We start from the raw sequence: 288358 nt of genomic DNA on the forward strand, positions 1-288358 counted from the left end.
TTGCGGAGTCAAAAGTGCGAGTTCAATGCAACTCTGCGCATAAAAAAAAAACTAGCATTTGAAGTCAAAATAAAAGCGTTTACGTTGTTTGAGGTCTTCTTTGAAAAAGAAAAAAAAAAAACGAAGGCGAATCCCTATCAAAGTTGCTATCGGTAAAACAGCTGATTTGCTTTTTTTCTCTTTCGCCGTGTCCGTGTGGCTGTCAGCACAGCATGAAATAAGGCGAATTCATGCTTTGTTTTCTACTTTGTCAATACTTTGCGTTGACAATCGAACATACAAAGCATGGTGAAAATATTTTTACAGGTGTACTATCTAGCAGACCGTTATTCGACTCTGAGCGAATGTCGACGTCATTCGTTTTGTGTTTCACTAAGCTAAAGATAAATTTTGTGACGTCATTCGTTTTGTGTTTCACTAAGCTAAAGATAAATTTTGTGACGTCATTCGTTTTGTGTTTCACAAAGCCAAAGCTAAATTTTGTGACGTCATTCGTTTTGTGGTTCACTAAGTTAAAGCTAAATTTTGTGAAACACAAAACGAATGACGTAGCATCCAAAGTTTCCCTCCAAAAATTTTTTTTCACCATACCAACGGCAAACCTGGTATCTATCAACTTCGCATACAAAGTACTCGTATTGTTGTTAGTCGAGTGCTGCCACCTTTAAAGGATGCGCCTTGAAAAAAAACTTAACTATTTTTTTGTTAATTTTCTTTGTTGTCAAAACTTTTAATTTCTTATACACTTTTTCATTATAAAAGTCAGTTTCAATAAAAATTTAATATTTCATTGCAAGCTTTTTTAGTTGTATTTGTGTTTTTTTTTTGCTGTTTTTTCTGTTGTTTTGCGTTCTCTACGCTCTAAGTACAAAGGTTTCTTGACTCTATACCAAATGCTTGTTCTTCTTATCTGCTTCATTTCTTCATTCACCTTTTTTACCTTGAATATAATAAGTATATTTACTTGTGTAAAGTAATTCTTTCAAAAAAAAAAACAAAAAAATAAAAATCATAAGTTTTAGATATCATTTTTTTTTTTACTTAATCCTCTGCTTCTGCTTCTTTCTGCCACTTGTATCCTTGCGCTTGTTCATCCATCCGCCGCATTTAACTACATACAAGACATCTCACTTCATCTTCGACGTATACTGCCTGCTGTTGAGCGTTTCCAAACTCTGCCAGTTAGTCGCATTCCGCTTAGAATACCAGCATTTGATCGGCACTTCCTTCCGCACTGTCATCATCGTCGGTCTCCTCGTCTTCGTCGTCGGAGGTGAGTGATGAGGCATTATTCACAACGGACTCTATGTTAACAAATGGAATAGATAAAAGAAAAAGAACTTAGTGCATACATATATTTCATAGTGAAATACCTAGAAGTAGAAATGGCGTGAGTTAAAAAGTTGTGATGGCACATTTGTTAGTCAGTTTGACAGATTTGATTGGCTTAAGAGTTGAATTCGATTTTCGCAATGAGGCGGAAGAATAATCTATCTCACTCCTGTGCGTTGAATCTATGCACGGTATGTATGTATGTATGCACATATGCATGTATATGTAGGTATGAATGTATGTACTAAATAAAACACTTAAAGTTTGCTCAGAAAAATAACAAATACCCCGAAGGGAGGTCTTTGAATTCGCAAACAATTGATTCAATTCTTATCTTTCAAAGTCGTACTCGGTTGTAGCGTCCACTCGTCGTAATGCATCTGCATTTTCTGAATCGTATACCTAAATACTACCTTGATCAAAAAGCTCCAGGAACAACCCCCAAAGGACATTTCAAGTCAATTGAATTTAGTTCTGTTTTTTTTTATTTGCTTGGTTGCCACATCTGCGATTAATTGATTATTGTATCGCCATTGCTTGATATTTGTAAAAGTTTTGCCGTCTTGAGAAAATCTATCGCTCGATTTTTCACAGTTTTAAAAATGTATTTGAATTTGCAACAAAGAATTTGTATTAAAAAAAATAAATAATTGGCGCGTACACTTCTGTTAGGTGTTTGGCCGAGCTCCTCCTCCTATTTGTGGTGTGCGTCTTGATGTTGTTCCACAAATGGAGGGACCTACAGTTTCAAGCCGATTCCGAACGGCAGATATTTTTATGAGGAGCTTTTTCATGGCAGAAATACACTCGGAGGTTTGCCATTGCCTGCCGAGGGGCGACCGCTATTAGAAAAATGTTTTTATTAATTTTGCTTTCACCGAGATTCGAACTAACGACCTCTCTGTGAATTCCGAATGGTAATCACGCACCAACCCATTCGGCTACGGCGGCCGCCCGAGAATTTGTATTAGAAATGTTAAATGTTAAGAAATGTTGGAAACTGTTTCGGTAACGATTCTCTAAAGAAAACATCTCTGTCCGAGTGGCATGAACGCTTCAGAAGAGATCGTGAGTCCATCGTGAATGACAAACGTTGTAGCAGACCGTCGACAACGAAAAGTGATGGAAACATCAATAAAGTGAAAAAAAGTTGATCAATAACCAAAAAGCAAATTAACACTTAGAGAGCTGGCAGAGGACTTGAACATTACTTATGGATCCGTTCAAGGCATTGTAGTTCATGATTTGGGTTTGCGCTGTGTCGCTGCAAAGTTGATTCCAAAGAACTGAATTTCATGCAAAAAAAGGAACAGCGTTGATATCGCCAAAGATATGATTTCCAAGACGAATCCGAACCAACATTCATCAAACGCATCATTACTGGAGCAGAGACGTGGTTGCATGAGTACAGCACGCAATCCAGACATCAGGCGAGTGAGTGGAGAGCTCCGAATAAACCAAGACCAAAAAAACGACGTTGTTTTTATCAAAAGAGTTGATTTTAGTCATCCTTCTTATGGATTGTGGTATTGTACACCACGAATTTTTGCCAGAAGGTCAGACAGCTTATAGAGACTTTTATTTGGGCGTTATTAAAGATTTACGTGAAGCAATGCGCGATTCGCCAAAAAAGAAAGAATTTGTGGGAAAACAACTCATGGATTTTGCTCCATGATAACGCACCGTCACACAGTGCCATCATTATCCGTGATGAAGAAGGAACCGAGTACATCTAACAGCCATAGAATTCACCTTATGCGGCTGCCTGAGATTTTTTCTGTTTCATCAAAGTTGTTCAAGAGCTGGAAGAAACACCGAACCAATTTTTCTGCAATTATTTTTTGCTCTGCCAGCGTCGACATTACTGAAGTAAAGGGTCTTTCAAAAGAGACGCCTAGATGTAGTGAATAGACGGAACCTTTTCTTTGTGTCTTCTTTGACATTTGCCAGATGTACAACTTTGCACGATGGAACAACCCGTAACAATTATTGAAACTGATTATGAAGCTGGTCCATCTTTAAGAACAACATGTCGCGAAATTCGTGGGGATAATCATCTGAATAAGTGAAGTGAATCCAAAAGTTGGTGGAAAAATTTGAAGAAAATGGTTCTGTTGGAATGGAAAAAGGTCTGGCAGAGCAAAAACTGGATGATAAGGATGTGCAGTTGCATCTTACAAAATTTAACTAATACAAGAATTGAGGTCAAAATATCATTATCTACGCAAATATTTCATGAATTGGTTCTTTCAAAATGATGTTGGTTTTTCCCGCAAAATCATCTTTAGTGATGAAGCTCATTTCACACTGGATGGATTTGTCAACAAACAAAATTGCCGCATCTGAAGAACAGAATACCCTCGAGTAATTTCAGAAGAATCTTTACATCCACTAAAATGTACTGTTTTGTGTGACTTTAGAGTTCGCTTTTATTGTTTGGAGACTTTACGACCAACATTCGATAAATAGAATTGTGGGCGTACAAAAAATATTTCTTAACCAGGCATTACGTTCCCTACGATTTGAGTCCCCTGTTCCATTCTATAATTCTCTGTTAAAGCTAAGTAATCTTGAATTTCTAGAAAAGAGAAGTACAGTCTTTTCACTTTTGTTTATTTTAAGTGTTGTTAAAGACATCGATTGTTCAGTTCTACTTGAGGTACTTTGTACTATAGATTATTAAAATTAAAAATAAAATGAAGAAAAAGTTTACTTTGAATTCACCTTTCATGCTTTGAGTGGTTACTGAAAAAAGCTTGAATTACCAGTTGTGTGACCTCAAAAGTTTGCCTTTTATGTAACGATAGTGTTTTCAGTCTCATATTCCTGATGGTATCGGGACCGTTAGTTCCTCAGTCGTGGCTGAGATTTTGGAAAGTTCACTGGCTGTGCTCAGTCGCTGGGCTACCACTTGCAGCCTCCGAGTCAACTCTGACAAAACGGAGCTGGTGCTATTTACCAGAAAATATAAACCTCCTCCTTTTCGACTTCCCAAATTAAACAACCACGTTCTCCCGCTCTCATCGGAAGTTAGGTATCTTGGAGTGATATTTGACTCCAAACTCCATTGGAAGCGACACATTGAAAATCGGGTAAAGAAGGTTAGTATAGTTTTCTACTCCTGTAAATCTATGTTCGGTAAAAAATGGGAACTCAAGCCACCGGTCGTGCTGTAGATGTACAACGCAGTGGTTTTGCCAATTTTAACGTATGGATGCCTGGTTTGGTGGGAAGCTCTTCGGAAGGGCTATAATAGCACTAAAATGGGGAGGGTGCATTGGCATCACCGGAGCATGTAAAACTTGCCCCAGTGCTGCCCTGAATCTCCTTTTGCATTTACTTCCCATCGACTTTTCCGTCATTTCCATCGCAGCTCAAAGTGCAATCAGGTTACAGGAGATTGGCCTCTGGAGGCAATCTCTCAAGGGACATGGTGGCATTTTCGGGCAGTTAACATTTTCTCTGATAGTCAAGCCGCTATTAAGGTGCCACGACACCATGGTGCGGAACGAAATTAGTACACTCCTGTAAGAAGGGGATCAAAACTCTTGGGTGTGCAGGTAACATTTCTCCGATCAGGGTTCCAGGACATAGAAACATAAAGGGAAATGAAATTGCTGATGAGCTTTGCCAGGAAGGGGACCTCAGAGACTTCCTACCCGGTCATCGGCATCCCCCTGACAGTTGTTAAAGGGGAACTGCACAAATTAGTTCTCGAAAACTCTTTGGCCTCAATACGATATACGAAGGACTCAGAAAGTCACTGGACGATCGGCACACACGCGAAAAAGCTAGGGTTACCATTTAACCACCATTGCAGAAGCTGTGGGGACCTTTCAGAAAAGGAGACTGTTTCTCTGTAAATGTCCGGGTTTGGCAGGTAGACGACTAAGGTCACTGGGCGCTCCTTTCTTCGACAGCCTGGGGCAGTGCGCCAACCTAAATCCAATCAATCTCCTCCATTACATCAACAGTTCTGGCTGGCTGCAGATATCTGCCTGTTGGTGGTCTCATAATGGTATCAAAACGGCGCTTCTTGATGAGTGCCCGACCGGCACTTCAACCATTTCACCTACCTCAGTGATATTCATTGGTTATCATTTTCAATATATGTACATCATGCTCCACTTGCACTTGTCTTCCGCTGTCACGGGTCTATCATCATCTTTAATCCTTAGGAAACATACATACAAAAATCATGGGGTGACAGTTACGACGAATAAGGCTAATTGGCTAACACTGGGTGGTTGCAGTGGGCCTACAACTATTTTTACAATATGGAATGAACCGGTGCATTGTTTTGGTGGAGAGGCCACCGGCCTTTCCACAAATTCGGGTCGTTTTTTTTCCTTATTTTTTTACGGTGAACGCGAAATTAATAGAAAGAAAGAAAGTGAAACTCAAGCTTGGCCTGATGAAACTCATCAAATGTGTACAATCATTATTAATTTCGAAAAAGAAATCATTACACTGCACAGCACTCGGCTTTCTAGCCTCCGAAATGGGCCTTCGAAGTTTTTGAGGCGTAAAAATAATTGATGCCTACACTTCTTTTAGGTGTTTGGCCGAGCTCCCCTCCTATTTATGGTGCAACGGTTTACCGAAGTAAAAAACGTTGATTGCTTCCCTGGACGGGGTCCAAAAAAAACCTCTCCAAAGCCACATAAGAAGATCATTGATTTGCTTGTGTCAAAGACTAAGTTATCGTAGTGTGAAACTGACGCAGTTTTAAGGAAAAAGTGGTGTTAATGTATCCAAAGCGACGGTTCGATGACGTTTACGTGCAGAAGACCTCGAATGGCGGAGGACATTGAAAAAACCGCTACTCTCATAAATACTTGCAAGGACTAAGGCAAATTGAGAGCACAACGACAGCAAAATTATTTTTGTTTGAATTGGACATTACTCCTTGCTGAATTTACCCTTTGGAATTTTTTTTCCTTGTTCACTTCGGTTTTGTGCTGTTGTTTTTGCATCGTCCAATGAGATGTCGGCGTTTTTTTTAACGACCCTTCTTTATATCCGGCCAAGGACTTTCACTTCATCAGCATTCCCCATATATGTATGAGAATGTTTATGCTGCTACAACAACAATGTCGGCATCTGCTAGTTCGCGCTGCATCGACCGACCTTTGCTCCCTTGCGGGTTCCAGTCCATGCCATTCTCGTGATGCTATCTGGTGGTATTCGCAATGCGTGATCTATCCATCGCCACTTTCTGCATTTGATTTGCTTAAGCATGGGTTCCTCATTCGTTAATCTCCGCAGTACGTCGTTACTGATGGTGTTGGACCAGAATATTCTGCAGATGATGCGGAGGCATTTGTTGACGAAAGATTCTAGCCTCTGTGTAATGGTGTTAGAGACCAGCCATGTTTCACTTCCGTACAACAATACAGAATTCACGTATGAGCCGAATATTGGAAGTTTAGTGCGTCTGGAGATTTGCGAACTTCCTCATACTGTATGCATTCGCCCGAATGTCGCCCTTGCTTTGTTTAGTCTACAGTTGACATCTTCATCTGTTCTACCATCTGCCGTGATGATGCAGCCGAGGTAGTAGAAGCTTTCGACAAATTCCACCGGGCATCCGTCAACCAATATCTGCATTGCGTTATTGTGGTTAACTCTCATAGCCTTGGTCTTGGCGATATTGACCTCCAAGCCGACAGTGCGTGCCAGCGCGACTAGTTTGTCCGTTTTTGCTTGCATGTCAGAGAGTTTGTGAGAGAGGAGGCAGATGTCATCGGCAAAATCCAGGTCCCCCAGATGTCTCGTGAAACTCCATACGATGCCTTTTTTGTGCAGGGTCAATTGCTTCATGACGTCACCAAGGACGATGGCGAATAGAAGGGGCGACTGGGGACAACTTTACCTTTGCGTTGGTAGTGAATGGATCGCTGATATCACCCTTGTGAAGCACTGCCAATTCGGAGTTCTCGTAGAGGGCTTTGATGAGACGGATTATCTTGGCGGGAACTCGATTTCTATTCAGTGCCAGCCATATTGCGTTTCATTTCAGAGTGTCGAACACCTTCTTAAAGTTTACGAACAGCATGGAGGGCGGGGAGCGCCACTCAACTGATTGTTGTACTATAATCCGAAGTCTGTTGGCCTGATCAACACAGCTTCGGTGCGGGCGAAAACCCGCTTGCTCGTCTCTTAGGGAGCATTCGATATCTTTGCGCCTGCTTTGTATAATCACGGCTACAAAGCCACCCTTCGGAATAGGGAATTATATTTTCTTAAGTTAATGCCTCAACTCTTTCCGCCTGGTTTTGTGTTCGAATTGCGGAATACAAACAAACGAAACAACTCGGGCATGAAACGCACGTTCGTTTCGCAATAAAAAATGATGACGTGAGTAAATTTTCCACATAAAATCGAGCTATTTTTGTACTGTATGTAGACTCTTGCGAACCTTGTTTCTGCATATTCGCCCTTAATTTTGTTATTTTATGTTAAGAAATGGTTTGTTTTTTCATTTATTGTGATTAGAAAAAGCTTTCAAATAAAACTCCATCAACGCATTTTTCAATAAACTTTTTGTCCTTTCCAACCAACGAAAATGGGGGGTGGATGGGGAAATTGTGGAATTGTGAAATTTGATTAATGACTTGTACGAATATGCAGAGATATTTTAATTAATTTTACCCTATCCCTACCCATGCGCATGCAAGAAATTCTTCGAATCGACAATCCAATCACTCGTATAATTCAACTCCTTTACGTAAACAAAATTTCCTTTGCACAAATTACATTCGCTGCGAAAGGGACATTAAGAGCATGTAACGGTATTGACCTTCAGCACCATAAGTCTACTAATTAATACCCGTGCGGCGAGTGGACAGCAACCGACCGACCAACTAAGTACCTATGCAAGGACTCAAAGGAATTTCTGCCGCTCTAATCCAAGGTTTTAGATGTTTCAGCCTATGCCCCAAATACGTAATCAACTAAGGTGCGTCAGGCAAATTTAACTTTGCATGTTACAATCGCCTTATGTTTTCTTTTATTTGCTTGTTGTTGTTGTTTAGGTATTAGTGAAGTTTTTATGTGCGTGCCTTCGAATGTCGTTTTTATATAAGCCAATCAAGATTTGTGTATATGCATGAATACAGGGTCCGGCACTCAAAGTGTAGCCAATTAAAAAGTCCATAAATTTAGTTTGGAAAATCACTTTTATTCAATTCAAAGCAAAAAATGTGTGAAAATAATACAAAATTAAGCATCCATTTACATTTGCTCGATATGACCACCTTTTGCCTTGACTATGGCCTTGAGAGGGTCCAGAAACGAATTGCCCGCTGCCCGAATGTGACTTGCAGGTACTTTGGCCCACTCGTGGTCAATGGGTTTTTTCAGCGCCTCGAGACTGGTGAATCTTTTAGTTCGGACTTTGCTCTCCAAAATGGCTCAAAGAGAATAATCCATCGGATTCGCGTCTGGTGAATTTGAGAGCTATTGTTTGGACGTTATGAAGTTCGGAACGTGGGTTTTTTAGGCATTCTTGGTTCACTCGAGCTTGTTTGTCTGCTCACGGCTCCAAAGCTACCTCCAGAAAACCTTTCCGATAATATTTGGCATTTATCTTGACGTTCGGCTTGATAAAAACGATTGGAGAGCGCCCATCTGCGGTTACAGCGGCGCAAACCATTACTTGTGGCGGGTGCTGCCTCCTGGTAGTCAATCGATAACTCAAATTTTCGTATGAACGGTTGGTCAAATAAACCCTCTCGTTTTGGGAGTTTACGAATTGCTCAATTTGAAAAATCTTCTCGTCAGAAAACACAATGTTCGGAAATTGAGCGCTTTCGGTCAAGCGAAGCAACTCCTTCGGTTTCTCATGTGTGACTTGTTGCTGCTTTGGTGTGAGATTATGCGCCTTTTGGATCTTGTACGGCTTGACTTTGAGATCATTTTTCAGTATGCGACGGATGCTACGGTCAGATATTTTCAGTTCTTTCGCCATTTGATTGGCACTTCGTCGCTCAAGTCTGACTGGTTGAGATTTTGCTCAAGTCATTTCTTCACTTTTTGAACCATTTCACGTAACGTTGCAGTCTTTTGATGACCACCTCCATAACGTTTCGCGATGCTACCAGTATCAGTGTAGTGAGTAATGGTGCGATTAACAAACACTTTATTTACTTTAAGGTGCTCGAGCTCACGAACAATTGCTGGTTGTGATTTTCCTGCCAAATATAATTCAATCACACTTTACGTTTGAAATCCCAAACTGATTTTCTTTTCTCACGTGTACTCTCGGCAAAATGCTTCGGGGAGCTTGTAAAAAATACTCTGGATTGTCATTTAACCAACTAACAGACAGCTGATGCCCGTACATTAGTAGCACAAGCGGTTTAAAGTAAGTTACACTTCGCGTGCCGGACCCTGTATATTTGAATGGCATCCCCACTTAATAACATCTTACGTGCATAACTTCGAAGTTATACACTTAAGTACTCATACATATACACATATATGATATGAATGTGTGTGTGTGTGTGTATTTGTATGCATGTATGAATGGGCGCATTTCTCATGAAACAACTTACCGCAATTTGGTTTGCCTCGAGTGCGTGTGTTGGCGAATTCGACTCCATGCTTATCCACACACCAGCAAACGCCAACGGAATTGTGACACTGGGTGGGCTTGTAGAAGCCCTGAACATCGCAATCGGGTGCATAGGCGCCTTCAGTGATAAAGTAATGGGACATGAAGGTAATGTCAAGGGAAGCATTGAAACGTAATTAGAATTGTATGTTAAAGTTATGATTAGGCTTTAAAGTGAATTGTTGATTATATAAGAACATGTACAGTTAGATTATAAGTAAGTTTAAAGCACAAGCGGATAAGAAAATTGAATAACTAAAGCATTAAAGTGAATTTAGTAAAAATTAAATGCACGAGTATAGGAAAAAAGTTATAGTTGTAGTAGAATAATTCGAAAATTCAGAATTAAAAGAATATTTGAAGAGTATACGAGTATATGCGGTTTGTACGTTCGATTATATATTCAGTTAATGTTTTTGAGTAGTATTAAGCGTTTTATTCGAAAGCGTCTAAAACTTCATAGCTTTACAAAGTGAAAGCGTCATAGTGCAGTGTAGAGTGCAAAAAAGTTTAAGCTTCATTACAAATATTTAAAAATTAGCTAAAATCGGTGTGTGTATGAATATGTGTAATGTATAGTAACGGTGATCCAACAAGAGATTGGCGGTTATTTTTTGCATTCGTTGTACACATTTTGGTCGTTTGGCCGAGCTCTTCTTCCTGCAGCTTTAAGCCGCCTCCAAATGGTAGATATTTTTTATGATAAACTCTTTCATGGCAAAAATACAAACGGAGGCTTGGCATTGCTTTCCGAAGGGCGAATGTTTCTATTATTTGATGGTCATGCATATAATATTGTCGAGCCGGATATTTTTATTAAAAAGTTGTAAAAACATAATTAATGTGTGACATTTATGACGTTAAACGCATAGTTTTTTTTAAATGGGTTGGTGCGTGACTACCATTCGCAATTCACAGAGAGAACGTCGGTTCGAATCTCGGTGAAACACCAAAATTAAGAAAAACATTTTTCTAATAGCAGTTGCCCCTCGGCAGGCTATGGCAAACCTCCGAGTGTATTTCTGCCATGAAAAAGCTCCTCATAAAAATATCTGCCGTTCGGAGTCGGCTTGAAACTGTAGGTCCCTCCATTTGTGGAACAACATCAAGACGCACACCACAAATAGGAGGAGGAGCTGTTAGTTATAATATGGGACTAGTGCCTTTTTTTATGCGATTTTATTACATTATTTCAGATTTATGCGGTTTTAGCACTTTTGAAACGTATCTATAGTTTTACTATATATAGTTTTACTATAGAACTAGTAGCTTTTTTTATGCTGTTTTTTTATGCTGTTTCTTGCGGAACGTATCTACCGCATAAAAACAGAACCTACTGTATATATATATAAATTGCAAAATTTTTCGGAATTCAAAAATACGGCTTGACAAACTATAACTACAACTTCATTTAACAAGAATTTTTTTTGCTTTTTACAGATCCATCAATATTTTAAGGAGAAATGATGCAGACCGTGGAGCAACTTTTTTTTTCATTATGCGTGATTTTTTATATACTAATTTTTGCAAAGAAAAATTAAAATATTATTGTTTTATAAAGTTTAAGTACTAACAAACAATGTATAAAATTTTTTATATTGATTTTTATTGTTATCCGTTCTAATAACAGTTTTTCTTTTAGAGCATTTTTGGTGCTGATGGACGTATGTAACCCTTAAAGAAATCACAAGCGGGTTGGGTACTATTATTGGACACTTAACGATAGTAGCCCGAACTTGTAGTGAAAGACAATCATCTAGTCGCAGGGTAGCATAATATGGTGAGTCACTGAGCTCAAATTTTGCTTTTATTTTTTTTGTTATAATTTTTTTGTATTATCATTTTCTTAATCTTGGACGTTCTAAATCAGCTGAATTGAATTTTGCCTTTTGTTAGTTTGCCGCATCTGTGATTAACATTCCTACCAAAATTTTTGCGCAATTGCTTGACATTTCTAAAAGTTACGCTGTCTTGAGCAAATCTAATATATCACTCAATTTTTGATGGTTTTAAAATTGAGTTTGATTTTGCAACAACGAATTTGTATTAAATTTTCACTGAAAATGGATTCATTGGTGGGAAAACGTCAGAAATGTTGGTAATGATAATGTAAAGAAAAGAGCCGTTTACGAGGGGCATGAATGCTTCAGAAGAGAACGTTAGCCCATTGAGGACGACGAACGTAGTCGCAAACCGTCAACAGCGAAAGCTGATGAAAGTATTAACAAAGTGAAAGAAAAGTCCATCAATACCTGTAAATAAAGCATCAGAGAGCTGGCAGATGACTTGAACATTGCTTATCTATCCGTTCAGGACATTGTAGTTACTGATTTGGGTTCGCGCCGTGTTGCTGCAAAATTGGTCCCAAAGGACCAGACTTTTATACAAAAAAGGAACCGTTTTGATGTCGCCAAAAACACGATTTCTAAGGCTGAATCCGACATCCATTCCCAATATTCATCAAACGTATCATTACTAGAGTCGCGGGCTTATTAGTATGACACGCAATCCAGATATCAGGCGAGGAAGGAAGAGCTCCGATTGAACCAAAACCAAAAAAACACGTGGGTTTCAGTTAAAAAATCAAGCAATACTTAAGGTTTTTATGAATTACAACGGTATTGTACACCACGAACTTTCGCAGGTCTGACAGTTAATAAGGAATATTATTTGAGTCTTAAGAGACATTTCTGATGGCTACGCCGAAAATAGTTTCAAGACGTTTCAAGAGCTCAATGAAACGCTGGCAAAAGTGCGTTACAGTTGATACGGGGTATACAATGGAAACTAAATCAGAAGTTTGGAAGGAAATGTAGGGCATGTTAAATGTAATTTCCACTATTTCCCTTCAAAGTTGGCCTAAAAATCAATACAGAAAAATCAAAAACTAAGCGCTCCAACACTCAAAATGTGCAACCTTTCTATATCGATAACGACACTCTTGATGATGTAGAGGAATTTGAGTACCTAGGCAGCGTTCTTATGCCTGAAGGGAGTACCTCGCCTAAGCGGACTTACGCTTCTCTTTCGAGAGTGTGGAAATCCCTCACTATTAATCGAACGAGAAAATTGGACATTTTTAACTCTTGTGTAAAAAGAATTTACAATAATCTTGTAAGCTTAGCAAAGCTAGCAATCGTAGTCATCTCCAATCTGGTCCATTTGAAAAGAACTACCATTAACCAATTCTAATCGGATGAAGGTGAAATTCACACTTAATTGCTCTTTACTGTTAACTGCTCTGTTCGCTCTCACAGCAGTCGACTCCCACTTGTATTGTAACTGCAAGCGACGCGTATGATCTTTGATGTTAACTGCACTGGCATTACCAGCAGTCGACTCACACTTCCATAGCAAATGCGAGCGATGTGTATGATGTTCGCTGTTAACTGCATTCGCCCTCCCAGCAGTCGAATCACACTTGCATAGTAACTGCATGGGATGCTTTAGAGTCGTATTTGCATGATGTTCGCTAGTTTGACAGCAGAGAGCATGTTCGTTTACATAGGCAACCAGCAGTTATTTCTGCTTAACTTACACAAGATACAATGTTTTATCAAGCTCTGCTTACGGTATTCTCCGTAGTGAGAATTTTCTGGTCACAAACGATTGCAAATCAGAGGGTATGGGAAATCACGAAACAAAAAGGCATAGACGACGACATTGAGAGCAAGAAATACGGGTGGATCGGACTAAGCGTGTGTTTGAAAGGACGCAAACGCCATTTCGCATTCGACCTTGGAATGGAACCCGACCAGTACAAAGAGCAGAGGGCATCCAAAAACTACGTGGAGGCTTACAGTTAATAATGAAACACCCAAATCGTTTAGCGAACTACGATATGAGGCTCGTAATAAAGAAGGCTGGCCGTATTTTGTAGATAGGCTAAGTTCCTAACTTGATAATGTAAATTATATTTAATTAGAACACGTCAATAATAATAAATAATGCACAGCCTGCGAGAACGTCGATGATTTACCAAGAAGAGATTCGCCCACTGCTCTAGCGAGACGGAAATTATTGCTAGTTCTGATCACCTTGGCTAGTGCTGCTATTCTGGAAGCACGCGTACTAGGTAAAGTAAGATGGAACTCAGAAAGCCCTGCGGACTACTCGCCATTCAATTTCCAGAATCCTAGCTGTGTTTACCGGCCATTGGAAGATCAGCCACATGCAGAAACCTGGGTTTACCATTTAACTCCCATTTCAGAAGCTGTGGGGGTCTTTTAGAGAAGGAGACTGTAGAGCATTTTCTCTGTAAATGTCCGGGTTTGGCAGCAAGACGAACTCCTTTCTTCGACAGGATGGGGCAGTGCGCCAATCTAAATCCCATCAATCTTCTCCATTATATCAACAACTCTGGCTGGCTGTAGATATCTTCCTGTTGGAGGTCTCATAATGGTATCAAAACGGCGCTTTAGTGCTACTTGAGGAGTGCTAGACTGGCACTTCAACCATTTCACCTACCTACCTAGGTAAATTAAAGCTTTTAGGCTCAATATTTAGTTGAAAGGCATTCAAATGAAGGATGTAGTCGAAAATAGTTTGCTCGCTGGTTACCTAACAACTGCCTTCTTATATGTATCGCATACCTATGGACTTCAGGCACATTTTGTGTGAAAGTCCGACTTTGACTGGACCAAGATGGGAAAGATTGATTCTGACAACTTTTTATTAAACGGATTTTTATATATTTATATAATATTTCATCTTCATATAGTTCCAAGCCTCTTGTTGAAACACCCCATATTGTAAATGTGTATGTATATGTAACTTTCCATTCGCAAATTTAACTATTTTAACTACTAGCCATTGTGTCTTTGTAGCTTTGATTTTGTGTAGTTTTTATTTTCACACTCTTTTCTTAGCTTTTCGTTTTGTGTAGCAGTAAAAAACGAAGAATTCAAAGAAATAAATCATTAAAGAAATAAAAGTCCACCTGTACCTATCTCACCTGCAAAGTCGCCAGCGATTCTTCGTCGAACCGCGGCGCAAGGGCGATCGGTCTTCTCGAAGCAGCGACACCATTCGCGTGTATTAATCGAATTATCCTGATCCAGATCGCAAGTATCAATGAATGGCTTAATGCAGCGCTCATTCTGATCATGTTCCAAATCGTACATTTCCTGCAGCGACAAATAGCCATCATTATTCAAATCCAAATGACCAAACATCCATTTAGCCTCGGTCTTGCAGGCGGGTGGGAAATGCGCCTTGGATTTTTGGCTGTGTTGCCGTCGTTTCTTGCTGTCGGCCATTATAACAGAGAACCAGTCAAGCAGGCGATTGCCGATGGCGGTCAGCTGTTGTGGCTTGCATTCGGGCGACTTGGATGGGAAGCCTGTGCGGAGAGGTAACAAAGTTAAGCGATTAAATGTGTTTGGCTGACTTAATGGGTGTATGTGTAAGTGCCACATGTGCGTGTGTGTGTGACGAAAGGGAAAAGGTCGCATTTAATGCAAGAAATTATGCAAATTAGGCCATTGATTGCCTCTGATTGAATGTTGTGCGGAGTATGTGTATGTATGTATGTATATGTGTGTGTGTGAGTGCGCATAGGAGTGTTTACTTACCATTGTTCATGCTATTTTTGTTGTACTTTTGTGGTTTCTCGACCACCTCATTGTAGCCACGGATCTTATGTTTATCCTCCGGGTATTGGTTGTCCTGCAATGAGAAAAGGAGAGGAAAATCGAAATCAATTAAATTAAACAAAAATTGAGGTAAAGGTGAAAATGAGTTACGAGCAGGGAGAAACTAGCAGCAGCTATATTTTCGCCACTTTTAAATATTTTGCATATTTTTCAGTGAAGTTTTTAATTATATCACCTACCCCAACTAATTGTATTTAACTGAAAAAAATTCCAAAAATATCTCTCAAAATATCAGCATCGCGGATCAGAGCAACTTATAGGGTTTGATTGAAAAGTAATGAGCCTTCCCGCGCGGAGATCGTTGATCGTTGGACCTTCCCCTTCCACTAGAAACTGGTCCCAGTTCGCTGGCAACAGCGGTGCAGTCAACATCGTTCCGCTCGTGAAAGCTGTTTTAAAAGTGTGTTAGGATTTTGCAGTGGCGAAAATGCAGCGATCGTTGGAGCAACGTTACTCGATCAAATTTTGCGTAAAGCTAAACAAAACGAGAAACCGAAACCATTGGGCTACTCAAGGAGGCTTACGGGGACCAATCTCTGCCCAGTGCCCAGGTAAAACGGTGGCACAAGTCGTTCAAGGAAGGTTGGGAGGACGTCGAAGACGAACAGCGATCGACTCTCGAGGCATCGTCCACAAGGAGTTTGTACCTCCAGGAAGCACTGTAAACGCTCTTCATCACTTGGGCTCTTCATCACGAGAATGCGCCGGCGCACATCGCCTTCCCCTGCACCTCTGCAATGGCCAAGATGGGGGTTCCGGTGGGGGTTCGGGGTTCCCCACCCTCCCTACAGCCCAGACCTGTCCCCTCCGGACTTCTTCTTGTTCCCGCGCCTGAAAAGAAAGCTGAAGGGGAGGCGTTTCGACTCCATCGAGGCGATTCAAAAAACTGTGACAGCCGAATTGAACGCGATTCCGGCGGATGAGTTTAAAAAATGTTTCCTGCAGTGGAAGGACCGCTCCACAATCAAACCCTGTATTCCCTAGTCCAAAACCCACCTGTGCCATAAAAAAAAACCGGGCTTCCCCTCGATAATTATTTAAATAATCAATTTATTTAACGCCACAAATACTAAAATGCACCTACTTAAAAAACTCTTAAAATCCTCTAACTTATGGTGAAATAAGTATTTTGACATCAGCCATGGCATGCCATTCAAGATGTGAATACAATGCGCGTGGTAATGACTGCTTGTCAATAAAATTCCTTTCCACTGGCTCACAGCCATCGAAGCAGTTTCTACGAATAGACAAGAATGCGGCCGCAATTGTTGTGGTAAGCACAAAAGAGACAAAGGACTAGAGCAAGGAAGAGCGGCAAGTAGAAGAGAGAACACTTTCTAACTGCCTATGCTGTAACAGCTACTCCAACAAAATTAATATTTACATGTTTATTTGCATTTTAAGGACATGTATTGTACTCGGAGTATAACCACATTCGAGCATTCCAGCACAATCTAAAGCATCCCTTGAGGGAGTAACTGCGGCATACCCAACACAGTAGTAGTTGTAGTTAGTAGTTAGTATTCAAGCAATTTCATTTTACGAGAATTACCGCAGAGCCACATAACCATACGTATGTAACTATGAGCACACACACATACATACATATGTGCTACACACATGATGCCGATTGTTTATCCCTGGGATTCGATCTGCTGGAAAAACTCATAGGAACGATGAAATATTAGGTCGTCTAACGAGTGGAAAACGTCTGAAGATGAAAATAAATAAATAAATAGGAAATCGTTTGTGGTAATCAGTGAAATAAAGGGTGATCAATTTAGAGGTATCGGATTTCAAATTGAAATAAAACAACGAAAATTTAAATTGATTGGGCAATCTTCATTATTTTTGTGTAGAACCATTCATGTCATTTATTTTTTAAAGACTATTCCTTTCAAAAGTTGGCCGCAACGCGCTCAATTCGGACATCCGTAAACACTTAGTTTGAATGACTCGCGATTCGCTGGAGGATTTCGGTTGGTATCTAGTGAATAACTTTAGTAACGTTGATTTCCTTTGACTAGCCAGTAAGCCAAAAATGAGCTTCATGGCTGAACGAAATTCGGGCCTCAACGCGCGCGATGAACACTTTTCACAGGCGTCGATTTTCGTAATAGAATTTTACGATTTTTACACGTTTTTGCGACGTAAACCTTTCCATGATGAAATGTCGATGAAATTATGCCGAAACCAGGTAAAATTAAAATATAAGCTTCTGAATGTCCGAAAAATCAAAATAAGTGTTGGTATACAATTGGTTAACTTCCATCTCCTGAATCAAAGAAAGATTTGTGGGTCCCATTTGGGCGGTACTGAGGGGATAATGGGAAAATGATGCGCCATATATAGCCACCCCTTTTCAATTGGCAACCTCGCCCGCTACTCAAACTTGGTGCGCCCTGTTTCACTTGCCAACGAGGCTCTGTCGACCCATTAAAAGGCAGTATAACCTTTCTATCTGCGTGGAGTAAATGATTCGCTCACCTGCCAGCCTAGAAGCATAGCCGGCGGTCCCGGAATCAGACTCGGATGCGGAAGGCCAATCCCCTCCGTATCTTAAAACTTCTGAGATTAACAAAACCAAAGTTGAGGCTCTCTGTGCCATCGAGAAACGACGGGAGTATATATATATTTGGGAGGTATGTTCACCAAGGTGTCAATATCCCGTAGTATTCCTTCTTGATCTTCTTAGTAGAGCTTTTGCTTTTGATTTGTCATATTTGGTATATATCTGCTTTGTCATTTCGCATATGCTTGTCTTGTTCCATCTTTATGGACTTACTTAAGCATGTACACATGCCCCACAAAGTCTGCGTTCACCCTACAATAACTTTTTATAAATTTGTATATTTATATGTTTAAGTTTCAAAAACAAAAATAAATTTGAAGATTCCTCACATAAGTTTTTAGATAACGGTGAATAATGGCTGTAACAAGTAAATAAAGCGACCATAAAGTCTGCGTTCAGTCTTAAAGTATAATACAAAAACATGATATGCTATATGCAAAAATTAAATCTAATATTTAGTTGGATATCCACGTTGCTTCAGGACTTCACTCAGCCTATTTGGCATTGAACTTAATAGTTTCTCTGTTTCCTCTGCTGTTATCTTCCTCCATTCTGCCTGCATGACACTCCGCAAAACCTCTTTACTAGTAAACACTTGCTGACCAATTCTTTTTTCCAATAGATCCCACAGATGCTCGATGGGGTTAAGGTCTGGGGACTGTGGCGGTGTTTTAAGCTGTTTTGGGGCGTTGTACAAGAGCCAAAGCTTAACGATCTCGGCTGTGTGCTTCGGGTCGTTATCTTGTTGAAACCAAAATGTTATTGATAAGCCGAGATTTTCTACACTTTGCTTTAAATTCCGTTTTAGTATGTTCAAGTATCCCCATTTATCCATCGTCGAATCAATAAATTCTAACTGAAGTTTCAGCGCAAATACTTTTTTTAAATGTTTGATTTATGTTTTCAACTAATTTTGAGGATGTAATCCGGGGGTTAATCTTTGCCAAGTTGATTATAGAACGCTCTTCCCGGGTCGATAATTTTTTCGGACGCCCTGACCTGGGCTAGATGTAAAAATTCCAGTTTGTCGAAAATTTGTTACAACTCGCTGAATAGAGGAATACGTTCTCCCAATAGATTTTCCAATATTTCGGAAACTTTTTCCGTCTTTCCACATTTTTTTAATTAATTCCCTCTCAGAAACCCTTGTTTCTTTTCCCTTTCCTGCCATGTTCTTTAATTATCTCCAGTTATAAATAAAATGTTCAACTAAGCTTTGTTAACATTCAGTCGAAGTAATGCGCAATCAAAAATTAATATAAACAAGGAAAAATATCTTAAAATTAACGGTATCATTAAAATGAACAGGCTGAACGCAGATTTTTTGGTGCAACATTTACATGCTGCTGAAATTATTTTCCCGTTATTTAAAAAGTGAAGTGGGGAATCTTGTTTTTTTTTTTTTTTGCCCTTAAAAGCTGGGAATGTAGTGAATAAACAAATTGTAAAGATTTCAATTTAATCATAATATTCTATTTTGTTTTTAATAAATTTAAGAAGGCTATTCGGGTGAACGCAGACTTTGTGGGGCATGTGTATATATAATTCTTGCAAAATGTCGCCTCCGACTATTTCGCCAGATCTCTATTTATCGTATACTTGTATTATATGTTAAGGCCGCGAATCCAGATGAGCCACACGCCTAAAGATGCATCCGTTGAGCTCAAGATAGATAAGCAATCCATGAATATTCTGGTGTTTTTCATTGGTGATATCAGCGACAAGAGTTCCGTCTTTTTTATTCGTTGCAAGTGTTCTCTCAGAGAGAAAGAGTGTCATCTCATGCTTCAGAGCCACCGAATTATTTGTTTTCCCCTTAATACCAGGCCAGCGTCATATAAATAAGTATTCAACTATTTTATGGAAGTATTGCATGATTAAGTTATTCCTTTGGTCTTAAAAAATTATCAGTTGAACATAAAATACATTTAAGTGCCTGATTAATTCATTAATTTCATTCGAAAGTGCACAGGTCCGAATCACCGGGCTTGAAACACCAAGGCAAAGGCAAACATCCGAAGGTATTTTTTGCAGGCGGCGAAAAATTGTAGGCCCCTTCCTTATGTGGAAAGACATCGAGACACAAACCACAAATGGAAATTGGAGGAAAAGCTCGGCCAAGCCAAGTGAAACATGTAAGCGCCAATTGTATACTTAGTGTATAAAGTGGCTCTAGATTTTTAAATTTTTATGACCCGGTCTAAGATTCAAAGTAAAAAACATCGGTTTTTACATCCTTCCAATACGAGCGCTGCTAAAGGCAGATGAAGTGTTTTTTATACATTTGGCACAGAAGGCAGGAGTTCCACAATATGTGAAACACTTGCAATACGCATCGAATATGTACTATATGGCCCCAAAGATAGATCTGAACAAATACTACAAAATAATAATACCCGACAGAAAGGATTGGCAAACCAGGGCCAAATCAGATGACAGTCGTCACCATATTTGTACTGGCGGAACAGCAATACTCGGAACAAGTATCCCTAAATTGCGCCTTTAGACTCCCAAGCTGCTGTAGCGTCTTCCAAGCTGAGATCTACGCTAGAGACAAAACAGCAAAAACAAAAAAATTGACTAATGGACTTACCTCCGGCAAACCTAACTTTTGTTGTTAGTAGTCAAACTACGATCAAGGCATAAATTTGGGATGTGTTAAAAAATGCAGGAGGTCGCCCTCGCTCATCCAAAAACACAACACCACACTTTGTTAGGTCCCTAGCCACTCTGGAGTGGAGAGAAACGAAAGAGCGAATGAGTTTGCAGCGACAAGGTATCAGTTTGACCTTCAGCGAATGGTAGAGGACAAAAGCATCCTTCTAAACGAACTGTACACTGCGCAGTGACTTGAGCGTAATCGTGGAAACCAATATAAGGTGGCCTCTGACTTCTAACTGCACGATTTTCAAAACGCTCTAGCTAAAACTGAATCTTAAAAGGACAAAACGTCTGCTTAAATTCAACAGTAGAATGGATGGACCTCACAATGAATGAATTGAAAAAAAAAAAAATGGCGTGCCGATAACAGTACGAGTCGTGTGCGAAGAGCCTTGCCGAACATGCAAAATGCTGAAAGAAGCAACGTGTCCCTTTCGAAAGCTCGAAAAGCGTTAAAACGCAAACCAAAAATATGTGTGCAGCATACTTTTAGAGATTATGTTTGTACTTTAACTGCAGATTTTCACAAATAGTTGATCCTTTTACGGAAATAAAAATTGTAATGCCTCGATTAGTGCAACTAACAGCCCAGCCTAATACACAAACACGGCGGCAATTAAATGCCAAAAATTCCTTAGGCACCTTAAAGATATTGAGGAATCTCTATATCAGAAAGAACTGGCAGTTGGCGCCTTCCTCGACATTGAGGGGGCTTTAATAACGTCCTTCCGGGGGCAATCAATAAATCTCTGGGTAGGCTGGGGGTTGGAGCCGATCTTTCCAGATTTATCTACAGAAGCTTAGCGACAGAACGGTCGTACCATAATAAAGCCAATCTTGTCATATGGAGTAGTTGTCTGGTGGAACTCACTGTAGAGGATGACATCAGTTAAAAAGCTAGAGAGAGTTCAAATGTCTGCACTCAATGGAATCAGCGGGGCGCATCGAACTACTCCTACTCTACCGCTCAATGTAATGTTAAATGTGGTACCTGTAAACATCGCAGACAGAATTGCCGCGCATGTACCGCAATCAGACTAAGGGGTTTGGGCAATAGGCTCAATCTCGCATATGGGCACTCAAGCATCCTTAGAAACTTTGAGTTCATCCCGCCCGTCGACGGATCAGTCTGTACCCGCGCTTAGTCCAAGCGGAATTTTGTCCACCCATATTCCATCAAGGGAGGAGTGGAACGAGGGGCAAAACCTGGGACAGGGCCTGTTTAACTTGTTCACGGATGGCTCGAAGTTGGACGGTATGATTGGAGAAAAAATATTCTGCAAAGAGCTCCGCATCAAACTCAAATTCAAGTTACCGGATCACTGCAGCGTGTAACAAGCAGAGGTTGTCGCAATCAAAGAAGCAGCTGACTGGCTATTTACCTGCGTAATAACTGTTAAGAAGGTAAATATTTACTCTGATATCCATGCGGCAATTAGGGCCCTATGCTCCATTATGGTACACTCGAAATTGGTCAGGGAATGCCTGGTCTCACTTTCAATTGCATCAGAATTCTTCGACATAAGGATAATTTGGGTACCTGGTCATAGTGACATTGCTGGAAACTGCGAAGCCGGCGAGCTGGCCAGACAAGGGACCTGTGAGGTAGTTTGCCCGCGAAAGGAGAGAATCGGGATCTCCTTGACAACCAGAGCTCTACTCCTGGAAGGATGGGCTTTGCACCAACTCAGCGAGCGCTGGGCAAGTACACGAACGTGTAAGGTCGAGAAATCCTTCTGGCCACGTTTGAATCGGAGGTGTTCGAGGGATATTATGAGAATGACAAAATCTCAGCTCTCAAATTTTGTGGGCATTACCACGGGGTACTATCCGTGGGGCATGCATGCCGTGTGACTCGGAATTACTTCGAGCCCTTTTTGCATCAGCTGTATGGATGATGAGGTGGAATCACTTCAGCACCTGCTCCTTAGCTGCTCCGCACTCGCGGGACTAAGATTTAAGCATCTCGGTTCTCACTTCTTTTGTGAACCCACTGCCATAGAAGGCCTAAATATCAAAAATCTGATGAACTTCATCAGCAGCATAAAACGGCTAACATAGCCGCAAATTAGTCACCGTTCATAGTCCACAAATACTTAACCGCCTCACCCCTCTCCTTTTCGTCTTGTCGTTTTCCTTCACCTCTTTTTCCCCCTTACAATGGTATCACAAAGGATGAACCAAACTTCTTTCGTCCAAGTAGGCCCACTTTCTGGGCATCCATTACAACTTAACCTAACCTTATGCACCTAAAACTTGTGTGAAATTAAACGGCATACTTCAATAGCTCACTCGATTTCCAATTTTCGTTCTGCGTTACATTTCAATTTGACATTTACATGCTGTTGATTTTTCATTTCAGGAGAATTCTTGGCACTTGCAGCTAAGAGAGTATTTCCTATAAAAAATTTAGTTCTAATTTAAGATACATCGATTTTTGAAAATATCTCAGATGTGCAACGAATAATCAAGAACACCAAAAACTCTACTCACTTCCCCCCCTGACCCACCACACCACATTACATTTTCCCAAATATGTGTAATGCAATATCATTAAAAAGTTCAAACTACAAAATTCTCTCGATAGGTCAGATTTCCCCTGTAGGCTACATTTGTTGGTATTTGTACGTGCATGAGAGATACGAACTTACAAGCAGTTTACTGTGAACAATCACACGACATTTTGTTTTGCATAACAACAACAACAACAACAACCACTTACCTTTTTGTAGGCGGTGTACTTGAGGTACTTATAGTGTTTATTATCGTATTTGATTTCCTCCGGTGTGAATGTGAATTGCGAATTTATGTGATTGTAATGCCGATTGTTATCATCCTTATCCTACATGCAGAGTGAATGTGAATAGACAGCAAAGAGGTGACGACAGCGGTGTACGGTGACGATGATGGTGACGAAGATCAAATCGGGCGTAACAACGATACGAATAGCCAATGCAAAATATATTTTAAGGCCAGTGCGAGCGGTGCGCCATGATGAGGAGTTAGGAGAAGTGTAATCAAACACACGCACGAGTGAGCACAACAACAAAAAGCAATCAAAAAATGTTGCGCCGTTGTCGTAGCCGTTAGCAATCATCGATGGGGCATTAACGTGTAGGTAGCAAGCGGTGAATCGGTGCGGCAGCAGTGCAAAAGAAATGAAACGAAAAAGCAAAGAAAGCACAAACGGTTTTAGAGCAATTGAAAAATAGTAAAATAGAGATAAAGCAGTGAAAAGAATTGAGGTAAAATTTACGATTGTGATTTATTCAGGCAATTCCACAAAAAGTACCAATTCGAATTGATCGAATGTACGGCCATTTCGACTTTATGCTTTGCTAAAATCAATACACGATATACGAGGCGTGTTCAAAAAGTATTGAAAGTAAGGTGACTTTTTATTTTTATTTAAAGTAATTTCCCGGAGATATAAAATATACGCGATATAATACACAATTGAAAAGTCGTGCAAAAGTAAAAGCAACTTTATTTTTTGGGGTAAATCTTTTTTATTTTTCGACATAGTCACCTTTTAGGCTTATTTAAATCGGGCAAGGGCGGTGACTCTGGCGGTGTTATTTTTGACCAAATATTCAGATTTTCAGTCATGGAGTTGCAAAATACCGGATTATCCTACAATGCTATTTCAAAAACTATGGGTTTCAATGCTTTGATATATTTTTTTAACCATAAAACAGCAGAAAACGTTCGCAGAAAATAAAGCGCGAAAGACTACTAGCCAGATAGATAGGATGCTCGTTACATTGTCAAAACACAATCCTAGGAAAGTGCTGCTGACATGCATCTCGAAATTGTTCTTCACCTGGAAAAGCCGATAACAAAAAGAACAGTTTCGATTGGCAGAAGCAGGGCTTCACAGTCGACTGGCACGGAAGAAGCCATTGGCAACAGTAAATTGCCAGTGCTGAAACGAAAACAAACAGAGAGTTGATCCAGGTGGTAGGAAGTACGTGCGGCTGCCAAAACGTTCAGCACTCAACCCCAAGTGACGCCATGGTGCAGAACGAAATCAGTAAACTCCTGTAAAGAGGAGATCAAATCTCTTTGGTGTGCAGGTAACATTTCTTTGATCTCGGTTCCAGGACATAGGAACATAAAGGGAAATGAAATTGCTGATGAGCCTACCAGGAAGGGGTCTGAATTGGCCTCAGAGACCTCCTACACGGTCATCAGCAACCCCCTGACAGTTGTTAAAGGGGAACTGCACAAATTACCATATTTCTCGGCAAAGCGCAGAAAAGATGGAGCTCCATTTCTTCATGTGCCATTCCGAAAACCCTTTGGCCCCAATACGATATATGTACATATGTACGAAGGACTCAGCAAGTCCTTTGGACTCCTCGCCATTCAATTTCCGAACTTGTAGATGTGTTTACCAGCCAATGAACGATCGGCACACACGCGAAAAAGCTAGGGTTACCATTTAACCACCATTGCAGAAGCTGTGGGGACCTTTCAGAGAAGGAGACTGTAAAGCATTTTCTCTGTAAATGTCCGGGTTTGGCAGCAAGACTACTAAGGTCACTGGGCGCTCCTTTCTTCGACAGCCTGGGGCAGTGCGAAATCAATCCAAACAATCTCCCCATTATATCAACAGCTCTGGCTGGCTGTAGATATCTGGCTGTTGGAGGTCTCATAATGGTATCAAAATGGCTCTTTAGTGCTACTTAAGCAGTGCCAGACCGACACTTCAACCATTGCACCTACATACCAACCCCAAGTTCGCCTCATCAACTATAAAGCACGGGAGTGGTTCAATGGAACGGTCTCAGGCCAATTCATCCTATTGAAGGTCATTTTGATGCGGTCAAGGACATTCAGATACTTCAAAATGTAATGCAATCATATGCGGATGATGATTTATTGGTGATTTCGAAATTTCAATAAGGCAATGATCCGCAGCACTCTTCTCGTGTGGCTTAAAAGTTTTTCGCAGACAATTCGACCACTGTTCAGGATTAGACAACTCTGAGTGCTGATTTAAATTCAATAGAACAGCTTTGGAATGACGTAAAAATGCATTCAGTATAGAGTATCACCAATATGGATCAGTTAGTATTTGAAAAGGCCAAGGCAGCATGGGAACTCATTCCTGTTGAACGTTGTAGAGGTTTCATAATGTCAACGCAAAGGCACTGTGCAGCAGTAATAAAGCAAAAAGAATTTTCAACAAAAAATATTAATGTACACTTTTCCCTTTCGCCTGCATTTTTTTGTAATTTTACTATTTTATTATAAGTTAACATAACTATGTATTATTCCTATAATTACTATGTGTAAACATCCCGTTACTATATAAAATATTGAAGATAAAGATAAGGCTGGTAACACTTCTAAGCTTTGACAGTTGCTGGATTTTATTCTGTCATTTGATTTGGTCATTCAAAACACTGGTAACAAACCAAATTTTGTGACCAAAAGGAGACAAGAGGTGATTGATTTAACACTTACCAATAGGTCAGTTGGAAATCAAATCAACAGATGGCGAGTTTTTGAAGAGGACTCTCTTTCTGATCATCGTCTTATCGAATTCCGACTGGGAATTGATACAATATCAATACCTTCCGGTAGGAATGCTCGAAATGTGGACTGGGGCAGGTATGGTGAGCTTGTAACAGAGCAATTACCAAACCTAAAAAAACTCAAATCAATAGAAATGATTGAAGATGCTACTGAGAAATTAGAAGATACTTTAATCAACTGCTTTGAGTGGGCATAGTTACTCAGGCAAAGTAGACAGGGGAAAGCGGTTGCTTGGTGGAACCCTGCACTGTCGAAGCTTCGTGTACAGTCCAAAAAACTTCTTAATAAGGCCTTAAAAACCCAAACAAAAGGGGACTGGGCTAATCATCGACTTACACAGAGAGAATATAAGAAAAAAGTACGAAAAGCCAAACTTGAATCCTATAGAAGTTTTTTCAGTAACGTTGAAGAAATGAGGGAAACAGCGAGACTTTGTAAGGTCCTTCATCTAGACCGCTCAGTACGGCTGGATTCCATTTGAAAACCTGATGGTTCATACACCATTTCCAAATCGGAAACGTTTAATGCTCTACTCGAAACCCATTTTCCGGGTAGTAGAACTCTGAAGTACAGAGTGGCATGAACAATAACGGTAGCAACGGTGGAACCTCTAGGTACAGCTGGGATATTGCTAGTCAGATAGTGACAAAAGAATCGATAAGGTTTTCCCTGTCTTCCTTTGAGAACTTTAAGTCCCATGGACCTGACGGAATATATCCAGAAATGCTTAAAAAAGGAGAAGACAGGCTGATTGAGGTCCTAAAAAGGATCTTCACAGCCTGTCTTGCACTTGGTTATATACCATCCCAATGGCGACGCGTAAGTGTAGTATTTATTCCGAAACCAGGAAAAGGCGACTATTCCCTAGCAAAAAGTTTGGCAACGTTCGTGTTGCAAAGTCTAGAACGAGTGGTGGAGAAACATATTCGAGTGGGGGTATTGCCGAGAAGTCCACTTAGTAGAAATCAACACGCTTACCAGAGTGGCAAATCACGTGAATCCATCTTGTTAGCAAAATTGAAGCCGAGCAGCAAGCTGACGAGTGCATAATGGGCGTGTTCGTGGATAGTGATGGGCCTTTTGATAATATCACTTTTGACTCAATATCTTCCTCTGCCGAAGAACAGAGAATTAATCAAACCATTGTAAAATTGATATTATATATTCTATGCTCTTTGAGATGCTGCTAACCGCTGGTGAGAACAGTGACGAACTTATTACCGCCAGAGCTAAGCAAGGATGTCCCCAAGGGTGTGTTCTTTCTCCGCTGTTGTGGTGCTTCGTCGTAGACTCTCTGCTAACGGAGATGCATTAGTTCGGATTTCATGTCTAAGCATATGCGAACGATGTCTGTGCGCTAACATCAGATAAATTCCTAAGAAGACTTTTCATGAAAGTGCAGAGAATTTTGGATAAAACGGACAACTGGTGCACGAGACAAGGTCTTTCCGTCAATCCGTAGAAAACTACCTTAGTCTTGTTCGCGAGAAAACGGAAATTGGGTGAATGTAGTATTCCAGCACTGAAAGGTGTAAGACTTAGCCACTCTGAGAAAGTAAGTCTAGGAGTAATCTTGGATAAGAAACTGACTTGGGAGACACATGTTTTGCTGAAGGTGCGTATAGCACTAGTTTCCATGAATATGGCTTCTGGTATGAGAACGAAACTTCGGGACACCGAGAATTCTTAAAGATGGTATCTGAGCAGTATCCATTGTTTTTGGCACCTAAGGACGACCTTATACCCATAGTCTCATTTGAAACCAAATTTGATGTTAAATGAAGTAATCCAGACTGCACTCAAGGAGGTTTGAAGGATATTTTCTTTACCGATGGGTTCAAGAATGAAATAGCTTCCGGAGCCGAGTGAGGAATAGCAACTGAAAATTTTTGACATTCTGAAAGTATAATAGCAGAATAAATAATTGAGAGCAGATGGAGCGAGAAACAGTGACATTCAGTCTGCTCTAAAGGCTCTGGAGAACGCAAAACAATCCCCAAAGATTGTTCAAGAGTGCAAGAAGAAGCTTAATTCTGTTGCCACACAGAATAGGCTTGTACTTATATGGGTTCCAGGATACAGCAGTGTTCAAGGGAATGAAATTGCCCATGAATTGGGGAACTGTTGATTAGCGGTTACACCATAGGGACCGGAGCCAATAATCAGAATCAATTCTGTAGGAATCATGCAGTGGATCAGCGATTAAGTATGCAATTTACACAAAGAGTGATGGGCCGGTCTAGAAGTCGGCAGGCCTGCAAAGCGTTTTATGACAAGCCTGTGCAGAAAACTGTCCATCTTTGTTCTAAGGCTTGGAAGAAAAGAAGTTCGGTTGATGGTCGGTATTTTTACAGGATGCAACTCATGGGGTCAGCATATGACTAGACCTTTTACCGCCATTGGTATCCCTGAAGACCCGATTGCCTGCCTTGCTTAGAGGAGGCTTATATAGGGTGGGCCATGTAAAATTTGCTTTTTGAATCGGCTATAAAAAAAAACTAATCAATATTTTTTCAAACTTTTTTTTTATTTTGAAGATTGAACATTGTCATTTATGAATGAAAAATAATATCGTTCAAATGACTGCCCCGACTGGCTTTACAGTAGGCCATTCGATCAACCCAATTTTTAAGCACATTTTCGATTGTTTGGACTCCAATTTCATGAATGGCAACTTCGATTTCCTGTTTTAAAGCATCAATCGTCTCTGGATGGTTCGCATAGAATTTGTCCTTAACGGCTCTCCACAAAAAATAGTCCAACGGGCTTAAATCACAGCTCCGAGGCGGCCAATTGATATCGGAATTTCGGCTGATTATTTGGTTTTCAAAAACGGTAGCCAAAAGTTCGAGTGTAACTTTGGCAGTGTGACAAGTTGCACCGTCCTGTTGAAACCAAATGTCGTCCATGTCATCCTCTTCAATTTTTGGAAACAAAAACTCGTTGAGCATGGCACGGTAACGCTCGCCATTTACTGTATAGCGTCCCATTTCGAAAAGTCAAGCCTTTAAGTAAATTATGAACACATTTGACATGTCATTTGTGTTACCATTCTCAAAAAAATAGGTGGTTCAAAAAGTAAACGCTATATGGCCCACCCTGCAGCACTAAGCATTTTCTCTGTTAGTGTTCTGCATTTGCTAGAGCAAGGCTACGAATTTTGGGTTCCGATGTCATGAGAATGAGTAAAATTCGAAAATTCGTTCGCTCAAATTGGAGGATATTTTCAGATTTAGCAAAGAATCTGGAAAATTCTCCCTCTATTTTTCTATTCTATCCTATCTCTTTCCTTCTCTTATTTCTCTTTTTTCCTCCTTGACTATCGAACGTTTCATTTTTCAGACCTTCGATTACAATGGACTTTTTAGCCTAAGTATTTTAGGAGTTACCAAATCTCTCGGTGCTTCTTGGCTTGACCTTTTCACATTTCAAGTATTTTTCTTGAAGGATTTTCGAATTGTATTAACTTTTGTACATGAAGTAAAAGCATGAATGTTTTTATTAGAAAAAATTTTGATACGCTTTGAAAACTGTTTAAATTTATAAAATAAAACCTAATATGGAAAAAATTTAAATGACTTCATTGAAAAAAGTCTGAAATGGCGAAAACTGGGTGCAGTTCCTAAAAATTTTCCAACGGCTGTATGTTGCCTGCGATATTTTAGGTCTTCGTACTTTTTGAGCACACCTCGTAGCTACATATCTAGAACTTTTCAGTTGAAAATACAAAAACAATATTTATTTGTGTACACAGAGAGCGTTTCGAAAGGGACACTCAACTTTTAGGCGTGACTAAAGCAGCTGTATCTCACATACCATCCGTTATATTTTTTTGTTTGTGTTTTGTATGTGCATTTTCGGTAAGCCATTAGCAGGTATATTTTTCTAACCTTTAACTTACGACGTGGCAGTAAATTTTACATTCCCTTCTTTTTTAAAACCAATTTTTTTGTTTGCATAAAAAAGGCTGTTCAAATAAACTACCAATTTTTCAGAGCAGACCGTAAAGTTGATATTTTTCTTTCAGTATATTTTAATTCGTATTAAATTAGATTCGTTCATTTAACTATCTAAGCATAATAGTAAAAAAAAATTCATTTATTTAAAATCAAAATAATGTACATTTTACTTCATAAGTAATTTCACCTGATTAGTTAAATATTGAAGAGTTTTCCTAGAGTATCCAAATTATTTATTATAGTTAAAGCCATTTTTGATGCTTTTTTTTTTGCTTGGAAATTTTGGAAATAAATTACGCACTTTTGTTTTAAAATTTCAAAATATTTCCTATTTCCGCGAATTGAAGTGCTTATTACAGCGTGAATAGCAAGTTTTCAATACAAAACCACAAACTTTGCTAATAATTCGCTTCACATAAATTACAGAGCAGAAATGGCAATTGCGCGCCCTAAAATATGCAACAACGACATTTCGCCGCGAACTCGTTGTATTTCACGTGGTTGACGACGCTATCAGTGCATTAGAGTGGTAATAATTTTCGGTAATAAAATTTGTCGGTTACAAATGGCTGGCAGCATGCAGAATAGACTGGCTAGTAGGGGGGTTGCATACAGATTGTCAAGAAAATATTTTGACATAATCAAAATTCTTTAAGTAAAAAATTCTTTGACCATAGATTTTTATTGAATTTGGAGAGCCTTTCAAAATTATTGCAATAACTTACATGCATACAGGGTGAAGTCCAAAATAAACAAGTCTGAGATAGAAACGACGGGAGCTTTGTTCTGATAACTTCGAGTTCATTTATTCAAAATAGGTACCTCTGCTCTCGATGCACTGTTTTGCGCGATCTAAAAGCATTTTGAAAGAGTGTTCAGGTCATTCACCGGTATGTCCGTCAGGATGTCGGAACAAGCCTTTTGGATGGCCTCTACGGACGTAAAACGTTTTTCTTTCATGGTCAAATGCAATTTTCCGAATATGTAAGGGAGCCATATCAAGCGAATACGGTGAGTGATTGATGGTTGAAATGCCAATTTTAGTCAAAAAATCAGTCACAAGAGTGGATCGATGAGATGGTGCATAATCATGCAATAAGCGCCAGCTCCCTCCTTCGCGGTATTCAGTGGGAACTCGTGAATGCGCTGCAACAAAAACCTCGACACGGCAAGACAGAAAATTGCATTGACGGTTTGGCCCGTTGGCATGAACTTCTTGTGGACAATTCCCTAGGAATCGTAAAAACAAATGAGCTTCGACTTGATTTTGGACTTCTCCCAACGCGATTTCTTGGGTGGTGGCTCGTCTGAGGCCTTCCATTCGGCGCTTTCACGCTTAGTTTCAGGTTCATGTTGGAAACACCGGCTTTCATCACCAGTTACAATGTGGTGCAGGAAGTTCTCGTTTTTTCTCGCCTCTTCAATGAGGTCTTTCGAATGTTGCATTCTGAGCAATTTTAGGTCGTCAGTTAATTTGTGCGGAATGAAACGTGCACAAACCTTTCGTAAGCCCAAATGATCAGTTAAACTGCGATAAATCGATGTTTTGGAGATATTCAACTCCGATTCCATGAATTTCAACGATGATTTCGGTTCATTTTTTGATACATTTAAGAACAATTTCGATAGAGCTTTCGGTGATTACTGATTTCGGGTGGCCCGCATGTTCATTGCCATTTATGTCCTCACAACCATCTCTGAAACGTGTAAACATGAACTCTGGCACGAGACAGACAATCATCGCCATAAACTTTTGTCATCAATTTAAATTTAAATCAAAACAAAGTTTGATATTAGATCTTTGTTCAAAACTCATTTTTGTACCAATGACACAAACATACAGACACTTTAGACGCGTTAACTTCGCTTCCACTCAACTGAATGTCACCAAGAACTTTCACTGGAAGTCAGTTAGGGATGTAACTTCTAACGCACGAACTCATTAAAAAGATGGCGCCATCAAAAAAATGTTTATGACGCCAGTCTTGTTTATTTTGGACTTCACCTTTTAGCTACATACATTACTTGTGCCTAGAATTAGACACAGTGCAGGAGGTGGGCCATACCCCAAAAGCCAGTCGATCCATAAACTTAACTTCGTTCTTGCTCAAAGCTATAGGAAAAATAATTGAACAACACATTAGAGTCCCTTATCTCAGGGATTCGCCTCTTCATGTTGAACAATACGATTACCAGTCAGGCAAGTCAACTAAGACTGCTACACATGTCCATACAACTAAGATCGAAAAGGCGCTAGTTGGTAAAAAATTGCCTTCTGTACATCGATTGGCAATACGCGGGCTTTCGATTATGCTTCTTTCAGCTCCATTGAGGAAGGGATGGTAAAGAAGTCACGAGATAGACTAACCGTAACGTGGGTTCTCAACATACTGAAGAATAGAATAACAGTCTTTGAAACTGGGTCGAAAAGATTTTGTGTCAGGTCAACCAAAGAATACCGCCAAGGAGCGTTTTATCATCGCTCCTTTGGCTATTGGTCATTGACAAACATTTATAAACTCTCGATGATCTCGAATACAAAGTTCAGGGCTTTGCTGATTATCTAATTATTCGAGTTAGAGGCAGGTTTGACTCTACCATAGCCGGGATTGCGCAAGACTGGTGTCGAGGGAAAGGATTCTTGAAAAACCGAACAAAACATGTGTGGTACCCTTCACCCGAAGAAGGAAGCTAGGTGTAGGGGCACTAGGCGATGCAATCTTAACTACATCTGGAGATATGAAGTATCTGGGAGTAATCCTTGATGAAAACTTGAACTGGAAAACTCATTTATCGTACATTACAAATAAAGCTTTGAAAGCAACATACGTGTGCCAAAGGCTTCACGATAAAACATGAGGTCTGCGGCCACAGATTGTCTTATAAGACAATAATACTGCCAGTGATCACCTACGCCTCTTTGGTATGGTGACCACAAGTAGACAAAATTATGACTCAGATGACCCTTAACAAGGGATACAGAATAGCCTGATTGAGCGTAACGGGAGTAGTGCGAACTTGCCCCACAACGGCTTTGAGAATGGACTGGACTCATTTCACTCCACCGTGCAGCCAAACGGTCGGCAGCTGGTGCAATTTTGAGGTTTCCTAGTCTATTTCATCTTTAAGAAGGCAATCTTACCGGACATGTAAGAATTCTGGGACTCAATTCTGAAGTCTCCGTGCCTGACGGCCTGTGAGAAGATGGAAGAAAACTAGAATTCTCCAAGAATTTCAAGCTGGCATCAGTGATCTTTCAGCGTGGAGAAATAATGAAATATCTTTAAGACAGGGTGCAGAGTTGTGGTTGACTGATGGGTCTCAAATGAAAGACGGCAGTGCCGAGGTTGGAAGAAGGCAATTGCAATGGGAAAAACGACATTTTTAGGCGGAGGTCTACGACTTAGAGGTATGTGCCACGCGTAGAGGCACGCGCGGTGCCAATATCAACATTCCCTCTGACAGTCAAGCAGCTCTAAAATCGCTAGATAGCACTTCACATTCCAATCAAGGTTGGTCTGGGAATGTCTGAAAGTTCTCGAAACTCTAGCAACAAGAAACTTTGTTACTTTGTTGTGAGTACCGAGACATGAGTGGCACGAAGGAAATGAAATTGCAGACACTTAAGCGAAAAAGGTTGCAAATACGCCTTTTATATTTAGGTCCTGAACCTTTCTGCGGGATAAATAACAGCTTAAAAAGTGTCTTTCTGCGTGAGCGGGAACAACGAGGCCTGATTGAGTACTGGAGAGCCAAAACGGGCATACGTTAATCGAAAACACTAATTGATCCAAAACGTATACAGGGAGAGGTTATCCTAAATCTCAGCAGAAAAGTACCTCGTAACGTTAAATGAATACATCATAGCAAGCGAAAATAGAAATACTTATACAGAAACCAGTTCGCAGATCTCCAAGTTCACTAAACTACGAATATTCGGCTCATGCGTGAAGTCCGTATTGTTGTACGGAAGCGAAACATGACTGGTCTCTAACACCATCACACAGAGGCTACAATCCTTCATCGACGTCTGCAGAATATTCTAACCCAGCACCATCAGTAAGAACGCACTGTGGAGATGAACGAATGAGGAATCCATCCTTAGGCAAATCAAATGCAGAAAGTGGCGATGGATGGATCACACATTGAAAAAACCATCAGATAACATCACAAGAATGGCACTGGACTGAAGCCCGCAAGCGAGCAGAGGTCGCGGTCGACCAAAAAACACTTGGAGAATGTCGATGCTGCGCGAACTAGCAGATCCCGATGTCTCATGGGACGGTGCAAAAACAACAGACCCGAACCGTGTACGATGGAACAGTCTTGTCAAGGCCCTTTGCTCCCGGGAGGAGTGAACAAGGAAATAAAAACTACAGAAACAAAACAAATGCTTTAGAACAAATGCCTGGAAAATGGACATCATTTGGTCTATTACAAATTCACAGCAGGAAAAAGTGTGCACAGTTATCAGAAATATTTTATTCAACCCTACAAAGTATTTACACCATAATAAATCGTGCGAAGTGAAAATAGGCTAGAGCTAAAATCTGCAAGTGGACGACCACGGAAAATATCTGACCGAGCGGAATGTGTTTCGTTGAACAAAAAGTAGCCGCAAACCTGCAGATTTCGGCAAGAAATCTTGCTTGTAAGCTTAGAGATGAGTGTAGGTTCGAAGTTTTTCTTGAAACCAAAGAAGTCTTTGCACTCTGCGCAGCATATTGAAAATCAGTTATCTTTCGCTACACAAGACATACCCAGCAGCTCAATCAGATAGCTACTAGGTTGATGGGATATTCAGTGATGATACTAAAATTCTGCTGGGCCCCATAGGTTATGGAGACAGCCATTAGAAACACTGGCAAGGCGAAATATTATACCAACAGTGAAATTTGTTAAACGTTCAGTGATGATGTGGGGAGGCATATCCAGCAAGGGAATGGGTGATTTCGTGTTTATAGAAGTTAAGATGGATGTACGGCAATATTTGAATATCCTGCGATACCATTTGACAAAGAGTGCAACAAAATTTGGCTTCGTTGTTGACAACAAACCTCAGTTGAAATTCTACCAGAACAACGATCCGAATGTGGGTGGCTTCTTTTAATTGCAGTCAAGTATTGGAAACACCAGCACAAAGCCCGGATGTTAATTTTATAGAAAATTTGTGAGCATATTTAAAGAAAAAAGTTGGAAAAAAAATGCAAAAGGTTAAGCAAAGCTCTTAACCTTTCTTTTAGAGGAATGGCACTAGATACCCCAGGACTGTGATGCTCAAAAATTTGTTCATTCTGTGAGAAGCAGAGTACAAAGTATTATAACATAGATGCTCCAGATAGTCATATAAAGGGCTGCTGTACATTTGATTTTTTAAAACATGTAACTTAAAGCTTGGTTGTGAATGAAGCAATGATTCACTAAAGACTGTGACGCATTCCCATGGCATGCGGTTCTACTTTACCGGAATGACTCGGGTTTTTCATGGTCAAGGGCTGCCACCCCAATAAACTAGTCCTGTCTATTGAACCGTTTATCACGCTAAGAAGAAGAAGATTTCATTGACAGCTGTGTTCGAAGTGTATATTGTTTTTGCTTTATTTTTATGTTACTTTTAAACGGAAGAACTGTATTTTCTACCATTCGCTTATAAATTATTTCTTTTATCCAAATAAAACCAAAGATTGAAAGAGAACCATGATAAAATACATATTTTCTAAAGCATATTTCTGAATCTCGTTAGATTTGTGGATGTCAAAACACTTCTTTAACAAACTGTACCTCGTTGAAATGTTCGCGACAACTTTGTATGGGGGTGTATGACGGTTGTTATATTAGGTTTGCGAATAATTTGCACACATACATATAAAGTACATGAGATTTATGGTAGCCTTAAGGCCAGCTTTCATACAATTTAATGTCGCCAGTTTATCTCGCCGTAGTACGAGTTAGACACGTCTCAAATCAGAACTGTCAAATTTAGATTAGGATTTACTCGTAAAATTTTTTGAAAATTGGTTTACTTATAGGCTATTTGATGACAGTTTTATAAGAATTTTTAGATGACATATTTAAGAAGAACTAAAGAACGAGTATTAAAAAAATTTTTCTCTGCACCTGCTATCTCTCCTAGTCGAAGCATAGGGCGGAAGGCTTGAGTATACTAAACCAGAAAAATTCCAAGAAAAGGAAAAACAAATTTTTACATATGTATTGTATATCGTTGAAAATATTTGTTTTGTGTTGTTTTTAAAGAAAAATATTCGGTTCTTTTCAATAATTTAAAAATATTTTTTTTTAATTTTTGAGGGTACATATTTTTTTACTTCTTTAATATTGAGGCTAAATTTTAAATTTTTTTTGTTAAAAATTCTTCAGAAAAAAATTCTATTTTCTGTAAAATTTGAACATTTTTTTATTTTTTATCACAAAATTGTTGTTAAAAATTTATTTAGCAAAATACTTATTTTTTGTTAAAAATTTTTAGCATAATTTTTTGGGCTTTGTAGTAAAATTGGTTTTTAAGAAATTTTTTTATTTTTTGTTACAAAACTTTTGGTAAACATTTTTGTGGCAAACATTTTGTTTGTCATTTTTGTTTTCCACTTCTTTGGCATTTTCTTACTAATTTAGGCATTTTTTTTAAATATGTTAGGTTTTCTTCAGCAATTTAAAAATATTTTTTTCTTAATTTTATAGTATATTTTTTTTTTAATTTTTAATTTTAAGAAAAAAAAACTCAAGCTACAAAGTTCATATTTTTTGTTAGAAATTTTGTTTTCTTATTTTGGCTTTTCGGTTTGTTTGCATGTCGTTACTAATTTACTTAGCAGTTCTTAAGAAATATGATAGGTTAGGTTTTTCAATTTAAAAATATTTGTTTTTTTATTTTTTATGAAACATTTTTTTTTAATTTTTAGGTAAAAAATTCAAGCGTTTTAAAAAAGGCTAGGAAAAAATTTCTATATTTTTGTTAAAATTTTTTTAGAAAAGTTCAATTTTTTTGTTTTAGAAATTAATCATATTTTTTGGTAGAAATTTTATTTTCTTTTTTTTTACATTTTATTTATTCATTTTATTTTTTTCCCATTTACTTTATAATGTACGGAGTGAGGCCTCGATCGATTTGTAAGCAGGCAGAGTATAGAGCAAGAAATCTTGAAATCTAGCGTTTCGAATCAATTATAATCAATAATCAACATATATTTCTGGATTATTTTTGATTATTTTTTTATTACTTTTTATTATATTAATCCGTCTTTAAAATTAAAATTAATCAAATAAGCGATCGTGATCTTTACTATCAACATAAATAAGCAAAAGTAATCCAAAATAGTCAAATTATATTTCTGGATTATTTTTCTTAATTTTTTTATTATTCTACATTTGATTATATTAGTCCATTTCAAAATAATCAAAAACAAAAAAACGATCATGACCTTTTACCATTAACATAAATAATCAGATATAGGCAAAAGTAATTAAAAAGTAATCAAATACTATAGATTTTTTGGATTATTTTTCTATTACTTTTGATTATATTAATACATTTTTATAGTCAACAAGAATAAAAAAAAATCAAGATCTTTTACCATCAACATAAATAATCAAAAGTAATCCAAAAATAATCAAATAATATTTCTGGATTGTGTTTGATTATGTTTTTATGTCTTTTGATTATATTAATCCGTTTCCATAATCAAAAAGAATAAAAAAAGTTCATGTAGCGTAGTACACATAACAGAAGTGAACTTTCAAGGCATACAAAGAAAGAGGGAGAGAATGAGAGAGAGAGAGAGAGAGAGAAAGAATATATATCTAAATAAATTCACAACATTTGCAGAGAATACAAATAGACAAAATTGACAAAAAACGGAGAAGGGTCGAGCGGAGAAAGTAAACGCCGGACGCACTACTCCGAGCGTTTATCACCCGCACAAACGCAGCGCTTCCAGGACTGCAGCAATGGCACAAATTAAATATATATAACTGGCGCGTATACCCTTTTTGGGTGTTTTGCTGAGCTCCTCCTCGTATTTGTGGTGTGCGTCTTGATGTTGTTCCACACATGGAGGGGCCTACAGTTTCAAGCCGACTCCGAACGGCAGACATTTTTATGAGGAGCTTCTTCATAGCAGAAATACACTCGGAGGTTTGCCAATGCCGGCCGAGGAGCGACCGCTATTAGAAAAATGTTTTTCTTAATTTTGGTGTTTTCACCGAGATTCAAACCGACGTTCTCTCTGTGAATTTCAAATGGTAGCCGCGCACCAACCCATTCGGCTACGGCGGCACAAATTACCGCAAGGCAATACCAATAAATCCGACGCCAGATTGAATAGCACTTTATAGTACGCACAATAACTAGCCAGGAAACGGAAATAAGCGTCAAAAAGTAGGCAGTGTTATTTCTCACTAGAAATTAGCAACCACAAAAAAAACTCAGGAAAAATAGCCTAAGGTGTATCTAAGATATATATAAGGTATACCTCTCTCTCTCTCTTTCCTCTACGTTATATCTTTTTTCTCTTTCGCGGAATGAAAAAGCCCAAAACGTTGCATGACCTTGAAATTTTACTCTCCATTCTCGCTCGTTCATCGACGCCTTATAAGTTTCACTTCAAAAAGCTCATGATCTTTTACCATTAACATAAATAATCAGGTATAATCAAAAGTACAATAATTAAAAAAAAGTATGTGTATGGATAATTTTTAATTATATTTTTATTACTTTCCAAGTCAAAGTAATCAAAATAAATCAAAAAGCAATCAACCATAAATATATAGGGATTATTTTTTGATTACTTTGGATTATGTGTGATTATTTTTTAATATTGGAATTATTTTAACGACTTCACTGTTAAAAAAAATGTCTTGATTGGGAAAACATCGCAGTTGCTTGGTGTTATCGTGAAATTCTATTAAAGGCACCTTGTTTTTCTTTAAAAATTTTGAATAAAAACTCTAAAGCTTATAATATTAGTTTGGGAAAAAAGAAATCCATTATTTCTGCGCAAACTGTCTTGCGAAAATGTTTTAAAACTGTTTTGTGATCGATCTTCAACCTCGAGCCGGTGCTACTATGACTAACAATCCGATTATTCCTGTGATTTTATCCATATTTTTGGCTTTAGCGACATTTCCTTTAAAATTAAAAAAGCCTGAACGGAACCGACTAAACCAAAATTGCTCGTAATTACCAGTTGAAGTATCAGCACCATAAACACCATTTACACCTTGCATTTTCGCCTTTATCAAAGAAAAACTGTAAATTTACTGAATTCTTTCTTTGTTGACACCCTGTAACTCAATTTTTTAACACTAGTTTTTTAGTGTGAAATGTCACGCTGACAACGAGCATAAACTTTAAATTGTTTGATCGATAATTTACGAAATATCGATCAGTACAGCCATTTAAATAGAGAGAAAATAGGGATTTCCTTTTCTCCAACCTACAAATAATCCATGGCATGGAACTTATTATTAATCATTATTTAACAGCTCCGCTTCACATATCTCGGGCAGTAGAGTGCTCAATGTGACATCCTATTGTGTGATGCCCGGCACTCGCATCCTCACATGGCATCAGCGTCCATATTAACCTGCTTGGACAATAATAGGACGCATATTTCGGCACCAATTGTAAAGCATCATAGGCGGCTTTGCCTCATTTAAGTGCACAAATACTCACTTCACAAAACCATTCACAATAATAACAATAATAATCTACATATTCGTTTTATATTCCGTTATACTTACGTCCATAATAGCATTAAAATTGTTGCTGTTCAAAGTGTTGTCCAAATTGTCGTTCGAATTGCCCAAAATATTGTTGCTATTGCTGTTGTCCTTGTACATGAGTTGTTGTTGCATTTGTTGTTTCTGTTGCTGTTGTTGTTGTTGCTGTTGCTGTTCAATAGTCTTCTTATATTTGGCATTGAAAGCGCTCTGACGCTCATTTAGGCGTTGCAAACGTTTCCCATCGGTGTTTTCTGAAAGGGAAACAATAAACAAAAATAATAATAAATAATAAAATTGAATAAAGAGAACAGCAGTTAAGCACCTGCAAAAACATACGAAATAGGTGGATTGCTGGAAATGCGTACACATCGCATCGGAAATATGGTACATACAGGGTGTCATAAAAGAAAGCTCATATTAAAGAGGTGGGAATGATGTGCTGAACCCATAATTTTTGTATATTCAGTTTTTATGAAAACAATAAATATGTGCCCAAAATAATGAAAGCGGATACAGTCATATACTTCTTGTTTCGAGATATGAATGGCATTTAAATGAATTAAAAAATATTTTTACAAAATGCGACCATTTTATTTAGAATTTTATTAGTCTTGATTAACCAAAATTTATTATGAATATGAAATTTTGTGTATATCTCATAATGTTAAATAACTTGGCACTAATGGCATCGGAAGTTACGTTTCTTGGAGTGATCTTCTTCTTCTTCTTCTTAGCGCCACAGTCCTTCGTGAACCATTGCTTCCTTCACAGCATCTTGCCATTGATCTCGATTTACAGCCACTTTGCTCCAACATTGCACGCGCATTTTCCTAAGATCAGCTTCCACATCTTCTAGCTACCTTTTCCTCGCGCGTCTCCTTTTTCCTTCTCCAATTGGGCGAAGATCTAATGCCTTTCTCGTTGATCACTCCCTTGGCATTCTAGCCACATGTCCCAGCCATCTAAATCTTATCTTGGAGTGATACTTGACTCCAAACTCCATTGGAAGCTACACATTGAAAATCGGGTAAAGACGGCCAGTATAGTTTTCTACTCCTGCAAATCTATGTTCGGCAAAAAATTGGATCTCAAGCCACTGGTCGTTCTGTGGTTGTACAACGTAGTGTTTCCGCCAATTTTAACGTACGGATGTCTGGTTTGGTTGGATTCTCTCCGGAAGAGCTTTAATATCACTAAATTAGGGAGCGTGTAAAGGGCTGTATGCATTGGCAACATCGGAGCAAGTAGAACTTGCCCCACTGATGCCCTGAATGTCGTCTTGCATTTACTTCCCATCGACTTTTACGTTATTTCCATCGCTGCTCCACGTGCAATCAGGTTGAAGGAGGTTGGCCTCTGGAGGGAATCTCTCAAGGGACTTGGTAGCAGTTTTGGGCAGTTAAGATTTCTCTAAACGTTGGACAGATCTCTCCATCCGCAAACTGGAGTTTGAGGGTCGTGCTGGGGCAATCTTTCCAAATAAGCAGGCTTGGAACGAGAGGGAAATTTCCGCCGAAGCTTGCACCACTGTCTTCATTGACGGTTCCAAGATAGAATTGGGAGTCGTTGCAGGGGTTTTCTCCAAATCAGCCAATGTATCTATTTCCTTTAAACTGCCGAATACTGCTAATGTTTTTTAGGCTTCTGCCTGCAATACTTTGCGATCTTGCAGGTATGCAAAATGCTTAGTGAATGGGGCAGCGAGGGAGATAATAATATTTTTTCGATAGTCAAGCTTCGATCAAGGCTCTGACGACGCCATGGTGCAAACAGATCAACTTCTGTGAGGATGAGATCAAATCTCTTGCCAGGAAGGGGACTGAATCGGTCTCAGAGAGATCTTACCCGGTCGTCGACATCCCCCTGACTGTTATTAAAGCGGAATTGCACAACTTATTTTTCAGAAAAGCGCAGAAAAAATGGAGCTCCATTTCTTCATGTGCTGTTTCGAGAACCCTTTGGCCCCAATTCAATACACAAAGGACTCAGAAAGTCCTAGGAACTCTACGCCATTCAATTTCCAAACTCGTAGCTGCGTTTACCGCTCATTGGACGATCGGTACAAACGCGGAAAAGTTAGATTTGCCACTTAACCACCATTGCCACTTAAATCCCATCAATCTTCCCCATTGCATCAACCAGTTGACAATTTAGTGCCACTTGGAGAGTGCCAGAGTGATGTATGGTAGTAAGCACATAACATCTTAATGTTTTTGTTCCGTTACTGGTCTAGTGGTGGCGTATATTGGTATATTTTTGGTCTTCCTCTTTTGGGTGAATGATGCAAAACATGGAATTTGGAATCATCTAAAGAAGTTTTATACAACATTTTATGAGGTTCATTTTTTTAAAAATCTCGCTCATTGTATTCATAATTTAGTGAAACAATTTCATTAATTTGACTGCTTCAATTGACTTTTCAGTAGCGCATTCCACCAAGTAAATTTTCTAAGACTTTATTGACAGATTTTGACTGCATTTCATGTGTTACTCGAGGAATAGTCATTTTGAGAGTCTAGATAGCTCCTGTATCACACGCATAACAACGGGTGGGCCATGTAAAATTTGCTTTTTGAATCGGCTATAAAAAAAAACTAATCAATATTTTTTCAAATTTTTTGTTTTTATCAAAAGTTCGAGTGTAACCTTGGCAGTGTGACAAGTTGCACCGTCCTGTTGAAACCAAATGTCGTGCATGTCATCCTCTTCAATTTTCGGAAACAAAAACTCGTTGAGCATGTCACGGTAACACTCGCTATTTACTGTAACCGCGGCTCCTCGTTCATTTTCGAAAAAAATGGCCCGATGATGCTACCAGACCAATAACCGCACCAACAGTGACTTGTTGTGGATGCATTTGCTTCTCTACAGTAACGTGTGGATTTTCTGAGCCCCAAATCCGACAATTGACGTAGCCACCGATGTGAAAATCAGAAAAGAAGAAAAAAACTCACCACTTTGGAAATAGGTTTTCAATATTTCCCAATTTTGTTCAAGCGTATAGCGTCCCATTTCGTAAATGTCAAACCTTTAAGAAAATCATGAACACATTTGACATGCCATTTGTGTTACCATTCTCAAAAAAATAGGTGGTTCAAAAAGCAAACGCTATATGGCCCACCCTGTATTTATTGTAATAAAATATTAATACCTATTAATATTAATTCCTATTGTTCGGCGCGGGAGCACAATGCCACAATCCACAAAAAAATAAAATAAAATGAGGCCAAGTTAGCTCCGAGGCGACTGATAACACAAGTGCTGAATTTAGTACACAAACGAAGAGTTCGATTAAAGAGCTGCGCCATGCAGTGCATCTATCAATATTCAAGCTACAGATCGTGCAAGTCTTTAATTTCAGTCCATATTAAGGGGGTAACCTCACTTATGGGCACTCAAGCATCCTTAGAAACTTTGAGTGCATCCCCCTATCAACAGATCAGTGTACACCCTCGCTCTAACCGGAACTTTCTCCACTCATATTCGATCAAGGGCAGAGTAGACGGGGGGCTACATTTGGGCCAGAGCCTCTTGAACTTGTACGGATGGATCGAAGTTGGAATGAAAGGTTGGCGGAGGAGTTTTGCGAAGAGCTCCCCAACAGACTCAAATTCAGCTTACCGGGCCACTGCAGTGTGTTCCAGGCTGAGGTAGCCGTAATCAAGGAAGCAGCTGATTGGCTGATCACATGCGTACTCACAGTCAAGAAAGTAAATATTTACTCCGACAACCAAGCGGCAATAAGGGGCCTCGCGTCAGTGACGGTGCATTCGAAACTGGTCAGGGAATGCCTGACCTCACTGTCGACTGCGTTCGAATTCTTTGACATAAGCCTCATTTGGGTTCCTGGTCACAGCGACATTGCGGGAAACTGGGAGGCGGATGAGCTGGCCAGACAAGGGACATGTGAGGTGATTTCCCCGCGAAAGGAGAGAATTGGGATCCCCCTGACTACCTGCGGTCTGCTTCTGGAAAGATGGGCTTCGCGCCAACTCAGCAAGCGTTAGACAAGTACACAAACTTTTAAGGTCGGGAAATCCTTCTGGCCACGTGTGGATCGGGGGCGCTCGGGCGAGCTTCTGAGGTTGACAAAATATCAGCTCGAGGAATACATGCTGTGAGACTTGGAATTACCTCAAGTCCTTTTTTCGCTGGATGTATGGAGGATGAGGTGGAATCATCTCAGCACCTTCTCCTTGGCTGCCTTGCTCTGGCCGGGTTAAGATCTAGGCATTTTGGCTCTTAATTCTTTGTTACACTTGCTGGCGTTGACCTTAAAAATCTGATGAATTTCATCAGCAGCACAAAGCGGTTGACACAAACTCAGCACAGCCATCGTTCATAATCCACTCACTCTAAGACCATCCTCCTAACCATCCCACCACCATCTCTTTCATCCCATTGGTTTTCTCTTTCACCTCACCTTCTTCATAATGGTATCACAAAATACGAATCCGTTCATCTTTGCTCTTTCCTTGGGCAACTATTCCAACCTAACCAACCAAGCGGGTAACCAAGATGTGGCAACCGAAATGGCGTCTCCACGAGCACTTTCGAACAAATTGTGACAGCGTCCTTCAAAATCCACACTAAAATGCTTTATTTCGCCGAATAGTTGGCTTCTCGACAATAGCCTGTATGTTCTTGCGGAACACCTTGTATTGAGGTAGTACACAACGTATATTATAAGTATTTTAAAATCGTATTTTTAATACCCTCAAATTGTTTGTTTGCACATAATTTATGGTCCTTTAATGTGGCGCATTACAAACAGGATTTAATTAAGCGGCTTAGTGTCTCATTCGTTGTGCTCTGTGCTTCATGAAGGCAAGCGGACACTGGCGCTGCTTTGCTGTGAAAGCTGTTGTTTGAAGGCAATCGGATATCGTAATGAAGGCATATTAAAAAATAAAAAAATAAAGCCTTGAATGTATTTTCTCTAGTTGATGAGGAGATATTTTAATAGTTGTTTATTTATGGTGATTATTTTTTGATTTTATTGTGCACGTATTAGTTTTTTTATTGTCATTTATAGTTGATAGTTGTGAATTTTACTTTTCGATACTGGACGTTAATTTACCCGCGTGTTCAATGCAATTTCACTTAAAAGCCTAAGCAGTTTGCCAAGCGAGAGTTTTTAGTAGTTTTTACATCTGCATTTAGTTGAAAAATTCTTGGTTTATTAGCAATAAATAATAATAATGCACCCAACGATTGCTCTCCTCCCGCTCCGCTCCGAAGCCTGCAGTCCGCATGATCTTTTTTGTTTTAACACTAGACCAAGAAATGCAGGATTTTATTTTTTTAAGCCAAGGAGGATTTTTTTCTATTTTTTGGCGAAGAGGTTGGGTTAAAAATGCCTTCGCCGTGCCACAGTAACCGTGTGTGGTGATTCCACGAAAAAAATCCCTACTCTTCTATTGGATTTTACCCTCCACCCCGGGACTACTTCCGCATTGCTTCGAGGTAGAGGGCCAAGACGGTGTCTTAAGAAGGACACTTACTTACTCACCCTGCGTCCAGGATCGCTTGTTTTGAGCAACCTATGCTCAATGCTCTTCAGCATAACTTTTTATTTCACGCTTCTTTTTTCGGATAATAGCTTCTACTCAAATATGAACGAGACGTTATCAATAAAACGGTCCGCGGATGACATATGGCAAAAATAAATTTTCTGTTTTTTGGTAGGACTGTTATAAGCTTACATAGCAAATTTCAGCGTGATATGTCACATAGTTTGTTTTCTGTGCTACTGTAAACAAGTCAAGCTCGAGTGTGTTCTTCGAATTTAACGATGGAAATTCAAGTTGAACAAAGAATTTGTTTGAAATTTTGTTATTCCAACAAAATTTCGGCTTCAGACGCCTTAAAAATGTTGCAGACAACCTATGGGGACTCTGCTTTATCGCGTGCACGTGTTTTCCAGTGGTACAAATCGTTCAAAGAGGGCCGTACATCAACCCAAAAAACCGCGCCAAAGTCGCTCAAAAATTAAGGTTATGCTGACTGTTTTTTTCGATTACGAAGGTGTGGTGTGCTCGGAGTTGCTTCCGCAAGGCCGATCGGTTAACGCTGAATATTATTTACACGTTTTAAAGCGTTTGCGCGAGAACATTCGTCTTAAAAGGAAGGAATTGTGGGACAACAAGTCATGGTTCTTGCATCACGATAATGCTTCAGTTCACACATCACGTCTTGTTCGCGATTATTTGAACAAAAATAATGTTAATATCGTTCCGCAAGCACCGTATTCACCTGATATGGCTCCATGTGACTTTTTCCTATTTCCCAAGACAATTGAAGTCATAAAAGAGAATTCGAAGAACACACTCGAGCTTGACTTGTTTACAGTAGCACAGAAAACAAACTATGTGACATATCACGCTGAAATTTGCCATGTAAGCTTATAACAGTCCTACCAAAAAACAAAAAATTTATTTTTGCCATATGTCATCCGCGGACCGTTTTATTGATACCGTCTCGTTCATATTTGAGCAGAAGTATGCTCCACTAAATTTGCGACGGCATTCCATTTTTCTTCGTCTATCATCATTTTCTCAATTATTCCTTCAGGCGTAAATACACCAATAGCTCATTGCAGACCTCTTCTCTCTATGTTCCACCTCTCGCATTTAAAGAAGGTGTACTCCGCATCATCATACTCAGTATCTCCATATACGCAGTTTGGTAGGCTCACTTTTCCCATTCGCCACAAATACTTGCGAAAGGACCCATGTCTGGACAAAACCTATGTGAGGTAATAGTTAACCTCAACGTGTTTTCTTTCTACCTACTTTTTTATATCGGGTATTAGACTCGCTGTTCATCTACCATACCGTTCAGAGTTTCATCTTGCCTGCCAAAATACAGGGTGGCTGATGAATTTTGCTACATTAAGAAACTCAAATAACTTTTTTTTTAGTGTATGGAATTCATTTATTTTTTTTCAAGTTGAAGGTCATTAAATTTTATTAAATGTAGCTTAACTAGTTTTAAAAATAATTGAATTTAAATGCCCCCTATGCTCGTTGACACAAGTGCGGCATCTTAGTAAAAAGTTGTTCATTGCTGCTTTGAGAGTTGCGACAGGAATAGCCGCAATTGTTGCCCGAAACCGCACACCACACTGTCACGCGAAGAGGATGCAATTCCGTCTCGTGGAGTATCTGTGGGTTAGAAGTACTCCATATTCAACAATTTTGTTTGTTCACATTGCCGTTTAAATCGAAATGGGCCTCATCAGACATGAAAAGGCAGTTTAACATGTTTTGGTCTTCTTCCACCATTTGCAGGATCTTCTGGCAAAATTCCAAGCGAATCGGCAAGTCTGCTGCATTCAGTTTGTTAACCATTTGAATTTTGTAGGGAAATAAGTCTAAATCTTTGTGCATTATTGTTTGCAAAGGCTGTCGGCTGACACCAAGTTGAGCAGATAAGCTTCTTGTTGAAACCCTTGGATTGCTTTGTATAGCTGCAGCTACAGCAGCGATCGTTTCCTCCGTCCGAACTGGTGGGTTTCGATGATAAGGCCTTCTTGCGACTGTTCCTTGCTCAGCAAAATTATTCACCAGTCTCATTATGGTCCATCTATCCAAATTCTTGTTTGCGTGTCCCAGTTATCCATTTTAATAAATTTTAAAGATCAATCTGCAAATTAAAACAAAAATGGAACAGAAAACTTAAAAAGAAAAAAAGTTATTCAATTTTTTTTTGGTAGCGGCTTTCATCAGCCACCCTGTATGAGCGTTTGAACTCGGATATCGTAGAAGCGTGGTACTGGGATTTCTGAGATTTTTGCCTCCCATCTCCGTTTGCGCTCTGGTGCTACAATATCTATAGAGATGATTCCACTGATAACTAAAACCGCTGCTTCAGATACTGTTCTGTATGAAGAAGCTACTCTGAGAGCGCAGGTGCGTTGCACAGATTGCAGAATTTTCTGCCGGCATTGCGCCCTTAGCGAATCTGCCCATATTTTGCATCCGTATAAACGAATCGAGTTCGTCGTGTCCATTAAACGTTTGCGCATACTTGGCGTTGGGCCTCTTACTTTGGCGGCTCTTGGGGCAGCATGATTTATGTGCGCCCAGTAAGTTAACCTTGTGTCCAATTGCACTCCTAGGTATTTGATTACTCTTTTTGTCGATAAATTGGCATCGAGTACTTGTATATCTACTTCTAGTGGGATACGTCTGTTGGTTAGAAGGATTAGCTCTGTTTTCTCTGTGACCAGCTTTAATCCGTGGTCTTCTAGCCATGTCTGAACTCGGATCATCACCCGATTTACCTTCCTTTTGGCTTTGTCAATGTTTCGAGCGATTATTACAGCTGCAATGTCATCTGCGTATCCCACTAAATGCACATCCTCGGGCATCTGTATTCGAAGGATTTCATCGTAACTTATATTCCAAAGTTCAGGTCCGAGTATTGATCCTTGGACCGTACCTGCTGTTATTTGTTTAGTCTTACACCCTTCCCGCGTTTCGTATAAGAGCCTGCGTTTGCTTAGATAGCTACGAATAATCTTCAATAGATTATTATAGATCTTGAATTTTACCTTTAAGGCTTCAATTACGTCGTCCCAACTTAAACTGTTGAAAGCATTTCTAATGTCCAGGGTGGCTAGTAATACTAACCGTTTGGAGTATCGGTTACCTGCCTGAGCATGTTCTACGCTAGCTATTACATCTTGGATGGCACCTAAGGTAGATCTGTCACTCCTAAAACCATGCTGTCTGTCAGACAGGCCGCCACTGTTCTCTACGGCTTCGCTAAGCCTATGCTTTATCAGTTTCTCAAAGAGTTTTTCTGCGCTATCCAGCCTACATAGCGGTCTATAAGCGGACGCTAATATTGGGTCTCAAAAGAGGATAGATTACCAGGTTTGGCCAATCTGCTATGGTGAAAACCAAAACTCAATATTCTGCGCTCTAACATGGCCACACTTAGAAGCTGGACTGAAATCAGGGGACTCGGTATAAGGCCCGCAAGACCTGAAATAATCTTATTTACAAAGAAACTTAGGCTTCCTATAATCTCACCGCTAATTTTTAAGGGGGGGGAGATTCCTTTGAAAGAGAATGTCAAGTACCTAGGACTCATAGTAGACAGGAAACTCACGTGGAAACCTAATATTGAGAAAAGAGTTAAAGAGGTCAACACTCGCAAAAAAGCCGTCGGTATTAAGTTATATATACAGGGTTGGCCATATTAAACTGACCCATTGAGTAACCCTATAACTTTTTACTGTAATTACTGTTTACGTCAACAAGCCAAAGACACTAGGCGCACTTAAGGCCAATATCCGACGGGAAATAGCCGCCATATCGGCCGAGACGCTGGCCAAAACTATGGAAAACGCCGAAAAACGGGCACATTACGCTATACGAGCTAAGGGCGACCACTTGCGCGATATCATATTCAAAAAGTGATGTAAACGAATCTCCTTGAACTAAATTAAATGTTTTTCACAATGAAACACAAAAAAATGTTTCTTTTTCCATATTTTTTTAATAATCACATGGGTCAGTTTAATATGGCCAACCCTGTATATATATAATTGGCGCGTACACCCTTTTTGGGTGTTTGGCCGAGCTCCTCCTCCTATTTGTGGCGTGCGTCTTGATGTTGTTCCACAAATTGAGGGATCTACAGTTTCAAGTCGACTCCGAACGGCAAATATTTTTATGAGGAGCTTTTTTCATTGCAGAAATACTCTCGAAGGTTTGCCATTGCCTGCCGAGAGGCGACCGCTATTACAAAAATGTTTTTTTTCTTTTAATTTTGGTGTTTACACCGAGATTCGAACCGATGTTCTCTCTGTGAATTCCGAATGGTAGTCACGCACCAATCCATTCGGCTACGGCGGCCGCCTAAGTTAGACCAATTTTAAATATATGGAATACTTGAATGGTGGTCATCTGCTCAAAAGGCGAGTTACGCAAAAATTATGAGTAAGGTCCAAGCACAGCTTTTTTATGCATCTCTGGTGCTTTAAAGACTACCCCAAACAAAGCACTGGAAGTGCTAATCAATTTGCCTGCACTAAATCTGGTAGGGAAAAACGTGGTCGCCGCCTCGGCACTCCGACTTAAAAGTATGGCGCTATGGAAAGACTGGTGGTTTGGCGACGCTTCTATTTTGCACTCTCTGAATAGTCACAAACAAGAAATAGACTACTCTACTCTTAGACTCACCTTCGAAAAGCTCTTCAGGACGAGTATACCGTCAAGTAGGGAGTGGCAGATACTAAGGCCATGAAGAAGGGCGGAATTGGGGGAAGACGGTTCCAAACTAGACGATAAGGTTGGCTATGGAGTATTTTCGAAGGAATTAGGATTGGAACTATACGTTCGACTACCAGACTACTGCAGCGTCTATCAGGTTCGGCAGAGGTTCTAGCTATAAAAGAAGTGGCTACATATCTAAACACGCATGCCATAATAAAAACTACTATAAACATCTTCTCGGATAGCCAAGCGGCCATCAAATTAATGAATGCGGTTATACTCAGATCGAAGGTTGCACAGGAATGCCGAGTAGCCCTAAATGATATTAGCGTTCTATTCAAGGTCAGCCTTATTTGGGTTCCGGGGCCCAGGGATAATTGAATGAAACTGTAAAGCTGATGAGCTAGCCAGAAAAGGTACTGCTCTTCAACTGCTCAGCGATAAAAATACCATTGGAATACCCATGGCCACAAGTAAATTAATAATAAAAAACAACATTATCCAAGAGGCCGAGACGAAGATACGTGTCTAACAGCTAGGCTACTATGACCGCAAATAAACAAGAAAAGAACGAAGGAATTGCTTAGCCTCCTAAGAGATCATATCTCGAAGGTCGTGGCTTGTTTAATCGGTGATTGGCTATTTGGCAGGCATTCTTTGAGACTAGGAGTATCCTTCCATGAATATTGCAGAAGTTATAGAGATGAGGAAGAGGAAGAAACAGTTGAGTACTTCCTTTGCAATTGTCCAGCCCTAGCTAAAATCAGAGTAGGTTGTCTAGGTAAATTCCTGTTTAATTCTCTTACATACCTGTCTGGCGTGGGGTTGGGATCAATTCTACGCTTCATAAGAGCCACTAAATGGTTCCACGAAGGAAGGTAAATGGGGTTCCATACCTACCACCATAACCTAACCTAACTTCGGCTGCCACATCATAGGAGATTTGGCAGCTGAATTCTACACGCTCATTTCACGAAGAACACTCAAAACTCTGTGAAAGTTAAGCTGGTGCACCCCTGGGCAGTTTAATGGGCCCAATCCTATACCTGCTCGACACCCACGCTTTACCAGTCACTGAGGAAACTATCGTCGGAACTTTTGCAGATGACACCGCTGTTCTCGCAATTGACTCTAACTCCCAAAAGGCTTCACTTAAACTCCAAAGAGGACTTGATGATTTAACTCAATGGTTAAAAGATGGGAGAATAAAATGCAATGAGACAACATTATTTTCCTTGCGCAAAATTCAATAATTTATTCATATCCCAAATAATGTTATGAAATATTGTGGTATGCACTTCGGCAGCAAGCTTACATGGAAGCACACATATTTTCACTAATCGTAAGGTACTTGGAATCAAACTCCCAAATCTATACTGGCTACTTAATCGAAATGCTCATGTTTCTCTGAAAAGCAAGCTCTTACTCTACTCAGCCATATGAAAACTAAACCTCAAGCCTATGGCATACAACTCTGGGGCACTGCAGCTAACTCTAACCCCATTACTCCAAAGAATCCAGTCAAAAACACTTAGAATGATTACAAATGCACCAAATGCCCATATACTTCGTGATCTGAAATTTCTCACAATAGCTGAAGAATGAAAAAGATTGCCACATCACGCAATAAAAGACTTCAGTCACACATAAACCCTTTAATCACAGAAATAGCTCTCAATCCGATCTCTTTTAACAGACTGAAGAGGAGGACAACAACAGATTTATTGTGCTAATATGCAAAAATCTGGAAATGGTTGCACCACAGGGTGCTTCCCATACACGCCTAGTGTAATTCCTAGATTTAAGTACAAGTATTGCTGAATATTAAAAAAACATATTCCAATAAATAAATGGTTAAACAAAAAATTGCCCACGTATTCATACACTCATGATGGAGAGAACAATAAGAGGGTGCCGCTCGAGGCACTGTACTTTGCTCTCAGCCAATTTGCAGAATTGCTGTGTGTGTGACATCGCACTTGTGCAATTTATTCGTATGTTCGATATGCGATTTCTTCTTCTTCTTGCATTTTCACATCCTTCTCATTCAACTGCACCAATGAGACGTCGAGCACTCTCTGATGGGCGCAATCTTGTTTCTATATTCTATTCTTATTCACGCCCTCGTCCAATCAGTCGTTGTTCTGGAGGTAACGAAGCAATATGAGCGTAGATTGTGCTGATTTTTTTCATATACCACCAACACAATCTCTCTCTCTCCGTCAACAAATCGCCATTATGACCCCTGATTCGTTCAAATTCGGTGAGAGCTGGTTAACGGTCTGATCTTGGTACCCCTTCTCAATGTGTTCACCATATACTATAAGGCATTAGCACAATAAAAACGTCAATCATTTGTCGATTTATCAAAGGAGTTAGAATCTTAGCGGGTTCTAAGCCACCGTTGATTTGAGCAATGCCGCAATTTGAACTATTTGGACTTACAGCTTTAAATAGTAGGTACTCTGAGATTTTCTTTTATTGCCTTATAAGCGCGAATGTACTCACTTTTATATTGAATTAAAATGTGATCGGAGACACTTCTACTTGACGCTCGTAAACCATAGTGGAAGCATAGGTATACACACATACATACGAGTGCAAATGAATGCGCTTACTATATTTACTGTACATTTATAAATAAATGCATGCCACTCATAAACTTATCAGCTTAAATGTAATTAAACTAATTAATGCAATAAAAATTGCGTGAAACCTGCAACACTGCAACATTGCAGGGGAAAGAATAGCGAGAGCTAAAATCACAGGCTACCAAAACCGCTCCTGCATCATTGGCCGTCGCTAGAAACAACGTGAAAAAACATCGAACGTAATTTACATAAAGTAATTGAATTGGAAAGAATTTTAAGTACGAGCTGCTGTACTGCTGGAATACCTTACAGGACACCGGGATAGAGCTGACGATCCTGCGGTTGGCGTACCAATCGTGCCCTGCGTAAATGGATGAGGGCTTAGCACATGCGTGTGCGTGTGAGCGCACGTGAGTTTGTGAGTGTGTGTGTGTATGTAATAATAGCAGGCCACTTGCGTAGGAAGCGCCTCCAGTGTACAGGAGGCAAGTACGAGGTACATGTACGTGAATTTTATGGACATTGATGAATTGCCCGTTGGCTAGCATTAAAACAAATTCTATCACATTCGCTCAGAGCTGCGTATTAGCCATGCATGGTTTCCGATTTTTTTGTGATATTTATTTTTAAAATTATGTTATACCTTAGGCACTTACAAGTAGAATATTGCGGTATAGTTTTCAAGCGTGACGAATGTTGTTGATGATATTAAATTTTGTTCTTCAAAAACCATCATTCAATAATAAAAGGTTTGCTTAGTAAGCAGCTTTCTCATTCCCTCTTGACAAATCGACTCCTTTAGCAAGACACTGAATTACTAGCTCTAGAAATTTTGAGTAAAAGTGGAGGAAAATAAAAATTTGTAGAAAAAATGTTTCATGGTCTGTTTAGGGGCAACAACTCTCTAAAGATTTGTATTGATATATGCCATGGAATGCAACCTGACTTGCCGCTTAAGTCAGGTTATGATAAAGTAATTGCGAGAAAATACCTCTTTTAACAGCGCACGAACAAATACAGGTTTCCAGCTCTCATTTCATCATGCACTCGGCCTTGATGAAATGACCCAACTCCTAGAGAACATGACTTCCCTCCTATATTATTAAAAAAACTGCCCTACAACCTTAGCAAAATAATTAACAATTACCTTTAAGGGGTACGAATTTTCAAAAATTTGATTTTCTTTTTGCATTTTCTTAAAGTATAATATCTTAGAAATATTATGTGAAAATTTGATGTGAATCCGACAAATACTTTTCGAGTTATTCAACAATTAACAAAGGGCGCACGGGCGATCCGGAGCAGAAAACAAAACTTTAAATGCGTTTTACTCAAAACTATGTTTTCTGAACTGGTGATCACTGTAATTTAAAACCGCTTGGTAGATTTCAATAAAATTTATACTGCTTTTGAAAAACTTAAAAAATTCGTGCCTGATCGAAGGATTTTTTTTTTTAATTTGTTTCGATTTTTTCTCGAAAATCTGAAAAATATTTCCTGAGTCCGCCTTATTGTTAATTTTGAAAACAAACAAAGCTTCAATCAGGCACAAGATTATCTATTAATATAACTAATATCTCTTGTCCGTTTCTTTTTAGATGAATCTCGAAGGACTTGTGATGATCACCGCAAGGGACTTCTTAAGAAACGGGCTCCACACAAACAGCGATAACTTTTGCAATTATTAATTTTTCTTTTTGAAATTTTGTTAAAGTCAAGTCGAAAGATGATAAATTAGTAGCATGTTTTTATTTTTGTAAAATAAAGCAGTTGACTAGCAAAAAAAAATTATTGAAAATCAATAATTTTTTCGGGCCTCTGACTACCCCTAACCCTTTAATAAATCACTAGCTTTTAGTGAATTTTTACATAATTGGAAAAAATCTTGTTTCATAACGATACATAAGTCTGGAAGCAAGTCGGATGCCCAAAATTATCGCCTTATCTGCAAAATCTTTTGCATACCTAAACTCTTTAAAAAGGTTTCAGATCTCTTATCGCCTCATCAGGACGGGTTTGTTATGGGTAGATCTCAAGGGTTTTCCAATAAGAGGTGTTATTTTGGTAAAAGATCAATGGTTTCATTGCTTGTGTGGCACGTAGCGCCGTCTTGTTGAAAATAAATGTTGACTAGATCAATACCATCCAATCCCGGCTATAAAAAATCGTTAATCATCTCTCGATAGCACAATTCATTCACCGTACCGGTTGATCCAGCTTCATTTTCGAAAAAGTAAGGTCCAATGACTCCGCCGGAGTATAAACCGCACCAAACGGTCACACGTTTCAACCATAACTGTTGGATTTTCTGAATCTTAGATCCGACAATTTTGCTTGTTGACGAAACCACCGATGTGGAAGTGGGCCTCATCACTGAAGATGATTTTTCGATGGAATTCCGGATCATTTTCATGCATTTCAACGACCCAATCAGCAAAGACAAGACGTTGTTCTTGTGTTAACTGGACTTTATAAGCCTTAAGACCCAAATCTTTATGCAAAAAACGGTGTAATGACGTTTCCAAAGGACGACGAGGAATAGACAAACCTGGGTTTTCTTCAACATTTTCGGCTACAACAGCAATATTTTCCGCTGTTCTTGAGCAACGTGCACGAGTTTTATTCTTCACATCACTAACTTGTCCCAACAGCTGGAATTTTTTCACCAATTTCTGTATTGCGGTCCGACAAGGTGCTTCACGATGACCCAAAAATGTTCGAGTTCTACGAAACGTCTCTGCCAAATTTTCACCATTTTTATAGTGAACTTTAATAATTTCAATGCGTGTTTAAGCGTGTATGGTTCCATTTTTAATAATGGCATAGTTTCTACTTGTCAAATGTGAAAAAATTATAGCTTTAAAAGTGACATCTACCGAAATAGCGGGCTATTCAAAATAACACCCGTTATTGGAAAACCCTTTTGTACAGCTTTTGATTGCGTTTCTTGGAACAGCATATAGGATGCGTTACACGCTCGAAGGATCCCGGCGGAACTTATATCTCTCGTACGCCCGCATTATAGGTATATAAACATATAATTGCCGCGTAAACCCTTTTTGGGTGTTTGGCCGAGCTTCTCCTCCTATTTGTGGCGTGCGTCTTGATGTTGTTCCACAAATGGGGAGACCTACAGTTTCAAGCCGACTCCGAACGGCAGATATTTAATGAGGAGCTCTTTCGTTGCAGAAATACACTCGGACATTTGCCATTGCCGACCGAGGGTCGACCGCTTATAGAAGAAAAAGAGGTTGTCTGTAAAGTCGGTTTACTGACGATAGTTTAACGTGACAACGTCATAAGAAAATACTGATATAAGGGTTACAATTTTCAAAACAAAATTTTAATTTTATTTGTTTGATAGATATTTTGTATGGATATAGAGGAGGGGGTAAATGGAATTGCAATGGAATAGGTCAAGTTACATTTACACAAACGTGAAAAATTACGAAACATTTATCAAATTCATGAAAGATATCTTCAATTTCGATTGTGCATCAGACGTTAATAAGTCAACAACACTAAGAGGCACCATCATCGATTTGCCTTTTTCAAGACACTTTACGCTCGAAACACTCCCTTTCATTTCCTACTTTTTCTATCATCGTCCTATTCTCAACAGAGAAATGGTTCATTACCATGCACACAGGAAGAAGGCATATGCAAATACAAGTATGTGAATTTATATACCTACATATGCGCATATACATACATATATATGCTCACTCAAGTAGGACAGAGCCAGATGTCGAACGTTGCCGAACGCGGGGGCCGATTGTGCTCTTTGTCGTTCGTTCCGCGCTCTCGCTTGCAGTTCAAGCACATTAGCTTACATTTGCTTGCGTACGGAATAGATTCGTATATTTGATATGTCCATATGACTTGTGTGCATCTTTACATATAGATTTGTTCTTTTTGAAAATTGCGCGAAATTGTATATGTATATGCATGTTTATATACATATATTAGTATACAACATATCTTATAAGGTATATGGTAAATATTACCATACATTTTTTCCTTCATATATAATAAAAAATTAATAATAATAATATTATTAAAAAACTTGGTTTTATTTTAAATTCTTCAAGTAAATCAAATTAATAATAACACAGGCCTGCGAAATTTAACTTTTTTCAGTTTCTAGAATGGCTGTACTTGTTTCTTGTAGTTTTTTATGCGCTGAAAACGAATCTGACCTTCAAAATGCTCCATCACGTCAGGATTTTTGGTAAATGAAGCCTAAAAGGTCAAAAAATGGCCATTTTAGCCATTTTTGAAAATTTTTTTTGGGATAGAAACTTTTTTTTTCAATTTTCGACGAAAAGGTCGCATAGTACAACTCTTTTGCTTTAAAACCCATTTTTTTAAATTACTGTACGATTTTTTAAAAAAAAGTTATGACATTTTGAAATTAACGGTTTCAGTTACGCCAATAGACGTTATACCCAAGGTAACGACAATAAGCAAGGTAACGACAATGAGCAAGGTGACGACAAATGAGCAAGGTAACGCCTAATGAGCAAGGTAACGACAAACGAGCAAGGTAACGACACATTTTTTCGTGCGTGCAGCCGGCTAAATCGAATTATAAGACGTTATCACGTCAAAAACTTTTTCATATTTTTGGTCTTTCATCGAGATTTGAAGCTACGTTCTCTGAATTCCGAATGGTAGTCACACACCAACCCATTCAGCTATGACGGCCTCGAGCATTAAATGCAGTATTTTGCACAATGGTAATATTACGGAAAGCATTCCCACCTGCCTATTGTCTCCTGCCTTATTTTTAATTGTTATTGTTGATATACTAAAAAGCTGCATTGAGGGGAAAAGAAGAGGTATCTATTGGAACTTCCATGAAAATCTTGAAGACCTTGCCTACGCTGATGATATAGGCCTTCTTTCCACCAAACACAACGCCATGCAGACAAAGCGAACGGCGCGTATGCACAGCTTCGAACCGTTTGGTCGTTGAGCATCCTCAGCGTACATACAAAATTACGAATTTTTAAGTCAAGTGCAATATCAGTACTCTCGCTCATAAACGATTGGTTTGATAACAAAATTCAATGCTGTGTGAACATATGCTTACGCAGAATATTGAAGATCTGGTGGCCCGACATCATAACTAACGACGATCTATGCGAGAGGTGCAGCCTGTAGCTAACATGGTAAAACTACGAAAGTGGAGATGAACTGGACATACGCTTCGCAAAGACGGAAAAGAAATCTGTCGTCAAGTACCGGATGGGAATCCACAAAGTGTTCGCAAAGCAAGCCGTTCAAAAAATATATCTTGGAGGAGAACGGTCCAGAAGGAAGTTGAAGCGTCAGGAAAAACTTGGAACGAAATCAAACTTCTTGCAAAAAACAGAACCAGATGGAGAGGTTTCATTGAGGCCCTATACTCCAGTGGGAGCAAAAAGAACCGAAGATGATGGTAATGATGATTTCAATTGACTAAAATTATTCTTTAAAAATACTTCAACTCAAGTGGCGAAAAGATAAAGCAACTGGTATATTCAGGGTTGCCCATATTCGACGGACCCGATGGATTTCGATGACTCTTTGGGCCCGTTCCAATCGACGAGGCTTGTCCGAGGCAACAATCTTTGCGTCAATTAAATTTTATATGGGAATAAATGCAAATCAATGCGGATAATTCGTTGTAAAGTGGTCCGAGCAATGCCCAAGTGCTGAGAACGGCGATTTTGGGATGTCCTTAGCGACGCCTTGGTTGGTTTTGATTTGGCCTCTTTGGTTTAGAAAGAGCATCACCAGTCGAAAACCTTTCGTACAAACGTTTAATGGTGTTCTTAGAAGGCGCACTTTTCACATTATTTAATTTTTTATACGCACGTTGAGTTTTCACAATTGACTTCTCTTGTTGAATGTAAATTTCAAAAACTTGGGAGCGCTCGCGTGGCGTGCACTGTTTCATGGTAAAAATCTGCTTGGACTGACGCTTCTAACGCGGTATGTCATTAAGCGATTTGACGACTCTGTCAAAAGATACAGGGTCGCCAGATGTGTCCGTCGAATACTGGCAACCCTGTATATAATGATACTATGGTGCAGTAACTCTGGCATCTCTCTAAATATTAAGAAATGCTTTCATGTCACCTTCGCTACAATTCAAAATGTTTTCCAGCCATCTTACATCGTTGATAATACTTTACTTCAATCTGTTTATGAATTCAAAGATCTAGGGGTGATCTTTGACTGACATTTTTCTCTCAACAGTCACATTAACTTTAATGTGTCCACTTCTTACTCAATCTCAGGACTTATACGGCGTAGTAGCTCGAAGTTCTCGGGCCCTTACACTCACAAATTACCTTTTATTTCCTTTGTTCGCTCCAGATTAGAATATGCAACTTTTAGCTGGAGGCCTTGCCACCAATTTGCTATTGAGAGAATTGAATGTGTACAGAAGGTGTTCCTTAAATATGCTCTCAGGTCGTTAAAATTCTCAAGTCCTATCCCTTCCTATCATTCCCATTTGATTTTAATTAACTTGAAGTCTCTAGAGAGTAGAATGTCTATACTCTCACTGTCTTTTGTTTTTAAGGTAATTAAAGGTGAAATGGACTGTTCATCTCTATTAAGTTGCATTTACTTTCATATTCCTACTAGACCGTTACGCAATACTTATACATTTCATCTTAAATTGCATAAAACGAATTATGCGCGTAATGCTCCTATTCCCCGCGTTTTAAGAGAATTCAATGAGATCTCGAGTTCTATTCCGCTTAACTTTTCGGTTTCAAAGAATGAATTTTATAAATTTCTAAACTCCTTTTACTAATTTATTTAACATATATAGTAATATAGTAGTAATTCAAGCTCATATTAGATCTAAGTGGCCTGTGAAAACCATAATTAGGTATAATAAAGGAAATAAATGAAATAAAAGCAGTGGAAAAGAGCTACTGAAAATTAAATTTATCTGGAAGCACTTAATGGGTATTAGAAGCCCGCGTTCATATAGGGAAACATTTGTTGCTTCAACCAATTACTTGTGATGCTCGTGCTCTGTGAAGACCTCTTGTGCTCTGCTTCTTCTTAATGTTGTTGTTGACTACAGACTAATATTACGAGGGGTGCCTCTTATATTTCGGGATTAGAGAACAAAAACAAATTTTAATCATCGAAAATCACTTTATTGTTTTTCTAAATATTCTCCATGAAGATCTATACACTTTTGCATTCGTTTGAACCAATTGTCGAAGCACTTTTGCCACTCTGACTGAGGTACCTCCAAAACATGCATTCTGAATGCCGCAACCGCTTCTTCAGGTGTCGAAAAACGTTGACCTCTCAGTTTGTTTTTTACATACGGGAATAAAAAGAAGTCATTCGGTGCCAAGTCAGGACTATACGGCGGATGACCCATTAATTCGATGTTTTGGGTGCTCAAAAATCCAGTTGTTTGAGCCGATGTGTGAGAGCTCGCATTGTCCTGGTGAAGAGTGATCCGTCTTTGGCGATTGGTTTTCCTAATTTCTTGGAAGACAACTGGCAAACAAATGGTTGTGTACCACTCAGAATTTACTGTTCTGCGTTGTTCTAGTGGTACGGTTGCGACATGTCCAGGTTTTCCGAAAAAACAGGCGACTATTTGCTTGGATGTGCTTCGTACGCGAACAACTTTTGTTGGATTTGGCTCATCTTGAAACACCCATACAGTCGACTGATGTTTACTTTCTGGCTCATACGCGTAAATCCATGATTCATCACCTGTCACGATGTCATAGACGTGTTTCGAAGCCCCGCGATCGTATTTTTTGAGCATTTCCTTCGAGAAATCGACACGAGCCTTTTTTTGAGCGATTGACAAATTGTGTGGGATCCAACGCGAACAAATTTTTTTGACAGTCAAATGTTTATGCAATATTGAATGTATGCTCGTCCCACTAATGCCTAAGATTGTCTCAATCTCACGATAGCTCACATGACGATCTTGCAATATCAGTTCGCGCACAGCATCAATGGTTTTCGGAACAACAACTGATTTTGGACGACCTTCGCGGAATTCGTCTTGGAGTGAACTACGACCACGATTGAATTCACCATACCCTCGATAAACACTGGTCCTTGATGGGGCTTCATCGCCAAAAAATGAATTAAGTTCATCCATGCAATGTTGCTGAGTTAATCCACGTCGAAAGTTGTAGAAAATAATGGCACGAAAATGTTCACGATTTAATTCCATTTTTGGACCGAGATGAATCTTTTAAGTCACTGTAAACAACACAAATAGCGCTGGTATTTCAAAACGTTCTGAGTACGTAAAAGCCAAAAAATATCAAACTTTGCGATACAGCTGTCAGTTGCCAGATTGCAACACCAGGGTTGCCAAATCCCGAAATATCAAAGGCACCCCTCGTATAATTAGCAATTGGAAGGTGTGTGCACAAGACAAGCAACACCGAAAGAGAATTCCCAATGTTCAAGCAACAAAAGTTTCCCTATACAGCGGTCTAATGAAACTATCTCTTGAATGAGACTTGGCGGCATTGAAAATAATGAGTTATACCCAAGAATGATAGAAAGAAGATTGCGCCCCTCAGAGAGTGCGCGACGTCACCATTTTCCGAGTTGTGCAGTATTGCCAACCATTTGCTCTTCGCAATAAATTTAGTGCTTTTTTATACCGAAAATGCGAAAATTTTGAAGTTTCGTGTTTGTTTCTTTTTTTATTTAATTTAAAGCTACCGAAACTTTAAGTTAAAAAAAAACTGTATTATTATACACAAGAAGGTTAAAAAAGGCCACTCTGAGAAGGTTTTAGTGCTAATGAAAATGAAGTGCAAATTTAATTTTTGGCTCCATTTAAGGTTATGCAAGAATATTAAATCTTCTTCTCTCAACTCTTCTTAAGACTGAAAACCCTTTTACACATTTTAAAAGGCGTTTAAATTTACTGAATTCGGATTAAAACCATAGAGGTGTAATCGTTTCTTCCGGCCATCAATCCTTAGTGGGACATCAAGAGGTGTATTCATAGTAAAAATAAGCCACAAAATACCAGAAAATACTAAAGAAACCATGCTGACAGTTTTACAAAAAGAGTACCTTATAACCTCAAATATAGCAAAAAAGTCGTTCTCTTAACAAAAAACTTATAAATTAAATTGTCATAATTTGACACGCATACCGAGTTCTTTAAGTGATTCAATAGAAATTTTGTGTGTTATTTTCTTTAAATGGGCATTTTAGTGGGTTTTTATATCCAAAGCTAGGCAACACTGCAGTACCGAGAGAGAGATTTGACTGCCGAAAGCAGAAGAACACCAAAAACACCTGCAATCGCGGGCAATGCCACCAGATGTTAAAAAAAGGAAAGCTAAATAAAACTGAGTGATTATTTAACTAATTATTAAAAAATGTATATTTTGCAAAATTATAAACATTACATTTTAATTGGAACATGCTAGAAAAACGTCAACAAGAAAGAACTAAAACTCCGAGATTAAATAACAAAAAAAAATGCTAAATCAAGTTACGAAAATGTTAATCTGGCCATACTGGTGCTAAAATCACGTAACTCGTTGTCAAATTCGCTGAAAGCAAAGTAACGGGACCACGATAGGCGTCATCTCATTATTCTTTCCATCATGAGTTATACCAATTTGTTGAGGTATAGCCAAACTCACTACCGGCGGATCTTGCTTGAAAACATTTTTGTTGCTTTTACATGCTAATTTTTCGTCAATTGAGCAGAGCCCAAACATGGCGGGGAAGCAGAGAAGTGGTGAATCGAGAGCGCCTACTGTATCTACAGTTATGTTATAGCATTGATCAGCGAGTATGAAAGTGTAAGTATATAGGAAGGCGAATTCCAATCCATTTGTAATTGTAACTGTACCTATGAGTTTGGTTTGTGAATGCGATTGTAATCGCCAGCAGTGCAATTTGCTAGTGAGGTGGATTGTTGTTGTGTCCATTGTTGCTGCTACCTTTCTCATTAGTGTTGCGCCTGCTTAGTTGTTGGCTTTCTGCCAGGCATTACTCGAATTTCAAATGCAATAATTTCGAATTTATATTTGACAAATAAGTAACTGTCGAAATGCCTTTGGAATGTACAACATGCGATTATTACACATTCACTTTACACTAAATCCTGCTTAAGCAAATGTCCTGCTCCATATCTATGTGTACATATGGCCAGCCATATTTACACAAATAAGTATATGCAAGCACTCAGCACTATAACTTTTCATTCTTAATGAGTTGTTAGGCGACACCGCATTCATGCTTGTCAAATCAAATATTCTAATATACATATAGGGTGTCTTTTTAGGAGGTGTGTTCTCAACCTCTGAATACAAAACAGAAATATTGTTGGAATGCATTTTTTTTAATAATAATCTGGTAGATAATTTCATGGCATTTATGATATCCGGCATATGTTCGCCTCGACTACGAGTTACTTGCTCCACCTGATCAGTACTATTTGTGACAACTCTTTTCAATAAATCTGGCTGCATGGCGTCAATATTGGCTGCCAATGCTTGAAGAGTTGCTGGTTGGTCGGCATAAACCAATGACTTAACAAAGGCCCATAAGGGCTTAGGGGTAGTCAGAATTAAAAAAGAAAATTGATTTTTTTGCATGCTTTAAAGTATATTAACTCAAAACTATTGCGTGAAAATTTGAAGTGAATCCGACATATACTTTTCGAGTTATTCAACAATTAACAGAGAGCGCTCGGGCGCTTCGGAGCAAATAGCAAAACTTTAAATGCGTTTTTCTCAAAACTATGGTTTTTGAATTGGTGATTACTCTTACTTAAAACCGCTGGTAGACTTCAACAAAATTTATACAGCTTTTGAAAAACATAAAAAAATCGTGCCTCATCGAAGGATTTTTTTTTTCAAAATTTCAATTTCATCTCATCGATTAATTGTCGGTTTTTTCTCGAAAATCTGGAAAATATTACCTGAGACCGCCTTATGGTTAATTTTGTATCAAAAAAGCTTCAATCAGGCACGAGATTAGCTATTAATAAAACTAGTTTCTCTTGTCCGATCGATTTTAGATGTATCTCGGTGATGATCATCGCAAGGGACTTCTTAAGAAACGGGTTCCACACAAACAGCGATAACTTTTGCAATTACTAATTGTTTTTTTTTTTTTGAAGTTTTGCTAAAGTTAAGTCGAAACGTGATGTATTAATGCTATGTGTTTATTTTTGTAAAATAAAGCAAATGACTAGCAAAAAAGAAATGATTGAAGATCATCATTTTTTCGGGCCTCTGACTACCCCTAACCCCTTAACAAAGGCCCATAATTGTTCGATTGTTTAGCTGCCTTCCAATCAGGGTACCTGGTTGACACCGTTAACACCAACTTCTCTAAGGTTTTTGATCGGGTCTCCTATATAATATTAACCATTTCATGGTTGTCGTCGACAATGTTAGGTTTCTTCCTTTCGTTGCTTGCTCAGGGGTTCCGTAAGTATTTCCAAATTTCAATTTGTAAGCGTGTCAATGTCATTGTCACCTCATATCACATATCTAGTAAGCCCCTGCCATGCCCCTTGACTCCATGCCATCAAGAGTCGTACTTGAAAAGAGATACAGTGTAGTGCTACCAGAGGCTCAGTTGTGGGGAGACTCAGAAAATGAGCCCGGTAAACACTGTTTTCGCATTTTTACGGATGGCTCCAGGACCGAGCATGGCTCTGGCTCTGGGGTCTACGTGGAATCCAGCGGGACAAAACTGCACTTTGCTCTTGGGATGCATGCATCTGTGCTTCAAGCGGAGGTGTATGCAGTTCAAGAAGCGATGAACTTTGTTGTGGAAAAACGATGGAGAGGCAGATCTATATGTGTCTGCAGCGACAGCCAAGCTGCGCTTATGGCCTTAGACAGCCCTCTAACCACATCAGGGTAGTGAAGTCCTGTAAATCCAGGCTGAACTATGTCGGTAGACATATAGCCTGATGCTAACATAGGTCCCGGGACACGTGGGTATCGCGGGTAACGAGACCTCTGACTCCTTAGCTAAGATGGGCTCTGAGGCCAACTTCTTTGCCACTCCCCTCTGCGGCCATCACGGCCACGGTTAGCAAATGGGTAACTACCACCCACAAGCGAGCTTGGCAGGCTGAGAGAGGCTGCAGATGGACAAAACTGATGTTACTTGTCATGTCCGATCGACTGTCGCAAACCCTTCTGTCATTAGGCAGAGGGGAGTGTAGACGGCTGGTTGGACTGATGACGGACCACTTTCTGTGGGCAAAGCACATGGAAAGGTTGGGTATCTCAGACAGTGTACTCTGCCCAGCTTGTGGAGAGGAGGATGAGATGGCGGACCACTTCCTGTGTGTCTGCCCCGCCTTCACTCGAATCAGGGTTGAGGTCTTTGGCACTGATGTGTTAAGAAGCGACCATCTTGGCTCCTTGGCACCACAAGATCTACTCAGATTTCTTCGGAGATCGGGTAGATTTAAAGAAAATTAAAAGGGAATCCAAGTGTAGTACAATGGACTCAATTAATGTCTGAGTGCTGCACTTGCTAGTTGTCCCGACAAAAAAAAAACAAAAAAAAAAAAACAAAAAAAAAAAAAAAACAAAGTCCTTGCCACGTGTAAATGAAATTAGAGACTTGCGTATAATATTTGATTCGTAGCTTACTTTTGCTAGTCATAGGAATTTTATTATTACCAATTCTTATGCCATCCTTCCTTTTGTTAGGCGTCATAGTGCCCACTTCTCTAACCCTTATACGCCGAAGCTTTTTCTATTATATGTGCCATGCTGCTAGAATTGAACGAATCCGAAAAGTGTTCTTGCATTTCGTATTGCGTAATTAACGCTTTTCGGATCCTAACTTAAAATCGTTGCAGAACGGGGAAATAATTTTATCTCTGCCCTTCGTTTTCGATTAGATCCGTTGAACTGTTGACTTTCTCGTACTTCTAGACGGAATTTTTTTTAATATTCCGGCCAGAGCTCTTCGTAGATCCGAGTTTTTCTACGTTGGTCTCTCAGAATTTCTTTCTGCTCGAAGTGTTCCTTTTACCAGAGCCTTAATTGAGTTTAAAAAAATCTCTAAATTTGTTGAGATAGATTCGTCATTTTCAAAAGATCCCCTAATGAAATTTGATTGATATTGAATATTGCTTATAAATCGTTTTTTTAGTACTTTTTAGAACTTTTTAAGCTTAAGATATGTCTACTTAGCCTATAAGAATCTATTATAATCATTGACTTGAATAAATAAATACCGACATCTAGAAAGTTGCCCCCAAATTGATTTTGCAACAAATCGATTGTTAAACGCGCTGTATGGCAAGTGCTTTATGAACTTCGTGAATAGATTTGTTTTTTTTTTCAAAGTTCACTCAATCTCAGCTGTCAGGTCAATCGATAATTCTCATGCAGCTAAAAAAAAAACACCCGATACATACAATCGCATGCCATTAGATAATTGTATTACAATATTTCTTTGCTTGATTAGCCTTGGTACAGTTTGTACAGTGTGAATGATAATAATCTACAGTCACTCCCAGCTTATTTGATACAGATACGATTTATTTGTGAAGTGTTCTATATTTCATAATATAATATTTTTAGAAAATGGAAAAAACAAAGTACATATACAGATATTTTATTAATTTTGTTTTATTTCATTTCTCAGACCGCTCGCGGAAAATCACAACCAGCGATTGTTCGTGAGCTCGAGCACCTTAAAGTAATTAAAGGTTTTGTTTATCGCACCATTTCTCGTTACAAAGATTCTGGTAGCAGCGCGAAACGTCATGGGGGTGGTCATCAAAAGACTGCAACGTCACGTGAAATGGTTCGAAAAGTGAATAAGTGACTTGAGCGAAATCCCCGACAAAGTGCCAATCAAATGGCGAAAAAAACTGAAAATATCTGATCGTAGCATCCACCGCATACTGAAAAATGATCTCAAAGTCACGTCTTACAAGATCCAAAAGGCGCATGATCTCACACCAAAGCAGCAACAAGTCAGAGTGAGAGAGCGAAGGAGTTGCTTCGCTTGGCCGAAAGCGGTCAATTTCCGAAAGTTGTGTGTGTTGAAAGTTTTCAAAATGAGCAATTCGAAAACTCCCAAAACAATAGGGTTAATTTGACCGACCGTTCATACGAGAATTTGAGTCATCGATTGGCCACCAGAAGGCAGCACCCGCCACAGGTAATGGTTTGGGCCGCTGTAACCGCAGATGGGTGGTCTGCAACCGTTTTCATCGGGGCCTGGTGTCAAGGTAAATGCGAAATATTGTCGGGAAAGTTTTCTGGAGGTTGCTTTGAAGCCGTAAGCAGACAAATATTTCGGTGGCAGACCATGGACTTTTCAATAGGACTCGGCATCGTCTCACAAAGCTCGAGTGAACCATGGCTAAAAAACCACGTTCCAAACTTCATAACGTCCACACAATGGCTCTCAAATTCAGCAGACGCGAATCTGATGGATTATTCTTTTTGGGACACTTTGGAGAGCAAGGCCCGAACTACAAGATTCACCACTCTCGAGGCACTGAAAAAAGCCATTGACCGCGAGTGGGCCAAAATACCTGCAAGTCACATTCAGGCAGCTTGCGATTTGTTTCTGAACCTCTCAATTGAATAAAAGTAATATTCCAAACTAAATGTATGGCCTTTTTAGTTGGTAACATTTCGAGTGCCGGACCCTGTAGTAGGTTTTTTCCAATTTCAATTGAAATATATCACTAATAAAGGGTGTTTTTTTAGAGGTTAGGTTTTCAAGTTAGCACTACTTTTTTCGTAGATGGTCTTTTTGACAGCTGTCACTTGATTTATGCTCAGTTTGGTTTGCCATTTCATAATGAATAGACTTACACCTGAACAACGTTTGCAAATCGTGCAAATTTATTACGAAAATAATGGTTCGGTTCGCGCGACGCATCGAAGAAAATTTTGTTCAGCGATGAAGCTCACTTTTGGTTGAATGGGTATGTCAATAAGCAAAATTGTCGTTACATCCTCAAAAAGGCACTGTTTGGTGTGCTCTATGGGCAGAGGGAATCATTGGTCCATATTTCTTTAAAAATGAAGCCGGCCATAATGTTACAGTCAATGGAGAGCGCTATAGAGCCATGATTAATGACTTTTTCGTGCCTGAATTGGACGATGTTGATGTGGACGACCTTTGGTTCCAACAAGACGGCGCTACATGCCATAGAGCCAACGCAACAATCGATTTATTGAAGGAAACTTTTGGTGAGCGCATTATCTCGCGCCGTGGACCTGTGGCGTGGCCTCCAAGATCGTGCGATATAACACCGCTGGACTATTTCTTGTGGGGCTATGTGAAGTCGCTTGTCTACGCAGATAAGACCGAGACGATTGACGTCTTGGAAGAGAATATTCGGCGCGTTATTGCTGACATACGGCCCCAATTGCTGCAAAAAGTGGTCGAAAATTGGGCCTCTCGGCTGGAATTTATTCGAGCCAGCCGCGGCGGCCACTTGCCCGAAATCATTTTTAAAACATAATGGCAAACCCTTATCTTTATAATAAAGCTAAATTCTTGGCCATAGCATTAAATTATATACGTTTTATTTCATTTTGAAAACCTAACCTCTAAAAAAAACACCCTTTATATATACACATAAGTAATCATCGTAATGAGTTTGTGGTACTGGAATGCCTGAGTTGAAATCGCATTTTTATAATTTTTCCTGTGATGTATTTTATATTTACGTAATTTTATTTTAAGCTCTGGTCCATAAAAATTTGTTACACAAGATATGGCATTTAAGTTTATATGTAAGGTGCTACGCCCCATTTCATCTACCTTTTGCTTCTCACCACAAGTTTGGCATTGGTAATTTGTGTAAAGGTATGAAATTTCAGTAGCTTAGCGTAAGCGGTTCCAGAAAAAAGCTGTATGGAGGTTTCAGATTGCATGGTATTTCCATGGCAATGCAGGTATTCACAATTTGTGAAACTGTATCCAATTTAATTATTTCAGCTTTGGTGATTCCGGAGGAAAGCGATTCGGAAGTTTGAGTTTATGTGGAAGGTGTCCCACTCCCTTTTCCAATGCCTATCACTTTTCTTCTTGCGAATTCCAAAGGTTGGCTGATGGTAATAATTAGACCTCCACTACCGAATGGGTTGGTGCACGACTACCATTCGGAATTCACAGAGAGAACTCGAACTTGAATCTCGGTGAAACACCAAAATTAAGAAAAACATTTTTTTTTAAAGCGCTCGCCCCTCGGCAGCCAATGGCAAACCTCCGAGTGTATTTCTGCCATGGAAAAGCTCCTCATAAAAATATCTACCGTTCGGAGTCGGCTTGAAACTGTAGGTCCCTCCATTTTTGGAACAACATCAAGACGCACACCACAAATAGGAGGAGGAGCTCGGCCAAACACCCAAAAAGGGATAACACGTTTGCCCAATTTCGTTCTGAATTTGCCTTACCGCTTAGCGCTTTTTCAATGTCTTCCATAGTTTGCGTGTCTTTGAATACATTATCACCACTTTTTCTTAAAACTGCTTCAGTTTCACGCAACAAAAAGCCGGACTTTCTCACAAGCAAATCAATTATCTTCTTATCTTGCTTTGGAGAGGTATTTCCTTTTTGGACCTAAAACACACGAATTCTGTAGAAGCTGTCCGGGTAAGGAAGACACGACCTCGCACCGTCTGTGCCATTATCTTGCACTAGCCAGACGAAGGTCTACTATTCGAGGTAGACATTTTTTTAATGAATTGGAAGATCTCAGCTCTGCAGAAATCAGAGATATTCTAGAATTTTCAAAACGCACACACTGATTTTAGGAGAGATAGGAACAAGTTCCCTACGCGGTAACACAACGGGCTATGAGCCTGAGTGCGTCCCACTGCTTCAACCTACCCTAACCTCAGCTTGTTGAAACTTGCATGTCCTTTTCCAGTCTTACTTTTACATTTCTTTAACCCTCATCAATTTTCTTGTGAATCCAATTAGCCCTTCTAGGGAGGCTGTACCTAAATAGTTTCTATTATCAAAGAAGTAGCTGCCCTGCGAAGTTACTTCAAATTGCGTGGAAATCGCACAGGAAGTGCCGAATAAACTCGATATATTCCTCATATTTACATATCTCGCAGAAATCGTTATACTCTGCTCTGAACCAGTAGGCGATGTATTTTTCTTCTTCATCTGGATTGGTGTGATAACCCCTTACGCGATTTTGGACGAGTTTAAAAAACGTGCCAATCGTTTCTTTCTTGTGCTAACCGGCGCCAGTTGGACACACTAAGTGAAGTCAAGTCCTTCTCCACCTGGTATTTCGAACGTAGAGAAGGCCTTCCTCTTACTCTGCTACCACCAGCTGGTACCGCATCAGATACTTTCAGACCCGGAGCGTTTGTATCCATTCGGACGACATGATCCGGCCAACGTAGCCACTGGATCTTTACTCACTGGAGGCTGCTTCCATATGTAGAAGTCCACACAAGAGGGGAAAGTCACTGATTGTCATTTACCTGGGAGTGGCCAGGACGATTCTTGTACATATGGTTCAAGCAGCTCACAACTTCCGGGCTTAACCCAAGTGTCCTCTGATTAGCTTCCGAACACCCGTTCGAGAACGAGCTGATATGAGAGGGAGAAGCAACCCAAGATAGCTGGTTGTGCGCTGGATTTGGAACCCGCCACGAAAAAATCCTTCCCAATGAAAATACAAACAAAGCCTCGGATGAGAACTGCCTATATTTCCGAAAGCTCCGTCCTTTTCGTCCATCAAATGCTGGTGAAAGGAAATGCAATGCTCTGTAGGAAAGGGAATGCAATGCTCTGTATAAGTCTATCTGCCATAAATAGCTGCTCTAGTCTTTTCTTCAATTTATGAGTGCATTTGAACTTGATTTCCAAGTCCTTTCTCAGTTCCCATTCCCGCGTACTAGCCAACTTTCTTATTTTCCGAAACTTAATACATAAAAATGCTGCGCTGTTGATGAGATCCGTGCATCATTATTCGATTTTAACATTTTTAATACATTTCGAACTACTCATTATTAACCCAAGAGCCTTGACCGCGGCCTGGCAGCCTACAAAGAAAGCGACTTTAGAGGGAGCGCGGAGCACATCGGTCGCACAAAGTTTGACGCCATACTTTGGTTTGCAAAACAGTCTCGTGCCTTTGGCATCATTAAATTTTTAATATCACAGCGCTATTTTGTATGCAAATGCGTTCATTTGGCTCCTAATTCAGCTTCATTGCAGCTGCTGTAGTTTTTCATTTGCTATTTCAATTTCAGCAGCGTAGTTTAGATTGCGCTTTTTCAATTTGCAAATTGCTGTCAAAGCTTGTCAACTGGCGTGTTTACTTTGCCAGAATATTAAGACAACTTCATTTTTACAAAAGCACTTGACATTTATGTTATAACAAAAAAAACGAAACGAAAAAAAACACACACACACACACACTGATAGATAGACACATTGCGTACGTTTTAGTCAAAGCGTCCTTTTGCTACTTGATTTCAAGTGCTGCTTCTGCGTTGCGGAAAATGCTACAAGTTATTGGTCGGCAAAATTTATACCATATACGAATAGCATAGCAATAAAGTCTATTTCTACTTACCCTTGCATGGACAGAATCCCTTGCACGCTATCCTTATGGATGTTGAATGTATGCAGTTGTGGTAATCCAATCTGCATAGCGACGAGTAGGTGCGGTTGTCGGCGCCACATAAGAAAGTCGGCTTTGCTACTGGGCATGGCTTGCAGTTGCTGCAAGCAAACAAAATATATTTTCACAAAAAGGCAGACAGGCGCATCAGCAGCATCGGAAGTGGATGGATGATAGCGAGGATGTAACGGCACGTTCAGTGGCCACACAGCAGCGGATAAGCGACGAGCAGTAGTTAACCAAGTAGCAGAATGGAAGAAAAATAAATGAGAAAAGGGAGAAAGAGAGTAAACGTGACGTTATTGAACAGTTGAAAGTTGAGTGCAGGAAATCGCCATGGCTGTGGTTGTGGCGTGCAGAGTGAGTGAGTGAGTGGAGTAGTGGAAAATTAATTTCTTATGCAAATTATAGTTTGTTAGCAAGTAAGAAATGTTGGCAGCGCCAGTCAGATGCCAGCGTTCACTGAAAATATATCACACACACACATACACACATACATTCCCATATGCACAAATATGCATTCAATACACAAAAAAAAGATACTTAATCTTAATTCAAATTGGCCGTTTTTTAAGCATTCTTAACAGATTTTTCTCTAAATTTCACAAGGTGTCATAACCATGAATTTTTCCAAAACATTTTCAAGTATGAATTTTATAAAAATTTGAGGCAGTGTTTTGAATTCTCAAGACTTTTCGAATAATCTGTTTCGCGATCTTTTTTTTCAACAGAGCCATTCATAATTAAGTGCCTATGGCCGCGCTTTATGGAATTTGTGAATTACACTACGCAGCAAAATTAACACTTTTTCTAGGTATTAGACCAAAGCAAGTTTTTTTAAGAGATTTAATTATAAGTATATTACAATAGTAATTTCTCCAATTTTCGAAGTTAGCCTCCGTAATCGAAATATGTATATTCGAAGTTCAAAATTGGGGCTTTAGTAAAAGATCATTTAAAATTAATGTGCGTAAATAACTAAAGGAGAAAATATATTTCTCCGATTTACGAAGTTAGCCCCTGAAATATGGACCTTCGAAGTTCGAAATCGGGGATATAGTAATAAATCATTTAAAATTAATGTGTGTCAATAACTAAGGAAAAATAGACCTTCGAAATCCGAAATTGGAGCTTTAGTAAAAAATCATGTAAAATTAATGTGTGTCAATAATTAAAGATGTATAGTAAACATATTTTTTTCCGATTTTCGAAGTAAGTCTCCGCAATCGAAATATGGACATTCGAAGTTCGAATTCACGGCTTTAGTAAAAGATCATTTAAAATGAATGTATGCCAATTATTAAAGACGTAAAAATATTTCTCCGATTTTCGAAGTTAGCCTCCGCAATCGAAATATGTATATTCGAAGTTCGAAATTGGAGCTTTAGTTAAAGATCATTTAAAATTAATGTGCGTAAACAACTAAAGAAGAAAATATATTTCTTTTATTTTCGAAGTTAGTCTCCGCAATTGAAATATGTACCTTGGAAATTCGAAATCGGGGCTTTAGTAAAAAATCATTTAAAATTAATGTGTGTCAATAACAAAAGAAGTAAAAATATTTCTCCGATTTTCGAAGTTAGCCTTCAAAATATGGACCTTCGAAGTTTGAAATCAGGGCTTTAGTAAAAAATTATGAAATCAAGAAAAGCTATTTTCCGATGTTCGAAGTTAGCCTCCAAAATTGAAATATGGACCTTCGAAGTTCGAAATCAGGCATATAGTAATAAATCATTTAAAATTAATGTGTGTCAATAACTAAGGAGGTAAAAATATGGACCTTCGAAGTTCGAAATTGGTGCTTTAGTAAAAAAGTAGTTAAAATTAATTTGCGTAAATAACTAATGAAGTAAAAATATGGGTGTGCTCCGTTTAATCCACCTTTTTAAATAATATATAACATAACTCATTGCATTTGAAGAAAAGTGTAAAATTTAGTAAAAAAAAATTTCTTTTATAGAAGCAGATTAAAACAAAACAAAAACCTAATACTTAAAAAGGGGATATTATGAAGATAAATTTTCCAAATCTACTACGCGCTCTTCAATTGATTTTTTATTTTTCCTGTATTGGTAATTTTTTCAAATACTCGCATGCAAATGGCAGGAAAATGCAAAACACAGGACAAATTTTAGAAATGAAAAAACTTTTATTTTTAAATTAACAAATTTGTTAGAGCCCATATCTAATAATTTTTGTTTCAGTTTTAAATTATAAGTTTTTTAAAAGAAAATAAGTTGATCTTAATTTTATAGCTCAATAGCTGCTATTATTTTATAAAACAGTTTTTTTATTACTTGTTTTTTTAAATTATTTTTATTTTAGGTTTTTAAATTTTTTTTATAAATTTATCTTAAAAAAATTAAAATTCATACTACTCAAAGGCTACTTCTTTTTCTTCTGTTCTTCCGTTCCTCAAACCCTCGTGGGACATAGGGCATCAACCACGCCTGTGCGCCATCTTGTGCGATTCCTGGCAATGTAATTTAATTCGCTCCGTCTCTTCACGATGCTTCTAGCTTTCCTTTCGACTGATAGCCTTCAAGTTTCCCAGACTTGCGACCAGAATTTGCAAAAGGATTATACTGCGGTGATTTTGAGACAATGTATTTTTCGTCTTTTGATCGAGGCACAAAAATGAAGCAGATAGCGCGGATTGGCATTTGTAAAACTGATCTGAAATCCCGTCAACGCCGGCAGTTTTATTATTTGGTAGCGCCTAAATGGTGCCCTTAATTTTCTTAATGCCTGAGCGAAATCGATTCTCTAATGGCTATATTACCTAATAATACGAGTTTTTTGTAATTCTTGTTCTTTGTGCTTTAAATTTTAAGTTTTAACATTTTTTTTATAAAATTATCTTAACCTTATACCCTCTAATAGAAAAATGCAAAACCATGCTATAGCTCAATGGTTTCTATTATATCTAATAGTAATTTTTTTATTTTTATTTTAAATTTTATGTTCCAAAAAATTCAAAAATAAAAACCAGAGAAATCTGCTATTAGTAAAATATATCGTTAATCAGAGAACGCGTGAGTGTTTTCCTTACCCTAACTTATTAAAATATTTAAAAATTTTATGCGATTTACGAATCGCAGTTATTCCAGAGAAGTATTAACAAAAATACATTAACAAATTTGGTCCTGTTATGGCATAATGGGTTTCTCCTTGATATGCTTCAGATTTGCATACTGCCACTGCTTATCAAATTTGTCCGAAACTTTAGCTTAGTCGCTCCCATCATTCATCTCAAGCGCAGGCAAGACCCTTCCATCAGCTCTTTACTGACAACTTAACGATTTTGCATGAAGAAGAGTGAAATAATCCCCGCACGTGGCCTCGTAAGTATATTTTCACATAATTAATTTCAACTCCCCGTTCTTCTCCATTTAGACCCCTTCGTTCTTCCTGCACTCCATTCACTTACTCTAATGCCATGTTTGAAATGCTATAAAAATATTGTGCTCTTCTACTTAATACATACACGCACGATTTGCCAAAAATTTGCATACACTTAAACTTATATAAGTAGTTTTTACGCACTTACATGCATGTGTGCGTGTAAGCAGTGCACATGAAACTTCGCAATAAGCTGTGTTGGGTAAAGACATGAGAAGTGGCACATTGTCACTCTCTTCTTTCACCACAAACCGCTACTCCTACTCTCCTCACAACCATATGTTTGTCTATGCAAGCCAGCTCTTTGGTACTTAATCTTCAATTTTGTTATTGTTTTTATAACATTCTAACGGTTGGGTTGTTGTTCTTGTTTGGTTGCTGTGACCACTGCAAAAATATTTTATGCCATTTCACTGGGTTCATTGATGCTTAAAATTTTGTTAGCAAACGCACATTCACAATTTTGCTGTATTGCTTTTGCAGCATCTCGAAGCAAATATTTATTCAGTTATTAGCAATATAATTTTTAGAAACAGTCCAGTGCTTTCCAACTTTCAGTGGCAGTATCATTTTTATTCTCCAGTACTCCACTCGCATCTGCTTCCCCTACTCATTTCAAGAATCTTTGTTTGTGTTAGTGTTAGAGAATGTAAAGTAATGTATATGCAATTGTTTACTAGAAAATTTTGAACAGTTTTCAGAGCTGATGAAGCCAATAACGTCGACTATATGGAGCTACAATAACTGCGGAACAAACCGACAGCCGTTATCCTGTACAGCTTTGTTTGTGGTGGTTTCTTTAGGATGTGAAGAGCCATTCGAAATATGTAAATATAATAAAAATGAATAATAAGGCATAGAAAAACTGGATGTTGCCCAAAAACGCAAGTTTTAGAACAGCGAGGCTCATCAGACGTTCCTTTATATAAATAATATTTTTGACATGATAACGTCTTATAATTCGATTTAGCCGGCTGCACTCACGAAAAAATGTGTCGTTACCTTGCTTATTTACCGTTACCTTGCTCATTTGTCGTTACCTTGCTCATTTGCCGTTACCTTGCTCATTTGCCGTTACCTTGCTCATTGCCGTTACCTTGAATGAACTGCAAGCGAAAGCGCGGAACGAACGACAAAGCAAACAAAGCAAAAAAGCAAACGAACGGCAACGTTCGACATCTGGCTCTATCCTACTTGAGTGAGCATATATATGTATGTATATGCGCATATGTAGGTATATAAATTCACATACTTGTATTTGCACATGCCTTCTTTCTGTGTGAATGGTAATGAACCATTTCTCTGTTGAGAATAGGACGATGATAGAAAAAGTAGGAAATGAAAGGGAGTGTTTCGAGTGTAAAGTGTCTTGAAAAAGGCAAATCGATGATGGTGCCTCTTAGTGTTGTTGACTTATTAACGTCTGATGCACAATCGAAATTGAAGATATCTTTCATGAATTTGATAAATGTTTCGTCATTTTCCACGTTTGTGTAAATGTAACATGACCTATTCCATTGCAATTCCATTTACCTCCTCCTCTATATCCATACAAAATATCTATCAAACAAATAAAATTAAAATTTTGTTTTGAAAATTGCAACCATTCCATCAATATTTTCTTATGACGTTGTCACGTTAAACTATCGTCAGTAAACCGACTTTACAGACAACCTCTTCTTTTTTTTTTAACGAGGAGGAAGCATCGAAAGCCGGTGCGCCGTCAGTGTGGGGCTTTAACTCGAACTAAACCTCCTACCGCCAATGTACCGATCCCCTCCGGTATTACACGGCACTAGACTCTGCGTCAGCTACTATTCTCATGCAGTCCGCCAAAAAGTTGAATCTTCCCAATGTTTTGTCTTTTTCACAAGGAAACCTCCCAACTGGGGACGGGCCTGCTCATCGCATCTCACCGTACTTGTCTCACGTCGACTTGAGAGTCTGTTTTTTATCAGGTTTCGTCTGTTTAGCTGTCGCTAGCCTCGTAGACGTCTGCGTGCTTTAAAGCATGTGGCACATCCTGATTGCTGACAAAATCTTGTCTGACTCATACTTTGAAGTCATCGCGATGTCGACTATATTTCTGGCGTTATTGGGTCTTTTAATAATGCGGCTAAATCACGTCTGCTAGTCGCAAATCGTTGGCATACAAAAAATGCATGCATTACTTTTCCCTCTTCATGACACACTGACCAAAAAAGCCGACTCACGTAGCCTAAAGCGATGTAGTTACCTCTGGGGGCAACCATGACCTGCGAGGAATTGTGTCAGCTGGAAGCTAAGCTCTCCCTAACTTCGACTAAGCCAACTTCCGATGTTTGGGATGAGCGTAACGTTCCACCTTCCTTTTGTCGAGTTTTCCCAATGTTCCTGCCATTTTAGTAAGGATGCAGCCTAATCCCCGATATGTTAGTGTGGCCTTGCTCTTTTTACACGTATGCTCTCGCTCGTTCTTCCGCCAATATAAAGGTTGCCAAAAAAGTCTTGCGGTATTTTTATTGAATTTTCAATTGTTCATAAAATTGGTTATAATAATGCGATTTAAGTCAAATATGCGCCGTTTTGTTCGATGACGAGCTCCCAACGAGATGCCAACTTCATAATGCCCCTCTTATAGAAGCTCGCTTCCCTATTGTCAAAAAACTCGGAGAGCCAATTTTCGTTCGCCATGGACAGAAATAGGTGGTAATCACTTGGTGCGAGATCCGGACTATACGGTGGATGCAAAAGAACCTCCCATCCGAGCTCCCGGAGCTTCTGGCGCGTCACCAAAGATGTGTGTGGCCTGGCGTTGTCCCGTATAAAGTCAATGAAGCTTCGTTAAAAGTAAAATTAAGTACTGTCTTTATATGGTCAGAGAAGTTTTCAATACAGTTCAGCCTGTACTTTTGTCATAGTCGACATTTTTGAATGATTTTTAGAGCCTTAATTAAAAATTTTTAAATACGCTGAGTTTTGTTTATTGAGGTGAAATGGTTTGCATTTCTGCTGCCATTTGCTTGCAATTCTGTTTCCAATTTGATTAACCCCCCTAGAATCAATATCTCGAAATGAACGTACTGAGGTACTTACATACATACCTATACACATATTTTATTCATCGATGATGCTTCACAAATAGTTTACTTTCACACTTTTTACATATGACTGACATTACATGAATGAGAGCAGCATCGCTGGCGTGAGCACTGGTAAACCCGCTCTCGCTATAAAACTTAATGAAATGAGCGGCTACGGGTTAGGGAAAATTTGAGTTATTGCAGGTTTGCAAAATAAACAAAACTTTAAATGTCAGTTGACAGCTGACGGCAAAACGACACGAAATTAAATAATTCACACACATACATACATCCAAGCGCAGTGTATTGACGGCTAAAATGGGAAACTTATTTGAAAAGTATGAAATATGTATGTTTGTACATACATATGTACATACACGGTTATGTATGTGAAAAATCGTATAAAGAGGGAGAGGAAATGGCCATGGTGGAGGTGATGGTGTAAAAAAACGTTGGGAGGGGAGAAAATGAAAACTGTCAATTGTGAAAAAGTTTTTGAAACAATACTTGAGGGTATGGGATTTTTTCTATTTACTTAAGCTCGTTTAGATTCAGCGAGGGGAAATGGCAAGCAACAAATCAATAGAAACTCTAAATAAACAAGTATGTATACACTTTTTGCAGAAATGAACTTACAACGAAACAGGGTGGAACTGATCGATTTCGTTTAATCGACATTTTGGTTGGGATGGCATTTGTCAGTTAACATTTCAGAGCACTAGAAAATATTGATGCTGTGAGGCAGAGCTTTGCTAAGTTGCCAGAGGTCGGCAAAGCTTACTCGTGCGATCAGTCACTCAACGCACGGATTTTTACGCCCTTAAAATCAATCGTTCTGATACCAACGTAGTAACATAAGCAGTGGCTTTGCTCGTAATTTTCTTATGCAACAGTGGACGTATAAGAATAAAATTATTTAAAAAAATATTTAAGATTTCAAATGCGTTTGGTGAAATGCAGTGCCTTTTGCGCCACACATCTATTAGAGAAACGCTTGAATATAACTGCAATAGAAATTATAATATTTTTCATAGAGATTTTTATAATTTTCAGTGAGTCTGGAGCGAAAATTTGTTTACTGAAAAAAAATTTTTTTTCCTTTCAAAGTTCAAAGAATGCATTTACGAAGAAAATAGGAAAAGCGTTACTAAGGCACGAACTTCATTAAAAAAGACGTAATTGCTTTAAATATTGTTGAAAAAGAAAGACATTTTTCAAATGAAATCTATGTATATACGTTTTGAAACAAGATTTGCAGGAACTCAATTGCAGGCATGATGTTGTTATTCAAAATATTTTTTTGCCTCCTAGGATATCACATACATGGAATAGGACATTGAAACTGAAACTCAAAATACAATTAATTCATGCAAGGCTTGGTCATTTGTATCGAACCGTGGATTCCATTAGCGGTTATATACAGTTATATATATATATATATAATTGGCGCGTACACCCTTTTTGGGTATTTGGCCGAGCTCCTCCTCCTATTTGTGGTGTGCGTCTTGATGTTGTTCCATAAATGGAGGGACCTACAGTTTCAAACCGACTCCGAACGGCAATATTTTTATGAGGAGCTTTTTAATTTTTTTCAAATACATTCGGAGGTTTGCCATTGCCTGCCGAGGGGCGACCGCTATTAGAAGAATGTTTTTCTTAATTTTTGGTGTTTCACCGAGAATCGAACCTATGTTCGCTCTGTGAATTCCGAATGGTAGTCACGCACCAACCTGTTCGGCTACGGCGGCCACCATTATATACAGTTAGAAGGTCGAAAAAAGCGAATTTTCCAGAAATTTTTCTGAGAAAACTTTTGAATTTATTGATCTTAAATTTTTTAAAAATATTATGTTATTTTTTAACTGTATTCAAGACTCAGTATTAGTAAAAATATTTATTTGGTAAGGAGCTACAGCTGATCTCCGGGAGCTGCTCTCATATAAGACGTTTTGCGGTGACCCCTATATCTCTGAACTGGATGCTCTGACATTAGGAAACCACACACCAAACATATTTCGTTAAAGTAATGTTAAATCTAGTAATTAATCGAAGGAATAACCAAAATACATTTTTTTGAAAAAATGCGGGTTTCTAAAAAAAAAAATAAAAAAAAAATCGAATTTTGACCAAAATTTCTACCTTAAATTGTTCATATAATAAAAACAAATATTTATCCGTGAGAAAAATCTTCGATTAATTACTAAAAATGATTTAAGAAGCTCGTGTCGTTTAAAGTTTGCCTTGTACTTTCAAGCACTCTGAAACACCTTTTCAAATTTGCGTGTAACTTCAAAAATATTCACCGGAGCGATATTAAATTCTCTGTGTCTATTCTTAAATATATGTACATTAAGAGAAATATATATAAAAAAATCGATTTTTTGAAAATTCCAACTGTATATAACCCCTTAACGTATAATATTTAATTAAATTTCTTTAGAAACTTTTTACGGAAACGTGACCGGTAAATTAGTGCTTGACATCGTTTATGAAAAACTTCTCTCTGAAGTCGAAATACGTAAATTCGCTGGGGTATGCACGGATGGATGGCGGCCGCCGTAGCCGAATGGGTTGGTGCGTGCTTACCATTCGGAATTCACAGAGAGGTCGTTGGTTCGAATCTCGGTGAAAGCAAAATAAAGAAAAACATTTTTCTAATAGCGGTCGCCCCTCGGCAGGCAATGGCAAACCTCCGAGTGTATTTCTGCCATGAAAAAGCTCTTCATAAAAATATCTGCCTTTCGGAGTCGGCTTGAAACTGTAGATCCCTCCATTTGTGGAACAACATCAAGACGCACACCACAAATAGGAGGAGGAGCTCGGCCAAACACCTAACAGAAGTGTACGCGCCAATTATTTATTTTTTTTTTTATGCACGGATGGTGCAAATTGCAAATGGTATGATTAGCAAAAGAGATGGTTTTGTATGTCAGCTGAAAAAATACGATTTTATTGTTTTTCCTTTCATAGCGTAATTCATTAACTCTCTCTGTACTCAAAGTTTCCAAGTAATTTTTTTGCCATGCACTGCAGAAAAAAAAATTGTAAAATAATTATAAATAAATCATTTTTAAAAATCACTAATGTCAGATTATGATTTTAAATGTTTATTTTGAAAAGCAAGTCGAAATAATAATCCTACGTAGCGATATAATTGAGTTCTCGAGAAGTTTAGATAACAGTTTGTACTCGTATCCTTTACTCAAAGAATTTTCTTTATAGGAGGAAAGAAAAAAGTGATAATGCCTTCTACGTACTTTTGCGAGCAAATTTGTTCTAATTTCAAATTTATTTGTTTCAATCAAAGAAATAAATTAAATACAAGCCATTTGACAAAAAAAAAAATACATCTAACCAGAAACTGTCCCAAGAGTATAAATATTAATAACACTGGATCACAAATTTCAACTTTTTTTCTGCACCAGAGACGCCGTTATGAAATTCCTATGTAAAATCACCGTCTGATTCCGAAAATCAAGGTTATTTTTTATTCTATGGTAACGTTTTTGAGATATTTACGAATTACCGTTATTTCAAAAAAACAAAAAATTGGGCCCACTTAATCATATATATCTCGAAAACGAATTGAGCGATTCCAAAACCGTTTAAAGCTTTTAAAAGGTAATAAAATTTGCTATAAACTGTGTGTAAAACACTTTCTGCTAGGTCCTGCAGATTCAAAGATAACGAACTATCATAACGGATTTTTTTAATTTTTTTTGTAAAAATATAAAAAAATTTGTACTTTGAGAGAAAGGATCTCGAAAACTGTTTACTTTTTCGTGTATTTTTTGTTTTCACTCTAAGCTCTGTTTTATTACAAAAAAAATAAACTTTGATTAAACAAAATCGATGAACTAATACAAAAGTTACAAGCATTCAAGTAAATATATCCATATAGTAAAACTTAAGTACCCTACAAATAATAGCATGTGTACATATAATTCTTAAACTATCTATTTAGGCGACATATGAAATTTATTACACCAATGAAGTGGAGGGAACCAACTTGCCATTCAACGGACTGCTATATTTGTACTACAAAAGTATTTGGGGTAGGAAAGTCTAGAAAAGTAACCTATGCGAGCATATCTACAGTGTCATTACCAGAACTAAATTCAACGGAAGCTACATTGCCAGAATCAAATTTAACTTTAGTTTCGGCTCCAGTTTCATTATCAACAGCAGTATCTGATTACGCGGCATCATGTTGTACTGAATTGCAAACGGAAAACGAAAGAAACCCTTTGTCACAAGCACAACTCACTGATTGGATAAGGGATTTGGAATTGTCAAAAGAAAAGGCCGAACTACATGCCCCTCGTATGCAACAATTTAAATTTGTTTCATCCGATGTTAAGGTAACATATTATAGGACTCGTCACGAACAATTCTCCCAGCACTATACGAAGAAGGACAGTGTTTGTTATTGCAAAAACATTGCTGGTCTATTTAAACAGTTTGGTAAACCATATGATTCAAAAGAGTGGCGATTGTTCATAGACGGCAATTAAGGCTGTATTATTGCATATTGGCAACCAAAAGCCATCTATCCCGATCGCGCATGCAGTAAATACGAAGGAAACATATGAGACAATGCAAAAATTGCTTAAATTAATTAAATACGAAGAACATGATTGGAAAGCTATGTGGTCTACAATCTGGATACACAAAATACTGTTGCTTTCTATGCAAATGGGATAGCCGAGCACGTCAAGACCACTACATCATAAAGGATTGGCCAGAACGAATCGAGTTTCAAGTTGGGGTGGATAACATAAAATACTCACCACTTATAAAAAAGGAAAAAATAATTCTACCTCCACTCCACATCAAGCTCAGCCTTATCAAAAACTTTGTCAAGGCTTTGGACAAAGAAGGCGAAGCTTTTCATTATTTGAAAACAATCTTTCCACAGATTTCAGAAGCAAAAATATAGGAAGGGATTTTTGTGGGGCCGCGAATAAGGAAAATAATGGCCAATACCCATTTCAAAGAACTATTGTCACCAGTGGAGGCAGCAGCGTGGGACTCTTTTGAAAAGGTCGTTACTTCTTTTTTAGGCAAACACAAAAGTCCTAACTTCGAGCTGATACTGAACGATTTAATCAAAAACTATGCGGAAATGGGTAAATAAAAAACACATATAAGACCGTTTTCCCAGTTAACTTTAAAACCAAACAAAAAACTTCAAAGCAAATTTTTAAATTTACATGAGAATATATAGCCCTTAATCTGAATTTATTGCCCTGCTCCGAACAAACAAGAACGACCAAAATTTGTTCTGAATTGGAAGATTAACCCAGCTTAAGAAAATTATATGCTAATGTGTCACTTATGTATATATCTAATTCCCTTTTTAATTTTCTTTCAGGAGTAAATATGTCTTTCAAAATTCATTTTCTGCACTCCCATTTAAATTTTTTCCCGAAAAATCTTAGCGACGAAAGCGACGAGCATGGCGAAAGGTTTCACCAGCAAATGAAAATGATTGAAAGTCGGTATCAAGGATTCTGGGATGTCGCTATGATGGGTGACTACTGTTGGTTTCTCATAAGAGAAACCGATCCTTATATAAATAAGCGTCAAAACAAGACACATAACTTTTTCAATTATAAAATAAGATCATAGAGTTAAGACAGAGTCATATGTACATATGCTATTATTTGTAGGGTACTTAAGTTTTACTATATGGATATATTTACTTGAATGCTTGTAACTTTTGTATTAGTTCATCGATTTTGTTTAATCAAAGTTTATTTTTTTTGTAATAAAACAGAGCTTAGAGTGAAAACAAAAAATACACGAAAAAGTAAACAGTTTTCGAGATCCTTTCTCTCAAAGTACAAATTTTTTTATATTTTTACAAAAAAAATTTAAAAAATCCGTTATGATAGTTCGTTATCTTTAAATCTGCAGGACCTAGCAGAAAGTGTTTTACACACAGTTTATAGCAAATTTTATTACCTTTTAAAAGCTTTAAACGGTTTTGGAATCGCTCAATTCGTTTTCGAGATATATATGATTAAGTGGGCCCAATTTTTTGTTTTTTTGAAATAACGGTAATTCGTAAATATCTCAAAAACGTTACCATAGAATAAAAAATAACCTTGATTTTCGGAATCAGACGGTGATTTTACATAGGAATTTCATAACGGCGTCTCTGGTGCATTTTGGCTGTAAACCAGTGTAATCGATAAACTACGTTTTGAAGTATTTGGTTTATTTGTCGTCAATTTAATTTTCTTTAAAGAAACTCGGATTAAGTGCAAAATAAATGGTTTGAAGTATTCATTTTTCATTGTTGACACATTTGGTCTTTAAATTTTACTCTTTTCTCCACTGTACAGTTTGAATAATCTGTGCGCAACCAACTTATTCGCAAAGTCACTTTTCCCACCTCTGCTCTAGATACTCCTATGTCCATATGAGAATTGGTGGCTTACTGTTATAAGAACTTCTTGTGAAAGGCCATGCGAATAATCGAACATACAAATGTTATATGGTATTTTCAGCTCAACATTCTATGAAATTTTTGTTGTAGCAACGTGTGCTAACTACACAGTCCTGCGAGGTTGAGTTTCTAGAATGGCTGTACTTGTTTCTTGTAGTTTTTTATGCGCTGAAAACGAATCTGACCTTCAAAATGCTCCATCACGTCAGGATTTTTGGTAAATGAACCCTAAAAGGTCACAAAATGGCCATTTTAGCCATTTTTGATAATTTTTTTTGGGATAGAATAGGTAGCCAATAGACGTTATACCCAACGTATACGTAACTGAAACTGTTAATTTTAAAATGTCATAACTTTTTTTTTAAAAATCGTACAATAATTTAAAAAAATGGGTTTTAAAGCTAAAGAGTTGTACTATGCGACCTTTTCGTCGAAAATTGAAAAAAAAAAATTTTCTATCCCAAAAAAATTATCAAAAATGGCTAAAATGGCCATTTTTTGACCTTTTAGGCTTCATTTACCAAAAATCCTGACGTGATGGAGCATTTTGAAGGTCAGATTCGTTTTCAGCGCATAAAAAACTACAAGAAACAAGTACAGCCATTCTAGAAACTAAAAAAAGTTAAATTTCGCAGGCCTGTGCTATCATTCAGAATAAATTTAATTCAATTTTGCCTGCTTAACAGAAAATGTTACGTTGAGAGTGAGAGCCATGCTTACAAATGTATCATATACATTCTTACAGAGCGCTTTCAGGCGCAACCAGAGACATGCAACTCTACGAACAAAAGAAGAAGCAGTAATAAAGTTTTATGGGGAAGAATTTTCGTGGAGAAAATTATTTGTTCCTCCATTTGTACAATAAAAAGTCTAAAAATTTAGCAAAAACATAAATTTTTTTTTATTTATGCAAAAGCACCAACAGCTACTTGTTGCCAATAACTTTCAGTTGCGTTGGAAATGGTTGGAAGTTTTTAAACTTAATGTATTAATGTATGCGGGGCACCGCGGCTAATTGTTTATGAGTTACCGCGGGCAACTGGTCTGATACCAAACTACGAACTACTTCTAATAACATTTATTTTATATATAATTCTTGCAGTGTTATGTATATTGTGGACTAGATATGTGTTAAAAAGAGCACAATTTAAGAAGTACATAACGGCACGTTGAGTTTAATGAAACAATTAGAGTAAAAATACGATCCGTCGTCTTAAATATATTAATACCCATCCCGCATGTAATGTGTTAACAGAATTCTTAGCTGCAGTTATGCATCTGATGGAACTCTGTATAGAAGATGAGATATGCATGTGCTTCCATATTAGAGGCATGCATGTATGTATGTATGTATGGAACTACCACCGAAAGCACTCAATCGATCTTGAGGGAAATTCTGGTTTTGAAATTATTATTTTTTATTTTATTTTGTAAAAGCTTACAAAAAAAAACACAGACTAATGCAGCGCTAGCTTCGGCTGCTTTCGGCTGTAGCTTTGGAGTTTCATTAGTATTGCTGTGAGTGTGTGTAATTTTGTTGAGAGCCGCTAGCAGGCGCTGGAGTTGACGATCAGATATGGCTCAATTCTGAATATAACTGTGGACTTTCCACAAAACAACTTATAGGACTTTTAGAGGTTTCATTTTGAAGTCGATAAATTCTGATTTACCAAAAATAAAAATAAAGAAAAATATATTTTATTCAACTTATATGAAGATGGTTACTTCTCCACGACCATAAATGATTAACTGTTCAAATATTCTGTTCTAACAAGGTAAAGTACCCAGGTCTAATCCTTGACATAAGCTAACGTGGAAGCCCAACATTGAGGATAGTATAAGGAAGGCAAAAATAGCCTTTTATAGATGCAAGGACGCTATTGAAAAAAGATGTGTCCTCTCGCGTAAAGTTGGCTTTTGGCTCTAATAACACCATTATAAAGCGAGTTTTGTTGTATGAAGTCGTTGCTGGTGAATTTCACTAGAAAGGATGGCGTCGGTGATGTAGCTGCAGAGAATCCAAAGGTCAGTCCTCATTGGAATCTGTGTGGCGCTTCGGACTATTCCTACTCTAGCGATTAAAGCAATGTTAAATGTGGTACCTGTAACCATTGCAGGCAAAACTGCTGCAACACGTGCCGCAATTTGACTGAGAAGCTCAGGCTACTAGCTTCACCTCAATTGCGGATACTAAAGTATGCCTAGGAACTTTGGGTTCATCCCTATGACGACTGATTAAAGGGCATCCCTGTTTAGTTCGAGCGGAGCATTCTCCACTTACATTCCTTCAAGGGAAGAAAGGGCGGGGAGCAGCATTTGAAGGCAGGCCCTGGTGAACCTGTTAACGAATGGCTCAAACTTGGATGGAAGGGTTGGCGGAGGAGTATTCTGCACGGAGCTCCCCATCCGACTCAAGTTCAGGGTACCGGACCACTGCAGTGTATTCCAGTCAGAGGTAGCGTCAATTAAGGAAGCAGCTGATTGGCTGCTCACCTACAAAGTAACTGTCCCGGAGGCTAATAGCTACTCCGACAGGCAAACGGAAAACAGGGCCCTGAGCTCGATGGTGGTGCACTCGAAACTGTTTGGCAAATGCCTTACTATACTTTCGATAACATCGGAATTCCTCGATATAATACACATCTGGGTTCCTGGTCTTAACAATTTTGCAGGAAACTGCGAGGTGGATGAGCTGGTAGTTACCCCGCGAAACGAGAGGATCGGAATTCCGTGGACAACCTGCGGTCTGCTCCTGCAGAGGTGGGCTTCCCGTCAATCAGCGAACGCTGTGCAAGTACACTTATCTTTCGGGAAATCTTTCTTACCACGAGTGACGAGTGGATCAGAAGCGCTCGAGAGATCTGCTGAAGTAAACAAAATCAAATTTCGTGGTTGCCTTCACAAGAGAACAAGACTCGGTATTACTTCGAGTCATGATTGGCTAAATTGTATGAGAGATGTGGTGGAATCACCCCGCACCTTCTCCTGGGCTGCCCTGGTGAAGACTTAAGTATCTTGGCTCTCATCTCTTTGCAACGCTTGCTGATATAGCAGGCATTGATATGAAAACTTTGATGCATTTTATCAGCAATAACAAGCGGCTCACATCACCGGATACGGAGGTGATCGAGGATCAGACCAAGTACTTCATGTCATCAACCACCAGTCGGCAAACTTGCGTATCGGCATCCACGCCACTGTTGATAATAATTATTTTGAAGTTGTAATAGACTTCGGTTATTTTGCATTGAAAATACCAGCATTGGAGTTCAAGGGAGAACTTCTCTTGCCAACAAGTGCTACTTTGGACTAAGTAGGCGATTGGATAGTAAAGTTCTCTCTCGACGAAAAAAACTAACACTATTTAAGGCTCTCATGCACTGAAGCTTGGACGATGACAATATCCGATGAGGCGCCACTTGGAGTGTTTGAGAGAAAGATTCTGAAAATTTTTGGACTTTTGCACGTTGGCGACGGCAAATATCGTAGGCGATGGAACAAGGAGCTGTATGAGCTTTACGATGACATAGACATAGCGCAGCGAATAACGATCCAGCGGCTACGTTGGCTGGGTCATGTCGTCCGAATGGATACAAGAGATCCGGCTCTGAAAGTATTCGATGCGGTACCAGCTGGTGGTAGCAGAGTAAGAGGAAAACCTACTCTGCCTTGGAAAGATGAGGTGGATAAAGACTGGGCTTCACTTGATGTGTCCAACTGGCGCCGGTTAGGGTGAGATAGAAACGATTATTTAACTCGGTCAAATTCTCTTAGGCGGCTAGCGCGCCAATCAAGAAGAAGAAAGCGTGAGAAAACACAAAACAATTTTACTTTAGCGGTACATCAGAAGTGGAGTGGGTTTTTGCTAGTAGCCTATAAATTTCAACATTGTTTTTTTATTTAAGAATTATTGCCATGAAGCATCCTGTAAGTAAACTCAACCAGAATCCACAAAAATTTGTAAAAGCACAAAAATACTAACCAAATAAATGAATAACAAAAAAGTTGTCATATTGAATTTCCATTATTGAATTTCGGTGTTTGCTATTTTTGGTGTAGTGTACCTATGGACGTATGTGCAAATACACTGGCGCTGGCAAGCAGCAAATGTCGCGTAAACATGGGAGCGGGGTCCCATGAACACAGGATGAGCCTTAGCCAAACAACAGCTAGAACAGCTGTAATAACAACAAGGCTGCGGAGCAATAACGAAATTTCACTGCGTTGGCACAAAGTACAAATATTTCCGACCACTGAGTTCATTTGCACAGAAACCAAAAAAGACGCTAACAACTTTTATAAACTATGCGAAGTACAGCCAAGCAGACAAAATAACCAAAAAATATCAAATTCCAACAAATAAAATACAAAAGAAGTTATGTACTACAAAAGTCAGCGTGTCGTTTCGTTGTATTTTCGGTGGTTTGTTAGTGGCAGTCAAAAACAAAACAAAAGAAAAATTCCAAAAAAATAAAAAATAAATAAACGACACAATGGCATATTAGAAAAAATGGTTAGCGAACACAAAAACATAAAAATTTCATATAGAAAAAAAATTACAATGAAACTGTAGCTAAGTGCCACACAGCAAAACAAAAAAAAAAAAAAAACCAAAAAAGAAATATTAAAAAAAAACTAAAAAAGTAGCAACAATGTCCACAATAGTCACTAACATTTCTAATTGTCACTGTGTGCATTGTAGTTGTCCGTTAGGGACACTCGTGCGCCACGTAGAGACGCAAGCAAACACGTATGGACATGGAGACAGATTTTAGGTCAGCACACAAGTGTGTACGTGTGTGTGACACACATACATTGTGTGTGTTTGTTTATGTGGTGTGTCTATAGAGAGTCTCCCCCTGGCTTGTTTGGCTTGGGAAAGTAGGTTGAAATGGCTATAATAACACTGATAATGGAAAAGAAATACTCGTAACATAATAAAATTGGAATTTTCCCTTTTACTGCTCCACTTTATGGAGGCAGAATTTAAAGGTGGAGTTAATTTAAAAGTTGATGCGCCGCATGTGGCTCCCTCTTATGTATTTATGCGGGTCAAATAAGGAGCGAAATAAGGGAATTTTCGTGTAAAAATTCCTAAAAAATGTGATCAATTGATGGGTGATCAATTGAGAAAAATAAAACAACGAAAATTCAAATTGATTGGGCAATCTTTACTATTTTTTTGTCGAACCATTCATGACATTTATTTTTAATGGCAATCCTTTTCAACAGTTGACTGCAATTGCGCCGTATTTCGGCCATCCGTAAGCACCAATTTTGAATGAGTCGCTGGGAAACATCGGCCGGTATCTCGTGAATACCTATAGTAATGTTCGCTTCCAATGTCTCAATCGAAGCTGGTTTATCCAAAAAGCATTAAGGTAGTAGTCTGGTAACTTATTTTGAAAATTTCGAATTTCGGTTTTTTACATATTTTGAAAGTGCGATATATTGGTAATATACTGTACAAATTTTAGACCGAAATTCGAAATATTGACGAAATACATGAGAGCGGCTCGTACTTGCGCGGCTCAATTGCTAAAACTTTAAACGCGTTTTTCTCAATACAACGTTTTTCCGGATGGCCGTCGTGAAAACAAATTTTCTATCTAACGGATTGAGCTGAAATTTAGATATGTTTTTCTACACATCAACAGTTCTGGCGGGTAGTAGATTAAATTTATTTCGTCCCTAATTTCCATTTTTTAGTCCGATTTCCACTTTAAAAAGGCAATTTTCTTACGAAGTCCGCCATTTTGTTATTTTTTGTCAAAATCATTTGATCTTACTACCCGCCAGAACGACAAGCACACTGATTAATAAGCAATTTGTTTTTTCTGTTTCGGATGACCACAAGTGATGAAATCACGCCGGCCAGCTACTGTACCTCTTTTTTTTGCTGTTTGCTGCAGTGTACAAAAATAGTATCAAAACATTAAAAAAAAATAAATTTTTTTTTGTACACCTTCTGATACCTTTAATAACATATCAGAAAATCAAACCGATTGAATTTTATTTTCCCTTCCAAAAAATGTCCCAAACATGGCCTCAAATAACGTGTAAGTTACCAGACTACTACCTTAAGATTTTACATACCTCCACTAATAAAACTAATAAAACTCCAAAGGTGTGATATCACTCGATCTTGGTGACCAATCCACTGGACCGAGACGAGGGATAAAGCGACGACGCAGTAAATCCACAGTGCTTTACGACAAGGAGCACCGTCTTGCCGTCTTCTTGGAACCAAATATTTTGGAGATCACGGCCTTCAATTTCCGGCATCGGCATCAAAAAGTTCTTTATCATGGCACGAATGCGTTTGCCATTCACAGCTACATTGGCGCCAGCTGATTCCTCCAGCCGATAGGCCACACTAAACGATTGTTTTCAATGGATGTAATGGCTCTTCTTGAATGGTTTTGGGTTGTTATTCAGCTTGATATGGCGATTCTACTATTAAATCGAAAGTTGGTCTCATCGCTGAACAAAATTTGGGTCCTAAAATGCGGATTTTCGGTGAGTTTTTTAAGAGCCCATCGACTGAAATGATGATGCTTCGAAAGAGCGGCCGGCTTTAAGATTTTTGCGTAACATCGCATAGGTAGTGACATAAGATAGCCAAAGTTGTTGAAATCGCCGTCGAATCGATTATTCAGGGTCTTCGACAAAACTCTCATTTACACCCGCAATATTCTCTTCACTTCAGGTTGTACGTGATCTAATCAGTCGAGTATCATCCAATAATATAAAATTGTTTTCAATTTTGCCGATGTTTGCCGAATAGTGCGTTCGGTTATGTATACCATAAGTTGGCCTGAGCGCGTGATGAACACTTTTCACAGAGCATCCATTTTCGTAATAGAATTTTACGATTTGTAAACGTTGTTGAGACATAAATCTGTCCATGATCAAATGTCAATGAATAATGAACAAAATTATATATTTAGTTTGACAGTGGTCACGCGTGATCTGTCACAAAACCCTATTGGAAAAACCAGCTCCAAAAACTATTTCCCTTTATTAATATGACTTTTAAACAAATTTTGAGCAAGAAGTGTATTTCCGATATATCACAACTCTAAATGCAAAAGTGACAATTTGTTGTGAAGCCCCTTCCCCATAATTAGATATTCCTACTAACTCAGCTCAGCTGGAGGTTTGTGAATGAAACAGACCAACACGAATCAGGATTCAACAACTTTTTAAAAACACATTACGTATTTAACCCACGTCCAGAATTTTCATTCAAAATCGATTGTTCTTTTTTTACAGATTATTATTCTTTTTAGTTTTAGGCGTATTTCTGTGGAAGTCGATTGTAAAAATTCCCCATAGGTACAAAGTTATGGTAGAAATTATAACTGCATGACGAGAGTTTGATGCGCACAGGCAGCTGTCCCTCGTTTGAGACGCGCGACTTCAACCCAAATGCACTTGAAAGCTTACACTCGTTTTTCTCGAAAATCCTTTTTCCGGCACGGTCTGCATGACAACTCATACAGTTTTGAATATTTTTTGTTGTGGTTTTTTTTTACTTTTTATTCGAAAGTGTTTTCTCTATAGTCTGTCTAGTCGGAGTTTTGATATTTTTATTAAAAAATTTATATAATATACATAATTAGAGTGTGGCATTTATGACGTCAAATGCATAGTTTTTTTTTAATGCCGTAAATTGCAAAATTTTTTTAGATTAAAAAATCTTTCTTGACAGACTATAACTACAACTTTCTTTTACAAGAATTTTTTTTCTTTTTATAGACCCATCAACATTTCAAGAAGAAATGATGCACACTCTCGAGTCACTTTTTTTCATCGTACTTTGCGTCACGTGATTTTTTATATACTAATGTTTTTAAAGAAAAGTTAAAATAAATTGTTTTACATGGTTTAAGTACTAATAAACAATTTATACTTTTTTTTATATTTATTTCTATTGTTATCCCTTTTCCCAGTTTTTCTTTTAGCACAAAAACCCCCTTAAATAAAAATTAGATCGAAACTTAATGCTGAACTACAACTTTAAAGTGCTATCCTTAATACAGTGGCTATTTTTCCTTGAGTGCTTGGCACACACGCATTAGTCCCTTGTAATGAGTTTTCATTAGCCGAAAATTTTGAAAGTTTCCAAATTTTTCATTTTTCACCCCTGTGCAGGTCGTCGGCATCACAATATTCGCTTTGGAGGAGTTTATGACACACGGAGACGCTCTTTCACCACTTAGTTACAGTCCCGCAGTAGATATTTAAGAAGTTGCGTATACGCAGTGCTGGTCGAAGAGTACGAATATTTGTAGAGCACTTCGAAGCAGAGCATCCGATTTATTAAAGCATGGATAGTAATGCTAATTAGAGTGACATTAGCCAGGCCCAATCCGGTCAATTCCAAATAACTCAGATCATCCTCTGATTTCTCAAAATAACGAAGATATCAGTTCATTGCCGTTCAGCTCTAAAACTTCTTATTTATACTTTACTATACTTTTTACTTATAAGTACAATAAATATCCCAAAACGCTAGATTTTGTACTTGAGTCATATTGTATTTCAAAGAAATTGACCTTTTAAAGAGTTGTTGATTTCAAACTTAGGTTCGGCACTCTAAGTTAACTCGGGAATACTAACGGGCGGTTAAATTTTAAGGGCCGATGTTGAATGTAAACCATACCTAAACGTCAAGTTTTTTCTGCATTTTATTCGACATTTTTCAATTTCAGACTAACTCAATTTGAATCATGGAAAAACATACAATCAAGCAACGCGTCAAAGTTATTCAGGCTTATTATGAAAACGGGCGTTCAATTTTTTCCAATTTTCGAAGAAAATCATCTTCAGTGACGATGCACATTTTTACCTCAGTGGATTCGTCAATAAGCGGAATTGCCGCATTTGGGCGAATCATAATCCAAGAGTGATTGCCGAAAAACCAATGCCCCTACAAAGAGTGACTGTTTGGTGCGGTTCATGGGCCGGCGGCAGCATTGGGCCGTATTTTTTCCAAAATGAGGCCGGTCAGGCAGTTACTGTGAATAGTGTTCGCTATCGTGAGATGATAACGAATTTTTTTTGGGGCTCGAATTGGAAGATATGAATGTGGACGATATGTGGTTTCAACAGAACGGTGCCTATTGTCACACAGCTAACGAAATAATGGCTCTTTTGCACGAAAAATTTGATGACCGAATAATCTCACGTCGGTGCGATGTCAATTGGCCGCCAAGATCATGTGATTTGACCCCGTTGGACTTCTTTCTTTGGGGTTACGTCGATACAACAGCAAAAATTCAAGAGCTAAAGGATGAGATAATTCGACACATTAACGGCATAGAAACTCATTTATGCCTCAGCGTCATCGAAAATTTGGACCATCGGATGGAGGTGTGCCGCCGAAACCGCGGCGGCCATTTGGCCGATATTTACTAATATTACCATAACAAAGAGAAATGGCAATAATTTCCTAAAAAAATTGTATTTTATTCAAAATCAACACCGGCCTTGAAACTTAACCACACTTAGTTAAGCTCTAAGACGGTTGAGATAACCGTAGATATACTTAGTATGACAGCTTAATTAAGGATACTCTTGAACTGGACTTTCTCATTCATTTTCACTCCTTTGTGGCTAGCATTCGCATACACAAATATACATAAGGAAGGTCAGAGCTGCAATTTTTTGGCTATCAGAATTATTAGGTATCTCTGCAACTGTATGCACATGCATCTGTAAGCACTTAAACATACATTTACATGCATTCCATTCACATGAAATTCTCTTTTTCAACGTGTCACCAAAACGTAAATACTACTGAATAGTTGAAAAACTGCACACAGTTCGCCATCTCTAAACCACGGCTCATAACTTAGAGATCAAAAGTATTACTTTGTTGCTGACATTTCAATGCAGGCAGTCTGCGTCATTCGCACTTACGCTATTGTCCATATCAAACGCATAAGTTTACACAACTAAGAGCCGACACACCTATACACACACACACACCCACACAGGTGCATTTGTATGAATGTTTGTGTGTACTTGGTTTCACTTTCTCTCAGATTACCATTTGTTTTGCTTTGTTTACTGTTGTTTTGTTTGAAGTGTTGCTGCGGCATTATTTATTGTTAATTTTGTTGTTGCAGGCGTACATTTCACTCTCATGAAAAATGTCACAAGTGCAAAAATGTCACTTTGTGGTTGGAATGAATGCGGGTGACAAGTGAAACTGAGTAATCCTTATGGTTACTGCTGATTGTTGTTGTTTTTGTTTTTTTTCGTTTTTAGTTATTTTGTAAATTAAATTGGTGGCAGTACTCTAAGCTGTAAAATTTTCAAGCCTAAGGGCATATTAAAGCCATTACCGAGTGCTTGCAAAATATTAGCTTTACATTTATTAACTGTATTGGGCTACCAACGTAGCCGAATGAGATCCATTGTGGGCATGAAACAGCAAATAATAGGAAAGGTTTTTTCTGTTACCGCAGGTCCCACCCATGCAGACACCTGCTTGAAGCTGAGCCGCTCCCCAGGCACATCAGAAGGCACCTCTTCAATTACGCGGACGAGATCCAGGACAAAATAGACCGACAGTTACTGGATCGGGTAGTGTACAGGCAGACAATTAACGGCATTCATCGCGAGACTCTTACCACCTTCTTAAGCTCCCGACCACCGAATGCCGTCATCGGAGTCCAACCACCACCAATTGCAGACGAGGAGCTCCAACTCCCCCGAGAGCCCCGCGTAATCTCGGTACAATTACGTTCTGGTTACTGTAGCAGGTTAAACTCGTACCTATCCAGAATTGACCCCGACAAACTATGTAAACATATGTCCGGCATGTAAAGGCACCCCGCACGACACCAACCTCCTTTTCACTCAAACCCACTCATCTAACACCCCTCACCCCCTGGACCGAACCTGCGGAAACAGCATGTTTCCTGGGCCTAACGTTAGATGAGCTAGACGAAGCTAGGGAAGAGTTACTGCTACAACAACAACAACAAAGGTGTTTTCTAATAGCCGTCTCCTCTGGGCTGGCAATGCCCAACATATCAGTTTAATTCTGCTTCTAAAAATCTCCTGTTAAAAACCGTCTTCCGTTCGGCGGCGGTTAACATTTCTAAATGACTTGCATATAATGAAATTTGACCAAAGCATTATTTTCAATATATATACATACCGACTTTTACGTTATTTCCATCGGAGCTCAAAGGTCAATCAGGTTAAAGGAGGTTGGCCTCTGGAGGGAACCTCTCAAGGGATTTGGTAGCATTCTTGGGCAATTAACAACACATTTCTCTAAACTCCGGACAGATCTCTCTACACGCAAACTGGAGTTTGAGGGTCGTGCCAGGGCTGACACCTCTGTCTTCACTGACGGCTCCAAAATGGAATCAGTAGTTGGAGCAGAGGTTTTCTCTAAATGAGACAATTTATCTACTTCCTTAAAATTGCCGAATACTGCTGGTGTTTTTCAGGCAGAAGTCTTTGCCATCCTGCAGGCATGCAAAATGCTTTGGGAACGTGGGAGCGAGGGAGATATTAACATTTTTTCCGATGGTCAAGCTGGGATCAAGGCTCTAACGACGTCATGGTGCAAACGAGTCAACTTCTGTAAGGAGGTTTTACAGGTATCACCTCTTTAATCTGAGTTCCAGGATACGGGAACATAGAGGGAAATGAAATTGCTGATGAGTTTGCCAGGTCTCAGAGCCACCTTACCCGGTCATCGACATCCCCTGTTGACTGTTGCTAAAGCGCAGAAAATATGAAGGGCGCTATGTCGAAATCTCTTTGTTTCCAGGACAATAGACGGGGGTCTCAGAAAGTCATGAAGACTCCACGCCATCCTAAATAATTAAGGGTAATCTCTATTCCCCGCGAAAGGAGAGGATTGGGATCCCCTTGACCACATGCGTCCTACTCCTGGAAGGGTGGACTTCACGTCAACTTAAGAGCGCTAAATAAGGTCGCGAAATCTTTCTGGTCACGTGTGAAGTGGAGGCGTTCAAGGGATTTTCTGAGGTTGACAAAATCTCAGCTCTCGAATTTCAAGTGTGCCCCAACAAAACTCTATCCGCGAGGTATGCATGCTGCGAGACTTGCCATTAAGATATAGGTGTGATTAAGTATACTTTTAATTAAATACACGTCCCGATTTTTTCTTTTTGCCTGTTGTTTGATACCGGCGAATCATTTCCTTACCCGCACACATATTGAAAATGGGGGAAATCGTTCATGTTCATGCCATACTCACCCGCAATTTAACTGTAATTTTCGCAAACTATAAAATGTGGTATATCTACCCAAGAGCAGGGCTACTTGGACAAAGAATAAAATGCGTCCACTGTGATGCCATACAGAGGAAAAATAAAGGCACAAAAACAAAAATCCAATAGGCTTTCTATTGTAGGCTAATGACCCAATTGTTGGCTGACTACATTGCATTAGCCGCTTCAAACTGCTGATGAAATTCACTAGTTGTGTAATTTTTAAACCTGCTATATCCGCAGCTGTAGCAAACAACAACTTCTGCAGTAGGACTTGAGCCAATCCCACATCTCACCGCGTACATATCTAACGGACAATGCCCTTTAAGAACATCCACCAAATTTGAGAGGCGCGGCTATGTTAGCCTCAGAAGTTCCCTCGAGCGCTCCTCTCTCTCTGTAATAATCTCTTTTACAAATGTAGCAAAATTACTAACATTTGCCTGTTTTGATGCTAATGACTAACTAACAAAAAAAAAAAAATATAACCCAAGTAAAATTCGTGCATTCTGAGTGTTATTAAAATCGTCCGAACTTGGTGCATGTGTTGCGCCCGGCCTTATTTACATACATGCGACATAATTATTATTCCGAGCGTATAAAATCATGCGCTCTTTTTTATATAAAAAATCTCCATTTCCGTCAGCTCGTCTGATGCTGCAAGCTATTCTTCACATTGCTTATTTGATCCCAAAATAAGTTTCAATTCTATTAAAATGTGCGGTGCTGCTGTAGCAAAGAAGTTAGTGTATGGCTACCAATCGATACTCCGAACATGAAACACCACATGCTATAAAAGGTTTTTTCTAAAAGCGATCACCCCTGGGATGGCAATAGCAAACCTCCGAGTGTATTTATGCCATGAGAAAGTTTTTCATAAAAAAATCAATCTACCGTTCGGAGTTGGCGTAAAACTGTGCAAAAACATCCTAACGCACACTACAAATTCGAGCAGGAGCTCGGCCAAACACCCAATCAAAGGGCGTAAGCGCCAATTTTATACATTTATATATAAATGTGCCCGCGTATATGGAATTAGATCCGGATCGAATTTAGTACTTCCTTAATTGTTCAATTTGGCTGAACTCCACTAAACAGGTGAATATTATTGCGGCCTGAACTATTTTTGAGTTTGGTATCCCCGCAAAACTAATTCGGCTGTGTAAGATCACGTTGCGCGCTACCACAAGTCAGAATTGGAAATAACCTATCCGAGACGTTGATATCAAACGAGGTTTCAGACAAGGCCATTCTCTATCTTGTGACTTTTTCAACCTCTTGCTGGAAAAAATTTTTCGCGCTGCCGAGCTGAACAGCTTTCATAAGAGTACCGTGCTACTACTATGCCGCTATATGCTCGCCATACTCCAGTTTAAAGAGAGAGGCGAGCAATGTGAGGCTTGCGTTGAATGAGGGTAAAACAAAGTACCTGCTGTCAACACATAGGGACCCCCCAGCGGTGCAGGGGTTAGAATATGCCCGAAGTAAGGTATGCCTGTCGTAAAAGGCGACTAAAATCTAGGTTTACCAGTGCCTGTGTAGTATGGGTGCGCAACTGGCAGTGTCTTCGGGCACGATGTCTTACCGGAGACCATAACTCGGTACCACGGGGAACAGGAGCCCTCAGAGTTCGCTCTGACCTGTTCTTGGGAACGGCCATTCGGGGAGGTTTTCGTGGTGGCTGTGGTTAAGACCTAAAGCGCGGGTAGAGCCTTTTGGCTCGATGTAGAGTTGCATTGTAACCAGGTGCCGGGACCTTTAGAACGGCAGAGGTATGGGTAGGCCTCGAGCCCTACCAAGGCGGTTAGTGTGTCCATGCCACACTGCCAATTGGTACCTTAAATGCTTTTTGCATTTTGGGGCGCTGACCAACGCATTGTTTTGATCCGTGTGTCTTTGGGTACCGTGGGTTTAAGCTGTCGCCAGCAGGTACTCAGGTAAAAAACACTGGACGCTGTCAACACATAGAGAGTCTTCGCGTCTTGGACAATATGTCAGTGTTAACAGCCAACAATTCGAGGTTGTGAAGGACTTTGTCTACCTTGGGACCAGTATTAATAACAGAAATGACGTCAGCCTGGAGATGAAACGGAGAATAACTCTGGCCAACAGGTGTTACTTTGGTCTCACTAGGCAACTGAGAAGTAGAGCTTTCTCTCGAAGAACTAAACTGGCACTCAACAAAACGCTCATAATTCCCGTCCTAATATGTGGCACAGAAGCATGGAAGTTGGCAACAGCGGATGAAAAAGTTTTGGAAGCCTTCGAGAGAAAAATTCTACGTAAGATATTTGGCCCCCTCCGCGTTAGTGGGAGTACTGCGTACGGTGGAACAGCGAGTTTTATGAACTATATAGGGATATGGACATAGTTAAGTGTGTAAAAGTACAGCGGCTACTTTGGCTTGGCCATGTCACCCGTATGAGAGAGGAGCGTCTTATAATAAAAAAATAAATAAAATAAATAAATAAATAAAAAAGGAGGCGTGGAAGAGGAAGACCACATCTCCATTGGAAAGGCCAAGTGCAGCAGGACCTGTCCTCCAACTGACACTATCGAGCGCAGGACGGAAACAGCTGGCGCGTCATTTTGGATTCGGCCAAAACCGTAGTTGTAGCGCCACATAAATAAGTGAGTAAGTAGATATTTTTTTGTCTACCGAAATGATTTGTTTTTATTAGGTTTTGGGTTTTTTTGTTATTATAGCGAGCTGGAGTGTAAAAGTAAAAATAAAACATGGTTTGATAAAAAATTGTTTTGAAAAAAATAATAATCACCATTTTCATGTAGATACATTTTTTATCCTTTTATCATCGACGTTTTATTAATGGCAAATTTCAAGGGATAATAATTTCCTTTGCAAGCTTTGACAACAATCATTTAATTCGCTTCAATGCAGGCTATTAAATTTAGTCGTAGCTGCCCTTCCGCTTTTCAATTAACTTGTTTGTCCAAAACCACAAAATACGAGCTTAAGCGCATATTGATGGCCATTTAAGTATATTTGTGTGTGTGTTTGTAAGTATGCATGTGTATGTATGCATGGCGTATGTATGTGATGGCAGGCAATGTGAATAAGCGCCACTTATTCGATTATAACGCAAATAAAAGTTTTCGCATTCATTTTATGCGATTTTTCTTATGCGGGGGAGAGAAAAATCTAGAAAATTCGTATTCACTCATTTCAAGGATCATTTAGTTAAAAATCGTTAGACTTCCGTTCACGGAATAAAGTGTGCAACCATTTTGGCTTGTCCTTAACACACTTTATTGCCACTGGATGTTGCCATCACCATACGGAGGGTAGCGAAGAGCTGAGGGAAACTAACGGAAAATGAAGTTATAGAAACAAAGGAAACAACAGAAAAATAAAATTCATTCCTTCCTACTTGCGACGGTGACGAGCTATAAATTTGTTCGCAAAGCGCACTTGCAAAAATTGAACTCAATAAAAGTGCTGGCAATAAATGGCAGCAAAAGAAAAAAAACCAAACAAAAATGTGAAAAGTGAAAGACTGAAGTACTGAAGGCAAACAAAACATACAATTTTTATTTTCCGATAAATTGAAACGTGTTTCAGTTTGTGTATGTTAAGGTTTTGCTCTTGTTTTTGTTTGCTGTTATTATCGTGCAGCAAGCAGTGCGCGGCCACGTCACAAGGGATCCCCAGAAAAAGGACAAGAGGTCAGCAATGTAATCGCGTGTTAGGGCGCAATTTAGGTTTAGGTCAGACGATAAGGTTCGAGAGCATTTCGAAGGAAAACACATACAAACACACACATACATGCACACATGCACACGACGAATAAGTGAAACTGTGCACGCGTGTTGTGTGAAATGAAGCCAAAATAAACAAAAGCTTACACGCAAACACGCTCCCAACCACACATTCATGAAATAATACAATAACATCCATCGCATTGGCGCGGCGTAAAAAAGCCACAAAACGTTGTTTAAACACAAACTACTAGCAAATCCTTATATACCCATTAGGGGTGCTCTTATTTGTAAGGGCGCTGCTTTTGTACAGGCTTTGAGTGTTGAACTTAGACCTAAAGCACGTTTTCAACAGCAACACGTATGGATACATATTTATATCTTCTTCTTAATTGGCGCGATAACCGCTTACGCGATTTTGGCCGATTTAACAAAGCGCGCCAGTCGTTTCTTTCTCGTGATAACCGGCGCCAATTGGACACACCAAGTGAAAGCAAGTCCTTCTCCACCTGATCTTTCCAACGCAGAGGAGGCCTTCCTCTTCCTCTGCTATCACCAGCTGGTACCGCATCGAATACCTTCAAAGCCGGAGCGTTTGTATCCATTCGGACGACATGACACAGCCAACGTAGCCGCTGGATCTTTATTCGCTACGCTATGTCTATGTCGTCGTTAAGGTCCTACAGCTCATCGTTCCATCGCCTGTGATATTCGCTGTTGCCAACGTGCAAAGGTTAAAAAATCATACGCAGAATCTTTCTCTCGAACACTCCAAACGTCGCTTCATCGGTTGTTGTCCAAACTTCTGCGCCATCGTCCAAGCGTACTGTCGAATGCAGCTTTGAAATCGACGAGTAGATGGTGTGTGTCGATTCTCCTTTCATGGGTCATTTCCAAGATTTGACGTATTGGGAATATTTGGTAGATGGTAGACTTTCCAGGTCTAAAGCCACACTGATAAGGTCCAATCAATTGGTTGACGGTGCAGGATCGCCCTTCTTATGGATTGGGCAGAGCACACCTAAATTCCAATCGGCAGGCATGCTTTCATGCGACCATATTTTGCATAGGAGCTGATGCATGCACCTTACCAGCTCCTCGCCGCCATGTTTGAATAGCTCAGCCGGCAGTCGCATCTCATGCTCCTCGCACTCACGTATTTCGGCCTCTCGTTTCTTCTTTCGGATAATACGTCTCTCTTCCTTTTTTAGCTCTCTCTAGCGATCCCACATATTTATATACTTTACATATAATTGGCGCTCACACGCAAGGGGGGACTAACGTCTGGGGAGTTAAGCTGCAATTAGTGGTGCCGCAGCCATAACCATAGGCCCCATTATACAGCTTTTGTCGATTTGTCATGCTGTAACCATAAACAGCTGATATTGAAACAGAATTAATAAAATTTGCACTTTGTCATAAAAACACGGATAATTTTCCACTAAGTCAATTAATTTTTCGTCGTTCATTTCTTTGTGTGAAGGAGCAGAGTTTTGCGGAAAGATGTACGCGCCTGTACGTTGGGGCAATATTAGGGTTTTACTACTATATCTAGAGCCTCGAAATACATAGCAGAACAACTCACTCAAAATCCTTGAGTAAAGAAATGTGGTGATATGACGCGTCCTGTGTTCCTCACAATAGCTCAAACCATACCAGTGGCTGGAAACTTCGTGTGCATGACACCAAGAAACTCTGTCGAATTGAAAAATAGTTATCTGTCATTCCTGGTTGGTCTTGGCCAAATTTTTTTCGTCAGAAAAAACCAAAACAGCTCAGGCGCTTCAGGAAGTTTAATTTTGCTTAGAAGACGTTTGATCGGGTAACTCGCTGTTCTCGCTGGTTGCTGCGACATAAACTGTGTTCTGCGAATAACGTAGGACTTATACCGGATATTGTTATCGACAACTCGATGGTTATGACAATCAGAAGCATTAAGCTTCCTCGCAAGGGCCCTCATTGACTTTGAAGAATCCTCGCCAACGATCGCTTTCATTTGTTAAATAAATTCTGCATATTGGGCAGTGTCCGAAGGTACCTTGCGTTTTTTGCCTTTTGCAACAGATACACCGCCACTTGAATTTTCGAATTCACGGCGAACCTTATGAACGAATGAACAGGTGCACGTAAGAAAATTAAAGATTTCTAAATCAGTGTGATTTGCAGATATAAAGACGATAATTTGTAGAGTACCTCCACTTCACTTCCAAATATTCTTAACACTCAAACTCAAACTATGTAAACCATGTCAATTCAATTTACTCTACTTTAATGACATAATTCTTTTCAATTTCAATGACATAAACTCTTTGCCTTTTTTTTTGAAACCCGAAACATAAGTAAACACATGGCACACACCAAATACACTTTTTGTCACATGATACCCCACTCCAAAGCAAAGCCATAGCTCACTGTGAAGTAAGCTAACCCTGAACAAAATTTAAGTCAACCTAAGCAGAATTTCATTTGTATAGTATTTTTAAGTGTTTACAACTTTGTTATTGATTTTTACTTGTAACAATGTTTGATTGTAATTATGTATATTTTATTGATGAAAAGGCAAAAAGAAAGTATAAAAATAAAGCCATTGTATCAGAAGGCAGCTCAGTCAGCTCAGTCAGCTCAGTCTCTACCTGATAGTTGGAAGGCAGTTATTTGCCCTAACTAAAAAAAAAAAATCTTTTATTTTCAAAGGAATCTTTAGTCGGCAGGTTTGCCCTAAAGCTCTTCCATAAGATAATAGCACCTTTACTTTGACGATCCTGTTTCACATACATGACGATTCAGCATCACTTCACATGATGATCATTCAAGCACTTTACAAATTGTTGGCTCTTCAATTCTTGAATTTAGTTGTAGTCCTTCATGTCTTAACCGAAGAAGAGCAAAATGAAAAATAATGGTTTCGGGAAGGCATAGACACATACATATATGCATGTCCTCAACTATCGTATCCGGATCACATAGAGGAAAATGTGAAAACTTATTTGTTCATTATGGATATTAAACGACAAGGCTTTGTAAAAACAATTATAATTTTTAAGGAACAATTAGCATTGCTGGTATTTCACCGCTGCGCGATATATTTTATGTGGATTTTTTTTATTACCTTTGAGCTGCCCTTACCATTTAAGTGTAAATGTGTAGGAAACAGATTCGATAGAAATTAGAACGTGCTTGTCTGGGTTTTTTCCGTTTTTTGCCTACGCGCTTAAAATATTTTGTATTAATAAAATTTGCCTAATGTATGGGCTTATTTAGGGAATAAAGTGAAATTTTTTTGATGACTGACTTCTTCGATCTGCCATTTCTGTATAATTTAGCGATATTTAACTCGTTACGTTTCATTTATTTATTTAGATTTCAGCTGAAATAACCTGTCTGGATAAATTTGTCCCTGTCGTCATAGGTCCCTCCATTTGTGGAACTACATAAAGACACACACCACAAATAGGAGGAGGATCTCGGTCAAACACCCAAAAAGGGTGTAAGGGCCAATTACATTATACATATATTGCGTATATATATTAACAGTGTACTATAGGTTATATATGTACGTAATTAAACAATTTAGATCTTAAGGCCGTAATAAAAAAATAAATAAATTTCGTTTAAAAAAATTCGCTATTGAAGCTGCCTCAAAGCTAATTCATTTAACAGCCATATTTTGAAATTTTGTTTAATTTGCAGACCGAGAATTTAATTTGGCATGGCTGTTAATTCTTTAATAACTAATTAATCAAACAAACTCAACAAACACTTAGGTTAGTTAGTGCTGATCGATCTGTCAAAAGATCTCACTTTGACTTCTGTGGGCCGTTGTGTTGTCTATGCTGTGTCTGGAGTCGAAGATATTACTTTATGTAATTCTGAATGCACGTCTTCACTAGTTTCAACAAGTCGTTCAGCCCTTTGTCAGCAATATCCTTCAGGAATGAACAATATGTTAATCATAGGCGCATTTGTGAAGTCCAACAAAGATCAGGGCAGCGCAAAAGTAAGTATTCCACACCACCCCTAGCATTCGCCGCGTTGCTTGTGTTACACGCACTTCTGTCTGGATTAATCCAATTTTGGCTCCGTTATGTGGGATGGACAGTATCCCATCAGTACTCCAACCAATATTTTGCAGGCGTTTTTAGAGAGTGATAAAATAAAGTATGCTGTTTGCGTATTTCAAGTCCTTAGCATAATTTTGGCAGTTTTTAACGAGGTTGATTGTGCCCATATAGGCTGCGTTTCCAGAATTAGTTTCTCATTTAGTTACATTTTCAGAAAAGAGAGTGATGGGTATATTTCTCACGAGCTCAATCTTGGCAAGTGAATACTTGCCTTAGTGAGCTCATTGGCTCTCTCATTTTTTTCCATTTCTTTGTGTCCTGGTATCCAGTTATTAGAAACCTGTCCATTTCCGCAGAGTTCATCGACTTTGGATCTGTATTGTTGAACAGATTCCGAGTTAGTTCAAATAGCCATATTTGCGGTTTGGCTACCAATGAAAATTTTTGTCCGAGTATTAAAAGGATTTAATTCCAGGGCCGATTCGGCTGCTTTTGCTGCATTATAGATTTCTGTATGAGTAATTTAGGAGATCAAATTGTGGACAATGACATAGCAATTGTCAGAAAAATATCCACGCCGTAACCAAAACCTTCGCTGATATTAAAATTGCTGCTAGTAAAATTCGTCTTAAAATCAACGATGATAAGACGAAATATATGATGATGTCCAGACAAAACAAACCAACATCAGGCAAACTGAAAATTGGCGATTTTTCTTTTGAAATCGTTGAATCCTTTACCTATTTAGGCTTCAAACTGAGTAGAGACAATTCAATGAGCCTCACCATCGATGAGAGAATTCTAACAGCGAACAGATCGTATGCGTCGTTAACGAAACTCTTCAAATCAAAATTACTAAACAGACAATGCAAATTGACTCTGTATAAAACCATCATTAGACCAGTATTATGCTATGCAGCTGAATCGTGGACTCTAATTGAAGCAGATAAAACAAAACTGCAAGCCTCCGAACGAAAAGTACTCAGAAGAATTTTCGGAGCAATCAAAGATCACGGCGAGTGGCGGATAAGATGGAATGACGAGCTAGATCAACTGATGAATGCGAAAATGTATTACGTTTCATCACAGCGCAGCGGTTAAGATGGCTGGGCCACATTACACGAATGGACGGTACGAGGGTGCAGAAGAAAATCGTAGAAGCCAGAGCGTTCAACACTAGAGCAACAGGAAGGCCGAGAACAAGATGGGCCGACGAACTAGAGGACGACATCAAGAAACTTAGGATAACGAGCTGGAAAAAAGTCGCAAGCGTTCAAGACGTATGGAGGTCCCACGTGCAGCAGGCCAAAGCTTACAAAGAGCTGTAGAGCCAAAAGATGATGATTGCGGACAAAAGACAGCCGCTCTTACCCTTTCCGCCAATTTGGACCCATCTGCAAAAAAATTGTATGAATGGTATGTAGAGCCTAGACTTTTCTGCCATCCTTTTTAGCTCTATAATAACGCTGGCTTTTTGCCAAATTTAATTTGTGGAATTACGTAGTCTGGCCTTCCGGCTGAGTATCTTACTGCTGGTTTGATTGGCTGCCACTTGAGGATTATTTCTATTGTCGCTGTTAGAGTTGTGCTAAAGCGCCGGTTACTCAAATTCCTGCAATCCTCTGCACGCTTTCCAAGCTTTTGGCGTAAGTCACTTTATCACTTTATTATTGATCTAGAGACCGCCATGTATGTATATCCAATGTGTGAGTCGAGGAGATAAGCCCCCAGTCGTACGGAGCATTCTTCTGCATGCCTATATGCTTAGGTATCTAGTCGATGCTTTTAATGTCAACTCAACTCCTCCAAGCCTCGCAGTTGACCACTTCGGAATCTCGTACTTCCTTGTAAAGAGTAATAAAAGAAAGTTCACATACGTTCAAATCCGCAAGAATCAGTCTACCCGTTCACATATGGCAGATTAGCTGCAAAATTGACTATGAGCTATCAAGACTGCTTTGAAAGGTTTTCCTCCATAAAAATTGGTTTGGTGGAATATTTTATTGTATTTGGTGTGTTTAATTATTATTCATAAATGACAGTTAGAGAAAATTCTTAAACGATGTCTACTGAGGTTGCAAATTATGCAAGATTATGAGAGCGATACTCATGTGAACTTTTTTCTTTGCCAGGAACTATTTGATTTTATTTTTACTTTTACGTTTCTCCTTAGATTTGTAACATTAATTACAGATAACACAGAAAACACTGGGTTATACAGCAAAACGAATAATTATAATTTGATATTTTGTATGGGTAATCTAGCTTTTTAATTACGGATTGGGAGTTAAGCTCGAAAAAGTTGATAGTTTAATTATATGTGGACCTATAATAAGTCAGTCTTATCTTGATTTACTTCCAGTTGGACCTATTCCATCTATTTGTGGATCTCCAAACAAACTCAAAGGCAATGAGCGTTACAGCTTGCAACATCAGGCGAACTGACGGGAATTTAGTCTTAATGAAGGGTGGTTAAATCTCAAGGGCCGATGTTGAATGTGAATCACACCTGAGCATCAACGACATCGTTGGACTTCTTTCTTTGGGGTTATTATAAAGAAAGGGTGTACGGTAAGCCAGCAACAATTCAAGAGCTAAAGGATGAGATAATTTGGCACATTAATGGCATAGAACCTCAATTATGCCTCAGCGTCATCGAAAATTTGGGCCATCGGCTGGAGGTGTGCCGTCGAGGCCGCGGCGGTCATTTCGCCAATATTTTGTTCCATATGCAATTGAGCCATACCAATATTATCATAATAAAGAGAAATGACAATAAGTTCGTAAAAGAATTGTATTTTATTCAAAATCAACACCGCCCTTGACACTTAACCACCATTTATATAAAAAAAATGGGTGATGCTTTTATGTTAACTCTATAATAAAGGGTTTTCCAATTAGAAGTGTTATTTTGATATTCAAAGAATAATGCTATTTTTTTAATATAAATGATCGGATGTTTCTTTCATTATAAAGAGGAAGGTATGCCGTTAATAGGTGGAAAATAACATCAGGCAAATGACCACCACGACCACGCTTTCAGCACAATATTCTTTTCATGAAATTTTCCATAACCGAATTGAAAAGTGGCTGCCCTATGTCTTCGATAGCCTCACCAATTCCATCTTTGAGGTCTTGAATCGACCCTGGACTGTTGGCGTAGACCTACTCTTTCACATTGCCCCATAGAAAAAGTCACAAGGTGTTAAATCACAAGATCTCGGTGGCCAATTGTGATCACATCTTCGAGAGATAACACGGTCGGGAAACTTTTTCGGTAAAAGATCAGTGGTTTCGTTGCTGGTGTAGCACATAGCGCCGTCTTGTTGAAAATAAACGTTCTCCAGCCCAATACCATCCAATTTCGGCCATAAAAAATCGTTAATCATCTCTAATCTAATCTAAATAAAACCTGTTATTGGAAAACCCTTTATTTATATCGTATTTAAATGAGATGGGAAGCAATACATTGGGTGAGTTTTATAAGATGTTACAAATATAGTGGAATGTACCCACGCGTGAGAAACCCCATTTTTCAAAAGTTTTCCTTGCATCATATGTTTTTTATTTTATTTTTAGTTTTTAGTTTTTTATATTTTATTTTACTTAATTTTTTTTATTTATTTTACGTAATTTTTAAATTTTATTTAATTTTTTTTTTTTTGATCATATATCAAATCTGAATAACTTTGCTTCATTTACATTACACAGTATAACCAAGATTTTACGTTTTTGGGTGGTTTTGAAAACTACCGTTATAGGGGAGGTGCGCGTGATTATTGGCAGATTTCGCCCAATTTATTCTTCATCAAAAGCAATATGTATACTAAATTTCATTGATATATATTTTTTGCTCTAGTTATCGTGCGCACGGACGGGCAGAACAGTCAAATAGACTTCTCTCATCATTCTGAGCTTTTTCTAATATACTTATGTATACGTCTACATTTATCTCGATTCCTTTATGCTGTTACAAGCAACCGTTATGTGAACATGTTGTAATATCCTTTTGCACAAGTTCGCGCGGTATACGAATATAGTGATATTTTATTTCCTCTCGAAATAATTTGAAAATGGGTGAAAACCTTATATTATATATATAATTGGCGCGTACACTCTTTTTGGGTGTTTGGGTGAGCTCCTCCTCCTATTTGTGGTGTGCGTCTTGATGTTGTTCCACAAATGGAGGGACCAACAGTCTCAAGCCGACTCCGAACGGCAGATATTTTTATGAGGAGCTTTTTCATGGCAGAAATACACTCGGAGGCTTGCCATTGCCTGCCGAGGGGCTAATAACGGTGTTTTTCTTAATTTTGGTGTTTCACCGAGATTCGAAACTACGTACTCTCTGTGAATTCCGAATGGTAGTCACGCACCAACCCATTCGGCTACGGCCGCGGCCGCGGCCCTTACTAAAATTTTTTTCAGGATCTCAACTGTTTTAAATGCCACTTATTCCATACTCACATTGCGATATTTTAATTATAAATGAAATCGTAGAAACAGGTGGCAACCTTATACTCATATTCGCAATAGAAACAGGCACCATGCGGGTGCACTATTTCACAACACATAACTAATGAACTTCATCTGGTATCGCTATGGACCTAACTGGTCTATGTGTGACTGCAAATGAACCAGTTCAACCTAACCTAACTTCAACAAATATCATAAAGGCATAAGGGTATACAATTTTTTCACATTATTTTTTTCGTCATTTACAACTTTATTCTGAAAAAATGGTTAGAAGTGAATCATTGAAAGAATTGCCTATCGCTTGCTACTACTTTTTCCCATCTTTCTGGTAGATCTCGTATGCCGTCGCGGTAAACTGTTCATCTTTTGAGGCTATCCACGAATCAAGCCTTTTTTTGATGTCTTCATCAGAACAGGTGATAATCGGACGGCGCAATAACTGGAGAATATGGTGGCTGGGGTAGGATTCCCCATTACAGTGCGTCCAGGTAGGTTTTAACGGGTTTGCAACGTGAGACCGAGCGTTGTCATGCTGTAGAATCACTTTTTCATGCCTCTCCGCGCATTGAGGCCGCTGCTCGCGCATAGCTCGGCTCAATCGCATCAATTGATCTCGATACCGATCGCCAGTGATGGTTTTGCTGGGTTTTAACAGTTCATAATACAATAAATAACACCAACTTGGTCCCACCAAATATATAGCATAACCTTCGCAGCGTGAATATTCGACCAAGGCGACGACGTAGAAGCATGACCGGGCAGTCCCCATGACTTTCTTTTCTTTGGATTACTGTAATGAATCCATTTTTCATCACCCGTTACGATGCGATGAAGATAACCCTTCCTTTTTTCCCGCTGGAGCAGTTGTTCACAGTCGAAGAAACGGCGTTCAACATCTCTTGGTTTTAACTCATAAGGAACCCAAGTCCCCTGTTTCTGAATCATTCCCAAAGCATGCAACCACTTGGAAATGGATTGGCGGGTAACTCCTATTACTGAAGCAAGCTCTTCTTGCGTTTGACACGGATCCTCTTTGAGCAATGCCTCCAATTCAGCGTCTTCGAAGGACGGTCGTCAACATTGAAATTACCGTCTTTGAAGCGACAGAACCAATCTCGGCACGTTGTTTTACTTAAAGCGGCATCTCCATAAACTTTTTGTAGTTCTCAATGCGCTTCAGCCGCTGTTTTTTTTTTCGAATGAAAGAGGAAAATCAACACTTCCCGCAAATGGCGATTATTCGGCACAAAATCAGACATTTTCACAAAATCAAAAGTACATTATACAAAAACAATATCACTAATGTGTCGAAGCAGTTTGTTTACCATATGTCTAAGCTTGGTTTATGACGTTTAGGTTATGTTAGAATCGACTAGAAACAGCGGGAACTTTGTTGCGCACCTAATATTTTTATGCAAATTTTCATTAAAATATAAAATTTTTTTCAAACAGACCAGTTGCACCCACTTTTTTTCAAAAGTATCTCCTATACCAATTCTCGTTGAAATATTTAAATTTTCACGCAAATTGTAAGTTTCACGGGCAAGTGAAAGGACAGAAAGCAAATCATTGTTGTATGGGAGGTGGGTGTGTGATTTTTATCAGATTTGGATAATTTTCATAATTATACTAATGAATATAAAATGTTTCCAAAGTCTCGATAAACAAACTTCATATGAGCTCATTGCCTTTAATTTATGAATTTAGTTTACTAACAATCAAAGGGAAACATTTCGTTGCATTTCATTTGAAGATAACAAACCTAATACACACACACAAGCACATGCATGCCCACATATACTTTTATATAGCAATTTCATGTTTATTGTTGTCATGGTAGCCTCCTTTTATTGCTATTGTTTCGCTGGCATTGGTGTCGAAGTGGAAAAATTTGCGACGCATTGCGATGACGTTTTTTATTGCGTTGCTTTGGAATGATGACGGCATTGCAGGTAATTGGGGCATCACAACTACCACCACTACTACCAATACATGTGTATACACATATATATGTATATGTGTGTATGAATGTATACTTGTATTAGTGTGTTTTTGTATGACAATGCCATCATTAATGTTAATAAAAAACTGTAAGTAAAATAATAACTGAGAATGACCAGTAAAATGCCACGATTTGTAAGTTATTTCATATACAAAATGGCGCGCGAGTACATTTGTACCTTAAAGCAGCTCATTAAACATATTGAAGTCTTCCCAACCCACTCATTTTGGTATTTACATCTTTATTTATTTACTATAATCAATAATGAAATATAAACTTCTACAATAAAAAAATATATACATATATAGCTGCCATGACTTTCTGCGCGGATATAAATTTTCCTGTATATTTTAGGACTTCCCTACGCTTAAAAAGGAGGAATTGGCAAGAAGGTATATATTTCTGTAGAAATCTCCAGTACTACTTTTTTTTCATTGTTCACTCCTCTCGGGAGAATAGGGCTTTGACAAGACTTGTCTTGCGTTGGTTGTTTCGTTAATCTATTTAATTTCTGACAAGGTAAGTGATTAGCCTGCTGCTACCAGTCCTAAGTAGTGGGAATTCCCACCTGTCGTTGCTTAGGAACAACGTCTTCTTACTGCTTGGAGCGCCATTTGTGTCTCACTTTTTTCTGGCAGAAGGATCGCACAGATGGTTGAGGACTTCGCTAAATTTCGTGTGTCTGCGGTATTACCACGATTGCCCGCCTCCTCTCTCTGGCGCCACTGATGCAATGTGTAACTGTGACAGTTACAGACTATTGGGCGGGAGTAAGGATGGAAAGGATAAGTTTTTGGGGTTGAGGAATGGAATTGGAGGATTGTTTTTTTTTAGAAACAGAGAAAGTAGGTAATTTTGGAAAAGTGCGAGGACCGTGTGTTACGTGGGATTCGAACCCACAACCTCTGGGATGGCAGGCTAGTGCACTTAAGCTCGACTATCAGGACTACTTATATATGCCATATTTCCGCTTTAATTCAAGTGACCTGCGACTTTTTAAGTCCCGTTCTTATGAATATTTATAAAGTCGGCCTCAAAATTTGCCATGTACCATGTGAATAAATCAAGAAGTGGTTTTCATCTCCAAAGGAGGCAGGGCCCTTCACGTAAAACCACAAGCTAAAAAACCTGACCTCCTTTCTTCTCCCTCCTCCACTCTAAATTGTGGCGAGATTACTCGACGTGCACATCCCACAACAAACTTGGTCGAACTGTATCTCAGCATACCTATTCTAAAAGCAAGTGCTTGGTTACAGCTCAACATGGAATTGTAAACCAAATTGAAAATGGACTTGCCTTCAGAGAATTTCTACCATTTATCTTTCACGTTATGAAAGGAGCTTTCGACAACCTTTACTCGGAATGCTGTTATCAGCGCCCTCCTTCAGGCGGACCTGGATCAACTACTTGCTGAGTTCGTTCGGCTACTTTTTAAGAAAACAGCCATTATGGTTGCCACCGTAGCCGAATGGGTTGGTACGTGACTACCATTTTGAATTCAGAGAACGTAAATTCGAATCTCCGTGAAACACCACAAAAAGAAAACATTTTTTCTAATAGCGCTCGCCTCTCGGCAGGCAATGGGAAGCCTCCGAGTATATTTCTGCAATGAAAAAGATCCTCATAAAAAAATATCTGCCGTTTGGAGTCGGCTTTAAATTGTAGGTCCCTCCATTTGTGAAACAACATCAAGACGCACGCCGCAAATAGGAGGAGGAACTCGGCCAAACACCTAAAAAGGGTATATATGTAAAACCATTATTTCAGAGCCCCTCCCTCTATTAATAGTGACCTAACTAGGACACTCATCACTCGCCCTCGCCTATGTGCACGACATTGCATTAACCTCATAAGAAAAGCATCTCCAAGTTCTGAACTCCACTCACTACTCTGTAAACATGCGATGCGAGCATAGGTAAAATATGGGACTTAAAACCGCGCATAGTAACAGGTTGTACAATGCGGTTGTGAGGCGTATTCTATTCAATTACGTCGCTGTATTGTGGGCCCACAGAGCAAATTGAAAAGAGCACACGGACATCATCATTGCTTATCACAGGAGTGTTGCCTTCTTGCTCCCACATATTGAACTCTCTTTCTATAGAAATTTATGGAAAATTGAGGGATAGTTGCAATGAAACTGAATATTAAAAAATTCTCGGAACTCTTCCGGCAACAAATCGGCAATTATTGGGATCACAGTCCGGGGTGGACCACTGCCTCCTCTACAATACGTCTTCATTCTTCTCGATAGCCCACTTTCGCTCTATGTTGTAAGATTCTCATCTTACGTATGTCGTCTTCTATGTCTTGCAACTATAGTCGCCTTGGCCGGCCTATCCTTCTTCCTCCTTCAAGATTTGCTTCAAAAATTGTTTAGTCATTCTTTCGCTGCTCATTCCTAGGAGGTGTCTCCTTTCCACCGTAATCTTTGCGACGTTATAATTCGCTTTACATTTTGTCCCACGATTAAATCACTGAGCTCGTTGGAACATATCGGACCTAGATTACTCTGTTCCACAATTCTATTTTCAAACTAATTACTCCACACGTATCCCAGAAAGATGTGCATGGGATAACGTTAAGTACCTAGAATCAGTGGCTGTATTCACTGACTTCTCAAGACTAATTAGCCAGGTCAAGAGGAGCATCTTCTCTGAAGTGTTTGCAGCTATACCTAACCCTACCACTACTTCACTACTGTAGTGTTTTTGAAGCTGAGTTAATAGCTATAAAAGATGCTGCATTGTGGGTGGAAGACTCGTCCGTTGTAGCACAACCGAACACTATCTACTCTGAGAGTCCAGCTACAATAAAATATCTACAGTGCTACAATACTTCCTCCAAAGTAATAACTGAATGTAGAGCTATTCTAAATAAACTGGGTAAGCTGTGCGCCACAAATGCTGCCTGAGTCTCTGGAGATCGAGATATTCTCGAAAATTGCAGCGCAGATAAGCTGATTAAGAAGGGAACTAATCAGGAATCAATCAGCAAAGCTCGTATGTAGGCATCCCTTCATCCTCAAGCACGGTCGTCTCGCGGATCTTGCCTATGCAGATAACATCTGTCTTCTGTCCCACAACTATTTTGACATGGGAGCGAAGATTCACGCAGTGCGAGAAGCAGCTGAGAAAGCCGGCCTGAAGGTCAATATCCAAAAAACCAAAGTTATGCATATAAACACAGAAAATACGCAAAACTTCTCAATTGATGGTATCGATCTCGAAGATATACAATCTTTTTGCTATTTAGGCAGCGTTACATCGGTCCCTGGAGGCACGAAGCTCAAAAGTCGAATAAAGCAAGCTGTGACGGAATTTGTCTCTCTGCAAGCAATTTGGAACGCTTCACACATTTCTTGACGCAAAAAAACTGCGAGTTTTTAACTCCAACATAAAGTCGACTTTCAACGGACCCATTTCGTGGTCTAAGTGGCATCGATGTCTCTACGTGCGATGCGGCTGCCAAACCTAACCTAAACCTAAGCTGAAGTCGTCTTTACTTTATGGTTGTGAAACGTGGAATGCGACGTTAGCTGACACAAACTCATTACAAAGTTTTGTAAATAGATGCCGTCGAATAATTTTGAAAATATTCTGGGCAAATATTATCTCGAATGCTGACTTATGCACCAGAATCCCGCAGAAGCCAATACTATTGAGATCCGAAAGAGAAAATGGGGCTGGATTGGTAATGTTCTATGCAGAGGAAAGGACCGCCATTGACTGGAACTCCCAAGGAAGCCGCAGACGTTGATGGCCAGCGATTACATGGAGCCGACTGCTGGAATCAGAAATTCGCGCCAGGCAGCTTAGCTGGAATGAAGAGATTGGCGCAAAATAGACCCGAACGGAAGAAATTCGTTGTGGCTCTATGTTCCACACTGGAACTCTAGTAATTTATGATGATGAAGCTATGGATCAGATCGGCCTACATCGCGCAGGCCAACAATCTACTCAGGTCGTCAAACTACTAGCCCCTCAATAGTTATCAGCGAGCCCTGCTTAATGCGAACACACGGAAAACGTATGGAGTTTCCCTCTAATGGCTTCTGCGCTACTGAAGAAACGAAGTGGAAGTGGAGAGTGTTGGACACTTTATCTTCCATTTTCACGCTCTCGCCAGAATGCCAAATTAAACACTTTCCTAAATTCTAGTGCTCAAGTCATGCGATAGCCAATATTTAATTTATTACTGGAAGTAATTGGAGCCAGTTCACTAGCCATCAGCTTTGCCTCTTTAAATTTTACCAGTAAGTAACAGATCTGTAAGTACTTGTAAGTAAAATCTTTAATACTCTTCACGTACAAGGTTTCTCAAAAGGACTTAACAATTCTTTTCAAAACATGCCCATCCAGTTCGATGTCTCAATTATTCTGTTTCACTCAAATACGCATTTGCTTGTGCCCTTTTGAAAACCCCTTTACCATATATTTACTTACAAATTACATACATAAGTATAAAATTTAAATTTATTTGTGCGTATTTAAATGTTCTCTCTTTTTTTTTACAAATCAAAAGCTGCTTACGCACCAAATGCTCATAGACTGGTTTCCGTCGTATTTCTGTGTATTCTCCATGCCATGGCTTTGCAACTTAACAACACTATTTCATAGGTGACCTGTTTTAAAAGCCGTTTGACCTTTTTGCCTGAATAGCAAAACACATCACAAAGTCAACCACCCCAAGCCCAACCATGTAATCATACAGCAAAGAGACTGAAAAGTAGACAAACCATTCATTTGCACTCTTAAATAGGTCACAAGCAAACATTCGCTCGCACAGGGTGGTACGTATGCAGGTATATTTTTGAGTCATACTTCTGCTAACCACTATTGGGTCGTACCTCTACAAATTCTTCTCATTTACATCATATGAAAGTTAGGTTAATCATCTACCCTGTCAGAAATCAAAATGGAGTAACGAAACCAACGGACGACTGAATCTTGTCGAGGCCCTATGCTCCCGATAGGAGTGATCAAGGGCAAAACAAAACAAAAAAAATACACATTCGACGTAAAGTTTCAAACTTTGTATAAATTTTTTCAAAATTTCAACAAAGGTTTTCAATTGTTTTAACAGATATTTTAGAATTTTTCTAAGTCTAGAATGCAATTTTCAAGGGACTACATAACACCGTTGATTTTTCGTAATTTTTTTTTTGTTTTTTTCGTTAAAGGAGCTAGGCTTTTTCTTCTCATAAAAAAACGAAGCATCCCCTTGTAAAAGTAGGTGTGAATTTTTCGAAAATTCAACATCTTACAGATAGTGATTTTTTTGTGGATGGAAATTGAAGATGTGAACTTGAACCACCTTTGGTTTTGGATTTATGAGTTGGTTAGTTACAGTGGTGGTTCATTCTGAACCCAACTAGCATTCCCGCACCATTTTGTTGGCACATCCTCATTACTAACTTGTTTAATGATTATTTGTAGCATGACTATATCCAGTTTGAGTGGTTTAAGAACCTTATTAGGCTATTGATGTCTAAGCCGGACAGTTGTTCGAGACTCTCGAACAGCGATTGGTCCAGCGTTAACATTCCGTCTTTCCATAGAGCCGGGCATTCACAGAGGAAATCGAAGATTGTTTCCTTTTCTCCGGTGGTTTACAACAGTGTGCGTTGTCAGGGATTCCCATTTTAACTGCTTGTTCTCCGATAGACCAAAAGCCAGTCATGACTGCCGTTAGTCTCCAGGCGACCTTTCGTTTCTTGTTTATCAATGTTGACGATTGTTTGAGGTTGTAGGTGAGCCATAACATTCTACTAATTTTGCATTTCGTCTGGTCTTTCCATCTGCTATCCGCTATTCGGTGATATTTTAGGGAAATTGTATTCTTGATTGCACCTAATGGTTTGAATGCCGATTCTGCAAGAGCATTATTCATGGCAGATCCCCCTCTTCCCAGTTCATCTGCTTTTTCGTTACTTTAAATGTTCCGATGTCCCTGGACCCAGATTAAGTTAACATTAAATTCCACTCAAGGTGGAAAGGCTATTCCTACTTTTTTCCACCTCCTTAGAGGTTGTTGTAGCTGAATCCAGTGCCTGGATTGCAGCTTGGCTATCCGAGAGAAGAAGAAATATAGCGATATTGCCCTTAAAAGAGAAATCTGCGATTAGAAGCCTACAAGTTTCCCCAATTGCTAGTAATTCCGCAGCGAAGACACTGCTGGTATTAGGGAGCCGCACAGAGTTTGGTTTAAGATTAATTAGATTATACTCAATTTGAAGTTTGCACTTCGAGCTCATGGTCTTTTGCGTCCTTTATTCATCACAGTACCTCATACGAACCCAGTTCCCTTATTAAACTTAAAATAGCGCTGGATTAGACTGAGAGTATGCGCCGTGGTAGAAATGACAAGAGTCAGTGGATCGTATACCAATGCTATGCAGATGACTGATTAGTCTGCAATGGACTCAGTTTATCCTAAGGGAGGGATTGAGTTTTCGACGCCTCTTTTTTGTCGACCCACGTCCAGTTCAATTCTGAGCTTCTTTTCGAATTTGATGACTTTAGTGATATCGTCCCTGGGTAGCTGGACAAGTGGAACCTGCAGACTCAGCACTTTCATGCACCTCATGTTCTTAGATTGCATAACTTTTCTTTTGCCGAAACCTTCTCTAGTAATATCGAACAGGATAGGATGATAGTGATTATGATGTGAATCGGTGACAGCTCGAGCATCACCTCCATCGCAGTTGTATGTCAGGTTTGTGTCGCCTTTGTGATGCACACGACTGCTAAGCGCCAAAGTTTAGTTAGTTCTGCCCCCACTGTCGAGAGAGCAGCTCTCGATACCCAAGTAATCGCTCTATATGTTGTCATTGGCCTTATTATCAAAATGCACATCCATCTCAGGATTCTTGGGTTACAGCGTGATAATTTGCAGATTATGAGAGCCTTTGTTGCTTTAGATATGATTGCCGCAGAATGCCTCTTCCAGTTAAGCTTGGCATTCAGGAAAAGGCCCAGTTACTAAACTTCGCTGACCAATCCAATAGCGACCCCGTTCATGCTGATCTTCCTCATTCCTGGTAAGACTATTTTCCTGGTGTAAGGAATGATGACTGGGTGATGGATGGGTTTATATTCAGACCCACTTCAGCAAACCATCTCTTCGTCAGCTTTAGCGTTCTCAAACTTGCCTCTCGTATCCTTGACAGCGGATGCCATACGCAATTCATTGAAGTACACAAATCTTTAAATAACTGTACTTCTGTGCACTAAGTAAATACAATCCCAGATAACTTGACAGTGTCAATTAGACGTATCGGAGCGGCTATTTCACCATATTCAACGTTTTTTCAGCGCTCAGAATTTCGAAATTATACTTGGGCTAAGCACTGAAAAAATATTTGTTTTCGAAATGGTTGAACGGATGTTTTACTGCAAAGTAAGCCAAATGAGAATATTTACTATTTCCAGGAAAGCCATATTCTACACAAAGAAATTCGTTTTTGTAGTTTTTATTGCATTCCTTATAAAATAAAGTATTATTTGGACCACCCTGTACACATAAGTTCTCAAAAACATACACCACCGCTGATGAAATCACACACAGATAGATGTGTGGATGCAAGCCCTGTAGGAAAAAAATACTAGTTGTGAACTAATATAGAAGGCCAACCAGTTCACATTTCAGATCACTTTTCAACTGAACGACTTCGTGCTCGTGCCAATTGGTATAAAAGAACGTTGAAAAAATTCGGCGGTAGTGGTTCAAAGCACGTTCATGACATCGTGACAAGTGACGAATCTCGAATCTAGGCTTACGAGCCGGAAATAAAACAGCAATCGGCAGCACGGCTAATCCGATACGAGCCTAATCCAATAAAAGTTGCTTACGGAAGAAGCGCCTCAAAGTAATGGGCGCATGTTTTTTCGGAAAATCTCACCAAGTGTTTGTAAAAAACACTTTAGTTGTGGTAAAAATAGTGGATGTATCATTGTTTGGTAAGTTGTGGGTTCTTTGAACGAAATTTCCCATGAGATTTTTATACCAGCCTATGGAAAGTCGGCTATAATGATATCATTCTGAATCGGGCCGGAACAGAACTAAACCTTTATGTTGTTTTACGAATGGCAGCAAACGTTTTTTTACGTGATAGATGGCATACCACACAAAATATTTTTGGGGAACTTTTATCACAGCTTTTTAGCTTAAAGGCACCTGTGACTCCACTTCTTCTTCGTTGCAGTATACAACTCAGCGCACAAATCTGCTTAAAGTCTGTTTGACGTATGCTTCATCGTCCATCGACGTGGCCTTTCACTGCAAACGTTTCAGGGAAGAACGAGAAGGTATTCGAGTATCCATCGTCTCACATAAGATTTATCCTGGACACGTGATCGTTCTTCACTAAATGGGACTCCGCAATATCTTTCCCGGCAGTCGTGACGACTTGAATCTGGATCCTGGGATATCGGCACATTGAAAGAAACCAAAAAGTAAACGAACTGGTGAAAGAAGGATCTGCCGTGAATAACATTCCTAGAGAATCGGTATTCACATCATCCGGTGAAGTTAAGAATGCAAACTCCTCAAAATATCTACGAATCACGGATTATAGATGGAGGGATCAGACGGCATGCAAAGCAAACAGAACGTTATGGCCCACCTACAACCACAAACAAACGTCAACATTGGCTAATATGAATGGCAGGGATGTCTGCAGACTCGCAGCAGTGATAACTGGATTCTGTGTCCATAGGAGAGTAGGGAGCCAAAATGAGCATCTCTTACAACTCACACCGCCACAGTTGTAAGCAACCTGAGAAAAAGGAAACCATCTTCCACTTCCTCTTTAAATGCCCTGTCCTATAGAAAGCAAGGATGTTGACCCTTGGCTACAACAACAGCAACAACCCTTGGAAAACCGCTTTTTGAAGACCTGGAAGAGCTGCCCGGCATAGATGTAAACAACATTATGAGGTTTCTCAATTGCGCAGACTGGATATAGTCAATAAGAAATAACCCGAGTAACTTGTTGGTAGCGAGGATGTGGCAACAAAATGGTGACAAAGCACTAACTGGATTTTTGATGAATCACCACTTCAACCAAACAACCAACCCACAGTCGCGATGAAGATAAACCACATTGAGTGGGAGAATAAAGCACGGAAACGACAGCAACAGTTTTTTTTTTTTTTTATACATATATTTTTTGTTTTTTTATATTTTTTTTTTGGTTTTTTTTTTGTTTTTTTTTTATTTATTTTGTTTTTTTTTTATTTTTTGTTTGTTTTTTTCTTAGTTTTCTTTTGTTTTTTTACATAAATATTTTTTTGTTTTTTTACTGCCCACTTTACTACTAGTACTATTCGAGTCACTTCCAAACTAGTTTGATTTCTTCTATTAAATACCCGTACCTGAACTAGAATGTGTCCATACTAGTTTCGCTTCTCCCTGCAGGGGATTTCCACATACAACTGCACACACAACAATTAATACTGAACTTCTGTATTCACCAAAAAAATATATATATACAACAGACACGTGTCATCAAATCAAATACATCACAAAAATTCATACATTCACCGTCACATATTTACAGTATTTCAAATTTTCTACTCATGGCCATAGTGTGCATTAGGGCGCCAAATTCAAAGTATTTTACGCCATTCCGCCACTCAACCACTCAAAATTACTGTTAATTAATGAAATGTGAAAAATCTCATTTTTAATCCTACGGCCAACCCAGTCGTTTATGGCTAATTCCAACTAATTTCATTCTTCTCTATGCTTTTCACTCACTCTTCCACATCCTCGTCGTCGTCCTTATCACCGGCCGTGTTGTTGTTCTCATAGAATACATCATCTTCACGGGAATCCTCATCGGAGCTAAAGTTCTTCACATCCTCATCATCGTTTTCATTGTCGTTGTTGTTGCTGTTGATGATGTCCTTGTTGGCGCGTCGCTTAGCCGCCTCCTCCTCCAAGTACTTGGCTTTCGTGATTATTTCATCACTACAGATCGTTGACGAAAGATAAAGCAGATAAAAATAATTAGTTCAGCTGTGCAGCAGGCAGGGTGGAGTTGTTAGCTAGCAGTGAGCGGGAGTGGGAGTGAGAGTTGTGTAAAGGAAAGAGTGCAAAAGATTAACGGTGCTGGTGTTCGTGTTGGTATTGGTGTTCGTGCTGATGCTGGTGTTGTGGTATCGTAGGTGCATATATTCAAGGAGTATAAAGGTGAGGAAAAAGGGAATAATTAAACTTTTTACAAGAGTCACTTGTCTGACTGAAGTGCAGATGGGATTTGACAAGGAGTTGGATGAAGGGTGGGCGTTGTAAGTTAATTTTGTAGCATACAGATGGCCAATTGGGTTATTAAAGTGATAGGCTGCGCAATGATGGTGGCCAGCCAGGTATGCAGACTAATTTAATTGGATTTATTATGCGAGTGTGAATAAAGGTACATATTTTTTATTTTGCTTTATTTTTAGTTTTTTTTTGTTATTTCTGTTTGTTTGTTTGTTTGTTTGTTTTACTTTAGACTCACCGATTCTTATGCAAGTCACGCTTCGAAACGCACACGGCACTGTACTCATCCTCCAGCAGACAAATTTCACGCTTCTTGCAATTTAACGGCCGGCAAAGGTCACCTAGTGGCGGAGAAAAAATTGGGAAAGGGTAATTATGTAATTGACTCAGTGGGTAAAGAGTTGTGTGCTATTTACAGACATATTTATGCACAAGTTTTAGAACTTTATTTGCACACACAGATAGATAGATACTTACATACATACACACATACATACATATTTATTTTATAATTGAAGTTAATTCCCTATAATTAGTGGTTGCTTTTGCATTATTTTAGTCAGACCCTGAACTCTTTATTTCCACAGCTGTAAAGTACTTCCCTCCCTTTTCTATCGGTCACCTCAAATAACTTTAGTCATTTAATTTTTTTCTCCTCGCACAAATTAAAAGCAAACAAATCCTTTTTTTTGCAAAGTGTGCGTGTGTGCGTAATACAATGGCCTATTCATTTATAGGTATGTGTGTACTTATACGTAGATACAGATTTTCATAGGCACCCAATAGGCTGTACTTCAAACAGAGCAGGTAATTTTCTCACAAATTTTCACCAGGCAATCCATTAGCAAGCAAACCGGTAATGTTTTTATTGCGTGGCATATTTTATGTATTTTATTTAAGGTGAAATGAAAATGGAAAGAGATATGAACTCGTAAATACTCGCACATACCATACTTGTGCCACATACTTTGGATGGAATTGCAAGTAAACAAAGTCGTAATAATAAGTACCGCTGCACATAAAAGAGTTCTTGGAAAAATGAAGCGTAGCGTGCGCAGTTAAGAGCTCCAAAATTAAAGTTTACTGGAGTCAAAGCTGAACTTGCACACTTTTACCGATGTGGGTCGCATTTTGACCTTAGAAAAGGAAGTTCAAAGAAAAGTAAAATCGCGGCGAAAGTAAAGTAGTAGAATCGTAGAGGTGTTTATAAGTAACTCTTATAAAATTCTATTGATAATAGCAAAAAACGCGAAGGATGTAAAAGAAATCAATAAAAATGCCGAGAAATAATGTAAAAAGCCTGTGATTCCATGATTCCACTCGTAAGTTGCGTTGAATTGACATATGCGGTAAACACCTAGCAAGAATTTGCACATCTGGTGCTGAAAATTACATTCCAACTAGATTGCGATCACCCTCGCTGAATGGGTCAGTGTGTGACTTAAATTCGTGCGTGAAACACCAAACGTTAAGACAAGTTTCTAATAGCGATTGCACTTTGGCAGTAATGGCAAACCTCCGGGTGTATTTCAGTCATGAAAAAATGTCCCAATAAAAAAACTATCGGATAAAATTATAGGTCCTTCCATTTGTGGAAAAAACATTAAGACGCACACCATAAATAGCAGGAGGAGCAGCTCAATCAACTGGCCGACGAAGAGGTTAAAAGCCGATTATAATTATATATACATATTAGGGCGGGTCGATTTAAAAATCGCTCATTGCTCGGTGAAAATCGTATTCTAGGGATCAAAATAAGAAACTTTGCCGAAGGAACCTAGAGGTATGGACGAATTCTGATGTCCCCCAATTTGGGTCGAACGAAAAATCCCACTTTGACCCAATTAGAGTGCTCCAATTGAGTCCAAATATATGAACGACCCCCACTAACTTTGGGCGGCCGATCCACTCATGCCAGTGGCACACCCCCTGGAACTCTTCTGGGGGGTTCCCTATACAATCACTTCAAAATATCACCATTTTTGGCCTTTACATGAGAAAAGAAACTAAAAAGTTCGACCGAAATTGGGGGACATCAGAATTCGTTTTAGAGGTATGGTTCCTTCGGCAAGGTTTCTTATTTTGATCCCTAGAATATGATTTTCACAGAGCAATGGGCGATTTTTTTGCCTCCCCACAAATCGACCCATGATTCCTACCTGTTACGACCCTAAAATTTTTAAAGAAGGAAAAATCGATCGAAATCGAAAATTTATCACGTAATCCTATTACCATTCCTGTTAAAAATAAAATGCGGTGTGAGTGCCTTTCAACACCTCCACACCTTTTGAAGCATTCAGAAATCATGTTTTTCAAATATCTGCTTCAGATTGAATGAATGAATCGTGGGATAAGATTTTATAAATAATCGGCGATATGCAACACCAATTAAGTCAAACAGGGGTTAGGTTAGCCTGGTTGATATTAAACTACGCATAGACCTTTTGGTCCCTAGCGATACCAGATGGAGACCGACCTCTATGAATACTGAAACTAGATATTATGTAGGATGTCAACGCAGAGCTGGGAGATCCGCTTTTGAGACGTCGTTGAGACCCTCAAACAGTGGGGCTCCCAGGCATTATAAACCGGTTTTAATAATGCCGGACAAACGCACAGAATGTGTTCTAAAGTTTAACATCCTCAACATCCTCTCTGCATGTCCCGCATTTGTCCGTGTTAGCAATCCCTATCTTGTACGCATGTGCAGCCAATATATAGATTATGACCTGTCAGCATACCTATGATACTTCTGCAGTCCTTTCGCGAGAGCTTTTGCTATTTTGCATGTGGTCAGATTAGTCCACCTAGCTTCCACTCGTTTTTTCATGTAGTCATCCATTTCGTAGTATACTGTACTTAGCGGTTTTTGTACGTCGTTCTCTGTAGTCTAACAGCACTTTTGCTATTTCGTTTCCCATAATGCCTTTATAGCCGGGTACCCAGTAAATGTGCAGCCTCCTGTTTGCGGCTAGCGTTTCAATGGCCTCCCTGCTCCGCTGAACTTTTTTGGACTTAATACAATATGAGTTTATTGCTTTTATTGCTGCTTGGCTGTCCACGTATATATTAATTATTGAGTTCTTTCTTGTTCTAGTGTAGGCTAGCTCCACGGCGTTCCCCACAGCAAAAACTTCCGCTTGGAAAATGCTGCTGTGGTCTGGCAGCTTGATAGGCTGCCTAATCCCTAGTTTTGAGCAGTAAATGCCCTCTCCAGCTCCGTACAAAGTGTTAAAGCCGTTTTTTAGATGTGAAAAGTCCTACAATCAGGCTTCATGCCTTTGTGCCATCCTTCCTCTTCAATTGGAGTACGAAACCTTTCTTCCCAATTAAAGTACAAAGTCATGTAGTCTGAGTCTACAAAGTCTGAGCTCATCTTTCCTATTGAGTCATGTCCGAAGGTTCTACAAGTGAATACTCCTGCACCCACTAACCTTCCTGCGGATTTCGCTGGCAGATTTTCCGCCTTAAGGTCACACTGAAATGAGTAAAGAATTTCGATACGAGGTCAGCGGCAGATAAACAGACCAAATTAGATAAAGAACTGGATCCTCGAAGACGACGACAAACAATACTGGTGGGTCGAACTGGCGCTACTAGAGGGATTGGCTTGATTTGAAAGATTAAACAAACAAAAATAGTGGAAAGATTAAAGTGCATGCAATTTTTGACGGTCTGCATCTATCCATAATTCCACCTTGATCAAACAGTTCCCGGACTAAATTCGGAAAATTAAAAATATAAGTTTATTCAAAAGTGTTATTATTGCCTTCAAAGTACTCCGGATCAACTGCAACGCATTAATGCCAGCGTCTTTGACACTGATGTGTAAGAAGCGACCACCTTGGCTCCTTGGCATCACAAGATCTACTCAGATTTCTTCAGAGATCGGTTAGATTTAAATAAACATAAAAGGGAATCCAAGTGTAGTACAATGGACTTAATTAATGTCTGAGTGCTGCACTTGCTAGCCAAAACCAAAAAAAAAATTCCAGCGTTTCACCCAGCTTTCGAAACATTTCTGGAACTCTATTTACGGTGTAGCCATCTTCGATTTTTCCATTAATTCATTCGGCTCTTTAAACGCATTACACGTTGTAGTTTGTTGACTCGATCTGTCGGAAAAACCCCGCAGGGAGCTACTTCAGGTGAATTCCAGGGTATTTTTGATTGCCTCATTAACCACAGATATGACAATCTGACATGCAAAGGAAACAAATCTCAAATCAGTTGACCTTTTTATTAATGAGGTATGTGCAACGAAGAAACTTTTCCACAACTCTTGTTTATTTCATTATACCGCTGAAAAAAATGTCCACATTAATTATGCTTATTTTGAAGCTGCTGCAGTAGCGTAACCGCTTAAATGGCTAATTGGCGTAATGAAAAGGCATTACTACAGCATCGCCCAGCCATCAACAAATTAAGACTAATATAGTTTGCATCTCATTTCAATTCAGTTCTGTTAATAGAAAAAGTGTAGAGCTAAATATAAATAAAAATAAGTAAATAAAGGGTCTTTCAGTAAGAGCGCTTCAACTTTTGAACTTTTTTGAATAAAACACAAACGGTTTGACTTTTTTAACTAATTTTTTTTTTATTATCGAACATATACATTTAAGTATGAAATTCGATTTCGTTTGCATGACCACCGCGTGCACGTTTTATGAAGTCCAATCGTTGAACCCAATTTTCGACCACTCTTTTGCATAAATCGGCCGAAATTCCAGCAATTTCGCGTTCAATATTGGCTCTGAGCTCACAAATCGTCACCGGCTTGTTACTGTAGACCAATGACTTCACATAACCCCAAAACGGGACGGCTTGTTAAATGGACCGTAAAATGGCCGTAATGCTCTTAAAGTAGCAGCAACAGAACGATTATTTTCATAAAAAATTTGCACGATTTGCAATCGTTGCTCAAGTGTGTAGCGTTCCATGATGAAATGTATACTAATGAAGTTTACAAATGACAAGCGAAAAATAAAAAATATTGCGTCGTTCGCCCTCCCTATCGGAAAAAAGTTGAAGCGCACCTATTGAAAAACCCTATACTTGGTTGTTCCATAAGTTTTGCGATGCGATAAGAAAAACACAATTTTCCGGTATCAAAAATTTGTGGTCTACCGTTTCACTATTGGAGGATACGATATCGAAATCTATACTAACGGTTCTAAGATGAACTGTGGTGTGGGAGCTGACTTCCATTCGGAACCACTCAACCTATCTCAGTCAATTCGTTTTCCTGACTATGCCAGCGTGTTCCAGGTAGAACTTTTAGCGATCAGAGAAGCATGCAAATCAATAAAACTCTACAAGGAAGTTGGTGCAAGCAGCTATCAAGGCCTTAGACTCCAACTCTATCTCATCCAAACTACATCTTACAGTGTAGAGAGGAACTGGAACTACTTAGCCATTGACTTGAAATTACTCTGATATGGGTTCCCGGTCATAGGAACATACGGGGTAATGAGATAGCGGATGAGCTAGCAAGAAAACGTTCTACACTAGACATAGCAGAGACGGTGGCAGTCTCCATCCCAGGCAACACACAATAAAAGCATCCATTGCTTCACACTATCATGCTTTAGCCGAAAGAAGGTGGAAGCAATTAACTACATGTATTACATCAAAAAACACATGGCCGTCGTATAAAATCCAAAGGCCGAATCATTTGTTAGGATGTTCTCGACCAAACATTTCACACATCACTGCACTTACAGGTCATTGGAAAGTAGGAGATCATGCAGCCAGACTCAGCCTCCCCTTGAATCCCATCTGCAGAAGCTGTCAAGCGGAAAGGATGATGGAAATTCTTTCCCACTACTAATGTGAATGTCCAGGGCTAGCTAGGGCACGACAGCGCTCCTTCGGTAAGCCTTTCTTACAGCAAATTCATGAGATCTCAGACATCGAGATAAAGAATTTGCTGCTATACTTTGACCTCACTAAATGGATCTGACTTGGAACAAAACAAAAAACAATTATCACACGAGGACAGTGGTAATTAAACGGTGCTGGTCACTAATTAGGATTATTTCAGTGGAAATTCTTTAAACCACTTTAAACAACAACAACCACCGTTTCATTATTATTATTATTTGACTGAGCAATTTTCATCCATATTAATGCTATTTTATTGTTACGATTTTGGCCTGAACGTGTTTTTTAGTAGTTACAATGTCCTCCATATGCGTTAAAATGCATGGTGCTACTTCCTGTGCACTTCTTGATGCTGTAGTTTAATCCATAAATACATCTTGGCATTATGGAAATTATGGAAGCCCAAGTTATAAACCTACATATTTCGCTTATCACGGGCTAACGACAGAGAGACAATTTAGGGTACGGAAGTGCTTTTTGTAAATCAAACGAGGATCCATACTATTCGCTGAAATTTTCTTTAGCTTTTTGCAGGTCCTCTGTAAGACAATTCCCAGCTCGTAACAAGTCCCCCGGACCAGATGGTATTTCACCCGCCATGCTGAAGGAAGACAGAGAGTCAGTGACTACAGTCCTAAAGAAAATCTTCACTGCATGCTTGGCACTGGCTTATATATCACGCTCGTGAAGGATAGTAAGGGTCGCTTTCATCCCTAAGGTTGGGAGAGATGACTACACCAGCCCCAAAAGCTTTAGACCCATCAGCATGACTTCTTTCATGCTGAAAAGTTTCGAACGGCTAGTGGAGTTGCATATGCGCCAGAGGTCGCTGAAGGTTCAGCCACTCTCTCAACTTTTTGGATATAGAGGGGGCTTTTGATAATGCCACTTTCGACAGTATGTGTGGCTCTGACAGTAGACAAGGTGTAGACCGGATGCTAGTGAATTGGATTTATTTAACGCTAGCCGAAAGAATCGTCATGGTGCGGGCGGAGAAGGATCTGCTGGTGTCGTCCGGGGTTAATAGAGGCTGCCCCCAAGGTGGAGTACTCTCTCCATTACTCTGAAGCATGGTGACCGATCCTTTACTCACCACCTTAAATGGTGCTGGAGTCACAAGCATATGCGGACGACGTTGCTTGTTTGTTAATAGACCCGTCGCTTATGAACATCTGTAGAAAAGTGCAGAAAACTCTGGATATGATTGACACTTGGTGCTTTGTGAATGGGCTATCGGTAAACCCCACCAAAACTGGTATTGTACTCTTTACCTGAAGGAGAAAGCTTGATGGACTCGTTCTGCCTAAGATAAAAGAAGTCACAATCCAGCTATTCAAAGAAATCAAATATCTTGGAGTAATCATCGAAAGTAAACTTCTCTGGAAGTCACACGTTGAAACAAAGGCATCCAAAGCAGTGACAGCTGCACGAAGGTGTCTTTGGGAAAACGTGGGGTATTACAGCTGTGGGGATCCACACAGCTATGATAAGACCTATTATCACCTATGCATCAGTGGTCTGGATGAGTAGACTCTCTCTCGTGGGAGTCAGGAGGACATCATCGAGACTACAACGCACTGTGGCCATCTGTTGCACCGGAGCTTTTCCGACTACTTCAGGCCCGGCACTAGATATTCTGACTTGTCTACCATCACTCAATGCTTTCATCCAAGGAAAGGTTTTGAAGGCCATCTGCAGGCTGAATCACAATGGGAACTGGTACGGTGCCTGCCTGGCGTTGGAAAGCAGAGAAGGAATGGACTCCGATCCAACGATTCTCACCATGCCCCTTGACTCAATGCCATCAAGAGTGGTACTTGAAAAGGGAAATAGTGTAGTGCTGCCAGAGGTTCAGTTGTGGTCAAACTCTGAAAATGAGCCCAGCCAACACTGTTTTCGCAGTTTCACGAATGACACCAGGACCGAGCACGGCTCCGGCTCTGGGGTCTACGTGGAACCCAGCAGGACAAAACTGCACTTTGCCCTTGGAATGCATGCATCTGTGTTTCAGTCGGAGGTATATGCCCTTCAAGAAGCAATGAACCTTAGCTAGGATGGGCTCTGAAGCCAACTTCTTTGGCCCATATCCCGTTTTGCCACTCCCTTCTGCAGCCATCAAAGTCAACGAGTTACTACAACCCACAAGCGAGCTTGGCAGGCTGAGGGAGGCTGCAGATGGACTAAACTGATGTTACCTGTCATGTTCGATCGACTGTCGCAAAACCACCTGTCATTAAGCAGAAAGAAGTGCAGACGGCTGGTTGGACTGATGACAGGCCACTTTTTGTGGGTGAAGCACATGGAAAGGGTGGGCATCAGACAGTATACTCTGCCCAGCTTGTGAAGAGGAGGATGAAACGATGGACCACTTCCGATGCGTCTGTTCCGCCTCCGCTCGAATCAGGTTTGAGGTCTTTGGCACTGATGTGTTAAGAAGCGACCATATTGGCTCCTTGGCACCACAAGATCTACTCAGATTTCTTCGGAGATCTGGTACATTTAAAGCAAATTAAAAGGCTCGGATACCCTGCAGTACAGTGGACTTAATTAATGTCTGAGTGGTGCACTTGCTAATTGTTCCGACAAAACAAAAACAAAAAGCTCGTTCGGCATTCTGTAAATGTACATCATGACTTTCTCTAAGATATAATTTCTGTTCCTCATTATTGCATGCATGGATTTTTCCATTCAGTAAATATAAATTATATGTATATTAATTTTTTACAAATTTTGACTTAGACCACTTTCATAATTAACACGTTGAAATTACCATCACTATCTGTAGGTTTATTTTTGACGACATCGTGAAAATTACATTAAATACATATAGTTTCAGATAATGGGGATGTGAAATAAGAGATAAACAATTTTTTTTTTTTGTAGAAATTTTGACTTTCATAATTATGGGCACATATGTCAATATGAAGAGTGTGCCAACATAACAAAAAAAATGTTTGGCTTATAGCAACGGCCTCTCTTATCGAACCGCAAGACTTATTTAGTACCCTAGTACTACACTGCTTTAAAACTAACCAAAAAATTTGACAGCATCAGAACATAAAAAACAAAAAAAAAATGTTTAAAAATATTATTCTGCATTGCTCAATGATGTGCTTTGATTTAATTAAAATAATATATTCAAGTAAACATCGTTTAAACATCTCTCTTTTACACTTTTTAATCCGCCACATGTGTTTACCTATTACATATGTATATATATATATGTATGTGTGCATGAATATAAAACACACACACACACAGCCACGCTCACTGTAACCGGGATGCATTTTTCAAGCGCGTCTTCCTCTCCGACACTTTATGGATATTTGTTTTGGAATAAAATGAAGACTTGTGCAATAAATCGCGGTCACCTGCTGGCTTTACGGTTACTCTGCTGTGCACAAAAAAATTTACGCCAACTGCAGGCACGAGCACGAACAGCCAACGCACACACACACACGTACACACTAATGCAATTTACGGAGCCGCTACAAACACACACGCGCCCTTTTTGCAAGTAGTTATACTCACTTGTGGGATCGTGGATCCAGCGCTTGCGTTCCCCATTGCTGCTCTTCGATTGGACTTGCGAGTTTTTGTTTATCTGCAAGAAACAGGCGAAAAAGAGAATAATTATTATAAAGTAGATACGTAATAAAATTTCAATTACACATGTGAATTCGAGTGTATTAATGCGCGCATGAAAAACAGAAATGAAAAATCAAAAAAAGAAAAAACAAATAATGAAAATATGACATAAATAAATATGGCAAAATGGAGAATGGTTAACATCGATAAATTGCGAAGTGGCTTGAGGGAGAAAGAGGGAGAGCGCACAGAGTGCTTAAATAAAATATGATGAAAAATGTGCTATAATGACAACTGAGTATTCGAAGTTTCAATGGGGCCAAAAACTGGATAAAATTGTTGGTAATGTTGACGCACAGGCATCACCAGAGACTTTTACCTCTGTCTGCACGTGCCGTATAGAGCAGCGTGGCGTATGAGTAATATCGATTACATTGCGCATGTAAATGTGGTGCGTATTCCATATTTGATGTCCCAATATGATAAATGACAATAACTGATTTTATTACAGTTACGTGCACGAATATTGTAATTTTGAATAATTGAACACTGATTGCATTTTAATGACTTGCTAACTACTTGAACAATGCGAGCCTTGTTTATGTATTTTCAGCAGAAACTACGGCCGGAAAATTACAGCGCAAAAAGATTGTAGTCAAGACAAGGCACTGAATACATTAATTGAAGTAATGCAGGGACTTACGTAATGGCATGTAATGCCATGACACATAATGCTACAAAAAAAATTTGGCCAAAATGGGACTCTAGGCGCTGCTTATTCGGTGAAGGCTGAACGCCTCTATGTCAGTTGCTTCGATCACAGGCCACTGTCTCATAGGCCGACATGCTCAAAGACTGAATGTGCCTCATTTCGCGTGGCATGCCACTACGTTTAGATACTTTAGCTCATCGTAAAAATGATACTGATGACCTTAGGGTGATAAATGTCAGCGAGATCAATGGGCTTGCACAAATTGGTTTAACGAGGAGTGGCAGATAAACTGCTACTGTGGTATGGCAATGGATTGGCAGCGGTTTAAGTGAGCTGGCCTAGAGACCGAGTTTCACTTCTACCTATCTACCTATTCATGTGCAAGTACTTATACCTGCCAACATATGCCGAAAGTATTTTCGGTTAACTTGCACCGAAGCTCAGTAGTGCTGGGACTTGAGAATGTCAGTAGTGCAAAACAGTACTGGCGCTAGGTTAGGTTTCAGCGGTTGTCCACTATGGGACACACTCAGCCTCACAGTCCATTGTGATAGTGGGTGGAAAACTAGTACCCATTACGAACTATTCACAAACTTTAGAATACCCCTCATTTTCACAATACCCCTCATTTTCACAGTATTGAGATGTTCCAACTCAATAAAAATTCGTATACCTAAAATGGTGAATCTGCATCTGGATGGAGCAGGACAAGGGCACAGAAAGTCCAAGATCGTCTCTTCCTCTTCCTCACTTAGACAATTTCTGCAGAAGTCATTTTCCCATGCCCATCCTGTCCGTTTTTGCTTATTAGGTACCGCTTTGTTTTAAGGGAAATCAGTGTGTTAAAACTATGCTTATTTTAGCTAGTAGAGATTCTGTTCCTTTGTCATTGAGAATAGACAAGTCGGATGATTCCGCAGGTGGATTCATTGTGCCATCTTCCATTCGCTGCTCTTACAATTTTCTCAAAAATAAGTAGCTTACAAGTCTGTAACGGTATACATATTGACATTATCTGTGTATGCATCAGTAAATTTGGCGTCATGTTTCGCTAGTTCATCGGCCTTGAAGTGATCCTCAATATCGCAATGACAGTAGCCCATGTTACCTTTGGGTGAGATAACTCAGCCGTCTCGTTAAGAGATGTACGACACTTCATGACTACTCTAAAGATTGTCGACTGCTTTTTGAGGGTTTTAATCGCCGCCTGGCTTCAGTGAAAATGTAAATATCATCTCCAGATATCGCGTAACACTGTACCAGTGTCACGGCTTTCATTATTGCCATCAGCTCAGTTTGAAAAACACTGTAGTAGTTGGGTAGCCGCCAACTAAAGGAGATCCATAGATATTCAGAATATACACCTCCACTCACCCTGCTCTTTCAAGTGTTGAGCCATCTGTGTACATCCTCTCGTTCCAACTCTACCCTTGCGGGAGTGCAATGCCCACCCGTCCGAGAAGTTCCAAAATAAGAGTTAGGATCTTATTGTGGCCGTAGCCCATGTTTCACGACTGCCTCAAAGGATTCAGTCTTATTGCCACTTCGCCAGCGATATGTCTAGTCTGCAGATCTACTGGAAAGAAATTTAATGTGGCATTTAATGCTTGTGATGGTGTGGTTGACATTGCGCCGATTATAAAAACAGGTGCGAGTCTTTGAATCTTGTCAACCCTTTGCTCAAGAGCATTCAACCATACTACAATACCTAAGCAGAGAATTGGCCCAACCACCGCCTTGTAGAGCATTATTCCGGTTACATCCACTAGTTTCCCCAATTATTTTTCTGCAAGTGTATATCGCCGTCATAGCTTTGCGTACTCTCTCTGCAACTGGAAGTCACAAATTTAGCTTCCTATCTAGTACAAGGCCAATATATTTAGTTCTTTCTCTTACTCTAAGCGGTTTTCCCCGAGGTCTATTTTTTTAAGAACAGGTGTCTTATTTCTCTTGCTAAAAAGTATCAGACCCGTTTTTTCCGGACTTAGATTATATTAGATTACTTCGAGGTTTGCACTTCGACCTCATAAGCTTTTGTGCCCTCTTCTCATTAGAATAACTCATCCAGACACAGTTCCCTTATTAAACTCAAGATAGAGCTGATTTACTGGCTTTACTCCAAGGCTTCATCCCCGAAATGAAAATCACGCAATGTTGGAAGGTACTTTCCCGACGTCCTCATAGTGTTTTACAATATGATCGGCGTACGCAATTATTTTTCCTGGAATATTTTCAATATCCGGGAAAGATTCTTGACTACCAGGTTTCTGGTTTCTCGGAGATGTGCCCCTTAACGGAAATTTCGTAATAGATGGTTCACCCAATTCTGCGTTATAACCCGCCCAATTAGCATTTCAGATCTACAAACGAAGATTGAGCCATAAACAGTAATGACAGAACTCTTTTTGGTATAAGAAGTGCTTATGGGTAAATTTATTGAGACAAAGTTCATTTTTAGTTGTGAATTTATTTTAGTCTGAGTTCATTTTAGTCTGCTTTCACAGCTGTCACTCCTACTCAGCTGGTGTTGCTAGAATTTTTTATGATATTGGTCTACTATGAGGAACTCTAAGTAGTGTTTAAAACTGGAGCCATCAAAAATTAGGTAGTGAATGTCAACTTTGAATGCTCCATAGAGAAACTCGATGATTCAGCTACAGAGGTAGATAGGCAGGTAAGTATAGTGACTGCCAATTGACGCACCTAGGCCTGTTGTAGGCCGATTGTAATACCACTAGGGCTGTTCCCCCACCTCACTCTGAACTATACTCATTGAACCAAATTGTGGCTTTAGTAATGTATCTAGCAATCTTTGTTACTTTTAAATTGGGTTCTTCGGCCAAATAATTATAAACTATTTTTCCTAGAATATTAAACCTTCTTCTATCCAAAGCCATGCACCCGCATAGAAAGTGTTTTACAGTATCCTGTTCCTCAATGTTGTTACAGCTTCTGCAGTAATAGTTACAGAGTGCCACCAGTCTGCCCGAATGGTGGCCTATAAGATAACTGACAACAAATTTAACAAATTTAATTCCAAATGAAACTATCGGTATCAGGTCGTTTTTAGGTGACAAAAACAGATAGTAACTTAAAGATTTCTCTGTGTGCCGAAGTTCCGTCTATGTGCCAGAAACCATATTTATGGAGTGCTTTTCTATGGCAAAAAACTGTAGTACCACAAAAAATGTATGCTAAAAATTTTATTGAAATCACAGTCAAATACCCAGCAATAGGACATATCTGGCAATTATATGTAAAAGCACACACACACATGTAATTATATGTAGTATTCAACTTCAATACATTCACCGTCTTTCAAACTCAACTGAATGCCAGTAAAGTAGGCAAACAAAAAATTTTACGAAGATGTTGGTCAACGTTGCGCTAATTCATTTTGTCAGCTGTAATTTATCCCAAATACAGAATAAAAGCCTTGATTCGAGCTACTTAGGGTTAATTGAAAGTTGTCAATCGAGTCGCCAATTAGAGCAGTCAGCTTGCGCCGAATTTATTCGCGGACATAAAAAGACTTTAATGAATGACACAATTTTGCCAAATTCTGCTGTGCGCTTATAAAGTCAAAGTATAAAATAAAATCTGAATTTTTAGCAAATTTAAGTTCGGTTCAATCGCAAAATATTATGTTAATATGAAAGTAAAACAATAATACAAATTAAAATAACTAATAAATGCGATTTTCCTATTCATGCAAAAACAATGACTTAATTATCTAAGCCTATTAATATGTTATTGGATTTAAAATTCAAATCGATATTATCCAAATAATCCGCATTAGTAAAATTAGACGCAATTGGCGCAATTTGATTTCATGTTTATTATTATTCACATTTAATACCCAGCGTGCTTCAGTAAAGAAAATATTTCAGTGCAAAATTGAGTACTGCTAGGATAAATGAAAAGCGCCATTGCGCTTAGGGTTAACTGTGCACATTTACGCTTCTCACCGTTGAGTTATAATTTTCAAAATCGCATGTTCGATTATGCTGCCGCGCTGCGCTGTGGTGATCCTGAATAAAATATTGCGTTGGGGAATAAGTTCATAGCGTTTTTCTATTTTCTTTTATTTTTCCACGATTTGTTTGCTGTTTGGCGAAGGGTAACTATTCATTCGATAGAACTCTTTCTGCTTTACAAAACTATATTATGTTAATTGTTTTTTCGAGTTATTTGAATTTTTATTAGTTTTGAGCCTTAGAAATGGAATACCCAGGAGACAAAAATCAACATGGAGTGGGTGGCTCCAGGAGATAAGCAAAAGTCGAGAGTTAAGCCAGATCTTCATACAAAGAAAACCATTATATGTGTTTGGTGGGACTGGGAGGACATGGTGCACTAGGAAATGTTCGAAAAAGAATGCCACGCTCAACAAGGAGCTTTACATTGCCCAACTATACCGCGTGAATGAGGCTATTCGACTGAAAAGGCCTGATCGACATGGTCAAACCATTCGCAAGTCGTCAAAACCTGACGCCAAGAGCTCGAATGGGAAGTCCTTCAGCAGCCGCCGTATTCTCCGGATCTTGCACCTATTACCATCTTTTCCGCTCCCTGTCAAACCATATGACAATAAATAGGTCCTTAAAAACTAGCTTAACAACATATTTGGCACCAAACTGGGGTATTTTTGGAAGAAATTGTAAACATCAACGGTGAATATTTAATTGATTATCTTTTTGATTTTTTTGTTTAAATGAAAGTCTTCGCTAAAAACGTTAAAAACTTATTCCCGAACCCAATACTTCATTTGAAACTCAATTCCAATATAATACTTATATTATGAAACTCATTTTTATTTTCTAGAGAGATGGCAATCCTATTCGAAAATGTTTATGGATTTAAGTGTTCTAAAATATCTTTCATTTGTTACAAAATTGCCATATTTTTCACTGGACATCTATACATAATAAATTTTCTATTTTAGATAGATGGCAACCCTAGACAACAATATTATAGGTTTAAAGTGTCCTTGCATATAGTTCATTTGATACATAATTCTAATATACTACTTAATTTATGTAATTAATTTTCATATTTTAGAAAGGTGGCAATCCTACAATATTAGAAATTTGTATGCATTGAAGTGTTCTAAAAATGCTTCATTTGCTAGAAAATTGTAATATTTTACTCAGTTTCTATACATAATTAATTTTTTATGTTCTAGAAAGCTGGCAACCCTAGTCGGGAATATTAAAGTGTCCTTAAATATACTTCATTTAATACTTAGTTGTAAGATTTCATATAATTTATTTAGTTAATATTTATATTTTAGACAGGTGGCAATCCTATTCGAAAATTTTTATGGATTTTAGTGATTTAAAAAATCTTTCATTTGTTACAAAATTGCCATATTTTACTGGACATCTATACATAATTAATGTTGTGTCTTAGATAGCTGGCAACCCTAGTCAACAATACAGATTTAAAATATCCGTGCTTATATTTTATCTTATACTCAAATCTAATAACTAATTAATTTATGTAATCAAGTTTTATATTCTGGGCAGGTGGCAATCCTTCAAGTGTTCGAAATCCTCGAAGTGTTCCAAAAACCCTTCGTTTGTTGGAAAATTTTAATATTTTACTTAATTTCTATACATAATTCACTTCTTATGTTTTAGAAAGCTGGCAACCCTAGTCAAAAATATTAAGGTGTCCTTAAATATACTTCATTTTATACTTAGTTGTAAGATTTTACATAATTTATTTAGTTAATTATTATATTCTGGACAGTTGGCAATCCTATTCGAAAATGTGTATGGATTTAAGTGTTCTAAAATATCTTTCATTAGTTACAAAATTGCCATTTAAATAGCTGGCGACCTTAACCCAAAATATTACAGGCTCAAAGTATCGTTAAATATACTTCATTTGTTACTCAATACTAAAATACTACATAATTTATGCACTTAAGTTTTGTATTTTAGATAGTTGGTAACCCTCTACAAAAAGATTAAGTGTCCTCCAAGGCACAGGCTCATTCGGCGTAATATCTGCGAATATTCTGTTCCATATACTTTTATGCTCTCACTTGGAATATGCAGGTATTTCCTGGTGACCATAAGACCAACTGTCTATGAAAATAATTCAACGAGTTCCACCACTTAACTCACGACTTATGCTAATTAATTTTAATTCTTTGGAAAAGAGAAGCTTTGTCCTCTCTCCCTCTCTCTTTCTTATATCTACCAAGCAAGTGACGGCATAACCGATTGCCTTGATTCTACTTGAGCGGAGAAGCTTTTATATGCGACAAAGAATTCTTCGAGATTCTTCGTAGTTTCTACTCTACACAAAACTAAATTTAAATGTAATGCGCCTATTTCCCATGCGCTTCGAGAATTCAATGTCTTACCTAAATGCTAGTTGATTGTTTTTCCTCACACAAATCTGTCTCTGTAAGTGTCTCAAATTCAATTACTATTATTATTATTATTCAATATATGATATAATTTACGGTAATGTTCGTTAGTCCGCAAGGTAAGTACTTTGTTCGCCACTTTGTAGCTTATTTGAGCACACACATACACACATTTGTACGAACAATCATTCAACTGTATATAAAGTACATAAACATACACACATTTTTACATATTTTTAGGCAATTAAAATTACACTCTTCATTATTCATATGTGATAGCATATTTTATAATCAAATTATTTGTCCACTCGTTGGTTAGCCTCAACAAATCAGGCGAACAAATATTTGCGCAAATTCATACATTTTTAAATGAAAAATTTTAACACAATTTCAATTAATTGTGGTTTTCGGCAAATTTCGTATTCAATTATTTTCTGTGAGCGCACGCCAGTTTGCAGTTGATATATATTGATACTCATGTATGTATGTATGTATGTATGTGTGTCTACCTCAAAGTAGTTATGCCATCATGCAGTTGCACTATAATCAAATCTTAATTGCTGATTAAATTAAAACCATAACAACTGATACTGCATCACAACAACAAAGCCCGTACGTTAAATGGGCAATCAAAATATTGTTGCTTAATAATTTCAAGCATTCACAATACTCGTATATTTTAACGATGTGTTAGGTTGAGTCTATCTGTGAAGTATATACAGTGAGCCGCATAAGTGTTCACAAAAATAAATACTATGAAGAACCAAATTTTTTTTTTTTCAGAGGTAAACTAAGTATATTCTGATACATAAATGTGAATGTTTGTTTATAGTTTATGCTCTCCTAATCCGTTATGAGATAAAAGTTAGGTAATTTGTTGTGACATATTTTGCACCTGCCACTTAGCGCTTGAGCAGCGATGTCCTAAAAAATTTTGATTATGATCGGATATGGTTCATGGATTTTAAGTACCTTATTTATTTTGAGGTCCCATAAAGTTTATTTATTTATTTCAATTATTAATAATCTAGAAATGCACTATTTCTTACAAAGTATACAACTCGAATTATACATATATATACAGGATGAACGATATGAAGTGTTACCTATTCAAAACACCATAACTTTTTTGTGTGAAATTATTTTTTATTGATTTCAAAGACAAAATTTATCAAAAATGATTACAATTTTAACATATATTCACTTTAGCTCGATATGACCACTTTTTGCCTTGACTATAGCCTTCAAACGGTCACAAAATGAGTTGCATGCTGCACGAATGTGATCTTGAGGTATTTTGGCCCATTCTCGTATAATCGCTTTTTCAGCGTTGCTCTCGAAAATGGACCAGATAGAATAGTCCATCGGATTTGCGTCTGGCGAATTCGAAAGCCATTGTGTGGACGAAATGAAGTGTGGAACATGATTTTTTAACCATCCTTGGTTCACACGAGCTTTATGAGACGGTGCCGAGTCCTGTTGGAACGCCCATGGCCTACGACCGAAATGTTTGTGTGTCCACGGCTCTAAAACAGCTTCTAAAACATTTTCCCGATAATAAGTCGCATTCACTTTGACACCAAGCTCGATAAAAACGATTGGCGAGCGTCCATCAGCGGTCACTGCGGGCCAAACCATTACTTGCGATGGGAAATTGCTTCGAGTGGACATACGTAGGCTCAAATTTTCGTATGAGCATTCGGTGAAGTAAACACGATAGTTTTGCGTGTTTATGAATTGCTCAATTGGGAACTTTTTTTCATCAGAAAACACAATGTTAGGAAATTCGCCACGTTCGTGCAAGCGCAACAACTCCTTTGCTCTTTCGCACCGAACTTTTTTTTGCTGGTGTGAAAGATCCTGTGCTTTTTGGAACTTGTAAGCCTTGACCTTGAGCTTATTTTTTAATATGCGTCGAATGCTGTCTTGCGATATTTTCAGTTCTTTGGCCATTTTTGTTCCACTTCGACGTGGATTTCGTTCAAGTCGAGCCTTCACTTTTCGAACCATTTCTGGCGTTGTTGCGGGTTTTTTGGTCCACCTCCATAGCGTTTTGCAATGCTACCAGTATCATTGTAACGTTTTATTGTGCGATACACAAACATTTTATTCACTTTGAGGTGACTGAGCTCACGAACAATGGCTGGTTGTGATTTTCAACAAAACTGAGACGCAAATGCTTTTGATGGCTTATAAACAATATATTGAACTGTCAATAGAACAATTTTTACGTTGATGTCATGAGCTGTTTAACAGATACAAGCAGTGAAGTTGATAGCACTTCATATCGTTCAGCCTGTATAATTGGCTCTTACGACCTTTATTGGGTGTGTGACCGAGCTCGCCCTACAAACAACGATTATCATTTATTGTTTCTAACATCTCGCTTATATAAACGGTTTTTTTTCTTCACTTAATTTTCCTACGAAAACTAGTAGTGCTTTTCAAGCAGATGTCTTCGCGCTCGTGCAGGCATGCAAAATGCTTAAGGATTGCTGCTGGGAGGGAGGCATAGATATTTTTTTCGATAGTACAGCCGCGATAAGGTCCAGTTGTCGCTATGGTGCAGATTTCTTCTGGTCAACTCCTATAAGGGAGAGATCAAACGTCAAAGCAGGACGCTTAAAATGCCGGATCTTCACCGCCATTCAATTTCCCAATTCAGAGCGGTGTTCAGCTTGGACTTCCGTACAACCCTCATTGCAGAACCTGTAGGGATCCTGCAGAGAAAGAGGTTGCTGAACACTAACTTTGCAAATGTCCGGGTCCGAGCCGTTTGATGTTGAAAAAGATTGTGCGAGCCGCAGAACTTAATCGCGCAGGCACAATTTTTTATAAAAGTGTAGAATTGTTTCCGTATGCCGATGATATTGACATCATCGGCCTTAACAACCGCGCTATTAGTTTTGCCTTCTCCAAACTGGATAAGGAGGCAAAGCGAATGGGTGTGGTGGTAAACGAGGACAAAACGAAGCACCTCCTGTCAACAAACAAGCAGTCGCGTTTTAGCACCCACGTCACTGTTGACAGCTATGATTTCGAGGTTGTAAAAGACTTCGTTTATTTAGGAACCAGCATTAACACCGATAACAATGTCAGCCTTGAAATCCAACGTAGAATCTCTCTTGCCAACAAATGTTACTTAAGACTAAGTAGGGAATTGAGTAATAAACTCCTCTCTCGACGAACAAAACTAACACTCTACAAGGCTCTCATCATAGCCGTCATAACGTATGGCGCAGAAGCGTGGATGATGACAATATCCGATGAGGCGACTTTGGAGTGTTTCATAAAGAGATTCTGCAACGGCGCGTATCGTAGTCAATGGAACGGTGAACTGTATGAGCCTTAAGGCGACATAGACATAGCGCAGCGAATAAAGATCCAGCGGCTACATTGGCTGGGCCATGTCGTCCGAATGGATACCAACGGTCTGGCTCTGAAAGTATTCGATGCGGTACGAGCTGGTCGTAGCAGAGGAAGAGGAAGGCCTCCTCTTCTTATTGGCTTCACTTGGTGTGTTCAACTGGCGTCGGTTAGCACGAGAAAAAGCGACTAGAATCGCGTAAGCGGTTATCGCGCAACTTAGAAAGAAGAAGAAATTGTATCCATCAGTTTTTCAACATTTTCTGGGAAGAAAATCAATTTTTTTCGCAGCTGCTTGGGGAAATACCCTTTAATCAAAAAGTACCGGAAATATTTAATTGAAACGAACCGCGCACGTAGGAACCGGTCCATATTTGTTTCTTATGTTGGTAGGACTGTAAGACACACATCTGTCACTTTTTAGCGTCATCGGATCATTAGTGCCTGCCTGACCGGCCGGAACTGTGGGCAAACAATTTTTGGATTTTGCATGATGATAACGCGCCATCGCACCGAGTCCAAATTGTGCTGGATTATTTGACCAAACACCAAGTAAATAATACTGTCGTGCAAGCACCGTATTCACCTGATGTGGCCTCGTGCGACTTCTCTTTCCTTTCCAAGTTGAAGTTTGGTAACTTCGTGGAAGAAAATTTCAGTCGAAAGAAGAGATCAAAGAGAATGCGACGAAGGAGCTGACGGCAGTCCCCTCGTCAGCCCACCAGAGGTGCGTGGAGGACTGGGTTAAACGTTGGCGCATATGTGTTGCTTCATACGGGTCATATTTTGAAGGAGATAAAATAAATTTGCCTGAAATTTAACTCTGTTTTGTTTTATTGAAACATTCACGGTACTTTCAGGTAATATGGTATAAACTGCCACCAGCACCACATTTATTTCTATATATTTATATTTACACCATAGCATACATATTTTTGAAGGAAGGAAGTTTTGCTTCAGCATCGTGCATGCCCAGTAATTTTTGGCATAGATTGTTACATCATAAGATCTGGTTGTGAAACTCGCTTTGGCCAACATCTGCAGTCATATGCGTTTCCGAAAGAGCCGTAAACTCGAGGCAGTGCTTATCTACTATTAACTCACTGAAATTATATTATAACCCTCGAATGTTACTTCACCTAAGTAAATTTGTTTGCTATTAGCCTAAATTTTTCCTTTAAGAATTGAAGTTATTAAGATGTACGGGCCATTGTTGATCAAGTGTAGAGAGATTTTCATCTAAATCTAGCTTTAATTGTTCAGGGACTAGAAATCTATGCGAAGAACAAATTATTTCCTTCTCCTACAAATAATTGCTCAATTGAGTACAGATTGCCAAGACCGCTATTTAAATCTAATAATTGTTTTTTGCTTCAATTATGCATACGTCTGTCCTGTTCAATTTCCTAGCACCCCAAAAAGGTTTATTTCCATATAGAATAGAGTCAACTAGCCATAACCGCATGAACCGTCATCAACTCAAGCATTACGTTTAACAAAGGCAACCTATCTGGCGCAGTCACCCATGTGGCGATTCAACAAAACGACCAAACCACTTAACTTTACCATTACCAACCATCTGCACTACGGCCTTGCTTTTCTTCGCTGCCCACTCTCGGGTTCTCATTCCACTTCAACGTAATTGCACACTCGAGGTGACCGCCCACGCAGTTACACTTGAAAATTCATTTCGACGCAATGGTATTGCCTATGCACTAGATACATGGGGACGTGTGTGTGTGTGTGTATATGTGCTAGTATATTGTATACTAAACTCGCAAGTGGCCACCACATATGCACATACATACAAATATTTTACGTGATCCGCAAAGCTGCAAAGCCAATGGTAAATTGATGCGCTTGCTAGCGGGTGCGGCCTCGGATGTTCTCATCGGCACATCGGCACATTTGGTGCACTGTGCACCTTAATTTAGGCAACAACTATGTCTAACGAGTAGTAGATAACTGTGCACATTTGATGTGACTGCAATGCGTTAGCGCGACAAAGGGGAAGGGGAAGGGAAGAGTGAATGGATCTGCGGTTTCCGGCTGTTCCGGCTGTTGGTGATTGTAAAATGTGATTTGCGCGAAGCTTTTCCCCTTCAGTTGTCTATGGCGGCTCAGCTGTAGTGTTGGCTTTCTTCAAATTTGTGGTGCAAATCCCCAGGCGGATGCTAAACGAGCCAGTTGGGCAGTATATTGGAAATGGTACCTAATTGCGCTAAAGGCTGGCGCAGAGAATGGGGTGTGGATGTGGTAAGCGTGGAGAGGCGCAGATCAATTTTTTGTTTTTGGTGTTTTTGTGTGCTTTATGTTCAGTTGCAACTTACAGAGATGTAGCTTAAACCGGTCAGCTAGCAGTTACGTGCAAATATACATATTTATGCATGCACACACACACACATAAACATATGCAAACGAAAATGTGTCAATGTATGCATGTAAACGCCTATAAAATGCCTGTAATTGTGGCATTTGTGGCATGCAACATGCATTGACAGCTGCATTAGCAATACTTCACCGCCTTCACAAACACATGCACTTACACACGAACACAAATGCACGTATGCATGTATGTATGTGTGTTATAGTAAATGCATGCACTGCCTTTGACGCTCGCTGCCGTTGAATATATAAATATTTCTATTCGACACACATCGACTTGGCAGCATTGCTTAAGTTAAGTTTTGCTACTTACACACTCACATATACATGTGAACATATGTATGCTGCATTTGCTGCACGTTCGCTATTTCCTTCTATTTCATTTCGATTGTATTGTTCTTCGTGACAAATTGCAATCGATCGACGCTACTTCGAAAATGTGTGCCATTTGCAGAAATTTCCTGCTAGTCGTAATGACGCTGACAGCCACTCTTTCATGCTTGGCTGCTTGCAGGTAATTTGTGAATTCGAAATTTTCCAAAAAAAAAACAAAATGTGTGTCCGTACTCGACCACAGTCTAAGAAGCAATAATAACAAATAATAGTGATTGCGAGTGATTTAAGAGTTACATTGCAACATCAAAGCAGCCGATAAAGAGTTAAGCATGCAAACATACACACAAACATACATGCATACATACATACATACATACATACATATATGAAACAGACACACATACTTGCACACAAACAAACATAAGCATTAACACTCGTTTTAATATCATCAATCGCCATCCCAATCGCCTCTGCTCTGTTAGATTTTGCACACACTTCTCTTCCTCTCACTGTGTCTTTCTCTCTCTCTTTCAATTTTATTACATTCTTCGCTGCTACCAAGCCCTATTCAACTGTCATTTTCCCATATATCACTCGTGCTTCCATTTCTAATTCTATTTCTACCTCCCAACCTCCCGTATGTGGTTTTTAATTTATCGGCAACTCATATCTCGCCTACATTGCCTGCTTTCCTTACTCAAGCTGTCTGTTGCGACTGTCTCTAACAACGCCTTTCGCACACACCTGCTTCTCATATCTAACTGCATTGTCATTAAGGAAGGCAAATGGGAGGCTAGAGCAAGAAAGAGAAAGGCCGACTGTAAGATTGAGAGGTAGGTGTAGGAGTGCGTGAACGCATCATTTGAAAGTGGAAACTTTTCGACATTTGCCATTAACCGAAAAAATGAAACGTCGAGTCAATGGCACATGTCACACTTCGCAATCAATGGCACACATAGCGCACAAATACATACATACACACGAACAGTCTGTTCTGTAGAATGTACCCATCAAACAAAAGTTATCGAAATCGGTGAGTATTCGAAATTCAGTAGAAAAATTAATTGAAAATTTACGAAGAGTTGTTCGAACTGGGGAATTTGATTTCTTACAAATCTGGTGGACCAGTTTTCATAGTTACATATTTCAAAATTCGAAACTCGAACGCAAATTTAGATTAAATTTTTTTAATTAAATAAATTTTAAACAATTTCTGAATTCAACTTTTTAAGGAACTGTGATTAGGGCCTTGATTTAAGTGAGTTTTTTTTATATATTGTATTTTTTTCGTTAACGATTCTTATTCAATTTTTAGGATCGTTTTAGCACCTACTACAGCATAAAATCGATTCTTGTACACCTCGATGCTTGTGACACAATTTATTGAGACTTAGAGACATAGAAAGCTGGGTAACAAGATCGTACGGTCACAGCAAGATCCTCCTAGACTCCTCCACTGCTCAAAAACAAATCAGTCCTCACTTCAAGAAAGACTTCACGGTACGTTTTCCGAGAGCCGAATGGAGGAAAAGGAAGGTGATTGTTAGATTCCACATTAAAATCACTGACACAAACACTGACGGTTATAAGATAAATTGTGGTGTGGGAGCTGGACTCTATTCAGAGCCACTCAAATTATCCAAATTAATGCGACTTCCTGGTTATGCCAGCGGGTTCCAGGCAGAACTATTAGCAATCAGAGAAGCATGCAAATCCACAAAACACTACCAAAACTTGGGTGCAAGAGTAGCTATCCTTTCAGACAGTCAAGCAGCTATCAAAGCCTTAGATTCCAACGCCACTTCGTTCAAATTAGTTTTACAGTGTAGAGAGGAACTAGAGCTGCTTGGGCATTGGCTTCAAATTACTCTTATAAGTGTTCCCGCGCATAGGAATATAGAGAGTAATGAGATAGGGGATGAGTCCGGAAGAAAAGGTTCGGCACTAGACATAACAAAGGCGGTGGCAGTTGCTACCCCATTCAACGCAATAGAAACGTCCTTTGCTTCACACTACTGTGCAGTAACAGAATGAAGCTGGAAGCAATTAACTACATGTACTACAACAAGAAACATATGGCCGTCGTATAATATCCAGAGGACGAATTACCTTGTTAGGCTGCTCCCACCTAAGCATCTAACGTATTACTGCAACCCTTACAGGTCACTGGAAGGTAAGGGATCATGCACCCAGACTTAACTCTTCTTTCCATCCCATCTGGAGAAGCTGTCAGGCACCAAGCTGTCAGAGTTATCAACTTCTGTGCTACGATACCTGCTAAGTCTTTGACGATCGCTTAACTGAATCGAAAAGAGACAGCTGAATGAACTAAAAATGGCAAAGTCCTCTTTCCCAGCTGTTCTGATGAGTTAGATGATTGAATCAGAGCAAGTAATTCGACGAGTGTGGCTCTTGATTCTCCCCCGATGTTCAAAAAAACAAATCACACATAAGATGCTTGTGGGGGAAATTTCACTCATTAAGAATTTGTAAACTACGCACAAAAAGTTGAAATTTAAATAGCATTGATGCATTAAAGTTATTCGATTTCGGTTACTCTCAATAGCTGCCCTAAAAGCTTTGCCAGTATAAAGCTGTATATCCCCAAGTAAATTCGGTCTTACCGTCACAAGGTAACGGTAAGAAGGGGATGATAAAACTGTCACAAACTTTTTGATTGAAGCCGTCGTAACAAGGATAGGTGGGGCATACGCCCATTTAGAAAAACTCTCGTCTTCGGCTGACTTCCACCACTCCTGGACCGAATTGGTACTACATCGAGGGTGGAGTCGTGATTGTGTAGATCAATCACAAAAGAACATTGCGTCCAGGCGTTCTACCTATGACGCATGGAGGTTATACGTCACTAATAGTATCCACTGCTCTTGTTATGCAGCAGATGAAACTTTGAAAAGGTGCGATATTATCATGTGCATTACCGTCTTGTCTGCGTATGATATGCTCATGAGTAGTTAACTCAAGCGTCTGTAATTTTCGTCGGTACGTCTGAGTCGACCTCCTCTAGAACCGTATTTCACGTTTAATTCAGCACTTGTCGGGACGTTCGGTATGATGAGACGTGACCCAGGACGTTGATATTATTTAAGCTTAGCTGCCCCGAGCTTTTTAAATCTTTCCCACTATTTATGCGAATGTCCAGGTCTAGCTGGCGCAAGACTTCGCTCTTTCGGTAAGCATTTCTTACAGCAAATTAATGAAATTGCACTCAATAAAAAAAAAAACAAAAAAGTCCACACAGACATCACACAGATGTCAGTGGTAGCACTTGCTAATTAGGATTACTTCAAAAGGATTACTTCAACAAGAAGTATACAATAAATTTCAAATGCTCTTAATGATTCGTGGCACGTTTAATGTGAATGCTGGATTTTAGGACTATGAATAAGTTCGTGCGGTTTTACAACAGATGGCGTAACTTGATTATTATTCCATCGATCCACATTTCCAAACATTCATTGGAGAGCTACTGTCGTAAGGCACAAACGTCAGTATAAGTTTTTTATTTGAAGCGTAAACAACAATATTTTTACCACACTTGAAAATATCGAATTTCGTGCCAAATAATGTGTTTTTGCGGGGAATTCTTCTTCATTATTTTAATATGAAGAAAAAAGCAGCCGAAAGTCATCGTATCTTGGTGGAAGTTTATGGTGAGCATGCTCTAGCTGAGCGAACGTGCCAGAAGTGGTTTGCACGCTTTAAAAGTGGTGATTTTGGCTTGGAAGACGAAGAACGCGAGGGTGCGCCGCCAAAGTTCATGGATACCGAATTGGAGGAATTGCTCGATCAAGATCCGGCTCAAACGCAAGAAGAGGTTGCAAAAACTTTGGGAGTTGATCAATCAACCATTTCCAAACGTTTAAAAGCCATGGGAATGATCCGAAAGGTAGGCCATTGGGTGCCGTATGAATTGAAGCCAAGAGACGTTGAACGCCGTTTTATGGCATGCGAACAACTGCTTCAACGGCACAAAAGAAAGGGTTTTTTGCATCGAATTGTGACTGGCGATGAAAAGTGGGTCCATTACGACAATCCAAATCGTCGGGCAACGTATGGATACCCTGGCCATGCTTCAACATCGACGTCGGCGTAGAATATTCATGGCCTGAAGGTTATGCTGTGTATCTGGTGGGACCAGCTGGGTGTTGTGTATTATGAGCTACTGAAACCGAATGAAACGATTACGGGGGATGTCTACCGACGACAATTGATGCGTTTGAGCCGAGCACTGCGAGAAAAACGGCCGCAATACGCCGATAGACACGACAAAGTTATTTTGCAACATGACAATGCTCGGCCACATGTTGCACAAGTGGTCAAAACATACTTAGAAACGCTCAAATGGGATGTCCTACCCCACCCGCCGTATAGTCCAGACCTTGCGCCATCCGATTACTATCTCTTCCGATCGATGCAACATGGCCTGGCTGACCAGCACTTCCGTAATTACGATGAAGTCAAAAAATGGATCGATTCGTGGATTGCGGCAAAACCGACCGAATTTTTCACAAAGGGAATCCGTGAATTGCCAGAAAGATGGGAAAAAGTAGTAGTAAGCGATGGACAATACTTTGAATATTAAATTTGTAACCATTTTACGTCAATAAAGTTTCAAATTTCGAAAAAAACCGCACGAACTTATTCATAGTCCTATTAATATATGGATGGAAGGCGATGGGGCTCGTAAGAAAATTTTTTAAATTTATTGCGATTATTGAGACACTTGAAACTTGCATTTGAGTATAGCAAAATTTATTGGCAGTTTTATAGCATACACGAAATTTTTCTGAAAATTCTGATTAAAAAGTGTGAAGTTTTTGTGAAAAAAAATTTTTTTTTAATTTCCACAAAGCTTGAATTTTTGATTTTTGCGGTTTTTGTAGAAGAATGAACAATATTTTCATAAAAAAATTACTAAAATCGCTTTCACCCACTTCTTCGTAGTACAGAACTCGAGAAAAAATACACAAATTTGCCTAACTCAACTACCTTGATTCAGCATTTTTAATAAGGCGCTGTAGTTTCGCCCAAATCACACAGTATTTTTGCTTACTGGGTAAATATGCACAGAAGGCAGTGTCGTTATGTTTAAAGCAACCGTAAACTCGTATGTACAGATGCAACCTATGCTCCGAGCGAAGTATCCTGTCATGGTTGCAAGATAACAGGCAGGCAAACAGGTAGCCAGTCATGCAGGCAAGTTTGGATGTGCTACAGCTTGGCAGGCAATTTCCTGTGAGCCTGCAAAAGTGCACTGAAACCGAATGCAGTTGACATTTGTTGCGGCTACCAAGTTGGTTCCAACTCTACTGTGACACATGCCATGTGACATACTTGTACACATACATGCATGTGCTGGTAGTTGTCACTGTGCGTGAAAGAGATGGCATACCCATACAATCACAAACATGCCAAAGAGAGCTACCATCTGCATCGATTGAAAAGATGACTCGATAAATAATCATATCTGGCAAATTTCTATTTTTTGCTTTCATAATCTGGTTGCATCAGCAAGTAATTTGATTTGTTGGTGGCACAGTCGAAAGTTAGCATAGCCGTTCATATTTTGAGATGAATTTAATTTTCATGAGCACAAAAAGTTTTAGAAATTGCTAACCCAAACCGATGGAGACATGTCGTGGAGGTCATAGTTGTATTGTAGTTTGTGAGCGAAGAGTGTTTATAAAAAATCAGTTGCAGGTCTGCTAAATTGGGATCGTTTATCTGATTGGCGCTTCGATGCAAAATATGCTAAAGTAAATTTGAAACTCTTCTTTAATACGTTCGGGAACATGAACGCTAAGCATGAGTGAGTGCTGAGCGTTTAAATTTTGAAGCCAATTTTACACAACCTTAAGGGGTTACATACGTCCAGAATTTTCAAAAAAGTGTTTTTTCTTTGTTTTACAGATTATTAAAAATTCCCCATAGATACAAAGTTATGGTAGAAAATGTAACTGCCCGACGACAGTTTGATGCACACAGGTAGCTGTCCTTCGTTTCAGGCGCGCGACCTCGAGCGAAATGCACTTGAAAGTTTAAACTCGTTTTTCTCGAAACTACTTTTCCGGCACGGTCTGCATGACAACTCATACAGTTTTTAATATTTTTGATGCGGTTTTTTTTAATATTCGAAAGTGTTTTTGAATTTACGGCATTTTAAAACAAAGTATGCGTTTTTCGTCATAAATGTCACCCTTTAATTATGTTTATAAATTTTTTTAATAAAAATATCAAAACGCCCAGCTCGACGGACTATAGAGAAAACAGACTATAACTAGAACTTTATTTTACAAAATTTTGTTTACTTTTTACGGATACATCAGCATTTCAAGGTGAAATGATGCAGTCCGTGGAGCAACTTTTTTTTTGATGGTACTTTGAGGCAGGGCAAAGTGTCTATTCGCAAGTGGAAAGACAAGCTACATATGTGCTTTGTATCACATAATACCCTCTCACATAATACCCTCTGTTTACTATTCGACTTGGAGAATGAAATTCAGGGTGAGCCATACCACGGAGTTAAACAATAAAACCTTGAATTTGGAAAGACCTTTTGATAATTTTTGGGTTTGAAAAGGCCATTCAGATGACTGTTAACCCGATGTTGCATTTATAAGTCCATGTTTCGTTACCGGTAATGAGGTGTTCGAAAATATTTTTTCCCGGAAAAAACATTTATTAATCAATAAAAATCAAATTAATACCAAAAATGACAACAAATTTATGTTAAATGGCAAAAAAATTGAACAAGTCAAAGGTTTTTCCTACCAGGCTGTTGGAGCTAGAAGCGTTTTTCTGAATATTAGAAAATTTATAAGCAATCTATTTTGATTTATTTATAAGTTATCAAAATCTTTATAATTAAATGTAATTAAAAGCACAAGTGCGTTGCGCGGTCAAGCGAAGATGAATATATATAATAATGTAGTTTTCGAATGGTGAAAGAATTTTTAAAATCGGTCCAGTAGTTTTTGAGCCTATTCGTTACAAACAAACAAACAAACAAACAAACAAAGTTTTCCTCTTTATAATATTAGTATAGATGACGATGACAAAGAATAGTGCGTGACGAAAACGAAAAACAAAACGGCGATATATGGTGGTGTGATTTTTCGCTGTAGCTTACTACGAGTGGAGTGCTCATCTTTGTCGTGCCGAAATTACATTATGCACGCACTCCTGATTAGCAGGACATCAAACCGAACAAAGAAACTGACCTACCGCTAAGTATAATGCACTCAGTGCGCTGCTATGGTTTTGTGACTGCTCCGCTAATGAGCTGTGTTATTCCAGTAATCCAGATTTCTGGACCTTTGCTCTTTGCCAACGCCCAGTATTTCAGGCGATGATGGGCTGCATGAGCTTTATGGCGACCGAAACATAGTGCAGTTGTCATGTCATTTGTATTCGATGCGGTACCAGCTGCTGGCAGCAGAGGAAGAAGAATGGCTTCTCTGCGATGTAGCCGACCACCTACGATCGATCGATTGTAACGATCTCCTCAATATAGTCTTGCAGCGTCCCCTCTGACCGCTTCCTTTGGAGTTCCATTCAAGAGTTTGTCGGCAGATTTCCATAGTATATTCTCGCAGTGTGTGACCTATCGATCTCCATGTAACATCTTGGCTTTCTCTTTTTGTGTGTATAACTTACAATTGGTAAATTTTTGGCCCTTTGATTCGCAAAGCAATTGAGCAACGAGTTTTCCGTTTTCGGGAAACTCAGAAACCTTTAGAGTTTTCCTTTCACCTGAACTGGATTCAGGTCACGTAAAAAACTGTTCATTTTTTTTTAATATGAGTTATTGTTGCTTGTCAGCTTTCTCTTTTATTGTTAACAGCGTCAATTTTCTCCTTGCCATTATGAGCCCACACCATGCAAAAGCTAACGCAAAACTCTAATTTCGTCAGCAAATGAATTAGACGGTACTTCCCTTAAATTCATTCAGCTGATTCAATTCAAAAAATGCTATTTTCAGAATGACATCGACAATACTTTCTCGAGCTTTATTCTCAAAAATACAACGTAAAAAGAACAAAAGAGAAAGACAAAACAAAAAATATTGTAAGTATCCATGGTTCAATTATTAAAGGTTTGCCCACTTGTGACTTTAGATTACCCTTACAAAAGGTTGCATTGAAGAAGATGAAGAAAGTGGAAAAAAACCGTCCTTTTTTGGTAAAAATGGTATCAAAAAGAGGTTTTTACTGAAATAGAAACAAACTGCAATCAGCTTGAAAAAAAACGTTTAATTACTATTTGAATGTAAATAATGCTACGAGGTATTAGCGGAAGTCTGATGTTAAAGTTTTTATTTTACCAAAATAAGGTCATAATGAATTATTTCACAGAACAAATTGATTCATCATAAATTTAATTGACTAAAAACAATCCTGGAACATCTTTCACCTTACTTTACTACGCTTTGCGCACTGTTTGGAATTTGGAAAAAGCTTCTTGTCTCCGGCACTGGCATTCACGAGCTCTGGGAACGCAATAAGCTTTTCCCAGCAGCTGCCGCATGCCAAATAGCTGTTCCGTTAAAACTTTTGAATACTAGCTCTAATTTTTTGAAAATACTTAGAAAACTGGTACTGTGCCCTACTAAGCCTCCTCTGGGCACTTCATCCACCCATGTAAAGGTAGGCTGATTGGAAACAAGTTCCGTCAACTCCAACTTTCCTTTAATGAAACCTGCAATGTTATCGATCTCGTCGGGACTATATCCTCCCTGTTGTAACTCATTGAGAAATGGTCTGTCTTTCCAAAACATGAAGCTCCATTAATGTATTGTTCTTGGATTGTCTTGTCTCATGCCCTGATTTAAGCAGTAAGTTAGGTTGCATTCCATGTCATACTAGACCTGGACGTAACGATACAAACTCTTGAACGAGTTGTTGCTCCTAAGCACACCATTTTGAAAATGAAATACTTTTTCTACAAATTTTACTTTTTCTTCACTTTTACGCAAAATTTCTAGTGCTAGCAACCCAGTGTCCTGGCAATCAGTGTCCTGCTACGGGAGCAGATTTGTTAAAAAGGAACGATTTGTGCTGAGCACACTTTTTCTTATTTAATCATGGTAAGTATCGAAATAAAAATTTTCTAATGTCGCAAGCACTGAATACACAATGAAAAAAAATTGTGTCGCAAGTGTCGAGGCGTGCAAATATCGAATATGGGTAAGAATCGAGTTTCTACTGTCAATTTTTTCGAGTTAAGTTGCTAAAACATAATGAATATCTAAACCTCGGGACTTTCTTCGGGATCCCGTATTGTAGTAACAAGATCCCGAAATCTAAACATGGAAAAAATTTGCATCCCTAGTTGAAACAAAGATATCATATCAGGGTTGGGCATAATGCACTACAAAATAAATGCAATACGCTCTCACTATCACTACTTCTTCAGTGGTAGTTAAAACACGAATTTCATTGTCACTGAATATTTAGTAAACTTTTAGTGATATTGAAAAAAAAGTTGCACTACAACTAAATATTTAATGATGATGAAAACTTTAGTGATAACTAACATTTTTAAGTATCGTAAGGCGGCTTCTCGAAGAATAAAAGTAAGACTATACGAGCTGAAGCAGTATAAGGAAATATTTCCACAATAAATCACTCAACATTATGAAGCTTCCAATTACTGGTGATGAAAAATGGTCCAAAAAAGACGATAACTGCTGATTATTATTCCCATCAGCTATCAAACCTGAATGAGGCACTTAATAAAAATCGACCGTCTTTAGTGAATAGACGCAAAGTTTTGTTTCACCACGACAACGCAAGACTTCATACCGCAAGGCAAACATTAGGAAAGCTGAACGAGCTCGGATCGGAGCTAATGCCGCATCCACCATACTCTCCGGATATTGCACCTTGTGATTATCACCTTTTCCGTGGACTTCAATCCCATAGGAGTAACAAGAACTACTCCTCAAAAGAAGCTATAAAAAGAGATATCGAAACGTATTTTGGCTCCAAAGGCAAACAATTTTTGGAGCAGGGAATTAAAAATTTGCCTAACGTTGGGAAGGCATTGCAAATAATGATGGAAAATATATTATTGATTAATAAACACCTTTTTTATTAATTTTAAAACCACCTTTAAAAAACGCACAACTTATGGACTGACCTGATATTTTATGAAGAAGTGTCTATCGACGTCTGTCTTGTCTTGTATTGTTTACTACTCTGTGAATCTGTTGCACAGTTGAATGTTGTTTTCGGAAACCGAACTGGTGTGAGGAGATAGCGTCTTTTTGTTTTAGAATCGGGTCAATTCTGTCAAGCAGTATTTTCTCAAACAATTTGCAGAGGATGGGCAGCAATTTAATTGGTCTGTTCGAGCTAGCAACAGTGGCGTTCTTGTTTGGTTTGGGGATCGCTATAACGTGTGCAACTTTCCAAGCTTATGAAAAGTTTTGTAGCCTAATTTGCCTAAAATGTAAAATCCATTATCACTGAAAATTTAGTGATAGTGAAAAAAAAACAAATAACTATCACTAATGGTTTAATGATAAAGCATTTTTTTTTTTCACTATCACTAAATTTTCAGTGATAATGGATTTTGCATTTTAACTACCATTGAATAGCCAGTGGTAGTGCAAAAATTACCAACCCTGAAAGATATACGCGCATTCAAAATCAACATAGTTTTTTTGCTTTCACTCTTCTGTGGTTGGTCGAGTCCCCTATAACCACTTACGTGGCGAATGTGTTCATAAAATATAATATATATGTAAATATTCCATTAACTTAAATATATAAGCACATACATATGGACACGTAAGGTGTCATTAACAAGCAAATCATGCCTGTACATACATACATATCCTATACGTAAATATCAATGGCTAAGCCCACTTATTACGTGCATTCTGGCAGAGAATTCGATCAAATATATGGCATTTGCTGTTTAATGAATCGAAACTGCAAATGTAGAGTAAAAATGTGTCAATTTACAAATGAAATGACGTGCATATATACAAAACGCAGCATTATGTCGCATTCATGCTACTCTCCCACCTACGCGCATTTACTTATAGATACACAGCCCGTAGCTTTACGCCAATGCAACGATCCTCTATATGAAATATGTGACCACAGGTGTTTGTTATAGGCAAGAGTAGATTTTGGAGATTGAATATGCGCGTATTTGAGTTGTCGAATTCTATTGGCTGCAGTACACAATCACGAACTCAATGAATGTGAAAAATGTGCCGCCCTAAAACTAACAGGTCAGTCCATAAGTTCGTGCGTATTTTACCCATAATTTCACTTTTGTATGATTTTTGCATACAAAAAAATTATTCGCGGAATATAACGGAACTATTTATATTTTCTTTGATATATTGTGCATTCAACAAGTGATTTTAATCGCGGATAGAAGCACGTGTTGTTAAGAAATAAAATGGAATCTTCGAACGCGTATAAGAGACATATTTTGCATTTTTTTTTATAAAAGTGGTATATTAAAAATGCAACAACTGCTGCTGCAGAAATAAACACTGTTCACGGAGAGGATTCCGTGAGTGTAAGGACTGCGCAAAAGGGGTTTTCAAAATTCCGAAGTGGTAACTGCGACGTGGAGGATGCCCCGCGCGAGTTACGTCACTCAACCATTCCGCCGAAAACATATCACCTGATCACATATCACATATCAATCGACGAAGTCGAAGTTAATTGGTCAGCATAAGTTTACCCTACTCATCAAAGTATCATCGCAATGCATTGTCGAAATATCTCAATATGAGTGCAACGACACTTAGCAAGTATTGCGATAACACTTTGGCAATAAGTATTCTGATATGTGAGAACGTTGGCGACGCCGTAGTAGAAAATAATTATGCATCAGCAATTAGTAACTATAAATATAAGTACTTTAAAATAATGCATGAGATTGTCATTTTGGATTTTACCAAATAAAGAGTGGTATTATTTGTATTTTTTTTAATGTGCTCCCTAAGGGCCACATATTTTGCGCTAGTTGTCCTGAAGTCTTTAATTCCGACGCCTTGCTCGAACTCGTGGAAGCTGAACCAAATTTGACAGTCGATATGTTAGCTCAGGGGTTAAATTCATCGCATGCTGATTATTATTCCCATCAGCTTTCAAACAACAAGCACTTAACAAAAATCGGCCGTCTTTAGTGAATAGACGCAAAGTTTTATTTCACCACGACAACGCAAGACTTCATACCGCAAGGCAAACATTAGGCAAACTGAACGAGCTCGGATGGGAGCTAATGCCGCATCCACCATACTCTCCGGATATTGCACCTTGTGATTATCACTTTTTCCGTGGTCTTTAATCCCATATGAGTAACAAGAACTACTCCTCAAAAGAAGCTATAAAAAGGGATATCGAAGCGTATTTTGGCTCCAAGGACAACAAATTTTTGGAGCAGGCAATTAGAATTTGTCTAAACGTTGGGCAGACATTGTAAATAATGAAGGAAAATATATTATTGATTAATAAATACTTTAAACATCTTTTTTATGAATATTAAAACCACCTTTAAAAAAAGCACGAACTTATGGACTGACCTGATAGAATGTGGCAGAATAATATTTATTTGTATAAATATAAAGCCCGCTCTATTGGGCCATTCATTGTACATTGCTCAAATTTTTTTTTTTTAAGTGAAACTTCTTTACGCGCGTCAGAGTATAATTTCAAGGCCACACGAGCTAGCGTTACGAAAAACCGTCACGAAATGTATAAGCCTACGGCATACAAGCTGTTTTCTTTCTCCGCTTTGTGCGGTGCTTCGTAGTGAAAAATGTGGACTATAGGGTTATTCAATAGGTGCGTTTCAACTTTTTTCCGATAGGGACGCAATTTTTGAAGTGAAAACTTCTTTAGAATCGTTGGGAGTGATTTGAGACTCGATGAAACGAAAAAGCGACACTACGAAGCGTTATACGTATATGTGTGTGGCTGCGTACTGCTGAGCCACGCTAGTATAGTGAGTATTGTAGTATGTATACTACACTGCCTATTACTTGCTTTGGTGTTTAGTTCAAACGTCATACGTATGTATGTTTGTATGTATGCTAGTACGTATGCGTGCGCGCCTGCGTATTACGGAGCCACGGTGAGCGAGAAGGCATTATGTATACCTATACTACACTACCTAATACTTGCTTAGACCAAGCGTCCTACGAATGTTTGTGTGTATGTTAGTACGTCTGTGTAATATACGCGTTACGACGCTCATAATAGCAACCGCGTGTGCTGTATTGCGTCCGTATTTTTATATTCGTAAATATTTTCATTTTTAAATATTTACCGTAATTGCAGGCGGTGTTGCAATATACCACAATCAAAATGACGGTGCTCGTATTGTAACTCCGCAGATAGATCTAAATGCACAGCAACTAGAATCACTGTCTGTTCAGGTCTCTAAAGTGGGAGAAATATATGCATGCGAAACCAGATTGAGCAATGGAAAAACAGTTTTAATTGTGGCAATTTATATTTCACCGTATTAATCAATAAATAGCATCACGGAATTCATTCACGGATGCTTTCCATTTCAATTCAACCGGGCTATTTGGGTCATGTTCTTCGATTTCGATGTAACTCAAATATGTTGCTCTCTGGTCAAAATAATGACACACGTATTTTTTTGTTCGCCCGAAAAAAATTTTTTTCAAGAGTTATCGGCAATTTTGTTTTTCGGCTCAAAATCGATTTTTTTAATTATATAAGAAACAATTTTTTTAAATGCCCATAACTTAGTCAAAAATGAACCGATTTTAATAATTCTGGGCTCAAAATGATCGTCATTACTTATATGAGCGACTTAATGTAGAAACAATTGCAAAAAAGTAGTTGAAAAATTTTTATTTAGCAAAAAAGAAAAAAAATTGAAATTTTTTCGAAATTCAATATTTCAAAAAGTGTATTTTTTTTTTTTTTATAACTTTTTCCAAATAAAGAGGACACCTCGAACTTCAATTGGGCTGAATGTCCAGTAGCTAAAATGAGTAGTTTTTGAGTAATGAATTTTTGAGTAAAAAACTTGTTTCGCACTTTTTGTTTTTTGGAAAATAAAAAATTTTCAACAACTTTTTTGCAATTATTTCTACATGAGGTCATTTGTGTAAGTAATGGCGATCATTTTGAACCCAGAATGATTAAAATCGGTTCATTTTCGACTAAGTTATGGGAATTTAAAAAAAAATTTCTAATATAGATGCTTTCCATTTCAATTCAACCGGGCTATTCGGGTCATGTTCTTCGATTTCGATGTAACTCAAATATGTTGCTCTCTGGTCAAAATAATGACACACGTATTTTTTTGTTCGCCCGAAAAAAATTTTTTTCAAGAGTTATCGGCAATTTTGTTCTTGGCCTCAAAATCGATTTTTTTTCATTATATAAGAATTTTTTTCTTTTTTAAACGCTCATAACTCAGTCAAAAATGAACCGATTTTAATGATTCTGGAAGCGAAATGATCGTCATTACTTACACGAGCGACTTCATGTCATCAAGTCGCCCGGACCAGATGGCATTTTTCCTGCCATGCTGAAGGAGGGTGCAGAGTTCGTGACAGCAGCCCTGAAGAAAATCTTCTCGGCATGCCTGGCACTGGCTTACATACCACGCTCTTGGAGGATGGTGAGGGTCGCTTTCATCCCAAAGGTTGGAAAAGACAACTACACCAGCCCCAAAAGCTTTAGACCAATCAGCATGACCTCTTTCATGCTGAAAAGTCTCGAACGACTGGTGGAACTGCGCATACGTCAGAAGTCGCTGAAGGCTCACCCTCTGTCTCTATTTCAGCATGCCTATCAGAGTGGAAAATCCTGCGAGTCGGCACTGCAAAACCTTGTTGCTAGGATAGAGCTGGCCATCGACAGGAGGGACTACGCTATGGGTATCTTTTTAGACATAGAGGGGGCGTTTGATAATGCCACTTTTGATAGTATGTGTAACTCTGCTAGTAGGCACGGCGTAGACCGGGTGCTAGTAAATTGGATTCGTTCGATGCTGGCCCAAAGAATCGTTTCGGTGCGAGCAGAGGAAGATCTGCTGGTGTCATCTGGGGTTAACAGAGGCTGCCCCCAAGGCGGCGTGCTGTCTCCGTTACTCTGGTGCATGGTAATCGATCCTCTACTCACCACCTTAAACGATTCGGGAGTCTACGCACAAGCATATGCGGACGACGTTGCTTGTTTAGTAACAGGCTCTTCGCTTATGAACATCTGCAGGAAAGTGCAGAAAACTCTGGATCGGATTGACACTTGGTGCTGTGCGAACGGGCTGTCGGCAAATCCCGCCAAGACTGGTATTGTCCTCTTTACCAGAAGGAGGAAGCTTGACGGAATAGTTCTGCCAAAGCTAAAAGGAGTCACAATCCAGCTATCCAAGGAAATTAAATATCTAGGAGTAATCCTCGATAGTAAGCTCCTATGGAAATCACACGTTGAGACAAAGGCATCCAAAGCGCTGACAGCCTTCTGGCAGTGCAAAGGTGTCTTTGGGAAAACGTGGGGTCTCTCTCCTAGCAAGGTCCTATGGATCTACACAGCTATGATAAGACCCATTATCACCTATGCATCAGTGGTCTGGATGAGTAGACTATCCCTAGTGGGAGTCAGGAGGACCTTATCGAGACTACAACGCACTGTGGCCATCTGTTGCACCGGAGCTTTTCCGACTACTTCAGGCCTGGCACTAGATGCTCTGATTGGTTTACCACCACTTGATGCTTTCATCCGAGGAGAGGCCCTGAAGGCCATCTGCAGACTGAAACACAGTGGGAACTGGTACGGCCCTTGTCCAGCATTGGAACACAGAGAAGGCATGGACATCGATCCAACGATTCTCTCCATGCCCCTTGACTCAATGCCATCAAGAGTCGTACTTGAAAAGAGATACAGTGTAGTGTTACCAGAGGCTCAGTTGTGGGGAGACTCAGAAAATGAGCCCGGCAAACACTGTTTTCGCATTTTTACGGATGGCTCCAGGACCGAGCATGGCTCCGGCTCTGGGGTCTACGTGGAATCCAGCGGGACAAAACTGCACTTTGCTCTTGGAATGCATGCATCTGTGTTTCAAGCGGAGGTGTATGCAGTTCAAGAAGCGATGAACTTTGTTGTGGAAAAACGATGGAGAGGCAGATCTATATGTGTCTGCAGCGACAGCCAAGCAGCGCTTATGGCCTTAGACAGCCCTCAAACCACATCAGGGGTAGTGAAGTCCTGTAAATCCAGGCTGAACTATGTCGGCAGACATAACAGCTAACATGGGTCCCGGGACACGTGGGTATCGCGGGTAACGAGACCTCTGACTCCTTAGCTAAGATGGGCTCTGAAGCCAACTTCTTTGGCCCAGAGCCCGCTTTGCCACTCCCCTCTGCGGCCATCACGGCCACGGTTAGCAAATGGGTAACTACTACCCACAAGCGAGCTTGGCAGGCTGAGAGAGGCTGCAGATGGACAAAACTGATGTTACCTGTCATGTCCGATCAACTGTCGCAAACCCTTCTGTCATTAAGCAGAGGGGAGTGCAGACGGCTGGTTGGACTAATGACGGGCCACTTTCTGTGGGCAAAGCACATGGAAAGGTTGGGCATCTCAGACAGTGTACTCTGCCCAGCTTGTGAAGAGGAGGATGAGACGGCGGACCACTTCCTGTGTGTCTGCCCCGCCTTCGCCCGAATCAGGTTTGAGGTCTTTGGCACTGATGTGTTAAGAAGCGACCATCTTGGCTCCTTGGCACCACAAGATCTACTCAGATTTCTTCGGAGATCGGGTAGATTTAAAGAAAATTAAAAGGGAATCCAAGTGTAGTACAATGGACTCAATTAATGTCTGAGTGCTGCACTTGCTAGTTGTCCCGACAAAAAAAAAAAAAAAAAAAAATAAAAGACTTCATGTAGAAACATTTGCAAAAAAGTAATTGAAAATTTTTTATTTTCCAAAAAACAAAAAGTGCGAAACAGTTTTTTTACTCAAAAATTCATTACTCAAAAACAACTCATTTTAGCTACTGGGCATTCAGCTCAATTGAAGTTTGAGGTGTCCTCTTGATTTGGAAAAAGTTATAAAAAAAAAAATACACTTTTTGAAATATTGATTTTCGAAAAAATTTCAATTTTTTTTCTTTTTTGCTAAATAAAAAATTTTCAACTACTTTTTTGCAATTGTTTCTACATTAAGTCGCTCGTGTAAGTAATGACGATCATTTTGAGCCCAGAATTATTAAAATCGGTTCATTTTTGACTAAGTTATGGGCATTTAAAAAAATTGTTTCTTATATAATTAAAAAAATCGATTTTGAGCCGAAAAACAAAATTGCCGATAACTCTTGAAAAAAATTTTTTTCGGGCGAACAAAAAAATACGTGTGTCATTATTTTGACCAGAGAGCAACATATTTGAGTTACATCGAAATCGAAGAACATGACCCGAATAGCCCGGTTGAATTGAAATGGAAAGCATCCACGAAAATTTAATAAAGTATACACCAGAAGTATCGCGGATACTTAGAAAAGATTATGATAAAGTTCCAATGATTTTAAGTGGCGATTTTAACGTAAATTTTGCATTGGACACAGCGGTTCCTTTAATTGACGTTCTCAATACAACATTCAATTTAAAAATGTGTAACAATCGCACTGAATCGACAACACGATCAAAAACAACAATTGACGCGGTATTTCAAAGATATGTTGACAACATCGAAACCAAAGCATTTGTATCATATTTTAGCTATCATAAGCCACTCGTATCATTTGTTGAAATTGAAAACATTGAGGATGAATAATAATAAAATGAAGAAAATAAAATATGAACTTTATAGCAATATTATAATGAACCTATAATTATCCCGCTCCTAATGCTGCTTTCGTTTCATTCTCTCTCAGTTTGTTTTACGGAAGGTTTCACTTCTATCGCGTCTAACCGTTAGACTGGTATTTTTTTTATTTTTCGCTTGTCATTTGTAAACTTCATTAGTATACATTTCATCATGGAACGCTACACACTTGAGCAACGATTGCAAATCGTGCAAATTTTTTATGAAAATAATCGTTCTGTTGCTGCTACTTTAAGAGCATTACGGCCATTTTACGGTCCATTTGACAAGCCGTCCCGTTTTGGGGTTATGTGAAGTCATTGATCTACAGTAACAAGCCGGCGACGATTTGTGAGCTCAGGGCCAATATTGAACGCGAAATTGCTGGAATTTCGGCCGATTTATGCAAAAGAGTGGTCGAAAATTGGGTTCAACGATTGGACTTCGTAAAACGTGCACGCGGCGGTCATGCAAAAGAAATCGAATTTCATACTTAAATGTATATGTTCAAACTCGATAATAAAAAAAAAATTAGTTAAAAAAGTCAAACCGTTTGTGTTTTATTCAAAAAGTTCAAAAGTTGAAGTGCTCTTACTGAAAAACCCTTTACATGATTACGACGAATATTGCCTAGCAAATGGCGCCGTTGGTAAACTAGTGCATATAGATTATGACAACGCTGGAAAAGTGAGTTTTGTATGATCTGACTTTCCTAATACTCCGAAAACAGGACAAAAACTTCGAAATAAATGCAGTGCACATATGATAGCTAACAATATTAGTAAAACAGCAGTACCGATAGCTACAATACCATTAAATCACAATAAAACTATAAACGCAAAACGTACACATTTTCCTGTAGTTTGTGCATTTGCCAGTACCATACACAAATCTCAGGGCGCTACATTTTCTGAAATAGTCTATGAATACGATAAAAAGCAGTCACAATCGCTAGTGTATGTCGCACTGTCGTCACATGTTACTTCCATTGATGGATTGCTTATAATTACACGCAATGATGATTTGCGATTCTACCATGGCCGGAGACCATCAACAACAATCCCATCATTGCAAGCAGATTTTCGAAGACTGTCGATGAATTGTTTGGAAACTCTTGATCAACAAATGATTCACCTTATACAACAAAGAGAAGGATTGTCGATATACTCTTTTAATTGTCAAAGTCTGCGTGCTCATGCTACTAACGTATTGAATCCAGTTATGGAAAAATGCAATGTGGTAGTTTTTCATGAGACTTGGTTGTGTGAAGACGAGGGAATCAGTTTACCGAATTTCAACTGCATCATCCGGTGTAAAAGAAGTAATATTCGAACCGGAGGAGTCGCTATCTACCACAACAGGATCTTGTTTGTCCAGTCGCCAACATTTGTACACCCCCACTACCTAAATTTCGTGCTACCTGAAAAAATACTCCCTAGTTCAACACTTCCTTAAGTCCACATTAAGCCCATTGAGAAGCTTCGCGGAAAAAAAATGTCTAACCTTTATAAATTAGAGTCTATTATTTCTGAATAGTTTGAAGACCTAGTCCAAAGGTGATATACATTCATAACCATACATAAACTTTCTGCAATAACTTAGTAGTGCATTAGAACTAAAGGCACATATATGAAAGAGCAGACAAAATTTCGCATTCATCAATTCTCACCTACTCACTTCACTCTTTGAACTCTTTCGCCTCCCCCCGTAGCAAATATGTTTATATTTCCATAAAAGAACCAACATTCGAGAAGCACTTTGATTTATTAGGCACTTTTCGTGCTACTGAACTCAATTTAAGCCTCTTTTGCCAGCGATTTCTTACACACTTGCATTCTTCTCCTCCTACCTGAGCGCAGAGCATTTATTAGTTTATGTATGCAGGCAAAGCTCTATTCATTCCTGCATGCACACACCTATGAACATCTCCGTATATGTAGTTGTTGGCATATTTCGCTTAGAAACAGTTTTGCAAAAGCATAAAAAGATATTAGGAGCATTCATACAACATCCTACGTGAATTTCAGATAATTTTGGGATTTTTTGTTTCTGCAATGCATTCAGAAAAACAGTGTAAGAGTCAATCGAATAATCGTTTCAAGCAAACCAGTATTCTGTGCTAGTCAATTGGATTCATTTACGGCTTGCGTGCAGACTTATAAGGATAAGTGGTGGTGGGCTTGCTTTCTTCTTGCTTCCTTACTGTTTTATTATCTACAAGCAAGTGCAAGGCATGGCTTATGGCCTAACTCATCACAGGCCAACCGCTTCTGCTGTTTGTAGAAAAGCGCAGACGGGAGTGAGTGGAATTGACACTGAGCGACATCCGCTAATCCAGCCATCCGTGTATTCCATATCGGAATAAAAGGATCAAATATGACAATACTTTGGGGGAGAAAAAATCCATTATGTTTGCGTAAATTTTTTGCGCAAATAGTGTAAAACTGTTTTATGATCGATCTGTAGCTCCCTCTCAACTGAATGGAATAAAAAACAAAAAAAAAACTGCAAAAGAATTTTTTAGTGGGAAATCTCACCGTGACCTCGAGCATAGACTTTCAATTGTTTCATCGATAATTTACGAGATATCGATTACTACTAAAATAATGGATTTATTTTTCCCAAAAAAATATGTATGTAATCCAGCTAAAACTGGTGGCTTTCTCTTTATTAGAAGCGGAACATTGGATGAGTTCGGTGCTCCCATACTTAACGGAGTCATATTCATTTTTTTTTTTTTCAAAGTAAATTAATAGAAATAATTCTGAGCAGTTATGGGAGTATCGTAAGCCTTCCAAGGTCCCATCAACGCTTCGATCTTGTGCAACGTATTCAGCAAAATATTTGGCTGCTTCGTGGAGCGATCAAATCTGTGATCAGGTCCATTATCTGTGTTGTGTTGCGGGAGATTATCGTGGAGATTAACGTGGGAAATCTTTTTGGTAGTCTTCTCTAAAAGAAGTGAGGCACTGAAGACCACTTTCAGGCCTAATAAAAACAGCTATTGATCTGAAACTAGAGGGAAAACGGATACGTAAATTTCTGCAGTTGAAAATCTATACCCTAATAAAGGTAATTCATTAACACTTCATCATGGCAAGACTTACGCCTCAACACCCTTTACAAATCGTAAAATTGTATTACAAAAACCGACTCTCTGTGAAAAGTGTTCATCGCGCTTCTATGGTGTGCAGTGATGAGACCCATTTTTGACTTAATGGAAATTTCAATAAACAAAATTGATATATTTGAGCAAAAGAAAAATCCGAGAGCCGTTTGGTGCAACCTATGGTCTGGAGAAATCATCGGCTTATATTTCTTCAAAGACGAGGCTCGCGCCAATGTAACAGTGAATTGCGAACGCTATCGCGCCATGATAAATGACACTTTGATGCCGATGCCGGAAATTGAAGCCAATAATCTCCACAACAAAACGGCGCTACTTGTCGTACAGCCCTTGAAACAATGGATTTACTGTGTCATCACTTCGGTGAGGAATTTATCTCTCGCCTCGGACCAGTGGATTGGCCACTAAAATCGTATGATATTACACCTTTGGACTTTTATTTTTGAAGTATGTACAGTCTAACTGATTTGTGGATAAACCAGCTTCGATTGAGGCATTGGAAGCCAACACTACAAAAGTTATTCCCGAGATATCGACCGAAGTTCTCTAGCGAGTCATGCAAAATTGGTGTTTACGGATCACCGAATTACAGCGCAGTTGCGGGCAATATTTGAAAAGGATTATTTAAAAAAAATAAATATCATGGATGGTTCTGCATAAAAATAATAAATATTACTTACCCAATGAATTTGAATACGATGCTATTGGGTTGGCAACCAAGTAATTGTGGATTTCACTCATAGACGGCTTCAGTTGAATTTTTAGGTTTGTAGACGTAGTACAAATGTAAAACACATTTTGTTATTTGATAGTTGGCTGTAAATCAGTAAAAAATATTTTTTGATCGGTTGCGTAGTTTTCGTTTGGCGTTCGTTGAAAAATGGAAAATCAAAAGGACCATTTTCGTCATATTTTCCTTTTTTATTTCCGCAAAGGGAAAACCGCATCGCAAGCTCATAAAAAGTCATGTGCTGTTTATGGTGACGAAGCCTTAAAAGAACGGCGATGACAAAATTGGTTTGCCAAATTTCGTTCTGGTAATTTTTCATTCAAAGATGAAAAACGCTCTGGTCGTCCAGTTGAAGTTGATGACGTCCTAATCAAAGCAATAATCGATTCGGATCGTCGCAGTACAACACGTGAGATTGCAGAGAAGCTTCATGTATCACATACATGAATTAAAAATCCCTTAAAACCACTTGGCTATATTCAAAAACTCGATACATGGGTTCCTCACGAACTGAAAGAAACGCGCTTAACGCAACGCATTAACAGCTCGATTTGCTAAAGAAACGTAATGAAAATTATCCATTTTTTAAAATCAAGCGGAAAAGATCGTGGAGCAGGCCAGGTGAACCAACTCAAACAACATCAAAAGCTGTTATTCGTCAAAAAAAGGTTTTGTTATGAGTTTGCGGGGATTACAAAGGAATTGTCTGCTTTGAACTCTTACCACCCAATCGAAAAAGTATTGTACAAGGGGTGCCTTTTATATGTCGGGATTAGAGAACAAAAACAAATTTTAATCATCAAAAATCACTTTATTGTTTTTCAAAATATTCTTCATGAAAATCTATACACTTTTGCATGCGTTTGAACCAATTGTCGAAGCACTTTTGCCACTCTGAATGATGTACCTCCAAAACATGCATTCTGAATGCCGTAACCGCTTCTTCAGGTGTCGAAAAACGTTGACCTCTCAGTTTGTTTTTTACGTACGGGAATAAAAAGAAGTCATTCGGTGCCAAGTCAGGACTATACGGCGGATGACCCATTAATTCGATGTTTTGGGTGCTCAAAAATGCAGTTGTTTGAGCCGATGTGTGAGAGCTCGCATTGTGCTGGTGAAGAGTGATCCGTCTTTGGCGATTGGTTTTCCTAATTTCTTGGAAGACAACTGGCAAAAAAATGGTCATGTACCGCTGAGAATTTATTGTTCTGCGTTGTTCTAGTGGTACGGTTGCGACATGACCAGTTTTTTCGAAAACACAGGCGACCATTTGCTTGGAAGTGCTTCGTGCGCGAACAACTTTTGTTGGATTTGGCTCATCTGCACATGACGATCTTGCAATATCAGTTCGCGCACAGCATCAATGGTTTTCGGAGCAACAACTGATTTTGGACGACCTTCACGAAATTCGTCTTGGAGTGAACTAGGACCACGATTGAATTCACCATACCATCGATAAACACTGGTCCTTGATGGAGGATTTTTGGATGACATTGATGTCAAATCGTACCTGATTCAGTTTTTTGCTCATAAAAACCAGAAGTTTTATGAACGTGGGATTATTATGTTGCCTGAAAGATGGCAAAAAGTTATTGATCAAAATGGGCATTACATTACAGAATAAAGTTATTTAGTTCCATGAAAAAATTGTCTTTGATTTTACCAACCCAATACAATGAAAAGTTCCCCTACACAAAGGGCTTAATCGAAATGCAGAGCTAAATCTTACACATCGTTCTTATTGAGCATCTGCTGCTGACTCCAAAACATTATCTGGGTCCATGTCAATGATAATGGATACAAGCTCCACTCTCCACAGTCACCTTTTGACTTTTTTCTTTGGGACCTTCTTTGAAAGAGAAGGTCTACGCCAACAGCCCAGGGTCGATTCAAGACCTCAAAGATGGAATTCGTGAGGCTATCACGGACATAGGGCAGCCACTTTGCAATTCAGTTATGGAAAATTTCATGAAAAGGATAGAATATAATTATGTTGAGTGCACAAAAATATATCAAAAGCACGTCTTAAATGAAAAAAAAAAAATGTTTGGGGCTGCGTTATATTTGCACAAGAAGTGTAGAGCTGCAGTAAAGGCAGCTCGCATTCAAATCTTCTGTGCAAGTTTCAAAAATTGCATTCCGTATTTCTGGTGGGTCACTTCTGTGAAAATCTGGAAAGACCAGCTACAATTGCGATGGAAGAGCCTAGAAGATTCGATGTTTTAAGGATATTTAAAAATTTAAAATGACTTAAAAATCTTTTTGTTTTATTTTGCTGTCTGTTCAGTGAATTTTGAAGAGAATTTTTTGCACTCAAATCGATGGAGCTACTCAAGTTCGTTGAAAAATAGTTCAAATTAGTAGGAATTAATTAAAATAAGAGCAGTTTTCATCTTTGTAAGCTAAGAATGCATTGATGGTTCATTTCGAACTTTCTACTTGTTGATTTATGCATTTTACATTCCTTAACGAATTGCAGAGCAACATTATGAAAGCAACATTACTACTACTACAACTACTACTACTACTAAATTCCAGCAAAATACAGGCAATCATTCAAAAAGTCTACTTCAGCAGCTGCACTCAGCTCGAGAGGGAGTCGTGCTTTCCGCAAAGCATGTGGTCAACTTTGCTCACTCACTCACTCACTCACACCTATTCACACACGTATGCATATGAGGACGCCCGAACGTTTTACGCATTTGAAAAATCACCCACTTCAATTTCAACTCAGTCAATCATATTTTAATTCTTCTCATTCATCTTAATTCAACACCCGTCCTTCCAAAGGATGTGACCACAGCAAACGGCAGGTTCTGTGTGACTCATGTGGCAGCCACACAATTATTTGCGCATACAAAAATATTTATTTATGAAACTATGATACATATTTTTGATTTATTATTCATGCATGCATACATACATATAAATAAATATACACACACAATGTGTTTATCCGCAAATGAAAAAAAAAACCAACACATTTTCTCACTTCACCATTCACGCACACTGATTAATCTAATTGCACTTTTATGGCAGCCTAGCAGCTGAGTTCCGAAACTATGTATCTCCACGTTGGCTAAAGTTCTGAATTTCATCACGTTGTCAGAACACATTACAGTGACCGCAATAGTTAACGCTTGTAGCTGCGAACACCTTTTGGAAAAAAGAAAACATTTATTTTTTTTTGTTATCTTTTTGATGTAATTTTTTTGTTAACTTTATTCTACTACTTTTCTGCTTGCTGCTTTGGCGACTTAATTCGACATTCATGTTTTTCATGCATGGCACTCCTAAAACTTTTAACGAACTACACTTTTGTTGTACAACAACAATCAGCCAGACAACAGTCCGATCCATGGTAGAGGGTGACCGTAATGATACTTTGAAAGCGTTGGGGTACCCGAAAGTGGCAGTAAAGTGCTCTAGCACTTCCCTAAACGACGAGTCGAAACTATCAGACATGTGTGTGTATATGTGTGGGTGTGTGAATTTATTTAAATGTAGCTGAGTGCATGGCGTGTAAGATTTTAGTTGGTGTTATTAAGAGATTATTTTTAGAGTAATTGACGTGCAAATTGAAATGTTTCCAACAAGCAAAGTAAAAGTTCTTATGCTCTTCTATGTGCATAACATAAAGTACAACTAAAGGTGATATCAGACACGGCAAGCAAATTACTTTTGGCAAGCACAAAACAGAGGCGGTTCTGATAACAAGCGCAAAAAAGTTGAAGATATGAGAATCAGAGTGGGAGAGCAAACAAAACGTTCTCAATCCGCACTGAAATACCTAGGCGTCATGATCGACAGCAGACTAAATTTTAGGGATCATATTGACTACGCGATAGAGAAAATGGCACTCTGACGGATCTAACCTAACATAGCTGGCCCAAAGTCAACTAAGCGAAAATTGCGGGCGAACGTAGCTACACCAGTCCTACTGTATGCAGCCCCAGTCTTGGTAAATGCGGCGAAGCTGAAACAAAATAATGTTATTGACTGTATACAGTCCAAATGCCCAAAGGCATGTTGCGGTTACAGAACCATTTCGGATGAAGCGGCGTTTGTCATAGCTGGCATGATACCAGCGGACATACTCGCGGGCGAGATGCAACGAGTCTACGGCAGAGGTGCAGCTGATGCCGAAATAAATAAAAAAGCGGTGAGAAAAGAAGAAATACTTGTCTCACTAACAGGTTGGCAAGACCGATGGAACACCTCCAGTAAAGGGCGACAGACTTATAAACGGGCTCCCGATTTACGACCATAGTTTTGGTGATGCAACCCATCACGTAACACAGTTCCTTTCTGAGCACGGAAGCTTCAGAAAATACCTACACTAGGTTTGGGCATGACGATAGCACTTACTGTCTGGTGCGCACCAACGTTGAAGAAGACGCGGTACATCCCAATTTTTACTGTCCTCGGTTTCCGGCAGAAAGTAGACTTCCAGATGCAAGCGACATCGTTGCCATATGAAGGAACCGGAAGAAAAGTGGGAGTAACTGTACATTCGTTACAAGTACTCAAAGAGAGCTAAGATAAAAACACTCTGTCAAAAAAGTACCGGGAATTGTTCAATAAAACGCAAAATAATTGTTCTATAATCAAAATTTATTTTGTCGCCTTCAAAATAGGCTCCATTCGAAGCAATACATATAAGCCACCGATTAGTCCAGTCATCAGAGCACCTTTTAAAAGCTTTTGAAGCGATCTTCTTCAGTTCCTTCAGCGAATTCCCCTTAATGGGCCCCTATCGACTCAAAGCGGCGCCCGCGAAGTAGCAATTTACGTTTTGGAAAAAGGAAAAAGTCACAGGAGGCTAAAACCGGTGAATACGGTGGTTGTTCGATGATATTTGTCCAGTTTTTGGTCAAAAAGGTGTTCACAATATGAGCCTTGGAGACGGTGCGTTATTATGGCATAAGATCCATGAGTTTTCCTACGCAAAATCTCTCTTAAACGTCGCATAACTTCCAAATAATATTCTTTATTTACCGCGAACCATTTGGAATGACGATGATAATCAAAGAGAACGAGTATCATACTTTCACTTTTGACCGACTTTGACGTGGTTTTTTGGGTTTCGACTAATGTGGATGACGCCGTTCAGCCGCCTGTTGGCTGGTTTGCATGTCAAACTCGTATACCCACGGCTCTTATGATGATGCGCTGGATAAACGTTGGACCCGAATTCACTTGTTTAAGCATGTCCTTAGCCCCCTCCTGCCGATGAATTTTTTGAAAGAAGTTCAAATCTCTTGGAACGAGTCGAGCGAGCTACGAGCCACGCGTGGCATGCCCAATTGATGATGTAAAATGTTGCGAATTGATTCGTGAGACACGCTAAGGTCACGAGCTAGCACCCTCAAACTTAAATGATGGTTTTCCAGCACCATATCTTTGACTTTGTTGACGTTTTCATCCGTTGAAGATGTTGATGCTGGTCGGGGCAAATCTTCCACGACATCTCGGCCCTCTGCAAAAGCCTCATACCACTTGTAGACCACTGTGAGACTTGGAATTACCACAAATCCTTTTTACGCTGGATGTATGGAGGATGAGATGGAATCATATCTCCTTAGCTGCCCTGTTCTGGGGCCGACCAGGCATCTTGGCTCTTACTTCTTTGCTACGCCGGCTGTTATAGCTGGCGTTGACATTAAAAATCTGATGAATTTCATCAGCAGCACAAAGCGGTTGACACAAACGCAGCACAGTCATCGTTCGTAATCCACACACTCTAAATCCACCCTCCTAACCATCCCAGCACCACCTTTTCTCACCCTCTACCTGCATCCCATCGGTATTTCTATTTCACCTCACCTCCTTCATAATGGTATCACAAAGGACGAAACCGTTTTTCTACATCCAAGAGTGCTCATTCATTGGGGAACCATACCAACCTAACCTAACCTAAGTTTTTGGTCTTTCCGTTTACTAGTGAGGGGTTTTCTTCTACTTTTTGATTAATTATGGTGGGATTTAGTCTCCGCAAAGCAGCATCATCACATTCAAGTATGCAAAATGTTCGTGTCAACAATCTCTCGTATCGCCCCCGTCTCCAAGACTGCCCTCCTCAACGGTTCAAAGCAATACTTGCGAAGATTGAGCAGCGCTGTTCTTTTCCTTCTACTTAATTGGCGCGATAACCGCTTACGCGATTTTGGCCGAGTTTAACAAAGCACGCCAGTTATCTCTTTCTCGTGCTAATCGTCACAAGTTGAACACACCAGGTGAAGCGAAGACCTTCTCCACCTGATCTTTCCAACGCAGAGGAGGCCACCCTCTTCCTCTGCTACCATCAGCTGGTACCGCATCGAATACTTTCAGAGCCGAAGCAATTGTATCCGTTTGGACGACATGACCCAGCCAGCGTAGCCACTGGATCTTTATTCGCTGCGCTATGTCTATGTCGTTCTAAAGCTCATACAGCTCATCGTTCAATCTCCTGCGATATTCGCCGTTTCCAACGTGCAAAGGACAAAAAATCTTGCGCAGAATCTTTCTCTCAAAGACTGCAAGCGTCGCTTCATCGGACGTTGTCATCGTCCACGCTTCTGCGCCATACGCGCTGTTATTAGCCAGAGTTAATCCTTGGCTATTCAGAACACAACTCCTGTTGCATTACTGCCACAAATCAGGAAATTCCAGACCTCTCCAGTCACTCGTGACATTGATTCAGCTGCCAGATGCATTGGTGTTGATGCTGCAATAGGTAGAGTTGCCGATTCCGGTGCTGGCATCGGAACAGTATTCGACTCCCTCATCATTGGTTATGTCAAAAATCCATCGTTGAAACAACAGTTCTTCTCAACCGCTATCTTAGGTTTCGCCTTCTCTGAAGCTGTGGGTCTGTTTTGTCTTATTGGGACCATCTTGTTGCTCTTGGCTTTCTAAAGGGTTTGACATATGAAAAAAGGAAAATTATTGACCATCTCGACCTGAGACTTTTCTTCCCCCATTAAAAGTTGGACTCTCACTCTTTTGTTGTAACAAAGTTCAATTTTTTTTAGGCATTTCAATAATCATAATAATAAAATATTCATATCCGCTTGATAATTTGGCACTAAAGATTATTCACACATTGACCACCAAATTTAAAATGTCAAAATATGTAAGGAGTGGTTAAACTTCAAGGGCTGATGTTGAATGCGAACTATACCTAAACGTCAAGCTTTTTCTGCATTTAATTTCACATTTTTCAATTTTAGACTAACTCAATTTGAATCATAGAAAGATACACAATCGAGCAACGCATTAACGTTATTCAGGCTTATTATGAAAACGGGCGTTCAAAAAAAAAAAATTCATATCAAAGAAAATCATCTTCAGTGATGAGGCACATTTTCACCTCAGTGGATTCGTCAATAAGCAGAATTGCCACATTTGCGCGAATGATAATCCAAGAGTGATTGCCGAAAAACCAATGCCGCCACAAAGAGTGACTGTTTGGTGCGGTTTATGGGCCGGCGGCATTATTGGGTCATATTTTTTCCAAAATGAGGCCGGTCAAGCAGTTACTGTGAATAGTGTTCGCTATCGTGAGATGATAAGGAACTTTTTATGGCCCGAATTGGAAGATATGGATGTTGACGATATGTGGTTTCACGAGGACGGTGCTACTTGTCACACAACTAACGAAGCAATGGCTCTTTTGCGAGAAAAATTGGATGGCTGAATAATCTCCCGTCGCGGCGATGTCAATTGGCCGCCAAGATCATGTGATTTGACACCGTTGGACTTCTTTCTTTGGGGTTATTTGGAAGAAAAGATGTACGCCGATAAGCCAGCAACAATTCAAGAGCTAAAGTATGAGATAATTCGGCACATTAACGGCATAGAACCTCAAGTATCCCTCAGCGACATCGAAAATTTGGACCATCGGATGGAGGTGTGCCGCCGAGGCGGCGGTGGCCATTTGGCCGATATTTTGTTCCATACGTAATTGAGTCATACCAATATTATCATAATAAAGAGAAATGACAATATTTTTCTAATAAAATTGTATTTCATTCAAAATCTACACCAGCCCTTGAAACTTAACCACCCTTTAGTTAAAGTATAGCTTTAAAAATGCAACTTTTTAGATTTTACGCACCAGTGTGCCATCCCGTAAATCAATTTATTATTGTAATCAAAAGGTAAACATAGCAATGACACATTAGCAAAAAGCAGCGGTCAATGTGGGAGCCACATTTGCAATTTCTTGTATTTTAGTGGGTTGCCTAATACTTTTAGCCAAGGCTGGATTGTTTTTGTGATGCGGAGCCAACGAAAAATTGATATATTCCAGGTTTTTTTCTTACTTTTCATCATCCGCTTGCTTATCAATTCTGGTTGCAGTCTAGCAAAAACGTGTCTAATGAGCTGTACATGGTTTCTATTTGGTTCCAATTAATCTTATCAATCAATCAACAAATTTTTCTGACCGAGATTCGCTAGAAGGACGCATTAAAATTGCAGACTCTTGGCTTTACATATTCGCTGGAAATTCTAAGAACTCCACCAACCGAGTGAATTGCAGTACGTGACGTTGCTTTAAATCAACACAAATTCCTTTCTTAAAATGTCTTAATGCTAAATTCGCATCTTTCTGCCAAACTAATCAAGTAATTAAGAGCATTCTGCATAATGTCTACTCAAAATAAGCTGCAGAAATGAATGAATAAAATGCGTAATTTTCTCGAAACTGCTTTTGCTGCTTTAAAGTTTTCAACGCTTTTAATCCCTTGCCAATTAACTTGCCACAAAAAAAAGGAAACAAGGAGAAGAAGAGTAAAAGCGCACAAATGCGGCGAAACGCAACTAAATGCAATAACATAAAATTAACCGAACCGCAAATTATGCGCGCGCAAACATACGAACGCGCCACAAAAGCTTATACTTTACTTAGGTATATATACTATGTATGCTTGTATAGGTATATGTGCATATACATGTGCATGTCCGTGTATGTGGCTAGGAAACGTAAAAATTCGAACAGAAAAAAATGATTAAGAAAAAATTCCAAGTAGTGGCGTTGCGGTTCGTTGCTTATGGAAATAATAAATAGTTTCTATGTATGTGTGTGTGTGAGTGTGATATATGTGCATATGTACAAGTGCACATACATGCACGGCTTCATGAAGGAAATAAGGCGGTTAGAGCCCTCCGACTGCATTACTTGCAGTTGATGTTTAGAAAGCGTTTTTAGGATTTTTTTTACTGATTCATTCGCTGTACTCAGACTTTATTCCGATTAGTTTTAAATATTTCTTTATTTCTCAATGGGAACAACCTTACTGACTAAATTTACAAGGTAAAATAACAAAAACTTGAGAACCAAAATTCAATAGACAGTTAATTTGATAAATAATAAGACACAATAAGAGACTTAAATAGAGGACTTGGCATCGCAAAATCAAGATGCAGACTTCTAGGAAGCCGGTAAAGCTCTTCAAGTCCTCTTGTATGGGGGGCAAAATTAAGGTAATTAGATATGAGAACTTCAACAAAAAATGGATTATAAGAGCGAAGTACTCAATTAGCAACATCGAAACTTATTTGGCCGAGTAGATTTGAACAGTCAATGGTACCAAATATTCCTGTTTCGCCCTCGAACCACGTTCCTTTGGCAATCCGTCCGTACTGCTCGCTGATGATGACCGTATCTAGCTTCCTCTCGATAACTATTTGTTCGAACAGAGCGTCTGCTGTGTGACTTGTATACATATTTGCCTGGAGTCCTCTCATCACTTCTTACCTATAATGCATCTCCTTGACCCTAGCAGGTGGTCAGTGCGGTCGCGTTTCGCGTCTATGCAGTGAATGCAATTGGGGCTGCTTTGCAGTCTTTTTTATTTTGTGTTCTGATTTCCCGCACCTGATGCACGTATCCCTTTTATCAGGGCCACTGCAGTTTGCTTGTGTGTGCCCTATCCCAAGGCAGCGATAGCATCTCTTTATTTCTTGGCATGGTCGCATATTTGCTCGGATCTAGCCGATTTTTATATCGCCGATCTCGATGAGCTGCGCGGCCCCTTCTGCAGATAGCGTGAGGAAAGCACTCGGCCCCGTTATCCTCGTCTGTATCTGTTCCTCTTGATTGGTAAGCACTTTCCGCCTTGGCCGTCAAGGAGTTGAGATCTCGTATCTCAATCGACGCGCGCGGCTTCAACTCCGCGATGGAAGCCGTGTCCTGCACAGTGTTTTCCAACTGATGCATAAACTCTGCCCTGACTTTCTCTCCCCTACCAAACTCCAAAAGTGTGGATCCAGTCTTCGTTTTCCTGACGGGTCTTACTTTGACTGACTTCTCAGTCGTAATCTTCGCGCGCAAGTCCTTCAGCACATTTGCGTAGCTATGGCCTTCTGCGGGTTTTATCACAACAGCTGGCTTTGCGTGTTGTGTTCGCGGCTTGCTCCTTTTGCTTGGCTCGGCTAGCTTATCCTTCGGCTTCTTTTGGTTGCCCCTCTTGGTAACTGTCTGCCAGCCTTCATCCGTTTTCTCTGGGGGTCCTTTTTTGTTCCCTATGGGTCCATTTGCCCTAGCTTTCTTACAACTCTCAGGGGCAGCCGGGCTGATTGCTATTCACTTCGGGTTCGTCGTCGCAGAAGTAGGAGTAAGCTTTGAACAAGTCGTCGGATCTCAAGTGATAAAGCATTGATAAGCAGACACCTAGCACTGTAACATAGGATGACAAGGGACTATCAATGTGTGAAGGTTGAAGAGCAAAACGTACAATCTTGCCTTGTATTATTTCGATTCTTAGAGAATGTGAGGAAGGCATCGGATTCCAGATGACGGAGGCATACTACAATTTCGAACGGACTAAAGCATTATTTAAGATTTTTCTTATATATAAGCCCTTAAAGTCACTAGCATAGCGTTGCAAGAACATAGTTACCATATGCTTTCGAAATAATGGAGTTAATATGGATAATGAAAGTCAGAGATATAGAACTGGGGAAAAACAGCAAAAATTGTAGCAGTAGGTCCTACACCAGCAAACCCATGCAGATAAGCATCAATTAATCCTTTGATAGCAAATGCTAGCACGTTTGGAACAAGCCGATTATTTGTTACTTCATTCATTCTGCCAGTTTTGAAGATTGGAGTTGCGGACGCCATATTCCACTATCAATGAAAACGCGGATGAGCTTGCCAGTAAGGGGCCGACTAAATAAAATAAAAATAGAAATCAAAATAAAACTCAAATCCTCAAAGAATCCCGAAAGGAACCCCGATGCTTCAGCATTGCATTCGAATTTTTTTTTAATATCTTAATAAGCTAAGCATTTACAAACACAAAAATAATATTGTGGCAAATATTTAAAGCTAATACATATAATGAAACGGAAATTATTTCCAAATGTTAGAAACTCCAATTTGGGGGAAAAACAAAAATAAAGAATTAATCTTATTCTGAGAGCACTTTTCTAAACTAATCTAATTAATATTGAGATTTTATTGAATTTACTGAATTGCAAGTTATATGCCGCGTCGAGTCCCCGGATATGCCAGGACTACATTAAAAATATACAAAAATCGCAAAATCAACAGCAAATGTTGGCTAATATTGGCATCTATAGAGTCTACACTGGAATTCGAGCGCGGCGAAATTAACTATCTTACGTAATGGCGAAAATAGCCTCCCCCCTCGCAGGACTTTACAGGCTACCCCACTGCACGTAAGTACTTCTATACATTGCAACTAAAATGTAACCGCCAAATTGGCAACTTTGCAGTGGCAACCCGCCAACTCACCAGAGCGCGCGCTACGTCAAACCAAGGCAATTGTCGCAGCACAAAACTGAGCTATGCCAAGTCGAGTCAGGTTGAGGAGCAACACAAATGTAATTTTAAGCTTGACAAATTGCAATAATGTATGCAGTAATGCATTAAGCGAAAAATAGAAAAAGTATACGAATATGGCGGTAACAAAGTGGGAATAAGGAACAGGATAATAAAATGCACACTGATACATACTTTTCCGAAAACGACTCTCCCACATACACAAACACACACACAGATATGTGTGCAACAAAAACTATGTGCAACCATCTTAGGTTTACACAAGAATGCCAAATTAGGGTAGGGCAACAAAAACACTCGTAAAAAGCACAACAGTTCCAATAACCAGCGAGCTGTTGCAAGTAATAAAACGGCAAATCCACTGGAGGAAAGAATTGCAAAACATTTAAAATGAGCGAAAACGCTGCACCACAAAAAAAGTGTAGTAAAAAAGACACACGAGCGGGTGCATCTATCAGAGTGTACATGTGTGCGTGCGTGTGTAAAAAGTCGTAAAAGAAACGCTCCGCTAGCGGAACGATGCGCTGAGGTGTCGAGAGAGTTGGCGGACGGAAGCATGAAACGGGAAAAAGTATTGCAAGTTGGCAGGAGGAAAAATAAAAATGGGGCATTAAATAAAAATTGCTTTACTTGCTAGCATTCAAGCTGCGGCAAGTTTATTGTGATTTTTTGTAAATTTTTTTTTAATTTTTTTTTTTTGTTTTTTATAGCCAACGTAACCAGTTCCGCTACTACAACAGCAATCCAACAATATGCACGTAGATCGGCGGCGATACGATTGAGAAGAGGGGAAAATGGCATTTGATTTTTTTTGTGAAAGCAGCAAACAGTGATAAAAATTATATAACACAGGAGATTGGCAGCATGTTTCATTCATTCTTGTTTTTGCTTTCGAAACTATTAATAATAAAAGTTCAAAGGAGAACTGCACAGCGCAAATCAGCACAAAAACTGAATGCAAATTGCCATGTAAGTGGGCTAAGAAAACAGAAAGCAGAAAACACTAAACGTGCGGGCCAACATATCGACATTCCAGTTTGACCTAAATTGCTACGGTTTTTTAATAGCGAACACATGAGGAATGCAGCACTCGCACGCTTTTGAAAAACATTCATTACTTTACGTTTTACCCCCAAATCTATTACTCGTCTCGGCCGTTTTGCCTGTTTGCCTATTTACACATACAAATGGAGAATTTTTAGATTTTTCGGTTTTCGCATCACATTTCGTACACTCACTGCATTCCATTCTTAATTTGAAGATAATTCCGTTTTTTATGTGGTCTGACAAAAAAAAAGAGTAAAGTCCTATTTTTATGGAAACGCTCAAACAAATTATAGTTGGCTCGATATGCAAACTAAAAACCTCAAAAATTATTATGAGAAAGTCTGTTTTTTGGAAATTGTTCTGTGTAACAAGAGGAACTAAATTTTTGTGGGACTATCTAAATAATTATAATTGTCATAAGTTTTGAAGAGTCAAATGCGCTGTCGGTACTACTGTACAGTAGAGTGGGCCGAAAATATTTTTTTCTTTAGGATGGAATTCTAATAGTGTGGAAAAGTTGCACTAATAGACTAATAAAGTGTGTGCCAAATTTCAGCTCAATCGTACGATATCTTCTGTCGCCAACAGAGACCTCAAATATTAAAATTTCAGTAGATATTCTATAAAATTTTATTTTTTCAGGATACATTCCCGAGCACATTTCATACCAAAAATAAGGACTATAAACTAGATAATTAGACATAAATTTATAAATATTTTTGTAACCCAGAACCCACCACATGGAGGTTGCTGCGTTTTGAGTTCCTATTTTTTGTTTTTTTTCCTTTTGTTTTTTTTTTTTAATTTTTATTATTTTTTATTTTATTTATTTTTTTTTTAACTGGTTTTGATCTTTTTTCATGTTTTGTAATTTGTAAAAAAAATAATAAAGTAAAAGGTATTTCAGGAAAACCCTGCGATTTTTAAACTTAAAGCAATAATTCAGTTCATATTTATCAAATCAGAGGGAGTATTGTGCTTTGTTGTCAAACTGGATTGGATTGGGAAGAATGCAATGGAATGGAACCTACTACGGCGAGAAGAAGACTGTGGATCGCGAGACGGCTCAACTCGGGTTAAGCGGGAAGCAGGTGAAGGCGTTATCCAGTAATCGGAGGAGTGGCGCGTAAGTGTTGTTGGTGCCCGTGTCCGCACGAATACAATAATTATGATGATAATTTTTAGAAGAAAGAGGAGCCATCCATATCTCTAGAATCTATCTACATTTAAAGTATATCAAAAACAAAAAGCTAATCCACACTCAGAGATGCTGTGAGAAAGATAACATAATAAATAACACCTGCCTGTTTGCAGCCACTAATCTTAGGAGCGGATGTACTGAAATTGAAGAGACTTTCACTATTATACCTATGAACAGATTTTTTCAGCAGAAAAATGGAATAGAGAAACAATCGATTTTTTCTAGAAAATATTACTCTGCAGATGGTGCTGGCGTCGAAATATTTCTAAAATTCTTATTCTGATCCGTTTCGTCTCATAGTTTTTAATATTTTTGTGAACGATATATTCTCTGTGTGCCAGTATCTCAAAGTCCTTGCTCGTGCTAATGATATGCATTTGAATTTGTCCAGTAGAATTGGTCTAGTTGAAGATTTGTGTTTTGAAATTATTACTGTCCAGTCTGTAATTTCACAGTGAGCGAACAATAATTGTTCTAGCCTATATGTGGCCAAGTCATATGTACTGCCCATTACAATGCTGTGGAACATTTTGCGAAAGGATTTAGGTGTGAAGCCTTTCAAAATACAGCTGGTGCTAGAATTGAAGCCGAACGACCTACCGCAACGCAGAATTTTTGGTGAATGGGCTCTTGGAAAGTTGGCCGAAGATCCACTTTTTATTGGAAAAATTGTGTTCAGCGACGAGACTCATTTTTGGATCAATGGGTACGTAAATAAGCAGAATTGTCGATTTTGGAGTGAAGATCAGCCAGAAGAATTGCAATGTATCCAGAAAAGGTCACAGTTTGGTGCGGTTTATGGGCTGGAGATATCATTGGACCGTACTTCTTCAAAGCTGCTGTGAATCGTAACGTAACTGTGAATGGTGAGCGCTACCGTCAAATGATATCCAACTTTTTTTTGCCCAAAATGCAAGAACTTGACTTGCATGACATGTGGTTTCAGCAAGACAGTGCCACATGCCACACAGCACACGTAACAATGGACTTGTTGAGAGGCGAGTTCGGTGAACATTTTATTTCACGTTCGGGATCTGCCAATTGGCCACCCAGATCATGCGATATAACGCCTTTAGATTATTGTGGGGCTATGTTAAAGCCCATGTCAATTCAGACAAGCCTGCTTCAATTAACGCATTGGAAGACAACATGAAAGCATTTATATGTGAGAGACCGGCCGAAACATTGTAAAGAGTATGCCAAAATTGGAATAAGCGGATGAACTATTTGAAGCGCAGTCGCGGTCAACATTTGCATGAAATAATCTTCAAACATACTATCGATGAAATAAAAATTTCATGCATTTTTCTGAATTTTACGTGTGTTTTTTGAAAAACTTTCTTATAGCTCTTAAAAAATCACCCTTTAGCTGTTTATTACATGCAAAGGGTTATCAATTTAGAGGTATCGGACTTTAAATTGAAATAAAACAGCGAAAATTCAAATTGGGTTAATTATTTTTGTGTAGAACTCCGTTTTTCGGCCATCCGTAAACACCAATTTTGAATGACTCGCTGGAGAACTTCGGTCGGTATCTCTTGAATAACTTCAGTAATGATGCCTCAATCGAAGCTGGTTTATTTAAAAAGCATCTAGACTTTACATCCTCAAATAAAAATCAAAAGTTGTGACATTACACGATTTTGGTGGACAGTCCGCTGGTCCGAGAGGAGATATATTTTGTAAAGCCGTCCGCCGTCTTGTTGGAACCAAATATTTTGGAGATCACGCGCTTCAATTTCCGACTTCGGCATCAAAAAGTCGTTCACCATGGCGCGACAGCGTTCGCCATTCACTGTTGGATTGGCGCCAGCATCGTTTTTGCAGAAATATGAGTCGATGATTCTTATAGCCCATAGGCGCAACCAGGCGGTTGTTTTCAATGGATGTAATGACTCTTCTTGGACGGCTTCGGGTTGCTCTTCATCCCAAAAATGAATATTTTACTTGACGTCGTCTCATCGTTGCTCTGAGCGCGCGAAGAACAATTTTCACAGAGCGTCGATTTTCGTAATCGAACTGTACGATTTGTAAACTTTGTTGCAGCGTAAGTCTTTCCATGATGAAATGTCAATGAATACTTAAAAGCCTATGTATTTAGCTTGACAATAGTCTATCAATATAATCCTATCGGGAAAATTACTGCCAATCTGATCTGAAGATATTCCAAAATTGTTTGGCAAGTAACAGTTTTACGTAAATTAAGAATTTCAACGTGGTTTACGCCCTTACAATAATGTACCACCCACATCATCTTCTCAGACCCCGTAAATCTTAAGCTTGACTCTACTTCATCTAAAAAAAACCAATGTTGCGTTTATCCTATGGTCACAAAATATATGACCACATTTGTGGGGAAAAAAATTTAGGAAGCAGCATTTTTGATCATCTGGGCGCTAGAAAATTTATATTTATGTTTTATATAAGCCAACTGCTTTTAAAACCCCCAAATACCTCTACGAGAAGTTAAGCTTGATGGCATCTAATAGGCATGAAACTCTGATTGTCCCCAAATATTCCTACTTTTGATCATCAAAGCTGTTCTCATTAATGCTGTGAGACTCTAGAATTCAATTCTTGAATCTGTCAAGGCTGTGATCGGTTAGAGTAACTACAAAGGTTAGAGGGAAGTATCGGCCAGATACAAAATTATTAAGGAGTAATAGATAATATCATTTAGATTACCCGACTACTGTAGTGTATTCCAAGCGGAAGTATGCGCTATCCGGTATGCTGTGAAAACTATCTTAGAAAAGAGAATATCACTAGAGGATATCCGCTTTTTCCCTGGCAGTCAAGCGGCCGTTCGAGCACTCAACTCCTCTTATACCCACTCAGATGTGGTTCGATCCTGTCTCTTATCTCTCAATGAGGTAAGTGTTCAGAATTCTGTCCAAGTTATCTGGATACCGGGTCACAATGGATTCGAAGGTAACTGCATAGCTGATGAGCTCGCAAGAGCTGGAGCTGCGCAATCAAATGATAGTAACCTACCCACAGTCCACATTCCGCTCTCAACATATAATTTGATCATTGAACGAGAATTTCACAGCATTGCTGATCGGAGGTGGCGAGTGGAAACTACTTGCGACCAGACAAATCTGGCCATCCTACAATCTGAAACAGACAAAATCCCTTATAAGTCTTTCGAAACACGAACTAAGGCATACTATAATATCTCTTATCACCGGCCACTGCCTTTTGGGCACTCAAATCGAATCTCTCATTAAATTCTCGAAACGAATTAATATCTTTGACCAAAATCTATAATAAAAATCTCGGTTAAGTGGGCAACACAACGGACCCAACTTGCGGTCTATGTGGCACTCCGATGCGGGGTCACCCTTAAACCAACCAATAGATAATTACTTTAATTCTATTTAATGGATGTGGTTGTGATTAAATGTCACCAAAAATGCCCCTCTAATTACTGCTATTGTATTTCTTGTATATTTCTGACTATTCTTATATTTTTTTAAAGCTTATTTTAATTTCAGTTACATTACATTTCATTTACAGTTAAATTTGAAAACATAAGATTTTCTAATATAAATTGTTAGTTTTAAGCCTGCACCGTAAAAAAATAATTGATTTCGAATTTTGTAACTTCCAACAGCGACGTATTTTAAAAGACTTGAAAGTCTTCATTACAGTGGCTGTAATGACCACTTAAATAAATAAAATAATTAAATATTCGAAACATATTAGCTACATGCAAGCAAACTGACACGCCATGAGGCGATCAGGTCAAGGTTATTCGAAGAATTTGATGCATCCTGCACGCACTACCACTAAATTGCTCTACATTAGGGCGGGTCGATTTAAAAATCGCTCATTGCTCTGTGAAAATCGTATTCTAAGGATCAAAATAAGAAACTTTGCCGAAGGAACCATACCTCTGAAACGAATTCTGATGTCCCCCAATTTAAAAATATCACCATTTTTGGCCTTTACATGAAAAAATCAGCTAAATAGCTATGTTTTTTTCTTTATTTTTATTTATTTATTATAATATTTATTATTTATTTATAATAATATATATTTTTTCTCGTAAAAAAATTATTTAGTCGAACATATGTAAATGAAAAAATTAATTTAAGTGAGTTATAGAAAAGAAACTAAAAAGTTCGACCCAAATTGGGGGACATCAGAATTCATTTTAGAGGTATGATTCCTTCGGCAAAGTTTCTTATTTTTATCCCTAGAATATGATTTTCACAGATCAATGGGCGATTTTTTTGCCTCCCCACAAATCGACCCGGTCTACTCTACATATATCTAATTTTTTAGTGATAGTTAAAATAAAGGTTTCATTATCAATACAATTTCAGTTTTTGAGTTTTTTATCCGCTTATTGCATTAATTATTTTGTGCACTACGCCCAATGCTGCTTCCCTTTGTTTCAAATTCAGAATCTACGTATGAAGGCACATTAACCAGGCGGCGGCGATAGGACAAACAACACAAGTGCATTTATTTTTCTTTTTTTGCTTTTATCCCTAGAATATCAAAATCTATAAACAAGGATTGTCAGTTTAGAGTAAATTAAACAAAATTTGACAAGTTAAAGGCCAAATAGATGGAAGAAAAACATTTTGAATTGCCACCGGTTACTTTTGCCTACCCATTGTGCCTTGGTGCATACATACAGGGTTGGCCATATTAAACTGACCCATTGAGTAACCCTATAACTTTTTACTGTAATTTGAAATCTAAGGTTTACGTCAACAAGCCAAAGACACTAGGCGCACTTAAGGCCAATATCCGACGGGAAATAGCCGCCATATCGGCCGAGACGCTGGCCAAAACTATGGAAAACGCCGAAAAACGGGCACATTACGCTATACGAGCTAAGGGCGACCACTTGCGCGATATCATATTCAAAAAGTGATGTAAACGAATCTCCTTGAACTAAATTAAATGTTTTTCACAATGAAACACAAAAAAATGTTTCTTTTTCCATATTTTTTTAATAATCACATGGGTCAGTTTAATATGGCCAACCCTGTACTTTATAATATAAGGCGCCTTTGATTCATCTAACGTTAGAAAGCCGCGAATACATGAAGCAACTGGCATAAATAAACATAAGTTGGAAGCACTGGGAAAAATATGTATACAAAAAATTACATTTGTTTGATAGCACTTAATGAGTATTAATAAGACGGCGTTCATACAAGGCAAGGTTTTCTCGTAACTATAGATTAAAAACTAACAATTGTATGAGAACAAGCCGGAAAACACTAAAAGATAATTTGCAAAGTTAAAACAACAAAAGTTTCCCTATATGAACGCGATCTAATGAAACATGCCTATTATCCGAAAAGAGAGGGAGAGTTAGCAGCATTGAAGTTAATGAGTTATATCAGTTCTAAGAGGTACATATAACCATACTCAATAGCGACGAATCCAAACATGGCGTGCAGAGAAGCGGCGCCTATATTATAGTTGACTAATCTTGATGACGGTGTGCACTGGGATGACTTGCCGGTCTTAGCGCCAGTTCACATCATGTGAGGGCTTTTCAAAATGGAATTGCGTCTATAAGATCTTTAATCCTTTTCCTTAAGTCGAAGGCGAACGCATCAACAAAGAGTGTGCGCCGGAAGAAGATATTTGTCATTGACGAGGATCGTTTGAAAAATCGGTACAAAAATAGAAACTACTTATTGGGGTATGTATATAACCCCTTTTTGTGGCCGAGCTCTTCCTCCTATTTATGGTGTGCGTCTTGATATTGTTCCACAAATGGAGGGATCTACAGTTCCAAGACGACTACGAACGGCAAATATTTTTATGAGGAGCTTTTTTCATGGCACAAATACTCTCAAAGGTTTGCCATTGCCTACCGAGGGGCGACCGCTATTAGAAAACTGTTTTTCTTAATTTTGGTGTCTCATCGAGATTCGAACCTACGTTCTCTTTGTGAATTCCGAATGGTAGTCACGCAGCAACCCATTCGGCTGCGGCGGCCGGGGTATACCTTTTTTATTTTTCGATATAGTCTCCTTTTAGGCTTATACACTTCGTTCAATGCTGTACGGACGTAGTTTGTTGATCCCTTCCGAATAATAGTATTTGCACAAAGCTGAAAAATAGGCATTCTTCTCTGCATTCACCTACTCGTTTGAATAAAATCTTTATCCCGCCAGCCATTTCTTCGAATTAGGGAACAAATAGTAGTCCGAGCGATCCGACGGAGCCAAGTCTGGAGAATTTAGAGGGGGTGAAACAACTTGGAGTGATATTTCCATTAATTTTGCGCCCACAACTGCTGTGGCGTGAGCTGGTGCGTTGTCGCGATAGAAAAGGAAAATCACTCGACTTCCGCGATTCAAACGGATGCCAAGCACAAAGCAGTAAACCGATGGCTGAAACTTGGTGGTTGTTCTTCAAAGAGATACGACTAACTAAGCATAGCCTCGATACGTGGCAGCAGTGGTATCTCTCTGGCTTTGCACGAACTTTACAAAGGACCCTCGTATTTGCTGACTTTTCATTACATACGCGTATACTGAGATTTTAGTCCATCGTATACTCTCTTCACCATAAACTATGTTTTGATTAACCCGATTGAAATATCATTGACTGAAGAGAAATTTTAATATTTTATGTACTTTGGCGAGGGATTCTAAGTGATTTCTAGTAACGCCTCTATCATTTTTGTCAGAATGAATTGCCGATGCTCATGAATGCAATATAAATAGTAACTGATTGATATTTGTTTACTGAAAACTTTATAAATTAAAATTTCTCACAGAATTTCATTAAGAAACAATTCATCACCAATTTTCGTCCCATTTCTACTTACTCAGCTGAGAGTGCATCAATTAAATATTCCGAAAATTTTGCTTACCTGAAATGGAAATAAAAATAATGCATTTATTTCATAAGTATACTATTAAATCTTTTAGTACTGTTGTAATATACATTTTTTGGATATTAATTATTAATATGAATACATTGAAGTTACGTTATAATATAGGTCAATGCAGCTATGAGTGCCTTATGACTAATTTACTAACATACTGAGTAGTCCTTCTAGAAATAATTCTAGTAAAATAATAGTATATATATAGAAAATATACACCACACGAAAAATTTAAAAGACCAAATAAGTTTTTTATATTATTATTATCAGTTTAGAACTAAGAATTGATGTTTTTAATATTGGAAGGTCGAAAAAGTATTTTCGTATTTTGTGAATAGCGTCATCTATCTCCAGTGCTACCAATCACATTCTGTCATATCATATGGTGTTAGAAAGGTGGCATTTTAAGCTTCAATTAATCAAAAAAAATTAAATTCGGAGAAGTTGAAAAAAAGTTATAGCTGTTCAAAAATGAGTGAAAATAATGAAGAAATTCGCTATATTTTGAAATTTTTGTATAAAAAAGGGAAGAATGCCACGCAAGCCATCAATTAAGTTTGTGAAATTTACGGAGACGATGCTGTATCAGTTCGTGCAGCACAACAATGGTTCGCTCGCTTCCGTTCTGGAAATTTCGATGTGAAAGATGCTCCTCGCTCCGGTCGACCTATCGTTGAAAAAGTCGATGAAATTATGGAAAAGATTGACCAGGACCGTCACATAAGCTGCCATGACATCGCCAAGGCACTAAACATTCATCATCAAACGGTTTTGAACCATTTAAAAAAGGCTGTTTACAAAAGGAAGCTCGATTTTTGGGTAGCACATGAATTGTCTGTGAAAAATTTAATGGACCGAATTAACATTTGCGATTCTTTGCTGAAACGAAATGAAATCGAACCATTTCTGGTAACGGGAGACGAAAAGTGGATCAAATACGACAATAATGTGCGAAAAAGATCATGGTGCAAGGGTGGTGAAGCTCAACAAATGGTCGCAAAGCCAGGATTGACGCCTCGAAAGGTTATGCTGTGTGTTTGGTGGGATTGAAAAGGAATCATCCACTATGAGCTGCTCCAGCCTGCTCGAACGATTGATTCTACACTTAACTGTCAATAACTGATGAGATTGAAAAGCAAGCAATCAAAAAAAAAACGACCAGAACTGATCAGCAGAAAGGGTGTCGTCTTCAATCAGGACAACGCTAGGCCACACACATCTTTGAGGACTCGGCAAAAACTGGGAGAGCATGGCTGGGAGGTTTTGGTGCATCCGCCATATAGCCCTGACCTTGCACCATCGGACTACCATTTGTTTCGGTCAATGCAGAACTACCTTAATGGAGTAAAGTTGGCTTCAAGAGAAGCCTGTGAAAATTACTTGTCGCAGTTTTTCGCCGAGAAACCACAAAAGTTTTAAACTGTTGAAATAATATCTCTAGAAGAAAAATGGCAAAAGGTGGTCGACCAAAATGGTACATATTTGGTATAATAAAGTTCATTATAAATATAAAAAAAACATGAGTTGAAATTTGATTAGAAATACGAAAAGACTTTTTCGACTACCCAATATTTAAACTTTTAATAATAAATATTTTAAAAATACATAGAAATAACACATGATCCTAGCACATAGATGGCACTAGTTTTATTGCATTCAGATCTTATTCAATTAGTGCTAACCTTGAAAGGACAACTGTTAAAATTGCATGATATTTTATTAATTAGTTCATGAGTTATTGTGCCAAGAGTGGCGCTACTTCTGTTATTTTCAAAACAATTATGAGAGAATATGCCTTCAAAATTTTATAGCGGAATTCAAAGTGATTTTGGAGTTACAGGCCTGTGTACCATCCCTCGTGTGAGTATACTGTCTACCTTCTGAAAACTTTGAAACACGTTTTCTCAAAACCATGTTTTTGAAAATGGCGTGTAAGATTTAAAAAAAACGACGAAAGTTATCGTTTCAAACCGATAATCTATATAAAGATAATTAAAATTCGCAACTAATTAAATAATAAAATACAAAAAAAAAATTCATTTTTTAATGATATTTTACACCTTTTTTGAAAAAAAAAATCGAAAAAAAGCACTTTTTTCAATAATTAATTGTGAGTTAATTTTTTCATATTTTTATGCGCGAAAGCCTTCTGAATAAGACAATATTTTTCTTTTGTGTTTCAAGTGAAAACTACGACCGCAATCTTACACGCCGTTTAACTAGCGCGCAACGAGAAGTTGTGCGCGACCCCTCATATGTCCGCCATTTTTTTTTTTTTATTTATGTTAAAAAATTGTTTATTACTCCTCAATCATACCTTCAAATAAATGCAAAAGATTATTCCTGTGTGTCGCTTTTTTTGCCTCGAAAACAAATTGAGAAGAAACACCTTTTTTTGAAGCCATTGATAGAGGCCCCCCCTTAAGGGGGGAAGCTGGTCTAGAGCGCAAAAAATGGGCATATTTTATGAATTTATTTTGACTCAACAAAGGAATCAATCGAAAATCTGTGAAATAGGTTTAATAATATAGCTTTCATGGTACAAATACAAAATTTTTCGTCTGAATTAATTTCAAAATGGCCGCTGTCCAGCAGTTCTCCTAAGGCGCCTTTTTTTCTAGTGGGTCCATTGCCGAAGACGTAAACTCCTTAATTTTTGTCCTGGATCAAAAAATAAAATTTTTTTAGTTTCTATATAACAACAGAAAGAGACGTACGTAGGATTTTTTCGATATTTTGTTTTTTCGCGAAATGGTGCACGTTTGAACAAAAAGTTACAATTTTCACTATAAAGAACGACATAAAATTGTTGATTAAAAAAAAACTATGTAATATAAATAAAAAATCCTACGTACGCCTCCGGAGAAAGGTATTTCGAATGTATTGTCAAAATTTCGTAAGAATCGGTAAAGATTTGTTCGAGTTATGTCTTCGGCCAGTTTAAAAAAAGTGATTTCGAGAAAAACGCGTTTAAAGTTGTAAGTATTGTAAAATCATACCTGCGAGGCACTGCCGTCGAATGAAAAATTTGGGCATTTAGACATTTTTGCTGGCATCCCTCATTTGGTATATTATTTCTAAGACCCTAAAGCACCTTTTAAGACAAAAAAATTTTTTCGATTTTTTCAAAATTCTAGACCAGCTTCCCCCCTTAAAGAGAATTTCATGTTTTCACTGTTTTACACCGTTTTTTGATGGGGAAAAAACGACGTCCAAGCGAAGCAATGGCTTCAAAAGGATTATGGGACCCCACGCCATCAGAAACAACAATAAAACAATGGGTTGCTGACTTCATGCGTGGACGTAGAGAGGCGGTAGCACCATAAAACACCGTTTTGTATGACCGAAAAATGAAGTTGCGTTAGTTAGCTGACATCGTAGAGATAGCAAAAGAACGTCTTGGCTTTATATTTCGTGAGCATTTGACTATGAGAAAGCTCTGTTCAAAGCGGGTGCTGCGCTTACTCACTGTTGACAAAAAATTCAGTCAAAACTACATGAATTGAACTTTGAATCGCTCCCACATTCGCCGCATTCGCCAGACTTTGCTCCCAGCGACTACTGGCTGTTCATAGACCTAAAAGAGATGCTCGCCGGTAAGAAATTTCGCTCGTATGAAGAGGTTGTCACTGAAACTAATGCCTATTTTGAGGCAAAAGGTAAATCATTTTACAAAAGTGGTATTGAAATGTTAGAGCGGCATTAGAATGATTGCGTTGTTCTTGGTGAAAATTACTTTGATGAATAAAGCTAACTTTGAGCAAAAAAAAACGTGTTTTCTTTATTAGGCCCGGGACTTTTTAGCCCAAGTGTTGTATACAATGCTTACATTTTTCAATCGCAAACCAGCAGCGGTACAAATCCAAATTATTCGCACGCTTCTACAGATCTCAGGATAGAAATCAACACCACCCAGCGGCCATTCTAGAGGCCTACCAGCTCACATTCAAAGTCAACAGTGCACTAAAAGTTGCACGAATAAAATAATAACAACAACACAAACAGCGGTGCATCAAAAGCAACAGCTCTCAACTATTCAGCAATCATGAAACTTTAAATGCTGTTGCTCTCGTCGGTGCTTCCTACCACTACATAGTACACAACTACGAGTGTATGTGTAAGTATAAAGGCAAAATTCCTCTCATTTATTTATTTATTAATTTATCTTTTGTTTTTCTTACTACAGTTTCTTATTTCATCTTCCACTTTATACGAGCGCATACATAAATGCATTCGGCTATGTTTCGAGAGAGCAAATGAAAATGATGTAGCCACCGTTACCGTTATTGGTAGTGGCACTTGCCAAGACAACCGTGAAATACCAACATAGCAATGACCACTGCATACCAGTAGAGAAATTGCGATTCCAATAAAAAAAGCATTTGCTTGTGGAATGAAACTGAAATTGTAGGAGGAAAAGCTGCAACAACAGTCAGTGATGAAGCAAAGGTAGGCGAAATGGGCGCTGGGGAACTTTATGAAACAATCAGCTCTGGTTTTGGGATATCATTTGGATCTAAATGTATATGCGGGAGCACAACTCCAACAGCGGCAATAAAAAGAATTCTCAACTGGCACCCAATCAAACTTGTAGTAAGAAAGTCAGCCAAAAGATCTATTCTAAGTTTGAGGATGTCAGCACAATTCTCATGGAAACATTCTGGATTCAAATGGAAGGTCAGACTACGTAATTTCACAAGTCAAATTTGAAAAAAGCCTAGCGAATTGGATGGAAGAAAGGTGTAGAATCCACATATCATTCTCAAAATTGCATCACAGATGGCTCCAAAATGGCGGAAGGAGTAGCAGCGGCTACGTGTCTTTTGTCCGCAATTTGATCTCCAAAAGTCTGTCAGACTCTCTAATTACTGTAGGGAGTAGCTGAAATCTATGCCGCAACAAAAGCAGCTGAATCAGCTCTGGAATTAGCCCTTCTAAATACTCGGACAAACATTTTCATGGATATCCAAGCGGCTATTAGAGCAAATATGGCTCTTTGGACTGACTAGGAATGTGTTCAACTATGTAGATCCAAAATAGATGAACTCAGCGGAAATGAGCAAATCACTATTTACTGGATACCAGAACACAAAAGAATAGAAGGAAAGGAAAGAGCTGATGAGCTCGCTCACGTTTATTCGCTTGCCGAGATTGAGCACGTCAGAAATATACCCATAACTTTCCTTTCTGAAAATGTAACTAAATGAGGAACTAACGCTGGAAATGCAGTTCTCTCTAGGAAAGACTGAAAAATATTGGTTGAAATACTAACCAGACACCCCACATTACGCACCCAAAATGGGATTAGTCCAGAGCGTAGTGCGTGTAACGCATACAACGAAGCGAATTGTAGGAATACTTTGGAGCTCCTACTTTTCCACTGCCATGCTCTTTGTAGGACTCGGATCAACATATCTGTCATCCCTGCAGGATATTGCTGACAAGAGGCTGAACGGCTGGCTAAACTCGCGAAGACGTGCATTAAGAATTACATAAAATAATATCTTCGACTTCAAATAGCGCTGGTCACACAATGGACCATAGAGGTCTAAGTAAGATCCTGAACCTTTTTCATGGTAGAAAACACTCGGATGTTTGCCATTACCAACCGACCAACCAGGCGACCCCTATTAGAAAAAACCTCCTCTTTCCTTTGGTGTTTCATATCATAGTAAAAACTGGTCAATTTGTGGTGCCTTTATATTAATTTCGGAGCTGTATTCCGCTCATCATACCGAACATTTTGGTACACCTCACACCATTACTTTTCTATTTGCTCTTTTTCAGTTAAGGTATGAAGACTATAACTCAACTCAAGAAATGAAGAGCCATCAGTTATCGTCTCTATATCTGCAAGTCACATCGATTTAGAAATCTTTAATTTTCTTAAGTGCGCTCGTTCATTCGTTCATAAAGTTCACCGTGAATTCGAACCTTGAGGTGGCGATGCAGAATTTGTTGCAAAACACAAAAAAACACGAGGAACATTCTGGCACTGAACTATTTCCGATCTGCAGAACTTATTCAGCAAGTGCACAAGCGATCATTGACGAGGATATTTAAAAATCAATAAAAGCTCTTGCAAAGGATCTCAATGTTTCTGAAGGTCTTATCCGTCAAGTTCTTCACGAAGAGCTCCGTCTATTGGAAGCTGTCGAAGGCTATTTATATCAGAGCAAACACGAGTACAGCGAGTTACCCGGTCATTACGGCTGCTAAACAAAATTAAACACCCTAGTGTCCCAGGTCTTCAAAGAAATAATCGCCAAGACATTTGGCACGGCCGCTTTGAAGTGCAGGACATTCAATTCCCTCTTCATCTCTACAACTCCTACAGAAGTGATTGTGAGGTACACCCATTCTACTGGTTAGGGTGTCAATAGTTATACCACCTGTGTGGACGCTGTTACTTCATCTATTGAATTAAATCACACATTTTGTCTTTTCAAGATTCAGTTTCGGCCAGAGCGCTTTGAAAACACTGCAGTTAGTAGTCAGAGACGAACTTCTATTGGTTGCCGCGATTACGCTCAAGTCAATCGCAGTTTACAGCTGGTGTAGAGGAATGCTTATGTCCTCCACCACAAGATCAAGCTCAGAGCCTTTCCTTGCACCTCTGTCCACTCTTTCATTTCCCTTCACTCCAGAGTGATCGAGGGCCCAACAAAGAGTGGTGTTGTGTTATTGGATAAGCGAGAGCGACCTCGTGCATTCTTTAGCATATCTTGAATTGATGCGCGTTGAGGTCGGTGGTGCCTTGATCAACAAAAATGGTAAGGTTTGTTGGAAGATATTGCAAACGTTTATGTCGTTTTTGCTGCTTTCTCCATAGCGTAGATCTCAGCTCAGACGCTACATCGATCTGGAAATCTAAAGGTGCAAGCGCCCAAAAACCCATAGCATTGGTTTTTTTCCGGATGAAATTTTTTTCTTTACCAAGACCGAACGACCAACCGGTGAAATGGTGTTCTAATCCTCCAGAGGTTCCTTTTTTAACCATAAGCATCATCATAAGATGTCTTCACTGATTCCGGCATGCAATTTTTTCCGGACCCGAGTCGAAGAGGTTACTGTAGCTAATAGAAATATTATGGAATGATTTTATATTAGGTTGGGAAATAAGTTCGTAACGTTTTCACCGAAGACTTTTATTTAAACAAAAAACAATAATTCTATGAATAAGTTAATCCATTATATATACGCCGTTGCTTTTACAGCCTCTTCACACTTCTCGGCCAATTTGTTGATGTCGTTCCGTCAGAAATCGTTTGGTCTGGTGTGAAAGAAGTTGCTAAGTCAGTTTTTAAGGACCTCTTTGCTATCATATGGTTTGACAGGGAGCGGAAAAGATGGTAATCGGTCGGTGCAAGGTACGGAGAATATGACGGATGCTGAAGGACCAATCATTCGAGCTCTTGGAGTGCGGATTTGCCGACTTGTGCAACATGGGATCTGACGTTGTCGTGAAGGAGTATGGCTTGATCATGTCGATCAGATCTTTACAGTCGAATAGCCATATTCATGCGATGTAGTTGGACAATGTAGAGCTTCTTGTTGACCGTGGCATTCTTTTCGAGCATTTTTCAGAGCACCATGCCTTCCCAGTCCCACCAAACACATATCATGATTTTCTTTGGTTGAAGATCCGGCTTGACTCTCGACTTTGACGTATCTCCTGGACCCACCCATACCCTTTTATGCTTCATATTGACTTATACGCACCACTTCTCATCTCCCGTGACAATTCGGTACAAAAAGCGCTGTTTATGGCCGAGTGTTGCTCGAAGGCGGGCTAGATGCTGAGAAGCAATTTGAAGGCAACCTTCTCTGTTTTTTACGTTGAGCTCGTGAGGCACTAAGGCTCACAATTTTTTGGTAAATCGGTAAATCGGTGAATCTTATTGAATGAAGGTGATTGAGAATCATTTTACGATCGCAGCTCATTTTTTCCGCCAATTTACGACTGGCTTGGTCGAATTCGGTAGGCCTTCCGCTGCGGGATGTGTCAGCGACGTCAAAGTCGGCATTTTTGGAGATTTGCAAACCATTTCCGTGCTGTAGACTCGCCTATGACATATGTCCCGGCCTGCTTCGGCAGCTTTTTGACCTCGATGCAAAGCAAAGAAGAGCAGGTGTCAAAAATGTTGATTTTTGCCGCTTAGGTACTCCATTTCTACGACTCAAAATGCAATAGATACTTAATAAATTAATTAAAAAAATAATATATTTTATTCAAAATAAAAGTTGTCCGTACACCCCCTGTACATCTCGATTCTGTCAACGAAGTTCTACTAAGTACCCTCGTGCACTCGTGCGATGTGCTACAAAAATGATTATCCTAAGAAACATCAGAAAATTCTATACAATCATAAAAAGTAAATTCATTCCCTTTTCGAATATTCTTTGCTTTTAACTAAAGCGGCATATACAACACTGACGAGCATTTCGGCGGCCGGAAGCCTACGGTGACGGCCATTTTATTTGAACTGCTGTTGAATAAGCATCAGCAAGTGCTTTCAAATAAGTACATGAAAATAAGCATACATACATACACATATACATACATACATACATATATACATACACACATACATACACACATACATACATACACACATATATACATTCATACAAAATATAAATATATTATTCGTTTGTCGGTTGACGTCGCTTGCCAAGTTGCCTCGGCCGAGTGACTCATCGCCGTTGGTGGTGACCAAGCAACTGCGGCAAAAATAAAAAATAAAAAATACAAAATGCAAAAATAAAATAAAAACAACAACGAAGTGGCGAGCTGGTGATGCTGGCAATGCGGAAGGAATTGTCGGCGCCAACTACAAACAGACAGACAAACAAAACAAGCCAGCACACATACAAATATAGCAGATGCGAGTACATAGAAACTGCGATGGCAGAGCTGGAAAATGACTGGCGCTATTTTTTGTTTGTGTTTTTTTGTTTTTGTTTTTCTGTTTTTTGTGTTTTTCCTTCCTCTACGGCACGAAAAGCAAATGAAGGCAAAAGATTTCGCTGGGAAATATTTATCAGCGACATTTCAACAACGACAATACTAGGAAGCTGCTATTCTTTGCAATTTTCCAATTTTTAGTTTTGTATTTTTAAGCTTTTTCGCTCGTGTGCCGTCTACTGCTGCCGCTGTTCCAGTTGCCTTAATGCTTGCGCAAATACGCGTATTTGTTTTTGCTATTGCTGCTGTTTGTATTGCATTTGGATGAGTGTGTTTTAGTTTTCTTCATAGTATTTCAGTTGTGCGCCTGTATTGGTGCGCGTGTTGTTTGTCAACTTGCTGCATTCCAATCGGTGTATAGGTTACCTACATTCTTCTAGGCAACCAGCACGCCATCGTTCTCGCCTTCACACTCATCTTCATCTTTCCGTAATTGCCAACTTTTTGCTTTCACACCACTTTCGGCCTTTTTGTTGGCGCTTTTTGTTACCTCTCATTGCAATTTTTATTGTTTAGATGTGTATTATGTATGTATGAGTGTTAACATGTATGTATGAATGTTTGTTTGTATATATGCGCGCGTGTGAGTCTCTCCTGGTGTGAGTGTGTGTGTGTGGCGTGGTATTGGTGTTGATTTTAACATATCCTTATGATGGGTTTTTGTTTGCATTACAAAAAACTGAAATTTAAGTTTTTGCGCGCGTCAATTACAGCAGTGGAATACGAAAAAAGGCAATACAATAGCAACGATAAAATGCGAATAGTGTTTTTCTATTGTTGTTGTTTCGTGCTCTCTTCATTTTTTTAGGGTAATTTTCTCGGTATTTGGTTTCTTATTTGTATTGCCTGATTTTTTGCTTACACAATTGCTCACATATATGCTGTGTATGTGTGTGTGTGTGTTAGTGTGCACTTGCGAGTATTTCCAACTTAAGCTTGTTTCTTTCTAGTCCATAATTTATAGCATACTTTGAGGCACTCTCGCACTACTGCAGCAATTAACTTGACAGCTTTTTTGCCCTTGTATGCTGTACTTTTTCAGGCTAAATTGCCTTTTACTTTACATACATTTCATTTTTATTTCCTTCAAATTTAAAATTCTTCTTCTGCATGTAATTGGCGATAATTTCCTTGTGGAGCTTTTAAGAACAACTTTGCGTTAGCATTGAGAATTTCAAACCATTGCGTAGTATAAAGGACGATGAATGTAAATATTAGTGCGGTTCACATACTTTCTGTCGAATCTGTTGATATTTGTTTTTTTTTTGGGTTTTTGTTTTTTTATATTTTAAAAGTATACTACAAAAAGTAAGGTGAATTTATTTGTCAAACTTTGCGGGATTAAAATTTCGCTCTAGTTATTTTTTTCATGAGTTGGCAGCACTGTTAATAACATCTAGGCCAACTTTCATGTGAATGTCATTATCAGTAATATATTTACGCTTGTGTTTACCAAACGACCAAGAGTGCATTTTTCGATTTTTACAATGTCTGATTTGATTGAGCAGAGAAGTGCCATCAAATTTTGTTTGCGGAATGAAATTTCGGCTGCGGAAACGTTTAACATGCAGAAGGCATTTGGTGATTCGACAATGTCGCAAAAAAATGTTTATAAGTGGTACAAAGACTTCAAAGAGGGTCGAGAACGTGTTGATGACTTGGAGCGCTCCGGACGACCATCGACGTTAACAGATGACCAACACGTCAATAAAGTGAAGGAGTTAGTGCTCAAAAATCGTCGGTTCACTGTTAAAGACCTTACTGATATAATCGGAATATCAGAAGGATCTGTGAAAACTATTTTGAAAGACCATTTGTGCCTATGAAAAGTCAAATCTCATTTGGTACCGAAAACTCCCAATTTCTTGGAAAAAAGTCGTCGCGTTATGTGTGTGAAACAATGCTTTCAGACTATCAGGACAAGCTCAAATGCATCATTACTGGAGACGAGACTTGGATTTATGCTTACGACCTTGAAACAACCGACCAATCAAGCGAATATCGTGCTAAAGGCGAGGCCAGACCGAAAAGAGCACGTCAAAGTCGTTCAAAAATAAAGATCATGATGACAGTTTTTTTCGATTTTCGTGGTGTGGTGCACTATGAATTCCTTCCACCTGGCCAAACTGTTACTAAGGAATATTATTTGAGCGTTACGCGTCGTTTACGTGAAGCAATACGTCTAAAAAGACCAGAATTATGGGCCAACAACTCTTGGTTTTTGCATCACGATAATGCACCGTGTCACACTGCACTCGTTCTTCGTAACCATTTCGTCAAAAATTCCACGCATATCGTTCCGCAACCACCGTATTCCCCTGATTTGGCTCCGTGTGACTTCTGGCTATTCCCAAAACTCAAGAGACCACTCCGGGGAACGCGTTTCGAGTCGATTGAGGAGATAAAAGCTGAATGGAAGAAGATGCTGATGGCTATACCGGAAGTGGACTATTTGGCATGTTTCGGGGATTGGAAAAATCGTTGGCATAAGTGTATTTCATCGAGAGGGGACTAGTATTTTGAAGGGGATGAAATTGATTTACAAGAATAAATAAAGATTTTTCAATTTACAACCAAATTCACCTTATTTTTTGCCCATAGTATACAGCTCCAGGTTTCATTCTAGAAATTACTATGAAAATCGGCTTGAAGTATTTGATTAGCGTCAATAAACTTTCACTTATCGTCGTACTATACCCAAATAGTAAGGCCTATTCCACTATATGGGGCATTGGTATGGTGGACAAAAACCAGTCAAATTACAGCTATATCAAAATTGTGTAAACTACAAAGACTGGCGTGCCTAAGCATAACAGGAGCTACGAGAATTACCCCAACTGCTGGCATGGAAGCGCTTTTGAATCTAGCACTCACCTTTTATATGAAAGAAAAATTTAAATCAGGAGATCTTACTAGACACCTCAATATCCTAAACAGGGTTACACATGCAGCATGCATGACTCAGACGAATGACCACACGAAACCCCGCACTCAATTTTATTAAGAGATACAAGATTATCTTCCCGTCCAGAGAAGAGTGAAACACTAGCCCAACATGGCTACATGATAGCTCGCAGAAATGGTATACAGCTGGATCCAAAACCCCCAGGGGGTAGGAGCAAGAATAGTGGGTCCTTGAGCAAACAAATCTTTAGCACAGATACCACAATTTTCCATCCGGAGCTTTTCGCCATAATGGAAACTGTGGAAATCGTTACCAAAACCCCCAAAAGAGAGTACGAAAAAATAAAAATTAAAATACTTTTGGACAGTCAATCAGTCCTCAAAGCCTTAAATAGTTTTACGTTCAATTCAAAGGTCCTTATAGAGTGTAATACTGCACGCAACAAACTGTAGGACCCTCAACCAGATTTTTCTGTTTTTGGTACCAGGACATGAAGGACACGCAGGAAACGATAAGGCAGACTTTTATGACAAAAAAGAAGCGGAAGGGCTATTCATTGAACCAACTCCATTTTTCGGCTTTAACAAAAACAACCTAAAACAGGAAACCAAAAACTGGACCCAAATAAAAACCAACGAGTACTGGAATGACACAAATGGTCTTAATCACTTTAAAAACTTCCTGAGCTTTAATACCAACAGAGCCAAATCTGCTCGAAATCCAAAAAGGGCTTCATACATATTACTCTGCGGAGCCTTACAGGCTACTTTGGCTGCAATAAACATTTGAATACACTGGAACTCTATCGAGCACTAGTTTAGGCAGGTTCTGCTGTGATGAAGAGGAGTCGATAGAACACTTAATCATCAATTGGGAAGCATTAGCTAACAGGAGATACAGAATCCTGTGCTCATATCTTGAAGACATACAAATTCTCTCTCTCCTAATGAGCTGGTTCAATTCCCTATGTTTAAGTTCGTGCGGTTTTACAACAGATGGCGTAACTTGATTATTATTCCATCGATCCACATTTCCAAACATTCATTGGAGAGCTACTGTCGTAAGGCACAAACGTCAGTATAAGTTTTTTATTTGAAGCGTAAACAACAATATTTTTACCACACTTGAAAATGTCGAATTTCGTGCCAAATAATGTGTTTTTGCGGGGAATTCTTCTTCATTATTTTAATATGAAGAAAAAAGCAGCCGAAAGTCATCGTATCTTGGTGGAAGTTTATGGTGAGCATGCTCTAGCTGAGCGAACGTGCCAGAAGTGGTTTGCACGCTTTAAAAGTGGTGATTTTGGCTTGGAAGACGAAGAACGCGAGGGTGCGCCGCCAAAGTTCATGGATACCGAATTGGAGGAATTGCTCGATCAAGATCCGGCTCAAACGGAAGAAGAGGTTGATGCGTTTGAGCCGAGCACTGCGAGAAAAACGGCAGCAATACGCCGATAGACACTACAAAGTTATTTTGCAACATGACAATGCTCGGCCACATGTTGCACAAGTGGTCAAAACATACTTAGAAACGCTCAAATGGGATGTCCTACCCCACCCGCCGTATAGTCCAGACCTTGCGCCATCCGATTACTATCTCTTCCGATCGATGCAACATGGCCTGGCTGACCAGCACTTCCGTAATTACGATGAAGTCAAAAAATGGATCGATTCGTGGATTGCGGCAAAACCGACCGAATTTTTCACAAAGGGAATCCGTGAATTGCCAGAAAGATGGGAAAAAGTAGTAGTAAGCGATGGACAATACTTTGAATATTAAATTTGTAACCATTTTACGTCAATAAAGTTTCAAATTTCGAAAAAAACCGCACGAACTTAAACATAGTCCTATTAAATAATTAAAATTAGGCACCTAGAGGCGCCTAATAGATCAATCTGGTTGCAGTGCACAAAGGCCTTTGCCTTACCTGCTTTATTTATCAGCGTAATTTTCATCAAGAACAACCCAATCGTTCCGGAGCCATTCTCATATATCAATACCACTTTTATAGAATGACTTATATTTTGCCTCAATTTCAGTGACAACCTCTTCATTCGAGCGAAATTTCTTAACGGCGAGCATCTCTTTTAGGTCTACGAACTGCAAGTAGTCACTGGGAGCCAAGTCTGGCGAATGAGGTGAATGTGGGAGCAATTCGAATTTCAATTAATGTAATTTTGCCATTGTTTTGATTAACTTTTTCCTTTCTTTTTTTGTCAACAGTGAGCAAAAGCGGCACCCACTTTTAAACAATGCTTTCTCATAGTCAAATGCTCACGCAATATAAAGCCAAGACATTCTTTTGATAAAGGGTGGTTAAGTTTCAAGGGCCGGTGCTGATTGTGAATAAAATACAAATTTTTTTAGAAAATTATTGTTATTTCTATTTATTATGATAATTATGGTATAGCTCAATTACGCGTGGAACAAAATATCGGTCAAATGGCCGCCACGGCCTCGGCAGCACACCTCCGTCCGGTGGTCCAAATTTTCGAAGACGCTGAGGCATAATTGAGGTTCTATGCCGTTAATGTGCCGAATTATCTCATCCTTTAGCTCTTGAATTGTTGCTGGCTTATCGACCTACACCTTTTCTTTCAAATAACTCCAAAGAAAGAAGTCCAGCGGTGTCAAATCACATTATCTTGGCGGCCAATTGACATCGCCGCGACGTGAGATTATTCAGCCATCAAATTTTTCGCGCAAAGGAGCCATTGTTTCGTTAGCTGTGTGATAAGTCGCACCGACCTGTTGAAACCACATATCGTCCACATCCATATCTTCCAATTCGGGCCATAAAAAGTTCCTTATCATCTCACGATAGGGAACACTATTCACAGTAACTGCCTAACCGTCCTCATTTTGGAAAAAACATGGCCCAATGATGCCGCCGTCCCATAAACCGCACCAAACAGTCACTCTTTGTGGGTGCATTGGTTTTTCGGCAATCACTCTTGGATTATCATTCGCCCAAATGCGGAAATTCTGCTTATTGACGAATCCATTGAGGTGAAAATGTGCCTCATCACTGAAGAGGATTTTCTTCGAAAATTGGTCTGACCAATGACGACGCTTGAAATGGTCAATCGGCTTTAGTTCTTGAGTCAATTGCACCTTGTAAGTGTGTAAATGAAAGTCTTTATGCATAATGTTCATCAACGACGAGCCAGAGAGGTGCAATTTTTGGGCACGACGACGAGTTAAGGTGGACGGCTCTTCAACCACTGTATCGCGAACAGCAGCAATATTTTCTGCAGTACGAGCTGTACGAGCATGCACTGGTGTTTTCACATCTCCTACAGACCCGGTTTGCTCAAACTTTTGCACAATTTTTCCGTTTGTACGCGCATTTGGACGATTAAATTGGCCGAAAAAATCACGAAGTGCGCGATATGCATTTTGATTTGAACGCCCGTTTTCATAATAAGCCTGAATAACTTTAACGCGTTGCTCGATTGTGTGTCTTTCCATAATTCAAATTGAGTTAGTCAGAAATTTAAAAATGTCAAATAAAATGCAGAAAAAACTTGACGTTTAGGTGTGGTTTGCATTCAACATCAGCCCTTGAAATTTAACCACGCTTTATCTTTACGATTTCAGCTAACTCACGCAACTTCACTTTTCGATCATTCAAAACAATTTTGTGGATTTTCTTGATGCTTTCTGGTATTACCACCTCATTTGAGGTCCACTGCGTTGTACATCATCGGTATCTCTACGAAACCCATATTGACACTTGGCATTCGACTTTGGGGTGCTGCAGCTAACTTCAACATCGAAATACTTCAAAGATTCCAGTCGGAAGCCCTCAGAATGAACTCAAACGCCCTTTATTATATCATAAATGCATAATTTCATTGTGATCTCAAAGTACCCATAATAGTTGAAGAAATAAGAAACACACAACATACGACTCCCATCGCACTCAAATCCTCTTGTCACAGGAATAATTGCAAATCTCATAACCTTCGCCAAACTGAAGAAAAAGTCTACAAAAGGCCTCATATGATAATAAATAAGTCTAAATTATTATATCATAAAGTTAGTAAATGGTTTACCACTGGGTGTATTCCATAAATGTTTTCCTCTTAAATAAATTAAATAGCTTTACGTTAAAATATTGATTCAGGTTTCATTTAAGAAACAGATCGCATAAAGAGAGGAATTTATAAAAAAATATTTTAGAAAAACAAAAGTATGCCTATGGACGCTTTGGCCTGTTATTGCTTATTATAAAATCTAATATCGAATTTCGCATGCGTATTGCTGCCATAACTTTTTGCATCCTTATAAGACGTCGTTTAGGGATTTCCTCCAACTGTCTATTACTAACAGCAAATTGGCAATTAAATTAACTCTCACTTCTTTCCTCCTTTTATTAATTAAACAAAGCAAAAAATATTTAAAATATTCCTACAAATCAATTTCTGTAAAGAAAATCCTTTCAAAACAGTCTTGACAGCTGATTGTAAATTTTTAAGCTGACCTGCCATATTTGAATGGGTAGATTAATTTTTGTGGATTTATTGCTAATCACTTCACATGTGAACGTACTTTTAGTCCATACGCCTGGAAGCAGCAACTATTGCAATACTTTAACTGATTCGACTTAAAACATCAGCTTTCTTAGTCTGTACGTTCCTTTGGAGCTTAAAATAATAAATAAATAAATATTCGTTCATATGTAAAGGCAAATTTTATTTATTTTTTGCTCTCAATCCTATATTTGAAGTCATCACATGATGCATTTTTGCTCCAGCGGTTATCCCGTTCTGCCATTCGCTCTTAGTTATTTATATAAAATGGATTAACAGAGACAGACAGACATGTCATTTTATTCAGGCCGTTAAAGTGAGAAAAGTAAAAAAAATAAGTAAATACAGTTTGTCAAGAAAGTGTCTTAATATCTTTTAATCTAGCGAAATTCAGACATATGGCTTAAGAAAATACGTCATGTTGTCATGGTTTTCTTTCAATCTTTGGTTTTGTTTGACTAATATAAATAATTCATAAGCAAATTGCAGAAAATAAAGCATGCATGAAAAGCAAAACCGATATACAAGATGAAGTCCAAAATAAACAATACTGGCATCTCAAAAATGTCTTTGATGGCGCCATCTTTTTGATGAGTTAATGCGTTAAAAGTAACATCCCTAGTTGATTTCCAGTGAAAGATTGGTGACATTCGGTTCAGTAAAAGCGAAGTTACTGGGTTTGATTGAAAAGTAATGAGCCTTCCCGCGCGGAGCGTCTGCCAAGCGATCAACCGAATCGGCTGGTGGGGGAAAATGATCGTTGGACCTTCCCTTTTCACTAGAAACCGGTCGCAGTTCGCTGGCAACAGCGGTGCAGTGAACATCGCTCCGCGCGTGAAAGCTGTTTTAAAAGACTGTTAAGATTTTGCAGTGGCGAAAATGCAGCGATCGTTGGAGCAACGTTATTCGATCAAATTTTGCGTAAAGCTAAACAAAACGAGTACCGAAACCATTGGGCTACTCAAAGAGGCTTACGGGGACCAATCTCTGTCCAGTGCCCAGGTAAAACGGTGGCACAAGTCGTTCAAGGAAAGCCGAACAGCGATCTGGAAGGCCACCTTCCTCTGCACCTCTGCAGTGGCCAATATGGGGGTTCCGGTGCTTCCTACCCTCCCTACAGCCCAGACCTGTCCCCTCCGGACTTCTTCTTGTTCCCGCGTCTCAAAAGAAAGCTGAAAGGGGGGCGTTTCGACTCCATCGAGGTGGCCCAAAAAACTGTGACAGCCGAATTGAACGCGATTCCGCCGGATGAGTTCAAAAAAGTTTTCCTGCAGTGGAAGGACCGCTACCAGCGGTGTATTGACGCTCAAGGGTCCTATTTTGAAGTATATTAGTTGTATAAGCCAAAAGGTTTAATGAAACTGCTTAAAAAAATAAGGCTCATTACTTTTCAATCAAACCCTGTATTGCATCTAAAGTGTCAGGATGTACAAAAAATAGTTTTGAACAAAGAGCTTATATCAAATTTTGTTTTAAAATCAGTAAAACGTTTACCGAAACAATTAAAGTGATGAAAAAAGTTTATGGCGATGATTGTCTATCTCGTGCCAGAATTCATGAGTGGTTTACATGATTCAGAGATGGCTGTGAGGACATAAATGTTAATGAACATACGGGTTGCCCGTAATCAGTAATCACCGAAAACTTCATCGAAATTCTTCGTAAATTTATCAAAAATTAACCGAAATCCTCATAGAAATTCATGGAATTGGAGTTGAATATCTCCAAAACATCGATTTATCGCATTTTAACTGATCATTTGGCCTTACGAAAGGTCTGTGCACGTTTCATTCCGCACAACTTCACTGAGGACCGAAAATTGGTCCGAATTCAAGATTCGAAAGACCTCATTAAAGAGGCGAGAAAATACGAAAACTTCCGTTACAACATTGTAACTGGTGATGAAGCCCGGTGTTTCCAATATGAACCTGAAATTAAGCGTCAAAGTGCCGAATGGAAGACCCCAGACGAGCCACCACCCCAAAAATCGCGATTGGAGAAGTAAAAATCAAGTCGATGCTCATTTGTTTTAACGATTCCAAGATACATCGCATTCGTCGCATTCGCCCTGAATACCGCGAAGAAGGAAGCTGGCACTTATTGTCTGATAATGCACCATCTCATCGATCCACTCTTGTGACTAATTTTTTGACTAGAAATCGCATTTTAACCATAATCACTCAGCGTATTCGTCTGATGTGGCTCCCTGTGACTATTACCTATTCGGAAAATTGCATTTGACCATGAAAGAAAAACGTTTTACGTCCGTAGAGGCCATCCAAAGCTTGTTCCGACATCCTGACGGACATTCCGGTTAAAGGCCTGAAACACTCTTTTGGAAAGCTTTTAGATCACGCAAAACAGTGTATCAAGGTTAGAGAAGCAATTATCAGAACAAAGCTCTTGTCGTTTCTATTTTAGCTCAGTCTTGTTTATTTTGGACTTCACCTTGTATAATTGTGATTTTGCAAAAATTGGCAGAGTGTTTCATGAGAAACTTCAACCTCACACCCATCTCTGAGCTCGCAAACAAGATTTCCTGTAGAAATCTGCCGGTTTGCGGCTTTTTTCTCAAAAAAATTGCGTTCGGCGTGGTCAGATATTTTCTATAGTCTTCCACTTGTACATTTTGGCTCGGGTTAATCTGATAACTGACGCACACTTTTTCCTAGTGTGAAATTATAATAAGGGATTACAATTAGTCAGAGGTCCGAAAAAATGATAATTTCTAATATTTTTGCTTTGCTAGTCAATTGCTTTATTTTACAAAAATAAAAACATAGCATTAATACATCATGTTTCGACTTTACTTTAGTGAAATTAAAAAAAAAAAAATTAATAATTGTAAAATTTATCGCTATTTGTGTGGAGCCCGTTTCTCCAGTAGTCCCTTGCGGTGATCATCACAAGTCCTTCGAGATTTATCTAAAATCATTTGGACAAGAGAAATTAATTTTACTAATAGAAAGTCTTGTGCCTGATTGAAGCTTATTTTGTTTTTTCAAAATTAAAGACATGGCGGCCTCAGGCAATATTTTTCAGATTTTCGAGAAAAAAAACCGACAATTAATTGTTTATAAAAAATCGAAATTGCTGAAAAAATCCTACGATCAGCCACGAGTTGTTTATGTTTTTCAAATGCAGTATAAACTTTATTGAAATCTGCCAACCGGTTTTTAAGTTACAGTGATCACCAGTTCAAAAAGCATAGTTTTGAGAAAAACGCATTTAAAGTTTTGCTATCCTTTCGCTAGCGCCCGAACCCCCTTTGTTAATTGTTGAATAATTCGAAAAGTATTTGTCGGATTCACTTAAAATTTTCACACAATATTTTTAAGATATTATACTTTAAGAAATTGCAAAAAAAATTAAATTTTTTGAAAATTCGGGCTACCTCTAAGTCACCTCAAACGAATTACGTTTGCCAGATATCTGTTCTGAAGCACTTGTTTTGTTTTTGTATTTTTGTTTTCGCATGCTTTGGTGAATTCAAAAAGTTTACCGCTACGAAGTACTGGTACCTATGTAAGCTAATGAAATAATTTTGAAAGCCTCTCCAAATTCAATAAAAAGCGATGGTTTTAGTTAATTAATTGCAAATAAGTTGAAAATTTTTTGTTCAAATTTTCAAGTAGGCTCTGATTTAACTCGAACATGAATTCCTCAATCAATAATGGTTCGTTAACCTTAATACTTTCTGCTGCTGAAGATGGAATTCGGCAACTCAAAACATCAACAAAATCTGATGTTGATGGGCTATCTTCGTATCTTCTTAAAAACTGCTCTGCAAATCACCTATCCACTTTTATTAATGTTTAACGAATCCCTTAAACAAGGAGAGTTCATAGACGCCTGGAAAGTAACAACCATTAATCCAGTATTCAAAAGGGGCAATAAAAACAATATTGCTAATTATAGACCAATTGCCAAACTATCGACGGTTTCAAAATAATTTGAATTAATAGTGAGAGAAAAAATTTCTTTTGCAGTTAATTGTTATATTTCAGCAGACCAACAAGGCTTCGTGGAAGGTGGATCAACTGTTTCAAATCTTGCAGTGTTCTCTGAATTTTGTATATCATCTCATCATCAAGTTGACACAGACTTTTCAAAGGCATTTGATAAGGTTAATCACAGGGTTTTTATTTCCATTTATTTATTGAGTGCTATAGGATTCCATTACACTCTTTTAAAATGGATTAAATCCTATCTCTCCTCTCGGAAATGTATTGTTAATGTTGTTGGAGTGTCATATACCTTACGATCGAAAAGAACCAGGAATGTTTAATTTAAACGAACCGCGCACATGAGAACCGGTCCATATTTTTTTCTTATGTTGGTAGGCCAGACAATCAATAAAGAATATTATTTATCCAGTTTGAAGCGTTTGAGAGATACTGTACGTCAGAAACGGCCGGAAATGTGGACAAGCAATTCTTGGATTTTGCATGATGATAAGACGACATCGCACCGAGCCCAAATTGTGCTGGATTGTTTGACCAAACACCAAGTAAATAATACTGTCGTGCAAGCACCGTATTCACCTGATGTGGCCTCGTGCGACTTCTATTTCTTTTCCAAGTTGAGGTTTGGTAACTTCGTGGAAGAAAATTTCAGTCGATAAAGGAGATCAAAGAGAATGCGACGGCCTTCCAGGGGTGCATGGAGGACTGGATTAAACGTTGGCACATATGTGTTGCTTCAGACGGGTCATATTTTGAAGGAGATAAAATAAATTTGCCTGAAATTTAACTCTGTTTTGTTTTATTGAAACATTCCCGGTAATTTCTGATCGTAGATATTTCTTTTATTGCGTCTTCTGGTGTACCCCAGGGAAATATACGGGGTCCCCTACTTTTTATAATTTTTGTTAATGACATTTATAGTTGTTTTAATAAAGCAAATGTTCTCTTGTATGCCGATGATTTAAAGATATTCTTGTTCTCTTATGGTAGGGAATCACATTTGTGGTTCTAGTTTATCCAATCGAAGTGAAACTATTTTAATCTAAATTCTCGTTTCAATGAAATTTGAATTACACATTTGCAAAGACATATTCTGTACTTGCTTTTAATCGAAGTTTTAGTTCGGACTTTGTTGATCCATATACTCTAAAGTTGTTATATACGTCTCTGGTGCGTCGTGGAAACGATATTTTCACTATATTTTACTTGTCATATTAGTTGGCTTGAACGTGTCCAGAAAGCTTATGTGCGTTATGCTTAGCGTGCTTTAAATTTGAATGATCCAATTCCATCCTATAAAAGTCGGTGCTTGCTCGTTCATCTAAAATCACTAAATATTAGAAGGACTATTCTCTCCATCACTTTCCTTTCCGATTTGATAAATGGGGTTATTGACTCCCCATTGCTACTCGAGGAAATCAATTTCAATATTCCTCAGCGAAGTTTATGGAATCATGATCTTTTCTGATTAGGGATGGTAAGAACTAATTATTCTTCCAATGCTGCGATTTCTAGTACTCTGGGAGAATTTAATTCGCTTTAAAATCATACTGGCCTGGATTTTTCTTCCACAAAAAACCACTTAAAATTGGTACTAAAGGAATTGTTGAACTAAATTCTTAGTATTATCTAATAATCCTTCTCTGTAAATTATAAGAAATGTTGTTTTTTTCTTTCACTCATTACAATTTAAACTAGTTAATTAGAAGTTTAATTTTACTTATTTAGTATTAATCTGTCTCATAGTTTGTAAGAAATACTGAATTTTTTAAACTATTAATTAAATAAATAAATAATTTTGAGTGTATCGAAATACTTTCTCAACAAACTGTATGTTATTCGTCTAAATAAAAGCCAGATTTTGCCATCTTAAAGCCATTACCAGTCTCGCTGAGTCCTCCATCACAAAGGACCATTCACCATATAACAACTACAACTCAACACTCAAGGCATTTCAACTCGTTCGCTTACTGTTGTCACTTAGCAAAATGCTGCTGAATTACAAATTAACTATTCACTTTCTAGGCTTTCTGCCTTTAGTTTTGTCATTGCCAAATATTTAAATGGCACAACAAGTTAGAGCAAATTACTTGTCAAGGCATCTCAACGAATAAGTACATAAATGCTCAATCACACTTACTGAGCAAATGACAAATTAGATAGGACAAATTCTATTTGCCAGCATTTCAACACTCATCAAAGGCGTTAATAAATTTGCAACTTAGTAAATTTCCACACATATGCAAATATGTGTATGTATGGATGTATGTATGTATGTGTGCAAGGTTTCACAAATCATGCGCCATGTAGGAATCAAATTAGTTATTCAAAGCTGACTAAGTCACTACAGTGCATTTTTAATATTTCTAATGGACTATGAATAAGTTCGTGCGGTTTTTTTCGAAATTTAAAACTTTATTGACGTAAAATGGTTACAAATTTAATATTCAAAGTATTGTCCATCGCTTACTACTACTTTTTCCCATCTTTCTGGCAATTCACGGATTCCCTTTGTGAAAAATTCGGTCGGTTTTGCCGCAATCCACGAATCGATCCATTTTTTGACTTCATCGTAATTACGGAAGTGCTGGTCAGCCAGGCCATGTTGCATCGATCGGAAGAGATAGTAATCGGATGGCGCAAGGTCTGGACTATACGGCGGGTGGGGTAGGACATCCCATTTGAGCGTTTCTAAGTATGTTTTGACCACTTGTGCAACATGTGGCCGAGCATTGTCATGTTGCAAAATAACTTTGTCGTGTCTATCGGCGTATTGCGGCCGTTTTTCTCGCAGTGCTCGGCTCAAACGCATCAATTGTCGTCGGTAGACATCCCCCGTAATCGTTTCATTCGGTTTCAGTAGCTCATAATACACAACACCCAGCTGGTCCCACCAGATACACAGCATAACCTTCAGGCCATGAATATTCTGCGCCGACGTCGATGTTGAAGCATGGCCAGGGTATCCATACGTTGCCCGACGTTTTGGATTGTCGTAATGGACCCACTTTTCATCGCCAGTCACAATTCGATGCAAAAAACACTTTCTTTTGTGCCGTTGAAGCAGTTGTTCGCATGCCATAAAACGGCGTTCAACGTCTCTTGGCTTCAATTCATACGGCACCCAATGGCCTACCTTTCGGATCATTCCCATGGCTTTTAAACGTTTGGAAATGGTTGATTGATCAACTCCCAAAGTTTTTGCAACCTCTTCTTGCGTTTGAGCCGGATCTTGATCGAGCAATTCCTCCAATTCGGTATCCATGAACTTTGGCGGCGCACCCTCGCGTTCTTCGTCTTCCAAGCCAAAATCACCACTTTTAAAGCGTGCAAACCACTTCTGGCACGTTCGCTCAGCTAGAGCATGCTCACCATAAACTTCCACCAAGATACGATGACTTTCGGCTGCTTTTTTCTTCATATTAAAATAATGAAGAAGAATTCCCCGCAAAAACACATTATTTGACACGAAATTCGACATTTTCAAGTGTGGTAAAAATATTGTTGTTTACGCTTCAAATAAAAAACTTATACTGACGTTTGTGCCTTACGACAGTAGCTCTCCAATGAATGTTTGGAAATGTGGATCGATGGAATAATAATCAAGTTACGCCATCTGTTGTAAAACCGCACGAACTTATTCATAGTCCTATTAATATTTGCTCAGAAATTATACGCTTGCTTTTTTATTCAGGAGTTTATTGGGTTTAAGATTTTTATCATCTGGAACATTTACAATTATCGGTTCTAGTTGAAGCTTTGAAAATTGCATAATTTTAATATATTGAGTGAGAATAGATAGAAAATCAATTTTAATATTCATCAGCGAAGTTCACGGAACCCTGAATTTGGTTCTTCCATTTTATAGTTGAGGGTCAAATGGTTTTTATTTTATTTATTTATTTTTTTGAACACGTCTTGAAACGGGCAAGCATCTGTTGCTGAAATTTTCATAAAAATGTAGAAAACTATTATAAATTTTGTGAGCTCGTTAAACACTAATTTTGTTGAAAAAAAAGCGTGAGCCATCCGGCACTGATTTATGATACGCGCAGTGTTCTTCACATCGACTATCTTGCAAATCTAAAACTTTCACCTATCGAATGCAAAAGTGTCATAATTCGGAGACTTCAGTGGTTCGATTTGACTGCGGTACGAATCCAAACTGAGTCCATTTGGTGAGGTAAAAGTTCGCTGTCATCCCGCCGACAGTAGCAACAGCAAAATTCTATGAATTAAATTACCAATTACTACCACTTCTATCGCAATTTTCAAATTTTCTCAGCTTTCAAGTGAGAAGATAATGAAGAAGAAATGTGTTGCCGATAAGGAATGAATTGCATCGGCGGATCATTCATTAAGTAGACAAATTCCTATTTTGAAATAATCGGGAAATCATTTTACTGTAAGGCAATGGGAGCAACAATCCTGTGTGACTCGAGCTCGAGACCCATGGTCGGCAAGCTATACCAAATGATGGAAAAAAGTTTTTTCTAATAACGAAATGTTTGCCATCCTGAAAGTAGCCGAATGGATAATTGAGTGGAGATGGAGAGGGAACAAATTGGAGTTTTCAGCAGCAGTCAAGCTGCACTGAAGGCCCTGGAGAACGCGAAGCAAACCTCAAAGATTGCTCAAGAATGTAAGAAGAAGCTTAATTCTGTCGCAAGACAAAACAGGCTTGTACTTATATGGGTTCCGGAACACTCCGGTGTTCAAGGAAACGAAATTGCCGACGAATTGGCCAACCGTCGATCAGCGGTTCCTCCACAAGGGTTAGAGTCAATAATCGGAATCAGTTAAGCAGAAATCATGAATTGGATCAGCAATTATGTAGGCAATTTACATAAAAAGCGATGGTTCGGTCAAGAACGCTGCAGAACTGCAAAGTGTTTTGTGACAAGTCCGAACAGAAAACTGTCAAACTTTGTACTAAAACTCAGAATGAAAGACGTTCGGTTGATAGCCGGTATTATTACAGGACACAACCCATGGGGTCAGCATATGACCACCATTGGAATCATTGAGGACCCGTTGTGCTTTGGAGGAGGCGGATAGCACTGAGCACTTTCTCTGTGAGTATACTGCCTTTGATAGAGCGAGACTACGAGTTTTGGGTTCTGATGCCGTGAGAATGAGTAATATTCGTTCTCTAAAACAGATTTAGCAAAGAATCTGGAAAATTCTCACAAGATTAACTACCTCTGTCTCTGTCTCCATACCTACTTTCCTATCTCTTTCTCTGATACTTTTCTCCTTTCCCCTTGACTATCTACAGTCTTTCCAGAGCTTTAAATACAATGGGCATTTTAGCCTGAGTATTTTAGGAGCCACCAAATCTCTTGGGGCTCCTTGGCTCGACCAATCCAAATTTCAAATTTCAATTTCAATAACGATCGCTGTAGGCAACGGCTAACTACAGAATGCATTTCTGTCATGAAAATGCTCCTCATAAAAACCATTTGCCTTATACATAAATGGAAGTCCCTCAAGACGCGTCCCATAAATAGGAAGATGAGCTCGGCCAAATATCCAAAAAAGATGTACACGCCTATTAAATACAAAAGGTGTTAAAAAAGAAATAAATTGTACTGAAGGAGGTAATAGTATAGACCAAAATAAGCAAAAACTATCTTAATATTGTGCTTTTACTTCCTTAATACATTTTGCCACCCTGGAACGAGGATGGCGAAAACCGACTTTGGTTTGCTAATTCTGTATTCTGTTTTCTGTATTCAACATCCACCTCAGAGTAACCTCGGCAGTGACTACCAACGGCTCCGTTACACTGTGCCATTAAGCTTAAATTGCTTCAAGGCCGGTTATTTTTAACGTCTCCTGCAAGGCTTGAATTAATAGGACTATGAATAAGTTCGTGCGGTTTTACAACAGATGGCGTAACTTGATTATTATTCCATCGATCCACATTTCCAAACATTCATTGGAGAGCTACTGTCGTAAGGCACAAACGTCAGTATAAGTTTTTTATTTGAAGCGTAAACAACAATATTTTTACCACACTTGAAAATGTCGAATTTCGTGCCAAATAATGTGTTTTTGCGGGGAATTCTTCTTCATTATTTTAATATGAAGAAAAAAGCAGCCGAAAGTCATCGTATCTTGGTGGAAGTTTATGGTGAGCATGCTCTAGCTGAGCGAACGTGCCAGAAGTGGTTTGCACGCTTTAAAAGTGGTGATTTTGGCTTGGAAGACGAAGAACGCGAGGGTGCGCCGCCAAAGTTCATGGATACCGAATTGGAGGAATTGCTCGATCAAGATCCGGCTCAAACGCAAGAAGAGGTTGCATAAACTTTGGGAGTTGATCAATCAACCATTTCCAAACGTTTAAAAGCCATGGGAATGATCCGAAAGGTAGGCCATTGGGTGCCGTATGAATTGAAGCCAAGAGACGTTGAACGCCGTTTTATGGCATGCGAACAACTGCTTCAACGGCACAAAAGAAAGGGTTTTTTGCATCGAATTGTGACTGGCGATGAAAAGTGGGTCCATTACGACAATCCAAAACGTCGGGCAACGTATGGATACCCTGGCCATGCTTCAACATCGACGTCGGCGCAGAATATTCATGGCCTGAAGGTTATGCTGTGTATCTGGTGGGACCAGCTGGGTGTTGTGTATTATGAGCTACTGAAACCGAATGAAACGATTACTGGGGATGTCTACCGACGACAATTGATGCGTTTGAGCCGAGCACTGCGAGAAAAACGGCCGCAATACGCCGATAGACACGACAAAGTTATTTTGCAACATGACAATGCTCGGCCACATGTTGCACAAGTGGTCAAAACATACTTAGAAACGCTCAAATGGGATGTCCTACCCCACCCGCCGTATAGTCCAGACCTTGCGCCATCCGATTACTATCTCTTCCGATCGATGCAACATGGCCTGGCTGACCAGCACTTCCGTAATTACGATGAAGTCAAAAAATGGATCGATTCGTGGATTGCGGCAAAACCGACCGAATTTTTCACAAAGGGAATCCGTGAATTGCCAGAAAGATGGGAAAAAGTAGTAGTAAGCGATGGACAATACTTTGAATATTAAATTTGTAACCATTTTACGTCAATAAAGTTTCAAATTTCGAAAAAAAACCGCACGAACTTATTCATAGTCCATTGTCCATTAGCTTCAGGTCGCAAAGCTTGTATGTAAGGTAGAAAGGAAAGTATTATCAGCCACTAAATATTTCTCTATTGTTGTTTGATTGTTGCTGAAAGCAATGTCGTGAAGAAACAGGATTGAGCACAGAATGCAAGACAAGTTTAGCGCTAGTTGGATTCTAGATGAACCATCGCTTGAACCAACCAACCAACTATCGAAAACAAATACTTCAGGGATACCTCTTCTACGCAGTGCAGCTCAGATGTTCCACCGCTTTACGCCATCAAAGGCTTTTTCACCATCAATAAAAGCGGGAGTAGTTTTGAATAAAATTCAACGAACTGTTCGATTATAATATTGAGTGTGTTAATTTGGACGGCATAAGAGAACCCACTGTGAAAACCAGTCTGGCAGGAGCTAATTGATACTTTTAGGTGGTGTTTTAGCCGGTTAAGGATTATTCGGGTTATGAACTTGGCTACCGTAGGAAGCACAGATATCCTTCCAATTGTTGCAGTTTTTAGGATCACCTTTTCAGCAAGCTTTACTTTGATAATGAAAAAAATTATAATAATTGGCGCGCACACTTCTGTAAGGTCTTTGGCCGAGCTCCTCCTCCTATTTTATGTAAAGCGTCTTCATGCTTTTCCACAAATGCGGGGTCCTACAGTTTTACACCCACTCCGAACGGTAGATATTTTTTTCATGAGGAGCTTTTTCATGGCAGAAATTCACTTAGAGGTTTGCATCTGCCTGCTGAAGAGCGACTGCTACTAGAAAAAAACGTTTTCTATCATTTTGCTGTTTCGAACCTATGCACTCCCGAATGGTAGGTAAGTAAGAAAGTAAAATGGTTGAAGTACCGCTCTGGCATTCTCCAAGTAGCACTAAAGCAACGTTTTGATACCATTATGAGACCTCCAACAGACATATAACTACAGCCAGCCAGAGCTGTTTTTATAATGGCGAATATTTCGAAGAAAGGAGCACCCAGTGATCTTAATCGTCTAGCTGCCAAACCCTGACATTTACAGAGAAAGTGCTTAACAGTCTCCTTTTCTGAAAGGTCCCCACAGCTTCTGCAATGGATATTAAATGGTAAACCCAGCTTTTCAACGTACGTACCGATAGCTTTTCAACGTGTGTACGTGATGTGTAAACGCAGCTAGCGAGTATGTAAATTGAATGGCGTGGAGTCCCCAAGACTTTTGAGTTCTCCATTTACTGCAGTGGCGCCAAAGGGTTTCGAAATAAATGAAGTATTGGAGCTCCATCTTTCCTGCGCTTTCCTGAGAAATAAATTGGGCAACTGCCAGGGGAATGCTAATCACCGGGTAGAAGGTCTCTGAGACCACTTCAGTTGACCCTTTTCTGGTAAGTTCCACAGAAATATCATCTACCTCTATGTTCCTATGTCCTGGAACCCAGATCAGAGAAATGACCCCTGCACACCCAAAAGATTTGATCTCCTCCTCCTTACAGGAGTTTAGTGGTTTGGATCTGGACCATGTCATGTCGTCAAAATCTTGATCGCGGCCTGACTATTGGCGAAAATGTTAATATATCCCTGGCTTCCATGTTCCCCAAGCTTTTTGCATGCCTGCGCGCAAAGACACCTGCCAGAAAAACACTAGCAGTATTCGGCAGTTTTAAGGGAACAGATAAATTCCTGACGCAGAAAAAACCACTGCTCCGACTACCGATTCCATCTTGGAGCCGTCAGTGAAGACAGAGGTGCAAGCTTCGGTGCATATTTTTCCCTCATTTCAATCCTATCTATTTGGAAAAATTGCCCTAGCACGGTCCTCAAGCTCCAGTTTGCGGATAGAGAGATTGGTCCGAAGTTCGGAGAAATACGGTAGTTGCGCATCAACCCAGTCGGCTACGGCGGCCACCAATGTTATTATAGGAGATAGAGTTTCCGCAAGCTCATCAAGTACACCAACTCCACCGGCCGCCTATTCATTCGGGAGCAAAATTAACAAATATCATATTAATTAGGGCATTGATTTCAACCACTAAGTCATATTTTTTATTCCATGGGCGGCCGCCGTAGCCGATTGCATTGGTGCGTGACTACCATTTGGAGTTCAGAGAGAATGTAGGTTAGAATCTCGGTGAAACACCAAAATGAAGAAAAAGTTTTTTCTATTAGCGGTCGCCCTTCGGCAGGCGGCCTCCGAGTGTATTTCTGCCATGAAAAAGCTCCTCATAAAAATATATATGCCGTTCGGAGTCGACTTGAAACAGTAGGTCCCTCCATTTGTGGAACAACATTAAGACGCACACCACAAATAGGAAGAAGAGCTCGGCCAAACACCCAAAAAGGATGAACGCGCCAATTATACTATATGATCTATTACCTAATCCCTCTTTTTTATTTTTTTGTTATTCTTTTATAATTATTAATATTTTTTATTTACTTATCGTACACCTAGTATTTTCCTATGTTATGTTCCACACATAATCCTCATATCCGAACTCATTACTTCAATTTTTCCAATAATTGCTTCATTCTTTTCAGTTCTCAAAATAGACAGCCTCAGCGAGACATTCTCTAACTATCAGCAGTGCCATGTAAGCCTAAATGAGACGGGAGATACTCAACTCTGTTACCTGATGGTAGGAGATACTCAATTATGTTATCTCTAACTTGCACAGCTTACCTTACCTTAAAGTAGATTACTGCCCTACTGGGTGCAAAGAGACTATGGGCTTGCAATTTGCGCTAGCTGAAAGAGCATTTGCAATGATTTGCCAACAAACTACGCTTCGGCAAGCAGAAGAAGGTTTATTAACAAGGCAAATGCTCAAAATATCAACGTGAATGTTATAAATATTTGAATAGAATTTATATATGCAAATATAGATCGCTGGCAGCGCGCACCTCCACCCCACCCTTGCTGATTGGTATATATGTGGATAACTAAGTATGTCACACCTTTGGAGTCTTGCATATAACAGATACTAATACACACACATTTTACAATAAAACTACATGTAATTCGCCTCCAATAAATGTACGTATGCATGGATGTATATATGTATGGTTGTGTGTTGTATGTATTTGCGACAGTTGCGAGAGAATAATGCATTTTGCATTTGGACTGAAATTTATTGTCCCGCATTCCATCATTGACATTTGCAACAAAGTACTTTTTAGCAGCATGCACACACACACATACACACACAAATGTAAACAGCTACTATTGTGCTGGTATTGATGGTGTAACGCTTGCATATTTCTGATCTGCACGACTCTGGGAGTGTAAATTGGAATGCGAATTCTTGCGAATGCCAATCGGGTTGTAATTGTAATTGTAACTGTAATTGTAAATATGATTGTGTTTGCGCTTTCTAGCGTGATTGTGATTGTGATTGTGATTGGGGTAGTGATCAGCGCAGCAATGCAATTGTCAGTGAGGTGGATTATTGTTGTGCTCATTGTTGCTGCTGTTTTCATTAGTGTTGCTGTTGCTGTTGCGTTTGCTTAGTTGTTGGCATTTTGCCAGGCATTACTTGAATTTCAAATGCAATAATTTTGAATTTATATTTGACAAGCAACTTGTAACTAACTGTTGAAATGCATTTGGAATGTGCGACATGCAATTAAGTATTTGTACTAATATACCTACATACATACAAATACATACATATATACATACATACATACACACTTACATACATATGCACATACTAAGGATGCCAATATTTGTGATAATTGTTGATTCTGATATTTTCTCATTTAATTCCCGATATTTTTTTCAGATTAGTCCAAGGGGTCGATTCTCGTTCTGTGTAAAGGTAAAATGAAAAGTTTTTTTCCCATTTTCACTACACTTTCGATTCGCGTTCCGTAAGAAAATGACAAGAAATTTCAAAATATTTTCATATGAAATTTGGTTTTCCTTAACAACTTGTGTGTAAAAAAATGAAGAAGGAGGTCCGTGACATGCGTGCCAGAGCGAGTATAGTTGTGTGGCTAAAAAACTCTATGTACCGAAAAGTTACTAAGAATTTTGTTTAAAAAATTGAAGAGTTCGATGAAAATTTGAGATGTTTTTTAACTTACACAAAGTTTTAAACGAGGATTGATGTAGAATGAACTCTACTTTTTTAAAAGTCAATATCAGGCCAATATCCAATCGAACCCTTTATCTACTTGTTTTTGCGACTTGATGTTTAAGTTGTCAAATTAAGCTGCCTTTTCTTTTTTTTTTTCTTTGAATTCACATTTTATTCTAACTTTTTGTTCATGAAAGCAGAATTACCAAAGCCAAAGCGGCGTTCGACTCTGACAAAATAATAACACAGGCCAACAACCAGAAAACTTTTTCGATAATTTTAACAAATTACCTTGTAATTTGGTGTCCTGATTACGAAAAAAATTATTAAAAAGTTATATCACCCATCAATTTTTGACATTTTATAATTAAGTAAAAATAAAGTTTATGTACCAAAATGTATCGGATATATTTCACAGTCCTGCGAGGTACAGTTACTAAAACGGCTATGGGTGTTTCTTCAAGGTTTTTTATGCTGAAAACGAATATGACCTTGAAAATGCTCCAGCACGTCAGGATTTTTGGCAATTTGAGGTTAAATAGTCAAAAAATGCAGATTTTGGCCATTTTTTAATTTTTTTTTTTGAGCAAGGTAAAGTTTTTTTTTTTAATTTTCCACAACGGCATCGCAAAATACTAGTCTTCAGCTTTAAAATCCATTTTTAAAAATATTTTTGCGATTAATATAAAAAAAATTATATTATTTTGAATTCGCCTTTTACAGGGGCGCTAGAGAGTTGGAAAGGTTGAATTTGCATATCTAGAAGCCTCCAATTCAAAATAGAATAACTTTTTTTATATTAATCGTAAAAATATTTAAAAAAAAGGACCTTAAAGCTAAAGAGTAGTACTTTGCGATGCCGTTGTGAAAAATTAAAAAAAACTCTCAAAACAAAAAACTGCTCAAAAAAAAATTTAAAAAATGGCCAAAATCTGTATTTTTTGACTATTTAATCTCAAATTGCCAAAAATCCTGACGTGCTGGAGCATTTTCAAGGTCATATTCGTTTTCAGCATAAAAAAATCTTCAAGAAACACCTATAGCGGTTTTAAAAGCTGTAAAACGGCGAGATTTTGTTGGCCTGTGTAATATATTTTCATTTCAATTTTTAATTAATTTGAATTAAAAACTTAAGAAAACAAGGGAAAACGCCGGATCAAATAGAATTAATGAAATGCAGAATGAATACAATTTTCACAGAAAAAAATTTGTATTGCTATTCGTAACGTAGCAAAAGCTGAAACTCGAGGAAGAAAATGTAAAATGCTGGAAAGAGAAAACAAAAAGCTCTTACGTTATAGCAAAATTAAAGCTTTTTTTCAGCAAACAAGCTTGAAACGGAGTTAAATTTGCAAGTTACGAGTCGCACAGCTCCATACAGATTGACAGACACCGAATTAATAGCAAGAATACCCGGAAGTGTACCATTGCTGATTTTACAGAACAAAGCAAAAAGGCTGCAATTTGCAGGGAAACACCTCTACCATCCAAATAGAAATAATAGATGGATGAAATAAAAATAAATAAAATATGTTTGGATCTAACGAAAAACAATATGTTCGATGACCCACAACCACAGCATTCGAACTCAGACACACGGAAAACAGTAAGCAGTAAAGTACGGTAGCAAATTTATATTGGTGTAGAGATGTTTTTCAGAGGAAGGAGTAAATCCAATATTTTGAAAATACATGTATAGTATAATAAATAATAAAATATATACATATAATTGGCGCTTATACCGTTTTTAGGTGTTTGGCCGAGCTCCTCCTTCTATTTGTGGCGTGCGTCTTGATGTTAATCCACAAATAAAATGCAGGATTTTGGATAAAAGATGAAATATGCGTTGCGGACTATGTTAGAATATTGGATATGGTTATGCTGCCCTATGCGGGGGAAGAAATTACCCTAAAATGAGAGTTGATGCACTACAGCGAACCAAATAATTCATCAAAAAGGAAAAAGTGCATGTTTTAGAATGATTGTCGCAGTTTCCTGGCTTAAACCTCATTGAGCAACTTTGGGTAACACTGAAAACAATAATCGAGCCTTTCAAACCCACAAATAGGATGAAAGAAACCTGAGCCAAATTTGGAAGTCTTGATACTCGGATACATGTCCAGATTTAGTAAATTCAATGCATCGAAGATGTGCCAGTAAACAGGAATTAAATATTATTGAAAAATAAAAATTAATTTTGCACATGCAAACATTTTTTTAACAATGATTTTTTCTGGTAAAACTTGTCGTTTGGTGTACTTTTCCCAGACTTTCTTAAATTCGATGAAATTTTACTATGTTTTGGAAATCTCAAAAGATATTTGTTATTATCTTCTTCTTCTTCATTGGCGCGATAACTGCTTACTCGATTTTAACCGAGTTTATCAAAGCGCGCCAGTCGTTCAAGTCCTTTTCCACCTGATCTTTCCCACGCAGAGAAGGTCTTCCGCTTCCTCTGCTACCACTAGCTGCTACCACATTGAATACTTTCAGAATCGGAGTCTTGGTATCCATTCGTACGACGTGACGTAACCAACGGAGCTCATACTCATAATTTTATTGTTTTATGCCCATACTAGCATCCCGAGTGCATAGAGTTAACTTATAATAAAGGGGATTGACTTTGGTTTAACTAAAATAAAAATATCCTATATTCGTCGTTGTATTAGAGTAGTCAAGACCATAGTATTTTTCTCATTAGCTAAAGAAACGCAAATCTCTCAATAAAAAATTAAAGCAAGATTGTCCAATACAAAATATTGGGTAGTCGAAAAAGTCTTTTCGTATTTCTAATCAAACTTCAACTAATTTTTTTTTTATATTTATAATGAACTTCATTAAACCAAATATGTACCATTTTGGTCGACCACCTTTTGCCATTTTTCTTCTAGAGTCATTATTCCATCAGTGTAAAACTTTTGTGGTTTCTCGGCGAAAAACTGCGACAAGTAATTTTCACAGGCTTCTCTTGAAGCCAACTTTACTCCATTAAGGGAGTTCTGCATTGACCGAAACGAATGGTAGTCCGATGGTGCAAGGTCCGGGCTATATGGTGGATGCATCAAAACTTCCCAGCCAAGCTCTCCCAGTTTTTGCCGAGTCATCAAAGATGTGTGTGGCCGTGCGTTGCCCTGATGGAAGACGACGCCCTTTCTGCTGATCAGTTCTGGCCGTTTTTTTTTTCGATTGCTTGCTTCAATCTCATCAGTTGTTGACAGTAAAGTCAATTTTAAAGTGTAGAATCAATCGTTCGAGCAGGCTGGAGCAGCTCATAGTGGATGATTCCTTTCCAATCCCACCAAACACACAACGTAGCCTTTCGAGGCGTCAATCCTGCCTTTGCGACCATTTGTTGAGCTTCACCACCCTTGCACCATGATCTTTTTCGCACATTATTGTCGTATTTGATCCAATTTTCGTCTCCCGTTACCATTCGCTTCAGAAATGGTTCGATTTCATTTCGTTCCAGCAAAGAATCGCAGATGTTAATTCGGTCCATTAAATTTTTCACAGACAATTTATGTGGTACCCAAAGATCGAGCTTCTTTTTGTAACCATCCTTTTTTAAATAGTTCAAACCATTTGATGATGAATGTTTAGTGGCTTGGCGATGTCATGGCAGCTTATGTGACGGCCCTGGTCAATCTTTTCCATAATTTCATCGACTTTTTCAACGATAGGTCGACCGGAGCGAGGTGTATCTTTCACATCGAAATTTCCAGAACGGAAGCGAGCGAACCATTGTTGTGCTACACGAACTGATACAGCATCGTCTCCGTAAACTTCACAAATTTCATTGGTAGCTTGCGTGACATTCTTCCCTTTTTTATACAAAAAATATAGCGAATTTCTTCATTATTTTCACTCATTTTTGAACAGCTATAACTTTTTTTCAACTTCTCCGAATTTAATTTTTTTTTGGTTAAATGAAGCTTAAAATGTCACCTTTCTAACACCATATGATATGACAGAATGTGATTGGTAGCACTGGAGATAGATGACTCCAACGACATCTATTGACAAAATACGAAAAGACTTTTTCGACTACCAGTATAATAAACTATTTTTCATACGCACAACTCGATATTTAAGGCATCAGATTAGTTAACTTATATTATATATGAAAATACTTATTTTCCAGTATTACAGCCTCCGGAGAAATAGATGCACAAATCTGTTCAAAGAAACTATTCATATAATCTGCAAATGCATTACATTTAAAGAAATACCTTTAATTTTAATAATATCACTGCGAAATTACAAAAAATTCGAAGAATCCTTGTCGCAGAAATTTCACGCATTTCTTCCACTCGGTGACTTGTTGATGCCATTCTTGTAGTTGTTAACATTTGTTGTAGCTGCGCTATGTAGCTACTTTTGAATAGGATGTTGTTATTGTATGCAACTAAACATAACACACACAAATACACAAAGGCACGAACATTACTCACCGTTGTCAACATTCATTTGCTCTGTCCAAGTGCAAGCAGCAGACAACGAGAGACATTAGCAGCGACATTTGTAAAGAAATGTTCGTATTGCAGTACCGTACCCCCGTACTCGTACATTCTCTTGAGTACGGGCAAAGAATGTTCGAGTGTTCAAGTGGGAGGGTGTGAGTGTGAATGTCGTCGCTCTTGGCACTCTAGAAAAGTTTGTACAACACAACCAAATCTTAGCGTACATTGTTAATGAACTTTTAATGACTTTCGTAAGTAAACAAAATTAAACAAAAACCTATGTTTGCCTACTCACCTAGACTTAGAAGCTTATGTGACCAACAACTTCCACCGCTGGCTGCATTAGCATTAGCAGCAGAAACACTTAATCGCCCACCCCGCCAACTTCGTTGTTGGCAGCTCAATCGGGCTGCACCTTTGACATGTATTAAAGTGTGTACAGTTTCATGGATTTGGCGCACGGATTCTTTGAATGCACACACACGCACACTCACTTGCTTATATTTGCACACATATAATGCATTTCTTCCTAGGCATTCAAGTGATGAAAGGAATTTAGTTTGCACTGCTATAAACCCAAACCAAATGATTCGAGATGCAGTTTATGAATACTCGAAATTTGCAACGCACTCAACGTAGTTTTTACATTCTTCGAATGTTCAAGATTTGAGATTTACTTTAATTTTTGCGGATGTTTTAGCGTCTGCTGGTGCAGCTGGTGAAGCTTTGGAGTAGAGTTTGATTTTCGAGCGTAGTTAGGTTCAACTAATTCTCATTTCTTGGTCGTGTTGTTTATAGAATTGAGTGCCTAATACAAATGATGTTATTTATGTTGCTTGTTAAGTGAACTTGTTTTCCTTGTGCAAAGAGTGAAAATGTAAAAATATTTTCCTTGAATCACCATAAAATAAATATAAGTAAATTTATTGTGCGCTTATAATTATGCAACGGGGTGTACGAAAATTAATTAATTAGAAGCCATTCGACAAATTGAAAAATGCATGCATTCGAAGTGAACCATAAAAATGTGGTTCAAAAAACAACGAAAGAAGTGAAGTTGCAAAAGCCAAAGAATAAAGAATTTATTTATGAATTTTTTCTTTTTGTTTTTGCTTTTTAATATTCATTATTTTCGTCTCTTTTTTTGAATATTCATTGGTAAAAACTAATTACGGCCACAAGTTTAACTGAACATAAAATACGACTGTTGTGCACAACCCAAATTTATTTCTATGAAAAGCGAAAAAGCAACCATTAAAAATGCATCAAATTGGTGATTTTCACCAAACAAGAGAGATAAAATTCCACCTAAACAAATAAATCTCAGTCGCCAACCATACTAACGCACACAAATGTACGTCATGTCATTATAAATACAAATGCATAATGAGCAAAATTTCCCTGTAGTGAAATGCCGTGAACTGGTATTTGGTGGACGAAGTCACAACTAGTACGAGAGTGACGAAAATTGTACTAGTTGCAAAATGACCAATTGCAACTGCATGCAAACCAAATATTCTTCTATTATATTTGTTGTTGTTGTAGTTGTTATGTTTTCAATAATTTTTATTTGAATAGCTGCTTTCATTTACCTTTAAACTAAATACAAAATATTTAAAATTTATGTTATTTTTTTTTTAAATAAAATCATAAAGCGTCTTTCAAAAAGCGCGCCTTGATGTTGTTTTAACCCCTTGTCTTATGAATTGAGCGACGATTGTGTGTGCCACTTTCAATGAAAAATTTTCTCCTGCGTAAATGTGATACAATCTCGTATTTGATATGAAGCTCTCACTTTAGGCCATAAAAAGCCATCACGTGTCTGATACGAGGTTCACATTTTAGGCACGAAGGTATCAAGTCTGAATCGATTCAACTATGGATTGACGACTTCATGAGGTCTACGCGTAGAAAACGTTGGTCTGGGTTGAACTTCTGCAGAGTAGCCAAGTGCTTTGTGAAAGACCCAAACAGGAAAATAGCGACCTTTCGCCTAAAACTCAGCAGAAAGGACCTGAGAGTACTGGTAGGTGTAATCACAGGGCACAACGCCTGTGGTCAGCGTATGACTGCCATGGTGCTCGTCGACAGCCCAATATACCTCTCCTATCTTGAGGATGACGACACTGCAGAGCATTTTCTCTGTAGCTGTCCGGCGTTTTCCAGAATTAGACTTAGGATATTGGGTTGCGATGCACTGAGTATGGATAAGGTTCATACTCATCCTCTTCCGGATCTCTTAAGATTCATCAATGAGTCCAAGAGATTTGTGAAAGAGTGACTTCAAACTAATTTTTTCGTCTTACCACCCACGTTTTATCTTTCCTATCTCCCTATTCTTACTACTGAAATCTATCCGGGTGTAGTACAATGATCTGCTGACTTAGTGCTTTGACTTTTCCAACCCCCCACGAATATAACCTAATCTACTCTAATCTAATTTAATCTAGTCTAGTCTAATCTAGTCTAATCTAATCCAATCTAATCTAATCTAATCTAATCTTAGATCTGGAATTGTTGATGGCTTATTTACATATAATTTACGTTTCAAAAAACCCCAGTGTGGTCTGCTAGTTGTTTTTCTATACTCGACAGAACCAGTTTCTTGAAATTTTTTCACCAACCTTTGAATTGTCGCCTCATTTCGGACGATTATTTCAAACAAAAAAATCACGAATTTGGCGGGATGTTGTCCTGAAAGATCGAAAAAAATAATAAGAAAAGGAATAAATTTAGATACGAAACTGCTATGATCTGGATCGAACCTGTGAACCACCACGACGACTGTTATTTTTGTATGGTAAAAATAACTGGCATTAACCGAAAAAATCGAGGCAAATGGGAATATCCTTCCATACGATCGGCACATAGACGTGTTTTGAGCCCTACGATGTCATCTGAACCTCAACCTGGTGCTTTACAGGAAGAACCTTTACATTTTGAGGCAAAAACAGACAATAGCGATAGTGACTTTGATTGTGACCTGGGAACACCAAAACCATTTAACCAAGATGATTTAAATGACCTCATTAGAGATCTGGGACTGTCAAAGACTGGTTCAGAAATTTTGGCGTCTAGATTAAAAGAAAGAAACTTAGTCACAAAAGAAACTAAAATTTCTTACTATCGCAGAAGAGAACAAACTTTCCTTGAATATTTTGCTGAAGAGGATGACTTTGTATTTTGTAAAAATGTACCTGGTTTAATGGCTGCAATGGGATTACAAAATTACGTTTCTAGAGAGTGGCGTTTATTTATAGATTCATCAAAACGGAGTTTAAAATGTGTTCTCTTACACAATGGGAACAAATTGGGCTCATTGCCTATTGCACATTCTACTAAAGTAAAAGAAGAATATACAACTATTGCTCTGGTTTTAGACAAAATTAAATATGCTGAACACAATTGGGTCATATGTGTCGATTTAAAAATGGTAAACTTTCTTTTAGGCCAACAAGGTGGTTACACGAAGTTTCCCTGTTTTCTTTGCTTATGGGATAGTAGAGCTAAAAATCAACATTGGATTAAAAAAGATTGGCCTGTTCGGGAAGCGTTAGTACCAGGACAACAGAACGTGATAAACCCACCTTTAGTATCAAGGGATCGAATAATTTTACCTCCGTTGCATATAAAACTGGGGCTTATAAAACAATTTGTTAAAGCTCTTGACAAAAATGGAAATTGTTTTCTTTTTCTGTCTAAAAAGTTTCCAAAATTGAGTGCAGAAAAGATAAAAGCGGGTATTTTTGACGGGCCACAGATAAGGTCGTTAATAAAAGACTCAAATTTCATAGACACTATGACAGTGATTGAGAAAATGGCATGGAATGAGTTTGTTTGGCTTGTTCAAAATTTCTTAGGAAATAAGAAAAGTTCTGACTATTCTCAGCACGTCGAACAACTAATGGGTCACTTCCAAAGGGTTGGATGTAATATGAGCATTAAGTTACACTTTCTTCACAACCATCTGGACTATTTTCCAGCCAATCTTGGGGATCTCAGCGAAGAACAGGGCGAGCGATTCCACCAGGACCTTCGTACGATGGAGGAACGCTATCAAGGTTACTGGAACACACACATGATGGCCGACTATTGCTGGAGCATTAACAACAGTTCTATGCCTTCAACTTCAGCAAGGAAATCATATAAAAGAAAATTTTTTTAAACTTAAGAAGGCAATAAACTAAAATAATCTTTAAATCTATAGTGTTTTATTACAAAAAGTCAAATGTGTAATATAGAGTCATATAGAGCTGATACAGGAATTTCAGTTACAGATTTGAAATTGTCATTAAAAATTGGACTAAAAACATGTATCATAACCCAATCATCAGAAATGCTGTTGTGCAGTGTAATAAGTTTGAATATTTTTAACGCGTTCTTCTATCGTGCCAAATTGTACATCTCTATACTTGACAAAAGTCGAAGATGACACAAAAAATCTACCTCAATGTAATAAAAAGTATATAGTATCCCTGAGGATTGAGACTTGGAAAAGGAAACATAAAAATACTTCTTTATATTATATTTGGAAGGAGACGATTTAGGTTGCACCAGACAGGAATATAGTAAAGATCTGATTGACGTCTGAGAGAATCGGACGAATTTGATTGATTCTATAGTTTGGAGTCACGAAGTGTGGAACGTCCAGAATGCAGAAGTGTGAACAAAATTAGACCGTCAGCCGGCTCTCAGTAATTTGGAAGGAATCAGCTGATTTCCCGACGTAATAAGGGAGATAACATCAGTTTTTTACAACAGAGGTTGGCAAAAAACTTAGATTCTGTTGGGGATACACGGAAAAGACCAACGCAAACTTCGCCCATTACCGTCTAATTGAACGAGTGTGTGAACACATGTGAAATGAGCTGGCAGAATTCTGCTGCCGAGTCTCATATGATTTCACCACAGCTGAAGGTCAAAGCTGGTAATTTATCATTTTTGCCGCGTCCCCGATGACGTGGCAGCCAAGTTAATTACACAATTTTTGTAGTTAAACAAACTCATAGACTTAAGTCTTTCATCCTTAAATTTATTAACCCCAAACTAGATTTTATTCACTACTGACCTCTAGTCGTCATTTTTGAAAGATCCTTTGTTAAGTACAACTGCGAATTTGAAGATACAAATAAATTTTAAATGTATATTTAAAAATCTAATATGTAAAAGTAAATGTTTATACATATGTTTGAACAGAAATATTTCTGCATCAAATAGACTCGTTTGGTGGCGCTGGAGTAGAAATATTTATTTCGAGATTTGAGTTGAGTACCTTAGAAATAATGTTTTTGCAGAAAATTAACCCAGTTAGCGTTTTGAAATCCAGCTATTAAAATAAATATTCACAGGCGCTGCGGTCATCATTCAGTCCATAAAAAAAACGAGTAGCGGGCCTTTGCTAGTTCGTGATAAAACATTTCTGAAATATTCATTTACACATTTTTATTTACTTTTACTTACACAAATTGGACTAGGATTTTTCGGTAGTTCATCAAATGGCGCTAAACAAAGACGCATTAACAGTCAGAAATATCCACATACCTATATTCCGATAATCAGGCAGCCCTGAAATCGCTTTAATCGTGGAAACATTATTCTTAAACAGTGGTAGATTGGTAAAAACAATAAAAAAATACTCGTACAGTTTTTCTCTACAACTCTACTCTGGATGCCGGGCCACAGTAACATCGAGGATAACTAAATATCAGGCGGATCAGTTAGCTAGACTGGGCACTACGCTCCAATTACTCAAGATAAAGTTGATATACCTAAGCCCTTGGCAACATGAACATGTAAGCTGATGGTAGTTAAATAGAAGAAGTAGTACACCTTATACACCTTGTACCTGTAGCATTAGTAGGCAGAAATGGCTAGAATAGAATATGGGTCGCACAGTCTACTTATATTTAATAGAAAAGACTTAACAATATTAGTAGGAGTCCTATCTTGTGACTGTTTTCTTGGAGGGCATGCCAATAGAATTGGGTCACCATATTTGGGCGTTTGCGGAGGCTCTCAGGATGTAGAAGAGGAAGAGACAGAGGAACAACTTCTGTTCGAGTGCATGTCTCTGTGTAGAAGAAGGTCGAAATTGCTCGGAATCGATTTTCTGAACAGCATCGCGGATGTTGCATACATAAAATTAGCTAGACTTACTAGATTCATAGAATCGTAAGAATGGTTTATAGAGGGCCAAGGAGAGTAAGGATGGGCTAGTTCTGGTGATATCACAAGGGGCCTCAATTTGGCCTACGTGCGTCCTACCTAACCAAAGCTAATCTAACCTAACCTAGCCTAACCTAACCTAAATGGTGAAAAGCGGTTTAAAAAGCTGATTGACATAATTGAGATTTTGTAGAGCATAACCAGCTATATTAAAATTACAAATTGCTAGCATTATGTAGGGTGTTTTTTAAGAGCTTGAGAGCTTACTATGATAATTGAAGAAATGCATTTTTTTTATTAAAAATTGGTAGATAATTTCACGACATTTCTTTTTTGAATATGATATCCGGCATATATCCGTCGCATATCCACTGCGGCTATGAGTTATACAGTCTAATCTTTGACTACTTTTCCCAATAAATCTGGCAGTATTGTTTCAAAGGTGGATTGAATATTACAATAAATCGATTAGGAAGCGCGCTGTACGCAAGGTGTGGCGTTTTATTGGAACCAAATGTCGTCAATATTTAGCTGACTAATTTTTGGAAACAAAAATTCAGTCAGCATGTCTTGATTAGAAAGAACCATAGTGAGAAACCTCTACCATCCTATTCGGTTTGAAAACAGCACGTATCGCATCCGCTACAACAACGAAATTGAAAATCTTATTGGTAGTGGAAATGTAGTACGTTCTATTAAAGCGCAGCGGATGGACGCACATAAAAATGCCCAACGAAAGAATCCAAAAACGGGTGTTTACTTTGCGTCCAATTGGAGGAAGAAAGAGGGGCCGACCCAGAAAGAGATGGCTAGATGACGTAGAAGCAGACTTAAAAGCGATGAACGTTCGTAATTGGAGAAATGAGGCCAGAGAGAGACTGAATTGAAGGAGGATTGTTGATTGAGCTATGGTCCACCACAAACTGTGAAGCTAAGAGAGAGAGATATCTTCCAGGCAGCTGCTTCCTCATTTTGCGCCATGAATTCTCTGAAAAAAGTTCGTATTCGTATCAAATAAGCTGTGAGTGACTGTATATACACCACATGGATTCATTTAAATAGCAATTTTCGATCGATTTCTCAGTGCCACCAAAGCATAAATTCGGAGCAGCAGTACAAACAAAAATATATATGCAGTTATTGAGTCAAATGCAGTTTCGAATGCAACAGCAAGGCAGTAGCTCCAACGATGCCGTTCTGTGTTAGGCCAACTGTGAAAAATAACGATAAAATTATGGAAATTGTGGAGTCGAACCCGGCATGTGAACACTTACTCTTTTGCCCAAGAATTGAAGACTAGAAAAGAAAAGAAAATTTGATTGAACTAAGTTCATATTATCATCGAAATAAGGCGAAAAACTCTACGGACCTTTTACTTTACCTAATCTGAAGACTTTGAAAAATAAATAATTGACGCGTACACTTCTGTTCGGTGTTTGGCCGAGTTCCCGCTGCTATTTATGGCTGGCGTCTTGTTGTTCCACAAATGGAGGGACCCACAGTTTCAAGGCGACTCCGAACGGCAGATATTTTTTATAAAGAGCTTTTTCATAGCAGAAATACACTCAGAGGTTTGCCATTGACTGACTTCTGAAGACTACAGTATACCATAAATAAGCCTTAAGTGGTTGCTCGATCTATATTTTTCGAGGTTTCGTTGCCTTTTCCATTATCAGACATATTATTTGTGAAAAAATCGTATAACATGAAGATCTTCGAAAATTGGCTTCAAAAATATTTGCACTCTGTGAATAATTCATATGTGCCTACATAATACTGTGTCCAAAAAATAAGGTGACATTGTATTTATTTTGAAAATTCTTTATTTATTCTTCCAAATCAATTTCATCCCCTTCAAAGTAATCCCCTCCCGACACAATGCACTTATGCCAACGTTTTTTCCAATTTTCGAAGCACTGGTTGTAGTCACTTTCCGGGATGGCCTTCAGTTCCGTCTTCGTTGCGGCTTGAATCTCCTCTATCGTGTCAAAACGGTGTCCCCGGAGCGGTCTTTTGAGCCTGCTGAACAGCCAGAAGTCGCACGGTGCCAGATCAGGTGAATACGGTGGTTGCGGAACGATATGGGTTGAGTTTTTGATGAAATGATCACGAATTACGAGTCCAAAAAATTCAATGTTTTCGGTACCAGTCGAGATTTGACGCGCTTGAGGCCCAAAACATCCTTCAAAATGGTATTGACTGAGCCTTTCGATATGCCAACCTCATCAGCAAGGTCTCTAATCGTTAATCGACGGTTTTTCAACACCAAATCTTTGATTTGTTGGACGTGAGCTTCGTCAGTTGAGGTTGATTGTCGCCCAGGACGCTCTTCGTCTTCGACACGTTCACGACCGGCTTGGAACTCACTATACCACTTGTAAACATTTTTTTTAGACATAGCCTCATCACCAAAGGCTTTCTGCACCATCCTCAACGTATCCGAAAATTGATTCCGCAAACAAAATTTAATGCAAATTCTTTGCTCAACAAATTTCGACATTGCAAAAAACGAGAAACTCACTTTTAGCAGCTCACAAAACGACGCGTATCTCAAACAGTAAATGAATATTTCACATGAAATTTGACATAGATGTCACTCACAGTACTACCAACCTAAAAAAAAAAAGAATTCTCCTAATCCTTCAAAGCGCGCAGTTTAAAATCAAATGTCACCTTATTTTTTGGACACAGTAGTACATAGTTTACATTCATTTGGAAATTCCTACAATAAATACATACATATATAAGTACATACACATTTTTTTACCCAGCTTAACAAGCGCCCAAGTTTGTTTAAATCCGACACAGAATAAACCATATAAAGTGTTATTTAAATGTGCAGCAGTGCATTCGCACTCGAACGCAAAGGCAGGCGCAAACTCACACATATGCACACTCACGCAAATGCGGCTTTACACCAGCAAATCACACCGCTTTACAAATGCATGCATATGTCGATTATGTTTGCACCAGCATCAATACGTAGAATCGCATGTTTTGCATCACAGATTCACAAATTGACTGGAAAATATTATAGCTGTTACCGCTACATGATGCCGTCAGGCATGACGGAAGGGAAGGATGAGTGGTGAAGGAACCAGACACTCACAAGTAGAGAGTGTCGCTGAAGATTGCATAACCATTATTTTGCAGTATTCGCACTGTTACCTATTTTTGTTAATTTTTTTAAATTTATGATTTATAGTCTAAGAGAAATAACATAAATCGCAGTATCAGACTTTTTGAAAAAAACTGTGGGAAGTGAAAAACTGAGTGAATTTCAGCGAAATTTCAACGATTTTAGTCTGATTTTTTTGGAACTATTTTGTGTATGCAGTTTTGTGGCTTAGTCAATTCTAGTGCAGTGTAGTGGAAATTCGCACGAATCATTTTTTGTTTTTTTTTTTGGTCGGGACAGACTTTTTATCTTACAGACCTCCGAAGAAATCTGAGTAGATCTGGTGGTGGCAAGGAGTCAAGGTAGTCGCTTCTTAGCACATCAGTGGCAAAGACCTCTAGGCTGATTCGAGCGAAGGCGGAGCAGACGCACAGGAAGTGGTCCGCCGTCTCATCCTCCTCTTCACAAGCTGGGCAGGGTGCATTGTCTGAGATGCCTAGAACACTGGCGTGTCCTGGAACCCATATAAGTACAAGCCTGTTATGTCTTGCGACAGAATTAAGCTTCTTCTTACACTTTTGAACAATCTTTGAGGTTTGCTTCGCGTTCTGTTTGTTTGTTAGTTTTTAAAAAGTGTAGGAATTTCTTCCCGAGAGTAAAGTCAAAAATATTAAAAAAAACTAAAACACATTTTTACGATATTTGTTGTTTATTTAAAAAGCTTACTAATTTTATTATTTATTATTTTCATGTTTTACAAAAATATGAAAACCATTTTTTTAGTAAATTAACAAATCAATTCGACCTTAATAACTTGCAAATATTGAAAAAATAAAACACTAAAGTTTAATGTACGTTTAACTGCAGAAATTCGGGAGACCTGATTAAAATTTTGCAAAAAATGTCTCTTGTTTTTTCTTTTTGGTTTTTTGTAAGTTATTAAAAGTTTTGGGTATTTCTTCAAGAGCGTATAAAGGAATAAAATTTTAAATGTAATTAAAATTTTTACGAAATTTATGTTTTCATTTAACAACTTAAACATTTTGTTATTTATTATTTTTATGTCTCATTAGAACATGAAATGAATTTTTAAAAAAATTAACAAAAAAATTTACTTTAAAGAACTTGCAAATATTGAAAAAAAATAGCTGACACAAATACTCAAATTTAAAGTATCTTTACCGGAAAAACTTAAAAAAAACTGCTTACAATTATGAAGAAATTTTCCTTTTTTTCTTTGTTTGTTTGTAAGTTTTTAGAAAGTTTGGGCATTTCTTTCAGAGGGGATGGCGGAAAAAAATTTGAAAATATAATGAAACCTTTTGCGAAACTGCTCGTTATTTTTTACTTTTCATAATTTTGTTATTTATTTTTTTAACAAATGAACAATAAAATTTGATCTCAAACAACTTACAAAAAGTGAACAAATAACTAAAAAAAACTTTTAATTTAATTTCCGCTTAACTTAGGCTAGAAATTCGAAAAGAACTGCTCAAAATTTTCCAAAAATTTCTCTCTTTATTTTAATTTGTGTGTGAAAACTTAAAAAGTTTGGGAGTGTCTTCATGAGCGTATGGCGGAAAAAAATTTACTAATGCAATAAAAATGTTTACGAAATTCTGTTGTTTATTTTAAAATGTTGAATAATTAATGATTTTTATGTCTCACTAGAATTTGAAATTTATGCATTTATAATTTAACAAAAAAAATGTACTTCAAAGAACTCCCAAATAGTGAAAAAAATAGATAAACGAAAATGCTAAGATTAAAATTTTTTACGGAAAAAGTACACACAAAATCTAAATAAAATTTTCATACATATTCTCTTTTTTATTTAATGTCTAAGTTTTTAGACAATGTAGTCGAAAAGAAATTAAGGGGTTAGGGGTAGTCAGAGGCCCGAAAAAATTATGCTTTTCAATAATTTTTTTTATTTTACAAAAATTTCGACTTGGCTTTAGAAAAATTTAAAAAAAAAATAAAAAAAATTAATAATTTTAAAAGTTATCGCTGTTTGTGTGGAACCCGTTTCTCCAGAAGTCCCTTGCGGTAATCTTCACAAGTCCTTGGAGATTCATCTAAAATCAGTCGGGCAAGAGAAATTAGTTTTATTAATAGATAATCTCGTGCCTGATCTAAGCTTTTTTTTCAAAATTAACAATATGGCGGTCTCAGGAAATATTTTTCAGATTTTCGAGAACAAAAACCGACAATTAGTTGTTTATAAAAAATCGAAATTAAAAAAAAAAATACCAGTCTAACGGTTAGACGCGATAGAAGTGAAACCTTCCGTAAAACAAACTGAGAGAGAATAAGACGAAAGCAGCATTAGGAGCGGGATAATTATAGGTTCATTATAATATTGCTATAAAGTTCATATTTTATTTTCTTCATTTTATCATTATTCATCCTCAATGTTTTCAATTTCAACAAATGATACGAGTGGCTTATGATAGATAAAATATGATACAAATGCTTTGGTTTCGATGTTGTCAACATATCTTTGAAATACCGCGTCAATGGTTGTTTTTGATCGTGTTGTCGATTTAGTGCGATTGTTACACATTTTTAAATTGAATATTGTATTTAACACGTCAATTAAAGGAACCGTTGTGTCCAATGCAAAATTTACGTTGAAATCGCCACTTAAAATCATTGGAACTTTATCGTGATGCTATTTATTGATTTTTTTTTCTGTCGATACTCACGACACTTTTCTGTATTATTTTTCGGCATAATTGCGGTAAATATTTAAAAATTAAAATATTTACGAATATAAAAATACACACGCGGTTGCTATTATGAGCGTCCCCAGCAAAACCTGCGTGACCGAAACTCTAACACAATTACATTTTTTTGAATGTTACAACACATATGCACGCAGGTTTTTCTGGGGCGTGACCGAAACTCTAACACAATTACACATATGCACTCGTATTTGTTTGAAAATCGACTTTTTTTTTGGTTCTCCGTCACCTTTGGAAAATGTGTAAACAGTAAGCAAACTTTATTCAAATATTTTTCCTCATTTTTGCATCAGTAAAATTAAACAAACGCCGTAGCCGAATGGGTTGGTGCGTGACTACTATTCAGAATTCACAGAGAGGACGTCAGTTCGAATCTCGGTGAAAACACCAAAATTAAGGAAAACTATTTTTCTAATAGCGCTCACCCCTCAGCAGGCAATGGCAAAACACCGAGTGTATTTCTGCCATGAAAAAAGCTCCTCATAAACATATCATAAAATAAAATAAAATAACTGTATAAAAAATTTTTTTTCTTGTGATTCGAACCAAGAATTTTGGATCGGAAGCTCACATTGCTAGCCGCTCGGCTATCGCGCCATGCTGTCGGCGCTGGCCTAACAGTTATTTAGTTCGTCGCTACGTTTATATGTAATATTCGTAGCCAAGAGTGTCCCTTTTTTCGTTTCACTTTTTCTCAAATCACTCCCAACGATTCTAAAGAAGTTTTCACTTCAAAAATCCTTCGATCAGGCACGAGTTTTTTATGTTTTTCAAAAGCAGTTTAAATTTTATTGAAATCTACCAAGCGGTTTTAAGTTACAGTGAGCACCAGTTCAAAAAACATAGTTTTGAGAAAAATGCATTTAAAGCTTTGCTATCAACTTATGTAGAGTTAAACGAATTATTTAATTACTTACACTATGTCATCTATTCCTGGGCCATATAATAGTGCTTCAGCCGTCATAGCAACTTCCAAAATGTCGATTTGGTGTTGCCTGTTGTTATATATTATATATATTAAAAGGGACATTCATAACAATAAAACCGGAGAAGTCGGTTGGTTACAGCTGCTCGGAGCGCTCTTTGTTAATTGTTAAATAACTCGAAACGTATTTGTCGCTTTCACTTCAAATTTCCACAAAATATTTTCAAGATATTATACTTTAAGAAAATGCAAAAAAAATTCCAATTTTTTGAAAATTCTGACTACCCCTAACCCCGTATTTTACGTGCTTATTTTACCCATAATTTCACTTTTGTACTATTTTTGCATACACAAAATTATTCGTGGAATATAACGGAACTATTTATATTTTCTTTGATATATTGTACATTCATCAAGTGATTTTAGTCGCGGATAGAAACACGTGTTGTTAAAAAATAAAATGGAGTCTTCGAACGCGTATAAGAGGCATATTTTGTGATTTTTTTATAAAACTGGTAAAAATGCAACAACTGCTTCTGCAGAAGGATACCGTGAGTGTAAGAACTGCGCAAAAGTGATTTCAAAATTCCGAAGTGGTAACTGCGACGTGGAGGATGCCCCGCGCGCTGGTCGTCCTGAAGTATTTAACTCCGACGCTTGCTCGAACTCGGGGAAGCTGAACCAAATTTGACAGTCGATATGATAGCTCAGAGGTTAAATTCATCGCATGGAACAGTTCACAGGCACCTGGTTCAGCTGGGAAAGTTTTCAAAGCTGGGAAAATGGGTTACGCATAGACTTTCCGTCGCCAACCTTTAGCAGAGAGTGCATGTGTGCCCTCAGGTGCTGTAACGGCTTAAAAATGAAAGTTTTTTGGTGATGAAAAATGGGTCCTTTACAATAATCCTGTTCGCAAACGCCAATGGTTAGATAAAAATGAAATACCAGAACCGACCCCTAGAGATGGCCTTCACCCCAAGAAGAGTCTCCTGTCTATTTGGTGGGATATGGCCGGTATTGTTTATTATGAACTTCTGGAACCAAACCAGACGATAACTGCTGATTCCCATCAGCTATCAAACCTAAATGAGGCACTTAACAAAAATCGACCGTCTTTAGTGAACAGACGCAAAGTTTTGTTTCACCACGACAACGCAAGACTTCATACCGCAAGGCAAACATTAGGCAAGCTGAACGAGCTCGGATGGGAGCTAATGCCGCATCCACTATACTCTCCGGATATTGCACCTTGTGATTATCACCTTTTCCGTGGACTTCAATCCCATATGAGTAACAAGAACTACTCCTCAAGAGCAATTATAAAAAGGGATATCGAAGCGTATTTTGGCTCCAAGGACAAACAAATTTTGGAGCATGGAATAAAAATTTGCCTAAACGTTGGGAAGACATTGTAAATAATGAAGGAAAATATATTATGGATTAATAAATACTTTAAACATCTTTTTTATTGATTTTAAAACCATCTTTAAAAAACGCACGAACTTATGGACTGACCTGATAAAACAAAGCTGCATTTTATGAACAGTTGAACACTAAACATCACGCCACCTAAAAGCTCAGTTGCAATGGTATTTTTAAATCCAACATTCGTTTTTACTATTATATTTGTTGTTACTAGAACTGTTTAATTTAGGTTCCCCAACATTGTTTTTCCATTAACAGTTCTTAACATTTGATTTCTTAACATTTAACATCGTTTATATTGTTTAACATTTGTTTAGCATCACTTTTGTGTTATTGTCATGTTAATAACATTAGCTCTGCTATTAACAGAGGTTTATACATAACTCGCGAAAAGGTCAAAGTAAAGACTTTCATCACTCAAAATACTTTTTTTTATTTAGTAAAAAAGGTGTAAAAAAAGTGTATGATTAATTTTGCGCCACCTTGTATATATACGTATGTAAGTAAGCATTTATTTGCTGTAGTCTTATTTTTCAACGTACGCAATGCTTAATCCTTCAAAGTACTCGTATTGCCATATTTCACATTTCCACGGCATGAATGAGTGCTTAGCGCAAACACTTACTTTTGCATGAGTCTATAAATTCATATACGCGTACATATGTATATTATACGTATGTGTATATGTATATATATCTCCATATATATTATAAATAAATATGTACTTCTGCATTTGTGTGGCCTGCAGTTTCATGAAAATCGCTACTCGCATTGAACAGTTCAGCGCACTGCAATTAAAATCGGCATCAAGGTTGTACAATTTATTTAAAGTAGGAAAATCCGGACACATACATAAATGTATATCTACTGGTGTAAGTAAAACGACGCATATTTGGGAAAAAAAGTTCTTGGTTTATTTGCGCTTTGATAGATTTTATTTCAATTTTGGCTGCTGCTGGTTGCTTTTGGTTGAGCTGTCAGGCGCAGGTGTAGCGCTCAATCCAAAAAGGTATAATTTTTAATATGCTTGGAATCACTTTTTGAAGAGATACGATTTAATAAATGTACGAATTTTTGTATGTATAGATAGTATATATATATATATATATATATATAATATATATAATATATATATATACATCCTTTTTGGGTGTTTGGCCGAGCTCCTCCTCCTATTTATGGCGAGCGTCTTGATGTTGTTCCACAAATGGAGAGACCTACAGTTTCAAGCCGACTCCGAACGACAGATATTTTTATAAGAAGCTTTTTCAAGGCAGAAATATTGTACACTCGGAGGTTTGCCATTGCCTGCCGAGGGGCGACCGCTATGAGAAAAATGTGCTTCTTAATTTTGGTGTTTCGCCGAGATTCGAACCGACGTTCTCTCTGTGAATTCCGAATGGGAGTCACGCACCAACCCATTCGACTACGGCGACCGAAAAAACCGCAACACACTTAGGCTGAAATAGAGCGCACATTTTAGTAGGGGATGTTCACTGTCTGGCCCTCGACTTGAATCCATCAGCATGACTGAAGAACTTCAGTAAAACGTCGCTGATGCTGTAGTCCATTTTATTCCATCTGTCTTTTATTTTTTATTAATACAAACGTCTCAAGTACTCAAACTGTTCTCCGACTTCAGTCAAGCTTTAAGTAAGGTGCGTTTCATAATCATAAGACACCTTTAGTATACAATTTTTGAACTACCATAAGCTCGCTTTTATTTTTCGGAGTAGTTTTTATTTGGCGTCATTTTAACAACTATAGACTTAAGACATCCCATCAATTGTTGTTGGTGCGAAAGCTCACTCTATTTTGTAGAACCGTTATCCTTTTCCAAGACGCTGCACTTTTGCTAGACTTTTCGACGTTTCATAATGATAAGACACTAGTCGAAAATAAGCTTCTGAAGGGAAGGAAGATGCTGATAGTTGTCTTGGATGACTTTAATTATAATTTTATTCAATTAACTTAAAATGCCGAGGGTTTCAATATTATCACAAGAAGAAAAATTTTGGCCTACAACGTTTCAGGCTTACCATTCAAATTAATTGCAAAAAAACTGGCAGAAGTCGTTGTGTCATCTGGAATTTTTTACGGAGTCCTGAGCATTACAATATTTTGAAGCCCGCTGGAAAAAAAAAGATCGCTATCAAGTCGAGAACAGCGAGCAATCATAAGAAAAGCTTCTAATCGACTAAGTCTTGCGCCAACTTGGCCGCTGTTGTTCAAAATAAGGTTTCAAAAACAGCAGTTTGGCGTACATTGCAGAGGTGCAAAAATTTAATATTATCAAAAGTAAGAAAAGGACCCATCTTTCGTCACGGCCCTCTTATTTTCCAAGCGCAGCTTCGGTGGTGGTTCTGTTATGATTTGGAGTGCATTTACAGAAAGCAACTCTTGATATACAGTTTACGACTGGAAATACGTTTTTGCTAAAAAATTTCTTTATGTATTAAAACAAAGTTCTAAATTCTGTAATGAAACAGATAACTTTAGTTACTTTAATCTATGTGTAAAATTTGTATTTTCCTCTGAGATCTATAACTTGAAATACTTTGAAAAATTAGGGGTGTCTTATGATTATGAAACGCACCTTATCTTGTGATTAGGTAATAATTGACATTGAGTGATTCACAGATTGCCTCAATTTCACACATTTCATTTATCGATTACTAGGTTTGGCCATCAAAGTAAAATTTTGAGACTAACTTCGGCTGCCACGTTATCGAGATTCGGCAACAGAATTCTTCCCGCTCATTTCACACACATTCTTACGCTCGTCCAAACAGTTGCTGCTCAAAGCGCAATGAAGCTATTTTGGCACTGGTTGGGTTGATTTTTTCGTAGAGCTATAGGAAAGTTTTTCAAAAAAACACAAGTAAAATTCAGAAAAATGCATGAAATTTTTATTTAAATCGATATATATAATTTAATGTTTGAAGATTATTTCATGCAAATACTAACCGCGACTGCGCTTCAAATGGTCCATCCGCTTAGTCCAATTTTGGCATACTCTTTCCAATGTTTCGGCCGGTATCTCGCATATAAATGCTTTAATGTTGTCTTCCAATGCGTTAATTGGATCAGGCTTGTCTGAATAGACATGAGCTTTAACATAGCCCCACAAAAAATAATCTAAAGGCGTTATATCGCACGATCTGGGTGGCTAATTGACAGGTCCCGAACGTGAAATAAAATGTTCACTGAACTCGCCTCTCCACAAGTCCATTGTTACGCGTGCTGTGTGGCATGTGGCACCGTCTTGCTGAAGCCACATGTCATGCAAGTCAAGCTCTTGCATTTTGGGCAAAAAAAAAGTTGGATATCATTTCACGGTAGCGCTCACCATTCACAGTTACGTTACGATTCGCAGCATCTTTGAAGAAGTACGGTCCAATGATACCTCCAGCCCATAAACCGCACCAAACTGTGACCTTTTCTGGATACATTGGTAGCTCTTGTAATTCTTCTGGCTGATCTTCACTCCGAAATCGACAATTCTGCTTATTTACGTGCCCATTGATCCAAAAATGAGCTTCGTCGCTGAACACAATTTTTTGATAAAAAAGTGGATCTTCGGCCAACTTTCCATGAGCCCATTCACCAAAAATTCTGCGTTGCGGTAGGTCGTTCGGCTTCAATTCTTGCACCAGCTGTATTTTGAAAGGCTCCTCACCTAAATCCTTCCGCAAAATTTTCCACGTTGTTGAGTAACAGAGGACCAATTGCTGCTAACGGCGAGGAAACGATAATTGATGGTCATCATTAACACTGGCCGATGCAGCCGCGATATTTTCTTCAATTCGCACTCTACGTAAGCGCGCAATAAACTTTCTTAACAGAATACGCATTTTTATAATAAAATTCAATGGTTTGCAAGCGTTGTTCGTTTGTAAGACGATTCATGGTTAAATTATAGACCAAACTGAAGATGTTTGACAGTGAAACAAAACACGAAACGTGCGTCAGCTGTTTAAACCAACTGTTTAAAAAGATAATAGCTAAAAAATCACCCGTTATATCGCTGAGAGCCGGTTAATGGTCTGATGTTGACTACATCGTCTGACGTCAGTTTTACGACTCGTACCCAGATATATACACATGCAATTGCTACTCCAGCGCGAAGCCATCTTGAAAAGAAGACCGAAAGTACCTTGACTAGGTATAATTAAAGAAAAAGAACAACTCAGTTCACTCTAGATTTCATGAGAGCCTAGACGAAATATTGTAAAGAAAAGAGGGCAAATTTCACAGTATATTTTTAAGACACTACACTTTCGAAATATCGAAAAAACAAATTAAACGATTTTTTTGAAATTTCTAGACCACCGGTTCCCTTAAGTCTAAGTGCATACCTTTTAGGAATAACAGCAGTGAATTACGGCCAACTTTTTTAAGTTCATTTCCTCAATTTCTTCCTAGCGTATAGAAATCGATTCTTCTAATTGGAGAAAGCAAAAATATCAATAACTTTTTGGCGACATAACAAAGCTCAATGCCAGATTATCAGATACAGCTGCAGTAGTAGAATAAATGCTATGGAGAACCTTATGAATTACAGAAGCATACCAGGAGAACCTCCTTCAGATTCTTTGAAAAGTGTACGTCTTCAATACTTCAAAATCAATTACTACTCACCCACCATCGACCATTTTTGCTACTCTCATACGCTTCACGAATATTTCATTTAATTATAACTGAATTCATTTTTTGCTTTCTGCACTTTTCAACTTTTATGCGAACGCTCAGATTATTCGCTCATGCATTATAAAGTCCCCCTACCCCTCGTTTTCAACTAGAAAACTTTCGTAGTATGCATTTTGTACCTTTAGCGCTGCAAGCAACAACACTTTCTGTAATTGATTATATTCAAATTGAAAATTAATATTTATCAAAAACTTTACTTGCGCGATAAATAATTTGCTAAGTGTTGTAAAAGGAAAGTTTGCCAACAGTTGCAGCAAAAGTGCAGAAGTGCAGAGATAACAAAAGCAAAAGAAAAAGTAAGAAAAATACTTTCCCAAGTAGGTCACACGCATAGTTAGAGGAACAATTATTAGAGCAGAAGAAGGTCAATTTTTGTGAGTAATTTGTCATGCAAACACACTAAAAAGCAAATGTAATCACAGATGTATATGTATGTATATGTATATGTATATGTAAATTGAAGCAGCAGTGCAGCGATGTTAAGAATTCTTTTCCTAACCTCATGAGATTTCCAAGTTGAAGCTAATGCTGAGCTTTGTAGTGATGCCTGATAGCAAAAAAACAACAACAACAGCATAAGGTAATACTCATAAATACAGTTAGAACGCATAGGTGTGTATGTGTGTGTGTCGGAGTGTGTCACACTGGCTCAAAGGATGATTTCTCTTAAGCGAAAGGTCTTAGTAAATGTTTGTAGGTGTGTGAGTGAATGTGTGTTTATTGGCGCACATTTGTAGCAAGGAAATTGAAGGCAGAAATGCGTGAGGCGGCAAAAGCAGCTGCATTAAATTTGTTACTCGGAGAAAAAAGCTAAGATATGTATGTAAGCGTATACATGCCTGTAGGAAATGTAATTCAGTTTCAATAAATACAGTGCAGTATAATAAATTCAATAAAATAAAAAATAGATGCATTGCAGTTGTTTCTCGACTATCATACCTTGTAGTCTTAGTTGCCTTTAATCGGTTGCTTTTGTATGGCGAGGTCGCCGCAATTTATTATTTTGTAATTTCTTTTAATTTTTGACGTGATAACGTCTTATAATTCGATTTAGCCGGCTGCACGCACGAAAAAATGTGTCGTTACCTTGCTCATTAGTGTTACCTTGCTAATTTTCCGTTACCTTGCTCATTGCCGTTACCTTGCTCATTTGTCGTTACCTTGCTCATTGCCGTTACCTTGAATGAACTGCAAGCGAAAGCGCGGAACGAACGACAACGTTCGACATCTTGCTCTCTCCTACTTAAGTGAGCGTATATATGTATGTATATGCGCATATGTACATATATAAATTCACGTATTTGTATTTGCATATGCCTTCTTATTGATTATTATTAATTTGATTCACTTGAAGAATTTAAAATAAAACCAAGTTTGTTAATAATGCCTGTTGTTTTAATGTTATTATTATTAATTTTTTTATTATATATGAAGGAAAAAATGTATGGTAATATTTACCATATACTTTATAAGATATGTTGTATACTAATATATGTATATAAACATGCATATACATATACAATTTCGCGCAATTTTCAAAACGAACAAATCTATATGTAAAGATGCATACAAATCATATGGACATATCGAATATACGAATCTATTCCGTACGCAAGCAAATGTAAGCTAATGTGCTTGAACTGCAAGCGAGAGGGCGGAACGAACGACAAGAGCATGAGTGAGCATATATATGTATGTATATGCACATTTATATATAAATTCACATATTTGTATTTGCATGGTAATGAACCATTTCTCTGTTGAGAATAGGACGATGATAGAAAAAGTAGGAAATGAAAGGGAGTGTTTCGAGTGTAAAGTGTCTTGAAAAAGGCAACTCGATGATGGTGCCTCTTAGTGTTGTTGACTTATTAACGTCTGATGCACAATCGAAATTGAATATATCTTTCATGAATTTTATAAATGTTTCGTCATTTTCCACGTTTGTGTAAATGTAACTTGACCTATTCCATTGCAATTAAATTTATCCCCTTTCTAATAAATCAACTATTAAAAAAAAAAAAAAAAAAATCAATGAAAACTGCCTATTTCATTTCAAATAAGTTATTTTCCTTTAATGAATTGCCTGACAAAAAGGATTACCTTGATAGGGTAAATTATGTAATAACTTTACATTCATTATATTTAATAGAATTAAACTATTTCTAAAAGTATCAAAAACTTTTGTGCATCATACACCAAAATATAAAATAATTATTAATGAAAACTAATAATAAATATCTGTCAAACAAATAAAATTAAAATTTTGTTTTGAAAATTGCAACCATTCCATCAATATTTTCTTATGACGTTGTCACGTTAAACTATCGTCAGTAAACCGACTTTACAGACAACCTCTTTTTTTTTATAAAACATATAGTTCATACTACAACAAAAACCATCTAAAACAAAGTTCCGAACTTTGTATATAATTCGACAAATTTTCGTCAAAATTTCAAACTTTTTAATCATTACATTTCTGAAAAAATTTCAAGTATGCAATTTTTTTCTGCTGACGGTGTTGGGTTTTTCCATATAAAAAAATGTGAAGTAGGCTCTAATTGGGGAAAATGGACAAGACCGCGACCGGAAAAATTCTAAAAAATCCGTGTGGATTTTAACCTACTTGAAGCGTCCACTTTCTTCTTCTTCTTAATTGGCGCGATAACTGCTTGGCCGAGTTTAACAAAGCGCGCCAGTCGTTTCTTTCTCGTGCTAACCGACGCCAGTTGGGCAAGTGAAGCCAAGTCCTTCTCCTCCTGATCTTTCCAACGCAGAGGAGGACTTCCTCTTCCTCTGCTACCACCAGCTGATACCGCATCGAACACTTTCAGAGCCAGAGCGTTTGCATACATTCGGACGACATGACCCAGCCAACGTAGCCGCTGGATCTTTATTCGCTGCACTATGTCTATGTAGCCGTTGACAACGTGCAAAGGTCCAGAAATCTTGCGCAGAAACTTTCTCTCAAACACTCCAAGCGTCGCTTCATCGGATGTTGTCATCGCCCATGCTTCTATGCAGGAGGTACTTAGTTTTGTCCTCGTTCACCACCAGACCCAGCGTGAACTTTAGTATACCAAAATTCAATCAGCTATAAAATTGCAGACCAGAATTTTTTTCAGAAACTCTGATTAAAAGGTTAGAAATTTAGATGAAAATTTTCCGGCTTTTCAAACATTTTATACAAAGTTCCCAACTTTACTTTTTATGGTTCTCGTAGAGGTATGAACTATACTTTTGTATAAAATTAATTAATGAATTATTTAAAAATAAAATAAAATAAAATTGTTAAAACTTGTCAATATATGGTGTACACTTCCTTTTAACGTTGACTGTATACGCATGCAGATGTACGGAAAAACCTACTATCGTATACACACATAAATATACACTATGCACAGATACATACATATATGTATGTATTTTCTGTCCCTTAGGAAACCTTAAAATGTTACCAACCATCCCCCATACAAATTATAAAAAATACTTAAAATAATCAATACTGCTTCGTTTTTAATTTTTACGAGGGGTGCCTTTTATATTTCGAGATTTGGCAACCCTGCTGTTGCAATCTGGCAACTGACAGCTGTATCGCAAAGTTTGACATTTTTTGGCTTTTACGTACTCAGAACGTTTTGAAATACCAGCGCTATTTGTGTTGTTTACAGTAACTTAAAAGATTCATCTCGGTCCAAAAATGGAATTAAATCGTGAACATTTTCGTGCGATTATTTTTTACAACTTTCGACGTGGATTAACTCATTGCATGGATGAACTTCATTCATTTTTTGGCGATGAAGCTCCATCAAGGACCAGTGTTTATCGATGATATGGTGAATTCAATCGTGGTCCTAGTTCACTCCAAGACGAATTTCGTGAAGGTCGTCCAAAATCAGTTGTTGTTCCGAAAACCATTGATGCTGTGCGCGAACTGATATTGCAAGATCGTCATGTGACTTATCGTGAGATTGAGACAATCTTAGGCATTAGTGGGACCAGCATACATTCAATATTGCATAAACATTTGACTGTCAAAAAATTTTGTTGGCGTTGGATCCCACACAATTTGTTTATCGCTCAAAAAAACGCTCGTGTCGATTGGTCGAAGGAAATGCTCAAAAAATACGATCGCGGAGCTTCGAAATACGTCTATGACATCGTGACAGGTGATAAATCATTTACGAGTATGAGCCCGAAAGTAAACAGCAGTCGACTGTATGGGTGTTTCAAGATGAGCCAAATCCAACAAAAGTTGTTCGCGCACGAAGCACTTCCAAGCAAATGATCGCCTGTTTTTTCGGAAAAACTGGACATGTCGCAACCGTACCACTAGAACAACGCAGAACAGTAAATTCTGAGTGGTACACAACCATTTGTTTGCCAGTTGTCTTCCAAGAAATTAGGAAAACCAATCGCCAAAGACGGATCACTCTTCACCAGGACAATGCGAGCTCTCACACATCGGCTCAAACAACTGCATTTTTGAGCACCCAAAACATCGAATTAATAGGTCATCCGCCGTATAGTCCTGACTTGGCACCGAATGACTTCTTTTTATTCCCGTACGTAAAAAACAAACTGAGAGGTCAACGTTTTTCGACACCTGAAGAAGCGGTTGCGGCATTCAGAATGCATGTTTTGGAGGTACCTCATTCAGAGTGGCAAAAGTGCTTCGACAATTTGTTCAAACGCATGCAAAAGTGTATAGATCTTCATGGAGAATATTTTGAAAAACAATAAAGTGATTTTCGATGATTAAAATTTGTTTTTGTTCTCTAATCCCGACATATAAAAGGCACCCCTCGTAAGCTTTTAGTTTTTGAGTTAAAAGTTTGTTTGCTTTTAATGAATAGATATGCAAAACCCATAAAAAGTTAACGGTAATGAGTGAACTTTAAGTTAGTTATTTTAATAGTTCATTACGAGATGTTTTAGATCACTTTAATACCTTACGCATAATTATAGGACAATCAAATGAATGAAGATCACCACCACCTCATCTAGTCTTCGTTGACTTCTGGTGTGCATTTGACACCACCTCTCGCGACGCTATATGGAGTTTGTTGCAAGACTGTGGCGTTCCTAACAAAACCACCGACATTATCAAAGCCTTGTATAGTAAAGCAATGCTAAATGTACGCTTCAAAGGAAAGCTCAGCGGCAATATCATAAATTAAGGCATTCATCAGGACTGCCTCTTATCGCCGCTTTTGTTCATAACAGTTCTTGGTGGCGTCTTAAAACTGACAAATACAGAAGTTCAAGAAGCACTGCACTGAAGGCTAAACCAGAAACTTAGTAACATAAAGTACGCTGACAACATCTGTTTCATGACTCACACATTAACTGTCGCCACTGCAAAACTTCGCCAGCTAGAAAAGAATGCACTCGCAGTTGGTCTTAAAATGAACTTCACAAACACTAAACCTATAAGAATACAACAACAACAAACACATCACCTCTTGACCATACTACCAACGAAAACGCGACCATTATCGAAGATGCGGATGAGTTCTGCTACCTCGATAGTCAAATCACAAAAGATGGTGGCACAGTTGCAGATGTGGCAGCTCGAATTTGTAAAGCACCAACTGCGTTTCATACACTTAGCTGACTGTGGCGATCTCGCATCCTGTCACTAAAAACAAAACTTAAAATCTTCAATGAATCGGTCCTCTTATATAGTTCTGAGACCTGGCTGGTGTCTAACCACATAAGTCGTCGTCTTCAAACGTTTATCAACACATACCACAGAATTATATGCCGTATCTTTTGGCCGTGAACGATTTCGATATAGATCTTCGCTTGTTTACTAAAAACTCCCCAATTAATTCCGAAATAAAAATACGAAATACTCTCCGTAGAGAAGACGATAATGTTGTCAAAATGGCTTTTCAATGGAATCCACAAGGAAGTGGACGCGGGGTCAGCCATCTCAAACTTGGTTTCGCACAATCTCCCACGAGAGTCCTTCCACCACCAGCTGGAACCAAATCAAACACATAGCGACTGACCGCCTTATGTTCCGACTAGGAGCGATATGAAATGCTTTATCATGTTTCTCTTAAACAGTTTATTTATTTTCAATTGAGAATGTCATGTAAATGTACAATTTATGAAGGAATAAAAAGAAAAAAATTACGAAATTTACGCTGTAGCTTTTTAGCTTTTTACAAGATCTAGGACGTGTGAAAAGGTTTACACTAAGTTGTTAGGTATTTCAACAATTCGAAACTTGAGGTCTAGTAATTTCTAAATCCTACTTTCGATAGTTCGAGATTAGTACTAAATTCGAGAGATGAAGTGTGGTACGTAACGAATATTTTTTTACTACATCGGAATTAGTTCCAAATTATAGTTCGGAGCAAGTACTAAAATCGAAAAATGACGGTTCCAATACGTTTTCAATAATTCAAGATTAGAACTAAATTCGAAAGACGAGACTTGGTACATTTTTCATCTCTTTTCAATAGTTCGAAATTAGTACTAAATTTGCAGAAGAGATTTTGCACGCTCAACGTCTATTTTTTTGCTAATTCTGTTCAATGTATGAAAGAATTTTTTAAGGCACCTTTCTGGTTTTATAATCTATTTTTCTATTTTTTTTGTAAAGCGGGAACGTGAAAAAATTCCTTTTTTTTTTTGTTTTTCCAATAAACAGATCAAAAATATATATTATTTGTAAATCTGCTACCCACCATAGCGACATATCTCCTGAAGAATAATCGACCGAATTTTTTTTTTTTTCAGGCGTACCTGTGCAGCCCAATCAATTACGCCAGTGCCAGGTGTTACGTCAGGGGAAGTAATTTTTTTTATTATTGTCATTGGAAAAAAATTTTTTTTTCTGGTAAATAAAGAATTGATCTAATGAATAAAAACGATTTTCAATTGATACCGATTGTTTTTTTCAATTTTCAACGCCTTCAATTTTCACGTCTCTAGACCAGAAAGGTGCCTTCAGCCATCGCTGCTATCGCAATTTGCTTCTCAAGTTCAGGTTCGCCCTACAGGGTGAGCATCGAGTATGAGTAAATATGAATTAAAGTTTGTATGTGCATATTATGTGCATTACATGCTTTGTTGTGTACGTATTTATGGACATGGATATGGAATTTGACTCTGTGCACGCGCATTAATGGCTTGACAGCTACGCCTTTACTTTCATGTATGTTTGTATGTATGCACCCACATACACAGCATAATTTCTCAAGCATAGGCGTTCATGGCTTGTACTATGGCAGTTTTCATATCTATTGCAGACACACATGCACATACACACATTCGGGAGGTGACTGAAAATTCTACTTAATTAAATTCAATTCAACATGTCTTAGCATAAATTCTGTAATTAAAAACCCAGCTCACTTAATCTACCCATAAAATGTAGGAAAAAGGCTTGCGGTAAATACGCGCACACATGCATAGGTGCACGCTTATTTATTGCGCACACGTGCATATGTGCTAATACAGTTGAAAATATACTTTGAAAATTAATAGAACCTCCTCTACCTATGACCCACAAGAAATTTTTCTAATTTGTGCCGAGGTTCTGTGAGAACGGAATTACGACTAATTTCGCCTTTCAACTATTTTGGAAAAAAATAAACAGGCAAACTGTACAGTTTACCCTTTTTGATCACTTTTTTTGATAGTCACAATTCACAAAATCATAAAAAAGTATTAGGTGCGCAACTAAGTTCTCGCTGTTTTTTAGATGAAAATACAACTTTATTCTGAAAAAATGGTTCCAAGTGAATCATTGAAAGTATTGCCCATCGCTGGCTACTACTTTTTCCCATCTTTCTGGTAGATCTCGTATACCGTCGCGGTAAACTGTTTATCTTTTGAGGCTATCCGCGGATCAAGCCATTTTTTGATGTCTTCATATGAATGGAACTACTGGTCAGCTAGACCATGTGCCATCGAACGAAACAGGTGATGATCGGACGGCGCAATATCTGGAGAATACGGCGGGTGGGGTAGGATTTCCAGGTAGGTTTTAACGAGTTTGGCAACGTGAGGCCGAGCATTGTCATACTGTAGAATCACTTTTTCAAGCCTTTTTTTCAAGCGTATTGCGGCTCAATCGCATCAATTGAAGTCGATACCGATCTCCTGTAATGGTTTTACTTGGTTTTAACAGTTCATAATAAATAACACCAACTGGGTCCCACCAAATACAGAGCATAACCTTCGCAGCGTGAATATTCGGACGAGGGGACGACGTAGAAGCATGACCGGGCAGTCCCACTGACTTTTTTTTCTTTGGATTGTTGTAATGAATGTTGAGATGAAGAAAACTCTTCCTTTTTTGCCGCTGGGCAGTTGTTCACAGGCGAAAAAACGACGTTCAACATCCCTTGCTTTTAACTCATAAGGAACCCAAGTACCCTGTTTTTGAATCATTCCCAAAGCTTGCAATGGATTGGAAATGGATTGGCGGGAAACTCCTAATACTGAGGCAAGCTCTTCTTGCGTTTGATAAGGATCCTCATTGAGCAATACCTCCAATTCAGCGTCTTCGAAGGTTTTTGGCCTTCCTTCACGCGGACGGTCGTCAACATTAAAATCACCGTCTTTGAAGCGACGGAACCAATCTCGGCACGTTGTTTCACTTAAAGCAGCATCTCCATAAACCCTTTGTAGCTCTCGATGCGATTCAGCCGCCGTTTTTTTTTGAATGAAAGAGGAAAATCAACACTTCCCGCAAATGACGATTATTCGGCACAAAGACATTTTTACAAAACCAAAAGTATAAGATACCAAAACAAAATCACTAATGTGTCGAAACAGTTAGTTTACCATAGTTCGAAGCTTGATTTTCTTTTTAGGTTATGTTAGAATCGACTAGCACACACTGCTGGCGGCATCTGTTGACAAATAGCGGGAATTTAGTTGCACACCTAATATTTTGATTTCATTTAACAAAAATTTACATACGAGAGGTCCTCATCAATTTGGTCTTTCCCCCGAGCACGAAGACATCCCTCACCGTCGACCGCCAATTACCGTCTCAAACCCCCTCTTCGCGGGGGCAGTTCCTTCCAAATGGCCCAGCCACCTTAATCGCTGCAGAGTGACTCGTTTGACTATGCCAATATCCGTGTCCGCCTCCGTAAAGCTCATACAGCTCGTATGTCATTCGTAGGAAAAAGTTCCGTGTCTTCTACCTCCGCCCTGCGAATTGTACTCTCCATAACAGAGTTGAAGAGATCTCCTGACAATGACTCATCTTGTCTGAAACCTCAAACGGTATCAAAATATTCGGAGAACTCCTTCCTTATAAATAGCTACGAAGCTCTGTGTGCTGCTCAACGTCATTCTCCACATCCCGATCAGCCGAATTCAGACATTATGCGATATAGTTGGTCGCTTATCGGGCTAAGAGAAGCTGCCTTGTAGTTGACGTGTCAACTTTGTCCTCATGGATCTTCTGCGGGATCTGCCGCAGTGTGAATATTTGGTCGATGGGGCAGCGACCAGGTCTGAAATCGCACTGGTGCGATCCAATTAGGTATTTCATTTACAACAGCATATTTCAGTGGCATTAAGTGCATCATACTTTTGGCGCAATATATATATGAATATAGGGTCCGCCATATAACTTTACGGAATTAAAAATGCTATAAAAAAGAAACTACTCACTAATCCTTCCGATTAATGATGGAACACAACTTCATTCATATGGCTGCCTCGGCTAGCCATGCACCATCCCATACCATCGGTCCAATTTTTCAACACATTTTCGATTGTATGCGGCTGTATTTCAGCTATGACATCGCGTATGTTGGTCTTCAGTGCATCAATTGTTGCTGGTTTGTTGGCATAACACTGGTCTTTGACGGCAGCCCGAGGCGGCCAAACGATATCAGAATTTCTGCTGATAATGCGATCTTCGAAGACAGTGCGCAAAAGATTGATCGTAGCATTCGCTGTGTGGCAAGTAGCGCCATCTTGTTGGAACCAAATACCACCAATATCCTCCTCTTCAATTCTAATACACAACCATTTTCATTCAGCGGAAGAATAGAACTAATTTTCTGTCAAATCAGATGGCAGGTAAGTGTTACCATTCTTCAAATAATACCTAGTTCAAATCCGTAACGATAGATGGCGGGTCCTATATAAGTACACCGAAGGCCCAATCAGCTAGTGTGCTCTTTTTTTTATAATATTTTATATTATTCTAATAAATAATAATAATAATATATATATACCTTGTATAATAAGGTGGCCACTTGATTAATATTGTATTCAAAAAATAGTTTTAATAAATTGGAAATAACCAATTATTATAAATAATAAATTATAAATAAAACCACATAAAAATACCTCACTTATACAAATCAGTTGTCTCTTTTTTTCAAAGTTATTAAATGTTTTCAAACCACCAAAGATGGCGCACCCTGAATGTATGTTTGTATATACTCCTCTCAAGGTGGATATGATTTTTAATTATTGCTCGTGATGCTATAAAATTCTGCACCACCTGCCTTTGTAAGTGACTGCATTAAGCTAAGCTGTGTCTGACGTGCTAACCTTACTGGTTTATTTAACCTTCGTTTCACTTTAATAATAAGAAAATATAAAAGTATAAAATATATACATACATACATTCATTTACTGGCATACCAAAATACTCTGATTACAGTTTCAAAAGCAAATAAATTACACTACTGACGCCTACAAATAAACAGTGTTTGTGGAAACAGCTGCCTCAAGGAATATACTTATAATTAAAAACTAAGTATCATATTTGTTCATATCTTAATTTCTTGAACTATGAGACAAATAGTACTAATTATAGTATTGTAGTTTTTTGAACTATTCCAATTCAAATCTACCAAGTCTGACAGACTTTTCTTGAGACTTATTTAAACGCTTCGTGCATGCATAAAAAAATCTCACTCCATTTGCCTTGAGATTCAAGAAAAAATCATAAAATATTGAAAATTGTGTTAAAACAAAAAAAAATCGCATAATAAAAGATTTTTTTCTTTTTAACTCGCGTTAAATGGAATTTGTGTAAAAAAAATCATGTAAAAAGAAAATTACGTGTAGATTTTTTAAGATTTTTTAGACTTCAAATTTCTAGAACGAAATTAATTTTTAAGGAAATCAGAAGCTTTGGAATTTGTATGGCAAATAAAAAATAAATAAATAATTGGCGCGTACACTTCTGTTAGGTGTTTGGCCGAGCTCCTCCTCCTATTTGTGGTGTGCGTCTTGGTGTTGTTTCACAAATGGAGGGACCTCCAGTTTCAAGCCGACTCCGAACGGCAGATATTTTTATGAGGAGCTTTTTCATGGCAGAAATATACTCGGAGGTTTGCCATTGCCTGCCGAGGGGCGACCGCTATTAGAAAAATGTTTTTATTAATTTTGCTTTCACCGAGATTCGAACCAACGACCTCTCAGTGAATTCCGAATGGTGATCACGCACCAACCCATTCGGCTACGGCGGCCGTATGGCAAATACTAAGGTGATAATAACTGTCAAAACGCACTGTCAAATAGTTGGACGCTGGCTGACACAAACCTTAGTTTCAGAGTAATCCAAAAACATTACTTTACACCTTTAAATTGTGGAATGTGTCGGAATTGGGGTTAAATCATATTAAAGATTTATGATTAGCGAGATTTCTAATATAAATATTAGATTTTTCCTGATTTTTTTTTTGTAAATTTTTTAACTTTAAATACAAAATTCGCAAAAATTTTAAGGAATTAAAGTTTCATTTTTTAAATTAATTTATTTAATGTTAACGAAATTACGACAAACAAGCAACGGAGCCCATAAAGGGCAAAATTACGATTTTCTAAACGCAAATTATTTTTTTTATTTAGTAAAAAAGTTATTAAAATAAATTGGATGATTAATTTTGCGCCACCTTTTATGTAGTGTTTGAGATTTACTTTTATTCGGCTATGAGTAACAGGCGCATGCAAATTTTTCAAGAAATTATTTTTTTTGCTGGGGAGTGTAAACCTTGACATTAAACATGGAACACAACCTCATTCAAATGACTTCCGCTGCAGACTTTAAAGTAGCCCATTCTGTGAACCAAATTTTACTTAACATTTTCAATTCTTCTTATATTTCTTGTTTCAACTCTTGAATCGTCTCGGAAGGGTTAGCTTAGCAGCGCTACACAAAAATAAGAATTCTTCTTCTTGATTGTCGCGATGATCGCTTATGCGATTTTGCCCGAATTTATCAAAGCGCGTACATCTTAAACACTAGAAGCATGCCTTCCATCTACCGCAAAATGAGCGATCTGGTTTCGCGTTTTTCGATCAGGAGACAGCCACGTAGCTTAGTGTATTTTTTTATGCTGGAATCTGGTGCCCCGGCGAAGTCGATCAGCCTCTATCCGTTACCGCATGTTTCGATGTGCAGGCTGAATTTTCCGACTGTGGGACCAAAATTTCCCTCTTTGCCCACCCTGGCTAAGCCCCATTTTTATGTCATGGCGGGAGCAGTGCTCAAATGCTCTCTCCCACAACAAATCCAATGACGAATTTGCGCTCCTTGACATGGCTGTAGTAGCTGTAGTAGACGTCGCAAGATCCTATATTTTTCTTGCCTTGCCTCATCCATCGCATCTCTCTTTGCTCTCACGAGGGCATCAACCAGCCGCGCAGAGGCACCTTCCCCATTAAAGTACAGGACATTCCAGTGCATGCCCTCAAATCATAGTCCTTAGTTCGTTTACAGGAGTCGTCAACAGAATAAGCAGTTCTCATCCTAGGCTTTGTTTAGTTTTTCATTGAAGAAGGATTTTTACGTGACAGGTCCCAAACCCAGCGCACAACCAAATATCCTAGAGATTCGAATTTTCACATCAGCTCGCTCACAAACGGATGTTCGGAAACTATCCAGAGGATACTTGGGCGAGGCGCGGAAGTTTTTCGCGGCTTGAACCGTATGCAGAAGAATCGTCCTGACCATTCCCAAGTGAATAGCAATCAGGTACTTTCCCCATTTGCGTGGACTTCTACACCAAAAATGTGGCTACTGAAGTCAAATCACAACTTCTAGGTGTTGAATTTGCTCACTATTTCGACTGCTTATTTGATTTTCAAGAAATTTAAACTGCTTCTACTACACTCCAAGCTACGAGTATTTCAAGCAAAAGGCGAACCAGAAGCCAAATTTCGGACGCATTACGGAAGTTACTTTAGCTATCAAAACTCCATTACCTCAAATTCCAATCGTTAGATGGGCCACCCTGTATATTATTATAGATATATTTAAAAAACAATTAAAATGCAAAAATATTCTTTTTGTTTGACCTATGACGCCAGATGACCTTAAACTGTACTGACATTTTTTTTTATTTACTTTGATCGCATTTCTGTAGCTTTTTGCCACTTCAATTGAACTCCGTCGAAAACTAGTACTTTAAACTCATCAGCCTCACGTCCATTTTGACAATACATTTTTGTTTACCTGTCTGGTAAATCGGAAATATTCAGCTTCATCACTGACTACATCGTAGCAAAGTTAGAAAAACGAAAAAATAAGAATTATACGAATAAGAAAAAATAGTTATCACTGCGCCCATTTGAAATTGAAAACATTGTAGGCAGCCTCAAGCATCACATTTTGTTATTTGGCTATCTGCTGGCCCAAAGTAAACAACTGATTTTGTATTATGAATTTGTTTTTGTTTGCAAACGAGGAAGAAAATTGCAGATTGAAATTGATTTCCTGATATTTACTTTTAACTTTAGTAGACGCAAAATGCGAGGAACATTTCTACAACTAAAACTCAGAGAAACATGTTGGCAGATGCAAGCAAACCAAAATATGCGAGACGATGTGAATAAATGAACGAATGAAAATTGATTTTGGGAAAAAATCTTAATAGTTTTTAATTTGAGGTCTGCCTAAATAAATATGGGCTTATTGGTGCTCGTTTGCTGGTCGAGTTGCGTAATCTAAAAAACAAAAAACATTTTTTTGAGGGAGGTATGTATTGTACAGAAGGAGGGAGTTATGTAATGATGTATGTTGAGTAAAAATTATTCGTATCTATTTACAGTAGCTCATGCGAGGAAATGTGATTTTATTATTCTTAAGGGGGAATAGAAAATTCAAAATTGCTGGACTAATTTTCTGGATATTTTTTTTTTTTTAATACAGATTTTCTTCCTGCTAATGCGCGATGTGTGCATAGAAGAGCGGAATCTGAGCTTTGCCAAGTCGTGGCTGATAACACTGGTTTACAGCCAAAATGCACCAGAGACGCCGTTATGAAATTCCTATGTAAAATCACCGTCTGATTCCGAAAATCAAGGTTATTTTTTATTCTATGGTAACGTTTTTGAGATATTTACGAATTACCGTTATTTCAATAAAACAAAAAATTGGGCCCACTTAATCATATATATCTCGAAAACGAATTGAGCGATTTCAAAACCGTTTAAAGCTTTTAAAAGGTAATAAAATTTCTTATAAACTGTGTGTAAAACACTTTTTGCTAGGTCCTGCAGATTCAAAGATAACGAACTATCATAACGGATTTTTTAAATTTTTTTTGTAAAAATATAAAAAAATTTGTACTTTGAGAGAAAGGATCTCGAAAACTGTTTACTTTTTCGTGTATTTTTTGTTTTCACTCTAAGCTCTGTTTTATTACAAAAAAAATAAACTTTGGTTAAACAAAATCGATGAACTAATACAAAAGTTACAAGCATTCAAGTAAATATATCCATATAGTAAAACTTAAGTACCCTACAAATAATAGCATATGTACATATGATTCTTAAACTATCTATTTAGGCGACATTTACACCAATGAAGTGGAGGGAACCAACTTGCCATTCAACGGACTGCTATATTTATATTTGAGGTTGGAAAGTCTAGAAAAGTAACCTATGCGAGCATATCTACAGTGTCATTACCAGAACTAAATTCAACGGAAGCTACATTGCCAGAATCAAATTTAACTTTAGTTTCGGCTCCAGTTTCATTGTCAACAGCAGTATCTGATTACGCAGCATCATGTTGTACTGAATTGCAAACGGAAAACGAAAGAAACCCTTTGTCACAAGCACAACTCACTGATTGGATAAGGGATTTGGAATTGTCAAAAGAAAATGCCGAACTACACGCCCCTCGTATGCAACAATTTAAATTTGTTTCATCCGATGTTAAGGTAACATATTATAGGACTCGTCACGAACAATTCTCCCAGCACTATACGAAGAAGGGCAGTGTTTGTTATTGCAAAAACATTGCTGGTCTATTTAAACAGTTTGGTGAATCATATGATTCAAAAGAGTGGCGATTGTTCATAGACGGCAATTAAGGCCGTATTATTGCATATTGGCAACCAAAAGCCATCTATCCCGATCGCGCATGCAGTAAATACGAAGGAAACATATGAGACAATGCAAAAATTGCTTAAATTCATTAAATACGAAGAACATGATTGGAAAATATGTGACGATCTAGAAGTCGCTGGAAAGCTATGTGGTCTACAATCTGGATATACAAAATACTGTTGCTTTCTATGCAAATGGGATAGCCGAGCACGTCAAGAACACTACATCATAAAGGATTGGCCAGAACGAATCGAGTTTCAAGTTGGGGTGGATAACATAAAATACTCACCACTTATAAAAAAGGAAAAAATAATTCTACCTCCGCTCCACATCAATCTCAGCCTTATCAAAAACTTTGTCAAGGCTTTGGGCAAAGAAGGCGAAGCTTTTCATTATTTGAAAACAATCTTTCCACAGATTTCAGAAGCAAAAATATAGGAAGGGATTTTTGTGGGGCCGCAAATAAGGAAAATAATGGCCAATACCCATTTCAAAGAACTATTGTCACCAGTGGAGGCAGCGGCGTGGGACTCTTTTGAAAAGGTCGTTACTTCTTTTTTAGGCAAATACAAAAGTCCTAACTTCGAGATGATAGTGAACGATTTAATCAAAAACTATGCAGAAATGAGTAAATAAAAAACACATATAAGACCGTTTTCTCAGTTAACTTTAAAACTAAACAAAAAATTTGAAAGCAAATTTTTAAATTTACATGAGAATATATAGCCCTTAATCTGAATTTATTGCCCTGCTCCGAACAAACAAGAACGACCAAAATTTGTTCTGAATTGGAAGATTAATGTGTCACTTATGTATTTATCTAATTCCCTTTTTAATTTTCTTTCAGGAGTAAATATGTCTTTAAAAATTCATTTCCTCCACTCCCATTTAAATTTTTTCCCGCAAAATCTTAGCGACGAGCACGGCGAAAGGTTTCACCAGTAAATGAAAATGATTGAAAGTCGGTATCAAGGATTCTGGGATGTCGCTATGATGGGTGACTACTGTTGGTTTCTCATAAGAGAAACCGATCCTTATATAAATTTGCGTCAAAACAAGACACATAACTTTTTCAATTATAAAATAAGATCATAGAGTTAAGACAGAGTCATATGTACATATGCTATTATTTGTAGGGTACTTAAGTTTTACTATATGGATATATTTACTTGAATGCTTGTAACTTTTGTATTAGTTCATCGATTTTGTTTAACCAAAGTTTATTTTTTTTGTAATAAAACAGAGCTTAGAGTGAAAACAAAAAATACACGAAAAAGTAAACAGTTTTCGAGATCCTTTCTCTCAAAGTACAAATTTTTTTATATTTTTACAAAAAAAATTTAAAAAATCCGTTATGATAGTTCGTTATCTTTGAATCTGCAGGACCTAGCAAAAAGTGTTTTACACACAGTTTATAAGAAATTTTATTACCTTTTAAAAGCTTTAAACGGTTTTGAAATCGCTCAATTCGTTTTCGAGATATATATGATTAAGTGGGCCCAATTTTTTGTTTTATTGAAATAACGGTAATTCGTAAATATCTCAAAAACGTTACCATAGAATAAAAAATAACCTTGATTTTCGGAATCAGACGGTGATTTTACATAGGAATTTCATATCGGCGTCTCTGGTGCAGAAAAAAAGTTGAAATTTGTGATCCAGTGTAATTTTAATTTTTGGCTGAGAGCACTTAGCAACGCGTTATTATCAAGCATTCCGATGTAGCAATATTAATTAGGAAAAAAATGTTTTTTATTTATTTATTTATTCATTCTTTCATCAATTAAAGTAAATATATACTAATACTAAAGCTTAAATATAATATATGGTAAACATTACTGTGAGATAGGTACATTAGTCACAATTCAAAAAGTGAATCTCCAGATTAAGTTTTGATTCGAAAGTCTCTCGTGAGTTAGAGAATATATCCAAATTTTTGCATAATTGGTTAGACTGACTTATACCACGTGCAAGCGGTTCATTTCGACTAAAATTGGTCTTGTGATTGGAACATATTGCTGAGTCTTAGGTTACGAGTGGGACAATTAAAAAGTATTAGCTCCAGCAAAAAGTGACAATTGATATGATTCGTAACTATGTCCCTTATACTCTGTAGGCAAAAAGTAAGGTGAATTTATTTGTCAAACTTCGCGGGATTAAAATTTCGCTCTAGTTATTTTTTTCATGAGTTGGCAGCACTGTTAATAACATCTGGGCCAACTTTCATGTGAATGTCATTATCAACAATATATTTACGCTTGTGTTTACCAAACGACCCAGAGTGCATTTCTCGATTTTTACAATGTCTGATTTGATTGAGCAGAGAAGTGCCATCAGGAAAGTTTTAAGTGCATATTACAAAACCTTTACCTATATAAAGGGTTTTTCAATAAGGGCGGGCAGATGTTGAAATGGAATAAAATGGTGTTTGCTGTGTGGCACGTAGCGCTGTCCTGCTGAAACCACATGTCGTCTAGGTCCATATGGTTCAATAGGGTCCATAAGAAATTGGAAGGGCCACCACGTCTACCGAAAAATGGGCGCAATGCGCGCAACGTTTGCGTTAATGAACACTCACTTTGATAATAACGTTTTATCATTTGAACGTGCTGTTCAATCGTGTAACTTGGCATGATGATTTGGCATAAACAACTGAATAATAAGCAAAAGATTTGACATATGTCACCAAAACAAAATGGTTGCCACAGGGCGCCAAAATCGACCCGCGCCAATTGAAAAACCCTTTACAAGGTGGCGCAAAATTAATCACCCTATCGGAAAATTTATAATTTTTACAAATGTCACCGTAAGTCACTCATATTTGACACTTGTGCACTAGACAGCTGCAGTATACAAACAAATAACCAATGGAGTCCGAAAAGGTCAAAATAAATTTGTGGAATCTTTTACGAACATTATTTTATTACAACAAAGTGATCTTGCAAAATCTTATTGATGCTCGTCATACTAATGCCCAAAGTTGCCTCAAGCTCATATTATCAGACAAGGTTCCGAAGGTGATGAAGAGAAGTCTATGGAACTCTTAATCACCAACTGTGAGGCATTAGGCCACAGGAGACACAGAATCCTGGGCTCGGACCTACTAGAGGAGGAAGACCCAATTGCAATCCCTCCTAAGGAGCTGATTCGATTCTTCCGTATACTAAATAATTATAATCAAGTAGTTAGGGGCGCACAATCTGGTCGCAATGCATAAAGGCCTTAGCCTAGCCCGACAACTATTACCATTACCATCAGAGATGAATCATTTTAATCGTACGAAAATGTTCACGGTGTAGAGAAATTTTACTTTTTTGCCGCCATGAGTTTTTAAAGCCACTGAAACAACACGAGTGTAGCTGACACATCAAAACGTTCTGAGTGTATTTATGGTAAAAAACCATACACATATGTCCAGATTTCCTATGGAAACGTCAAATGCCGCCTGACATTACGAAAGATGCCCAAAGCCAGAAATATAAGTAGCAAGCCTCGTATTAACACATCATAATAAATTTGTGAGAAAACTTCCGATTTGATATTATAAATTAATTTTATTTTTAAACATTTTCACAATAATAAATTATTTAACAAATAAATGCTTAGCAGCGCTAGCAAAAAAGGCTTTCGGCTGAAGAATATAGAATCGATGATCCTTTGCTTTGTGTGCCAAGAAAATCTTCTGCAATTAGAGCATTTTAAAGAACCCATGCCAGCCATTTCTTCAAGTTGAGGAACACCGAGGGAGCTAATTCTGGGTAATAGGAGGGATAGAAACGAGTGTGCACACTATTTCTGATGCGTTGTTGTGATGAAAAGCAAAAATTACTCAACTTCCTCGAACGAATTATTGGGTATGGGAATAAGTTTCCGCCCTCGTAAAAGAGGTGTCGCTGCTGATACTATTTTTGTGTTCGCCCTAGTAATATACTGGTGATTTTAAGGTGTATATGTGAGGTCTCGATCGCAGTAGTTGGCATTCGTTTGAAACAGAAAGATCCCTTTTTATCTGACGTCGATGTCTACGTTCGTCCCAATTTGTGGAAGTCATGCTTCATTACTAACTTTTAAAGAAAAGTGCAGCTGAAAAGGGGTCGTATATTGATCACTATTTAGGTAATCACGCTCCATCAAATACAACTTGTAAAGAGTCGTTTCGACGCTTCCAAAATTGCAATTTTGACGTAAGTGATAAAGATCGCGAAGGGGCATCGAAAAAATTCGAGGACACTCAACTACAACTATTATTGGTTGAAGACGCATGTTGAATCCTTGATGATATGTCTAAAGAGTTGGATATTGACAGATCAACCGTCGGTAAACGTTTGCATGCGATGGGAATGGTCCAGAATGTATACTGGCAGGTAACTGGGTGCCACATCAATTGAAGGAGAGGGATATCGAGAAACTTTTGGTGATGTGTGAGATGCTTCTTGAACGGCAGAAAAGAAAACGGTTTTCTGCATCGCACCGTCACTGGCGATGAAAATTGGACCTATTACGATAACCCTAAGCGTCGAAAATTTTGGAGGCTGCCAGGTGAACCAGGTCCATCGAGAGGGGAAAAAAATTCATGCTTCAAAGATTATGTTGTGCATCTGCTGAAAGCAAAAGGATCTCATCTATTATGAACTCCTTAAACCATGTGAAACCATCACTGGCGATCATTACGGACAGCAGCAGTTTGAATCGAGCTCTGAAAGAAAAGTGGCGGGAATCGGACGGTAGACATTGCAAACTGATTTTGCTGCATGGCAACTCCAGGTCACATGTTGCTAAATTGGTCCAGAAATATTATATTTAGAGGGACTAAATAGGGAAATCTTGCACTATCCGTCGTATTCCCCAGATATTGCAACTTCGGATTACCAACTGTTTTGATCAACGCAGTCAGCCCTTATTGGAGAGCGGTTCACTTCTTACGAGAGCCTCGCAAACTGGCTCAATGAAAGGGTCAAGTAAAAATAACTCGAATTTTTCGTCAGAGGAATCCGTACGCTGCCTGAAAGATGGAGTAAAGTTGTAGCTTCCAATGGCACGTACTTCACATAACATCAAGCATTATTTAATTGTTTAAATAATCGGTAACTTTGGCTAAAAAAGGACGGAAACTTATTCCCATACCCAATGCAAACTCAAAGAAATATACGGATCTGCATTCTAAATGATTTCTAGTAACGCCACTATCATTTTTGACATAAGTGCATTACCGTTGCTCAAGAATGAAATATAAATAGTAAGTGATTGATATTGCTCCGATGAACCCAAATGTCTTGCAGATTATGATTAAGAAACAGTTCATCACCAATTCTCGTTCCATTTCTACTTACTCAGCTGCGAGTGCATCAGTTAAATATTCCGAAAATGTTGCTTACCTGAAATGGAAATAAAAATAATGCATTTATTTTATAAGTATCCTATTAAATTTTTCAATGTTGTTGTAATATACGACATTTTTTCGATATTGATTATGAATATGAATACCTTAAAGTTAGGTTATATATATCAGTGCAACTATACGCGCGTTATGACTATGATTTACTAACATACTGAGTGATATGTTTCGAAATTATTCTGGCCAAATTGGCCAAGCTTGGCAGGCAATGCAGCCTAACTTACATAATATTTGTTAACAGAGGTACGTAAAAAAAAATTCTTATACACAATGCATCAACAGGGTAACCTAAAAATGCATTTCAGTCCCTCCTTCAAGTAAACATTAAGACGAAATAAGCCTTGCTTGCTTGCCACAGCGAACCACGAGGAGGGAAAATATGCTTGATCTAAGCACACTAATTTCTGTTCTTAGGAGGCAATGTCTAATAGGCAGATACACCGAGAAGCTGGGTGTCTCTTCACTGTCTACATAGGTAAAGTAAGACGAAAATTCACCATTCTTAGTAGGCAATTCTTTAATGAGTTGAATACAATGGACAGTAAAATGGGTTGTAAAACTGCATACCCGATATTTTTCCAAAAATTCCGTTTAAAAAGTGTAAAATTTTGATGAACATATGTTGAATTTTTTTGTAAATTTGTATCTTTCATTGGAAATTTCCAGCGTATTTAAGGATACATTTTTCAAATGATATTATGATGTTATATTTTTTTTTAAATAGCTGTATATACAAATATATATGCAGCCTCTTTTCATAGCTATTTGGGAAATCGAGAAGTATCCATCTGATTGGTTACAGAGCATACTAATCACAATACCAAAAAAAGGATCGTCAACTGATTTCAACAACTGGAGGCGAATCATGGTACTTAGGTCGATATTGAAAGTCTTTTGCAAAATTGCTTAACCGCATACAAGATAAGGTTGAAAAAAGACTCCGGAAGGAACAAGCTGGTTTCCGTGCCGCGCACTAATGTATTGGCCATATTGTTTCCCTTAGAATCAGATATATTGAACAAATGAATGAAATTTTGCTCACATCTTTTTTATGTTATGCAACAACCGGCATGACATTTGTAGATTTTGAAAAGGCATTCGACGTTAAGCGCGAAAGCATATTAAATGCACTACATCGAAAAGGCATACCCGAGACTTATAGTACTTTGCAATCTGTTAAAAGGCACACTATGCCCCCTTCAAATTTAAAGTAATCCATGAATCAATGCTCTCAGAACCAATCGAAATAGATGCGAGCGTCAGACAAGGATGCATCCTTTCTCCTTTACTGTTGTTGATTGCAATCGACGACAATGCAATTCACAAAAATCCCCGTAGAGGTATTGTATGGAATCCCTTACCGTTGAGCATCTAAACTGATGGCCTTAGAATCGAATCCACAAGGGTATAGACGCAAGGGAAGACCAATAGGATCCTGGCGATGCTGCCTGCATGACGAAATAACTCGCAGCGATCTCACTTGGACTCCATTGAGGCAAAATGCAAAAGATAAAAATATGTGGAAATCATTAACTTTGGCACTATGCGCCACATAATCGCCGCTTAAGCAAATAATATTAATAACGATAATATTCAATATACTCTTTCGATTGATATCCATATTATTATAGTAGAGTATAAATATTTCAACCAATTTTTTTAAATTTGATACTTCTCGAAGAAAAAAAATTTTGTTTTTATAAAAAGTTAATATAATCGTTTAAGAATGAGTCAAAAAAATTTTAAAACGTAAATTTAAGTATTTCTTATGTTATAGATCGTCAACCGTGACGACTCTATTCTTTGCGTTCGAGTGCTGGGAGAGATGTAGGTATAGACTTTAGACGCGTTTTTCTCTAAACTATATTTTTCGAATTGGCGTACACGATAACTCGAAAAGTTATTGACCGATCTCCCTGGAATTTTGCACACATCTTTTTTATGATATTACTTTCTATGTGAATTTACAATTCGAAAATTTTTGGAAAAAATAATAAAACTCGTTCCAAAATTAACTTTTTTGTTTGAAGCATTTTATTCCGCGAATTTCTTTTTCATTTGTTTTTAATTCATATAGAAATTATGACATTAACACAAAACAATTTTTGGTTTTTTGTATTCAAGTCACTAACGCCGATGCTACAATGCCCGCCGATTGAGAAGCCCGCTGCGACCTTCCTGAAAAAATTGAGTGTACATTCGCCATTTTAAAAGATTAAAAAAAAATTAAATATATTATTTTAATGTATAAATGAACTGTATGCCAATTGTGGAAAAAATATATAGACTTCTTCATTTCAAATAATTTTAATGAAAATCAGGGAAACTATGGCCATTTAAACTTCTTTAAAAAATTAAATTGATGAGGAAATGAAACCGAGTATTCAGCATTCTTATTTAGAATCTATGGGTTCGTTAATATCAAACCGAACTGTAGACAAGTTTTTTAGAAATACCTCGACGCTAGCGCCATCTAGCGTTTTAGAAACTAAATTGTGAATATTTTCGTGGGTTTCTTCCTTTTGATTTGAATTACTGGGAAATCGAGGGCTTTTGTATCTCAAGAGCACATGATGAAAAATTATGTTCAGATATCAATTTATGGAATTAGTATTTAACAAAAAAGAAAATTATTTTTTAAAAAATAATAAAATTTAATCATCCAGATTTGTTTTTCAATAACTTTTTTACTAAATGAAATAAAATATTTTTAATGATGGATCGCTTTATTTTGACCTTTAGGCGCTCCAGTGCTTGGTGTTGCTTTATTATAATTATTGCTTGTCTGTTTTTATGCTGCAGCTGACACGTTCACACGTTTCAAATATGAGTGACGTAGGACGCTATTTACAAAAATTATAAATCTACCGATAGGGTGCATAATTTTGCGTCGTCTTTCTCTGCTACGAAACATATTTGTGTATAATTATTATTTTACCAAATTTAACAAATTTTTTAGCAGTGGAGATTTATGACATCTATTATGTACCACATATAAGTAACTAAGAATGGAATTTACTAAAATTTAATGAGCTATACAACTTCATGCTCAGAAGTTTTCTAAAGATTCTGACTCAGAAGTAGAACATTTTTTTTTGAACTTGTTAAATTTTTCTGAATTTTGTAAAATACTGGCAACTTTGAATTATGAGATTTTTGTTATACAATGAATTATATTTTTGTAAAAATTACCAAAAGAAACTTTAACATGGAAAATAATGCTAACATTCCACAGCATAAAAAGGCTTAATTATGTGAGCACAAGTGTATGTGCGTATTTCTTCCCTATACCAAAGAAGTCTCATAACCTGAAATATTTATTATTAGATGCACAAATTGATTTTAAAATATAATAATTTTCTACTTTTTCCACACATCAGCTCAGTACAAGAGTTGAAAATTTTTAAAATAATCCATTGCTGGAAAGTAAATATTGTCTAACTTAGCAAAGCAAATTGTCTAAAGATTAAGTTTAAATTAAAAATTTAGAATCATTCGTCAGGCATTTTAACAGATACTAAATCTACTTTTATTAAAATCGTATTTATTTATTCACCCCTGGAGATGCTTTTTTAAAAGCCTTAAATTCAATAAAATGAAAAATTTTCGATTTTCTTTTTTCTTTCTCCATCTAACTTTAAGAGGAATTTAACGAGTCATTATGCATAAAACGTAATGCGTAAAAAGGGAAAATATGAAAAATTGCATGATTTGTTAGAAATATACTGGCACTGAAGATGATTCATTAATCTATGTAGAGGCTGCTATGTTCATTTGTATGTAGGAAGCCACACAAGAATTAATGTATTGCGTAATAGAAACACTTAGATCTTAAGATGCGGACATCTCCACATATGTTCTAGGTGAATATGAAGAGATAAAACACACATACTTGTGCAAATATATGTATGCGTGGAGTGGTTGTGGAAGTGTAATTTATTATCTTTGCACGTAGCAATTTAGTGAATTATTTATTGCACGAAAAGGTCGGCGTTGAAGTGCGCAAGTACCATAAATGGGTAACGGTGTTCATAATTGTGAAAAACGATTTATTTTACATAAGCCGCACTCACATAAGCATAGATAAAGGAATTGTAATTTGAAGTGCTAATGCGTATGAAAGAAAATAACTACATTAGGGTGGGTCGTCTTAACACATGGTTAGAAAAGTCCCGAACCTAACACTTTTCGATGAAGTTAAATATCTAGGAGTCATCTTGGATAAGAATCTGACTTGGGAGACACACGTTTCACTGAAGGTGAATCGCGCATTAAGGATTTTTCAGCAATGCCGCAGAGTCTTTGGTAAATCCTGGGGTCTGAAACCTGCTGTGATACTATGGATATACACAGCACTTATCAAACCAATCATCACTTACGCCTCTGTGGTCTGGTGGCGACGGACTATGGTTAAGTCCACACTCCGGGAACTATACAGCCTGCAAAGAAGTGTTTATGTTATTGCATTACGGGTGCAATGAGTACAACCTCTGGCGATGCTCTAAAGGCTGGGCTTGATTTACGCCCCTTAAGATGTTAAGATACAACAGGAAACAATAAAAGCAATGTGTAGACTCAATAAATATGGTTTCTGGCACGAAGACGGAACTTTGAGACACAGAGAAATCTTTAAGTTGCTATCTGAACAGCGCCAAAAACAATGGATACTAAAAGACGTCCTGATACCCATAGTTTCATTTGGAAGGAAATTTGATGTCACGCAATAGAGCAATCCAGAATACATTCGGGGAAGCCGGACGGATATTTTCTTTAGGGTCTGGAGCCGGATGGTACTTAAACGATAGTAAAAAGTATCACTATGCTATGGTGGAAATGGCGACTGTTTTCCAAACGGAAATTTTTGCCATCTTGAAAGTAGCCGAATGGGAGATGGAGCCGGAAACTGATTGGAGTTTTCAGCGGCAGTCAAGCTGCACTGAAGGCCCTGGAGAACGCGAAGCAAACCTCAAAGATTGTTCAAGAATGTAAGAAGCTGCTTAATTCTGTCGCAAGACAAAACAGGCTTGTACTTATATGGGTTCCAAGGCACTCCGGTGTTCAAGGAAACGAAACTGCCGATGAATTGGACAAACGTTGATCAGCGGTTCCCCCACAAGGGCCAGAGCCAATATCGGAATCAGTTTCGCAGGAATCATGAATTGGATCAGCGATTATGTAGGCAATCTACATAAAGGGCGATGGTCCGATCTAGAACGGTGCAGAACTGCAAAGTGTATTGTGACAAGTCCGAACAGAAAACTGTCAAACTTTCTACTCAAACATGGAAGACAAGACGGTCGGTTGATGGTCGGTACTATTACAGGACACAACCCATGGGGTCAGCATATGACTACCATTGGAATCATTGAAGTACCCGATGTACCTGTCTTGCTTGGTGGAGGCGGATAGCACCGAGCACTTTCTCTGTGAGTATCCTGTCTTTGCTAGAGCAAGGCTACGAGTTTTGGGTTCCTATGTCGTTTGAATGCGTAATATTCGTTCTCTAGAACTGAAGGTTATTTACAGATTTGCCCAAGAATCTGGAAAATTCTCACAGAACTAACTATCTCTGTCTCGGTCTCTTTTCTTTGCTATCTCCTTCTCTGATACTTTTTTCCTTCCGTCCTTGACTAGCTACCCTCCCATAGATGACACTACTTTTATTTTCAGTTAGTATCAATCTACTGCACTGCTTCTTGATGGGGAAAAAATAACGTCCAAGCGAAGCAATGGGTTCAAAAGGGTTATGTGACCCCGCTCCATCAGAAACAACAATGGTTTGCTAACTTCATGCGTGGAGACGTAGAGGCACCGATGATCTACAACGCAGTGGATCTCAAATGAGGCGGTAACACCAGAAAACATCAAAAAATCCACAAAATCATTTTAAATGATCGAAAAGTGAAGTTGCGTGAATTAGCTGACATCGTTAAGATAGCAAAAGAACATCTTGGCTTTATATTGCGTGAGCATTTGATTATGAGTGGGTACCGCGTTTGCTCACTGTTGACCAAAGCAAGAACGTGTCGATGATTCGGAGCGATGGCAAAACGACATGAATTGAACTTCAAATTGCTCCCAAACCCACAAATGAGTACTGGCCGTTCGCAGACCTAAAAAGACTCGGTTAGAAATTTCGCTCGAATGAAGAGCGTATTGCTAAAACTGAAGCCTGTTGATGAAGACAAAAGATATATAATTTTACAAAAGTGATATTGAAATGTTAGAGCGGAATGATTGCGGTGTTCTTGATGGAAATTTCGTTGATGAATAAAGGTAATTTTGAATAAAAAAAACCCTGGTTTCTTTACTAGGCTCGGTGCCTTTAAGCCCATGTGTTAGTTGTGCAATTTTTGTCAAAATTTTCTACTGTTCAGCAGCATGGAACACACTCTGGCTGATGGCTCATTACGATGCCGCATGGGAAACCCGTCCTTATCACTCCTAAACCAGTGTGAACTTTTCACAAATTTTAGAAGATCACAGAACTAAGTTCATCCAACTCGTTAAACAATTTTCTACCTAAAATGGTAGATCTACGACTGGATAGAGCAGCTCAATGGCATAGATAGTGCGAGTTCATCTCTTCCTATTCCTCATATAGACAGCTTCTGCCGAAGTCTGGTGCTTGCACGACCATTCTCTGGGCGTGTCTGTCTATGAGGCGGTGCCGCGTTATAGCGGAAGCGGAATACACAGCAGTAGTAAATAAACCAAAGTAGATCCCCAGATGTTCGTACATGTACACCTCCGTCCACCCAACCCCGAGCTTTGCATCATTTGTTCGTACTTGTATGGACTCGCCCTGCCTTACATCGCCCCGTTGTCACTCCTTGAACTAGGAGGATCGTCAAAGCTGTAATGTCAATAGTAGACGGGAGTGCATAGTCCACCAGTCTGGGAAGTTCCAAAATACCTGTTAAAACCTTACCGCCTCCGTAGCCATGTTTGTCCACTTACTTAAGGTGTTCAATCTTATTGCCACACTGCTGAGGATATATTTTGCCAGCAGATCTATATATATGGTATATATATAATTGGCGCGTATACCCTTTTTGGGTGTTTAGCCGAGCTCCTCCTCCTATTTGTGGTGTGCGTCTTGATGTTGTTCCACAAATGGAGGGGCCTACAGTTTTAAGCTGACTCCGAACGGCAAATACTTTTTATGAAGAGCTTCTTCGTGGCAGAAATACACTCGGAGGTTTGCCATTGCCTGCCGAGGGGCGACCGCTATTAGAAAAATGTTTTCCTTAATTTTGGTTTTTCACCGAGATTCGAATCGACGTTCTCTCTGTGAATTGCGAATGGTAGTCACGCACCAACCCATTCGGCTACGGCGGCCGCAGATCTATTGCAAGGAAATATAATGCCGCATAGAATGCTTTTGTTGTCGTGGCTAACATTACATGAGTTATGAGAACAGATTCGAGTATTTGAGCCTTGTCAACTCTTTTAATGTTCACACCCTTTTCAAGGGCGTAGAGAATTGGTCTAACTACTAGCCAAAGTATCATTCTGGTGTTCAACCCCAATTAGCTTTCTACAGGAGTACAACGCCATCATAGCTTTACGTACTCTATCTGAGACTGGGGGCTCCCAATTTAGTTTCCTATCCAGTACAAAACTTAGATATTTAGCCTTTCCTGTTACTATAAGGGCTTTCTGCCTAGGAATATTTGTTTAAAGGCAGGTGTTTATGTCTCCTGCTAAACAGTATCAGATCAATTTTTTCCGGATTCACTTATATTTCTCGACTTTTATATCAAAGTAATAGTCTGTTGAGAGATCTTTGTTGAAGATCACACAGTGTTGCAAGGTGTTTAACCGAGATTGCTATTACAATATCATCGCCATCTGAAATTATCTTACTTCTCATTTTTTCAAGTTCCTGAAGAATAGTATTGATTCCACAGAAGTGGATAGTTACCCCAGCCGCACATTTCTTAATGTATGTTTAGCCCGAATCTGAGCTTATCGTCCGCCCAATTAGCATTCGTTCCATGAAGGAGACAAGCGCACTGTTTACTTCCCTTCCAAATCAGGAATTTGATACTTGCTTCCGGATATATGTTATTAAAGGCAGCCTCGATGTCCAAAAAGACAGCCCGAATCAGATTTTCACCGAGATATAGACTGAAGTAGTCTGTAAGTTCTGTAATTTTTTAAAAACAATTTCACTAAAAAGAGTTCCTGGCAAAAGTTCGTGTATATCGATCCAGTATTCGCTTTGAATCTTTGTGCAAAGCATTTCAATCTGGTAATATGTACTAAAGACTCTATGAGCCTTCAGGATGTCTGTCTTCTAAACGATCAACCAGTGACAGTTGGTATAAATGCCTAATCTCGAATAATTGGGCGGCCAAGTAAAATAAATAAAAATTGTTTTCCAATAAATAAATGGTGGTTAAATTTTTAGGGCCGATATTAAACGTAAACCACACCTAAACGTCAAACTTTTTTCTGCATCTCATTAGACATTTTTCAATTTCAGACTACCTCAATTTGAACCATGGAAGATACATAATCGAGCAACGCGTTAAAGTTATTCAAGCTTATTATGAAAACGGGCGTTCAAATCAAAATGTATATCAAAGAAAATCATCTTCAGTGATGAGGCACATTTTTACCTCAGTGGATTCGTCAATAAGCAAAATTGCCGCATTTGGGCGATTGGTAATCCAAGAGTGATTGCCGAAAAACCTATGCACCCACAAAGAGTGACTGTTTGGTGCGGTTTATGGGCCGGCGGCATCATTGGGCCGTATTTTTTCAGGCAGTTACTGTGAATAGTGTTAGCTAACGAACTTTGTATGGCCCGAATTGGAAGATATGGATGTAGACGATATGTGGTTTCTATAGGACGGTGCCACTTGTCACACAGCTAACGAGACAATGGCTCTTTTGCGCGAAAAATTTGATGGCCGAATAATTTCACGTCGCGGCGATGTCAATTGGCCGCCAAGATCATGTGACTTGACACCGTTGGAGTTCTTTGGAGTTATTTGAAAGAAAAGGTGTACGTCAATAAGCCAGCAACAATTCAAGAGCTAAAATATGAGATAATTCGGCACATTAACGGCAAAGAACCTCAATTATGCCTCAGCGTCAACGAAAATTTGGACCATCGGATGGAGGTGTGCCGCCGAGACCGCGGCGGCCGTTTGGCCAATATTTTGTTTTGTACGTAATTGAGTTATACCATTATTATCATAATAAAGAGAAATGACAATAATTTAAAAAAAAAAATGTATTTATTTAAAATCAACTCCGGCCCTTGAAACTTAACCACTCTTTACTTTTCTGGTTTTTAAAAATGCATATCAAAAATTTCCTAAGAAAGTTGGCGCGTTTCAAGTCAAGTTTCATTGCTTGCAGTAGCAATGTAAATTCAAAAATACTGTATGTGCAACGCGTCTCGTTTTAATTCTTGAAGCCAAAGTTGGAAATGCTGAAATAACTCCAATACAATTATGTGAAAAATTCACTAAACTTTCTTCTGTTTGATAAGCCGTCGCATGTCAATTACTCGGACAAAGAAAAACCAAATATTTGAAAGACACTTTAATTATACGGTCATTATTCCACTTTCAACATTTTTACCACATGTACACATATACATACTAAATACCTACATACGAGTGTGTATTTTTGGAGTAATTAATCTGTTATTGAATTAGGCAATTATTTTCTATTGTTTTGAAGACATTGATATTCTTGTACTTATTCATTTCGTGAACTCTTATGAAATTTAATCGACTTAGAAATAATTTTATCTAGAATAGAAATTTTTATATTTTCGGGAATTTTTATCGCATTCCCCTTATAGGAGAAAAGCATAAAACTGTTGCTGAGCAGCAAAATATTTTTGTTGTTTTTCTTCGTTTGCTGCTCAATCTTGCAAGCTCAAATAGAACATGAGCACACACACACGCATACATGTATGTGTGTGTGTACGTATGTATATATATATATGTATGGAAGTTTGCAAACACTTATTTGTACTGTTCACCACGTCCGATCACCCATGGCGTATGATTAACAAATTGAATCGACACGAATAATCAACAGCGTTATGGTCTGCGTGTTTATATGCTTTCCAGTTTGTGCTGCTAACCAGGAATCTGTGTGAACCCGAATGATTAAGTGAATAAAGGTGCTCAGTGGGATATATATAATATAATAAGCCAACACATTTTAACTGCTTAAATGCCCGTGTGTATGCATACATACGTATGTATTTTCATAGGTGGGCCATATAGCGTTTGCTTTTTGGACCATCTATTTTTTTGAGAATGGTAACACAAATGACATGTCAAATGTGTTCATAATTTACTTAAAAGTTTGACATTTACGAAATGGGACGCTATACGCTTGAACAAAATTGGAAATATTGAAAATCTATTTCCAAAGTGGTGAGTCTTCTTCTTCTTTTCTGATTTTCACTTCGGTGGCTACGTCAATAAGCAAAATTGTCGAATTTGGGGTTCAGAAAATCCATACGTTACTGTAGAGAAGCAAATGCATCCACAACGAGTCACTGTTTGGTGCGGTTTTTGGTCTGGCGGCATCATCGGGCCATTTTTTTTCGAAAATGAGTGAGATGAAAAGTTTGAAAAAATATTAGTTTTTTTTTTTTATAGCCGATTCAAAAAGCAAATTTTACATGGCCCACTCTATATTACTATGAGTATTTTAGCCCGCAAAGACAGTGCTGAGTACTTTCGGCAAAACTTCCAACACATATAGAATTATTTTATAAGTCGCTAATACAAGCGCATTATCAGAATGGCTTATAAAATATTTTTTAATGGGGAAATCAAATATTTCATTTGATATTACTTTCCCTTGTCGGTGTGAATTTGATCTCTCTTTCAGCAGTAGAAATTTTAAATAAGTGAAAAATATATCTACTGTACTTTAAGCGGCAAAGCCATCTCATTTGTATGCTTCTAATGCGGCTGCTAAGAAAGAGACCTAGTGTGAAATTTAGTTGTGTTTGTTTTATGGCAGCCGTATCCGAATGAGTAGATGCTTGGCTAACACTTGAACCCTAAAACTCTAGGTTTACAAAATAGGCCTTTCACAATAGATCAGCTCTGGTCGCAGTGCGTAATGGCCTTCTAATAATAATAATAACACTTGAAAATACGAATCGAATCTCCGTGGATGAAACACCGAATTGATATGTAAGATTAATTTTAATGAATACAAAAAGATACTAATACAATATTATATATTTCTAAATAAAACAATGTATGATAACGAAAATGAGGAGTTTTTATCATTAGTGCCCATTAATTTTTAACAAAAATGAGGAGTTTTTATCATCAGTGGTCATTACTTTTTAACAAAAATGAGGAGTTTTTATCATCAGTGCTCATTACTTTTTAACAAAAATAAGAAGTTTTTATCATCAGTGCTGATTACTTTTTGTTATCGAAATGAGTAGTTTAGCCCATTAGTGCTGATTACTTTTTGTTAACGAAAATGAGAAGTATGGTTATTAGTGCTGAGAAGTTTGTGATGACGCCAATGAGGAGTTTAGTTGTCAGCAGTTATTACATTGTAAGAATAGAAGTGATTAGTTGGCTTGCCTTTAAAGCACAGTAGATATATTTGTCTGTTATAGGAAATTGCTATTGGTAAAAGAGAGATAGAATATCACACCGACAAGGGGAAACTATCAGAACTTTCCCATGACTAGAACGAAAATGTGTAGTTTAATGAAAAACGTGATGATGATAATATGAGTGCTTACATGTCTTGTAGGGAGTACTTTCTTTGTTAATAGTTTTCCTTTAATCCAGAAAACATATATTGTCCTCCGCAACACCTTTTCAAATTGTAGTTATTGTTGGTGCACTTCAATAGCATTCGAAGAAAAGCCTCTTGCACTGAATTAAAAATATTTTATGTTATATGTACTCCCTCCATTTGTGGAACAACATCAAGGCGCTCACCACAAATAGGAGGTGCAGCTCGGCCAAACACAGAAAAAGGGTGTAAGCGTCAATTATGGAGGGGCCTACAGTTTTAAGCCGACTTCGAACGGCAAATACTTTTTATGAAGAGCTTCTTCGTGGCAGAAATACACTCGGAGGTTTGCCATTGCCTGCCGAGGGGCGACCGCTATTAGAAAAATGTGTTTCTTCATTTTGGTGTTTCACCGAGATTCTAACCTACGTTCTCTCTGTGAATTCCGAATGGTAGTCACGCACCAACCCATTCGGCTACGGCGGCCGCCGATTATTTTAGTTAAAAGTGACTGCATTCCTTAACATTATAGCCCCGTGAAGTATGCTTAGATCCATCATTTTGCCCACTTGGCTTAACGGGGCACTTTATTTTGTACACTTTAAGTTTTCATGAACTGCCCGGTGGCTGCGATTTCACGTACAAAAATCTGCAACTCCAACAAAGTGTTACAAAACTCTACTGAATAAAACAAATAAAAGCCAAAAAACGTGCGTAGGGCACAAAGCGATAATCATCTAACAACTAAAAGCGCAGGATTGCGAAAAAATTTGACTACTGCAATACTAAAAAACCATAAAAAGAAAAAAAAACCAAGAAAAAAATTATGTAAGTGTATAATAAAAAGTATGTTCAGTAAAATGTAAAGAAAAATTATCTACATAAAGTAACATTTTTAGAATTTCTCTCGGCAAAAATTATGACTCAACGAAAGGGATAGGTAAAACCTTTTACAGCGCATTTCAGTTTGTGGTCGTAGAGCACACAAAAATGTGTTGAGTACTTTCGAATAGTTTTGCTTGTGTGTAACTGCCGCGTGTGGATGTGATGCGTCTTAAAATATTTAGTATACGCACATCGAACACACACACACACACACACACATGCACACATACACCCATTACACATACTTCAATTTAGTACACACATAAAGTTGTATGCACGTTGCAAGTCAGCTGCAATAAAGTTCAGTCAACACTGTAGCTGGTTAACGCTTTATTGCCATTGTAATTTCAGTGGCTTTCCTTCTCTTACATGTGTTGTTGTTGTTGTTGTTGCACATGTGTACTTGCTTTAAGTCGCTGCCAGAATTGAATACAAATTATGTAATTATGGCAAAAATCTCTGTGCAAATTATGCGTCAGCTGGGAGTTGGTACCCCCAGTGCTCAAGGGCTTATAAAAGGTGAAGTAGAGAAAGGGGGAGCGATGGGGGAAGCAGAAAACTGAAAGTGGACAATGTTCAGAGAAGTGGTAGTGGAAAAGTGCGTAGTGTGGAAGTGCAGATGGGCTATTATCACTAACCTGTCGTGGCATTGCGCGCTGGTTTTGCCGCTTTTGTTAAACAGTTTAACCCAATTTAACCCTTGAACCGTTAACCAGAAAGACCGCATTGCCGCAATATATTTTCGACAGTCTTAGAGTACCTCGGCTCAGATGCGAAACTACGAAAGGAGCGGTTTTCATTTGCACACATAAAATTACATTGCACTTTCCGAGGAGAAAGAAAAGGAAAAAAGGGATACTCGAGTGGTGAGATTTGGGATTTTTGCGTACAAAAAGCTGCGCACAGTCTATGGAAATCCCATAGGCAGCTATGAAACCTGGCTGGTGGAACCCTAGATTACTGAAATAATTCCTGTCTTTGCAAAGATGCACCTCCTCAAGAGCGCCTTTCTCACCCAAATTGATCAGCTATACAGTGGCCTTCTTAGAGGATGTGCTGTTTTAAGTTGACCTTTCGTCAAAGTCTGCAGTGGCAGCCTTATGTTCACTTCAGTCTAATACCTGTATAAGACAAAAGTCGTTGAAAAATGCTTGAATACTCTCAATACCCTGGAACCACAGAACACTAGGCTGGGTATCAGGACATGTAGGGTATTATGGCAACGAACAGGTGGATTGTCTAGCGAAATTAGGCTCTGCATCAAAGTTCCATGAACCAAAACCTTTCTGTAGGCTCACCACCCAAATCCACGTAAAGGGATTTCTCAAAGACTGGGAAGCCAAGAAATGCACGCAGCTGTGTATGGAGGTTTCATGACATACTCGTAGATTTATACTCTACGCAAAAGCATAGATTCTGTCAAAAAAGTACTGGGAATTTATAATAAAACGCAAAATAATTATTTAATCAACAAAATTTATTTTGTGGCTTTCAAAGTAGGCTCCATCAAAGCACGCTTTAAACGCGTTTGAAGAGAACTTCTTCAGCTTCTTCGGCGAATTCTCCTTAATGGCCTCTATCGACTCAAAGCGGCGCCCGCGAAGTACCAATTTAAGTTTTGGAAAAAGGAAAAACTCACAAGGGGCTAAATACGGTGAACACGGTGATTGTTCGATGATATTTGTCGAATTTTTGGTTAAATAAGTTTTCACAATATGAGCCTTGTGAGACGTTGCGTTATCATAGTGCAAGACCCATGAGTTTTCTTTCCACAAATCGGGCCGTTTCCCAGGCACATTGTCTCTCAAACGTCGCATAACTTCCAAATAATATACTTTATTTACTGTAAAACCATTTGGAAGGAATTCCGAGTGCACAAAACCAAGGTAATCAAAGAAAACGAGTAGCATGATTTTCTTTTTTGACCGACTTTGACGTGGTGGTTTGGGCTTCGACGTACGTGGTTAGCGCAATTCAGCCGCCTGGTGACTGGTTTGCATTGGCAAACTCATATTCCCACATCTCATCACCTGTTATGAGGCGTTGGTTAAACATTGGGTCCGAATTCACTTGCTCAAGCATGTCTTCAGCCACCTTCTTCCTTTGAATTTTTTGAAGGACATTCAACTCTCTTGCAACGAGTCGAGCGTCTCATGCCCAATTAATAGTACAAAATGTTGCGAATTGACTCGTGAGACACGCTCAGGTCACGAGCTACCTCCCTCAAACTTAAATAATGATTTTCCAGCACCATTTCTTTGAATTTGTCGATGTTTTCATCCGTTGAAGACGTTGATGGGCGATCAGATTGGGGCAAATCTTCTACGACTTCTCCACGCACACGAAATCCCGTTCAAAGACACAAAATTTAAGACAAATTCTTTGTTCGATATTTTTATCCATATTGAAAATCGCAGAGCACACCTGCGATTGACTGATATAATTAAATGCCAAAAACAAGCTAATTGACAGCTCACGCTCAAACTCTGCGACACTAGAGAGGAGAGTTGTGCCAACATTGCAGTAAAAAAAAATGTAAACATATCTGTAACGCGCGCTTTTAAAGGAACAGTTCCGGATATTTTTTTGCCAGAATGTATACTTCTGTCCAGAAGAGCATGAAATAGCGTCTTAAATCTGGATAGAAAGATTTTACGAACTGCAACAGATTTTACTGCATGTCAGAAACAGAAAACTAGAATTAGATTAGAATTAGCAATAAACGTCTTCTGTTTTTGGTAACTGGTTGATGAGACTTCAGAGCACAGCCTCACATATGTGTAGCTCTTACAAGAAAAAGACTCGTACATCTGGATGGTGTGACTCTATTTGAATTAGTTTATTCCTATAAATTTAGTCTATGAAAATATAAAAAATTCTTACAAACTATAAGCAAATAAAAATTAATTACAAAAACTGAGGAAAGTGAGAAAATAAAAATAAGAATTACAAGTATTAACGAATTCATATTTCTTTCAAAAACGAGGGACGGTGTTATTCCCAGCGGTGCATATCCAGAAAGCTCTATGATTGCTATACACTTGGGCATGGTCAGAAGCGATTCCTCTGTTGGGTAGTCCAATCAGCTTACAACCTCCAACTTTGGCTAGGTGTTAGCTCCTTAATATCCGCCATGAAGTGAACTAATGTGAGAAGGCAAAACAACTAAATGGGTGTAAGTTGAGCGTGGACACCTTAAATTCTACCACTTTCCTGCTTTCGTAAAGCAGGTTATGTCGAGCTAATCACCCAAAATAATGCACTCAATAAACGAAAGCAAGCCGCGGATTTCAGCTCTATTCTCCCACTAGAAGCACTATAATATGAATTATGATGAATAGCCCCGTCTTTTAACGAAATATCGATCACTACACCCATCTACCGAGAAAACAATGGATTTCTTTTTGCTTTTTCTTTCAAATTTCTCACCAACCTTGGAGTTATTGATTCGTTGGGGTGATTATTTTCAACAGAAAAATCACGAATTTTGCGATATGTTGTTCTTAGATTTCTTAAATTTTAATAATTTTAATTCGTTTGATTAAAAAGTTTGAAATTTCGATGAACACTTTTTATACACATTGTACAAGATTTTAAACTGACTTAATAGTTACTATTTAACGCCTTCTTCTTCTTAATTGGAGCGATAACCGCTTACGCGATTTTGGCCGAGATTAACAAAGCGCGCCACTCGTGCTAACCGGCGCCAATTGGACACACCAAGTGAAGCCAAGTCCTTCTCCAACTGATCTTTCCAACGCAGAGGAGGCCTTCCTCTTCCTCTGCTACCACCAGCTGGTACCGCATCGATTACTTTTAGAGCCGGAGCGTTTGTATCCATTCGGACGATATGACCCAGCCAGCATAACCGCCTCATTTTTATTCGCTGCGCTATGTCTATGTCGTCGTAAAGCTCATACAGCTCATCGTTCCATCGTCTGCGATATTCGCCGTTGCCAACGTGCAAAGGTCCAAAAATCTTACGCAGAATCTTTCTCTCGAACACTCCAAGCGTCGCTTCATCGGCTGCTGTCATCGTCCAAGCTTCTGCGCCATACGTTAGGACGGGCATGATGAGAGTCTTGTAGAGTGTTAGTTTTGTTCGTCGAGAGAGGACTTTACTGCTCAGTTGCCTACTTAGTCCAAAGTAGCACTTGTTGGCAAGAGAGATTCTACGTTGGATTTCAAGGCTGAGGCTCAAGGGTGTTAATGCTGGTTCCCAAATAAACGAAGTCTTTTACAACCTCGAAAGTGTAACTGTCTACAGTGACGTGAGTGCCGATACGCGAGTGCGCCGAATGTTTGTTTGAAGACAGGAGGTACTTCGTTTTGTTCTCGTTCACCACCAAACCCATTCGCTTTGCCTCTTTATCCAGTTTGGAGAAGGCAGAACTAACAGCGCGGTTGTTAAGGCCGATGATGTCAATATCATCGGCATACGCCAGCAATTGTACGCTCTTATAAAAAATTGTGCCTGAGCGATTAAGTTCTGCGGCTCGTACGATGCTCTCCAACATCGGGTTAAAGAAGTCACACGACAGCGAGTCACCCTCGTTTGGTATCAAACGGCTCGGAGATGTCCTTCCCAATTCTGACGGCGCTGCTGGTGTTGAGCAACGTCATCTTACATAGCCGTACTAGTTTTGCGGGGATACCAAATCCAGACATCGCGGCATACAGATAACTCCTTTCCGTACTGTCGAATGCAGCTTTGAAGTCGACGAAAAGATGGTGTGTGTCGATTCTCCTTTCATGGGTCTTTTCCAAGATTTGGCGTATTGTGAATAGTTGGTCGATGGTAGACTTTCCAGGTCTGAAGCCACACTGATAAGGTCCAATCAGTTGGTTGACGGTGGGCTTCAGCCTTTCACACAATACGCTCGCTAGAACCTTATAGGCGTTATTTAGAAGACTAATCCCGCGGTAATTGGCACAAATTTCAGGATCGCCCTTCTTATGGATTGGGCAGAGCACACTTAAATTCCAATCGGCAGGCATGCTTTCATCCGACCATATTTTGCATAGGAGCTGATGCATGCACCCTACCAGCTCCTCGCCGCCATGTTTGAATAGCTCAGCCGGCAGTCCGTCGGCGCCCGCGGCTTTGTTGTTCTTTAGCCGTGATATTGCTATTCTCACCTCGTCATGGTCGGGTAACGGAACGACAATTCCGTCGTCAACGATTGGGGTATCGGGATCTTCACATTCTCTATGACATGCGCAGCTGTCACCGTTTAACAGGTTCGAGAAGTGTTCCCTCCATAATTTAAGATTGCTCTGTGCGTCAGTCACCAGATCGCCGTCTTTGTTCTAACAGGAAAACGCCCCGGTCTTAAAACCTTCTGTAAGCCGCCGAACTTTCTGGTAGAATTTTCGGGCGTTGTTCCTATTGGCCAGCATCTCAAGCTCCTCGCACTCACGTATTTCGGCATCTCGTTTCTTCTTTCGGATAATACGTCTCTCTTCCTTTTTCAGCTCTCTGTAGCGATCCCACATGGCTCGCGTTGCAGCGTGGCTCTATAGGCGGCATCCTTTCTAAATCCTAAATACGATAATTTTGTAGACTTTCAAGTAAGGCTCATTACATCATCAGTGCGATGCAATCAATTATATTTTGTTATAAAATTATGGATTTTTACTGAATATAAAAACAATGTAACCTGTAAATTTGTCGCTATATCTGTCCATACATTTGTCGCTCCATCAAAAGAAAAAAACTAAAAATTTCTGGAAACTCCTTAAAAAGTATACTTCAATCTTCGAGCTATATTACCAATGGTAATTGGCAAAGCATCAGAATTCTAAAATTAGAAATGACGAACAAACCGAAAATAAAAAAATGTTAAACTTTCTTTATGAGAGCAATCGACCAACTTTTTGGCAAGCGCGTACTCATTTCCATACTTACTTGCAATCGAATGCGTAAGTGTAGGTATGTATGTATATGTACGCATAAATATACATGCGAGTACATATATAAACTTAACGAACAAGAAAATTTTACATAACGGAAGTGATGCCGAGACAGCGGAGAGAAGGTGAAGGTTGCCATATTAGCGCAACACAGCGCGCATAATCGCAAACAATCAATCCAAGGAGGAGTGAAAAATCAACATTTAAGAAAGAAAAAATTCCAAAAGCAGTTCAGAGTAAAAGGAATTAAGTTGAACAGAGGAAATTGAGTAGAGCTAGAACATACGTACATAGCAAACTGTTTACATATGCTAAGTATGCACATAGAACTACATAGCCGCGCACATACCTAAATTAGCTGCGTAAAGAACTCAATTTGTTGTGGAATAACTGTAATTTGGGACTTGAAATAGATTTGCTTTGCATACTAATATATCAGCATAACTATGTAGCTATAATATGCGCATGCTGTATACACATATGCACATAATTTACCTACGCCAACGCGTTTTACACATTTGCCTGGCATCGAAATGTTACGTATACGCAATGTAGTCATGGATGCTAATAGCGAACATCAAAGCGGCAGACAAAGTGGCATTTAGGGATGACTAACGATCATAAGAAATGACATGGCAAAATGGGTTATTAGACAGAAGTTTTAGAGATTAAAGGAAAGAGTGGGAAGACGAAAAAACCAAGTTAGCGCCAATAACAGTAGGAGAAAATTTAGAAAATTGTGGTTTTAAGTAAATTGGAATACCTACTATTTAATAATTAATAATAATTAAAATACTAGAAAGTTAGTTTTATTTAATTACGTAAATATTAAAACATAATTTTAGTTTTAATTCGAATTGATCACAATTTGCTATTACACAAGCCTGCAAACGATTAGACCAATAGCTATTGCAGCACGCACGGTTTTCCATGAATCAAACATTGTTTGAGACTCTCCAAATTTCTGTGAGGTCATCTATAGGACATGTTCCCCAATTTTGACTACAAACTGTAGTCCAATGAATTCAGATCTGGACTTCCAGACGGCCAATTTCCGCGGCTATGATCCCAGAAATATTGTTTTTTAGCCACTGCTGGGTCGGTTTTGTCTGGGCTGGAACGCAACCTTACTGGAAGATCCAATGCTCTCCGTCGAAGAGAATACTGCGCAACTACTTCACCATATCTTCTAAGATATCCTCCTGGTACACCTTTACCCCGGTCTTAATCCCTTTTTCGCAGAAATGAAGAGATGTAACGCCTTTACAAGGCACTCCCCATCAAAACATTACGGAGTCTGCATGGCGGCCACGCTAAGCCCTAGGAACAACATTTTTTTTTTGTCCTCAGAAGTTCTAGCATAGATTTTGCCGTTTTGCTTATTAAAAACTTCTTCAGCAGTGCAAAGTTTCTCATCTGTGAAAATAATATAAGGTGTTCATAAAATTGGTTATAATAATGCGATTTAAGTCAAATATGCGCCGTTTTGTTCGATGACGAGTTCCCAACGAGATGCCAACTTCATAATGCCCCTCTTATAGAAGCTCGCTTCCCTATTGTCAAAAAACTCGGTGAGCCAATTTTCACAGGACTCTCTTGTGGACAACTTCCGACTACCAAGCTCGTTCGCCATGGCCAGAAATAGGTGGTAATCAATTGGTGCGAGATCCGGACTATACGGTGGATGCAAAAGAACCTCCCATCCGAGCTCCCGGAGCTTCTGGAGCGTCACCAAAGATGTGGCCTGGCGTTGTCCTGATGGAAGACAATTCGGCCTCTGTTGATCAAAGATGGCCTCTTCTGCATGAGTGCTGCATTCAAGCGGTCCAGTTGTTGGCAGTACAGGTCCAAATTGATCGTTTGGCCATAGGGGAGCAGCTCATAGTGGATGATTCGCTGCCAATCACACCAAACACACAGAAGAACCTTCCTGGCCGTCAATCCAGGCTTGGCCACCGTCTGGGCAGCTTCACCGCTTTTCGACCACGACCGTTTGCGCTTCACGTTGTCGTAAGTGACCCACTATTCATCGCCAGTCACCATCCGCTTCAAAAACGGGTTGATTTTGTTGCTATTCAGAGGCGATTCGCATGCATCCATACGGGCAAAAATGTTTTTTTGCGTCAAGTCGTGTGGCACCCATACATCGAGCTTCTTTTTGAATCCAAGCTTCTTCAAATGGTTTATAACGGTTTGATGACTCATGCCCAGCTCTTGGCCGATGCTACGGCTGCTACTATGCCGGTCTCTTTCGATCAGTTCAGCGCTTTTATCGCAATTTTCGACGACAGGCCTTCCGGACCGTGGCGCATCTTCGATCAGCTCTGCACCAGAACGAAAACGTTGAAACCATCGTTGTGCGGTGGAAATGGAAACTGTATCGGGTCCATAAACTGCACAAATTTTATTGGCAGCATGAGATGCATTTTTGCCTTTATCGTAGTAGTACTGTAAAATATGCCGTATTTTCTCTTTATTTTGCTCCATGTTTGCGACGCTATAACTCACGAACGACTAAAAGCAAAAAACAATTAATCAAACACGTGTTAGCACGTGAAAAGAGCTTTCCAAAAAGCTCTAGTGTGAACCGATGCGACGAATACAACTAGAACTACGCGCTTGCAAAGACAAGCTTGCGGAAATACCGCAAGACTTTTTTGACAACCTTATATTTTCATAGGCGCTGATCGCGTGCCACCGAAGAAGCTGCTCGCATCTGTCGAGTCTAATTTGCTTCAAGTGCGCTGTCAAAATATGACCAGTTGAGCGACGGAAAGCCATCATTTGGAGATCATCTCTAATTAATCTTGACATGGATCGGTTCGTTAAAATCTTTTCCTTGGATATGATTTTCTGCTTTCGAAAGGGATTTCTGCGAATTCTTTCTCGAACGGCTTTTATGGCTGCATTGGTTCGAGCCATGCGAGAAGTATAATTCATCATTAGTTAGGTATTTGGCCGCGCTGTACGTATTCTTGTTGTTGTTCCACAAATGCAGAGGCGTACAGTTTTATACCGCCCCCGAATGGCAGAGGTTTTTTATAAAAAACTTTTTCACGGCAGAAATACTGTCGGAGGTTTGCCATTGCTTACCGAGGAGCGACCGCTGTTAGAAACAACTTTTTTTATCATTTGGGGTTTCATGTCAGAGGCTTCAATCCCGGGCAATCCCGGGCAATACCGAATGATAATGACGATCCATTGAGCTACCTATACTACTTAAGCTCTTAATATACCTTCATAAGTGCACAACTGTATGTGCATTTGTTATTTTGAAGGTTCTAAGTGCCTTCGCTCTTACATCGACCGTCTTCAACTGCGTCGAATGGTGTAGTCACTAAAACAATCCCTCCTCCTCTTCTGGGGAGAATCCCTTGCCGGAACTACTTTATATATTACTTCGGGCTAGAACGGCGTTCATTAAATGGGCCAATACTATTCACACACGTCTGGGTCCACCATCTTTGTAGCCACCTTCATGCTATAGGTTCGCCTTCTAATGTCTCTGTGGTGTCATACCAGTGGTATACGGGGCATGCTCCCAGGTTCCTCTCACATGGGTGTATGAAGGTTATGCGCTATCTATAGTTTCTTTTGCAACTACAGCAAAACAGAAATATCGGAGGCTGTTAAGATAATATTATGCCGACTCATACCGTCGTGAGCACTTGACTCGAGCGCCTCGTCACTTCGTAGAGAGTCCACCTCCTGTCGAGGGTCGGTATGAGTATCGTACGCAAGTAGGTGTACATGTATATGCCACTGCATATGTCACATAATTACATTTGTATGTATGCGTGTGTGTGCATGAAAGTTTTTGCGAATGGTCTTGTTTTAGCCTGCAGCGACGCATATTTTTATGCATTTTATGAAACTTTCCATAAATGAACAAACATACATACATACATACACACATCCATACATACATACATACATACATTCATGCATACATGCATGTTATTGATACATTTGTTGGTGCAACGCGTGAATGCTGAAATTTGAAAGTTTACTATTTCCAAAATTATTTTTCCCCTGATGCTACAAAAATTTTCCGAGCATCAAATTTGTTTGAAGAGAATTTTTTTTTATAGTACATACAGACTACGTCAGTTGTGTTTTTATTTTGTAATCTGAGCATTTATTAGCATATAAATTATTTCAACACAAATTAAAACCTTTTCATATTTTAGAGAAAACATTTTTACAGTCGTCTAAGCACTTTTTTTATTTCTGGAGCATTTAATAAAATTCCTCGCGGCATTTAGAAATATTTATTTAGAATATTCTGAAAAAATCATTGGAGTGGAGTTAAAAATATTTTTGCCTGGAATGAAACGTATACACATACGTTTATATATTACAACAAAAGAAGCATCAGATGACCACAAATATTTATTTATTTTTCAGCTATTCAGTTGTATTAGCTGAAGCTTTTGGGGCGTCTTTTTGAGCTGGTTGAATTAATTATTGGCGTTTTTTTTTTGGAAAATCATTTATTAGAGTTTGGCTCATGTTGACTCAAACTCTTTAGGAACTTTCAAGTTCTTATAAACGAAGGTACGCTCTGGAGAAATAATTCTATCAACTTCAAACGTGGCTCCCAGACACGATTTGCCGATGGGTCGAAATAGTAGAAGATGATAGAGCAGGGGCGGGACTCAATCAGCCTAAATTTAAAAAATCGATCCCAATGTCTGCATAGGAAAATAAGAGGAGCCCACATTTACATACTTTCAGGTAGGCAGACGGCTTTGAAAGCCCTTCTATCAATTACAATCACCCCCAAAATGGTAAATGATTGTCTGAGCCTTCTTAGATAAGTAGATGAAATGGTTGAAGCACCAGACTGGCACTCCCCAAGTAACACTGAAGCGCCAACCAGAGCTGTTGATAAAACGGAGAAGGTTGATGGAATTTAGGTTGGCGCACTGCCCCAGGTTGACGAAGAAACGAGCACCCAGGAATCTTATTCGTCTAGCTACCAAACCCGGACATTCACAAAGAAAGTGCTGAACAGTCTACTTCTCTGAAAGGTCCGCACAGCTTCTGCAATGGGGATTAAATGGTAAACCCTACTTTTCAGTGCCGATTCAGTGCCAATAATTGCCGATTATCCAATGACCGGTGAGCACAGCTACGAGTTTGGAAATTGAATGCCATTGAGTCCCCAGAACTTTCTGCGTCCTGTGTCCATCGTGCGGAGGCCATAAGATTTGCGAAATACTACACCGAGAAATGAAGCTCCATCTAAACTGTGCTTTCCTGAGAAATAAATTGTGCGACTCCCTTTAACAACAGTCAAGGGGATGCCGGTGACCGGGTGGGGGACCTCTAAAACCAATTTATTCCACCCCTTTGCAGGCGAGCTCATCAGACATTTACTTTCACAGAAATGTTACCAGCACTCCCAAGAGATTTGACCAGTTTGGACCTGCACCAATGACGTCGTCAGACGTTGATCGCAGTTTGACTATCGGAAAAAAATTTGATATTTTCCTCGCTCCCGCGCTCCCTAAGCGGCGGGACCGCAAAAACTTCTGCCTGAAAAACACTAGCAGTATTCGGCAGTTTAAAGGAAAAAAATAAATTTCCTGACCTAGAGAAAACCACAGCTCCGACTACCGATTCCATCTTGCAGGCATTAGTAAAGACAGAGGTGCAGATTTCGTTCTAGTCCTGCCTACTTCGAAAGATTGCCCTGGCACGACCCGCAAACTGCAGTTTACGTACAGAGAGATCTGTCTGGAGCTTAGAGAAATGCGGTGTTAACTGCCCAAAAATGCTACCAAGTCTCTTGAGAGATTGCCTCCAGAGGCCAGCCTCCTTTAACCTGATTGCACTTTGTGCTGCAATGGAAATAACGTGAAAGTCGAAGTAAGTGCAAAACGGCATTAACACGGAACTTCAGCACAATATTAATAAGTTGGGTTCGTGGATATGAGAGATATAAGGGAAACGAAATTGCTGCTCATTTAGCTAGAAAAGAGACAAACAAGCCTCAATTGGTCCAGAGCGTTTCTATGGCTTACAAAAGGGACACATTAATGAATTTCTCAGAGGAAATCAGTTGATCATTAGCAGAATTCGATTGGTCAACGACAAGGAAAAAAATTCCTAATGACATACAGAGGAATTTCTACTTTCACTCAGAAGAGTAGACTTAACCCGTTCTTCTTCTTAATTGACACGACAACCGCTTACGCGTTTTTGGCCGAGTTTAACAAAGCGCACCACTCGTTTCTTTCTCGTGCTAACCGACGCCAGTTGGACACACCAAGCGAAGCCAAGTTTTTCTTCACCTAATCATTCTCCTCTTCCTCTGCTATCACCAGCTGATACCGCATCGAATACTTTCAGAGCCGGAGCGTTTGCACCATTCGGACGACATGACCCAGCCAGTGTCGTCGTAAAGCTCATGCAGCTCATCGTTCCATCGCCTGCGATATACGCCGCTGCCAACGTGCAAAGCTCCAAAAATCTTCCACAGAATGTTTCTCTCAAACACTCCCAGTGACGTCTTATCGAATGTTGTCATCGTCCACGCCTCTGCGCCACACGTTAGGACACGTATGATGAGAGTCTTGTAGAGTGTTAGTTTTGTTCATCGAGAGGACTTTACTATTCAATTGCCTGCTTAGTCCAAAGTAGCACTTGTTGGCAAGCTGTTAAGTTGGATTTCCAGGTTGACATTGTTAACGGTGTTATTGCTGGTTCCTAAATAAACGAAGTCTTTTACAACCTCGATACTTGAGTGCGCCGAATGTTTGTTTGATGGCAGGAGGGACTTCGTTTTGTCCTCATTCACCACCAAACCCATTCGCTTTGCTTTTTTATCCAGTTTGGAGAAGGCAAAACTAACAGCGCGGTTGTTAAGGCCGCGACATACGCCAACAAGTGTACGCTCTTAGAAAAAATTGTGCCTGAGCGATTAGGTTCTGCGGCTCGTACGATCCTCTCCAACATCAGGTTAAAGAAGTCACACGACAGCGAGGCACCCTGTCTGAAACCTCGTTTGGTATCAAACGGCTCGGGAGGTCCTTCCCAATTCTGACGGCGCTGCTGGTGTTGAGCAACGTCATCTTGCATAGCCGTATTAGTTTTACGGGAATATCAAATTCAGACATCGCGGCATACAGGTAACTCCTTTTCGTACTGTCGAATGCAGCTTTGAAGCCGAAGAAAATATGGTTTGTGTCGATTCTCTTTTCCAAGATTTGACGTATTGTGAATATCTGGTTGATGGTGGACTTTCCAGGTCTAAAGCCACAATAATAAGATCCAATCAGTTGGTCGATGGTAGGCTTCAGCCTTTCACACAATAGGCTCGCTAGAACCTTATAGGCGATATTTAGATGACCACGGCTATTGACACAGATTGCAGGATCCCCCTTCTTATGGATTGGGTAGAGCACACTTAAATTCCCATCGGCAGGCATGCTTTCATCCGACCATATTTTGCA

At 38.5% G+C, this 288358-nt stretch overlaps 2 protein-coding genes and 1 pseudogene across 2 annotated transcripts; 2 read left to right on the forward strand and 1 right to left on the reverse strand.

The window, feature by feature from the left end:
• Positions 1-288: 288 nt before the first annotated feature.
• Positions 289-131438, reverse strand: LOC129238131 (proteoglycan Cow). Its single transcript, XM_054873171.1, has 11 exons — positions 131412-131438; positions 130652-130724; positions 121476-121578; positions 120731-120943; positions 71481-71629; positions 40099-40331; positions 23559-23678; positions 15523-15616; positions 14904-15290; positions 9891-10028; positions 289-1304 (listed from the first exon to the last, which is right to left on the reverse strand). The coding sequence occupies exons 1-11, from the start codon at positions 131436-131438 to the stop codon at positions 1198-1200; spliced, it is 1644 nt and encodes a 547-aa protein (XP_054729146.1). The 3' UTR covers positions 289-1197.
• On the forward strand, positions 81792-84129 carry LOC129239140 (uncharacterized). The gene is made up of 2 exons (XM_054874464.1): positions 81792-83121; positions 83367-84129. Exons 1-2 carry the CDS (start codon positions 82968-82970, stop codon positions 83621-83623), a joined length of 411 nt encoding a protein of 136 aa, XP_054730439.1. The 5' UTR covers positions 81792-82967; the 3' UTR covers positions 83624-84129.
• A 40172-nt stretch (positions 131439-171610) lies between the features above and the next one.
• On the forward strand, positions 171611-172483 carry LOC129239145 (ATP synthase lipid-binding protein, mitochondrial-like; annotated as a pseudogene).
• The last annotated feature ends 115875 nt before the right edge of the window (positions 172484-288358 follow it).

This window comes from Anastrepha obliqua, chromosome 1 (genome assembly GCF_027943255.1).
Source record: "Anastrepha obliqua isolate idAnaObli1 chromosome 1, idAnaObli1_1.0, whole genome shotgun sequence".
Lineage (NCBI taxonomy): Eukaryota > Metazoa > Arthropoda > Insecta > Diptera > Tephritidae > Anastrepha > Anastrepha obliqua.

Excerpts from the sequence above, each read along its gene's own strand:
- LOC129239140 (XM_054874464.1), top strand. The coding sequence starts at position 82,968 with ATGGCCAATACCCATTTCAAAGAACTATTGTCACCAGTGGAGGCAGCA. Across the intron at positions 83,122-83,366 it reads CAAAAACTATGCGGAAATGG|GAGTAAATATGTCTTTCAAA; the intron begins GTAAATAAAAAA and ends ATTTTCTTTCAG.
- LOC129238131 (XM_054873171.1), bottom strand. The coding sequence starts at position 131,438 with ATGTGTCATGGCATTACATGCCATTAC. Across the intron at positions 71,630-120,730 it reads GACGACGAGGATGTGGAAGA|CAACTGCAAGCCATGCCCAG; the intron begins GTGAGTGAAAAG and ends GTTTGCTTGCAG. Across the intron at positions 23,679-40,098 it reads ATTTTAATGCTATTATGGAC|GATAAGGATGATAACAATCG; the intron begins GTAAGTATAACG and ends CTCTGCATGTAG.